This window comes from Chlorocebus sabaeus, chromosome 21 (assembly GCF_047675955.1).
Source record: "Chlorocebus sabaeus isolate Y175 chromosome 21, mChlSab1.0.hap1, whole genome shotgun sequence".
Lineage (NCBI taxonomy): Eukaryota > Metazoa > Chordata > Mammalia > Primates > Cercopithecidae > Chlorocebus > Chlorocebus sabaeus.
The window spans coordinates 6624986-6913343 of NC_132924.1; the positions used below are offsets into that span (position 1 = coordinate 6624986).

The 288358-nt window shown below is 43.1% G+C and overlaps 1 protein-coding gene and 1 pseudogene across 1 annotated transcript; both read right to left on the bottom strand.

Annotated features, from left to right (window-relative positions):
- Positions 1-5916: 5916 nt before the first annotated feature.
- On the bottom strand, positions 5917-198842 carry EGFR (epidermal growth factor receptor). The gene is made up of 28 exons (XM_007981280.3): positions 198494-198842; positions 74443-74594; positions 73385-73568; positions 70102-70236; positions 65467-65535; positions 64175-64293; positions 62717-62858; positions 60699-60815; positions 59991-60117; positions 59819-59892; positions 58899-58989; positions 55779-55978; positions 54504-54636; positions 52013-52103; positions 50395-50552; positions 44876-44914; positions 42966-43107; positions 42039-42161; positions 41255-41353; positions 34720-34905; positions 24409-24564; positions 23439-23514; positions 17408-17554; positions 15914-16011; positions 14979-15146; positions 14565-14612; positions 13721-13829; positions 5917-12255 (listed from the first exon to the last, which is right to left on the bottom strand). The coding sequence occupies exons 1-28, from the start codon at positions 198579-198581 to the stop codon at positions 11894-11896; spliced, it is 3633 nt and encodes a 1210-aa protein (XP_007979471.1). The 5' UTR covers positions 198582-198842; the 3' UTR covers positions 5917-11893.
- A 79502-nt stretch (positions 198843-278344) lies between these two features.
- Positions 278345-282874, bottom strand: LOC140709551 (rho GTPase-activating protein 5 pseudogene; annotated as a pseudogene).
- Between the last annotated feature and the right edge of the window lie 5484 nt (positions 282875-288358).

Genomic DNA, 288358 nt, shown 5'->3' on the forward strand with positions numbered 1-288358 from the left:
GATCTTGGCTCACTGCAACCTCCGTCTCCCAGGTTCAAGCGATTCTCCTCCCTCAGCCTCCTGAGTAGCTGGGATTACAGGCGCCCGCCACCACACCTGGCTAATTTTTGTATTTTTAGTAAAGACGGGGTTTCACCATGTTGACCAGGCTGGTCTCGAACTTCTGACCTCAAGTGATCTGCCTGCCTCGGCCTCCCAAAGTGCTGGGAATACAGGTGTGAGCCACCGCACCTGGCCGGATTTATTGTTCTATCAACTGCAGAGACTTCTATACTATGATGCTCCGTGATTTATGGGATAGTTTCCCTTTTGATGGACATTAAATGTTTCTGTTTTTTCTCCATTACAAATTGTAGTTTAGTGAACATTCTAGTTTATATGTCTTTCTATAGTTGAATATGTTCATATAATTTATCTTTACAAGTGAAGTTGCCATATCAAGAAGTATACAAATGTAAAATTTTGTTTGCCTTCCAAAAAGTTTATAGTAATTCACAATCCCACCAAAATGTGTGGCGAAAGGTTATTGTGTTTTAAGTGGCATTTCTTTCATTGTTAGTGAGGTAGGCTATATACTCATTAGTGCTATTTGCCATTTGTATTTTTTCCATAGATTGTCCATTGATACACTGTCAAAGTTTTAATAGTGCTTAATTTTTTTTACAAATTCATTGGAATTCTTCACATTTTAGGGTATTAATTGTTGATATAGCTTAAAAGTTTTTCTCCCTGTATATATATTGGCTTTTCTTCAGTGGTTAGTTATTTTTCCTTTAAAAACTGAAAAACATTGCATTTCCTTCTTCTCCGTCTTTTTCTTTATGCCTTTGGGGTTTTGTGCTATGCACTAGGATCACCTCCCCTTCCTGAGATTCAAAATTATTCACATACGTTTTACCCAATACTTTGTTTTGCTGTTATGTTTAGATCTTCGGTCCATCTGAAATTTGTCTTTGGGTAGAGTGTGAAATAGAACCATAATTAATTTTCAAATGTATAGACGTTTTCTCCAAAATCATTTACTGGGTAGTCTGTCATGTCCCCCCATCTGGAGATGTCCTCTTTATCATGGACACATTCCTATGCACACGTGTCTGCTTCCAAACTATGTTTCCATTAATTACTGTGCAGATTTAGTTATTATAGTTTTATATAGTATATTTTTATATAATTCCTTCACTACTCAATTGTTTTCCAAATGTTGTTGGCTACTGTGGTACATTTTCTATTCTAGATTCCAAATTCTAAAACTTATACTCCCCAAAATAACCACTGAAATTTCCATTTGAATTGCACTGAATGTATGTTATATTTAGGGATAATTGGTATCTTTACAACATCGTCTTCATATCCATGAATGTAATGTATCTTTTTAAGTCTTCTTTTATGCCTGCAAAGATTCTTAGTTTTCGTTTTCATATTATTCTTGCACATTTAAGTTTAATTCTAGGTATTTTGTTGTTTTATTTGCTATTTTAAATGGAATTCTTTTCCATTATGTTGTCTAATTAATGATGGATGGTATGTAGAAAAACTACTGATTTCATTTTTATGTGCTCACCCTACTGATTTTCTTGTTTAATTTTGTTTTCAGCTAATTATTTTGAGAGAGGCAAACTTCTGTTGTAAAGGGTTAGACAGGGAATATTTTTGGTTTTGTAGGTCAAAGGATCTCTGTTGGAACTACCCAACTTGCCACTGTAGTATAAAAGCAGTCATAACAGACATAAATAAAAAGGCATGGCTGTGTTCTAATAAAACCTTATAGAAATAGGCTGCTGGCTAGATTTGGTTTTCTGACTATATTCTAATGATGCAAATACATCATGTTTAAGTAATATGTCTTCTCTTGTCCCCCAAGACACTGGGTTTCTGAAGAGTGTTGAATAATAGAGGTGATAATAGTTATCATTGTCTTGTTCTGATTTAAGGTGCTAGATAGACTCTTGGTATTTCACTCTTATGTTTGATGTTTCTTATTAATTTTTGACAGATACTTTAATCCAATTAAACATGTTGTCCTCTCTTCCCAAGTGACTGAGAGATTTTAACAGCAATGTGATTGGGTGTTATTGATGCCTTCTGAACATGTGTTAATATTAACATTTCACCTATTATTTTCCTCATGTGTATAAACAAAATGAACTATCTTTTAATTCCTAGAATAAATAATTCCATTTCCTACATTTCATTTAGGATTTCTACATCTACATTCACAAATAAAGCTATAGTTTTCTTTTTGTAGTATCTCTCTGATTTTTAGTACTATTCGGACCTTGTAGAATAAACTGAGAAGCTTCCTATCTTTTTGTGTTCTGAAACACTTTAATACAAAAATTAGCTGTTCTTTGAAAGTTTGCAAGTACGCTCCGAAACCATTTGGACCTAGTAGATGTTTCAGCAATGAGGCTTGCCCTTCCAGCGTCTTCTGCGTCATTGATCTGCAGGAGAAATGCTGTCCCCTCCACATATCACGTCTCTTTGTCCCTGACCCCTAAAGTCTGTGTGCGGCACTGGCCAGTGTTCCCTTAGACCTGTCCTTGGGAAGCCAGTCAGCCCAGGCAAAGTGCAAGTGCAGAGGGCAGTTTCGTCACTGCATTTCTGCTTGGGTTCAGGAAAGGTTAGATTATACAAGGGAGAAAGATGGAAGGAGCGGGGTACGGAGAAGCTGAAAGGGTGACAGGAGCAACCTCTTTAGAATGAAAATAGTCAGTAAGGGGTGGCCCCAAGCCATCTGGAGTGAGAGAGGGATGGCTCTCCCAGCTCTCACCTCCACTCCCTTTGAGATAGAGCTGCACTGGAGGTTTTAAGGGCATTACTGGTTCAAATAAGGGACTATGCAGTTTAGAAAAGTGAATGGGTTTTTAGGCACCTGAAGGCTTTGGGCCTTCCGCTTCCTGTTGGGTTTTCAGGTGCCATTTGCCTGGGCATTGCCACCTTCAGTCCTAAGTGACGCTGACCCTGGATTGCAGAGCCCCTGGCCTCCCCAGCCCCCCTTCCCCATCTATGGGCTACACCCTTTCCCTGGGGGTGCGCAGAAAGGACACAAAGCTGCCAATCTGGGGCCTGCCCCTCTCTCTTCTGGGCCATGCTCAGGTGCTGGGAATGTGGGGAGTCCTTGCCGAGTGGCCCTGGGCTGTGAGCCTGTTCAGAGCTTTCAGTGTGCACACCTAGAAGCTAAAGTTGTAGCCCAGGGGTGGCCCACTGTGGGGCAGGATTAAGTGACAGGTGAGAACCGAGGGATGGGCAGTGCAGGCTCACTTCAGATCTACACGGGGGCAAGGAGCTGAGGACCGGGAATGCCCTTTGCTTGAGCTCAGAAGGGTTGACTCTCAGGAGCAGGATAAAAAAGAGCTTTCTGTTTCTTTCAGAACCCAGTCTCCAGGTTTTCTAGCCCTGCGTCCAGGTAGGGAGAAAAATGGAAGGCAGAGGCCACAGAAGGCAGTGAGGGCAGGGCTGGCCTCCCCAGGGTGCATGTCCCTGGGGCTCAGAGGTGATGAGCACAGAAGGGTGAGGGTGCTTCAGGGCACACATTTATAGATTGCAGACATCTGCCCATGGGCTCCCTATCATGCTTTGTTTATTGTTGTTGAGACCGGGGCAAATACCAAATGTGATCTTGCTGCTTCTTGGCTTGAGTGTTTAAAGCTCTTTTCTGGAGCAGTGGGGCCTGAGCCCTAGGAGAGGTGCATCCACGGCCTGATAGGAAGAGCAGCTCCCTCCTGCACAGTGGACTCTCCATTCTAGAGAAATTGCCCCTCTCCCCACACAGGTATGATGACTTTTATAGGATTATTGGCCCAAAGGGAAAACCTCTTCCAGCTGAAACCCCATCTGCACCCAGCTTCAGCTGGAATCGCGATGGTCAGCGACAAGACAGTGGTGCCACTGGGTCTGCCCTGAGGTGAAGGCTGTTCAGCGGGATGGCCGGCCGTGGCCTCCACTTGGGGGAACATTTCAGGCTCAGAAAGCCAGCACCCCACAGTACTCCCCACACTTGCCTCATCTGCAGAATCCGGTCTTTCTCTATATGGACTAAACCCCCTAATTGAAGGCTTTGATTATAACAAACCTGCGTGTGCCTGAGGTGTTCCTCAGGCAGCCAGGGTGTGGAGGCTCAGGAGCTGACAGAGGAATGGGTGGAGGCGAGGCCCAGAGGCCAGCGGGTTCCCACATGGGATGCTGGGCCTTGAGCAGAATGCTGGGAAGCTCCGGATTTTCTCATTCGTCGTGGACCTGGCTATTCTGAAGTCCTGCTTCCACATGGAAATGTGGTTTACTCTCAGCCCCATGTTTGTGCACAGGCAACGGATGGCATTCACCAGGAACAGCACAAAAGCAAAGCTGCGGCCTTCCTGGAAACAGAGTCAGCACTGCGAGCATTAGGGGTGGTGTGAGCTGGTACAGCCTGCTTCCTGCCCTCACTTCCGTGTGAAAGAAATAAGTCAGGGCACTGTGCAGCCACCGGCTGGTGGAGGGAAAGGTGCTGGAGGGAGAGGCTTTATGAAAGTCAGAGCCACCAGGAGCCCCAGGGCCATCCCATCAGCCCAGATGAGCTGCGTCTGGTGCTGGTCCACTCTCCGATGCCCACGGGAGGCACCCTGCCTGCCCTCCTCGCCCTGTGCATCCCCACCCAGCCTCCTGGCTGCTCGGCCCTTGATGCTGGGTTTTGGGAAGCTGTTCTCTCCTCTTTGGTGGCATCATCTGCTTCATCAACAGGTTTGCTTTTTCTCAGGTGTTGAGTTCAAATCCCCTAACTCTACTTTAACAGCTAGAACTGAGAAAACTTTCCATACTCGTTTATCTGTTTAAGCATTTAAACACATAACCTGAGTTTTAATAATATGCCATGTAACAATGTTCACATGGTCCCATAAGATGATAATACCATGTTTTCACTGCATCTTTTTAATATTTAGCTATGTTTTATATATACAGATCCTTACCATTGTACTGCAGTTGCCTGCACAATTCAGTATAGTCCCAGGCTGTACAGATCATTAGCCTAGGAACAACAGACTACACCATATAACTTAGGCGTGTGCTGGGCTGTGCCATCTAGGTGTGTGAAGTACACTCTGTGACATTCGCACAGTGATGATGTCTCCTAATGATGCATTTCTCAGAACATGCTCCTGTGTTAAGGAAGCCTGACTGCAGTCTGAGCTCGATCTCCCTAGAACCCTCCCCTGCCACACCGTGGCTATTCTTGATGTGCGGGTAGTGGCTTCATTACATTAAACATGGCAGTGAGAGCTCCTGCCATGAAAGTTCTGGGTGGAGGGTGGGACCGCCCACACGTAAGGGAGGTTGGCGGGGAGTGAGTGGGGCAGCTGAGTGGGAGGCCCCATGCCCATGCTGAGACCCACTTAATTCCTCTGATTTTTAGCAGAATCAGGGTAAACTTCTACTTATTTTGGTGCTCTGAAGAAACAAAACCTGGGCTTGCCATAGAAAAATCTGTTCCCTCAGGGAATTCCCTCTTGGCTCTGTGAAGGAGAAAAACTACGAAGGGATCTTGGGAATGAGGGGTCTCAGGGACACTGGAAGGCCCTGGCATGTGATGAGCTTGAGTTACAATGCACCTGAGAGCCCGAAGGGCTGGCCCAGCCACAGGAGGAAGCCTCTGAGCTGGCTTGGATTTTTTTTCCATTAAAAAGTTATCTGGTTCCTGGGGTGTGACGGTGATGGTGGGAGAGGCTGATAGGGAAAGGGGGGCTCTCTGTACTTTCTGCTCAGTTTTGCTGTGAACCTAAAACTGCTCTAAAAATAGTTTATGAATTTTTTAAAAAGTTACCAGGAAAGAACATCTACAGTTGGTTAGCTATGACTAATAACTAGTACCAAAACGGCTTTGTTAACAAAGAATACATTATTATTATTATTATAAAGTACTCATGAGTAAAGAACAATGAATAATATACATCTAATTTTTTAATACTCAATGCACAATCAACATTTCTGATCAACAGTATAAACCATATAAAAGAGAATTCTGCTTTTCATTTGTACAAATACTGCTTTCATCATTGCAAAACTTTCAAGGTTAAAACGTACCATATGTCGAAGCTACAAAGCTATTGCTTGAACATTTCTGAAACGAAGTTATTGCTGTCTGTTGTTAGTCGGTTACATTGTCACCCCTAACACCAGTCATCAAATCCACAGGATCTCTTAATTTCCAAGAGATTGTACTGTACAGCAAGATTATTTTTGTGGCCAAATCAGGTCATAGGATTCCTTTTTTTAAAAAGATAAGTAAATGCATCCAGAAATGTATGCACGAATTTAAGTTTTCCCCATAGTTTTATCTGCTAGGTGATAGGGTGGAGCTTCTTAGTGCTTCTGCTGGGAATTCAGATAGGATAGACTTGCAGCCTCGGAGGACACACTGTGGGTAGTGCAGAGAGACATGGAAGGAAAACACGCTGCCTGCTACAGTTTTTATCCCAGGTATAATTTGTGAAGAATGTACAACCAATGTTTCTTAAAGCGTGAATCCTCTTCTTGAATTCTTGTTTTTATAAAAGCCATCCAACCACTTACTTAATCCTCTTGAAAATCTGCCTTTTGTAATGTAACTGATAGGTCAATGTTTGCTTTCACTGTGGGAAATAAAGGCTACTTGGTTGCTTTGGGGAGAGCAACAATGTCAGCTGCATAAGTATCAGGAATATTATCTTTTATTACTAGTCCACCCTTAATAAAGAGAGCAAGCTTAGGAAATGGAAAAGAGGTGTCTGTTTTATATTTCCTTTGCTTTTCAACCATTGTTAAGACACTCTCCCTTCTAGTGCTTGGAGAACCTTCATGGAAACTCTGTTCAGGTTCTTGACTCTCAGCGACAGATGCGGTCTTTGTGTCTCAGTTCTCTAGTCCTGAGCATCACATACTCCTGCAGAATTTGCCTGCAAGTCCAAGTCCTTGTGGCTAATCCCTAGGCCGGTAGTTCTCAACTTTGGCTGCACACTGGAATGACCTCAGGAGCTTTAAAACTACAAATGCTTGGGTTTCAGCCCCAGAGATTTGCCTTTAATTGGTCTGAGGTGTAGCTGGGCTTCAAGCTTTTTAAAAGCTCCTCAGGTGATGTCACTGCAGCCAGGGCTGAATAACTTCTTTAGGGTGGCTGGGCCCAGCCTCAGTAAGACTGTTGGTGAACTAACCAAAGTGTGCTGAACATTATTAGGGCTCTCCAGATATGACTAGTTTATACTGACAGATGCATATCAATTTTAAATATAAAAATAAAATCATTTGCATTGAAGTCACAGTATATATATAAACCAACAAAATGCTATGTTATTGCTTTTCTTACATGTACCGGGTCACACTGGCGGATGATGAGGGCATGGCATGCAGCTGGATTTTTCTAGTTGTAACAACAGACAGTGAGCCCTTTCCATTAACATTGCCCCAACAGACTCAACAGAACCTGCCTCAGACCAAGCTAAATGTGCCTTCCATCATCTTTTAACGTTTTCTAAATATAAAGGCGATGCTTCTCTTCTTCACCATGACAATGACCTAGCTTAGCTCCCCAGTGAGGTTGTGCCTTTTTGTAAGAGAGAGAAAGGGCTTTCCTCTTGCCTCAACTTAACCCTTTTAAACAAAGATTTCCGTTTCAAATTTTGATTCTACTGCAGTCTCTCTAAAGTAAACTGTGTTTCCTTTAGTAGAAAAATGAGTTTCTAAAAATATATTGTACAAAGTTCAGTGCTACATAAAGAGGACGATATCCCACAAAAAAAGTTACAAAAATAGATTTACATTTAAAAATCCTGTCTGTGTCTTTAATAGTACAAAGCTGTACCCCTGGTATGGCAGGCGTGGCTGGTGAGAGAGGCAAGGATTTCTGTTCTGTGAGGTTTTACAGCCCCCAGACAAGGAAATGTGAGCAGATCATTATATTGCAATAAAAATGTGTGCTTATCACAAGAAAGAAATGCAGAGTAGACGTTGAGGGCAATTTCAATAGGTGTTGCCTACGCGGAATAGCAGCTCATTCACAAAGGAGGGAAGAGACTGGTTTCTGTAACTTACTTAGAGAATGTGGAGGGTTCCCAGGGCTTTTTCAAGGCTCCAGTGCGGGTATTTGCCCCTTTCCAGCTGAACTGCTGGTGACGATGATGAATTGGAGGCTTTTGGAATGGCCACTAGCAGCCAAGTCTCAGGCTTATCAGTGACTGCAAACTGTTCTCTCCACTGCACATGGGAATCTCTACCTTACCCAGCCTTTTATCCTACTCTGACTGGGGGCCCTGGTACAGACCCACAGTCCTGTACAACTGAAGACCCTAGAAATAAGGGTTTCAACCCTGGTTGCCCATTAGAATCATGAAAGAGCCCCTGAGATTTGGGTTGAATTGGTCTGCGGAGACCCCAAGCCCTTCTTTTGAAGCTCCACAGGTGATTCTCTTCTGCCTGAGGGGAGGTGCTGAGTTCCAGTCACTAACCAGCCTCATCCTACACAAGTGCAACCAGAGGCCTAGTGAGAGTGGCACTGGGTGAGTGGCCCCCCAGCGAGTGCCAAGCAGACCCCCGCCAGGCCCTTCCTTTAGGCCAGAGGTTCTGGAAACTTTGATGAATGTTGCAATAACCAGGGGGTGCTCTGAAAAGGCCCTATGGCTGGGCTGCACCTGAGAAAATCAAGTCACAATCTTTCTGGTTGGGACCAGGAGATTCCCAAGGGCAGTCACCCTTGAGAACCAGTGCCTTTCCTGCTAAGCAATCCACAGTCCCCTTATGTCTGCAGTTGTGAGGCGGAGGTGGTAAGTCACAACATCAAGAACTTTCAGCAAACACCTAAGCTTTGTTGTCATCAGCTGGAGTGCAATAGGATGCGTCCACAGTGCTCCCCCTTACAACCTGGACTCACAGCGAATATGGAGTTTAGAAGACTCATCCCTTCTTTGATCCCTCATGGGGTGACAGGCATGGAGCAATTAGAGCAGCTCCTCAGAGATGATGCAAGAAGACGCACGAAGGCTGGCGGCATCTGTGAATGTGAGCTCTCAGCTCCTTACTTTCCTTTGACCTCTGTTTCCAAAGGCCACATCTGAAGCTGGGGTCATGGGGTAAGGTCTTCCAGGAATCTGAGGAAGAAACAGCCGACAGGCTCCCTATAGGGTATTAAGGCCAGGCTATCAATCAGGAAGACCTTCAGGGATGGAGTCCAAGCTTTGAGAACTGACGAACAGGGCTGTTAGGTGAAAATCGTGGGACTTTGGGCAGCTCCTCTCCCGACCTGCCCACCGTGGTCGCCAGATCCGTGGAGAGGCCAATGGCTTTGTGGCTTGTACCAGACAGAACTGTGCCTCCCTGGACAGATGAAGTGAGAACTATTTTGGGAAGTACAATCTTAAAATTAATACATTTAGCAACTAAACTTTATGGTGGAAAATTAAAATATGAAGGAGAAGAAAGCTAGAATAGCTGTTGCTCTTTTATTATGTTAGCGTTTCAAACTACAAAAATACTAGAATTTAATGCTACAATGTGACTCGCTTACAACTGACCTGCCTCATCAATCATCTGCTTCTTGACACATAAGTGACAGCAGAATGTGAGTCCTGTTTCCCAGTTCTGACTGAAATATTTCTGTTTGTCCTGAGGTGAATGAATAATGGAAGTGGTTTACTGACCATAAAAAATCTCAGATTCTTAGAAATGTTGCGTAGTCTTCTCACTAAGCATGTGCAGAGATGATAGCTCAAAATCCCCGTGGGGGATGCAACTTTTAGGGATCTTGCAGGATGAGCCAAGCTCATCCCCTGGCTTAAAGGGAGCAGGTTGCTAGGGCGACTGATCTCAGCCTTATGCGGACTTCAGCAGTGAAGGCGTCTCGCAGCTGTTTCCTCGATCAGGGTGCCCCTGCTGCACCTGCACTTTCCACCTCCCCTGTGGCTGAGACCTGGTCATCCTCCTGTGAGGCCTCCCTGATGAACCTTCCAGGTCTCCTCAGGCAGGACCCAACCTTCCTGCTCTGTGCTCTCACAGTGCCTGGCTGACGGGTCCTGTCTAGCATTTGTCAGGTTGTTTTAAGGTTAGCATCTTTGAGTCCATTTCCTTTGCTAAATTGTAAATTTCTCAGAATCGGGGACTATGTTTTATTTATCTTTGTACCTTTCATACCCATACCAGGTTAGTATAGGTGCTTAGGGGTATTTGAGAGCATAATAGAGTGGAAATGAATATAATTTTACTTTCATTGAGACAAAAATCAAATACTTTCTTAACAAAGCTGTAGGGGCCCTGACTGATTTGGGAGTCAAAAAATACTTTAAAAGCAAAAGGAACATTTTGTATGTGTGTGTGACTGAACATAACTGTAGGCTGAAAATATTTTCTGAACCATTTCTTCCTTGATAAATTGGATGGGATGGATATTGACTAGGGGAGTTTAAAACACTGTTTACAAAGGGCTGCTGTTAACCAGTCAGGTTACAGGGCACACACAGATTAAGAAAAAAGGTGGGATCCTAACTAGCTGAATCTTCCAATTGTAGAGAAATTATTTTAGCAAGGAACTTTTTTTTTATTCTAAAACATCTGCAAATGTTGTGAAAGCATTATCAATTTCAAAGCCTATTTACTACATGAATTCCACATGACTCATAATGCCACTCTCATTCGCACCTGTAAAATGTCCCGTTGTGACCAGAGCTGTAAGTGCTTGAATAGCTGACTCAGGGCGGAGACACTTTTTGTTTGACAAAGGGTAAGGATGGGGTCTGGGGGCAGCTGACCTGGAGGGAACATATACTCTTTGAGTAAATAGCTTTTAAGGTGAAGTAAAAGGAGAAAATTATCTTCCATGAGTAACCCAAACTAATTTTGGGGGGTTGGGGTGATGGCTGAAGGAGATTTCAGAGCAGCTTCATTTTTGTGGTCTCCTGCTCTATGCCCCAAAGGACCTGATGCATTTCATCTGAGCCTCAAATTAGGAGACATGTTTTTGCGAGAATAAAAGCGGTGCTATCCTTAGGTATTCCACATTCTCAGCTGTGGGCTATTGGTCTGAATGCCGATGAATCCAACGTGGGCTGGAATCCGAGTTATTATTTGATGTGTCATCCTCTCTTGCTGATTTCATGACAGCAAGACAGGGGCAGCATACTGAGTTTCAAAACAATGGAATGGAAGACAAACAAGTCAGTCTAACGCTCACGACTGGAAACCACTAGTCAACCAGTGGGGAGTAAGTACCGTGGGGACATTTTTACAAAAGTAAGTCTAAGGAAGAATTCTATCCCCTCCATTTCTTTTTTGCCCAGGAAGGGACAGAGTGGCTTATCCTATTGTACCTGCCATGACTTGATACAGTACCGATCCGGCCTGCTGGGGCCATGAAGGGCTTCTTGGATCTTTAGTGTTTTGCAGTGGAAGCCTTGAAGCACAACCACTGGAATCAAGTGTCCACTGGAAGACTTGTGGCCTGTGCTCCTTGCTCACAGTTGGGCCTGGATGAACTCAGGGTGGCAAGTGCTACCAGCAAGCTTCTTCCTTGTTGGAAGAGCCCACTGAAGTAAAAATGAATAGTGACAATGAAAAACTCCAAGATCCCCAAATCAATAAAAATCCTGACATATACTTTTTTTTTTTTTTTTCAAATATACCTCCTTGAAGGATAAACTTCTGCTCAGAGGGACAATATTCTTGCTGGATGCGTTTCTGTAAATGCTTCACAGTTTGAAGACAAAAGAATGCACCTGCAACTTCCCAAAATGCGCCCGAGGTGGAAGCACTTCCTGGCTGATCGGTGTAAACGTTGCGAAACCAGTCTGTGGGTCTAAGAGCTAATGCGGGCATGGCTGTTGGGATGGAGGACCCGCTGTGGCTTGGTCCTGGGTATTGAAAGAGTCTGGATTTTAAGGGCTCATACTGTCCTCCGTGGTCATGCTCCAATAAATTCACTGCTTTGTGGTGCGACCCTTAGGTATTCTGCATTTTCAGCTGTGGAGCCCTTAAAGATGCCATTTGGCTTGGCTTCCTTGGGAAAGAAGTCCTGCTGGTAGTCAGGGTTGTCCAGGCTAATTTGGTGGCTGCCTTTCTGGGCCCAATGAGCAGGGCTGTCGAATGTGCTGTTGACACAGGTGGGCTGGACAGTGTTGAGATACTCGGGGTTGCCCACGGCGGTGCTGTGGGGGTCCTGGTAGTGTGGGTCTCTGCTGGGCGCAGGGTTCAGCGGCTGATTGTGATAGACAGGATTCTGCACAGAGCCAGCGGGCCTTTTGGGAACAGACTGGTTTATGTATTCTGAAAGTGGAAAGAAATCAGAGGTGAAGTAATCAGCAAAGCACCATCCCATGCAAGATCCCCGGGTTCTGAACCCTGTGAATGTCTTCAACAAGGAGACTTATGACAGGGAGCAGGAGCCTTGGGAGGGCCCTCTTGCTGTTGCTGCAAAAGAAAGTGGGTTCTTTCCTGCACTTCTCAAAGTAATGGACACGTGTGTCTTTTGTAAATCTAAAGTTCTCAGAGGATAGCCTGCTTTGAGGACAGTGTGTGGGTGTGTGTGTGTGTATGTGCATGCATGTGTGGTGTGTATGTGGTATGTGTGTCTGGTGTGTGTATATGTGTGTGTATGTGTGCTGTGTGTGTGGTGTATGTGTGTGGTGTGTATGTGTGTGTATATGTGGTGTGTGTGTACGTATGTATGGTGTGTGTGGTGTGTATGTGTCTGTATGTAAGTGTGGTGTGTGTGTGTGGTGTGGGTGTGTATGTGTGTACATATGTGTATGTGGTGTGTGCACATGTGTCTGTGGTGTGGGTATGTGTACATGTGTGTATGTGTGGTGTGTGTGGTGTGTATATGTATGTGTGTGGGGTTTCTGTGGTGTGTGTGGTGTGTGTGTATGTATGTGTGGTGTGTGTGTGCTGTGGGTGTGTATGTGTGCGTACATACGTGTATGTGGTGTGTGTACGTGTCTGTGGTGTATGTGTGTGGTGTGTGTACGTGTGTGGTGTGTGTGGTATGTGTGTATGTATGTGTGGTGTGTATGCATGGTGTGTGTATATGTGTGTATATATGTGTGTGTATGTGTGTATGTGTGGTGTGTGTGGTGTGTATATGTGTGTGTATGTGTGTGGGGTTTTTGTGGGGTGTGTGGTGTATATGTGGTGTAAGTGTGTATACGTGTATGTGTGTGGTGTGTGTAGTGTATGTGTGTGTATATGTGTGTGCATGTGTATGTGTGTATGCTGTGTGTGGTCTGTGTATGTGTGTGGTGTGTGTATGTGTATGTGTGTGTATATATGTGTATGTGTTAGCAGGTTGTGAGTGTCTGGATAAAGCTTAAAATTTATTAATATTAACTAATATTTAATTAGTTAAATATATGTTTCACAGGTCAAGAATAGAGCCAGCAGAGAGAACAGGGATCAAATCTTACACACACATACACAGATGTACACACATCATGCACACACTCACACACACATGTGTGTCTGTGGTTTGTTTCATAAGCTGGAAATTTTGCAGATTCATTCTTAAAACAGAGGTACAGCAGACAACCCAGACACAACAAGGAGCTTGTGCAGGCTCCATCATGTGTTTATCTGCTCCTTACGCCCTTCACTGTGTCTGCAAATCTGCCACTGTTTCCCCCTCTGGCGATGCTGGAGGGAGCACCTGGCTTGGACACTGGGTGGTGGAGACTGGCTGCTGCTGAGTGGGTCGAGGAGGCTGAGGAGCAGGAATGTTTCCAGACAAGCCACTCACCAGGCACTGGGAGGAAGGTGTCGTCTATGCTGTCCTCAGTCAAGGCGCCTGTGGGGTCTGAGCTGTATCGCTGTAAGAAGCTGTCTTCCTTGATGGGACAGCTTTGCAGCTGCAGGAGGAAATGAGGGAAGGTTACTCCAGTCAGGGCTGCTCCAACTTCAGTGTGTGCAAAAATCACCTGAAATCTCCTTGAGATGCAGGTTCTGATTTGTAGGTCAGGCAGGCCTGAGAGTCTGCACCCTAGCGGGTGCCCGTGCTGCTGGGCCGCAGGCTGCAGGGCGGGCAGCAGGGCTGTGCTGGGTGCTGTCCGGCAGAACTTTCTGCAGTGAGGGAGGTCTGCTATGAGCGGTGCTCTTCAATACGGTCGCCACTAGGCACGTGTGGCTACTGGACACTTCACATGTGTGAGAAACTGAATTTTATATTTCATTTCATTTTAACTTACTAACATTTAAGTTGAAGTAGCCACATGTGGCTAGTGGTTTCTGCATGGCACAGTGCGGTCTAGACCAGAGCCTCACACTTCAACAGGCATCAGCATCACCTGGAAGGTGGCTCCAAGAAAGACGACTGGGCGCCACCCCCAGAGGTCCTGATTTGGTCAATCTGGGGCGGTGGCCTGAAAAATGGCATTTCTAAGAAGCTGCAGGTGATGCTGATACTGCTCCAGGAGCCACGCTTTGAATGGCACTGTGAGGCGTGACAGCCATGCAGGGAAAAACCCACACAGGAAGAAAACTCAGGATTATCTGGGTTAAGATTATTTAGGTTAAGGCATTTTCCACGTATAATAGAGTCGTAGTGCAGAGCTGTAAATGCTGGCTTACAAGGTGTTCATACATACCCCATTTCTATCAATGCAAGCCACAGTGGAATTGTTGCTGGTCGCACTCTGAAAAAGAAACAGAGAAGTTGCCCATGGAATGCTTGTACCGCATCTCATCCACTTTTCCTGAATGCAGGTGGTGTGCCTCATGGAGGGTATATCGTGAAGGTGTTTAATTTTTGTCTTAATCATTAGTTTTAGAGCAACTATGTTTAGTTTTGATTTAATTCTGTTTCATGGTGGACCTAAAAGGCTTACAATCAAGTTGTTGCAATGCAACAAAGTAATACACTTATTTAATTTATTTTGATTTTACCATTTGGTTAAAATTGACTTCATCTCCATGTGAGTTTCACTAGATGGTTGTTATTTTCCCTAAAATTCATTTTGTTCAATTTGAGAGACAGCTTGAGAGAGACAGAGGTTTCATACCAGAGAGCTCAGGAGGGGAGTCCGTGACGTGGAGGGGCTGCTGAAGAAGCCTTGCTGTGGGATGAGGTACTCGTCGGCATCCACCACGTCGTCCATGTCTTCTTCATCCATCAGGGCACGGTAGAAGTTGGAGTCTGTAGGGCTTGGCAAATGCATTCTTTCATCCCCCTGGTGCAGAGATTTTGAGGCTATTAGAATGGCCCATAGAGATGCTATTCCACTTCCTGGCTATAGGAGCAGGGCTCTGTTGCCAGCAGGTGCCTGTGTGTTTGCCAATTTTGTTATAATGAAATCCCCCTTAGTTCTCTGAATTATAGCTGCCTCCCTCATGGCATGTGGGTGCCTTAAAATAAAACATGAACCATCCTTTGATGCTTGAAAGCCCCTACATGAGATGCAAATAGCTTCTGAGGAAACAGGGAAGAAGCTGCAGCGTTCATCGAGTGTGCACCTTGCTGTGAGGTACTAGGGAATGTATTTTGCAACATATCTTATTAAATCTTTGAGACCAATCCTGTGAGCTTGGTTTTGGTATTCCCATGTTATGGAAGGAGATAGGTGGATCGGCTGCCTGGGTGATGGGACGAAGTGGAGAGTCAGGGGTGTGAAGCCAGGTCTGCCTGACACCAAGGCCAATAGACCATGCTTCTCTGTTAGACCCAGCTGAAGTTTTGGCTAGCTGGACAGTGAGGACGAGCGTGGGAGGAGAGTTCAGGCGGGGATGGGGAGATGGAGTTGGGTGGGCCCCACTCACGGACCCTGCTTAGTTCATGATGTGGCCTGCGCCTTAACTGAGGCTTGCTCTAATGCACTGGAGGGCTTAATAATGCGATCTGGGACACAGGGAGGCCAGGTTGGCATGTGACAGAGCACAGTGACATGAGATGCTTATTAGAGGGACTCTTCCCAATGGAAGGACAGATTGCGATTTGTACCTGAATAACAAGGTAGCGCTGGGGGTCTCGGGCCATTTTGGAGAATTCAATGATCAACTCACGGAACTTTGGGCGACTATCTGCGTCTATCATCCAGCCTGGGGAAGGAATGAGAAAAAACAGTGCAATTACAACACTGGAAGAAATGATAAAGACGGCATTGCTTAAAGAAGGCATTGGTGATGCAACACTTCCAGTCAAATAAGTGATGAAAGAACCAAGTCTTTGTGGTAGAGTTTTCTGTCTTGGCCAACAGTACTGGTTACTGTTTAAAGACCATGCCAGCACCGTACATTTGAATCAGAATAACAATAATGCCCTCTAGTTTTTCTACGCCCACTCTTCCTGCGGTCAGCATCCTGTGTTGTCGCCTGAGGGGACGGAGCAGTGTGGGTCTGTGCAGTTGCTCTCTGTGAACTATCCTGACTGCAGGGTGCCCTGCACCAAGGTCCTCACTTGACATCCACCCTCAGCATTCCTTCAGGCAGGAAATCAGATGCAACGTAGAAAAATAGGCTTTAAATAATTTGGAGTTGGGACCGGGCCCCTGCCCCTGGCGTCTCCAGTACAGCACATACCCAGTGGGCATACATGCAAGTGAGAGGGCTGGCTGCGCTGGCAGCTTCCATAGAAGGACACACTGTTAACTGTGCTGCTGCATGTGACTACCCAACAATCTAAATCCAGATTAAACAAGTTGGAGGTACGGCTAGTGCCTGGAAATCCTCATGCCTCTTGAGGGATCACATTTATTTTCCGTCCACAGGATGTCAAGCTATTTTAGGCCAGACTGCTATGTAACCTTAGATGAATCACGTGGCTTCTCTGGATTACAGCTTCCTCAGCTCAAACCAAGGAAGTTAAAAAAGATTAACTCTGTGGTCTAGAGTTCACAAAGGCATTAATATTTACATTAACTTGGCTCTGTCATATTCCCTATACAACTTTCTTTTGCGAATGCTCATCCCGTGTATGTAATGCTACCTCCAGAGCCCACTGCACTCGTGAATCTGGTAGAATAATAGCATCGATCAAATTACACACTCTTATGTGCAGAGACTTCACATAAATCCACTGGTTTAAAAGGTTTAAGTCAAAGCAGAAATGTTGACTCTATTAGCCTTATGTTGTTACTCACTGTAATGCATTTAAAAACATTCAGTCTCTCTGGTAACAGGCTTCAAAATACAGGGCAACTCGGTATTTCATTGAGTAACTCGGCGAATAGAGTATTTCGGTGTAATGGCTTGCGGAAGACTTGTTTTATTTATTTGCTTGCAAACATAGGCAAATGTCAGGTCACACTGCCCAATGAGTCAAGAAGTATCTTTAGAAGAATGCTTGAAGGGGTATTTACAGATGTTTCTGGATTTGTGTGCCTGCCTTAAGTAATGTGATGACATTTCTCCAGGGATGCAAAGGCCCCAGCTGTTTGGCTAAGAGCAGCCACCAAGGCTCAGCTAGGCAGTGTGGACAGCCCCACTGGTCACTCACACTTGACCATGATCATGTAGACATCGATGGTACATATGGGTGGCTGGGGGAGGCGTTCTCCCTTCTCCAGGATGGAGGAGATCTCGCTGGCAGGGATTCCGTCATATGGCTTGGATCCAAAGGTCATCAACTCCCAAACAGTCACCCCTGAGAGGATGAAGCAAGAAAAGAAGGCAGTGGGATCATGAATGAATGGTCACAATCCCTTGCTTTAGTCATCATTACTGGTTACTGTTTCTTGATGTTTAGAAACCTACATTTCTGTAGTCTTGGGCAATTTGCTTCAGTGCTGGAAGCCTTAGTTCACCTCTCTATAAAGTGGGATAAGAACAGTATCTGTTTCATAGGATGGCTGTGAGGACCCAACAAGATAATACAACTGAAATCTGTTGTATTAGCGCAATGCCCAGCAAGTAGTAAGTGACTGATAAGTGGTAAAGTTTGGTAATTAACAATAAAGACAACAGTAACTCTACTAGCATAAATATTATGCTCCAGACAGGATACACACTCAGTCACCTGCTCTGATGGACCTGTATCTGCAGAAGGAGGAAGATGCAGATTCTGAACAGGGCTGTAAACTGCACATTTTTAGATCATAAAAAATTGGAAATGAAAAAGCTTATGTTCCTTTTGATAAAAATAAAAACCTCAGGAAGAAACTGAATCCCTGAACAGACCAATAATGAGCTCCAAAATTGAATCAGTAATAAATGGCCTACCAACCAAAACAAAGCCCAAGACTAGATGGATTCACAGCCAAATTCTACAAGATGTACAAAAAAAGTGGATATCATTCCTACTGAAACTATTCCAAAAAAATTGAGGAGGAAGGACTCCTCTTTAACTCATTCTATGAGGCCAACATCATCCTGATACCAAAACTTGGCAGAGATACCACACAAAAAAAGAAAACTTCAGGCTAATATCTCTGATGAACATAGACGTAAAAATCCTCAACAAAATACTGACAAATTGAATCCAGCAGCACATCAAAAGCTTAAGCCACCACAATCAAGTCAGTTTCATCCCTGGGATGCAAGATTGGTTCAACATACGCAAATCAATAAATGTGATTCACCACATAAACAGAGCTGAGGACAAAAGCCACGTGATCATCTCAATAGCTGCAGAAAAGGCTCTCAATAAAATTCAACATGTTAAAAACTCTCAATAAACTAGGTATTTAAGGAACAAACCTCAACATAATAGCCATCTATGACAAACCCACAGCCAACATCATATTGAATGGGCAAAAGCTGAAAGCATTCCCCTTGAAAACTGACACAAGACAAGGATTCCCTTTCTCGACACTCCTATTCAACATACTATTGGAAGTCCTGGCCAGATAAATCAGGTGAGAGAAAGAAATAATGGGCATCCAAACAGGAAGAGAGGAAAACAACTATCCCTGATTGCAGATGACATGATCCTATATCTAGAAAACCCCGTAGTCTTGACCCAAAAACCCTTAAGCTGATAAACAACTTCAATGAAGACTCAGTTGTACAAAATCAATGTACAAAAATCATTAGCATTCCAATATGCCAACAACAGTCAAGCCGAGAGCCAAATCAGGAATGTAATTCAATTCACAATTGCCACAAAAAGAATAAAATACCTAGGAATACAGTCAACCAGGGAGGTGAACGATCTCTACAATGAGAACTACAAAACACTGCTTAAAGAAATCAGAGATGACACAAACAAATGGAAAAACATTCCATGCTCATGGATAGAAAGAATCAATATCATTAAAATGACCATATTGCCCAAAGTAATTTATAGATTAAATGTTACTCTTATCAAACTACCAGTGAGATTCTTCACAGAACTAGAAAATACAATTTAAAAATTCACATGGAACCAAAAAAGAGCCTGAATTGCCAAGGCAATCCTAAGCAAAAAGAACAAAGCTGGAGGCATGATGCTACCTGACTTTAAACTACAGGGATACAGTAACCAAAACAGCATGGTACTAGTACAGAAACAGATATACAGACCAATGAAACAGAATAGAGAGCCCAGAAATAAGGCTGCACACCTACAACCATGTGATCATTGACAAAGTTGACAGAAAAAAAAAAAAAGCAATGGGGAAAGGACTCCCTACTCAATAAATGACAACTAGCTAGCCATAAAGAAGATTGAAACTGGACTCCTTCCTTACACCGTATACAAAAATCAACTCAACATGGATTAAAGACTTAAATGTAAAACCCCTAACTATAAAAACCCTGGAAGACAACCTAGGTAATACCATTCTGGATATAGGAATGGGCTAAGATTTCATGATGAAGACACATCAAGCAATTGCAACAAAAGCACAAATTGACAAATGGTATCTAACTAAACTGAAGATCTTCTGCACAGCAAAAGAAACTATCGTCAGAGTGAACAGACAACCAACAGAACGGGAGAACATTTTTGCAAGCTATAAATCTGAGAAGGGTCTAATAACCAGCATCTATAAGGAATTTAAGCAAATTTACAAGAAAAAATGAAACAATCCCATTAAAAAGTGGGCAAAGGAAATGAGCAGACACTTTTCAGAAGAAGACATACATGCAGCCAAGAAGTATATGAAAAAGAGCTTAACATTACGGACCATTAAAGAAATAAAAATCAAAACCACAATGAGATACCATCTCATACCAGTCAGATGGCTATTATTGAAAAGTAAAAAAAAAAAAAAAGAAAACCCGACAGATGCTGGTGAGGTTGTGGAGAAAAAAGGAATGCTTTTTACACTGTTGGTGGGAATGTAAATTAGTTCAATTATTGTGGAAAAGAGTGTGGCAGTTTTGCAAATAGCTGAAAACAGAACTACCATTTGACCCAGCAATCCCATTACTCAAAGGAATATAAATCATTCTATCATAAAGACATATGCATGTGTATTTTCACAGCAGCACTATTCACAATAGCAAAGACATGGAATCAACCTAAATGCCCATCAATGACAGACTGGATAAAGAAAATGTGGCACATATATACCATGGAACACTATGCAGCCACAAAAGAGAACGAGATCATGTACTTTGCAAGAACATGGATGGAGCTAGAGGCCATCATCCTTAGCAAACTAATGCAGGAACAGAAAATCAAATACTGCATGTTCTCACTTATAAGTGGGAGCTAAATGATGAGAACACATGGACATGTAGAGGGGAACAACACACACTGGGGTCTATAGGAAGGTGGAGGATGGGAGGAGGGAGAGGATCAGGAAAAATAACTAATGGGTGCTAGACTTAATCCCTGGGTGACGAAGTAATCTGTATAACAAACCCCCACGACATAGATTTACCAATGTAAAACCTGCACATGTACCTCTGAACCTAAAATGAAAGTTAAAAAAATGACAGGTACTAAAATCTAAAAAACACGAAACCACATAAAGATATAACAAGCATAGAATAAAAACCGTCATATTTTCCTTTCAAAATCAAACAACTATGACAGTTAAAAACAAGTGAAAGCAGTGATAATTTTAGAACCAGTATTTTTTCAGACAACCTCGAGTTCTGATGGCCCTCCCATCTCTGGGTAACAGAGGCCATTCCCAAATGGAACCACCTGAATTAATATACAGAATGCAAGCTTAACAGTGGAAGGAAAGCAATGGTTTTGGGGCAAGAAAGTAGATTCTTGTGTCATCCCCTGCCCCCAACACATAGTCTATATGGATTTGTAAAAGAAAGACTGTCTCATTTCCAGATCTATGCAGTCAGTTTACTATTTAACTAGGTTTTTAAACATGTGTGATGAATTCTAGTGGGAAGACAGGTTATTAGATTTTGGAACAAACGGCGAGAGGGAGGAGAGTCAGTGTAGCCAGTGTTAGGTGGAGAATGGACTGGAAGGCGTTGTGAATTCTCTCTTTAGCTCGTTGGTACAACACACTAGGTCCCTAATTTATTAAATTGAATAATTTGCCTTGACTAGAGACTAGAGAGTAGAGAAAATAGGATATGATTTTTAGACCAAAAATTCAGGCTCATGGTCTGGTAGTTCCAGTGGGCTGCCCAGGCCAGTGATTATAATCTGCTGTGGCGGCCTCAATGATGTTGAAAACACACAGTGTTTTCAGTGGGAACCTACTTCCTGAGAATGGGTGTGACCACATCAAGGCACTAAGCCACTGAATTCGAGAGGGCTTCCACTGGTACATGGAGTGTGGGCAGTGCGCTGGCACACACAGGCTGTGCCTGGAGCGTGAGGGGAGGGGGACCTCGTGGAGGGGACAGTTGCCAGGGCCAGATGGCCCAGCATCCCATCAGTCATGGCCAGGTGCTCAGGTTTTATCTGAACATACCTGGAGGACCAAAGAAAGATGTTGAGCAGAGAATGAAAAGTCTGATAAAGTTAAAAAATATGCACTTTGGGAGGCCGAGACAGGCAGATCATGAGGTCAAGAGTTCGAGACCAGCCTGGCCAACATAGTGAAACCCTGTCTCTACTAAAGATACAAAAAATTAGCTGGGCGTGGTGGTGTGCACCTGTAATCCCAGTTACTCAGGAGGCTGAGGCAGGGGAATCGCTTGAACCCAGGAGGCGGAGGTTGCAGTGAGCCGAGACTGTGCCACTGCATTCTAGCCTGGGCGACAGGGCAAGACTCTGTCCAAAAAAAAAAAAAAAAAAAAAAAAAAAAGGTAAAAAGTATATGTGGCCGCTGTCTGGAGCATAGATGAGGGGGAGCAAGTGGGAAGAGGGGAGACCAGCAGGAGGCCAGGCTGTGCCTGGGGCAGGGCCGGCTGCATGGGGACAAAAGAAATGGCTTGGGGCAGGACCCTGGGGTTCCCCCATGGAGAGGAAATACATTCTGAAAATGGCTGAAAATAACAATGCATCAGCAGACCTTTATTTCCTTATCTGCTCCATTAATCAAGGCAGCTCAGCTCACAGGTGCACACCAAACTTCACTTATTCATGGACACAAATCTCTGCCTTTGTATCATAAATCTTACATTTTAACAGAAGAGATAAAGACTCAGGAAATTTAAAAATGTGTATGTATTTGGAAAATCAGAAAGTTAATAATGCTATAGGAAAAATAAAAAATACTAAATAAAAAAGGACGATATCCTGAATAATTTTGCTTTTGTGGTACTGACTATATTGTTCTCGGAAATTCCCTTCAATAGTGTTCTGCTCAATACACATTTCTAGAGAGGTGAGGCAACTCCTCCCCTTGCTCCTGTCACTGTAGATGGCTGGGGTAACCGATTTTCCTCAGTAAAGGGGTAGGTTCATGGGTTCCAGCCTTTCAGTAAGTTGCTGGGTGAAATTCAAGGACCATGTGTGGTAACACAGTGGAACGTGCCTGGCACAGCGGTCAGAGACAATGTGTCAGCAACACTTTCTCAACATGGGAGGCCCTTGTAGGCTCAGGACAGGGCAGGGACCTAGGGCCAGGTGAGGAGAGGGGCCCTCGTGAGGATGGGTACAGGCCTGTGCTGGGCAACACTGGGATTCAGAAGAGGAAACAGAGAATCCTCTGGGGCCGGACCAGATAGTCCTCCCAAGAGTGAGAAGCAAGGGTCATCTCCCTTTCTTCTTTTATCCCTGCAGACATCCTCAGTGTGTGTCAAGCCGTTCTCTCTGACACATAAGGGCCAGGGTAGTTCATCATAAGCCTCATTTCTCTACTGGAACTTTTCCCCACCAAGCTGCTTCTGTCACCTCCCTCTGGTTCACTTCAAATTCATGGCAACGTTAATGGTTTGGTTAAAGTTAAAGTTTGGTTGGACTTTGCAGGGAGAGGCATTTCCTAAGCTCTTTCCCTCCCATACCCGCCCCCTGCCAGACCAGCTCATCGCTATCTCCAGTGACTTTCGGACGGCAGCTGGACTCGATTTCCTCTGTCGTGTTTTCTCAGTTCAATAGATAGACAGCAATGATTACATTATCGTTAGTCATTATCTTGAAAGAAAATACTTAGATGTCAGAGGATATAATGTAAATTAACTAACAATAAAAGCCAGCTTGGCCTCAGTACAAATTCATTAGCATCAGGATTATGACTCACCGTAGCTCCAGACATCACTCTGGTGGGTATAAATTCGGTGTAAAATTGATTCCAATGCCATCCACTTGATAGGCACCTTGGGATGGTGAGAGATAAAGCAGTGAGACAACTATTAGTTTCCCTCTGTTGGAAAAAGTTAAGTTACTCTGGACCTAATTACAAGTGACACACACAGAGGAGCCAGGTCACTCCATGACCCGTCCCCCAGGCCTGGCGCCTCCTCCCGGCAAGAGGGGATTTCAGTCTGACGGAGTTCAGGGCTGCTCTGGTAGGTTTCTGAGCACCATCTGGGTCCTAGGCTGCTCTGGTGAGCTGGGGGCCCTGGTTGGGCCCAGTGGCCTCACTCATCCAGGTCTGTGTGTGTTTTCAGGGCCCAGCATCACAGGGTTGGTGGCTGCTAGGAGCCAGGCAGGCCAGAGTGAAACCTCAGAAGGGCATGGCTGTGGGAGGGCATTTGAGGGCATGACAGGGGACATGCATCCCTAAGTGCTGTGAGGGTCCCTAAGAGAAACCCGAGCCAGAAAAGGGACAGAAGGACTCCATCACTGCCTGTCCCAGCCACGAGCCACAGACAGCCCTGGGAGCTCGGGCCTGCATGGGGGCCTTGTCTGTTCCTTAGGTGTCCTCGACAGCAGTGGGCCACCAAGGCAGCTGTGACCTTTCCCAATTGTGCTATTGAAGGGGACTTATATATCCTGCAGGGAGAGGCTGAAATCTAACCTTTGCTAATGATCACCTGGGAGTAACATCCTCATTCACTGTCCCAGCAAGTCCCATTCCCAAAGCAGCTCTGGCTCACACTGCCAGGAGACCCCGGCTGGACCAGCTGCCAGTGGCAGCTGCTGCGAGCTCACCCAGAAAGTCTGGAGAGCATCCTCCCCTGCATGAGTTAGATAATACAGCTGGTGGGTAGGTAGCCTGGTCCCTGGTGTCAGGAAAATGCTGGCTGACCTACAAGCCACCTCCTTACTTTGCCTCCTTCTGCATGGTATTCTTTCTCTTCTGCACCCAGCAGTTTGGCCAGCCCAAAATCTGTGATCTTGACATGCTGTGGCGTTTTCACCAGTACGTTCCTGGCTGCCAGGTCGCGGTGCACCAAGCGCCGGTCCTCCAAGTAGTTCATGCCCTGAAACACAGAAGACCCTGTGGTGAGGGGCAGATCGTCATGGGAAGAAGCTCTGCATCTGAATTCAGGGTCATGTCCATGCCAGGCTCTGAGCCTCTCCAGCTCGAGGACTTACGGCTGGTGAACGTTAGTGACTACTGATCCAAAGAATGGAAAGGCAGATGAAAGAAGATGTAACCCGCTGCTGACTTTTGTCCATCCAGTTCCTCAAGTTTTAAGCCCAAGGGTGCTCGTACATGAGGACAAAGAAGAGCAGGAGCTCTGCTGCCCTGCTGAGACCTGTACTTGAACTTGCTGAACTTGCCAGGCTGACCTTCATGCATGTGGTTAATCTGCAAAGTGGGGGTGGGGGGTGGCGGGGACCATGCCCTCCTCACCAAGCTGGTGCAAAGGAATGTCTGTCGGGGTTTTTAAGCCACACTCTCATTGTGCTTTCTTGGACTCTCTGACATGGTTCACTGCCTGTGAAGGTTTTTGTACTGTTTTACTTTTCACTGGTTTATTATTATTATTACTGAAACCACATGGATACTGAATATGCTTTTAGAAGACCCCACTCCCCTCACCTTCCTGGCTGCCTCCACAATCCCGCTGCAATTAGAATCTCTGCTCTGAGAGTAAGAAAGAAAGAATATGTGAGAAGCAGCCAGCACAGCGCCCAACAGAGTGAATTCCTAGAAATGCTACCCTGATCCTGGCTGACCCTGACCCATGGCCTCTGATATCCTTGTCACACGCACCTTCCTCCCTGCTGGCTGCTGGGGTTCCTGCTGACCTCTGTTCCTCCTTGCTCGATGGATGCCTACCTTGCTGAGCCCAACTGCCCCAGGCTTTGGCATGAGCGTGGTAGCCTGCATCTCTCTGCAAGGGCCAGGCTGGCAGGTGGGAGAGGCTGGGAGGGGTCAAGTTCTGCAGACCTCCTTGTTTCTACCACTCTCTCTTCTCTGTCCACCAAGAGGGTGGGCCACCTTTCTAGTTCCCTTTATGGCTGATGTTCATGTACTTTCTAGTACAGAGTGGGCACCACAGAAATGCTCACTGTGGTGCAGCAAATAGAAACAAACAGGCATCCCCAGCCCGCTCCACTCTGCCATTTCCGTATGGAGGGATCCCACTGTAGCGTGACTGCAGGGAAGAGCTGTCGATGTGGATGGATTCCCAAGTTTTCCGGCAAGTTGTTTGCTTTTTTTTGCGCGAATGTTATGTGAAAATGATGCGTTGAATTGGCATGTCAGAGCAAAATTAAAATTTTTTCTTTCTCAGGCAAAACCAGTCATCACAAGAACGTAGGGTCTCACAAAGAGGCTATGCAGAATTAGTCTTTGGGTGCCATTTGTGAGGCCTTTAATGTTTTTCTCTTTTGGAAAAGAGACGCTTGCCTGACACCCACGTCTCATGACTACATGGACCGTCCCCTCACCCTGCACGGCCGAGAGCGCTCCTACGGGTTTCCGGTGCTGCTGGACGTTGGTGCTTCCCTGCCTACTTAAGAGGAAATGAGCAGGTTCTTCTCCGGAACAACACTTCCAAATTAGGAAGTATTATGTCAGGATGGCGGGTGGAAAGGGAGAGGAGAGGGAGGGGCAGAAGCCGAGGAAGCGCTTCCCAACAGAACACTGGCCCAGACTCCCTGCTACTCCGGCAGCCTGGGTCTCCTTCAGAGGCAAGCTCCCTGCGCCCCCACTGCCGTCTGCCTCCTCTGACTCCTGGGATGCTGGCTTGCTCTCTGCCTGGTACCCTATCTCTTACAGAGCAAGGCCTCTGTTTATTAAATATCATGAACTCCTGCCCATTCAAAAGGGAGAGTTAGGCTCCGCCTCTCGCTGGTTTGACTGAGTGTCTACCTTCTTGGCTGTGTGAACCAGGCTGTCTCCCCTTCTCTCTTCTCTATCCCTTGATTTCTCACCCTCACCCTTGCTTTCTCCTTGCCTTCTACCCTGTATCTCTTTTGTTCATTCTTCACATTTGTGGAAGGCATTCTCTGCGGTAGCTGCTGAGCAGGAGTGGCACAGGCCTGCAGTAAAGAGCCACACACAAGTTCCTGTGCAGGGGACCGGGAGCCTCTCCTTTTCTCCCTCTCTCTTTAAAATATGTGGTTTCTACATGTTCATTAAGCCCACAAGGAGGCCTTCAGAGCACATTCCCAGCTTCATTTCACCACCATTGCTAACTTCTATTCTGCCTCTTTAAATGCTTAGCGGAGATTTTGGTATACTGGGCACATTTTTAAAACAGCCTGCTGAAGAATGAACAACTGAATGACTGAATGAATGAATGAATGAATGATCGGTGATAGCAGCTGATGGTGCTGAGCACTGGTGATGTGCCAGTCATTTCACACACGTCTGTGCAGACGCCTTTTCCATCCCAGTCCCCACACAACCACCTCGTTAGACGACCTGGGGTCCAGAGGCTGAAGCATGTAGTTGCACAGACCAAATCCCCTGAGCCCTCAAGACCACTACTGGGACCACGGCTTTAATTCCCCTGCTGGGAAATGTGCCTGCTAAGCCAGGGGCTGCTTGGGGTTTTATACACACACACACACACACACACACACACACACACACACAATGTGTGAGAGCATGAGACCGCATGAGCACACACCTTGGTCCCGTGCCTCTGGGGAGGTCCACATCACTCTGTCAGTCTAACAAATCCAGCTGACCTCTGGCCCAGCCCTTCCCCGCTCCTCAGGCCAGGGCTTTAAAGGACCTGAGGCATTTCCACACAGTGTCTGTTTCCTCAGAACACAGGTCTTCAGCAAAGGCGTGGGAAAGGGCAGAGAGAGCACAGGACATATTCTGGAATTCAGGTAATGAGCTGGAGGGTTTTAAATCAGAGACAGCTTTGGGACAAGGAGAGAATCTCATGTGAACTTAGATGAGACTTGACGCGTGGGTCTCTGTTCCACTGCCGGCACATTTGAAAGGACAACTCTGTGCCTGGCGCAGTTATGCTTTAACCGGTCCCCAAAGATAAGAGCCCCGATACGGCCTGTGAGCTCCCAGGGTCAGAGCAGAGGCCGCAGGAAGCAATAACAGCAAAGCCTCAGCGGGGCCTCTCAGGAAACTCAGTTCCTGCTTCTTCTCCGAGACCCTCACTTTAATTGAAATTAAAGTATTCATTTTTGTTAATTACTACAGGAAAGCTGGAATGAATTTTGAAATACAGCACTGAGGTTAAAAGGGGATTTGAAAAGTCAGCCTGGAACTTCCACTCACAAAAAGGAAGGCTCTGCTCCACATGGCTGTCGGGGCTTTTTCTAGCAGGGTTCCCCAGAGCGAGGGGCGGGGCCTGTGTTTGACCTTGAAGGGCTGAATGTTCCCAGGGGCTGCCGCACCCCACAAGTCTTGGGAGGAGTTCAGAGTGAGAGGCGGGAACTGGATTGTTTGTATTCTGTTTTGTAAACCTCCTGTGGAAGAGCTCATGGAGCAGTGACTTGGTGAGGAAGGAAGTGGAGGCTGCAAGGACGAGAAGGCCGCGTGGTTCTTGTGGAGTGGAGGGTTTTCCTATCAACACTATTTTGTTGTTGCTGTTGTTCAGAAGTATTTATTTAAAGTAAGATCAGAAAGAGGCTTACGGTTCATCATCTTCAAATTAACCCACCTCTACCAGAACCATGCTGAGACCAAGATCACCATCACCCTTCCCCTGGGGGTTGGGGCTCACCCCTCACCTCCACTTTGGGCTGCTCCTGAGGCAGGCAGGGCCCGACACTCCTGACCACAGCTAGGGAGAAGGCGAGAGGCCCCGCAGGGCTTCCTCGGGCCTCATCTTCCAGGATCCCCCTGTATAAATGATGGTGTTCTCCCCTCAACCTTTCAGCCCTTGGGGTGCAGGTGGGGAGGGCAGCCCCACCCCAGAGACCCACCCGCAGCTGGTAGAGGTGAGGGATGGGGTTCAGGGGACTCTGAAGCTACAGATCTGATGACGTGTTTAAGCAGAGTGGCCACCAGGAGAAGCCTCCGCTCCTGCCTCTGGACTCCAGATTTCAGAGCATCTGTGGCCTTGAGCTCCCCAAAAATGGAAAAGTCTGCTCCTCGGGCCATCTTGTCACCTTCCCAGGCGGGCACAGAGTAAGTGCTGGACCTCGGAAGAGGCAGGAAAGTGTCAGAATGTCCTATTCCCAGACAGAAGTGGAGTAGCACGGGCACCCTTGCTGTTCGGGGAGGGGGTGCTGCTGGGACCCCTGTCCTGAGAGTCGTGCTCTGAGCTGGGGCATCCGTGCAGGCTGAGAGGCTGCGCCATGGAACTGGGCCACTTGGATCAAATCCTGAGATCTTGGCAAGTGACATGAACGCCGCATGCCTTTGTTTTCCCATATGTAGAATGGGTTAATCAGAGGGTGGAATGAGTTTATGCAGAGACAGCACTTGCTTAGACAGCACCCATGTGGAGTCCGGTGGAGGTGCTCGTGATTGTCACCATTCCTCTAAATGCCAAATCTATCTTCTCTTCTCCATCCCTTTTGCAGCGACCTTGAATTTGGCCACCATCTTGCCTTTGTGATGAGGCTCCATGTGCTTGGCCTTGAGGGGTCCACCCCGCCCTCCCCAGTGTCCCTTACTTTGTGGCTTCCTCCCTGTCCTCAGCATCTCCCAGTCAGAGTCACTTCCCCACTCTCGAGTGCCTTCATGCCCTGTTCACAGCCAACTCTCACCTACAGAGGCCTCCAGGACAGGGAGAGGACCTGTCACGCTGTTTGGTCTGCAGGACTCAGGGCTCTGGAGGGTGAGGGGCCATCTGGCTTGTTCACTGCTGTCTTTCCAGAGCCGGGGGGCTTGGCTGACAGACCCAGTCCATTCGGCTTCAGAGCTCACCCTCCCTGCACCTTGCACCGTGGCCTCACGACAGCTGCGTCTCCTGCTCTGATCTGCTTCCCTTCCTGCTCTGTATTTGTTGGCAAACTTGGGGAGATAAGAAATTTTGTCTTACTTCTATATATATTTCATGTGATGCTTAACACTAGCAGGTGCTTAAGAAATAAATAGTCAAAATGTCTAAAGATGATGAATTCATCACAGCACTGTGAGCTTTGACTTCTTAGTGACATACTAACGTGATCATTAGGTTAAGTTTAGCTACAACTCTTTGTGGAACATGCAAGAACAAATAAAAAAAAAATAACTCACATAACTGAAATCTCTGGTCCTTGGACCTAGGAACCCACAAAGCTGTGTGATGTGAACGTGCTGGGTAAGTCATCCTCTCTGGCCCAGTGCAGATGGGAGCAGGAGGTGCAGGGCTGAGTCACCACCCTAGGGCCACAGTTAGTCAGCAGGGGTAGACTCTGCCAAATCCTCATCTGAGGATGGGAAAGCCGTGAGGGGAGGGAGTAGACCTGGACAATGAAGGCTGGAGCCCTCTGGGACCTGCCTTGAAGCTGCATTGGAAGCTACGTAGAGCAAGCCAGGGTCTCTTCTCCACGACAGCCTATTTCCACCAACGCACTGTGGCCCTTCCTCAGCGCTCCACCCAGTGTCACTTTCACTCTCTCACAGTCCTGCTTGTGCACTATGACACACACACACACGATCTGTCAGCGTGGTTTTCGTGACCTGGTGCCTAGGAATAGGCCCCAGTGGCCTGGAATGTGCTGGCGCCACCAGCGTGGAGTCTCCTTCCCTGTCTCCCGGTGTGGACGGGATAGCCAGGCCCACTCAGCTCTTCTTCCTCTCCCTCCCATTAGCAGCTCACAGGCACTGGGGCCTCTTGTCAGTAGGGGAGCTGTGAAAGCACCTAGGGCTTTTAAAAATGAACTTGGACCAAATTAAGTCGCCCACGTACTTGAAAAAAGGAGGTTTTGAAGTTTTCTTTGATGTTTATCTGCATTAAATTTTACCTCATAGATGGAACTAAGTATAGTTTGGTGCTTATAGAGTTGTGGTCAGAGAGTGCCACTCATAAGCCAGTTTCATTCTGAGAGCCTTGCCCTGCCACTACCTTGCATAGTTCACCAGGCCTGGCCTCAGCACTGTAAACTGATATTGTTTGCTGTACTACAGAACCATATCATTGTCTGCCTGAACACTCAATTCTGTGAGACTGTAATCTGCATTAGGTGATGAGAAAGCTCTGTTGTCCAAATAGTTTGGAAGAATGTGAGATGAGTTGCAGTCTGAATGGCAGGACTCTGCAGTCCTGGGCATGGGAGGCTCCACGGGGAGAGGGCGGCGCAGGAGCGGGGCTTTCCAAACGGCACGGATGACGGGATCTTTGGATGATTGTGCTGTGTGATTTATTCTGGGATTTACTAGCTGGCTTGTAAATCCCAGGAAGAGTAGACAGGTTTTCTTAAGTCTAACTTACTCCTAGTGCGTGAAAGCCACCGCGATCTCCTGCGTGGCGAATTTAGGAGGCACCTGCACTTTCTGGCTGGTAAGCAGGTGGTGTCTTCACAAGCTCCTCCTGAGATGGTTTTGCATGTGGAGAACAAAACCCATTTTCCCTGTAGAGGGCAAGAGATGTCTCTCTCATGGTCTTCTGGTCTCATCCGGATTCCTCCCAGGACACCTCTGTTTTTTTAAATTCTTTCTTTTGTCTAGTTGATATCATTTTATGTAATCTCTTTAGCAGTTTAGTCAGGACAATGAAACCTGCATAACAGTGGCCAGCTCTCCCATCAATATTTAGAAGAAAACTTCCCAAGACAGTTTGTGCCTTTGTCAATCAATACAGGACCTTTATAAGTCAATAATCCCACTTTGAGGATGCCAGGAGTTTAGTTTCTAGTCAGCCACTAAGTGTTTCTGGGTAGTTTTACTTCAAACATTTAAAAAGAAAAATTTTTAATACTTAGATACATTGTAAGTAACCCAAGAGCAAATTTCTGTCTTTACAATTTGGGGAATCATTGTTTTCATTTCCCTCCGGGGACAGCTGTTCCATCATTGCAGCTATTCAAATACAGAGGAATGAGATTTCCTTTGTGAACTAAAAAGCAAATCTAACAGAGCCAAAGCGTTAACTGCCCATAATGTAAAGGATAAAGCTAATCAAAGTACAACAAACACAAGAATGGCTTTAAATAACAGGTTGAAATTATAGGTAACATTAAGTAGAAAACTATTGTGGAAAACTTTCAGGCCTTGGAAACTTAAACTCAGGCTTTCAGTAACTTCTGCTTAAATGGGACCCGCACTAAGTGAGTTCTCTGTAATGGCACTATTATATTCGTTTGTAGAAGGCTAATTTTTGGGGTCAAATAAACCTCCACTTATCTAGGCCAGGCTGACTGGAGTGTGAGCGTGAGAAGGAGGGCCAGAGAGCAGCTCATGAGCAGCGGAGCTCAGGAGCAATGGCGGGCGCGTGACGGTCATGCTGAGCTAGGGAATGAGGGTTGGCGCAGATGTAGATTAGGAAGATGTTTCTGGGTATATTTTAGTGGCTGCTCCAACCTAGGTCAGCCAAAGGGGATCAAAGGAGGAAAAGGAACACTCAGTGGGGATCAGGCGTGTGCTGGGCCCATGGTGGGCGATGTGAAGGGGCTCACTGCCCTCCCTACTTCCCAGAAAGACAAGGTGCAGAACACACTCCACAGCCGGGAGGCCAGGCGCAGAGAGGCCAGCAACGTGCCCACGCTCACACAGCAAATGTGCCAGAATCCAGATCTGAATCCATAGTCCACTGGAGTCCTGAGCCGTCCTGTATTGGGCGAAACCTGCCAAGACTATGTGCCCCTTAAGGAAAACGGTCACATACGCATTACACATGGATGGCCTGACCACCTCTCCACCACGTGAGGAGTCACCTTTGTGGAGCTGGGGGTTACTGGGAGGCGATTAAGAACAGTTGCCGACTGTTGGCCCCCTCTGATAAGCGGGGGAGGGGCAGCTCCCACATGCAGGGCTGGGTTCGGGGGACAGCCAGGGCTCACCTCCTGGTTGGGACAGGTAGGCACAAACTCAAGTAAGCCATAAACCAACCAGATCTTCTGGGGCAATATGTGCTAAGAGGAAAGTAAAACCAGGTGATAGAGACTGCCGGGCAAGGTGGGCAGTGCTCTCCATTCCCTGCTTCAGATAACCAGGAGGAGAGCTGGGGAAGCAGGGTCTGGGTTCCAGGTCAGGGCATGAGTGGACCTAGCTCCACACACAGCAACACCTGCCCCAGGCTGACCACCTGCTCCCCAAGACAGTGGGTTGCACAGTGTCCCCACATTTCACGTCTACCCAGAACTCCAGAACATGACCTTATTTGGAAATGGGGTTTTGCAAATCTAAAAATCTTGAAATGAAATCATCATGGATTTAGGGTGGGTCCTAAATGCAATGACTGGGATCTTTTTTAATATATACATTTATGGAGTGCGACGTTTGTTTTGACATCTATACACATAGTGGAGTGATCAGATCAAATCAAACTAATATATCTATCACTTCACATATCTATCTTTTTTCTGTGCTAAGAAGATTTACAATAGACTCTCTTAGCAATTTTCGAGCTCAATGACTGGTATCTTTATTAAGAGAAAGGAGAGGGGCCTGTGGTTGCAGAGACACAGGAAGAGGCCATATGAAGATGGAGGTTGACGTGGGGAAGTGCAGCCCCAGCCCAGGGATGCTGGGGCCACCAGAAGCCAGAGAGGCAGGAAGGATCCTTCCCAGAACGCTTGCAGGAGCATGGCCTTTAGATGCCTGGCCTCCAGAGCCAGAAGGGAATAAATCTGTGCAATGTTGAGCTACCAAGTTGGTGATGATTTGTCGTGGCAATCTTGGGAAACAAATGCAGCCACACACAGAAATAACAAGCATCTCCCAATAAAAAGAGGCACACAAGATCCTCTCCCAGGACCACTGTCTAACAACGGTCATGGGAGTGTTCTACCCTGTGGCCAAAGTTATGACCATGAGAATGGCAAAAACATTCAGTGATTTTTGTGGTCAGAGAAGCGTGAGCGTTCCCCACTTCCTGGGCTGCTGGGGGCCGCCTGTGGCTGCAGCTGAGAAATCAATGCCTGATGGTGCTGGAGTGAAAGGGGCTGTTCAGGGTGTGCTGCTGTCTGGTTATCCTGGGAGGTGGTCCCTGCTTCTACAATGCAGCCCAGGAGCTCCGTGATGGGAGGGAGTGGACCCAAGCACCATAGCTCCCAGCAAGAGCCTGCCTGGTGGTGTCAAGGGCAGCTGCTGGCATAAGAGCACTCCAGATGTTTTTGTTTGTCTTCTTGTAGGTCACCTTTTACATCTGCCTGGAGCTGGGCAAACACCTCACGAGTGACTTGGCAGGACTGACTGCCACAGCTAACCAGGGGAATGCAAGCAATAAGGAGGACCTGCCCAGGCCGGGTGGGCGTCTGCTCCCTCCCTCTGGTCCCTGGCACATCCCTGGACTCCCTGCCCTGCTGTCGGAGGGAGAGGAAGGGCAACAGCATATTCTCAGAGACAGGGTTTGCCTGCAAATTCTTTAAAGTCAACGGGGTAAAATATATACCCACTGTCAGAAAAAAACGGGACTTAGCAAATTGAGTGCAAATAACTGATACAAGACTGGGATGGAGATGGGAGGAGTTTGGGGCAAAAGCAGAAGTCTTTCTGGGTCCACACGAGCTGTGAAATACCTGGCTCGTTGCTCTGTGCCTGCCTCCGGCACCCAGGCAGGGCTACCTGACCACTCTGCTCTCCCAGCCCCGCCCTGGCTCTGGAGCGAGCCTGTGGAAAGGAGGACACTTAGCCAAGGCCCCAGCCACATAGCAGCAGCAGCTGCGCCCTCTGTCGGCTCCTTGCACCTGCTCACTGGGATGCCTGCGAGGCACCTGCTCCACTCCACCACCGTCACCTGGGTCCTCCTGGCCTCGGCCTGGCTTGCTTACCTTGTTATCAAGTCCTGACTGGGGGAAGCAATACTCCTTCTCCACTAAAAATCACCACAGTATTCACAAAGAATTCCAGAGAAATAAGAACACAGACATCAGACCAGACTGAGCACTCAACAAAGAGAAAATTCTTCAAAGGTAGCTGATTGATGAGAGTTTCCACATGCAGTGGGGACAGGCACTGATTCGTGCACAAGAAGATCAACTTGATTGGATCTAAAATAAAGGAATGTGTGTGCGCTGCATGCACGCACACACACATCCCATGGCAAACTCTCGCTATCCCAGGAGCGTAGACCACATGTGAGGATCCCGGCTCCTTATCTCCCCTCCCCGATTACCTTTGCAATCTGCACACACCAGTTGAGCAGGTACTGGGAGCCGATATTGTCCTTGTGTTCCCGGACGTAGTCCAGGAGGCAGCCGAAGGGCATGAGCTGCGTGATGAGCTGCACGGTGGAGGTGAGACAGATGCCCAGCAGGCGGCACACATGGGGGTTGTCCACGCTGGCCATCACGTAGGCTTCCTGGAGGGAGGGAGAGGCGTGTCAGTGGGGCTTCCCATGGCCGCCAGAAGGAGGGGCACATGGACCCCTTCCAGGTGAAAATGCATGAATGCGATCTTGAGTTTTGAAATATGTACTCATGGAGGAAAAGCTGTGCCTGCAAAAGACCTAGCGCAAGGACGTTTATGCAGGGCTGTGAAGTGACAGATGCAGTGGGAGGGTGCCCCTCCTGGGTGCATCCGGGGATTCCCCATGACAGAGAGGCCCAGGCAACAGTGGCCATCAGGAGCACATTGGATAAAGGAGGAACCGGAGTCACCTGATCTCTGAGTTTGGGAACTGATACTGTCTTTGTTATGAAGACCTCTGCCTCAAGGTTAAGGATGCTGTGGTTTAAAATATCATGAGGGCCTGTGGGACTCTGTGTGTGGGGTCCAGAACACCCTGGGTAATGACTGACCCTGCACATCAGGGACACTGGCTGTGGGTGCTGCAGAGGAGAGGCGATGGAGAAGGCATCCAGGGAGCACTGAGCCAGCAGGGAGAAAGGCCTCCCTTCCCCACAGGCCAGGTTTGGCCCTGACTGTGCTCTGGGAAATGGGTGGGCATTTGGTCTGGGGACCCTGCCCGCAGCACCTCTGCAAAGAGTAGCTGGACAAGCTCTTTCAATGGACCAGTCCCAGGCTTTTAAATGGACAGAGCATTCAATCTATAGTGACTAAAGGCTGCCTGGCTGCCCGGGACCCATTTCTAAAGAGAAGTGGTCTCTCTGTGCTGTGCCCCCAGACTTCCTATGGGAAATCCATGATGCACTGAGTCAGGCATCTGCTGCCCGCTAATTCCGGCTGGCTGCCAAGGCAGGGGCCTTCCTTTGATAGAGCCATAAATACAGACTTTATTTTAACCCTTCTGCTATTCTTGGGCTGAGGAAGCTAAATTTATTTGCAGTCATGCACACAATGGGGCCCTCTTTTCTGTCTGAGAATGAGGGAATCTCCAATTTCCACCCATAAATTCTCTTTCCCTTTAAAATACAAATGGTGGTGACCTTTTATTCAGATGTGGAAAAGAACACACGGACTGAAGCAGAATGCATCCAGAGCTGCTTTTCACATCTCAGCAATGCCTGTGTTTGAGTGTGGACTTGGGCAAGTTAGTTTCTCTGCAGAAGTGAACACACCAGGCCAGGGTCTGAGATAGGGTGCTGCTCCAGGGTGCCTGGGCAGGTCAGGTGCAACAGGCTGGCGGGAGGCAGGGTGGAGATAGGAGACAGGAGACAAAGGCAAGGTGGGGCGAGGCGATACAGACAGTCAACCCTCAGTATCTGGGGAACTGGTTCCAGGACCTCCCTCAGATATCAAAATGTGAGGATGCTCGAGCCCCTGACATAAAATGGCACAGCATTTGCGTGTAACCTGCAGACATCCTCCCATCTACTTTACAGCATCTCCTGATTACCTATAGTACCTAATACAATGCAAATGCTATGTGAATAACTGTTATGCTGTATTGTTTAGGGAATGATGAGAAGAAAAAAAGTCCGTATATGTTCAGTACTGATGCAATTTTTTCCCCAATGTTTTTGATCGTAGTTGATTGAATCCATGGATATGAAACTGCAGACATGGAGGGCAAACTGTAAATATTTACTAAAATACAAACATGCTCACACACTTTCCTTGCCCTAAACCCTGCCCTGGCCTTCCCTGTTCTTGGGAAGCCCCAAGACTGCCTGCCCTCCTCCCTCCAGCCTCTGGTCCTCCTGCCCACTTTCTCCCTGGGAGGGCTTCCCTCCGCCCTTACCCACAGGAGGAGCTCTGTCCCCAGAACCTTCCACCTCCTCCTTCCTTAGCAGACTCTTTCTCAGAGGAGCCTTCCTTGACTCTTCAATCTAAATGAAACTCTCCTGGTATCTTGTAGTTTTTCCTTCAGAAAGCAGCCTAGGCATTGCCTGTGAACCTTTCAGAGCTACACATTCTTGGGCCCCGCCCCAGGCTAAGAGAGTGAAATGCAGGAGACAGGCCCAGCCTTCCCTATGAACAAACCCTCTGGATTCTGAAGCTTGATGAAGCTGAAGAGCCACTGCTTTGGGGCACTCATCATAATCTGTCCTTAAATGTTTGTGTGATTTAAAAAGTGCCCTTCCCACCAAGCTCTTTGAGGAAAGAACGGCTTGGTCATCTCCTAACACACGCCTAGGGTCTAGCCGGCGCTCTGCAGTGTCGGGTCGCCTGGCACACACTTGCTTTTATATTGCCTCCAGTCTCCACCCCGTATCTGTTGGCAAGTGTGTGGCAAGTGCTCTGAGGGCCTGACCTTTGCTTCTTCGACATTCCAGCAGGGACTAGGGCAGATCTAGGCACATACCTACTTCAAAACTGTCAGGGTTGAACTGTACTGAAGTCATGCAAGGTCAAAGACTCAAAGCAAGTCAAAGTCCAGGCCGCTTTTGTTCAAGACAAACAAACAAAAACTATAGCTTTAAATATTTTCTGCACAGTGTTTAGGCTGTCTATTTTCAAGGACAGTGTGTGTTATTTTCCTTTTATATTCTAAATGTAATGTCACAGTTTTAAAGAAGAGAGATGTTTAATATCTGTGGACTCAGTAGATATTGAAAATATCCTTTCAACTCGGAGAAGTGCTTGTTTATAAAATGTCAGAACAGGACAGGGCCAGGAAGTGTATTTTGTCTGAGGTCACTATAGTCAGAGGGTAAGCTGAGGCTGACGAGGTGAACGGCCCACCTGAGGCCACCCTGCACAGGGTCGGGTCTGGGCCCACAGCCAGGTCTCCTGACCCTGGCTCCCTCCATGGCCCGCTGCTCACCCCAATGGTTCGGAGGCTCCCCAGGTCCTGTGTGTGAAGGCAGCCTGTGGGGCCTGTTGGGTGCTCCGGTTAACGGACTTTAGACATGAGACACACACACACAGCACACCTAGAAATCTGTTTTGCATTCCCTTTTCCACTGCCTACTCTAAATTTAAACTGGAAAGCCTATGGAAAAATTAATAGGCCATGGGATTGCCAGAAAGCACAAATCACATCTCTCCCCCAAGTCTGGGAAGCTGTACAACCATAACACCAAAGAAACCCTCTGGCTCTTCCTATTTTCTCAAGATCTGGTTGAGATTTGAAAACATATTGTATTCATTTGAGAGGGAAGAAAAATCTGCAAACCAGAGCAGTTTGAGCAGCCCATCTGCTGCAGGGCCTCGCAGGGCTGACCTGGGGCTGGGAATGGGGAGCAGAGCGGGGGGCGTGGGTGTCGGCCACACAGAGCCTGGAGCCCCGCCAGGCCCCATCCTACTAACATCTGATAGACCCACTGGGCCATCACTTCCTCCCCACCCAGCAGGCACAATGGGAACGCTGTTCAGTCGTGTGTCCCGTTCGGTGTACGCAGAAGCTAAAGCGAGCTTTGTTCTCGGTTGTTTGTCTTGGAAGTGGTAAATGTGCACCGTGACCTACAGCAAGCATGCTTGGTATTCCACAACAATCTCCGCGGAGCCCCAGCGCCCGCAGGCTGGCAGGCAGAGTGCACATTTGGGGCCCCCATGGCTCCTGGCCCAGTCCCACCGCGGGAGTGTCCCTGAGGCTTTGTGACCTTGAAAGCCTGTTATTTTGTCCTAACTGCTGACATGACTTTTGGTTCCTTCCTTCTGGCTTGTCTCCCTCATCTGTGAACGGCTCTACCGTAAGAATTGGGGTTCTACTAGCTTTTGAACTTAAGGAGAGGTGTATGTCCATTCTTACGAATGAAGGGTAGGTGTCCCCTGCATTTTAAGAACTTTACTCATTCACTAAGTCACTGCTAGCAACATGGAACTGGGCTGCAGTGTGTGTGCCAGCCGCGGAGCCTGGTGTCTGCAGGGGAACGTGAGTATGCAGTCATTGCTGCCGTGCTCGCATGCATGCGAGTCCTTCTAAGAGCGCACGTGGCCCCGTGAGGTGTCCTGCCACATGATTAAGGTGTATTTAACACCCTGTTGAAATTGGCTTGGGCACTGCTGGTTTTTGCTTTCTTTACCAGAAAGTGCCTGCTCCAGCTTCCCCCCCTCCATCCCAGCACGGTGCCCTGCCTGCCAGGATTGCTGGCGAGGCCTGGGCAGCCTGAGCTGCAGGACAAAGCACAGGATTCAGGGAACACTCCAGGCTTGTCACCCTCTGACTGCAGCAGACATGACATCCACCATTGGAGAGGAGGGGGGACATGGCCGCAGTGAAGAAACATGGGGCAAGGAAATAAGATGATGGAGGGGGAAGAGGTGATGAGACAGGATGAGCAGGAGGCCAAACTGAGCCTTTCTTTTATTTATGTAATATATTTAGATATATATATCTAAATATATATATCATATATATGATATTATATATGATATATTTATATATCTACATATCTATATACAGAGTATATATACACATATCTATATTCACATATATATAGGTATCTATATTAATATCTGTATCTAATTATTTTTTTGAGCAGGGTCTTGCTTTGTCACCCAGGCTGGAGTGCAGTGGCAAGATTTTAGCTCACTGCAGCCTAGATCTCCTGGGCTCAAGCCATCTTCCCATCTCCTGAGTAGCTGGGACTACAGGCATGAGCCACCATACCCAGCCAATCTTTTATTTTTTTGTAGAGACTGGGTCTCAGTATGTTGCCCAGGCTGGTCTCAAACTCCTAAGCTCAAGGGATCCTCCTGCCTCAGCCTCCCAAAGTGCTGGGATTACAGGCAAAAGCCACCACGCCAGGCCCATGGACACTTCAGATGCTGGGTGCACTTAACTTTTAAGCCTTGACCTTATCTATCTTCTACTCCATTTCCAACTCCACAGAAGCATATTTTCTCCAATTAAAAGGTCCTGGGGGGCACTTTTCAGTGAACACTGCTTCCTTCCCAAAGCACAGCTATTGTCTTAGAATACATTCAAACCCTCCTCATACTGCATTATAAATACCACTGAAATTCACATTTCAACATGATTTTATATAATTTATTAGGATGTGTTGAATGAATAAAAAATGAATTAAGGAAGCAAATTCTGCACAAAGATCTTCCTACACAGCACAGGTGAGGGACTAGATTGTAAGTGAAGGCTTCACGGATTGCCCGTCTTCCTGTATTTTTGTGGTTATATTAATAGACCTAACATTTTGTTACTAGGACTTGACTCAATTTGTAAACCATTAAAATGAAAGCTAATTTTTCTTGATAAGTATATCATCAATTTTCACAGATTTTTTATTGTACTATATCAATTAATCATCTTTCATTTAGAAGTATATCAACATGGCATTTCCCCTACTGTAATAAAAGGAAGAAAAGCTGCTGAGAGAAAATTAAACTGTAGATTTCCTCCAATTAAAAAATAGTGTCTTAAGACAATTTTATGAAGGCCCATGCTCTCTTAGCTTGCTATGTATTCTGTGCGTTAGACATGAGGCGGGGGATATCACTCTGTGGCTTTTGTCCTTCTTGGCTGTAAGATCAACTAAATTCTCTAGGGTTTTGAGGTAATAAGGACAGTCATTTTTCCTTTTCCTTGATTCTGCTTCCCTAGTCTGCTGCCTGAGCCCCTTGACCTCCTCTTTCACTTGCTCTGTGTTGGGACAAGAGTAAAGGTTTCCATGAACTCACAGCAAACCCAGGCCAGTGTAGAAGAGGCTGCGTCAGACCCCAGCCAATGTCTTCCCACCACTGGCTGGGGAAAGGCCCAGAGAAGGTGGAGAAAGTTCAACAGAATTGGTAGTAAGAAGATAACAATAATCTTGTGGAATTTTCCAAGAACTTATTCCACAAAGTAACAATCAGCAGACACTGGAGAAAAATGTGTATTATTTTGAGAGAAAGTACAGCAGGGGGGCAACAGTTTACAGACTGCACGCCATCATATTCTAGGCACCTTTAAAAAAGCCATTTCAAAGATGAGATAACTTGGTGTAGTGAATTGAATGCAAGTTTCAGAGTCAGAAATAACAAGGGGTTTAAACCCTATCCCAGCCATATAAGGGTCAATTTTTTTATGCCTCCATTTCTTCATCCAAAAAATACTGCAAACAACACCCATGCTCCAGGCTCACCAAAAGCACTCACTTATCATGCATGTCAAGAAACTAGTGCTGGGCAGATGCCAGTGATTGCCCGTTTCCAGCCTTTTGGGGTGGATACCAGCATGGGAGAGGCCAGTGTTGTCTCTAAGGGGAGGGAGTTATACCCACTATAGCTAGAAAGGGAAAGACGTGGAAAGTGAACATTTAGGATGTGGAGATGAGCAGGGTCTACAGCAGAGCAGCTGCCAGACATGAGAAAAGGTGGGCCCTGAGGTCCAGAGTCATGGACCCCTACACAGCAAAGCAGAAACTCACATCGAGGATTTCCTTGTTGGCTTTCGGAGATGTTGCTTCTCTTAATTCCTTGATAGCGACGGGAATTTTAACTTTCTCACCTTCTGGGATCCAGAGTCCCTATGACAGAGAGAGAGGGAAGATGTTAACTGGCAATTGTGAGACGGTGCCACAAGCTGCCTAGTGAGCTGGGTGGATTTTACCAGCAATGCACCCCAAAGGTGAGGGACACTGGGGCTGTGGAGCCGCATCCAAGGCTGATATTGCTGGGGGCTATGATGCTCCCGCAGACCTGCAGCTGTTAGGCCCCACGAATCACACCGATTATTTAGATAAAAGAATCTCAAACTTATAAAGCCTGTTATAAAGTCTGTGCAGATCATTTCATCCAGAATTTAACGATGTTGCGTCTAGGCCTAACTGAAATCAGATTTCATGCAAAGAGGATCTAGAAGAAACAAATGAAGATGAGCCCATTTCAGCTGGGCTGCATTCTGATGCCGTGTGGTGAGAGGCGGCCCTCCTCCCGCCCTGTGCTGCGCCCCACGGCAAGGTCAATGGCGTCTTTCAGAAAAATGCCTTTGGTCTGTGAAGTGGTCTCACAGGACCACTGGTCATTGTGGTTCTCGGTAAAAGAGAATCTCGGAAAAAGATTTCCTCTCAATAACTTGGGAAAAACACTGGAGTTTCCCAAACATTCAGTGAAACAAAGAGTAAAGTAGATGATGGAAATATACAGCTTTTGAGGACTCTGGGCTCCCCACCAGATCATGAGGGGCCCTGTGGTCCAACCCAGAGACCTTACCTTATACACAGTTCCGAACGCACCGGAGCCCAGCACTTTGATCTTCTTGAATTCAGTTTCCTTCAAGATCCTCAAGAGAGCTTGGTTGGGAGCTTCTCCACTGGGCGTAAGAGGCTCCACAAGCTGGGGGGAACAAGAACACAGAGACAAGGGTCCCCTCAGTGCTCACCACGCTGGGAAGCAGTGCCAGACGTGGCCCAGAAGGGGGACCAGCAGCCACGGCATGTGCTTGGGTGCCAGGACACGGCACTTGCCAGCTCATTTGGAAGGACAAATGTATGCCTTCTCTACAGAGCTTGACAGAAGGTGGTAGAAACACAGGCTCTGATACAGGTGTTCTTCAAATGAACAGCTACCTTTCAACAAACACAATTTCTATTTCTGTTTCCACGCCTACTAGCTGGATTGAAAAACTCCAGTAGGGAAGTTGTGTGTGGCAGTCATTTTGGTGTCTGTCGGGGCATATCACATGCCCTTATGCTTATGAGCCAGGGGGTTGCTCTTTCCAGAGATCATGGCTTCCAGCACAGGACTGGGTTGAGGCAGAGTCCATCATGGACAAAGCCACTGTGTAGACAATGGTGTTTTCCAAAGCAGGAATCTCTTGCCTCTGCCACAGTGCCAGCAGAGGATCAGCAGCTAGACTTCCCAGCCTCCCTCCTACGCACACACAGGCACCAGGTCCTAAGCAGATGCCACACAGCTTTGTGGGCATTGAAGGGTGCAGTCTAGAAACACTGCCATTTCCTCGGATGGATGTACCAATATGTCACTAACTGGGTATCACTGCACGTCCAGAGATTCTTTCTGCATCATAATACAATTATGTGTCTAACATACACAACTGCTAATGGTCCATTCCCGGGGCTGGCCCTTGTTCCCATTGGGGTGCTAGGACTCCTGAGCGCACCCAGTCCTGGTACTCACCTCCCTCTCCTGCAGCAGCCTCCGCAGTGTGCGCTTCCGAACGATGTGGCGCCTTCGCATGAAGAGGCCGATCCCCAGGGCCACCACCAGCAGCAAGAGGAGGGCCCCCACCATCCCAGTGGCGATGGATGGGATCTTAGGCCTGGAATGAGGTGAAGGAACAAGGAAGGATGAGATTGCTGACAGATTCCATGGCCTTGGCACTCAACATGCCCCTGAATGTTTCGGCGCACTGACATCTTATAGAATGATCTCGGAAAGTGAGATATTGTGTAGCTTCTAAGAGGAGAAAAAACAGGCTTCTAGGGCAATGTTTCCAACTTTCTCAAGCTCCCCCCAGTCTCCTACCAGGCCCAATTTTCCTCATTTTTTAAAATTGAGGCTTTATTTGGACCTCTCAATATGATGAGTGTTTTTCAATTTGTTGATTAACAAAATATAATTCAAAAAATAACTTAGACTTCAATAATGCTTTTTCATGGATTGGTATTTTGTTCATTCCAAGAGTATTTCCATGCAATTGAAGTGCCGTAGTCCATACACATGGAGCAGGCACTGCCTCCGGTCAGGCTGTGTGAAGGGACTTTCTGACAATGCTGAGACTCCTCTGGGTCCTTGACTTGCAAGATGAGCATATGGATTGTGTGAAATACTCTCTGAATGAGCTTGAAGGGGGTTATAAAGGGATAGGATCCAGACATAGAAAGAATCATTGTGATGAGTGATGTCGTCATGCAGCCTCAATCTATAAGGTGCATTTAATCCTCCCTCCCACAGAGGCCATGTCTAGTTCCAGAGAGAGGAAACCAGAAGCCACGTGTGCCAGCTCACTAGAATACTGGAAGATATAAAGAATCATTTGCTATAGAGCGCATGTCCACAGAGAGCCACAGGAGTGAGGGTGGGTGAACAGGAGAAGAAAAAGATGGAAAAGAGCAGATGTAAGAAGGAATGGCCATGACTGGTTTCAAGGTGGACATATGGTGGAAAGCCCCATGATTAAGATCCCTGAGATTGCAGGGTGGAGTCGGGAAGTTCTGCTGGGTGTCGTAGAAGCTCACTGAAGAGACAGGAGTGGAAGGGGACCCAGTCTCTGCAAAGTTGCCTTCTTCCTCAATCATGTGGCACTGATGGCAGGAGGGAGAGCTACGGTTGTCCACTCAGGGGCGGAAGAGCAGGCCAAAATGAAGGAAGGGCAGTGGTGAGGAAGGGACTTTGTAGACGTTACCAGAGATGGCAGAGTGGCCTGGAAGTTTGGTTCGTGTTCGGAAACATCCAGAATGGCAAACAGGTGCTCGGTGTGTAATTCCCTGATTCCCGGCTAGATGCCGTCGAGGGTAACACCACTCTTTCCTAGTGAGTTTGAACAAGATTTTTCAACTTTGCTTTTCTCAGGGCTTTGCTCTGGCAAACTGGCCAGAGCTGATGTTGAAGGAAGCCCTTTGCCTTTGCTGGGCAGTGCGTCTGAGAAAGAAAGCGAGGAGAAACACTCCCCTACGCTGGAGGGTGTCATCGAACAAAAAGGCCACTCATACACAGGCTTGTGATGGGACCAACGGGGTAAGTGGACAGAAAAGAAGAGGAGCTAGAGGCAGAGAAGGACACAGCAAAACCAGTGGAACCGAGGAAGTCAGAGGCAGGCCATGCATCAAGCAATGGCGGAGCAGGGAGCAGCTCCAGCACTGCGCGTCCAACCTTCCCTCCACTGAGGACAAAGTTGGCACACGGAGCCACGTGGAACCAGCTGGGCAGTCTCTGCAGAAACCCTGGCTGGGGGAAGGCTGGCCCAGAGCAATAGAAACTTGATCAGGACAGAGGACAGTCAGAAACGCAGGAAAGCATAATCTTCACCCACAGCAGTGTGGTCATTCTTGACGAGGTCCATGTGATACAGAGCTGTGAACACTTACCCGTTCCTTGCACAGCCTTCAAGACCTGGCCCAGTGCATCTGTAGGAAGTGAAAGAAAAATATACATTTTTCTCATTCTACTTCTTTGGCATATTTCTTGGAGATTTTTAATTAAATTATAAGGCAATATGTGCTAAACTACTCTTAAATAATTAAAATCACAATGTGTCTGAAGGTTGGATTGGTGGTTAATTATTTAGTATGCATTTCTTCATTTGTTCATTCACTCAGCAAATATTTTTGAGTTTCTACTCTGTGACAGGCGTTGTTCTAGCACTGAACAAAGCAGTTAGTTTGTTATTGAAATGTTTTCACATCTGGCTTTTGACATAGATAATTGTCCCACAGCTGGCTCTAGAATTTCAAAGAGAGGGGCAGAAGGAACCAAGGCTAGAAGCATGGACTGGGGCCACGCTAATTATGGAGAAGCCTGGCAGCATGGTGTCACTGCAGGTTTCTGACAAATTCTGTGCTTTGAACAACCATCTGGCAGTGAGGAGGAAGAGGTCAGTCCTGGGGGTGATGGTTAGGCTACTAGATGGGGTGAGAGGCACTGGCAAAGGGAGTGGAAGGAAGGAAACCGGTAGGATACTCTTGAGAATCTGGCGGCCCACATGCAGAGGTGGCACAAAGGAAAAGCAGGGGGGAACAGACAAGTGAAGGCATGAGGCTCAGTGGCCGGAGGAGGCTGTGAGGATCACAGATGCAGAAGGCTAGGCATGGAGGTGGCTGCATCCACCCCGACCCAGCTGAAACTCTAACGGCAGAAGAGATGGGATCCATCCTCAGCATGACTCCTGAGCAGCTGGGCTCCCATTCTGGTGGGACACGCTACCATCATTACTTTGATTATAGGACGATAGTTTAAAAAGGCAGAATAATGTGGCTTTGAGACTCCCATTTCCTGGCTTGGAGAAAGATGGACAAGTACATTTCAATATGTGAGAGGCCTGGGGAGCCCTGGTTTAACACTGTAATCTGGTCCTAACAGTTTCTGTCTCTGCTCTCCAGGTCTCTAGTCTCTACACTGCTCTTCTTAATTTGGGGGTCTGGGTGCTCCCTCTTTTCCATGGTGTCATGTAGTACAGTCTTACCACTGTGGTGCCTTTGAGCTTAGTTCATAAACCAAACACGCAGGCTTCATAGGGGTGGAATATACAGGAGGCCTTGTTACTGCTCACCCCATTACCTCCTGCAGACATCAAATAGTCCAAGACAGAAAGCAGTCACTCAGGAACTGTCCTTACAGCAGTCTCTCCCTGCCTGCTGAACGCAATACAATGGGAATACCCTGAAGAGGGAGGGCAGATTGAAACTGCAAATTTTCTACAACATGCAGAGCCTTATGCAGCCTCTGAAAGTGCTTTTGGGCAACCACAGGGATTGCTAACAAGAAGCTGTGACAAACAAGCTTATAGGGAAATGCAGACCAGTTGACCCTTGAAGAGAAGCTGGACAAGGACAATGGCAGGACGGGGCTGCAGGAGAGAAGGATGTGAGAGCGTCAGAAGGCGAGGGGCTCTTGCTGATGCTGATGAGGCCCTCGGTGACTCTGCAGAAATGACTATTGGGTATGAAGTCAAGCAGGCTATAGCATGTTATTTAATTCTGTCAGAAAAATTATTCTCTGTGCCCCACTTGATTCATTTTTTTTTTGGTAAGGAATTTATACATATTTGCAATTATAGCAGCAACTAAACTTTGTTACATATAATTAAAATAGGCAAATTTTCATATTATTCGGTTTATCAGGATAAAGATTTCAAAGGAACTTTTTCCTCACTGTACTATGAAAATGCAGTTCCATTTAAAAATAGATATTCTGGCTGGGCGCAGTGGCTCATGCCTGTAATCTCAGCACTTTGGGAGGCCAAGGTATGTGGATCACCTGTCAGGAGATCAAGACAAGCCTGGCCAACATGGCGAAACCCCATCTCTACTAAAAATACAAAAATTAGCCAGGCGTGGTGGTAGGCGTCTGTAATTCTAGCTACTCGGGAGACTGAGGCAGGAGAATTGCTTGAACCTGGGAGATGGAGGTTGCAGTGAGTCGAGATCATGGCACTGCACTCCAGCCTGGGTGACAGAGTGAGACTCTGTCTCAAAAAAAGAAAAAAAAAAAGGAGCTCTTCCTCCAGGGTCCCTCCCCCTCGTCTGGGTGGCTGCGCCTGTTAAAGAAACCCCTGTAAGTGTTTCTTTAACAATAGAAATGGAGAAGGCAAAAATCCCGTCTGAGAAATGAGAGAGACAATATATTCAGGAATGTTGTGTACATCATAAATACTCAGTGAAAGAAATTAAAAAAATTTTTCCTTACTCTCATCAACATTTCACCACATTTAAAAAATTAAACCCATTTCTATTGTGCAATTCCTATATAATTAATGGCTTTGGGAGAAGACACAGGTGTCAATAACAAGATTATATCAAACTATATACTCTTCTAAAAAGGTTCAGAATCAGGAATGTAATCACATATACTAAAGAAAATACTTACAAAATTCCATATGTCAAATGAATAGCATTAGGACTTTATTTGAAACAAAGGGAGAAATTGAAATTGTAGAAAGGAAATGCAGTTTTAGTGGGAGACTAAAGTCAGACAGTGAAGATTTATTATGACCTGGGAAAAAATAGAAAGACATTAGAAAAATGACCACTAACATTTTTAATTTAAATCTTGAGTAAATCCCCTCTTTCTATATTTGGCAAACTATTTCTTATACAAAGTAAGTGTACTGAAAATGCCAACACCCAATCACTTTCTGGACCTCCCCTAAGCCCAGTGTCATACACTCACTGACACAGAGATACTGACACAGAGATACTGATGCACATCTATTCCAAAAGAGAGAAAAGGGGGGAAGATAAAACATTTATTCTATACAGATAATATAATTCTGTTTCAGAGGCTTAGTTCCAAAATTACTTATAGAAATAGATTAAGTGAAAAACTAGCAAAGCATCTTTTATACTATGCTTCATCGAGCTCACAAAGTGGCCAACAGAGCTGACATGTTGGTATACCCAAGGGCGAAAATATGAAAAATCTTACATTGCTCCCAGGGAAATATTTGCTAAAATTCAAAATCAATTCCAGGTTTTAAAAAACAGGTAAAAACTAGGTATAGGTGAGTACTTCCTTAACTAGATAATTAGTATCTCAGACCAATAGCAATGTTGTTTTCATGCTGAGACATTACAGCTATTCCTGTCACCTTTAGATGCCAAGCTCTGATGTCCACTGTAATTATGTCTGATATTATTCTGGAAACTTGGCCCTTATAATATGATCTGATACTTCTGGAAAGATATTAAGATACTGCTGTTGGAGAGTATATGATTGTTTTTCTAGAAAGTTCACAAATCCTCATCATGTCTCAATCACCATCACTGCCATTATTGTTGCTCCCATGTCCTCACCACCATCATCACCATCACCACCACCACCATTGTGACTCCCACCTCCTCACCACCATCACCACCATCAACACCACCACCATTGTGACTCCCACCTCCTCACCACCATCAACACCATCATCACCACCACCATTGTGACTCCCACCTCCTCACCACCATCACCACCGTCAACACCACCACGATTGTGACTCCCACCTCCTCACCACCATCACCACCATCAACACCACCACCATTGTGACTCCCACCTCCTCACCACCATCACCATCGTCAACACCACCACCATTGTGACTCCCACCTCCTCACCACCATCACCACCGTCAACACCACCACGATTGTGACTCCCACCTCCTCACCACCATCAACACCATCATCACCATCATCACCACCACCATTGTGACTCCCACCTCCTCACCACCATCAATACTGCCACCACTGTGACTCACCTCCTCACCACCATCAACCCTGCCACCATTGTGACTCCCACCTCCTCACCACCATCACCACCCTCATCACCACCACCACTGTGACTCCCACCTCCTCACCACCATCAACACCATCATCACCATCACCATTGTGACTCCCACCTCCTCGCCACCATCAACACTGCCACCATAGTGACTCCCACCTCCTCACCACCATCACCACCCTCATCACCACCACCACTGTGACTCCCACCTCCTCACCACCATCAACACCATCAACACCACCACCATTGTGACTCCCACCTCCTCATAACCATCACCACCCTCAACACCACCACCATTGTGACTCCCACCTCCTCACCACCATCAACACCATCATCACCATCACCATTGTGACTCCCACCTCCTCGCCACCATCAACACTGCCACCATAGTGACTCCCACCTCCTCACCACCATCAACACCATCAACACCATCACCACCACTATTGTGACTCCCACCTCCTCATCACCATCACCACCATCAACAATGCTATCATTGACTCAGTATTCACCATTTTCCAGGCACAATTTTAAGTATATGACGTATCTTAACTCATGGTCATAAACATCCTGTGAGCTATGCAGCATCATTATCCCAATTTACAGAAAAGAAACTGAGGCACAGAGAAGGTAAGACCCTTGCCCAAGGCCACACAACTCATACAGATGGATTCAGAGAAAGAATGAGTAACATTTCCAAACAAGGCTGAGGATTTTGAGAAACAGAAGTGTGAACTACTACATGACAGCTCAACTTCTCTTTCTGATTGTTGAGTACAACCCAGTTTGATTGACAGCTTTACTATTCCAGTAAATTAGATTCACACAATCAGAGTGCTTCTGCTAATTCCAATCAAAGTAGTTTTTTTGCTTTTGTTTTTTTGGGACAGAGTTTTGCTCTTGGTGCTCAGGCTGGAGTGCAGTGGTGAGATCTTGGCTCACTGTAACCTCTGCCTCCTGGGTTCAAGTGAATCTCCTGCTTCAGCCTCCTGAGTAGCTGGGACTACAGGTGCCTGCCACCACGCCTGTCTAATTTTTGTATTTTTAGTAGAGATGGGGTTTCACCATGTTGGCCAGACAGGTCTCGAGCTCCTGACCTCAAGTGATCTGCCTGCCTTGGCCTCCCAAAGTGCTGGGATTACAGGCGTGAGCCACTGCGTCTGGTCCAGTTAAAGTAGTTTTAATTCAAGTAGCAACAACTTAACAACCAACTAGCTTTTAAAAAGTGTCTTGAAGCAACATTCCAGGTAATGTTACCTTTTATCCATTGCAAAACAGTTAATCCCCATGCTAACCTTAGAAATCTGGAGAGAGATGCAAAAGCCCCTGGAGACAGGCCGAGGTGGCAGCTGCCAGGACCTGGGCTCTTTTTGTCCCCCTACCCTCCTGTTGCAATGTGCAGCAAAGAACAACACAGGCCCGGCCGGAGACACGGTGCACGGCAGAGAGTCAGTCCCACCGCACCGAGGCCTGCCCACAATCATGTTGCTCCTGCCGTGGTTGTGGGGCCCAAAACACCTTAAGTAACTGACTCAAATACAAACCTCTGCAATTTGTTGCCTGAAAACTTTAGAGACATTTTCGATCTCTGAATTTGCGAGAGGAAATGTTCTGTTATCCTGCACTTTCCACTCACCCGTAGGTGCAGTTTGGATGGCACAGGTGGCACACGTGGCCGGCGTCTGCGTACTTCCAGACCAGGGTGTTGTTTTCTCCCATGACTCCTGCTGGGCAGGTCTTGACGCAGTGGGGGCCGTCAATGTAGTGGGCACACTGGATACAGTTGTCTGGTCCCTGCACGGAGGTGGAGAAAAATGTTCATGCATATCTCTCTCTTTTCTCTTTCAAAATGGAAGTAACTTTTTACTTAAAATATTTAGTGTGTGTGAGTGGGGAAAGCCAAATGATAGAAAAATTCTTAAAGGAGAAAACCAGTTCTTCTGTGATTGCACTTGCTTGGTAAGGTCACTGTCAGTTGCTTAGTAGAAATTCTCCCTATTTTTGAATGCATGTAATACACACGAGCATGAATGAAATGATATTCTCTACATTATTGCATTCTGCTTAACACATTGTGGGCATCTTTCCTTGGTAAAACCATCTTCATTGGCCCATATGTGTATTTATGGCCAGATAGTTTTTCTTGCATATTATATTTGAAGCTAAAGGGAAGCTCAGAGGGAGGCAAATTTAAGAAAACTCACATGGGTGTTTCTCCAGTGACAGGAAGGTGGCAAGTCTCTGTGCAGTGGTTGGCGTATCAAGGACTGAGCCATATGCTACCTTTGATTCTGTTTGCAAAACTTGGAATAACCTTGCAAAACTCAAACGAAAGCATTGGGACTCATATAAAAGCATTGCTCAGGTTGTGTGCCCCACACTTCAGAAGTAGCAGAAATAAAACCAGCAGGGAAAGGCTTTCCCCTTGGCTAAGTTCTCTAATGTCGGTTTTGTCCACTCAAAGGCTGCATGTGCCCAGAGCCAGCACATCTAGATGACTATGTCAATATCGCCAATTATTTTAATGACGGAAATTTAACCCACACCATGTAAACCTATAAACCAAGGCTTTACTTTGTAACCAGTCATGCTGGCAGCCTATCCCTCAAAACACGGTCCTGTCATCTTCTGCCCAATTTAGAGAATGTCTAAAAAATGTTTTCAGTTAGTAGATTTACAACTGGCTGTTTAAGCTCACATACAAACAGAGCTCCCTATATAATAACATCGAGAATTAACAACATCAGGACATTCGGTGTGAGAGGGGTGCGAATTCTCACTCATATTCTTTACAAGAATATTGTAAAGAATATTGTATCTATGTTATTGAACATATAGATACAAAACTGTGCAGCTTAAAAAGTTTTGCTAGGAATTTCTTTAAAACTTCTTTAATTAATTATAAAGTAATGTTAAAAATTTGAGGACATTTGATGAAAGTGATAAAGCAATGCTGACTAGGTCAGGGATGGAGGAAACCAGGTGAAAACAGCTGCTGTTAAATATGAGGATTTAATAAGCTTAGATAAGGTTGGGGGTGTGAGCAGAAAGAGTGACTGGTCATCGCAGGTGGGTGTGTGCTACTGTCACAGACACTCTGCCTGGACACCACTGTTAGAGCCTGCCATCTTCTCTGGGAAGTGGCTCTGATGGCTGTCCTGCCCACACTGGATGCCCTGGGCCATCATCACGGTTCGGCTTCTGTGAAGGCCCTTCCCATGAAGTGGATGTGGATAGCAGCAAGGGGCTCTTACCCGTCCTGTGCAGGTGATGTTCATGACCTGGGGCAGGCATTCTGGGTGGCACTGTATGCACTCAGAGTTCTCCACAAACTCCCTCGGCTCGCTGAGAGGAGGAAGAGGAAACCTGTCAGCCCTCCCCTGATACATTGTTGCAGGAACACAGATCACCTCTCTGAAATTCCAAATAACTTGAGGTAATAGTCAAGGAGTTGGGACTTCAGGATGATATAGTAATATAATCAGCTGATTTTGTTAACTGAATCCTGGGTCATCTTCTCTCTGAGTAAACACAGGAGCGTCATTCATAATCAAGATATCTTTTCTGCATTTTCTACAGCATAGTTTTTGCACATTGGGTAAGCAAGTCAAATGATAAAAGAAAAGACAATCCTGAAGAGGTGTTCCCTGCCTCTAATACCAGATTCATGGTTATTGAAATTAAGCTGGAAAAATGATAATTTTAGGTTAAGTGACAGAAAAAGGAAGGAGGGAGAATGAACTTGCTCAATGGTTATTACTAAAAATGGTGAGTGTGGAACACAGGTGTGCAAACCTTAGCTTGTAATATTTTGACATCCCTCAAGATGTACAGATCAGTGTTAAGCAAGAAGCTGATATTTGATTGAAAAGACAGAGCAGACGTGTGGCTGTTTGTCAGGAAGATTGGACTCTGCCTGGTAGTCCAGCATAGTTCTGTCCTCCAGCAGTGAACAAGGAGTGTTTAATGTGCCTTGGCCAGGCGCAGTGGCTTATGCCTAGAATCCCAACACTTTGGGAGGCCGAGGCAGGCAGATCACTTGAAGTCAGGAGTTCGAGACCAGCCTGGCCAACATGGTGAAACCCTGTCTCTATTAAAGTTACGAAAAATGAGCTGGGCGTGGTGGCGCACACCTCTAATTCCAGCTACTTGGGAGGCTGAGGCAGGAGAATCGCCTGAACCAAGGGGCAGAGGTTGCAGTGAGTTGAGATCACATCATTGCACTCTAGCCTGGGTGATGGAGTGAGACTCTGTCTCAAAATACAACAACAAAAATGTGTGTGCCTTTCATCCTCCCCTTTGGTCAATGGCACCAGTTAAACAAAATATGATACAGGGTTGTGTCTTCTGTGCTTCTTCTCCGGGTCACTGCCCTTGCTGAAGGGGGCTGGGCTTGCAGAGGGAGCAGGTGCTGCTGGACACCAGGCTTTTCTACACTAATGGAAGGACATGGGGCTCCCCACATGGGTATTTTCATCACCCTGCCTCTTTTTTTTTTTTTGAGGCGGAGTCTCGCTCTGTCGCCCAGGCTGGAGTGCAGTGCCCAGATCTCAGCTCACTGCAAGCTCCGCCTCCCAGGTTCACGCCATTCTCCTGCCTCAGCCTCCCGAGTAGCTGGGACTACAGGCGCCCACCACCTTGCCTGGCTAGTTTTTTTGTATTTTTTTAGTAGAGACGGGGTTTCACCTTGTTAGCCAGGATGGTCTCCATCTCCTGACCTCGCGATCCGCCTGTCTCGGCCTCCCAAAGTGCTGGGATTACAGGCTTGAGCCACCGCACCCGGCCCCACCCTGCCTCTTAAGAAACACTTGAAAACTGAAAACATGAGACCACTGTCCATTTGTAGCCGTAAGGATTGCATTAATATTCCTTACTTGAAGTTGAAGCAGCACTACTGATCATGTGATTTGTTCTGAGCCTATCAGCTAAAGAATTCCTATAGAATTGAACTTGGTCCTCTTATCCTGCTCCTAAATATTTCTGGATCCAAGCTGTGGTCCATGCCCAGAGAGTAAAACAGGAAGATTTCCTACAGCCTTCTGTAATTCCTATGGTGCTCACCAAATTTCCCTTTTTCTTTAAATCTTCTAAAACATGGCCTTGGCCTCTATCCTTCAGTTTTACTTTCCTATTTTTTTTTGTCCTCATTTGTCATTCAAAGCCTTATGTCAATATCGGGATCCTCAGAGCATCCACAAACTGCAACTTTTATTGATTGCAACTAAATTCAACAAGCATCATTATGAATTATTTCTTTGTCCGTGGGTATATTTAAAGCTCCTGGTACTGTTTAATGTTCAACACACGCTGGGGGCACATAAAACAGATATTAACTTGGCAACATAATTTCTGTTAATTTATTTTCACACACCAGGAATCGGGCACTGCAAAGAAAAGCCCAAATGGCCACGGTGTTGGCCAGATGAACCACTGATGACTGTCTCATTTGTCTTAGGAACTTTTTGTAGCTTAGACAAATTTAAGATACTTCCAGGAAAAGAGATTCTATAAATTATTAGGTTAAATTAGGTAACAATACTTGCTTATTTCCTATTGTGATTAACTTTGCCCAAAAATAAAGCAATCAAACAACCTCCCATCTCCCACAGAAAACCCCAAAATCTCCAAAAGCCAAGGGCAAAGAATAAAAGGAAAAAAATCAAACAGAATGCCTGTAAAGCTATAACAACAACCTGGAGCCTGATTTTTGATCAAAGCCAGGGTATTAAAGAAATAACCTCCTACCCCTCCAGGATGTTGCACTTGTCCACGCATTCTCTGCCTCGGCTGACATTCTGGCAGGAGACGCAGTCCCTGGGCTCCGGGCCCCAGCAGCCCTCGGGGGAGCACAAGGCATGGCAGACCTGGCCCGTGGCCTCTGTGGAGACAGAGTGGGTCACAGCAGTCAGTGACAGAGCAGGGACCCGAAGGGCCACAGGAGACGGCACCTTCCCGGGAGGGGCCCTGTGCTCCGTGACTTTGGGTGGCACAGACATGCTGGGCATCCCGGAAGGAAGAGGACACAGACTGGGCTTCCCAGAGGCTGACAGTGACTGGAAGGACAAAACAGTTGTGCTGGCTGCTGGGAAGACTGAAATGTGCCTGACAGTGGAGGACAGGCGCTCTGGCACCTGAGAGGGGGTGCCATGAGTCCTCCCCTTTGGCAATGGCATCAATTAAACTAGATGGGACTCCTTGTTTTCTGTGCTCCCATGGCCACCGCCCCTGCTGAAGGCGTGCAGAGGGGCAGGTGCTGCTGGGCACAGGGTGTGTTTTGATGGTGCCCAGGGCAGCCTGGAGCAGAGCTGGTGATGTTCTGATGACAAATCCCACAGCCGATAGGGGCCATTGGGCCATTGGCTGTGTGCTATGTGTTAGGCACCATGGAAGAGTTTTACACACAGAATTTCACTGAATTCTCTCAAAGCGCTATGGTGTGGGAATCATTCATATCTCCATTTTATGGATGAGGAAGCCAAAACCTAAAGAGATGAAGGGAATTGACAGGGGCCTCGAAGCTAGGGAGGCCAGACCAGCACCTGACTTAAAGCTGACGCTGCCCATGGCCAAAGCCCAGCACAGGCCAGGCTCTTGCCAGCTTCAAAAGCTCTAGAGCAAGAACAGGAAGTGTTGATGTAAAGTGTTCACTCCATTCCTCTGTGTGTGTGTGTGTGTGTGTGTGTGTGTGTGTGTAGCTGCAATCTTTACAGGCTGAAATGCGCAGAGAGTGACCTACAGCTAAAAGGTAATATAACTAATACTAAATTTAGTTACTTAAATTACAAATAATTGGTAGCCTAAACCTCAGGGTAAATTCATCCTATTGAATGATAATGATCTGGAAAAAGTTTTAATGGAATTCACATGGTAATTTCACAATTAGGAATCTTAAGATTTTAATTTGCTTCTTAAGGAACTGAAAAAAGGATTTTAAATGGGAATAGCCCTTCAATATTCTAAATAAAAATAAAGGACCCATTACAACCAATTCCATAAACAAAAGAGAAAGCAGTGACTTACTGCAGCTGTTTTCACCTCTGTTGCTTATAATTTTGGTTTTCTGACTGGAGGTCCCAAACAGTTTTTTCCAGTTTATTGTATTTGCATAGCACAAATTTTTGTTTCCTGAAATTATCACATCTCCATCGCTTATCTCCTTGAGGGAGCGTAATCCCAAGGATGTTATGTTCAGGCTGACGACCGCAAGAGAAAACTGACCACTACATTGGAAAGAAGAAAAATCATGTGGTGAAAATTATAAAAACAACGTATCCCTGAAAACTTTGTTTTTCCAGACCACCTTTGATTGGCTACAAACTGCTTTCCAATGACGGTAAGTCATGCTGTGGGAGGCACACACTGCAACTTTTGAAAACTGCAGGTGTTTTTTAAGTTCCTGCAGGCAAAAGCTAGTTCCTTGTTTATTTAGTATCTTTAACCCCAGTGGCAGATGGGGAGGATGAATAAAATGCCTTAATGTCATTATATTTTCTCCATTTTCATTTTGCCTGGAAATTGAGAACATATTCTAAAAAAGCCCCTCAAACAGCCAAGTACACTTCAAAGGTGTGGGTTTGTCCTTCTGTCCACCACCCAACCTGTCCCTCTATCCATTCATGGATTTATTGAACAAACACTTGATGTTCTCTGTCCTAAATTCTGTGCAGGTTAAATATGTTTCCTCCTCTCAAAGAACCTTGATCTGGTGGTGACACAACCCTGTAAGCAGATAATTTTGAGCCGGTGTGAAGAGCACAGTGAGTGTAGGCAACAAGGAAGCAAGGAGCAGGGGCCTCTGAACAGGTCTGGGAGGGATGCCTGGGAAGCCGGGCCTTCCTCCAAAAAGCTATGCCCAAGGTTGTGAGGTCCTGAGAGCAGGAACTGTGGCATTTTCTTCACCATCCAACATGATGCTAGGACGCTATTGGGTGGTCCAATGTGTATATCAGATGACTGGATGGAAGTCATTCAGACTGAAGGGGGGATGTCTTCAGTCACCTAGAGGAGCAGGAAGGCATGCGTTGGACATGAGAACCACTAGCCCCTGAAGGACCACGATGGGTGTGAGAACCACTAGCCCCTCCTGGACTATGATGGGTATGAGAACCACTAGCTCCAGCCAGACCATGATGGGTGTGAGAACCACTAGCCCCTGCTGGATCACAATGGCTGTAAGAACCACTAAGCCCCTTCCAGGCTGTAAGAACCACTAAGCCCCTGCCAGACCACGATGGGTGTGAGAACCACTAGCCCCACTGGACCACGATGGGTGTGAGAACCACTAGCTCCTCCTGGACCACGATGGGTATAAGAACCACTAGCCCCACTGGACCACGATGGGTGTGAGAACAACTAGCCCCACCGGACCATGATGGGTGTGAGAACCACTAGCCCCACCGGACCACGATGGGTGTGAGAACAACTAGCCCCACTGGACCACGATGGGTGTGAGAACCACTAGCTCCTCCTGGACCACGATGGGTATAAGAACCACTAAGCCCCTGCTGAACCACGATGGGTGTGAGAACCACTAAGCCCCTGCTGGACCACGATGGGTGTGAGAACCACTAGCCCCTCCTGGACCATGATGGGTGTGAGAACCACTAGCCCTTCCTGGACCATGATGGGTGTGAGAACCACTAGCCCTTCCTGGACCATGATAGGTGTGAGAACCACTAGCTCCTGCCAGACCATGATGGGTATGAGAACCTCTAGCCCCTGCAGGACCACGATGATACAGGCTGGGAGGGCTGGGTTGGTTTGGGGAGGGAGTAAAAGGCCAGAGTGCACCTTGTGCAGGAGCTGTCTGTAATTGAGAAGGAGCCACAGGAAAGAGATCTGCATTTGCAGGAAGCTCTCATCTGACCCCAGGCTGGGGACTGGGCCAGCTGAAAGCACTGGATGAAAAGACTGATGTTCAGATATTGGATGGCAGGGGATTAGAGTATCATCCAGAGGCTTCTCCTCTCCCTGCTGCTCTTCTTTCCCCCATCTTTTTCCTTTCTCCTACACTGATGAGTGGTCTTGCATAGGAGCCTGTAACCAATACCATTAGGAATTCTCCCCCACATATGCCCAGGGAGGCCAGATACCAGGGAAGAGCCAGATGTTCCTTGCAGGGCAGGCCTGGAGCTTCAGTGAGTCATGACCTGGAACCTGTGGCCACCCTGCCTCAGTAGGAGCTGGAATCACCAGACTTCTCATTAAATGTGAAAAGTAAGTAACTCTTATCTTGTTTAAATCCCCATAACTAAGCCAACTGGCTCATACCAGCCATCCAAGAAAATTGCTCTAAATCTCTTGTTTTTATAAGAATCTCAGGCAAAGAAGGTATTCCAGAGAATTCAGAGCAAAAAGGCTTTTCTGGGAAGCAATGGTAGCCACATATTTAGTATCAGAGATTCAGAGCCAATGGAGTTTATGGGAGGCAATGCATGTTTCATGTACTCTTATTCTCTTTAATGTTGCACAGTATTATCTAGTGCTTTAGGAGTCAAGTAGGGACAGCAGTTCTCATAAGGAGGCTGCTTCCAAGGCGGGTTTCACTAAGAGATTCCCATCTCCTCCTCCATACCACTAAACTGATGATTACCATTACCATATTAAAGATGCTGGTGTGTGAGCACCTGCAAGTCTATTCCACTGTCAAAGCTGAAAATGTGGAAATTCTTAAAGAGTGGTGCTAAAAAGTCTATCTGGTCTCCGTGATAAGATGTGCATAACCTCAACTGCATCCTGAGAAAACACCAGCCGAACTGAAATGGTTAGACAGTCTGCAAAGTACCTGAACAACACGTTTTATAAGAGTCAAGGCCATGAAAGACAAGGAAAGACGTAGGAGCTATTACAGGTTAGAATGGACTGAAAAGATCTGACAACTAAGTGCAATGTGGGATCTGGAGTGGACACAGAAGCAGAAGCACTGGCGAACACTGAGAAGTCTGTGGTTTAGCGGACAGCCTGTGCCAGTGGTCCTTCAGTCTTGATCCTTGTGCCTGCTCATGTGAGATAGCATTCGGGAATGCCGGCGAGAGATACAGGAGCTCTGTGCCCTATCTTAGCAACGCTCCTGTTAAGCCTAATTTCCAACTAAAAAGGCAAAATGTAATCTACCAGGCTCTTTGGCTGTGGTCAACTTACTGTTGCTTGGTCCTGCCGCGTATGATTTCTAGGTTCTCAAAAGCATGGAGGTCCGTCCTGTTTTCAGGCCAAGCCTGAATCAGCAAAAACCCTGTAAGGCAGAAGAGACTCAGACACACACCACACAGGAGTTTCTTTTTTTGTATGAGACATTACTCTAGACTCTCAGGGACTTTGTATTATAGGAACAGTGAGTGGGAAAATTGGATTTGCTTTCTTTTTCGTTATCATCTTCTCTGAGTGTACATGCGAATGGGCGGATGCAGGCCAGCCAGAGTTCACAGCTGCCTCCCGCCTCCCCCAGCGATTCCGCATGTCTCCCGCTGCCCCTCTGGCTGTGGCCCTGGGACCCCTGCGGCGCGGCGTATCTGATTACCCCGAAGAGGCTCCTGCTGCGATTATCTGCCAATTATGGATCTGGTATCACATACAAGGAGATTTACAGATTTTCCTTATTTGATTCCAACCCTAAAACAGTCGTGTTATATAGGTCTAATTTTCCCATTTTAGAGAGGAAGGAAGCGGAGCTCAGGCGGCAGTCATGGACCTGAGGCTTGCCCGTGGCCCCACAGGGCTCTGGCATCCAGTTTCAAAAGCCTGAGGCCCAGGCTGCCCCTCACCTACCCCTGTCCTCTCCCTCTACTTGCAAGGGTTATGGGCCACCAAGGCAGCTGGCTGGGGCCGGGTAGGAGGGAGAAAGCGTGTTCACATGTGCAGTGAATGACCCAAGCCTGGGCTTAATGTGTCCCCTTTTGCCTGCAGGGGAAACTGCACTTTTGAAAAGTATCAAAACATCAGCCATTAATGGTAAAATTTCAGAAGAAATGTTTTTATTCCAAGGGAGAAGGAAATATGTCGAAAAGTTCTCGCTCTAAAACACTGATTTCCCATTTATATTCATGCGATAATTCAGCTCAAACCTGTGATTTCCTTTACGGTTTTCAGAATATCCAGTTCCTGTGGATCCAGAGGCGGAGTGTGTGTGAAGGAGTCACTGAAACAAACAACAGGTGATTATTGATCACCAGTCTCTACCAGTTAAAAAGGCAGACTTTGTTTTTCTCTATACAAGTAACTGAACCTGTGACTCACCCCCTAAATGCCACCGGCAGGATGTGGAGATCGCCACTGATGGAGGTGCAGTTTTTGAAGTGTTTAATATTTGTAGCATTTATGGAGAGTGTGTCTTTAAATTCACCAATACCTATTCCGTTACACACTGCAGAGATAAGAGAGACGTGTATTCTGTTCACATTGGTGGATTAAGAATAGCTAGGGATCCCCAGGCAGAGGGAAGCAGGAAGGAATTCCAGTCGCGGGAACTGCCACTGCCACATCAGCCTTCATTCACTCAACAAACACTGATGGGGCTGGGGAGGGTGCGGGGGACAGGGGGACATGAGGACCTAGAGCACACTTTGGGGCTACGGTGGTGTAGGAGATGCCATCCCTGTCACCGCACACCGACCTTGCATTCTCCTCATTATTTCCCCTGGTCGCATGGAGCTGGACTGCTTCCAGCTCTGCCTTCCCTGGATTCTCCCCAGGGCTGGGCATCTGGCAGCTGCTGAGGGGCTGGTTCTGTGCACTGTTCTCGTCAGAGCCCCCCACCCTATCACAACCTTCAGTGCCTTCCCATTGCCTAACCTGGCTTTGCAGCTTTATCTTCTGTTTTAAAGAAATGATATTTATAGTTGTTTTTTAATGAGTAGAAGAAGAAGTGTTCATTTGGAGGTGGCATGAAAGCCCAGCCTCAGCAGCTGAGAACAAGCCTCACCTGCACACCAGCGGGCTTCCTACCTTTGCGACAAGGCCCTTCGCACTTCTTACACTTGCGGACGCCGTCTTCCTCCATCTCATAGCTGTCCGCCCCGCAGGCTCGGACGCACGAGCCGTGATCTGTCACCACATAATTACCTGGGGAAGAGAGCATGAAAGGAAGGTGACGACGGTGGCGCCAGGTGCTCGGGCCTCACACAGGCAGTCCAGGTCCTCCTCTCGAGGGCTGATGGAAAGGCTCCATCCTCCTTTGGCTTTATTTACTTTAAGGACAAAGAATGAAAGGTTGCAAATAGAAAAGGAATCCCGTTCAATAGTTTAATAACATTCTAGGCCGCAATGTGGACAATACAGGTGTTTCATCAGGGCAGGAAACAGGTGTCAGGGAAAAAGCATCGCATTGCTCACTAGGTTAAAGCACCTCTGTGAGCTCATGTTCTTCCTTGTAGGATCTGTCCCCAGGGCTTATGGTTAAAGCTGGAATGCTCACTAAAAATGCGTAAACCTAAAAAGAGCACTCTTCCACTGAAGCAGCTATAGGTGAGGCTGCATTTTATTCTTGCGGCTGATGCTTTGCTCTCCATGGCCCGTCCCGACGTGGCCCTGGGTCCCTTGAGGGGCCAGCTGTTCTGTGTCCCAGCAGGCACCTCAGCCCTCTCCTCCACCTGCTCCCACCTTTAAAGTAATTCATTTGTGTTGATAGCTGTCTTCTGTGTTATTTTTAGGAGCTCTATGTGTTCCTTTTTTGTTTGTTTGAGATGGAATCTTGCTCTGTCATCCGGGCTGGAGTGCAGTGGTGTGATCTCAGCTCACTGCAACCTCCGCCTCCTGGGTTCAAGTGATTCTCCTGCCTCAGCCTCCTGAGCAGCTGTGATTACAGGCAAGCACCACCACGCTCAGCTAATTTTTGTATTTTCAGTAGAGACGAGGTTTCACCTTGTTGGCCAGGCTGGTCCTAAACTCCTGACCTCAGGCAATCCAGCCCCCTTGTCTCTCAAAGTGCTGGGATTACAGGCCTGAGCCAATGAGCTACTGTGCCCGGCCTCTTCCTGTTTTAAGTTCCCCAAGAAGATCCTCAAAAATACTTATAGGACCTTGGTGATTCTTCTGTGAACCGTCTGCTCTTGGCATCTCAGGCTTGAGGTGTTTTCCTATGGATTTTAAAGCTCTATTAAGTCCTATCTCAAAGACTATATCTGTGTCATCACTGTGGCACATTTTTATTTAGTTTTGTTTGTCATTTACCTTATAATGGCTTATTATTTTGTATTTTTCTTCCCCCATACAGAGTGTAATATTTTTCATGTACACAAATCTGGCAGGGTAAAATCTACCCCTCATAATTTTTCTTTCAATTATTTTTCTCAGTTAATCTCCCCTTCTAGAGATCAAGACTGGCTTCTAAAACTCTTTCATTAGACAAAGTTTTGCTTTCTCTATCAGGAAGTATTTTATGTCACAATTTCCCTAAACCCTGGAGCCACCAGTACAAATGTAAGTACAAACAAGCAAAACTCAAACCCAAACCATTAAAACAAAACAAAATAAAAACAAAGACAAAACCTCTGTAATACTCCTAAGAGGCATAACTTTCACTAGAATTTTAACCACTCAAGAAGGCAGGTCTTCTGATAGACTCTCTGATTTTGGTCTATTAAATACCTGCTTGGCACAAGCACTAAATAGTGACATGCCCACGGCTTTGTGCCCAGCAGACAACTGAATACCCTCGGCTGTGGATGCTGGATGAGTGGTGAGGGCTGAGCAGCAGATGCTTCTCCTGTGAGGTGGCCTGGCCCCAAGTTCTGCCCTGTGCACTGAGCAGCCCCCGTGGGTGGAGATGGCCACCACCTGCCCGCTCCTCGGGAGCAAGGCAGCCCCTCGCCTCTGCGCCTGGATGGGCACAGGGTTGCCTCCCCCTAGCGAGGCAAACACATCCACCCAAAGACTCTCCAAGGCGGGATACTCCAGGGCTCAGCAGGAGACAGAGCGGGACAAGGATGCCTGATCAGTCAGAGGGCCCACAGAGGAGGACTCACGGGGACACTTCTTCACGCAGGTGGCACCAAAGCTGTATTTGCCCTCGGGGTTCACATCCATCTGGTATGTGGTGGGGTTGTAGAGCATGAGTGGGGGGCAGGTGTCCTTGCATGTGGCTTCGTCTCGGAATTTGCGGCAGACCTGTGGAGGAGGAAGGACACGCTGGGCAAGTGAGGTAAGGACACTCGGCGCCACACACGGAGGAAGCGCAGCACTGTGTTGACTCCTGTCAGAAAGCCCAAGTTACCATCTTCACAGCTCAGTGTTCAACTAGTGGGGAAAACTGAGCTGGCGCCCTCTGCAGAGTCAGAAAGACCCTTCTCTAAAAAGTCCGTTTTTTTCTTAGGTGCACTCTTCCACCTATCATAATTTATGGACTATGATAAAAACACGTCTCTTTAGCAACATACAGATGATGGAGTTCACATATTACAGCGGTGACTATGGAGTGAAATTATGTTTAAACTCAGATTACATTGGGCTTCCCTTATAAAGTATAGTTGAGGGTACATTTTATAATGTATTGCTGAATGGCAGAAAACCTTGCCAGAACGATGCCCTGTAAAGGGGCCAGACCCAATGCAGCGGGGGCTCTCCCTAGGATCAACCCTACGTCTTCACAGTCTTCTCCCTGGGGCTCACATTAGAAACAGCCCAGGCCAACCAAGTCACAATTCCTGGGTCTGGGTCCAGCCTCTGGAATTTAGGAATCTTCCCTGAAACCACAGAGAGATCTGGATTTAGTCTTAGGGAGGGCTTTGTCACACCAGCTCCCACTCCAGCAGTCACATCCACCAGCCTTGGCGTCTCCAGGGCTTCCAAGACACTTCTGACCTGCACCTGCTGAGGCAGCAAGGCTTCTGCTGGTACTTTCTGCAGTAATGGGGCGAGAGTGAGTACTTCAGGACCCCTTGAGGGCAGGGTGCAGCTCAGGAGGTGCCTGAGCAGTGGTGGAGGAGCCAAGGGATCCGTGTCAGGAGGCCTTAATGCAGCCCCAGTCAGCAAGACCTGTGTGGCTCTCCATAGGTCTCTTAGGGACCTCACAGTGTCAAGTCTCTGGAGGTATAGTCAAACAATAAAGAGAGTGTACTGCTGGCAACAAGGCACATTCATGCAAATACTTGCATGTAGTATTTCGTGCTTGTTCTGTGCCCAGGTCCTAATGTTGGACATCACAGGCATCGCATCATTTAAGCATTCAACTGGGAGATACTTTGTTATGCATCATGGTCAGGTGAGGATATGGAGGTATGGAGGTCCTATCATTTTCCCAAGGTCTCAGTGAGTGGTGGAGGCAGGATACTAAAGATACTTTGTCACCAGGCAGAGGGCAATATCCTGTCTGTTACTACAAATGCTAATTGACAGCTCCCCCACAGGAGGTCCTCTGTCCTGGTGTGGGTGGAGAGAGTGCAGCCACAGCCTGCTCCAGGGAGGCTGCCGGAGGGGCATCTTACCAGGCAGTCGCTCTCCCGGGGGCCCGTGCAGCCCGCGGCACACTGGTTGTGGCAGCAGTCACTGGGGGACTTGCCGCGGCAGCGCCCGGAGCACTGCTGGGCACAGATGATTTTGGTCACTGAAAAAGAGCAAAAGGTGCCCTGTGAGCTGAAGAGTGAGGGTCGGATCATTTCCCAGGGACGTCGCAGAGTGCTCGCAGACTTTTTCACGAAGAAGTGAAGACACATTTGCTTCCAGTGAAATGACACTCAAGCTAAGTCAAACCATGCCCTTTTCTGATTGCCTCTTTTGTCTCCTGATTTATTTTTCATCACTTAAAAGAACTGATCAGATCAAGTCTAGACTTTGAGACCTGCTAAATAAACATCTTGGGCAATGCAGGAAGCACATACAAAGAACAAAAATACCTGCTGGGAAGTAGTGTTTAGAAGGGTCTAACAGCCACACCACAATTCAGCTTAAGGACATAGGGTCCGTTTTTGAGCTCATGTCCACAGGTTCCTTGGCCACTGAGAGGCTGAGCCAGACAGCCATACCCGGGAGAATGGCCCTCTCCATCATAAAGCACGGTCCACATGGAAAAGTCCCCATGAGAAATCGTGCTCAGGCTTCTGTGTAGGTAGATACCAAAGAAAGCCAGGGAGGGAGAGGAAACAAGAAACCTGGTGACTGCTGTCAACAGGGACAAGTCTTCCATTCCCGGGAAAGTGTGCTGTGTTCAGAGGACAGGGCTGGGGTACCTGCTAATGTTCACTTGTTGTTGTTGTTGTTGTTATTTTGAGACGGAGTCTCGCTCTGTTGCCCAGGCTGGACTGCAGTGACGCGATCTCGGCTCACTGCAAGCTCCGCCTCCCAGGTTCACGCCATTCTCCTGCCTCAGCCTCCCAGGTAGCTGGGACTACAGGCGCCCGCCACCACGCCCGGCTAATTTTTTATATTTTTAGTAGAGATGGGGTTTCACCATGTTAACCAGGATGATCTCAATCTCCTGACCTCGTGATCCGCCCACCTCGGCCTCCCAAAGTGCTGGGATTATAGGCGAGAACCATTGTGCCCGGCACCTGCTGGTGTTCACTTATTTGTGACAGGCTGAAGCACCCAAAATAGCCCACCCTGGATTAACCACATGCGGTGAGATTTGCAAGACTGTCCTTCATCTACCAGTTCACATCTGGCCCTGTAATAAAATAACTCTTTGGAGTCTTCAAAGGGAAAACAAATCCAATCACCTAAGTAAGTGAAGGAAGAGAGGGACGGTCACATGTGGGTCTGAGGCTGTTCACTGACTTACGTTTCTGGCAGTTCTCCTCTCCTGCACCCCAGCAGCTCCCATTGGGACAGCTTGGATCACACTTTTGGCCTGAAATGTAAAAGTAACAGATGCATATCTCAGTGAAAGGGAAGGAATGATGAGAAACTGATGACGTCCTTTCCCAGGCCTGAGTTAAGCATGTTCAATAAGTGAAGACAATCTTTTCAACTTATTCTCTGATTGTTTGACTGGCTGGTTTGTAGAATCACTTAAGAGACCCCGATAAGAAAAGAAGACGAACCATGAACTGCTTTTATTTACATGTCAGCTGTGGAAACTGAGGCAGAGAGTAATTACTGATACAGGCCACATAAGGGAGAACTTTTCATGAATTTGAGGTTCCTTGTTTACAATCTGCTTAGGCATGGAGCATTCCCTGGCATCTCCTGCCACAGCTAGAGTGTCTCGTCTGGCTGAGCCTTTGGCATGGACCCACTGCTTCCTTGCTGTGTCCAGTCTTGAGTGACTGCATGTATCAGCCGTTCTGGGATTGTTAAGTCATGGCCTGTAAATAAAACCTTCTAGACTCCAAACCAGAGAGAAGCACAGAATGGTGCACAGAGGGTGAAATGTTAACAGTGCAGATCACTTTAATGACTGTGTAAAATCTTAGCTATCTGGTCAATTTTTGCAGTTTTTATAATTAGTTGATTACAAATTACAGCTGCAAAGGTTTTCTTCTCATCTGTCATGGTTTCTTTTTATCAGTATTGAGAAGTCTGAAGGTCGAAGTGCTATATCTATATAGAAAGAGCAGGTTAACCACCAAATTTGTTAGAGTCCAGTCATGCAGATCTCTTTTACTGTGAAGACAGAGTAAACTAGAGGAGTTTATGGGTCCCGAGGTCCCCTGCAGTCAGGAAGAATTTAGATTTCAAACAGAAAAGCTGACGATCAATCTCCCATGTGACTGTGAAGCCAGGATACCACCAGGGCGAAGGGCGCTAATGCCGCACTGGTGCTCCTTAGAGTCATGAAGGCTGGGGAGGCTGGCATCACGACAGTGACAGCGGGGGATGGACGTTGTGAGGAGGGAGGCAGAGACACTGCGACAGAGGTCTAGAGAAAGCAAGGTCATACAGAGGCATGCTAAAAGCAGCTAGGTCTGCAGCGTGCAATCCCATTCTTTCTACTTTTTACACTGTATTCACATACAATTTTCAAATTTCTATTATAAGCACGTAATCGTTGTATAAGAGAGAAATGTTTAAAAGAAAAATGCATCTTTTCCTAACAGGGGAAACGTTTGCCAACAAACAAACTTAAGATCCGTTTATGATTCTAGTATTGACCATCTGTTACAAAAAAGAAATGCAGGCACATCGTATAAAATATGGATAATAGAAGAAAGCAAAAAGAAGACATGAGACTCATCCAGAGTTAATCAATATAGACATGTAAGTCTATGTATATACAGGAATTGGAATCCCACTATACATTGTGTTATAACCTTAAAAACCCAGATAAAACATGACAATTTTTCCATGCCTTTAAATATGCTTCTATCTAACATGATTATCAATAGCATTGCTGCACCATAATTTATTCAACCAATCTGTTATTTTTAGATATACAATTTGTTCAGAAAATTTATTATAAGTAAGGCTGCAAGGATTCTTGTATAAGAATATGTTTGTACATCTCTTATGATTTTCACTTTCATTATTATTTTTTTCTCTTATTCCTAAGTGTGATATTCATTCATCAAAGCTATACATACTTTGAAGCTTTAGATACATATTGCAGGCATATTGCCAAGTTTGGTTTTATTAACATATATGCCCACAAGCAGAACATGAGAATTTCTGTTTCTCCACAGCCCAGCTGACCCAGGTGTTTAAAAGCAAAAGGAACCCAAATACTTCACAAAGGAAGATGTGATGCTTTCTTATTTTATTTTGACCTTTTTACTACATTAGAAATAACATTTTACTTTATTTCTTGGCCATCTTTGTGTGTGTGTGTGTGTGTGTGTGTGTGTGTGTGTGTGTGTGACAGAAAGAGAGAGAGAAAGAGAGAGAGGGAGAAGGAGAGGCTGCTCATGTTCTGGGTCAGGTTTTTATTAAGAGATTCATCTCTTTCTTAGTCTTTTAAAGATGACTTCAGGGAGTGATATAGCAAGGATATTAACCCTCTTCATGGCAATCAGATATTGCACAATATTTTCCTGGTGGCCATTGACTTATTTTACATGAAAGTTTTCTTTTATGATGTCAGATTTTGGCTTTTCTTCAACTTGATATTACAAAATATTCATCTTTATGTTTCCTTCTGGAACTTACATATATTTTAAATATTATATGTATTTAATATGCATTTGGAATTTATATTACATGGAGTGGGTGATGGATTTATTTTAATTTTCTTTCAAGTAAACCCATTCATTCTAACTTCTAATGCCCAACTTCAACATAAACATAAAAGTTGGGCACACTGTGAAATTTTTCTGAATCTTAGACATCTTGTCCATAAAACACTTAAATCATCTCATGAGATTTTTTTTTGGTGAAGACTAAATGAGACCCGTCCTGAGCAGGAATGTGTAGCCATAAAGCACCAGTCAAAATAGGGGCTTCGTTTACCACAGGAGCCTGGCAGCAGTCCCAACTTGCCTCTAGATGGGAAGAAGGAAATTTCAGGTATCAGGTCGATGGTGAATTTGCACTCTCCAATGAGACTAACCCAACATATCTAGTTCCTTTTTAAAAACCCTTTATAGTTCTCTCACTTTGATATTTTCACCCCCTAATAGTTAAGTCATTCCAGACAACTTATTGAATAATGAATTATTCCCTTATTGGTTTGAAATGTCAGCTCTTCATGGACTTTTTATTTTGCTAGGCTTATTCTTATTTGTCTTATTTTTATGTTTATTCTTAAAGCAATGCTATATTGGCCTATAGTTCAAAGCCCTGTAGTATTTGAGTCTTTTTACTGTATGAGCCCACCCATCATCCCCCTTTCCAGCACTTTCTTTGTGGGTCTTTCCCACAGTTGTTGTACAGAACATGGAGGCCTGCTATTGTGGGCTGCCTGACTTGATCCATGGCAAACACTGGCCCCATAACTGTTCCAGGTTCATTAAAAAAATGTGCACAATTTAACCTCCCCATTGTTCACCAGACAGCTGAAGAAATGCTAACCTTGATCTCAAAATATGAAATGTTGCAATGTAAAATAAAGTTTTCAGTTTCTTGCAAACATAGTAGGTGTCGGGATGGGTATCTGGTGGAATAATATATCTATAAAACAAAGAGCCTCAATACTCATGTTCACAGCAGCATTATTCAAACAGTCAAAAGATGGAAGCAACTCCAGTGTCTATAGATGGGTGAAGGGACAAACAAAATGTAGTGTCAACATACAATGGAATGTGATTCGGCCGTGAAGAGGAAGGACATTCTTAATTCATGCTACAACATGGATGAAACTTCGGGACATTTTCCTAGGTGAAATAAGCCAGACACAAAAGGACAGATACTACATGATTCCACCTGTATGAGAGCCCCAGAGCAGTCCAATTCATAGAGACATCAAGTGGACTGTTGCCTGCCAGGGCCAGAGGTTGGGAAGGAAGGGAGAGCAGGGAGTTACTGTCTAATGGGTAGAGTTTCAGCTTTGCAAGATGAAAGAGTTCTGTGTGTGGACAGTGGTGATGGCCGCACACCAATGTGGATGTGTAATGCCACTGACATTATAACTTACAATGGTTAAGATGGAAAATCTTGTATTATGGGCATTTCATCACAATCTATCCATAAAATAAAAAATAAATATGCAAAAATCTAAAGTCCTCTAGTTGATGATTTTGAAGATTCATGTCAGATCTTTCTCGCTCTTTTTGTTTTTTTTTTTTGAGGGCAGAAAACAAACAGCCATCCACTGCACAGTTGTGGAGAAACAGAGAAGCAGGAAATGGTGATCACTTCTTATTCTAAAGAACAGAAAGGCCGGGCGATCAGGAATAGGCAAAGCCCAGGGGAGCTGGGTAGGTGTGAGCCTGCGTCTCAGAGTTCCCCATCAGTGCTGGCCTCAGCCACGGCGCCACCCTGACCTGCCCCTGATTTCCTGCCAGGCTTCCCCACAGGCTGCCTCACTGGTGAATGGGACAGGGACCAGGCCACCAGCATTCAAGGAAACATGGACAGACTTCCTCCCCATGGGCAGTGCCCAGCTGTGTGTGTGACTCCATGTGGCAGTGTTCACGCCCTCAGCTGGGGGTGGATTCAGCCCTGGTGCTTCAGGAGGGCCGGGGAGCCTCTGGAGACTCAGCAGCATGCAGGAGTCTGGCCAGTCTCAGCAGGACAGGCTGGGAGAGGCCCTGGTGCTGCCTGCCCTGTGAACAGCAGCTCTTCTCGGGACACAAATGCTGTCCCTGCAGGGGATCTGCCTCGGGTAGCCTGCACTGCCAACCAGCTGGGCTGCCACCCGCCACAAAAAAACCATGTCTACGTCTGTGGTAAATACGTGCTGTTCTAGTGGTCAGATATTTTGCTTACTTTTTGTTTCTGATTAATGTGACTTACTAAACATGGCTTCTCTCCCCGGCCCCAGTGCTGTAGAGCTCCCCCGCAGAGGAACTGGAGGCAGAGATAGTGTGTACATGATACTTACAGCTGCCCAGGTGGTTCTGGAAGTCCATCGACATGTTGCTGAGAAACTCGCTGCTGACTATGTCCCGCCACTGGATGCTCTCCACGTTGCACAGGGCAGGGTTGTTGCTGAACCGCACGGCGCCATGCAGGATTTCTGTGGGAGAATGGAACTGCTGTGAGCACCCTTTCCAGCTCCTTTAAATTCCCATGAAGGATGTACGTGCTCTTCACATTTATGTTCTGCTAAAGAGACGCCATGGTACAAACAAGAGTCCTGCGATTAGCCCAGTGAACTTCCTGGGGGGCGGCCAGATAAAATTGTTAATGATAGTGCCATGGAGAAGCTAGGGTTTTCTCTGAATTGGGCTTTGAGCAATGATTAGAAATTTAGAAATATGGGGAGGAAGGAAGAGAATGGTTTAGTCAGTGGTCACAGCATAAATGATACGCATGTGGTAAGCTGGGGGTCCTGAGGGACTGATCGATTGGACTGGAATGGTCACATGATGTAGGGGGTAGGCAGGGCAGGGAGGCAGGTCCCCAGCACTACAGTCCCGGATGCCAGGTGAGGGGTCAGCCTCCACCTTGCTTGCATGCCCAGGTGGAGCTTTTCATTAGAGAAAAGGGTGTGAGAGGGACACGAAGCAAGAAGAATCTGAATGTATGACAGAGACAGATAGACTCCAGGGATGCACAGGGCATTGAAACTGTACAGCTGTTTCCAAGGAAGAACTAAGAAGATGTGGAAAGGTCAGGGATGAACACATTCAAGCCTTTACAAAGTGGGAGTGTTTCATCGATAACATTAAACATGAACACTGACAGAATGACATATGTGTACAAAACCCTGTGCAAGTGCTGTGGGTGCCGCAAGGATGAATTAGACCCACTGGCTTCGATCTGGGAGCTGACGGGCTTGGGGACAGACATGTCACATACTCTAACCACCTTATGCCCAGGGAGACCCTGACACACAGCGAGGCTGGGTACCTCGCTGGCTGATTTATAAGCACTATCTTCATTCATTCTCACAATGGTGCAATGACCATCTGTGATTTTAACAGAGAGAAAATCGACCTTTGATACATGAAGCAACGCCCAGCGCCCCAGGCAGGGAATGGGCGTGTTGTGTGTACAGAGTACCAACGTGGGAAAGGAGGGATTCATCCCTGGAGGCTGCTAGGAAAAAGAGCTTTCCCAGGAGGGGACAGGCACACATCTTAGAGGAGTGTGGAAGTGAGGGCTGAAGGCTTCCTGCAGACAGGAGACGCAGTGCAGGGAAACAGTGGAACAGGTGGACGGCTTCTTCAGTGGATGTGCAGAAGCAAGGAACCGAGGGAGGAAGCCTGGGGTCATGAGGGCTGAATCGTGGTGCTTTGTTTATCAGGTTGGAGACGACAGCAGAACCATCCGTGAAAACACTCATGAGAAAGCCGTGCACAGGTGGATGGAACTCAGGAGAGGACAGGGCTGGAAACACCAACAGGGCTGTCCAGGCTGCTGTGGCAGCTTGGACAACAGACCAAGGAACTGAGAGAGAGAGCAGAGGGTGGGGTGGGGAGAGCACAGAGGGAGAGTCAGAGCGGGCTTTCAGCACACCCCAGGCAGTGACTGCCAGAGGAGGGCCAGCCCAGGTGAGGGAGGCTGCAGGAGCCGCTTCCGGGTGGCTTAGCGGAGGAGGCAGGCACCCAGGTGTAACGGAGGCTCACCCTACAGCAGGCCCTACGTTAGCTATTAATGATATCACGTTAACTAATCTGCATCTATACAATCCCAGCCTTGGTTTAGAAAGCAATTTTACCGAGAAAGTGGAAGGAGCTGCTGAGACCTTTTCCTACAGTCACTTAATTTTCTGCACCACCTAGGAAGTACGTCACCATTTTTTAGCAGCTATGCCATCCACATTTTTGAAGATGAGGAAACAGAGACACGGAGGGATTGGAGAATGTGCTCCGGAGCCTTCTGGCTGCTGAGGGATGGGGCCGGGCAGGAACCCAGAGGGTCTGGCTCTGAGGTCCAGGCACCCGCACAGGCTGCCTCCCTTCGAGACAGCGTGTGAGGCGCACTGTAGGAACCTGTGTACCAGGCCATCTCACAGGAAGCAGGCACAGCACAAGCATGTGTGCGGCTGCTCTGAGTAGCAGGGGGTGTGGGGGAATCACACAATTTTATAGGTGGTGAACCGAGGAGCCACGCCTGGAGGTGCTGGCTTGGGTCCCAGAGCTGCACCCCTGTTGGGCTCCAGTCACTTCCGATATGACTCCCTCTGCTGGGCACCCCTTTCATCACACCCTTTTCCTACCAGCACTGCCTCCCTGTCAGAACTGCATGGCAGCACAGGAGGGGTGTTGAGAACCCTGGGGCAGAGACTGGTGGCCATAGCTGGCTTCTCCATTCACTAGCTGGGGGCCTCAAGGGAGTTACTTGACTGCCATTTATTTATTTGTAAAATGGCAGAACACAGCCAGTCCCTGGCTTACCATGATTTAACATAGATTTTCGACTTTGCCATGGTGTGAAGGCAATACACATTCAATTAGCCCTGAAATCCGACCTAATGACGCCTTCACCCTTGGCGGGGTCCAGCCAGATAGGATCCCACCGTAAGTCAAGGAGCATTTGTACAATGCCTACTTTGAAGAAAGGTTGTGGGTATTAAATGAAGTCACTGATTTAACATTCCTGGGCCCAAACCTACTGCACAGTGAGGCACAATCACTGCTGTCTCCAGTTTTTAAAAATCAACTTCCCTCTCTTCTATCATCCTTCATTGTTTCCTCTCACAGGAGCCTCACGTGTCCTACTCACAAAAATTCAAAGTTCTAGAACACCTCATTCTCTGTCCTTAACTTACACACAGTTTTCTGTGTAGCAGTGCGACTCTCGAAACTATCCTGCATGTGAATTTATTTGTACTCTATGTATGTCTTTTATCCTTAAGGTCCAGGTAAAAAGACTGGCAGTTTATTCACTGCCTATGCGCATAGATTCACGATTCCTGCCCAGCTTGTCTGGTCATACCCTCTTTTACTCAGAATCTTTACAATTTCTTACTATCTCTCCGTATTTTTTCATGTCCATGGAAACACTGGTACCCCGCTTAAATCCTCCCATTCCAGTATCTGCCATCTTCTCAGTAACTTCCCCTGCAGTATCTTACACACAGCTGGCACTCAGTGCACATGTACTGGATAAAAATAAAAGTCTTCTCCGAGGTAGAATTGAGTGACAAGCTCACTGGGAGCCATCGGAACTGCTCTCTGCATTTATAAACCCCCAGCCTTGGCATCCCAGCCTCTCACCCTGTAAGTTTCTCATGGGCAGCTCCTTCAGTCCGGTTTTATTTGCATCATAGTTAGATAAGACTGCTAAGGCATAGGAATTTTCATAGTACATGTTTCCTCTGATGATCTGCAGGTTTTCCAAAGGAATCCGCTCCACTGTGTTGAGGGCGATGAGGACATAACCAGCCACCTCCTGGATGGTCTAAGAAGAGAAAACATAAATGCACGATTTCTCTTTTGAGGAACTCAAGAACTCAAGGTCTAAAATGGGTCCAGGGAGCCCTAGGACACTCAGTTGAACCCTAAAGCCCACGAGTGCTCAACAAATGTAAAACAGGTAGATGACTGCAGTCATGGACACAGCAGGAAGCATTTCCACGATTTGCAATAATCCCTGCACGTTAGCCTTTGACGCCTGTGATAACGAGCAGTGAGCATTGTTCTGGAACGCCGTGCTCTCATGCTGCATGGGGTTCAACACTCTCCAGTGGAAATGGAAATTAAAAAGAATTACTTTGTATCTGTCTTGCATTATTTCTTATTTAAAAAGGAAAGAAAAAAGAAAAACAGAAGGCTAAGTAAATCTCATCCAAAGTTCAATGAAACTCTGACGCCTTCAGAGCTGGCTCCTATGGGGTCATTAGCACCTATTGTGAAGTAATAATTCTGTGACTAGCTGGGTGAAACTCTTGGTAGCTTGAAATCAGCTCTGGTAGGAGTATTTACACTAAGGAAATACACTAAGGAAACAGGCAAATGGTGCAAAGCAGGGCTTTTAAAAAGTTAAGAGCTAGCATGGCAACACACCATGACTGAGGCAATGGTCAGGGATAAACATCAGTGTCTTTGATGACAGTGAACTCCAGATTAGCCTGTTTCTCTTTGATATTCTTTTCTAGCTATTACTTGACACTAGCTGGTAAAATGGCTTTCTCTTAAAACTCTCATTTGTAGCTCTGTAAGACTTGTCATTGCCATAGCAAAAATAAACACACTTCAAGTGGAATTCTGCCCAGGGCTTTCTCCACTTAGATTTTCTCCAATTTTATTTGTGTAGGAAAATCAAAGTCACCAACCTTTAAGAAGGAAAGATCATAATTCCTCTGCACGTAGGTAATTTCCAAATTCCCAAGGACCACCTCACAGTTATTGAACATCCTCTGGAGGCTGAGAAAATGATCTTCAAAAGTGCCCAACTGCGTGAGTTTGTTACTCGTGCCTTGGCAAACTGGAATAAAAAGAAAGATATCACATGAAATACTGAGAAATGCAGAAAAACTAAAATAAAACAATCCCTCAAGGTCTAGGTAATAAGGCTAGCAGTTTCTTCACTCCCTCCACACAGAGACTCGCCCATTCCTGCCCAAGTCATCTGGTCACAAAGCTTACTAACTTTGTGAGCTTTAGTGACTGATAATACACATCTCACTGACGGATACAGCAAAACAAATGTGATAAAAGATCTTTATATAAGGTGCAATTCATAGTAAGTGATAGCTTGTCCCTATAATGCATGAAATTGCATTAAAATGCCAAAATTAAAAAATGTTGAAATTTAAAGGCATGGGCGGTAGATGAAAATTCTATGAAAATCTCTAAGACAAGATTAACCTGTAAGAGCTCTAGTAGGCAAAATATAAATTTCACAAGGTATTTCACTAATATAACTGAGTTAATAACTATATAATGAACTTTTTACTTCGCAAAAATATAGTATGTCACATTGTATGTGCAAAGAATGTTTACAAACATAGCATACACTGGGCAGTAGTGTACACAACATTGTACACCTAAAATCAGTGACAAAAGTGTAAATTAAAAACCTAACTGGTTGGAGATTAAAAATATTATTCAAATGAATGCATCAAAGAATAAATCAAAGGTCTAATGTAGAATATTCAGAAAATAACAAACATCAAAATACAACATTTAAAAACACCCTCAGCTAGTGAGAAACCCACACATCCCTGTGTTTGTCCACACTCCGTGTTGATCCACCCAGCACAGGCAGAGGTGCAGTTACTTCCCTCACCACCAACACACAGTCCTGTATGCTTGGGTCCTTAATGTTTCAAGGCATCAAACTTAATCCAAGAAAAAAGTTTTAAATTAAGGGACAAAGTTGGACCATATAAATGGAAGTGGTTATCCATTTTTAAAAGCAAAGGAGAGGATTATAATAAAGTTGTATTTACAGTACTAGCTCTTTGAAAGGCATGTTTAGGCGAGCATAACAAAACAGAGTCTTGGGGCTTTTGAGGCAGAGAGTGTGTAAAGCGACTATAATTTGAACCCAAATTATCTTAAGAGTGAAGAAATATGGCCTCTGGCTTTGGATGTTGGGTTGAGCCCTGGCCAGGTTCTTCCTCGTCTGCAAAGGCGCTCCTGCAATCACAGTAACCAGGTGGTAGAGCACAAACCATGGCCAAAATCAATACACTGGCACTTTCTTCAATGCTTTTTACATGTGCATTTCTATTTTATAGGCTTCTTTGTTCCCTCCCCATGGGAATGATTCTAAAGCGTATCATCGGACTGTCTGCCCTTGCAATGAGCCATGGAAATGAGCACATGTTCAGACAGCGCATAACCAACCCAAAGCACTTACACAAACATTAAATATGAAGCAATCTTCACATCCTCTTTAACTCTGTGGGGATTTCCCTGTTCTTCCCTTCTGTGTTCTCATTCAATTTCAGTGATAATGATAACTTTCACATAGGAACCATGACAGTTGACAAGATGGAGTCCCTCTCTCCTATCTCCAGGGGCAGAATTATTCCATCATTTTTCCAACCATAACTCTGCATTGACCCAGCGTCTCTGGTCTGCTTTTCCCCAGGAGTATGGGGGAAATGAGTTTGTTCTGAATGCAACCTCAAGTTGAAACAATTGTATGGTTGTCTGTTACACATGCAGATAGGGCTAAACTGATTTCCCAATTCTAAAGTCCTTAAAGATGTCAGCACTGATGTAGGTACAAGGTTGTGACAATAATACGTGGCCTTTCGATTAGCACACCTTGGAATAAAAGCTGCTTTCCCGGCTGACAGACTATGGCCTCTAACTCTCATTCCAACTAGATTGGCTGTGGTCCAGGTAGCCGTAAGGGTTGGGCCCCTCATGCCAAACAGGTGAACGGGGTCAACTAGAACCTAGGGCTGGAACACGTTGCAGAAGAGTTTCTTCAGGATGCAGAGGGATGAAAACAGGCAGCTGTTTTCATTTTAAATAATCAAGGACATCAGCTTGCAAGTTTCTCTCAGTTGAACCAAAGAATTTTTATTATTACTTCAAAGAGTAAGTAACTTTTGTCAGTAAACGAAAAATGCCATTTAAGATTAATCTATTACAGAAAACAATATTAAAAAAAAAACTGTACTTGTGCTTCTATTCATTTATTCAAAAAGTGCAAAATGAGCCCCAAATAACCCTCCAAAAGCCCCTTCAGGGCTTATTTAGCACTTTTTGAATAAATGAATAAAAGCACAAGTATTAGAGGCACTTCATTATCAATGAAGATAATGACCCTTCATTGTCTACAATTAGCATTCAGAAAAAGATCCTGTATTTGGGAGACAGTAACAACATTACATATTCTTGATGTAAATCTTAATTCACAAAACATTTTGGGAAGCAACTGGACAATTTGTTTAAGCAAGCAAGTATGCCTAAATTCTACATCATGATGATTCCACTTTGGGAGACTTATTCTGAGGAAACAGACCTTATGCAGAATGTTGTTCATTAATTTTGTTAATAACGGAAAAAACTGCAAAGAAACTTAAGTGCCCAATTACCCAACATGTCTATTCTTGACAATAAGAAGGCAGTTGACATACTATTTGATTCAATATAAGGCATGTCAATCTTGAATACTATCCTGGGTTAATAACTAAAGTATCAAAAGAAAACATATAAGGTTGTTTCTTCTGAGGCTTTCCCTTGTCAAATACCCAAAAGGAGACAGCAGCATTTAAGGGAAATCTAGGATGAGGATCAGAATGACTTGGTCTAGGTTTTCTAATTAAAACAAGGTATGATCTTGGTTCCATCCTTATACCAAATGTCTCATGTTAGAAATATAAAGCAATGAGAAAATTTAATGTGAGACCACTTATATGAGTAAATTACTTAAAAATTACAGTAACAAATTAGGTAGATTTAAGACAAAACTGCAAAGAGCAAGAGGTTTTTAATTAATCTAAGATAAGGTTTTTGTTTAGCCACTTCCTCATTGTGTGAACTTGAAGTACCTCTCCAAGCTCTCTGTGTCATGCTTTCCTCAAATACGAAAATGGTGACAATAACATTGACCTCTGCTGTGGTTTGAATGTGTTTTCCAAAATGCATTTATTGGAAACTTAATCATCAATGCAACAGTGTTGAGAGGTGGAACCTTTAAGAGGTATTATAATTAGGTCATGAGAACTGTGCCCTAAGGAATGGATGAATGCCATTATTGTAAGAGTGGGTTAGCTATCACGAGAGTGAGTCCTTGATAAAAGGAGGAGTTAAACCCCCTTTTTCTCTTCCCCCCCACCTCACATGCATGCTCTCTTGACCTTCCACCATAGATTGACACAGCATGAAGGCCCTCACCAGCTGCCAAGCAGATGCCAATGCCATGCCCTTGGACTTCCCAGCCACCAGAACCATGACCCAAATACATTTATTTTCCTTATAGATTACCCAGTCTGTGATATTGGTATAGCAACATAAAATTAACTAAGACAACGTCCCAGAAATGTTTTGAAGATTGAATAAATATGTAAGCTTTTGACTTTCTTTTATTAAAGTTAACTATTGAGAATGCAACAGCAGCATAACATAACATGCATCTGGATCCATGTTAGGGGATGTCAGCCACTCTATATTGTCTTAAGTTATTGTCTAAACTGAGATGTTTGGATTTGCATATGGACTTACTCAAATGTTGGCCATTAAACACAGTTACTTTATAGAATATTTATCAAATCAGAAAAGAAAGAAGAAAGAAAAAGGAATACATTAAGAATTACAAAAAAATATTTATTTAAGACTAGGTATTTTAGTAGTTTATTCAAAGAAAGAGTTAATATTAATTTAAGTCTATACATTTGAAAACCACCTATTTAAAAGTGTTTGCATCAAGTTCCATACAAAATGCTAGTGGTTTGCCCTACTCCTTGCAAATCTGAAGACAAATTGCATCAAGAGCAGCAGGCCCTATGACTTAGGTCTTCAAGAAAGTAACTTTTTGTCCTAAAATTTTATTTTGAAGATTTATAAATGTATAGAAAAGCTGAAAGAATTGTACCACACACATCCTTATGTTAGCATTTTACTACATTCACCTTATCACATATCTATTTATCTGTCTGTCAGATGTGGTCCTCTAGTCTGCTTTTGCATGCATTTTAAAGTAAAGTAGAGATATCATTATACTTCACATTGGCATATCACTAACCAGAGTTCAATATTAGTTTTCAGTCATCATTGTTGTTTTTAAGGTAACATCCACAAACTGTGAGAGGATTAATCTTAAGTGTAGCATTTAATGAGCTTTAACAAATGCACATGCTGGAGTAATCTGAATTCCTGTCATGATCGAAACGGTAACTGTCATCCCTAATGCCTCTCCCAGTCGATCCTGCCCCCACACACCAGAGGCAACCGCTGTCCTGATCCATTTTCACTACAGAATAGCTTTGCTTGCTTTAGAACATAGATGGACTCACAACACACTCTCTTCTTGAGCAAGGCTTATGTCACAGCACAGTAGTTTTGAGGTTCATCTCTGTTGTTGTGCTCCACTTGGCTGTCAGGGGCTGGTTCAGGAAAGTGGATATAGGAAGTTATCTGTGCATTCTCTTTGGACATCTAGGGCAGGCCAGTGGTCCCATTATTATTTTTCTTAAGAAAATCCTCACTTTGTTTTAACTGAAAAGAAAAGCAGTCTTCCTCCTTTAAGTTTTTAAATGTCTCTGGTTTTGTGGGGTAGGCCCTGTGGCCTTCGTCTGCTATTATGGGGGTGTATACCTCTCTGCCTACAGGCCTGGGCAAATCTATATTATTTATTAAGACACAGTATTAGAACAAGTTTCTCCAGATTTGCCAAAATCCACTTAGACACTTAGAATTGTCTAAGCAAAACTATAATTGTTTTAACTTGTTTTCTCAGCTATGCATTAACGGCTGCTGAGGTAGGAGCTGGGCTCTTGTCAGTCTCTCCCTTTGACCTCCAAGTTGTCTCTGCTTCCATCCCCAGCTCAGATCTTCGCATCTTTGCTTCCTTTGCATCTTCGAGGTATGAGGTATGCTTAAAGGCCTACCCCCTAGAAAAGCCTGTTCTGCAACTACATTAGCTTAAGTACCCACCATTACATTCTGTCACATTATCCTGCATTCTTTGCTCCCTAGCAGTGATCACTACTTATTATTAAGTAGGGAAACTTAATAATAATCATGAAATTATTATTTGCCTATGAATTTGTTATCCATCTTTCCTTACCAGATATACAGATGGCCCTCAATTTACTACAGGGTTATGTCCTCATAAACCCACCCTAAATTGAAAATAGTCGTCGACTATTATAAATATATTACAAATAGTGTCGACTATTACAAAATGGTATTTTGTAGACATGAAAGGATTGAAAAACACAGAACACAATATCCCCAAAATGCTGGTGACACAGTCCACTGTATAGTATCGGCTGTTTAACCTCTTGATTGCATGGCTGACTGGGAGCTCTGGCTCCCGGCCATTGTCTGGCATCGCAAGAAAGTAACATATCAGACATCAATTCACCCGAGAAAAGATAAAAATTTAACATTAGAAGTATAGTTTCCATTGAATGTGCATGGCTTTCACACCATTGTAAAGTCAAAAAATCGTAAGTCCAACTGTAGTAAGCTGGGGAGTGTCTGTACGGATGTGTGTGTCTGTGTACATGTATGTGTATATGTAGATAGCTTATTGGACATACTGGTATGAAATGCAAACACACATGCTGCATTTGTATTTTTATTGTGAAAGCAATGGATGGCCATGTGACCAAAGTCTTGGATGACTTATCCTGGGTTTCTCTGCCTTTCTCGTTTCCATGTGCCTGAGGTAGACAGAGGAGGCGGCGGGCTGTATGGGAAGAGTGACAGTCCTCGCCACTTTCTGGTTGGTCATTATAAAATATTTCTAGCTTAGTCACATATTTAATTAGGCTTTAAAGGCCAGAGGATTTTTTTTTCCTGCTTTCTTGCTGAAAGATTTAACAAAATCTCAAATAAGATGGATGGAGAGTTCATTTATAGGATGAACTTAAAATATATAAGGAAAAGATACTCAGTGAGTTTGCCAGAGGTTTCATTGAATCAGGATTGGTCATTTCTTTTGCTATACTAAAAATCTAAAAATGAATATGTATACACATCTCAAATGTGCTCAAATGCACAGAAGCATGACAGGAGGAAGACACACCACGTTGTTAACAATGACCTTTTCTGAATGCTAAATTTTGGGGTGTGTTTCTTATTTACTCTTCATAGTTTTTGTGTTTTTAAAATTTTCCAAACTGACCATGTATTACTTTATGCTAAAAAATTACCAAAAAGAAAATTTTAAAAATCTGTAAAAAATTTACAAAAATCAGTGTTAAAGAAGGCTAAAGGAGGATATCTTAAAAAATACAGTCCTTAAAAATTGAGAAATAATCATGTACATCTATGAAGACACTCAATTTACCACATAAAAACAATTTTATAAATTGTGACTATAGAACAACACTAGTCTATGAAATTGATTTAACCCGTACAATAGTTTGTAATAATGGAAACTAGAAGACCTACAGTTGTGAGTCATAATGAAGTAATTGGTTAAACAAAAGTAAATACACTGTTTTATTTAAATTTTCATTATGGGTTTAATCAAAACTTTTGTGGGATGGAAAAAGTCATAATTTTGAAGATAATTTTTATTCATTTAACAAATTTTATGTTTTTTCCTCAGTTCCTTATTTTACCCTATTTTATTTCACAACTAATAAACAGTTCTTAGCTGATAGGCATCTGAAGATACCTGTCAAACTGAATTTGAATCTACATGGGAACTTGAAAATGCACATGTGATATTCAAAAAGTCTTTTTGAATTTCTGACTATCTGCCACGTACATTATAAAATGCCTTCTGGACTAAACATGCCAAGCTGTGGCATGCCCAACACAGCTGCAAACTAATGTATCTCTAATTAAGTTAACAAGCAGAAGACTTGAAAATAACATCTCTTTATTTTGAGTTAGGGAACAGAATATCCAAACTGCTGGACTTTCAACTCTATGATTCTCCTTCTAGCCATTAAAAGAATCCCAAACCAAGCTTGTGATTTGTGAAATATATACTAAATAGAGGGAGAATACCTTTGTAGATTGTCCCACCCTCTTGGGAGTTCACTAATGCTTGTGATCACAGGAAGGCCAGTTCACGAGGGACTGTGGAATATGCTTCCAGTGACATCATCAAACTTCTACTGTGTGAAGATTGTGATGGTACCATTATGGGATGATCTCCAGCCAGTTATCTCAACACGCTGGGTCTCAGTGCTCAGTGTACTCTGATTAACATGGGACCAGTTCTGTGAATTTCACAGGGCAATTGTGAGCAGTACTGAGATTATGGACATGAAAGGGCCTCAGAAATCACAGATCTCTCTAAATATGAAGCATGACACTGAGGCTTCACATGGCAGCAACTATTGCAATCTATTTCTGCCTATGTGTCTTCAGTGATACCTGTTTTACCTCCATTGGTTTTTAAACTAATAATCTTAAACCACATTCCATTTTTTATGGGCAACTGAATGGCTAGTAAATCAGAAATGAATTTGACCTGTTATTGGACTATAAGAAACAAAATTCGGCTAAAAAAGATTTCAGAAAGCAATACCCATTGATCTGTTATGTATTCAATACAATAAATTCATATTAAGTCCCTACTGTGTGCCTAGCAGCACTCTTTGCCTTGGCAGGCAGTTTCTCAGAACGTTTCCATTTTAAACACAAGGACACACAGGGAACAGGCTCCTGGACGGAGGAAAGCAGATGATTTACCTGGAACTGATAAATGTGGTTGGGGTGGGTCTCACTGTGTCCTGAATCCTGGAACTGGACCTGAATGTGACTGGAGTGGGTCTCGCTGAGTCCTGAGTCCTGGAACTGGATCCATGTGTGGCTGGGGTGGGCCTCACTGAATCCTGAGTCCTGAAACTGGACCTGGATGTGGCTCGGGTGGGCCTCACTGAATCCTGAGTCCTGAAACTGGACCTGGATGTGGCTTGGGTGGGCCTCACTGTGTCCTGAGTCCTGGAACTGGATCTTTGTGTGGCCAGGGTGGGCCTGAGTCCTGACTCCTGAGCAGGGGACACTGGAGAAAGGACAGGATGCTGGCTTGGATTCAAAATCCCTCTGTGTGAGAGGATAGACAGCGGTGAGTGTGCTGGGCCTGGCTTCCCTTCCTAGACAGAGCGTGAGTAAGCACCTCCTCTCGGGCCAGCATTCCGCTTGTCTAATCTCTGCGCTGGGACTTTTGCTTACTCATGTTCAGGGGCTCTCTCTCTACACACGGGCATACTTTTGAAGTGAATAATACCACTTCCCCTCCAAAAGTCTGTGGGCCAGGCCGGCACTTGCACCCTGCACCTCCCCTGTGTCCAGGGCATCTGCTTTGCTGCTTAAGGGCTGTGTGCCTCCTCCAGTGGTGCCTCAGGCCTGCAAGGGAAGGGCAGTGCAGAGCCAGGGTGGCAGGAGCCCCAGCAGAGCAGGCCTCTCCCTTCCCAGCTCGCTGGGGAGCCAACGGCACCACGGAACCTGGGGTGGGACAGAATGGGGTAGTGTGGGCATGGGGACGATGGGGATTGCATGATTATCACCGAAGGTGAGCTCAGAGACATCTGGTAGAAGGTAGGGGGAGATACAGAATTCCTAAATGGGGTTGGCATCAAAGACCACTGCTGGAAAATTGGCTTCAAAACCTGGCCAGTTGACTTCAGGAAGCCAGCTCTTTGTTCAAACTCAAGACTGCCTTGTGCTACCTCCCTTCCCCTCTGACTTCATGTTCCTCTTTTTTACTGGAGAGCTGATGAGCACCAGGCAGGAGAAAGGTGCCAAGGTTTGCTAGGAGCTGCGGACTGCACAGCCCAGCCCGGCCTCCACTGCCCCAGCAATCTCACTCGGCAACTCACTCTTTCTTCCTCAGCTTTGCATGAGACAGCTCAGCGCTGTCTGCCAGGGTGCAACTCTTGTCTTCCTAGACAGGCCCTCACAACGGAAGGCATCCCAGCAAGATGATGTGCAGGTAAAGAGAAGCAGGGCTTCCGGGAGTTCACCTTGCTGGGTGCAGTCCCACCCAGTCCACACACCTTCTCTCCTCTATCTTCTATTCAGCTCAGGCCCGTGACTCACTCCTTGATGACAAAGGCTGAGTAATATTTCCCATATGGAGCTGTTTATTTGCTGGTTGAACTGTCGTTCTAGAAGTCATGTGAATACTGGGCATGGCTGAGAGGCTCCGTGGCCAGGTGGAGTCAGCTACAGAGGTTGCACGATGACCCTTTGGCCAGGCTCACTCCACCCTGCTCTGAGATCCACATCAGGCACCAGAAGTTGCTTGTTCTTTTGTTCATTAATTCAACTACAACAAATCTAGTAAAGTAGTGTGAAGGCAGCTGCTAAGGATGAATCAGAAGTACTCACTGCCCTGAAGGAATACGTGAGTCCTTTGGGAAGGCAACTTTACACATGAAACAGTCACAGGACATCTCAGAGCCATGTAGTGTAGAGGTGTGCTAAAGGAACACATGTCAGAAAGAGAAGTCACTCAGCTCGAGATCTGGGACGGAAGCACCAGTATTCCTCATTACCAAGCAAATGAAAACATAATACTTCACATTCAGATTAGAAGAATACATTGTCTACAAGTGCCAAGTGTTGGGCTTGGTAACTTCACCATACATAAAATACATAGTCCCACCATTTACCACTAAAAATAAAGTTTCTTCCATTTCTTTTTTCTAATGCCTTCCCCTTCTCTGGATCATTGCCCAAATTCGAATTGGGGGGTACGAGTTATTATCCTTCCTGGTTTGTTTATAGTTATCTGTAAGAATCACATCTTCATTCATTCTTCTTATAGACAAAAATCCTGAAACAGATGTGTAATTTGCAAGGAAATAAAAGATATCTGACTCAAAAATTGGGACTGGAAATTCTTTTTGCAAATGTTTCTCTACAGAGAGATTTTGTTTGGCTTCCATGGGGAGGTGCATATTCACCCGTAGCCCAAGATGGTTTAACTGTTCTTTTAAAATTTTTCTTCAATTTTTACCCATGTTTTTTAAAAAATCAATCTCTACTGCAGAATTGCAATTTAAAGCCGTCTCTATAAACATACACACATTTACATTGGTTTACCCATGAACATTAGGAAAAAAGCACAAAAGCCCCTCTTTAAAAAAAAAGAAAAAAGACAACCAAAAATCTAAAGAAAAGAATAATCACTAAGACACCAGGAGAAGGCCAGTACACCAGTGTGCTTTTTTGTTTTGTTTTGTTTTTTCTGAAAGCAAAGATGCTCCCTGCGCTTGTCCCTTTGACCTCTGCAGCACTGGGCCACAGAATGTCCACGTCTAGCTGCTCTGCTGTTCCACGACAGCTGTTAGCCTGGGAGGCTATGCTGTGTGAATGCCTCGGAATGCTGACAGCACGAGGGGTCAGCAGCAGGGACCTCAGAGCATGCTGGGACACCCAAGGGCCTCTGGACTCTTCCCCTGAGGGTCAAACATGCAACTCTCAGTACTGACAGGAGCAGGACAGCCAGTGAATTGAATTGCTGGGGGGCAGAGGGCGCTCGGTGCCTCTGGGGTAGCAGGGGGAGAAGCAGCTTCGGGAGGGAGTGTCCGAGGGGCTCAAGTCACCCCGCTTGTGGTTTCCAAGCCGACCCTAAGGTCTAAGCTCCCACGGTGCTGCTTCAGGCTGGAGGTGTTCCCTGAGTCATTGTGATCCTGTCCTCTTTACTGCGGGGAACAGATGAGAAGCAGTAAAAGGAAGAAAAATAATCTTCCTAAAAAATTACTGGCTCAATTTTGCCCATGAGCAGTCCACTGCTTACTTTTTTCAAGTTATAGAAACATGTCATGTTGTCAGCAGAACTATGGAGCCAGTAGTTCATATTCACGTCATAAAGTGTTTGAAGACGAAAGAAAAAAAAGAAGGTGGAAAGCCAGCCCCCGCCGCCAGTTTTGTGGACAGAACCACAGGCAGCTGCACTGTTACTGGCGCATGTCAGTGGGCACTGGGCTCAGTGGAGTCCACGGTTTGGAACCCTGGTGCCACCCCTATGACGGCCACATCTTAATCATGTTGGGTCTGTTTTCTTCATTTGTAAAACAAGGACTCATGTACCTGTGACTCCTGGGAGGGGAGTGAGAGGGGAGAGAGTCCCTGGTCCAAGCGCCTGGCCCCTTAGTCAGACTTGAGTCTGAGTGAGACAGGAGGGGTCACACAGGAGGAATCCTATCCCTCTCTCCAAGCACTCAGAGGTCGCCGGCCTGCCCTCCTGCTCTCACGTTGGGACCTCACCACGGAGCGGGGCAGCTGGTGCTGACCACAGCTGACCAGCCTGCCTGGACACAGGGATGCGTCCGCGGCTTGAAAGGAAGGCAGCTGGCCCTGTGTCTAGCAGGGATCCTGTGCCGGGCACGTACAGCTGAGAATCCCCTTCAGGGAAGCCAGCATGCTCTCAGAACAGTCTCCACCCCACCCCTGTTCTTTGTCATTTAGAAAGGGGTCTCGCCTGACCCTCTGTGGTGGTTTTGTAAGTGTGGTTGGATTTGTATGCTGTGTGTGTGTGGGTTTTCATTTAATGCTTGTTTTAAAATGAACTATCTTCTCACCTCCTACTTAACTGAAGTCCTCCTTTTAAGTTTCATTTTAAAGTGGGTGAGGGGATGTAGCAGTGTGAAGACAGACCTTGTTCTGGGGGAGGGCGTGAAGCTTTCCCTTTCCCAGGCTACCCTGTAATCCCAAACTCATTCCTGGGGTCATTGACGAGGAAAAACTGACTAAAAAAATCACTAACGACTACCAAGTTAACTCAGGAGAAGCCCCAGCCAAGTTTCTGCCATAGAAGAATCTTAATTTTGGCTCAGGACATTCTCGCAATAGGGCCGTACTCCTGTTTCTAGAATATATTAGCCCTTCCATGAGGAGAGCTACTAATTAACAGACCAGTTCCTGCACGTAGGCACTTGATGTTAGATGGCTCCCCTGCCTGAAAAAATGAGTGAGTCGGGAATGCTATCCTGAGCTGGCTCTTTACTGCCCCAGGCCTGAGTCTAGAGAAGAGTAAGCCTGAAACAGCGCTTGCAATGTCTCAGAGAAGGGATCAGCAAACCTCCTCTGAATACAACCAGAGAGTAAATGTTTTCAGCTTCACCCATCATATGGTCTCTGTCCCAATTATTCAACTCTGCTAGGATAGTGTGAACACAGTAGCAGACCGTAAGCAAATACATACAGTCATGCTCCAATAAAACTTTATTTGCAAAAACAGGCGGCAGGTTGGGCGTGACCCACAGGTTGTGCTTTGCCAGCCCCTGTTTTAGGGAAAGGCCTAGCAGGAGGTCAGGGAATACATGATGAGGAGCCCCTTCATCCTATACTTTCTAGAAGACAGACCTGGTTGGAGTGATTCATTTTCCCCCCAGGCCAAACTCCAAAAGGATTTTCTTAGTGCTAAGCTCTTCCTATTTCATCATCAGCTAAATAAAGGAATTGAAGTAAGATACGAGGTCCTGAAACCCGAGAGGGAAATGCAGGGGCTGGGGATTGTTATTTGTGTGTGTTTGTGTGTAGGGCAGTGTTGCAGCTCCGTTCTGGGCACAATTTACTTCTAGATTGGGATGATCACCCCTACCCCCGCCACTCCCACTGAGGACCCCTGCCTTCCCCTACTCTACCAAAATGGTTGTCCACTCCTCCTGGACCATTCTGAGTGACTAGGAGTGTGTAAGGAAGCAGTCTACTCTTGTTATTGACAACCCTATTCCATAAGTGTTCCTTATGTTAAGCTGAAACCAGTCCCTTGATAATTTCCTTTGGCTTAACACAGATGCAATGTATTGCTTCTCTACCTTACAGCCCTGCAGATATTTTAAGACAATAATTGTTTCTCATCACGTTTCTCACCCCAGTGCTCTCCTGCAGATTCCCCGCCTCCACAGCCCTCCTGGGAATTCCACGTGTGTGGCCTCCCCGCACAACTACATCCTCTGCAAAGGCCTCCCCAGCCAGATCTGCTTCTTGGCTTCTGTAGTCCCCACAGCTTTCTCTCATGTACGAGCGCTCGCTCACACTTGAGTGCTGAAAGCATTCTATTATTTCACAGCACATTTTGTCCTTTAAAGAGATAATATGTCATCTGAGAACAGCACAAACATTTTGTTTTCTTTAGCTTATTATTTTGAAAAATTAGCAAGCAATAAAAAGATAAAAATTGTTGAATTACTAGAATGCAAGCATGAACATCATATATAAGTTTTCAACAGACATGATTCCCTTTTCTGTACAGTGTAATAATGAATACGGCAGTTGAGTAATGAAAATGGAATCTGTATTCTATCTATTAATAGTAGGGCTGACGGTAAATTGCTCTCAAGTTTGGATGAGGAAGCATTTTTCCTTGCTTTGGTCTCCCCTAGGTTTTACTTTCCTATCACATCCTACTAGCTTAATAGAATTGTATTTGCTATATACTACAGATATAGAATCTTGTTGTAGAAAACCCATTTTCCGATTGAATATATTTGGGATTTAACTAGAGTGATATTTTCCAAAAACATGGAGTCTGCTAGAATACCAGATAAGAAAATATATCATTGCCAAGCTTTGCTTCATTATTAATTACTATGCAAGAGAATACACACAAATAACTTACATGGGTGAGTCATAGAACACGCTTCGTATATTCTTTAAAACATTCCTACTTTCAACTTTTCTCTTAGGTTTTCTTTTGCTTATGGAAAACGTTTTGTGATTCTCTTCTTTCATTAAACTTTCTTAAATAGCTTTCATATTTAAGGGCAATGTCTAAGGTGAAGCTGCTCCGCCATGACAGTAATTTTAGACCAAATAATATTTCAGTGGATTTCTTTAACTCTTAGTGATAAACTATTTGAATTTCTCCTCCTTGGGGACAATTAGAAATGAACTGCAAGGGGACATGTCAGCTGCTTTGATCAGCAGAAGTGTCTTTCAAATGCAGGCATCGTTGGGTGGTCTAGGAGACTCGTGGTAATGAAGCGAGAAAAGGAGTGGAGCAGCAGGGCTGGGGCCAAGTCCCTGGGTCCAGAAAACCACTATGAATGAATGCTGCTTGCACCCATTATAGGTCTAAGCACCAATCCAGGCTCAACCGCCCACTCCAGGAGGATGGGAAGCCTTCGTTTTCGTTCCTGTGCCAACTCTGGCTTCTCTGGCTGCCCCATTCAATCTGACAGAACATGTTGATGGAGCTAAGGTCATTACTGGCTCCTGCAATGCCCCGACCGTGTGAGGTGGCTTCCAGTGGCCTTTCCTGGGGCTGAGAGCAGGGCCTGGTGAAATGGACATATTATAAGAAGTCTGTAATCTGTAATCTGAAGCAAGCTTTTGTTTTTCTTTTTAAGCTGACTGCCTGGTTATTGAGGCCAGGAACCAGAGAAGGGAAAAACTGGAAGTGTGTACTTGTGTCTCAACTGATTCATCCTGAAGTTGTTTATTCTGGCCCGCTGTCAAGTCTTTATAACGGGGGTGTTGGTGGCAGAAAGGATTGGTCCTAAGAGATAGATGAGTGCCTTCTACTCAGCTAATTTCTGTGCTGTTGAACAGCCATTCAAAGCGTATTATTTTTCCTTGAAGCCGAGAAAGTTTCTATACAAGCATTCCTTTGAAAGTGCAATTAACTCTTATAACAATTTGTGCTTTAGTTTAAGAATTGCAGATGTTGTGTGGGTGGTGGGGGGTGAGTAGGTGGGAAGGAGAGGATGAAGGAGTAAGGATATAGATGCCTCCCACTTGGAAAATGTGGTAACACTTCCTTTCGTGGAAAAAATGCATCAATTTTTAGAATTACTAAAACATTTAGATGGTTGGTGAAACAACTGGGAAGGCCATGGTGTTTGGTTTGGGGGAGGCTGGACTGGATCATCTCCCAGCTTCCTCTCCTTCCTAATGACACCCAGATCTTTGGGACAGGATTATCTGGAATTGTGATTTTATGCTTGGAAACAGTCCAAAGGTTGGGTAGCAGAGCCCGGCCACTCATCAAAAATGCTAGCTCAATTTGCAAAAGAAATACAAAACCCAAAATGTCACATGTAACTATTGATGTGTGTGGGTCAGAGGAGCTCTTATTAACTAGACCGTACATGAATTTTCACTAGGGAATGTTTTTCACCATTAGAAATATACTTGCACTGCCCCCAAGTCTATTCCTTATTATTCAGTGTTAGTTTGAGGTTAAGTGGGGGTGTTTGGGTTTCACTGAATGTTTGTGGCTATTTCATACTATGGCATGATCCTTAGTAAACTTTCTACCTCAAAATCCACACTACTTTTTGTATAATGAATATCTCACTCATCCCCTGACAAACAAAATAACATTTATAAAATGCTTTATAGTTTGCATTTGCTAATAATCTAGAGTTTCTAATTCATGTGTACCCAGTACTTAAACTATTAACAGAAATCAACCTAATAAGGAAACTATTGAGATTCAGTCCCACTAGAATTAAGTCCCTTTGTATATGTGTGACTTCTATGAAAGTAGCTAATCAAAGGCAGTGCAGGAACATTTCTCTTCCCATCACTGGTGTGTGGGGATAAGGTGTGCAGTGGGGGCACCTGGCATGGTCTTTGAATGCATGGGTCCCAGCTTCACATGCCTGCGTTTGCACCCAGCTCTGCCAACACTAGTGGGGTCCCCTTGGGCAAATGACTTATCTTTACTAGCTTCACTGTCCTTGTCTGTTAAATGGGAGTAGAAGAATGCCTTCCTCGTGGTTTGTTGCAAAGATTAAATTGTTAATATTTGCATAACACCCAGAAGAGCGTCTAGGTCATGTAAGTGGTTGCTGTTGTTATCATCCTTTTAGTATTAGTGTGTGCAAAAATGAGCAGTCCTGGGACATGGCATTGACTGGAACCAATGCTGTTCCTGCCCTCAGGAAGCTTACCATCCAGTGGGGAGACAGACATTCACCGAATCATCACAGCATCGCAACTGTGATTATGCCATGGGGATGATCTAAGAGTGCAGAAACCTGACCTGGTCTGAGAGGTTCTCGAGGGGTTCCTTGAGGAAGCAGTTCAGCTGGGCTTCTAAGGACAAGCAGGGCCCTGCCACATGTGGGGAAGAGTTGGGGGAAGGGGACCTTCCTGGCAGGGCAGGAGGAGAGGGATTGTGAAAGGCTGCCTGGCTGGACAGAGCCTAGCAGAGATTAAGCTGAGAGTGTGAGGGGAAGTGGGAGGGAGATGTTCCTGCTGCAAGGCTTGTAAGGACTTTAGATTTCATTTGAAAGGCACTGAGAAGCCACTGACAGATTTCAAACAAGGAGGAACATGTGCAGATGTATGTTTTTAAGAATGCCTCTGCTTTTTGGAGGGGGTCCTAGATGACACCCAGAAGTGGGCATGTTTGTGAAAGTACAATGCGAGGGGCCCTGTAGTGGTGGAGTTGCTCTGGACTTCGCCTGGGTCAATGTCTCATCCTGGCTGTGACGCTGCAAGACATCTCCATGGGGAAAGCTGGTACGCTGGATTTCTCTGCATCATTTCTTACAGCTAGTATGTGTGAATCTATACTTTTCTCAAAACAGACAGTTTAATTACATAACTTCTTGAGATGTACAAGCTGTAGGGCAGAGCTCTTGCAAAGAAATATCATCCTTAGGTATGTATTAGCTTTATGGGAGGAGCTGGCACCCCAAAGCTGGAGCACCCAGTGCTGTTGAAAATAAGCCTGTCTTCTGGCAGTGCCCTGGTGACAGGTGACTCTTTTTCTCTAACTGAGATAAATGGAGTTAGCCACAATGGCTTGTAATTTTCAAATAGTATGATTTTTTTTTCTTATAAAGATAGAAGCCATTACTTTTTAAAGCATGTGGTTTCAATGGTGCATATTCGACTTATGACTAAGAATTAGTTTTCTCAATCCCATGTTGCACCTTTTAGTATTAAATAATCTCCTTCTCCCAACTTAAAACAAAAACACAAAAACAGATCTCACTGCCACGTGGAGAAGGCCCCATTAGGCCTCCAGGGAGTGTGGGGAGACCCCTAGGAGGCGACAGCAGAGCCTGGGATCCCACCACTCAGAGCTCATCTGCAGCACAGCAGCAGGGGCATCCCTAGGAGCCTGCTGGAAATGCAGCCCGAGCCCATCCCAGATTTGCTGAATCAGCATCTGCACTCTATTAAGGTTCCCAGGTGACGCTCATGTATGCTGAGCTTTGCAAAACAGTGCACCAGGGAGATGGCAGGGTGAAGGGGCACAATGGACCCCCCAATAGCAGTTAAACAGGGTGAATCAACGGACTTGGGGATGGCTTAGCTACAGAAAGATAGAAGAGAGTGGCATCAAGCAGTTGTTGACATCTCCAGGTCAGAATCGGGAATGTTCGAGTGAATATGGTAGTAGGAGCATCTGAGGCTCAGGTTTACAGACTGTGAGTTTGGTCTGGAGTGAGGCATGTGGGGCAGCCAGCCTGAGATAGCGTCTGGTCTTTCAGTTAGAGGAAATCAAGGCACCCAATGGATGATCAGAAGGGAACGGATCCTGACTGTTGTCATCTTGGCTGGAATCCAGTTGAATTGCCCCCGAGGGATCCATCCTTTGGGTCAGTTATGCCCCATCTAAACTTGCAGATGATGATAATGTAGATTTCATGAAAATCCTAAGATCCACAACTATTGGTATAAAGCCCTCTACAGTTTTTCAACCATAAGTTGCAATCAAAGAATATCATAAACACCAGCATGGTTTTTAAATTTGTAATTTTGAAAATCTGAAAATTTAAGAACTGAGTTAAGCAAGTCTCCAAGCCTTGGCCCAGGTTTGTTCATTTTTCATTTTGAATAATTTAGTCAATTTCATGGCCAAAATACCTCTACAAAAACCTGGTAGAAATTTGAAATATACTGATATCAATAAAACATGTTGGAACAAAGGTTTTAGATTTGATTGAGGTAGTATGGAATGTCATAGGGACATTTTCTGCCAATAGCACTGGGAAACATATCAAGTCTTAACATTTTAAAATCATGACTGATAGGCAGCAAAGTTTTTTCCTATAATTTAAGCTATGGCTTTCTTGTTCATATCCCTATTTCTTTATGCACTTTCTCTAACTAGACTCTAGAACTACATGCATACATTAATACACACACACCCATTAAGCACACATGTACATTCACACTTTTATGTGCATACACATATGCTTGCAAACAGATGCATAAAACACACATACAAGTACAGAATACATGCCCACACATGTATACACACTTACCTGCACACACATGCACACACACAAACATCCATTTACACACATGCATTAATGCAATGCAGGCACATGCAGGCACATACACATGCACACACACACAGAGCTTTAATTCTAGTTTGAGTTAAGAAAAACTTGCTGCTCTAGTCTTTTATTACTCTCCCCTGCTGCTTGATCCCTCTAGGTTTCTTCTCCTGTAGGCTTTCCCCCTCATAAACTGTCTCTTGGATTTGAATTGACATTCATATCCGTAAGATGTTGTAGCTCTAGACCTCCTCTTGCAAAGCCTCCTGCAATAAGGCATATGATAAATGTGAGATGGAGATCCTCAGGCTGCTGCCCACAATTACTTATGTGCACCAGTAGACTCTGAAGACATTTCATAAGGAGGTGCACTTAGCTATGAAGAAATACATTTCCTACAGACGCCATACCAAAAAGGAAGACCAAAAAAGAGAAAAATATATCCTTTCTGGGATACATAATCTGAAAGAGAGATATGAAGTATTTTTAGTTAAGTTTTCTTTATATTTGTTTGTAAAAGGAGTGACATATCAATTACTATAAGCAAGTAAAATTTGCAAATTAATTTCTTAATTGATTGCACAGATATTTGTTTCAAAGAATGACTCTTTAATCACCTGGCTTTGACCACAATATCACAATTCCTTGAGTTAATCTGAAACTTACTAGGTTGCACCAGGAAAGGTTATAATCACATATCACATTTTCTTCTCCCAGACACGACATTTAAGATACGACCTGATAAAATAAAGGTAATTAGGTAGATGATTTTCAGTATCTTCTATAGCAAGCCTGTAAACGAAAAAGGAATTCCTGACCTAGTCTTGTTGATTTTTTTCTTACTACAAACTAGCCTGGTCACCCTTCTAAAATATCCCACCATGTGAATTATTTTGATGAGATCTTTGCATTGAAGGTTGCACTGTACTAGTGTGAACCACTAATTAATTATTCAATTCATCAGTTAATCAGCTATATACTGAATACAAGACACTGCACACTGGCCCCAGCACTGAAGGAACTCAGTCAAATGGCAGAAAAGCAAGTCAGCCATTACTCCACAATGTGACAGATGCTGTCGCGGCAATACTCACATGACATGCTGGGAAAGAAGTTGAGGCAGCTGCTAACTTTCAGCTAAGAGGGGATGAGGGTCACCTCATCAGACTGAACAACTAAGAAAAGTGTCCCAGAGGATCTGATGTTTGAGCTATCCTATGAAGGATGGCTTGGAGGTGGGCAGAGGAGAAAAGGGGAGAAAGGGGAAAGGGAACAGAGAGTGAGAAGGCACAGAGAGGGGAGGCCGTAGGAAGAGTCTCACATCTGTGAGAGAGTGAGGATCCCGTGCAGGTTGGAATAGCTCCTGCCAAAAGTGAGTGGAGCTCAGAAGGGCAGGAATGCGCAGGCCAGTGGGGGCAGGAGGCTGTGCATTTCTTCAGCAGCACACAGCATGGCTGCCACCAGCAGCCCAGTGAGGACACACGCTGCACTGTCCCAGGCATGGACTTTGCAGGTTGGGCAGTAAGAGGGGAGTAAGGGAACACTAATGATGTGAGGCTGTGTCATGCAGGCTGGACAAAAAGAGGGAGTGAGACCAGAGGGGAGCTGCCAGGTGAAAAATCACATTGCCAAAGGCCAAGCTCAATGGAGGACTAGAGTGCTCCATGGGCAAGGCTGAGAGTGCTGGGAAGACAGGAGGTCAGAGAGAAATGTGGCCCTGAAGACTGGAGAGGTAGAGCCTTCCCGGTTATGGTGGGGTTGCAGGGGCTCCTAGAGAGCAGATCTCTTCAGTGAATTGCCTTGTTGCACAAAGATTATCTAAATAAATTGTTATCATTTCCTTTCAGAAGTGGGCTCAGGTCTCCCCTCCAAGTCCTTTTTGGATAGTGAAGAATCAGTAAAGAGCCCCTAATCCAGATTAAAGAGAGATGCCCAGATCCACTGGACTGAACTGGGCAGCAGGGAACTGCCTTTGAAGAACAGGCCCCACATGGGACAGCTCCATTCCCAGTCAAGGTCACCGTCACACAGAGGCCATATATATTTGATAAATGACTGAATTAATTATGGTACAAACTTGACTGCATCACTTAAATGTTTTTCTATTCCGGTAAGAGGAAGTTCTTCTAATACTAACTTCAGTTTGGTGGAAGTTACCCGGGAATGCTCAGTAATCCAAAATAGAAGACAAAGCCACCCATTACGTGGCAGAGTGCTGTGTGTCTAGGGGTCTGTTTCTTACGGTAATCCTCTGAACCGGGAGTTCCAACAGAGAGAATGCAACTGTAGTGGCGGTGGCTGGGCAGAAGGCTGAGAGGGAGACAGAGCGGAAGACAGCACAGTTACATTGCTGGCTACTAGGACAAATGACAACTCTCGAAGGACAGTACCTCACATTCCTCTCATCACAGAAAATGAGAAGGTGTGTAGGACATTCTTCTAATGGCTGATCTCTTACCTAAGAAGGGCAACACACAATGCCACTGAAATTCCATATATCTGTCAGAGGCATGGGGCTCCCATTGACTCTTCCTCTGTTGAAATGGATTCTGAAAGAGCAGCGGCAATGAGAGAAGAGAGCCGCTGTTTCCTGGGGATGTCTGCCAAAAAAGGTTTACCTTCTCTTCCATATCGGAGTTTTATCCCTCAATCTATGTATGGTTGTAAGCAGTTAAGCATTCAGAAGTTTGGATTGTATGGGCTTTCTGAAGAGGACAGTGTGAGGAGCTCTTGTTTTCATACTAAATCAGAGACTTCATCCCTGCACAGTCTGACACACTTCCCTATGTTGTAAGACTTGGATTTAGTTCATGGAATCTTCCAGGCTTTCAAAACAGATGACCTCTCACTAGAAGATCCACTTATCTCTTTCCCCTTGGCCCTGTAAACCAGCCCAGCAAAGTCCCAACTTGCAACAAACAGGCAATTCACTCTACCAGAAAACAGTTACCTAATCTCTCAAAAATGACACCTGGCCAGTTTCTAACCATAATGCCTTTGGACTCATTTCCATCAACATATCTTCCTATGAGCAATATTAACAATGCCTTTACATCTGTAGGCACTGTAACTAGTGGAGAATACAATAAAATAATAGGAATATGCAGCCTGATGAATGCCATCCACTCCAAACAAGTGTTATGAGATGTGTGAACAACGTTCCCAGGAGAACTAATCTGTTCACCATTCAGCAAGTGCTCACTGAGCCCCGGATGCGTGCCAGGCCCTGTGTGTGCTGTGGAGATACCAACAGTATCTGCCTGGATGGAGGTGACAGTCTAGGAAGGGGGATAGATGTTAAATACACAGGTGAATATTTCTCCCACCACCACCCATTGGCTGATATAAAAGGAAAATGGGAGATGCTTTGCAGATGGTTCATTTCCATGTAAACGTTCTTGTGGTTGTAATATATTGCTTTCTCTACTAATGGGAATAACTTTCAAATGAAAAAAATGGAGTGATTATTTGTCAAACCAAAGTGTTTTCCTCATTATTAATAAAATTGCTGAACATCTGTTTAGTAAGTGAAGTCATTCACACAGGGTACTAGGAAGTGGAGATAGTCACACATCAGCCCTCTTGGGCCTTCCATGTGTAGGCGGATGAAAAGGAACCACGAGGGTGGGTGGCGTCCCTGAGCACTGGAGAGCAGGCTGTGTAGAGTGCTCTTGGTCATCCTGTCTGCAGTCCTCCTGCCAGGGAGGGTGGCACCTGATCACAGAGAGACACAGCAATACAACAGAAACACTGAAAAAAGAGTAGCCTGTCCTGGCCCACGTCAGCGACCTTGGGTCTATCCAGGTTTGTAAGAAAAAGGAAGGTTTTCACTTGTATCTAGCTACCCAGCCAGCATACCAAACTCAGCACTATTTGTATGTCAGGAACTCATGAGACCTGTGCTTCTCAAACTCTCATGGACATAGGAGTTACCCAGGACTTTGCTAAAATGCAGATTCTGAGATTCTGGAGGACCTGGCCAACTGCATCTCTAACACACTCCAGGGATGGTTGTGCCCATGGCCCTGGGGAGGTGACACAGATTCGAAGCAGTGGTCACCTACTGCAACAGAATGTGTCTTCCAATAGAAGAGACCTTTTAAGACATTGATAAGGAGGGGTTAAGGGGAGAGGAGAACCAGGGCAGGGTGGGGTCATGCAGCCCAGAAAGATAAAAGCAGAGGACCGTGTTGTTGAATGCTGCAGAGGGGCCAGGCCACGCCAGAGCGAGGGGAATCCCACAGATGTAGCTACAAAGGGATCCTTGTGATACCTTTTTTGGAACACTTCCTAGATCAGTTTCAGTAGAGTGGCTAAACACAGATATTATATCCTGAATAACTTCAGGCTTTAAACAGGAGAAGACACACAGTGAGACTCTCTTCCCACAGCATTTGCTAGGGCAACACCAACTCCAATCACACTGAAATTCTAGTTTCCAAATAGTTGATGGTTGTTGGGGATGTACAGCATCGGAGCCAACATTGTCCCCTATGTGTTTCTGAAACCACCCTGAAGGTTGTGTTGGTCTCAGGCACTCTGTCATGGCTTACTGTCTTAAACCAGGAGAGTCTGACATCCAGTTCTAAGGCTGTAATCCCTCTCTGTTACACCTCATGGGAAAAGGGTTTGTAGGTCATGATAGATACTGTATGGAGAAATAGGTACTCAATTCCTTAGGAGGGCACTCTCTCAAAAGGCCTGTAGTTATTGATCAAAAATTAATTTTATAGCTTTCACATTCCTATCAGATCAGATGTATTAGAAGATTAAGGTCTTGATGATGCCATCCTCTTCTTGCCACGATAAATTGAATGGCACTTGAACTGTAAAATGAGCAGGGGAGAGAGCAGAGTTTTAGGCTTACTCGGTCCACTGTTCACTCCTATTCTTTTCTCCTTGACTTTGGAGGAAAGGTAGGATTTGTTAATAAAAATGTTATCCAAATTTATTTTTAAAGTTAAACTCTAGCTTTCTAGTATGAGTTTTTTAAGTAAAACAACCAATTTTCCCATGAGTTTGCTACTGAGAAAACACTGAATGGGAAGATTTGGGGGAGCATTTAAGGCTGATGGGCTGACTTCTCGCCCCTCCCTGTGTAGCCCTAGGTCCCACCTGCCCTGGGACACTTCTCTGTGGTCCTGCAAGATCACAGCTCCTTTGTCAGCCCCTGGAGCTCTCACCCACGGCTCTGAACAACTAAGTGGCTTGTCATGTGCCAGTGGACATGCCATTTCTGGAGGGCAGAAATGGTGTCTATCCAACTAGCCATAGCCAGTGCCATGTGGTGGCCTGACACATAGTGGACAGTTGACATGTGTTTGTTGAATGACTACTCCAAAGGTGGCAACCTTCCACACAGCTGGGGATTGGGGGGGAAATGCGCTCAGAGGCTGGTTCACCTGCTCCTACCACTCTGGTCTTTGGGATGGTGCCTTCAGGTACCTACTGAGCCTATCTTACTCTAGTAATCTTTTAAAGCATTTGAGATTACCAGTGCTTCTCAAACTCCAATGGACATTGGAATTACCCCGACCTTGCTAAAATGCAGATTCTGAGATTCTAGGAGGGCCCGACCACCTGCATCTCCAACATGCTTCAGGTGATGGTTGTGCCCACGGCCCTGGGGAGGTGACACAGATTCAGAGCAGTGGCCACCTACTGCAACAGACTGTGTCCTCCAACAGGAGGTCCCCACTGGTTTCAGAAGCACTGGCAAAATGCTCAAAAGGGTAATCACTGTTTAAGCATTTTACGAATAAAGAATTCATTAATGAAAAACTAACTTGTACTAGGCACTTCAAAAACCACCAGAATGTCAAAGTGTAATTGTAATGCAATTCTGATTTACAGACACGCCGAGTATGAGTGGTGTCAGGCCCTACTCTGGTCCTGATTCCCTTCCTTCTCCTTTTCCAGGGACCCAGTTCTGCACAGGTACATGTCTCAAACTAACTCCAGTCTTCTCAGCATCAGCACTGAAGTTCTAATTGCAAATTCTCCGTTTTTTTGGCCTATGAAATCTAGTCTTTTCCAACTTCTGAAGTCTCAAATATACACTTTACCAATGCTTTTCTGCAGCCCTGACTGTCATTCACCATGACTGCAGAAACACATACACATACGCAAACCCTCGGGAGACTTGGTCTTCCTTGCTGCTTAGCTGAGGGCACTCTGCACGGGGTCTGTGGCACAGAAGGATATACCGTCTAGGACTTGCTCGCAGCAGCATGCCCTGGTGGCTGCTTTGGGATTATTTTACACAACAGAGATCTATTAAAGGGCCATGTTCCCTGGAGGAGTTCTCCCATCATTCCAGGTGGTTTCCTCCAGGGTTGCCCTGGCTCTGCTAGTATCAAATATCCTCCCAGGGCAGCAACTATGGCCAAGAGCCATTCCTCTTTGACAAGCTGCCTCGTTTTCTGCAGCTTACCTATAACACACTTACCGAATGTGGGAGTTACAGAGTGTGGGTCCCCCCACCCCGGGAAATGCCCCTCCTTCTAGACTGCTACGTCTTTCATTGGGTACTATTATTTCTCATCTTTTCTCACCTTCACTCAACAAACATTTACTGATCTAAAAAGGTGGCAAGAGAACTTTTACCCATATCCCTATTCCACTTTATATTTGAATAAAAAGAAAAAATATATTTCCCTTCAAATTTGCTGATTAGTTAAGTAATTGATATGGAAGATGTATGCGACAATCTTTGGGGGTTTATTGTAAGCAATTTGAAATGTTTTCTACTGCTGGTGGAGTATAATTTGCTATAACCGTGTTGGAAGATGTTTTGGCAATATCTATCAAAGCTACTAAAGGGACCAGTACCCTCTGACCCAGCAATGCCACTCTGAGGTACCCAACAGAAGTGCTCACAAAAGTTCACCAGGGACACGTGGTACAACATTCATAAACTTGTAACTGCAAGAAAAGGGAAAGAACCCATATGTCCATCGGCGGTAGAATGGACGAACGCGGCGTGGTATTCTCCTATGATGGAACTGTCCAGCTATGGGATGCAAGAAATACAATTTTACAGCACAGCATGGAAAAATATCAACACATAATGTTGAGTGAAAGAACCCGACCCAAAGGAGTACCTACTGGATGATTCTATGTAAGCAAAATTCAACAGCAGGCAAAGTTGGCCCATCATGTTGGCCTTAGGATGGTGGTAGCCTTGTCCCAGGAGGCAGCACGGGGTGCTTCTAGGGTGCTGGTGTGGTCAGCTGTCCTGATCTGGGTGCCATTTACAAAGGGCTAATTGGTTTGTGATACTGGCCAAATTGCACACCTTTGACTGTTGTTTTTTTTTTTTTAATTTAATTATACTTGAAAATTTACTTGAAACATTTCTAGAAAGCTGCTCCCTCTGAGCAAAGCTGCCTGGGCAGCATCAAATTCCCAGTCAGGAACCCATGTTTTTAGAAGGGAGTTGTGGTGAGGTTCTGAGGAGTACATAAATGGGAGGTGCAAACAGTGGGGTGCTTGGTGCAACTGGATTTCTTGTGGAGAGCGGCCAAGGGTGGGATGTGCGCATTGGGTGGGCACAGGGATCTCAATAACTGGCCCCAGAGCAGGAGCAGAGGAGGCGTGAAGGCCCGGACTCTTCTGAGCTTGAGGTCAGGGGATCTACCTGCACATTAGAGTTATTTAAATGAGGAAAATGCACGCCCTTCTTGAATCGATGTTGCCAAGCCTTTCCTTTCCTAGGAGAATCTTTCGATTCCCAGCATGGGGAAAGCATGTTTTCAGGTATTAAAATGAGTAAGGTTGTAACAGTAACCATGAACCAACATGTTGTCCCCATTCTAAATCGAGTATGGTGATAACAAACGCTATGACCCGTGCCTAGGAACACTTGTTTCAAACTTCAGACCCCTCTCGAGTTACACGGGAAGCATGGCTGTGGGCATGCATCTCCCTCCGCATAATGGGCTGTCGCCTAAAACTTAAAGTTATGGCCATCCATGTTGTCCTGATAATTATAAACTTTCCTGATGTCATTCCCCATTCCAGTTCTGCAATCCCAGGGCCAACTAGTCCAACTACCCAGCAAAGACACCTGCCTGCTGCTGTATGATGGCATTGGCTGAGTTTGAGGAGGGCACACAGGAAGTTCCAGGTGCCATCCATGGCCTCCGCGTAGGTAAGTCACTGGGTCCTGAGAGCAGACCGGGATATTTTCAGGGAGCTCGTGGATGGGAATGTGAAGCCGAATGTTTCACTATACCTTCAGGAAGGCTTCCAGGAACCCCTTGAGATTCAGAGACCTGCAAGTCACTCTCCCATACTGCCATTGATTATAGAATCTATTTTGAAGAGATGGAATAGCTAAAATCTTAGATGATGATAAATATAACATCTTAAATCCAGTAGAGGACGATAAATATATGTTAAAAGGAATTCATAAAAATAGCAGCCATTAACTGAATATTTACTTTGTATAGGCAATGTGCTTGGTGTTTTCACAATAATCCTGGCAGTTAAAATGAAATTTAAATAATCCTTATTCACAGGACTACAGTGAGGTTAAAAGATCATGCCTGTAAAGTGCCTGGCTCACTTTTCTGATACTTTTGTCTGAACAGAGTCTTGGTGATATTTTAACTTGTGATATTTTTTGAAGCCATACTAACTTTTCATGTGAACTTAAAGAATAATACAAATAATACAAATAAAAGTTGCAGTGTTTCATTATTTCTACACAATGTCCTTCTCTCAAAAGCTGATATTTATACAGGTAGTAACAATACATTTAAAATTTTTTGTAATGCCAGAAAAATAACAAAACATAAACACATTGATTAATACTTGAAGTCTATTGGACATGGAAACTGTAGAAGAGAATGGATTCCATAATCATCTCAAAGTCAATGGTTCCTTGTTACAAAAAGTTAGAAATACAGATTTTAAAAAAATAGTTTTTAAAAAGTGCTAAATGTCTAATATTAAGAAACCGTTAAAAATTATTGCATACATAGACATAAAATTGAGTATTCTAATAATTAAACATCATGTATTTTTAAAAGTTTTAATTTATTATTTATTTTAGAAACAGGGTCTCACTGTGTCACCTAGGCTGGAGTGCAATGGTGCAATTACAGCTCACTGCAGCCTTGATCTCCTGGGCTCAAGTGATCCTCCAGCCTCAGCCTCCTGAGTAGCTGGGACTACAGGCATGTGCCACTACACCTGGCTAATTTTTAAGCCTCAAGTGATCCTCCTGCCTTGCCCTCCAAAGTGTTGGGATTATAGGTATGAGCTACTGTGGCCAGTGTAAACATCTTTTAAAATATTAAATGGTATAGGAAATATCTCAGGATATACTGTTAATGAGTAAAAACACATACTAATACATACTAATACATTAATAATCATTGTTTCTAGATGACAAAATTCTGTGAGCCTTTTATTTACTATACCACGCTTTTCTATATTTTTATAGTATTTCAGAGTGCCCATGTCTTACTTTTTACACTGAGGCTGTGAAATGTGAGAACAAAGGGAGGAACCTGGTTTTGGCACCGCTGTGAGTAGTGCTTCCCACCCTGGCCGCACGTTACAGTCACCTGGCAGCGTCCAAGCCCCTGCTACCATGGCTGTGCCCATCAAAGTGTCGGGTGGGGCCTGGCTTGGCAGCAGCTGCTCAAAACCCCCAGCAGACTCCAGGGCTGCTGCAGGAAGGCAGGCACCTACTTTCTAGAGGTCTGTGGGTTTTGGATAGGACTTGAAACCATATCAAAAACTCCCAGAGCCCAAACACAGCCCCACTTCCTATCAAATCACCTTGGCATCTTTGTCAAAGCTAAACATGCAGGGATGTTTGTATCAGAACTAAAGTTCTGTGCACTCATAGGGCAAGAGTGTTGAGCAAAAGCTAGAGTTCTAAGCTATGCTTTTGGATCAAATAGTGAATCTAATTGAGACTGTCAATGATTTTTTTCCTTATCGATCCTCTATTGAAGGAGGTACATTGAAAAAACACTGGGAATGTGAAAAGAATGTGGTTACTTGTCTGTGGTGGAAAACATCACATTTGTTCACATCAAAGATCGAGGAACCAAAACCACCTTCCTGTAAACACATGGGAGAGGGAAAGAGCCGTCAGGTGTTTTCAACTCTATAGTTCACCGGGGGAAAAAAAGAAGGAAATTTCCTGGGTGCCAGGTGATTTGACTAGGACATTTTTGTGGGATTACTGAGGCAACAGCGTGTTTACTGGAAGTGTGCTGTGTAGCAGACACTCACATAGTCTCACGCAGTCAACACGACCATGAGGCAGAGCTGCCAGGCTTGGCAGCGTTGGGTCATTATTAGAATGTTTAGGGAAGGGAGTTGTTTTCATTCACGGAACTTTCTATTTAACAGAAGGTTAAGGAACAAAACCTCTTTCCAAGGTGACTTTTGAAAAACTTTCTACAACATACAGGAATCGCTGCTTCCCTGGCAGACAGCCTGTCAGTGCCTGTCATCCAGTGTCCGGTACAGACGTGTCCTCCTTTTCATTCTCAAAAGTGTCCTCGTGTGGAGGGAAAATGATATGGTCACTCTGAGTCTAAGGGGATAATTTAATCTTCCTTGATGACTATCTCTGGATCATCAAGATAAGGTTGATTCCCATTATAAAAGACAAAGACTGGAACCCGGGAATCGGGGGTTGCACTGGCACTTGACTGTAAGGCTGTTTGGGATAAAGAAAGGCGCACAGGCTTGGAAGTCGGGGGTCTGGGATTCCAGTCCCTGCTCTACCAATGGCTACCTGGGTGACCTTGGCCAGTTACAGAAACCCTCTGACAGCAATTCTACAAACGCACTGCCTACAAACGCACTGCCTCGGTATCATAGGGCAGTGGGATTCCCATCCAGCATTTCCTTCTTGTGCATTTCAATACTGATCTCCAGAGGCTGGCAGAAAGACCTTTCCTTGCTTCCCAGGAGGCTGCTGAGGCTCGGCCAGCCACTCCACAGGGCCTTCTGAGGGGGCAGCTGTGGCCCTCAGGCCACACTTCCCATCTACCACGAGATCAGCCTCCGGCCACACTAGGCCTGATTCTGAGGCCATGTCTAGGCGATGTGAAAACTCTTGATTGCAAGTGACCACCCTAGCTAATCATCTGTTTGTTTTGACTCCAAATTACGGGTTTGAGCAACGTGCCACCCCTGGCAGCTGCCTCAGTCGCCTGGCTGCTGTGTGCTCATGGTTGGCCTGAGACTTTTCACCCACCACGCAGGGCACGAACTTCTGGAATTTGAAATGCTTGGGCAGGTGAATGACCCTGAGCCACAGCACTCATCAAATCATTACTAAACCACCCTTAAATCATGTGGCTATCAAAGTGAGTCACGATGAGACCTGAAGGGGCGAGACGCCGACTGCAGAACCTGCCGTCTAAGCTGGGTATCAGTTTGCAATGGGGGCCTTTGTAGGGGGACCTTGCTGTCCTGCTGCCAGTGAGTCCTGTGTATCACTTAGCGAGGGCGTCATGGGTGAGGTTGGGTAGCCCAGGTGTCTGCCTCAGTCACGCCAGGAGTTCCAGTCCCAGCTCTGGTACCCATCAGCCGGAGACCTCAAGCCCATCATGCAATCCCACCCTGGGACCCCACCCCAGGACCCCACCTCACATCAGTCATCAGTCAGGTGGTGACTCCTGGTTAAACGAGATACTGCAAACAGTGCCGGCACACAGTGATATAGCAGCAAAGGGATATGTTTCATCTCCTTCCTGTTTCAAAAAGGTTTCCATTAATTGGCATCATCATAAGCCCTCCTAAATGTGGTATTTACACGTCATTTTTCTGGTGGGCTGCTGACACAGAAGGACGGGTCTCTACAGACGAGCTGGCTATCATAACGTCCAAACGCTCCTCAGGTGGGTGCTCGCCTGTACGCCAGATATCTCATCTTAGCTCACTTAACTGAGCCCACTCACTCCCAAGCCCATGCCAGCTTGCTACATGTCAAGTCCAGGAATTCATTTCTATAGGATTTTATTCAGTCTAGAGAGTAACATGATTTTTAGTGTTTTTTAGACAGTATTTTGAGCAATTTAAAACCTCTTAATATAGTCACTGCTGCGTTTTATTCAGGAAGCCTGGTGGGTTCTCCTTCGAGCCTGTCTAATCAGTGGCACAAACAGTCTCAGGGAACTGGAATCCAAGTCTGATAAATAAAAGGTGTGAGGTTTAGAAAAAAAAAAAGAAAAAAACAAAACGTCTAGCAAGCGAGATGAAACCTGCCTCGCTGGGCAGCTGCTCTGAAACCGGTTACTGTGGATTGCAAATCATACCCTGGCTGATTGAGCCCTAAACCACAAAATGTCTAAAGAATGAAGCAAAACACTTTAGTTCTAGTGCACTTTGGTGTAAGAAGGAGTCCATTAGAGTTAGAGGACTCAGCGGGCCAGGCAGACAGAGCACACACCACGCGATACCCGAACCCAGCTGGCAGGGTTTCTTGGGAAGAGTGCAGTCAGCTGTCTGCTAGCATTCAGCGATTCCAAATCCAATTTCTATGGTTTCTGAATCAGTTCCTGGGATATAAATGGAAGGGGGAAAAAGCAACAATGATGCTTCCAAGAATAAAAGCAGTTGCAAGTCTGGAAAATCCCCAAAACTCCATTCGCTGGAAGGAAGCTTTTCTGAAGGCACTTGAATCCCCTTCATTTCTGCATAGTGTCAATGGAAAATGAAATCACTCCCATCTTGGCCCTGAAATGCTTCTCCAGCGACTTCACACCTGGGCCCAAGATCTGCCAGGGGCCAGCTGGTCATTGTGCAGAGGCTGGTGGCTAATGGCCAGCGAATGGCAGGAGAAAGGAGAGCGGGGCTAAAATCGGTCCCAAATAAAGCATGAAAAGCAATACTTGAAATTCTACTTCCGGATCCGAACAGGAAACAGAATGGAAACCCAGTAAATCACAGACTGGAAAGTTGCTTTGCTCCCTAATTCCCAGTCACACAGTCTCCTATGAACTTCCTGGTTTTGGACACATGCTAATTGAGTTATAAATAATTTAATGATCGTAAGACATTTAACGTGGGAAACAAAGGCCTGTAAATCATTGGGGTCAGTGCCAATGAAAATTGGGGGCTTTGCCCAGCCTCTGTCCGCCTTTCACAGTGTGTGGGGTGGGACGGCTGCCCCATGTGCGAGGACACCCCGCAGACTGGGCAGGCTTGGCTGCAGCAACCCGGATACACGCTTCGCTTTATTATCTTTTCGGGTTAGCAGTGATCAAGTCACAGAGACATCTAAGTCTGCAGAGACCCCTTTTCTCTCTTTTTGGCTATATTCCTTTTGGCACAGAATAAATAAATAGGAAAAGAAAACAGGTATTTATATTTTCCATTATGCTACTTTTAAATCTACTAGGTCTAGAATTTTATAGCATGGGGTATATTACATACTCTTTTAAAAATAAGGTAAATTTTCTAAATTAACAAAAAGCTCAAAACTTGTTCTCCCTGGAAATTCTCATAAAACTCCTAGGAATCTCCCCCCTTCTTCCCTCCCCAGCAGTATCTCATCACGTGATGCCTCATAACAACATACACTGTGTGTTTATGCTAGTACCTCTCACATTTTTTTCTTTCTGTGCCTCCTCATGTACTTTCTTACTTGGTTATCCGGATAACCTTCTCAGCATGGAGAGGTCGCCTGCCAGAGGGGACACAGAGCAAATGCACAACCAAGCAGCCCAGAGCTCCCTCTTCTTCCGCAGTCCAGTGGAGAACTGTTTTGGAACTCATTCAAAAGGAGATGGGCTTTATATTTTTGTTTTCATTTGCTGAAATACCAAACAGTCCCTTTTGTCATGGAAATAAATGCAATCCTAGGCCCAAAGGAATGAAAGGATTTGTCCTGTGAGTCAAAAGTTTATACCTAAATCAGGAGAGGATATCCCTTTAAGAGCAAATTTGGAATTAAGCCTCTCTGCAAAGGTAATATTCTGACTAGCAATGACTCATATGGGAAAGCGAGGAAGGCTTTGAATTACTGCTTCAGAACCTGTCTTGTCTTGCTTTCTGCTTTGTCCCTGGCAAAGAGGAGCTGGCCTAACCAGTAAGCAGCAAGCATTGCAGTCGGCTTTGTGCTTTGTAGAAGGTCCTTGATTTTTTTGGAGAGGGCCATGAGGCCACACCTCAAGGGCCAAATCAGCCTGCAATCATTATTACCTGGGAACACATCCCAACACCCAATTCTTCCATTGCTGTAGATATTTCTTAAAATTTTCCAAGAATAAAAGCATCTCAGTTTAACTATAGAAAGACTTGATGCTTGTGAAGAAGATGAGGGTATCCAGACCCCTTTTGTTTAGATTGCATTAATATGTTTTATGTGGAAATAGATTTTAAATGACTTTGCAGATCACATAATTTAATCCTCTATGCACATTAATCTATTTCCTTTCTAATGTTCAAGGTTTTGGAATGTATTGCCTAAGGAGGCAATAAATTCTTCCTCCTATGGGACTGTGCTGCTCATTCTACTAAATGCTGTCCCTCCTACCTTCTCCCTCCCTTGCAGCCCCCTCCAGTGTATCACTCTATTGTAGCCTCCCTGAGCAATGACCTTCGTCACAATGTATCCTGCTGATTTATATGTTTACATATGCATCTCTCTTTCCCCACTAAGATGTAAGCTCCAAGAGAACAGCAACTTGCCCAGCCTGTGTCGAGGTGCTTGGTTCATGTTTGTGGAGTTCAAATCACTCCTTAGGAAGTTGCACATGAAGTCAAACTTTGGCCCTGTTTCACTTCCACCCATTTCATTGCCTCTTATTCTGCCACCTGGAGTCCTACAGATTAAATTGAATTTTGGTTTGGAGTGATTGTGCTTTGAGAATTTGAAGAGGGCCCTCCTACCTGCAACTCCCTTCCCCATCTCTCCTGTCATGACTAAATCACACCAGTTCTTTCAACTAGTGTTCATGAATCCCAGGCATGGCGACTTGCCTTCGGCCTGCTGCTGTTTTTTCAACTTCTGAAAATGTAGCATGTAAAACTCACAAACCTTTGACCACAAATTTCACTTCCCAAAATTATCCCACAGAGACTCGCTCAAATACCTAAAAATGTGTGAACAAGGATGCTCATGGCAGCCGTTTATGGAGATAACCCACATATCCGACAACAGAGGAAGAGACAGACAGCCTCAGACTCCTCCGCACACCGGCACCCAAGGCAGCTCTGGCGGAGTGACGCGGCCGCTGTGCGTGAACACGGACAGTTCCGAACATGAGTTATACGCGCTAAGTCATGACTTAGAACATGAGCATGATTCTATTTTTGTTGAAAATTCTGTGGGAATGGCCTATGGCCATTTCTTATCACTCAGGGCTTTTCCAGGCTCTTGCATGACAAATAGACTAACGCGGGGTCAGAGATTTCTGCATTTGGAATGAGTCACAGTGCAGCTAAAAATCACCTTTCAGAAGTTCTGCCAACTTAAAAAGAATAGAACTTTTGTCTCAACTTTATCTTTCAAACACAACAACTAAAGAGGAAATACAAATTTTTCTAAGGCATCCAATAGGAGTCAGAAAAAAGATGGTTCTTTTATACAGCAGTGGAGGTGTTCATGAGCTGTTCTGTGTTTCTTGACATTTTTATACATAGTATAGTACCATTTACATGGGATTTAAATATTTTCCTTAGTTTGCAAACCATTTATTTTACAAGTGGGTCTGTCTTTTGAATAGCTTGTGCCAGATAACAGGGGAACAGGGGGAAGATAACGCAGAGTAGGCAAACTCTATATAGCATACAGGCACTTGAGTAAAAAAATAATCTTCCAGTTTCAAATGCAAATATTGCTCTGTCCTCAAATCTGTGGCCTTGAGAATTTGGAAGTCAAATGTGCTCTGAACAAGTGGAATTCCCTGCCGCGATCTGCAGCATGCTCTGCCTGGCAGGGCAGTGCTTGGGACATGCAAGATGCTGGAAGAGATGAACTCTGTGCAGATGTCTCACGTCGTGCAGCATCCCCTCTTCACAAATTTCCTCTATTTGGGATTGTACTGCCAGCATTTCACATGAAATTCATTAGACCTGAACATCTGAAATAACAGATTTTTTATATTACTTAATTCCATAGGTGCCATGGAAAACAAAAAACGAAAAATAGAAAAACAATAGGTCTCCGTTATCAAACAACATCAAATAACAAAACCCAGTGGGCATTTTTCTTGATTGAGGGAACAATATTCTTCTAGTAATCATTTTGCCTGTCATGTGGCTTGCCAGTGGAAACAGGAAAAAAGTATACACCTACTATCAGGAAGAAAAAAATGGGGAGGAAAACAAGGCAAGGAAATGGGAAAAAATACACAATTGTTACCACATAAACTAGTCTGTGTGCACAATCAGAATGTTTGAGTTCCAGTAAACCAAATGCTGCCAAAATATGCTGCTGCTTCTAGTTTTCCTGAGTGTGTATATGTATACACACACACATACACACACACATATTTATTTATGGGCCAAACAGACTGACTTTTCCTGTATTTTAATTTTGCTTGGGAAGGCACAAATCTGGCAATATATATGTTTCTACTTACATATTTAGAATGTTTATTGTGAAAGCCAATTCAGGAATATCTGAACATTTGAACTATAAGAGTTGAAGACAATTCCATGGGTAATAAGGTAACGTCTTGACTTGATAGATTTTTGACGAGGATCTCTAAATATGATTTTTTAAAACTGACTTTAAAATGTACGGCAGTGTACATTTTACAATGCAACTTTGAGGATAAATGACAAACCACCACATTAAGGATACATGTTGATAACAGGATACATCAAACTTCCAGAGTTTAGGAGACATGTCTTAGAATTAGAGTCAGGACTAGTCTCTTGCATGAAATAATTATGTCTCTACATCAAAGATAACATTTCCTTCAGGCCTGTGGATTGTGGAGTACACAGGCAGTGCAGGCCTGATCTTTGGAGGGATGTGTAAAGGAAATAGAACTGAAGATTAATAAACAACCGCTGGACATACTGGTGCCCAAGGAAAACAGATCCATTTTGCACTGAATGAGCAGGGCAAAACTGATTAGGAAATGAAGGCATATTGCCACAGAATGAAGGGAAAAGGTGGGCTTGGTCCACTGGAGGGACTTACTAGGGTTCTCAGAAAAGGGAGGAGGATGACAATGTTGGTGGCTTCTGACCCAGAATGGTTTTGTGAGTTAGGGCGAGGGGCCCTACAGACACCTGGACGCACACTATTCCATGTACTGCTGGGGGAGCAGTGACATGTGTGTACCTGACACATCCAGCTCCCCTCCGGGGTTGCAGGTACTGCACTATCAGCATTGGCCTGCACTGAGCTGCTGCTGGGTTTTTGGAATAGCGGTGGCTGTGAGTTTCTGCTGAGGTCATCCCACGTCCAGCCCTTGCCGCTAGGCTCCCAGACCTGGGTCTCTCGATCTCCTGGGGACTCTGCACTACCTGATATACCTCGTTTACCATATTCTTAAATTTTGTTGTTCTCAAGTGAAAACCCAGAAGTCTATGTGTGTCAGCCCTTCTTATTTTATGCTTGAAACTTTTATCACATTCTCCACATCTGAGTTATCTCACAGGAAAGAATAAAAATAAGTTGTTTCTAAAAGCTTATCAAATAGAACATGTGTCTTAAATTATGTCTTATCTACCGAACAGATGTGGTTTTCTTTTAAATCAAAACAACTAAATTAAAATAGTTGATGCATTTGGAACAATGGTTAATATAAATAATCTTTAGGAAGAAATCAAGAGTTCTTTCACTCTTTCTATATAAGCCCTCATTAGAATGACATTTTGTGATTCACCCTGGATGTTTTCAAACCCCGTAGAGTCAGATGTGTAGGTGGTCTCAGTTTGCACTAAAGCCCCCTCAATGCTTCTCCAGTGGTGCCCGTGGCTAGTTCACAAGGCTATCATTTGTGCAGAAGCTGTTTCCCTGAAGAAAAGGAGGGAAGCAATTAGTGTCCACATTAGGATACTGGAACTACTAGAGCCTGGTTCTCTTTGATCATGAAAGACTCTGTTTTATCAGAAAGTAATAGAGTAATTCCCTCTCTCCCAACAACAGAAAACCATTTTAAAATATTAGCGCTGACTTTGAAAAGCACTTAGAATGAGAATGAAAAGCAACAGCAAATGATCTAGTTTCATCTCAAATATTTGAAACGATGAAGGCATAACCCTTCTGCAGTTTCCCACGTGTGCATTCTCCACTCTTCTCATCCACAAACCACACCAAAAGGTATGTGGTATATTTCTGAAGGAACCACATTATAATTGAATGTATCATTCTTGCCTGAGCATTTGACATCAGGGGAAATGGCTAAAAATAAGCAATAAAGGCAGAGATGTAACAACCGCAAGCTCCTCTAATAATAATTTAGAACGTTCATTACACTCCAAATCCAAAATCAAAAGCAAACATCCATTGTACAATCACTTTGTAAAGCGGCACCACTGCAGCATAAAGTGACTATATCAGGCAAAAAGCTTGCTATTAATACTTCTATCCCTGGAATTCTTACTCACCCAGATATCCCCCTTCAGTTACTTTTTCTCTTTCACTTGAGTAGCTTTCTCAGTGCAGCTGATCCGCATTGGATCAAAGGAAGCCAAAGCACAAGCAATATATGACTATCACTTTTCCTGACAGCCTGCCCACTCCCTACTGCATTGTAAAACAACAGAAAAAATGCAGGGGCAGTAACATGAATTTTTGGATGAAAAGAGTCAATGCCCCTCAGAATTACTGAGGCAGCCCAGCCTCCTATGGTGAGTTGAGAGACAGGGGAGAGGGGAGAGGGGGGCAGTGCCTAGGCACTGGATCAAGCCAGGCAGGGCACAGCTTTGTGATTTCACACGCCGACATATTTCCACTAAGAACATAAATCGTTCCTCATCATTTGTGAAACAGTTACTGTGTGCTGTAGACAGTGCCATATGCATTCCTGGAATCCTTCAGATAACGCCCAAAGATAGGCCCTAGGTTTTCTTGATTGAGAGATGAGACAAATGAGGTTCAAGAAAGTCAACTTGCCAAGGTCATCCAGCCAATAGGCAGCTGGGGTGGGACTGAAACCTGGCCTGTCTCAGAATCCACAGGACTCGACATCTGCATCTACCAGGTATCATCCAGCATGGTAGTGGCGACAGAGGCGGAGTTGGGAGCCTACGGAGGAGGGTTTCAACCCAGCTTGGCAATGTGCTCGCTGCACGGCCTTAGGGAATTCCACAGCACTTGCTCTCCATGCCTCGGTCTCCTCACTGAATTGCCTGCAATGCCTTTTGCCACACAGATTGTGGATGAGGGGCCAAAGCACTCAGCATAGTGCCTACGAGATAGGAGCATTCGAGAAGCTGCTCCTTTATCAGTAGCAACAGATGGTCTATCCTACTCAGTGTTGCCCAAGGCTGCTTCTAGACAGAATAGGCACACGCCCTTTATAACTCCTATAAATTGGGCTTGAGTTGGGCCTTGATTGACATTGCTGTTTCTTAATATGAGCACCGGAACTTCTATCCTTCTGGCATGGAAAAATAAAAATTAATATAATGCAAGTAGTGAATTTTTAGAAACAATGTCATTTCAAAACAATTTCACTCTTGTGAATTAAAAGATGTGAGCCTTCTATGCAGCATCCTTTATTCTTAAAACCAGAGATGATGAAATCTGTATGAATAGTCATATGTCATGACTGGTAGGCATAGGTTCAAGTATACATAAGGATGTGAAAAGGAAGAGACAGTTTCCAGAATATTTAAGAGTCTTTTACAGGACATATTTCTACAGACTCTTTTTTTTTTTTTTTTTTTTTTTTTTTTTTTTTTTTTTTTTTTTTTTTTTTTTTTGAGGCGGAGTCTTCACTCTGTTGCCCAGGCTGGAGTGCAGTGGCACCATCTCGGCTCACTGCAAGCTCCGCCTCCCGGGTTCGCGCCATTCTCCTGCCTCAGCCTCCCGAGTAGCTGGGACTACAGGCGCCTGCCACCGCGCCCGGCTAATTTTTTTTGTATTTTAGTAGAGACGGGGTTTCACCGTGTTAGCCAGGATGGTCTCGATCTCCTGACCTCGTGATCCGCCCGCCTCGGCCTCCCAAAGTGCAGGGATTACAGGCGTGAGCCACCGCGCCCGGCCTCTACAGACTCTTGTGTTTGAGAGAATGTGGCTCAATGTGGACCATCCAATATCCAAACGCCCGCGACATCATTCTTTGGTTAGATTTAACTGCCACCACCCACAAGCACATCGTTCCCTCCCTAAGCACTACCCTTCTGTAGCTCTGTCTAGACCAGCTTTCTTAGGCTTGTGCTTTAAATGAAAAGCTGCCAGCTTTTCACTTAGTCTCTGAATGTGATGCTGCAGGTTCATAAGTGGTGGATCACATTCTGTAAGGGTATCTTTACAAAAGCATATTACAGGGTGTTAGGAAGGGAGATATATTTGAAGACTTATGGTTATGAACTTCTGCAATGAGGCTGTCTAGTTAACTAAATCATAATATTAATTAAGAAATCAGTTTAAAAAGCAACCCCTCCCAAATCCCTTTCCATGTATTAAGCACACAATTCGATTTGCTCAGAGAGGACACATACTGAAGGGCTTGCAGAGACTGGGAAAGATAATCAACTTCATAAATGGATGCTCTCAAAGTTCACCAACAGAGGATGCCTCAAAGAAGGGGAGGATATTCAGAAGCAGCTCACCCTCCTGAGGAACAAAATACTGAAACTGCACTAAGAGTTCCGATGCAGAAAGATACTTCATGGCCCATATGGGGTGTCTATTCTTACGTCTTTCTCCATCTTCCCAAACTTCCTAATTTCTTCAAAGGAAGAAGAAACTATACAGAAGAATTTTTAAGATCTACAGAAGTCAAAGCATGTGGCCTTTTTATTACATTGTCTGAAATGCTCCTCTTTCAAACATGTTAAGGACTGCAAAATCTGCAGGATTTAATTTTTCCCTCTCCTCCACACTTTAAACAAAATCTGATTTTACAGTCTAGGTATATAGTCTAGGTGTAACTAGGTATATCAACCAACAGTTACATGGCGTGCCTCCTGGTAATGTTTGTCAGGAGTTTTAAAAATAATTTTTAAAATTTCAATTTAAGATATGTAAATGAACAGATACTTAGATAAACATACACATTATACATGTGGTATACAAATTTCATTGCTTAATTCTGACCCTAAAGAGTTGAAAAATGTGTTTTCCTGAAAGCATTTTAATAGAAACATCAGGGGAAAACCAATATTTTTTATATATTGTTAACATTACTTTTGGTAAAGAAAAAGTGTTAAGTTGTTTTGCTGAAATCTTATTCTTTTGACGAGCTGGGCCACCAAGCAGCAGCAGATGCTGCAGTTCAGTGTGCATGTCCAAGTCCAGTTCAACTTAGTGGGTGAGCAATACGCACAGAGCAGTGTGTTAGCTGCTTTTAAAGCCAGAGTTGAGTTAGACACAGCCCTTCACCTGGAGAGGATGGCTTGGGTAAGATGAGCCAGATAGACCAAGAGAAGGTGCAGTGGAGTGCCCTGCTGGAGCCTGAAGGTGGCTGGGGTTCTGGAGGGGCAAAGCCATCTGACTGAGAGATGGGGAGAGGCATTTGGAAATGTCCTTGGAGATTAATCTTGAGGGGCAGGTGGGAATCTTTCCAGTAGGGGTCTTACAGGTGGGAGTGGGGAGCTGAGGCTCTGGGTGAGGGAAGGTGGTGATGAGTGGGGGTGGGTCACAGAAGTGGGCTTCTGTGGGGCACAGGGACCTGCAGGGCAGACGCAGGGAACAGAGAGGTTTTCAGGGCCACACAGTGACAGGCTTTAATGCCAGAGTGAGGAATTTGATGGAAACTGAGGGTTTTAGTCAAGAGAATGTCATGATCTGAGCTGAGCTTCGGTACAGAGTTTCCCTACATAGCACAGCCTCTTCCCTCACCACGCGATCCAAGGCTTCTGGCCTGCATGGAAAAGGGATGGGAAGAAATGAAGTCAAAATTGCTGAACCTCCGTTGCTCAACCTTAGAAAATCCTAGAAAACACAGTAGGCTCTGGAGAACTGTTGACAGGCAAACTTGTTCTAAGTTTCAAAATGGAAAAGAAGATGGAGATATTATAAATACCTATCTCAGGAAAAAATATAGACAGTTTAAAAAAGTTGCTATATGTGCATGTGCAAACAGACTTGTTACTCCTGAATGCAGGTCACGTGTTGCTAACCTGTTTCATAGCTGGGCAGTACTACAAAACGGACAGGTCCGGGCAGCAGCCTCAGCCAATGCTGTGCCCGGACGCAGCGTGTGAGGCAAGTTTCTCCTGATTCAACTGCACCTTAAAAGGAAGTATGCAGGCTGGCTGATAGGATTTCACGGATTCGTGACAGGTTAAACAAAGCACAGTGATAAGGGGGTGGATTTCTCAGTAGGTGAGAATTAAAGTGGTGTTAAAATACAGAACTCAGCCTCGCTCCACATCCTCATGGTGATTCAGTAAATAGAGCGACAGAAAGAACACAGGGAAATACTGGAGCAGAACTGTGTCGGTGCAGACGACATACCACATCTGAGTGGACCTCAGCAAGCTGGAAGGAAGTGCTGCGAACAGCACCAACTGCAAAAGGAACAAATGACGGGGACTTAGGTCCCAAAGCCCAGTGACGCAAGTATGAAGTCTGGTGGACAGGAGAGGGCAGGCTTCCTCGAGTTTCCAGTCTTCCTGGATACCTTCTGCCCAGGCCCCTTGTTCACATCTGGCAGCTGTTGCAGAGGTTGTCAGAAGGAGCAGCGTTGTCACAGTGTCGCCCAGAGGAGGCTGCTCAGCCACGGGAGAAGAATCAGCTGTCTGCAAGCCCAAGGCCAGCACGAGGAGAAACAGTCTTGTGTGGTGGAAAAGCACCAGGTAAAGGTGAGGCAGGGACGCCGACACTGGTATTCACAGCAGCAATCTTTTATGACAGTTTAAAGAAAAATTGTTGGAACTGTCAAAAAAAATGGAGCATATTGCCTCTGGCAGTGGCAAGTTTTCTGTCATCCAAGTGTTCAATTGACTTCAGGGCCCTGCCAGCTCTCCAAGACTAACAGTGATGTGTGACGTGAGGCTTGGCAGCTGACTGTAGATAGAGCCTCTGAGTGGCTCAGGTGGCCAGCTTCCTGTCTGCGTGTCCCAGGAGCGGCCCACCCCAAGGACGGCGTGTGGAGATGACAATGAGGCCTTGGCAGGCTTGGGTCTCCAGCACCATGCTCCACCCAGGGCAGAAGCGGAAGTCCCCTTTCAAAGCCTCGGGTGACCACAGCTCTGAGCAGGGTCACTCTGCAGTAAACAGCTGCAGTAGCTCTTAGATAACTTAGAAAACAGACCTCTCAGAGGGGAAGAATTTCCTGCAGACATTTCTCCCTTGAGGGCCTCCCACCCACCTCAGAGGCTGCACCCAAATCCTGAGGATCTGGCAAGAACCATGTTTTCAAGATGTAATTAATACAACTGTTTACACACAGCATCTGCGGGGGCAGAGATGGCGGTTGTGTGCGAGCCACAGCTGTGATTGGAGCAATCTGATGACAGTAAGCTCATGGTGTCCCCAAGGAGGCCTTTGTGAAGTATTTGACATAATTAAAATTGGGAGGAAAACTAGGTCAGGCGACCCGGGGTGGTTTAGGTGAAAGGGCTTCAGAGCTCCCAGCTCTGCCCATTCCCTGGTCACTGTCATGCGTCGTAGGACGGATGTGCGCTGAGGAGCAGCGCCTCAGAGATGCTGAGGTGCCGAGAGATGCTGCCTTCCATTCAGAGTGGCCACCACTGACGTCTCTGACAAGACTGGCAGTCTGCTGGCTGGATCTCTCAGAAAAAAAATTTAAAAGAGGATTGAAACCATCAGATGCAGCCCCCCTTGTATTATCTGTAAACACCAGCACATTTCATGCGTCGGTTCTGTCTCAGATTTTAAGTTCAATTCATTAGCCTGTCCTTTTCCATTAAAAAGTCTCCACTTAACAATGTTGAGAATTGGACTCCTTTGTCTTTTTTTTAAATTGCACATCTGTTCATAGAGGTTGGCAAAAGACACTGGAAGTGATTGTGAAATCCACATTGTGATTCCTCAGGAACCAGACCCTGGGAGGGGGTGCCCAGAGCTGTCGGCACCCTGTCCCAGGAGTCTGCCTGTGCAGCTCCCAGCCAGGCAAGACGCCCTGAGGCAGAGTCCCAGGTGGACACAGCTGGATGCCTCTCTGACGATGGTGACTCTGGTGGTGAACCCCTCGGTGTCTCCTCTGTGCCTCTCAAGGCTGCAAAGTGCCAAATACTCTTTTTCAACCAGCTCCCGAATTCCCCCCTCCATCTGGTACTGCATGTCCTGCTTAGCGATTTCAAGCAATTATTTCACCTTTTCATAGACAAGGACATTGTCCTCCTCAGGGCTTGCACTATCACTCTGATTTCCAACGCTGACAGCCAAGTGGTGGCTTTTAATTCTTAAAAGAATGTGGCATTAAAAAGAAAAACTCACCCATCTCATGGTCTAAAATAAAGCAAAACAAGTCAGAAGGCTCTGCCTAACCCAGCACAGCATCTGTTACATAATCTGAAACTTCTGTGTAACTGAGTGAGATGTGGGAGAACTCAAGCACAGTCTTTGTAGCATTCTGGGCATGGAATCCTGATCCGCTAATTCCAGAGACTGAATCAACAGAGGCACACAGAGAAAGCCACCACAATGTGTGAAAAGGAGAGATACGAGAGAGCACACAGAGGGATGTTTTAGAAAATGATTTTCATCTCCTGTTTGAGGCCCTGGGAAAGGAGTGAGAGAGCAGAGGGAAAACATGGACGTTGATGAAGAGCTGCCAGTGGCCAGGCTCTCATCACTTTCCAGGGCCTCTCGGGAGAGGCCACCTGAGGCTCCCTTCTGACTCCCCACTGCCTTGAAACCAGAAGACTCTGAGAGTCAGAATCAAATCATTTAATTTGCTCACAGACAACACTGGACACCCTTTAGGGTTTACTGGTTCACATACTATTTCAACTACTTTGTTGAATCTTTTGAACAAGTGGAGGAAACTGAAGCCTTGAGCCACAAAAGGCTGGCAGTGTGGAGGGCCAGGTTTGCCTGTTCTTGCTATCGGTTTGATGGTAAGATAAATTAATTATTTTATTTTTATATTGCTGGAGGAACATGTTATTTGAAGCAAAATTAGGATTATAGGTAAGCAAACAGAAAAAATACTTAATAACAATAGGCATACAGTACTTGTATTTTTCAGGATTCTTTTTATGCATAATAGTAAATAGGTATATTTATTTACAAAAGTGAGATTTTACTGCACATAATTTTTGATGCCTTAAGGTTTTTTTTTTTCATTTAACAACATATAATAAAGTTTTTTTAAGCAAATATTTATCCAAAAATACTTTTTACTGGCTGAAGAGTATTTCATCCTATGGAGTTGCCATCACGTCTCTTAGCAGCCCTGACTGTGGGAAGGTCATACATGCTGTCGGGTCAGCCCACCCTCAGGACAGAGTAGTTCTCCCCAGCCCCTGAGTCCCATCCCTGCCAGTCCTGGCTGCTGAAGGCTGCAAATTAGTTATTTGGAGAAACACAGGCTATTTAGGTTTCGAAAAAATCAATGAGGCTTCAGTTTCTAACGAAGCTACCAATACCCTCATTTTTGCCCTGTCTTCATGGTCTGCAACCAGATGGAGGCTAAGGATAAAGATTCTTTTCTCCATCAACTACAGTGTCAGGCAAAGCAACTCTAGGGCCTGTATGAGAAGAAATACAGATTTTATTTATGTTAGCAGTAGTTACTGCTGTGAGGCACTATTTGAGTATTTCTTCATTATATTTAAATTTTTTTCTCAAAATTCCTATGATAAAATCATCTACACTTTTCTAAGCAGGAAAAAGAAGGGAATGAGTGTCATGTTTTTAAAAATGTGGGGAAAGATCAAGAGTACAGAAGAGCATGGGGCAAAAAAAAAAATGTTTAGATGCATTTAGGTGACATCGATAAAGCCCAGTTCTTTTTTTTTTTTTTTTGACAAATGGGATCATCCTATAGACATTGTTAGGCAAATTACAGAATCTATCTGCGCTGTGCCTACTTGGGCACAACACAATCCATGGCAATCTGTCTTGCTGCTGTGCAGTCCTTCCCTGGGTGGCTGCAGGGGCAGACACAGGGTTTGTAGGTCCTGGGTCTTATACAAATCAAACACAAAGTGACATGTATATTTGGAAGGAGAAATCACACAAATGAGACCAAATGTTTTTGTTATGCAAATTTCATAATATAAATTGTAGACACAGCCAGTGCACTGTTAGGACCCCCAGGGCCTTGGAAGGGGCTTCAGTATTATTGGCTTTACAATAGATCCGGTCCAGGTGAATGTGCGATGATTTACTTCTCCATTTTCTCTTTGATGGATATTTGGGCTGGTTATAGTTTTATTTTACAGTTTTATTGTTTCCTATTAAAAAACACCGGGGAATAAGTTTTATGGGGGAGGCTTTGTCAGCTGAGGTTACTATTGCGATGGCTGTGTGACCTTCCCTTCCCTTGGAGATCTCAGAGCATCCAGGCCATTAGGCAAGGAGGATGGAGGAGGCTTGGATTCTGTGTTCCAGGCAGTACAGCCTTGAAGAAGTGGTTATCAAAGACACCACCAGAATCACCTAGGGGTGCTTGTGAAAACTGCAGATTCCTGAGCCGTGGCACTGGGGCAAGGCACAGAAACATGCATTTTGACAAACATCCTCAGTGGCTACCTCACAGGTTAGAATTCTAGAGCCAGTGACTTGGGCTTCAGAAGGAGCACAGGCATGCAGCCTTGGGCAAACTACAATTTCAATTCAGTCTCCTTACTAGGGAAAGGGAGCCAGGGATATGCGTGTGGAGGACGGGTGAGGAGCTGGGGTAAGGAACGGACAGTACGTTCATTCCACTGCTGTAACTGCATTCCCTGAGCACATGCGGTAGCCTCTGTATTTTAATACAGAACCTAGGCAGCACCGCCCATGACTCCAGGAGGGACCCCGTGCCCTGTGCTGGCTCCAGCAAGGGCACAAACCGCTCTGCGCCCGCGCCCCTGCAAGCTGGCTGGAGCTGACAGGTGCTGTGGCAGGGTCTCCGGGCAGTGTGAGGGAGCCAGGGGTGGGGAGTTTCTTTTCAATGGGGCTAACACGTGTCTACTTCACAAAAGTGGCCATGCGGCGGTTCCCACAGGGCTGTGTGGCCGGGAACTCCTGATCAGTCCCTATTTCAGAGTGGAAAAACATTTTGGCTTCCTTGATCCCTGAGATCCTGACGCTTCCTGTATTCCTAGAAGTAGAATGGCCATAAACAGAACTTCTCACAGGTGACCTCTGGCATCGTATTCCCATTGCCTGATGTTATTTTTACAAGGGAGATGAAAAGATAGCAGGATTTCAAATCTGGCCCTGCAGTTCCCCACTGCATGTGCAGAGGTCTAGTCCACAGGCCGCCGCAGAGTTAACTCAGCAGCAAATTTAAACACACGGGGTACACGTCACAGGATTCTTAATCATGACCAAGCACCTGGTGAATAAAACTGGAAAATTAAAAATCTGAGGTATGTGTATCAGTGTGCCTGAGAAGATTTCGAAAAGAAAAGGCTTAGGTGGGGTCTGGGAATGAGGTAGAAAGGGGTGCAATTGGAGCCAGAGCCTGGGATATGTTTTGTGCTGAACTTACCTCGAATCAAATCTTCACTTTCTCTTCTATAAAAAGTGGAGAAAAACAAGGCTTCTTTCACTCCTCCTGAACTAGCTAATATTACTTTATCTTTATCTCTTTCTCCTCCTGAACTAGCTAATATTACCTTATCTGCACGTGTATGCCTGTGTGTTGTCTGTGTGTCTCTGTGTGTGCCCGTGTCTGTGTGTATGTCTATGTCTGGTGTGTCTGTGTGTGTCTCTGTGTCTCTGTGTGCTATGTGTATGTCTCTGTGTGTATCTCTGTATATTGTATGTATGTCTCTGTGTTGTGTGTATCTCTGTGTGTTGTAGGTATGTCTCTGTGTGTCTGTGTGTATCTCTGTGGGCTGTGTGTATGTCTCTCTGTGTGTTTCTGTGTGTTTTGTGTATGTCTCTGTGTGTGTTCCTGCGTGTGTCTGTGTGTCTCTGTGTGTCTCTGTGTGTGCCCGTCTGTGTGTATGTCTGTCTGTGTGTGTCTGTGTGTATATCTGTGTGCTGTGTGTGTCTATGTGTATTTCTGTGTGTTGTCAGCATGTCTGTGTGTGTCTCTGTGTGTAACTCTGTGTGTTGTGTGTATGTGTACGTATCTGTGTGTGTCTGCATGCAATCCTTTGGGTCAATAATTAATTATCTCATTGCATATATCAGAGAATTGTGGCTCTAGAGATGAAACTGGCCTACGCTCCCAAGCTGCCCTGTGTAGGGAGCCGTGCGCTGAACCAGGACTGTCTTTCCCAAAGGACAGGGCCTAATTCAGGACCCACTGAAGCGACTTCAGTAAAATGACTGTGGCATGCCTGCCTGTGAGAGGGCGAATAATGACAATGACAGTAATAGCTGTCAACCTCATTGGGCCACTCTCCTCACTTAATCCTCACAACAGTCCAGTATTTTCCACATCGTACAGAAAAGGATGCTGAGTTTTGAGAGGTTAAGTGACTTGAGCTTTTGAATGTGGCATGGTGGAGGGCCAGTCAGAGAGCAGAGAAGAGGGAAGGTGATCTGGCCTGCAGGGTTGCTCTGTGTCTTGCAGGGCCTGTAGCTTTTCCAGCTTTTGCATTTAGAGCAAAGCCCTGCAGGAGTGGCCTGGGTGTGAGCTGTGCTAGCGTCAGGGAGAATCCGCCTCTGTGTCCTTGTTTCTTTAAAAGATGAATCTTTTTATCACTTTTATTAGGAGAAATGAAAACCGGCGATAAGAAAGCCCTAAGATAAGGCTGTCGGTGCCAGGGAGCACCTGGTTTAGCACCTACGGAGAGCTTTATGGTTGCCGCTGCCGCACTGGGGCCTAACTGCTGAGGTCCAAAATGGTCCAAAATGCTTCTGTTAAATTGTTTTGGGTCTTTCTAGGTTTTAAGAAATATTTGTTTTACCTGCCAAAAAGCAGGATCTGTCTAGAGTCTGTACAATAAACACAAGTGAAAATGTAATCCCATATCAATTAAGATATGTAGAAATACACCTAAAGCACTATGTGTTTATTTCTTTTTACCCTACTTCTCTCAAAGTGGATCTGTGATGACCATGTAAATGCAAAGTCTTGGAGTATCCAGCATACGTGAAAGGCGAAGTTAGAAAGGAAGTTGTTAGACTTCTCTATCATAAATTCCTCTTCCTGTTTTCACTGTGGACTCCTAGTAGAAACGCATGACCCAGATGTTCTCACTCCTTCCTCTGAGGTCACCTGTAATCTCCAACTCAAGGACTCTCCCAGAATCCGTGGAGCAACCGCCTAAATCTTAGGCCCTTGAAAACATCTGGGCAACTGGGTCTCCTGACAGGATAGGCCAGTCTCCCCAGATGACCGGTGGGTGGCGGGAGGCTGCATGGTGAGGCCCCCCTGCCCCCCACCTGGCAGCCCACAGCTCAGGAAGAGTGCTCTGCAGACTGCACAAACTTGGCTTTTGCACCAGGCAGCTGCGTGGATGACAGACCAAGAGCTATCGCTCCCAGGATAAGAAGCTGGATGCTGGGCGAAGCCAATTCATTTTTCTCCTCATCAGTCATTGGAAACTCGCTTCCACAGATTGATTTCCAAAGGAATAAATGTTATCACCAGATGTCATCCTGTCAAGCAGCCCTGTTCAGAAAAAACTTTTCCTTGGTAATGGGGGAAATTTGACTTCAAGGAGGCAGTACACAGTGGTGTGCAATGGGTTTCATCCTTTTATGTTACACACGCTCTACTGTGAGTTCTCAGTGGCTGCACTTCCTATCTTGTGTGCAGCTTTGCCACCATCGCAACATAACAGATGCTTTATGAGGCCAATTTCATGGCGTCTGCTGGCACCTCTGCACTCCCTGAGCTACTAGTGACAGTTACAACAGGACCGGCCGGCTAAGCACCTGTGGCATCCAGGCATGATTCAGGCAGCCACACTGCCCGAGGTCCGATGGAAGTGAGACCTTGGATCACAGACTAGTTTCATCTCCCTAAATTAAGACAACTCCATGCAAAACCAAGACAAAACAAAATGCCATCCACTAGCTAAAAGTTTCCATCAAAATTGGAATGAGTCTAAATGCAGTTTTCACCTCAAAAATGACTTCCTCATTATTTACAGTCCACAGATATGAACAGAAATGACCATTTCTATGAAAGAAGATTTTATGAGAGGAAAGGACAAGGGAAGTAGGGCTGAGGTGCATCACTGTCGGGAGAGGGTCCTCATTCTGTTTACCATCACCGAGGACTAAGATGCGGGGCTAGTGGTGGGGAGGCAGGGCATGAATTTGCTCACACGGTCACCATGCCATTCATTACTCACTGTACGATACTGATTTTTGCCTATAAATTGGCCAGGTTAGTGATTCCAAAACGAGGTAGAGTAAAAATGAGCAGCACAATTCCCAACACAAAGCAATTCCATTTTTAAAAAGCACAGAAAAATGATTTTCATCATTTCAAACATGGAAATCAGAACCAAAAAAACATGGAAGGCAGTATCTATTCTCATAGGACATGACTGACAAGTGCATTCGAAGCTTGGTTCCAGCTGGAGGAGCTTACAGGCTTAGGTGCTGGAAGGAACCCAGGGGACCCCTGAGCTTATATTTTCTTCTAGATGTCAGTTAAGGAAATCAAGACAAATATAGGCTGAGTTTTCAAAGCCTCATTTCATTCTGGATTCTTTTGATTAAAATAGGCTCTTGTTTTGAAAACACAGGGCAATCTAGGAAGAGGCACATAAGGTAGCCAATTACGTGAACTCTGTCCACGTGGGTTTCGGACTTTAGGATCAATACTCTAATTGGTTATTCTTAAAAATGCTAGCAATAAAAAGCCCTCCAAGTTCCTAATGTCTAATCCAATCTTGAAATGGACAGATTTTTAGTAACATCATCAGAACCACGTTTGTTATCTGCGAATTGCTGGAGATACGGTGCCGGCCCCACACCACCTGCTGGCCCTGCCTGGAGCGGCTGACGCCAGGGCAGGCCGAGCTATCATTAGCTGGGCACAGGGATGATGTGCATCTGCCTGTCATGGTGCTTGGTGACATCTGATACTACAAGCTTGTTTTGATCTGGCGGAGAAGATATATGAAGTTGATGCCATAAAGCTATTTTGCCAAATAAAACAGCTTTCTTCAAAAACTGTCTTGATAATAATATAATAAATAAAGAAAAGAGTTCTAGGGAATGAAAATCAGAGTCATTTTATTTGCTGAATTTGTGGGGGTGGGCAAAATGTAAGAGGGTTGGGCTCTAAGCCTAGTTTTGATTGCAAATGCCCTACACTATGAAATCACCAGGAAATTGGAACCTGAATGTGGCCACTTAACTGCAGGCCTCAAGTGAGGCAGGGACTAATACCACTGATGCAAATCTTGCCACAGTGATTAAGGCAAATGTTCAACCTGATGGGGAGCCACCCAGTCTCATCCTCTAGGGCACTCCTGGGCTCCTCAAATACATTGTAGGACTCAGCATCTAATGAATTTTCAGGCCAAATGCAAAAGGAAGGGAGGACCGGTTTACAAAATTTCACCTGCCAATATTGTGCTACAGGGCCTGTTTTCCTCCCTATTCTGTTCTGAGCAGAGCAGAAACCACAAGTAGCATGGAAGAACAGAGGCAGCCTGCATTACACCGTTCTCTGAAAGTTACAGCCTGCTATCTATTAAGGAGCGGTACAATCAAGTTAGTGGGCCGCAACCAGAACATATTTTTAAAGGAGATAGAGTAGACTAGGAAATGCTAGGAGTAGATTAATCATTAATAAACCTTCATTAGAGTATGTATTATTTTGCCAAACTTCAGTTCTCTCTCTTCAGTTCTCTCTCTCTCTCTGTGTGTGTGTGTGTGTGTGTGTACAGCGGGTCAGGGCTTGGATAAATTGCTCTATGAGATCCCCTCTGCTTTGAAATCTTCTGAGTGTGAGTCTCTCCAGCTGCACACAGCTCCTCTGAGGCTGAAGTATCCAACAAGCCTGCCATTGTTTAAGTGCTACTCCTGGGCCCCGCTTGTCACTAGTCAGGACCAGATTTTAGAACATAGTAGGGACTTGTATTGTCAAGTAATGGAACTCTTTCCAACAATAGCTTCTGCATTTCTCAACTTATTCAACTCTCCCTGGCCTTACTCTCTGGAAGGTAACCAGGAAGCCTGTACTGTCGAAAGGAGGTAGGAGGGGTATTGATGACTATAGGCCCCACCCCCGACCCAACGGTGGCCTCCCCACACCCAGCTGTGGCCTCCCCGCCAGCTGCGGCCTCGCCTCCCATTCCCTGGCTGGTTACAAATCTTTGGCTTACACATCTTTCACTGCGTTAGGAACCACTATACCAGAACCTTTCAAGATGGTAGTTTTCATCACTTTTTACCCCATAGTAGATAATTACAGATAAAAGGCTTATTTATCATATTTCATCATCATGGCGCTTTTCCTGGCATGACTGATCCTTTTCATTCAAAAGGCCCATTTTGCAAAGTTGAGGGCATCCTCCTTCAGAATGTGAAATTGTGCAAAGCCAATACAAAACAAAATTAGAAATTGGGGTCTTTAAGTTAGAAATTGGGGTCAAAATATTGCCTCTATCACTTGCCAACTCAGCGATCTCACACACTAGTACCTCTCAGGGACAGCTGAGAAGTCAGATGAGGTCAGGACAAAGTGCTAAACACAGTGCCTGAACCCCAGAGGAACATTATATGTCTTGAAAAAGCAAAGTCGCATTTAATAACAATCTCATGTACAAAAGTATATTGTGTACATCATAAAATACCCAAATATAAGTTGGGTCCATCAACATCAGAATGCATTTTTCAGTTCTTCATGGTTAAAATGAGAATTTTTTCCACAAGTAGGAGTATTTCACTTTTTACTAGCCTCATTCCTTAAGCCAAGATGATTGTCTTCAGAAGAAGGATGTTTTTAAAACGATAAGATATATTTTAATTTTCCAAATAGTTAGTTACATATGGCTTTCTCAGCAGACAAGCCTGGCCATTTTTTTGGCATCTCGGGCTGTATGTCTGAGCTCTGATTTTCAATTAGGGTTTAGCACGGTATTTTTTAAGAAATTAGGTGAACCTTTCAGGTCATAAGATTTATGGTTTTAGTAAATCACGTGCTTTCTACCCTTTTAAACGCCTTTGTGTTACACTTTATCATCTATTTTGTTATTATATCTGAATCCTAAATAATATGGCCAAGTCAAGAAAATCTGCACATAGGACCTTGAAGACGATTCATGTGGCAGCAAAGGACCCAGGGTCTGGGAAGGGGCCCAAGGTCAGGGGCTTCTTGGCTGTGTGACCTTGGCTAGCGGCCTTTGCACTGCCAGCTTTTTCATCAGCAAACAAGCACTGTGTACCCTGCAGATCATTTGAAGTTCTTCAAAAAATAGAAAAAGGACCCGATCATCAAAACTAAAAATGCACATACAGCTCCTGAAAACATGAAGCACTTTGGGAGGCCGAGGCGGGTGGATCACGAGGTCAGGAGTTTGAAACCAACCTGACCAACATGATGAAACCCCGTCTCTACTAAAACTATAAAATTAGCTGGGCGTGGTGGCACGTGCCTATAATTCCAGCTACTGAGGAGGCTGAGGCAGGAGAATCACTTGAACCTGGGAGGCAGAGGTTGCAGTGAGCCCAGATTACGCCACTGAACTCCAGACTGGGCGACAGAGTGAGACTCCATCTCTAAATAAATAAATAAACACATAAATAAAGTAGAAAGTATCACCTGGGCTCACAAAGGTGAATTTGAACTGAATGAGTCCTTTGAGCAGCTTGTATTGACAGGAAAGAGGGCACCCTGCATAGCGGGTTAGAGGGAGGCCCCGTGGAACAAACCCTGTGTGGGGGTCTCCCAGCCTGGCTGGAAAGAAACGTGGGCTCTGGCAGGTCAGGGAAGGGTGAGAGGTGGACCTAACTTTTGGATCACGTTTCAGACACACCACAATGGAAAACATATTTTTGAGACAACTAGAGATGTGTCAGTAGGCTGGTTTTCGGGTAACAAGAGATTTATGGCTAAGTTTGAAGTTTGATGACAATATTGTGATTATGTTTTAAAAATCATGTTTTTAGAGATTCATAATGTGAAATGGAGATAGTGTTGGGTGAAAGGATGGCATTTCTTGGATGAGACGTGACTGGTCTTAAAATAGTTCAGATATGGAAGGACAGATGTGAAAGAAAACAATCTTGATGATTTGGGGTTCTGGATGTGTATTAAAACTTCTATGCATAACTAAAAATTTAAAAATTCCTCTATTGAAAATCCTATTTGAATGGCACCCTCTGCCAGGCCTCCCTAGCAAGCCCTCCTCTGTGTGCACAGAGAAGCACGTATGGACAGTGCCCAGTGTACGGGTTGCAAAGCCCAGAACAAGCTAAATCCCCTTTTTAGTGACAGCCTCGTGGAAGATGAGGGAGCCATTACACGCATGGGGCCAACTTACACATACTTCTTCAGTTTAAAAAGCCCAAAAGGAAACTGAAATTAAGTTTAAATAAAAAGCAAGTGGCAAAACGATATGCATGAATGATATAAGCTCATATGTACAAAAATAGAAACAAAACCTAAATGACTGACCTTTATTTGTACACATATGTGTGTGTATGTAAAATATACAGAAAACATGCTGGAAGGATTCTTCCACAACTCTTGACAGTGGAGTGAAAGCATGGTTCTTGCTTTTTACCCTCTAATTTCCTGAAATCATTATACTTTTTACAAAGAGGAGTATTTTTGCATTATGTAAGTAAAATACAGCCAAATAAATAAGTAAGTAAAGACAAAAAATGATGAGGGCGTGGGAGAGGCGGCAGGGAGGCCGGCTGGCCAGTCTCCAGAGTTTGATGTTTTCATCGTCAAAGGGACAGGACTGAGATGGATAACATTTTGGTTTCATCTGCGAAGGCCTTTCATTCCAGAAAGAAAACAGTGTCAGCATTACAGCCATGGGTTGACACATGGCTAAGGTCCCATTAGTGCATGAAGGAGGCTCCCTTGATAATCACAGGGAAAGTCAAATGACGGGAAAGGTCGCATGCCCAGAGGAACTCCCCTGTAATTTGTATTGTAATGAATTATTACCTTAACACAACTATGTGCCAGGCATCTAATTTGCAAGTGCGGACTTTAAAATCACTCTGGAATTATCCCTGTATAATCTGAACAACCAGAAGCGTGACCAGGGCTTTACCAAGAGAGAGTTGCACAAAAGGGTAAACTGCAGACCGGGAAGTTCCATGTGCATGGAGGTGGTGGACGCACCGCGCTCTGCTTCAGGAAGAAGTCCTACACACATTTTCTGCATCTGTTTTATAGACTGGACTGTGCACTCTCTCATGGGGCTCTTTGTGCGAAGGGGGCCTCCCCCATCCACTCCTACCTTCAGTGTAGGGCCAGGTCCAAGTGGAATACAGCCTCTGAAAACATGGCCGCTTCTCATACTCCTTGGAGCCAGACCACTGCTCCTTTCTATGTACCTCAGGGTTTGTGGGGGCTTTTTATTCAGGTGGGAGAGGAATGGGCACTGGGACAGGTGTGGTAGATGCGGAAGAAGTGGGAATGTGTGTCTGTGTGTGTACCCTGCATTACATCAGAATGGAAGAAAGGAAATGGTATGTCCATCTATTACCTCCCTGTGGGCCTACCTCAATTGGCCACCAACACACATACACACCTGTGTCCCCTTTGATGAAGGAATTAAGAAGGCCCAAAGTGACTCATGTCACTTCCTTTCTGTGGCCTGCAACTCCAAAAGGAGAAGAGGAGAGGACGAGGGAGGGTGGGAAGGCCGTTGCTCCTGGTTCCAGGGTGCCCCTCCCCTTGCCTGCTCAGGTTCCTGTAAGCCTTGGCTGTCCGTCAGTCCCTTCCACATCTTCGAGGAGACTGTGCCTGACAGGGCTGGCCTGAAGCTGGGTGCCTGGGTGTTCATGCTCTATTAAACCCAATCGGGAAGTTTCCAACTCATCACAACATCACAAAGAGTGTGCAAGAAAATGCCGGCTCTCTTATTTCTCCTTCAAAGTTTGATTAATGCCTCTAGGAGGAACCAGAAATCATTGGTGCCAATAAAACATATTTTGCCATACCTTTTCAAAATTTTACACACAACCCATGCTTCATGAAAGCATGGCTCTTACCCCTTTGGGTGCATAGAACAAGACTGCCGGATCGAATGTTTCTGAGACCTGCTCTCTAACATTCTAAGTCAGTAGGCCCCACACAGGGCCTGAGAATGTGCATTTTCAATAAGTGCCACTGCTGATGTTGATCAGTTCTCTAAGAAATTCTGGGTTAGCTGTGGGATTATAGCATATGCTCAGAGTACAGGTTTTTTTTTTTTTTTTTTTAATAATTGAGAAACTTCTTAAAGTGAACCTAAAATGGTGTGAGTCTGAGGTGCTTGCTGGGCAGCAGACAAGCTTTGCCAGCCTTGTGTTCCAAGTGGAAACGCAGCATCCGAGCCGTCCTGTCTTCCCCCCGCTTGTGGTCAGCTCTAAATAGCATGCTCACAGTGCTGGGGGAAAATATTTTTCCCTGTTTCAAGTGGGCAGTGGAAGTAGTGAAAGCCTAAGTAAACTCTGACCGTTAGATAATGGGCCATTATAACTCTGGACGACTTCCTGAATGACCCTAAAAAATGACTTCTCATTTCCTGCCTGTAGAAAAGAGAAATATTAGGATAGTGTTGTGTGCAAAAAAAAATGCAAGCTTGCAATGAGAGATGCAGAGAGTGAGGGAGAGAGGCACAAGGGGGTGGAGAAAAAGGACAGAGAATTTGAGGTTGACTCACGGCTTTGAAGGGCAAACAAAAAGAGGAAGAATGTCTGTTCTCCCATGGGTCATCAAACCCCACACTTCACACATCTTTCCCACGGGGCCGCCAGCTGCCGCCACACCACATCTGTGCTGCCACCCGAGTGTGCTGCCCCCACAGTGAAAGCGACCTCAGCGTGGCCACCTCTGCCTCTGGGGGGCCTGCCTGCTGGCCAGCGGTGGCTGCCCCAGACCCGGGTGACTGGGCAGCACAGTAGCCCGCCTGGGCAGGGCATGAAATTAACGAGGCAAAAGAAGCCACAGAGAGATGAAAGCATAGAAGAAAAAATGTCACCCTGCAGCTCATATTAAAACAGAGAACTCTGCTGCTATACTTGGTCTTATTCCAAGATGCTGCCAGGAAAGAATTGGCTCACAGAAAAGCCACAGCTTCATTTTTTCCCATACTCAAGTGATACGTCTTTCCAGGGCTTTTTTCCTCAAAGGGAGCAAAATAACCGCCCTTTTCTGCATTACCATAGACTATCTTAAATAATTTTTTTACAGCTTGTAATGGCTGGTTGAGATACCAGCTGACAGTGTAGTGGATGAAGGCTCCGGGGTGCAAGCCTGTCTGGCTGTCCTGGCTAACTCTTTAACTCGAGCAAATTAGTTACTCTCTCTGAGCTTCCCTTTCCTCGGCAGTAACATGGAGGTATTGAGCAGAGAAATTGTGAAGCATTGTAGACACAAGATAATTCACAAAAATTGCACGGCACATAGTCAGCATTTGACAAACAGTGGCTCTCATAAGGTAGTTAATAGTGGTTTCAAACTAGGTATCAAATCTAAGGGAGAAAGAGGGGCTTCTAGGGGGTGAGGATGGGAGGGAATGGTCCAGTACAAATCGTAGTATTGTCAAACTTGGGGCAGCATGTTCAGGAGACGAAGCACGGAGGCACATCTGCACAGGCTCGAATTCTACTTCTGTCACTGCATCATTTGGGCCACTGTGGCTCCTCATTTCCTTGTTTTTAGAAGAGCTGATGTGAGAATGAGCTGATTTAATGTGTAAAATACCTAGCGCCAGCAGACAGAAGGTACCCGCTACACATCAGCTCTGTACTCCACCCTGATCCTTCACAAATTTCGTTAGCAGAATTCCACCACACACTACTGATTTTATGGTATGGCTAAAACTAGAATTCTGAATGTTCAAGGATTCTTGGGCAGTTACTTCAGCAGGAGTTTTCAGAAAGTGAGATAAATACTATTTATGAAGCACCACACATGTGCTTTATTCTTTCTATATTATTAGGTTTACATGATAATACTTTAGAGATAAGAACTTTCCTCATCTAATGGACAACGGAACGGGCTCTACAAGAGGGTGCGCACAGTGGACTTGAGGTCTGAAGCCCACCCTGCTCTCTGCGCCTGGAGCCCACCAGCATCTTGCTCCCCGGGCTGCCTCTCCTGGAAAAAGAGACGCATGCAAATGACAGAGCACGCAGGAGCCACATGGAGGTTTTGTAAAATTAAAAGGATTTACATGAATGCCTCAGAGAAGGGGCAACTCAGTGTCAATTCTGACACCCCAGGCATGATACCACCAACACTGTGTCTGCTGGCATTGTTTTCCAACTTGGCAAATATCCTTCACGTGATTAAACACAACATGCCTGTGACATTGTTTTTTTTCTAGCCAGGCTGACTGTTGTCCTCTGAGGTACTGTAGGCTTCCAAAGGCTGCTGGTGCCCTGACCTTAAGCTCCTAAATGACCATCTGAAGGACAAGGACTGGGGAAGGGAAGGAAAATTTGCATTTGAGCGTACCATTCCGTAGGTCATTCCAACAAAACTATGCCTTCCTCCCAGTTGACTCTCCACTCACTGAGTGTGACAATGTGCCTGACTATGGAAGATCATGGATAGGGCTGTACTCCCCTGTTACCGAGAACCCGGACAGAAGACAGCAGGTGAGCCCTGGAGGCTGGAATGAATGGCTAAGAGCGTCTCAGGACTCCACTCCTCTGAAGGCAAAATCCAATATGCCAAATTCCTCTTCCTAACAAAAGCCCTTTAAATATTTGAAGACAGTTATTATAACTCCTCTTAGTTTTCTCCCAGATAAATATCCACATTCGTCTTCATCCATCACTTGACTTTTCTCAAGTGCCTTCCCCATCCTCTGACCATTCCAATTTGTAAACATTCCTCCCAAGTGTAGCCTTGTAACTGAACACTTCTAGTCAACAGAAGCTTGTTCAGCTTTATTACATCTCGTAAGGCAACTTGACCAAAATGCATGAGAAATATCACTCCCATGGTTAGGTTATATGGCAAAGTTGAAGTTGCGCAGATGTAATTAAGATCCCAAATCAGCTGGTTCTGATTTAATAAAAAATGAAGTTATCCTGAGCGGGCCTGACTTAATCAGGTAAAGGCCATGAAGAATGGATGGAGGAGGCACACGTTTTCCCACTGGGCCTGGAGAAGCAGGCGGCTGTGCTGAGAACTGCTTATGGAGAGGACGGCCTCTAGGAGCCAGGACCTCAGTCCTACAGCCTCAAGAAACTGAATTCTGCTAAGAACCCAAGAACCCTTATCAGCTTGGAAGAGGACCTGGAGCTCCAGATGAAAACATACAAAGTCCCTAAGTACCCTGAGAACCCAGACCCTGACCCACAGAAACAGAGATAAGAACTGTGTGTTGTTTTAAGCTACGACATTTGTGGTTATGTGTGACGACCTTATAATTTGGGCTTATATCTCATTATGGTAAGCCAATCTCTATCTTTCATAGGGGCATGTGTTAAACCACCTTTCTTCCACTCAGTGTCTTTGTTACTGATTTGGCCTTGACCTTGTTATTAACAAATTCCATGATTTTGCTCCATTCATTTGGGTCTGTATTTTAGGATCCCAATCTTGCTAACCTATACATTCTAATCCCTTCCTCTTGATTTCTTGTATTCCAAAAACCTGGGGCACTCATTTAAACTGGCCAATTATTCCCAGGATGTTACTTCTTGACTCATCTAAGTAATCAACAGAGACAACTGGGTTTCATTTTACCAAAAACTTCTCGTATATTTAAACATTAATGCATGTCTGCATTATATTAGTTCACATATTTTTAAAACACAAATTTGACTAATGAGTAGCCTTTTTTTTTTCAGGAAGAAAAAGATTCACGTTCTTCAGTAGATGCAACAAAGATCTCCACTTTGCCTGAAAGTGATTTAAAACCATGATATTAATTGTACACACGTGCACACAGTGTGCCTCACCATGTGCCCGTTTTAGTTATACTGCAGGCAGCTTTTCATGCCCTTCTAAGAGTGATCTACCATGTGTTTTTCTCATAAGACATTCACCAAAGATGACATTCAGCAAAGAGGTCTAGACCACCGATGTCAGGCGTCTGTTACAGTACTGGATGGGGGAGGCCTTAGTGGAGTGAGTCAAGAAGAAAATCCCAGGGAAACCCTTTTCTGGAGTTCAAGGCTGAGTTATTGTCTAAAAAATACCAAGGAAGTGAACATGATTATTAAAATACATTCTGGAGATCATATGCTTCAGGATGTCAGCAATGCTGGTGACATTGCCATGGCTAATGCTACTAAATAAAGTCAACATCTCCAAGGAGGAGTGCATAAATTCCTATGTGTCATCAGTTGAATTGTTCAATAAGGTATGTTTAAGTCCTAACCTCCAGCACTTGTGAAGTAACCTTATTTGAGAACGGGGTTTTTGAAGATGTAATGGAGTTGAAATGAGGTCGTACTGGTATAGAGTGGGCACTGATTCAGTGATGCGTGTCCTCATAAGGAGATGGAAACACAGACACACAGAGAGGAATGAGAAGGCACAGAGACAGACACGCAGGAGAACGCACTGTGAGGACAGGGGTGGAGATCAGAGTTTTGCATCTATAAGGCAAGGAATGCCAAGGGCTGCTGGGAAGAGGAGAGGCTGGGGAGAGGCCAGGGGCATCCTCCTTGGCAGGTTTCAGAAAGAGAGGCCCTGCTGACACCTCCATTTTGGACTTCTGGCCTCCAGAGCTGTAAGCAAATAAATCTGCAGCTTCTTAAGCCATGGTAAGGATGGTGACCTGTTAGAGCAGCCCTGGGGAAGCCACACACTAAGGCTGCCCTGCACCAGATGTCTCAGGAGGGTCTCAGATAAGACCGCTGCCCGGAGCCGCAGGGATGAGTGGTCTATTGTATGTCTACACTGGAGCGAAAATGAATCATGACATGAAAACAATGAAAACCCTGGATAACAATCCTCATGAAACAGGAAGAAACAAGAAATAATCATAGTAGGATGCTGTCCTGCTTTCTCCCGTGGGTGGTTTTGGGTCTAGGCAATCTCCTTTTTAGCCTTGGATGCCACCCACTGAGTTTAAATACAACTATTGCTGTGAATCTCCAAAAGGCTATAAAGTCACAGGTAGGAGACAAGGGAAACAAACAAACCAAAACACCAAAGCTGCTTATGAAGAAAATGTGGGCAGGAGTGGGGTGCAGAGGGGAGGAAAGGAAAGGGGGGGCATGTAGGATCGTGCATCCTTTACAAGTAGGTGGTGTTCAAGGACTACCTTTTTTCTCTTTGAGGTATCAGAAATGACCCAAGTTCCTTCACATACCCGACAGTCCAACAGCTTTCTCATCCTGATGCCACCTGGTAAGATCAAATAACTTCGGTTTGATCACTGATCCACTAATGTCCCCAGTTACCTACTTTGTACAGTGAGAGGAAGGCCCTAGATTGGGGTTTCAAACTGTGGGCCCCCACCCAGCCTGCATTGCGAAATCACTGGAGTGGGTGGCGACCAGCATAACAAGGGACACAAAGAAAAATAAACAGAAAAGAAGAGACAATATCAGAGTGATATAGTAAAGGCAGAAAATTTAGATACAACTATATGTGTGCCATGATATTAAAATGCATGTCTTACTTTGGTAAGGTCAAAAATGTTTGAAAGCCACTGAAATAGATGTTATCTGGGAAACTTTCCTGTGCTGGCTTTTTGTGAGCATATGATTGGCTCCAGAATTCCTTACAGAGTAAACTAGAACACACTGACAGCATGTTTTGGGAAGAGAAAAAAAGCTTGCAAATTAAAAAAAAAATACCACTCTCAAACAATCACTGACGAACTGTGCAGTGATGGCCCCTCCTCGCCCAGGGTTAGTGAGAGATTTGGTAATAGCCTGCTTGTCCTGGGAGCACGGAAGGATGGTTTTGCTTTAGCTACAGAGAGACTGAGGGGCAGAATTCAGGGGCTGATCCCACCTCTGCACGATGGCAGGTGGCCGAGGACGGGTCAGCTCAGGCATCTGAGGCTCTTGCTCACCCACGCCCCACTTTACCACCTGGCCTTTGTCGGGAGTCTGCAACACTCATTGCGAAGAAGAAAGGCAGGTCCAGTCTAAACAAGACTCCTTCATGGCAACAGTGTGAACAGCCCAGGAAAAGATGCAGTTCCCCTGCTTAGCACAGCCCCCTCCAACCGTCCACAGAATTGAGTATCTCAGTTAGGGTGCGCGGCCCTGGCCCAGATTACTAAATGATACCTTCTGCTGCCAAAAGTCCACGACTGATAATTCCCCTGTTAATCATTTCCACTCTGATCTGCAAGAAACCCTGCCAAAAGTGTGTTTCAAAATGCTTTCTGTTCAAATCAAATTGCTGTTGTTTTACATGAGGAAAAATTCTACCTGGGAAAATGTTTGACAAAAATGTGGCAATTAAGTGCACTTTTGAAGCACTTAAAATCCAGGATTGAACCTTCAATCTTTGATGTGTACCTTTTGCAGGGTATTTCTAAGTAGTGTAGTGGCCAAAAGGAAGCTTTATCATCTTGACTGGCACCCATACCTCCTGATAAATGGCCAGTGTCACTAGATCACCCCTACGTCCTAGTACTACAGGGAAGGCTGTTCCACACCTGTCCCCACCACATCCATGACACAGTGAATAACATTTATTTTACCTTATTTTTAAATTTACATAAAGAGACAGTATATATATATGGTATACAACATGATGTTTTGATATACGTATCCATTGTGGAATGGCAACATCAAGCTAATTAATGACTGTATTACTGCACATACCTTTTTTTGGTGTGGTGAGAACACTTAAAATCTATTCTCTTAGCAATTTCCATGTATACAATACATTGTCACTAACTACAGTTACCACGATGTGCAATAGATCTCTTTAACTTATTCCTCCTATCTAACTGAGATTCTGTGTCCTTTCACCAAATCTCCCCAAGCTCACACCTTCCCAGCCCCTGGTAACCACCATTCTACTCTCTGCTTCTCCGAATACAGTTTTTTAGATTCCACGAAGGAGTGAGATCATGCCATGTTTTTCTTCTGGTGCCTGGCCTGTTTCACTTAACATAATGTCCTCCAGGTTTGCAAATGACAGGATTTCCTTCTTTTTTTTAAGACTGAATAGTATTCCATTGTGTATGTATACCACAAGCAGTGACTGGCAGTTACTAAAAACAAAACAAAAAGAAACAAAAGCTCCTGATTATTATAACGATTAAGTCTTGACATTGGCTATCATGTTTTCAACAAATGGTGCCAGAGCCACTGAACATCACAGGCAAAAAAAAGAGCCTTGACCTCAACCCTTGTACAAAAACTAACTCAAAATGGGTCACAGATTTACATCTAAACACAAAACTATGAAACTTGTGGAAGATGACCTAAGAGAAAACCACAGGACATACTTTGGTGCAGACTTCTCAAACCTGACACAAAAAGTATGATCCATAAAATAAAAAAAAAATTAAAATATATTAGACTTCAAAATTTAAAACTTTTGTTCAGCAAAAGAGTCTGGTAAGAGGTTGGAAAGATAAGCTATGGATTGGGAGTAAAGATTTGCAAACCACAGATCTTTCAAAGGCATCATATTGAGAATATAAGGAATACTCAGAACATACAAATGCCCCTCCTGGCACCAGCCTACATGTGTTCAGCTCTGCTGCAGACACCTGGGGTGGGGGGACCCCGAATTTTCACATGACTGGGCTTGTTTCCTTCCTTTCTGTTCTCAGGTCTTAAGGTTCCATGGCAATGATGAGAACTCTGAATCCAGCAGGCCCGGACCCAGGGTGGGGCACGTTCTTGGGCACAAAACTTAAGGGGGCAGCAAAGGACTCTGTTATCACGATAAACGATGCAGTATTTAGAAAAAAAAAACCCTCCATAAAAGTCCATGCTGAACAAAATATCAAAATGTAAATGCGGACAAGACCCAGTAAGTGCCTGTCTCAACCATCACTCCAATCCTGGCCCTGGAAGGAAAAAATTCAAAGAACACGTATTTGGGAGAAACAAAGGAAAGTGTGCAATCCTAACACCGTCCATTTCTTTTCGTAAGTGCTTCTCACCACGCCTTCAGCACCCACAGAGCAGGCCGCAACTCCTGCATCTTTAGCAGCAGGCCAACCCGCCCCTCTTCCCCGCTGCACAGGCCACCTACTCCGAGTGTGCATGCCTGGCTCCGGGCGGAGCACCTGCTCCAGCTCTGCAGGCCTCCCACACCCCGCGCCTGGCCGCTCCGCTTCTGATCTTTCCTTCTACATCTCGAGCCCCCTGGTGGGAAGCTTTCCCGCCCGCCCCCGCCCAGCCTTTGCTGGGCTTTCCCTCCAGCCTCAGCCCATGCCTGCCTCATTCCAGGGCCTTGCAGCTCGGGCCCCTCCTGGTTCCTGGAGGCTGTCCCTGCTGCCTGCCCGGCCCACGGGAGAGGAATGGACGAGAACTCCCCGAACTTAGGTTCTCTTTTCCCTTCTGAAGCCAAACGGAATATAAGCACCCGCTTGCTCCCCGGGGTGGGGAAAGAGGTCTGGAGGGCTCCGGGCACCTGGAGTCTCCACCACAGACGCGTGCCCGGCCAGAGACAGGGGAGTAGGGGCTGCATGCATAGAACCTTAACCTTCTGTCTCAGCAACGCCGCTCCACTCCTCCACGGAGAAGGTGCAGGCTCTGGGGACATGCACAGGCTGCCCAAACTGTCTCAGGATGTGCCCTCTCTGTCCTCCTGAGCACAGCCACGGCCGTGGAGTCACCAGAACTTCCACTCTCTCATCAGAGGGACTGGTCCCTGCGCGTGGGACCTGCATGGGCAGTGACTCGACGCCACAGATGATCAGTGGTGTTGCCCGTGTGGCCCCCACACTGACCAGTGCACGTGGACATCTTCCTGCACATGCAAAAGGTCGCAGGTCAGTCTGGGCAGCAGTTCCCCAGGGGGGACCAGCTCAGAGGGAAGAAGGAGGACGCACACAAACCCTATGCACCGAGGCATCCCAGGGTTGGAGCGGCCGGCACACATGCTTTAGGAGTGACGAACACAAAGTGAAAAATACTGTCTCTACGTGGCATGGTACCCTTGGGATGGTGCTGGAGCCTCAAGATACGGTTGTGTCGAGGGGGCTTCCTGGCACCGCTCTGAGCTGTAGGGGGTCCCAGGACAGTGTGGATGCGGGACGCGGGGCTTGGGGTGTGCGCGGGGTCCAGGGCCTGTACCACGGACAGGGCGGTCCTCATCCCCTCGCTGCTGCTCTGATCCTTCTCGCCTCCGCCCACGCCACAATACCGCACACACCCAAATACCCCAGGACAGGAACACCGCACGGTGGACAGGAGAAACCCTGCACAGTGCGCAGAAGGTCTGCAGGAGCTGCTTCTTCCCTTTGACTCGCGCACGTTATTCTAAACTGTTCCTGGTCGTACTTTACCCCAAGAGAGCCAGCCACTGCCTCCCCCTCCACACCCACGACGCCACCGGTCCTTGCAGATAGCGTCTCCCTGGTGCAGCATTACACCCTTGCAAAGCCCCGCTCGCCAAACAAAGTCGCGCTGACGGCCTCCAGTTCCTGCTCAGGGTTCAATGTCCAGCTCTTCGGTGCTGCCTCTGTTTAAAATAAAAGACGGGCCTGCATCCGGAAACTACCTCTGCCAGGGTTTCTTTTTTATGAGTATTTAACCCATTTTTCCCCCCCAAGCACCAAAGCGTTTCTGCAGCCCCCTGGAAACCTCCCGCTCTTCCACGAGGGTCTGGAGTTCTTGCGCCACCTGTTTCCTAGTTCTTTAGCAGTCTTTGGTCTTTCGGTGCAAGCAGCTGCCCTACCCTGAGCTGCGCTGGCTTAGTTCCACTTGGAAGTAAACATTTCTGTCGTTTAATTATATCATAATCATGCTGGAAGGAATTAGACCAGCAAGTGTGAGGCAGGCTGTGCAAAAGGACACGCAACACACACACACTTTTCACTATCAGAGAAAAAGCGGAGGACACATTTTTACTTCCAATGTAAAACGACAAGGCCACGATCGAAAATTAAGTGATGAAATTTTACTATGATTTATATTGTGCTGAATTTTATTCTATTTTAGCCATACAGGAAGATAATTTCACAGCCTTAAGATGATATTTTTTGCTGAAATTTTACGTAATGATTATCAAGCAATTTTTCTGTGTGCTTGAAGCCCCGTGCTAGGCACACCGATGCCTCAGTTTAAAAATACCACACCCCGCACAGAATATAGGTCAATAAAACTGCCATATTTTCTGCTAGGCTTACAGAGGATGAAGATCTGACTGAAACATCGTCTTTGGAATCTTTGGGGTCTAAATAATAATCTGTAATTGACCTCACCAAGACATTGAATGATTTACCAACTCATCCATTAGTACATAGTGTTCAATAGTTGTACTCACCTATTGGGATTGACATGGATTTTTTGTATGACTTACATTCTGCCTTTGTATATCTTATGACTGTAGTGAACTCAGTTTTCGACTGTCCAAGCAGAGGATGGCTTAGGTCCTTGACTGCTAGTCAATTTCCCTCATTCCCTCACTGTTTTATTTATCATATATTTATTGAAAGCCTATATGACAGCAGCTAATGATGGAGTGGCAGGCATTATGAAAATAGATAAGGGGGTGGTCAGAGCTCTGATGGAAATTATGTCCTAGTATATATATATTCTCACATATTAAGAACTCTTCACCGGTGAATGAACCATGTGCTCTACTAATGAAGTTCAAAGGGAAAGAAACTACAGTATTCCTCAGTGGGGGTGGGTGCCATGCACACTAAGTAGGTTTTATTGCAATGAGCATTGAAAGTCACCTAGATGATAACAGGTGAAGGGGTGTGAGTATGTATGTTTTGTTTGCTTGGCTACTTTTGGTTGGTGTGTGTGTGTAAAAATAGGCCTATCAGATGATGGAATAAAAAAAGGAGTCTTTTTCTGGACAATAGTTGTGTTCCTAAGTCTAAGTCACACAGTGTCCTAAAAATTGTAATCATTAAAGTTAATATGCCTAACAGTGCTTATCGGGATTTTTTTCCCAACGAATGAAACTAGATTTTACTGGTGCCCTTCAGTCTTGATAACAAAACTCAAGGACAACAGTTTTGTATTTGCCTGCACTTCCCATTTGATTGAAGGAAGTTACAAGGCTTTCTTGGGTTTTAAGAATATTTGACATGCATTAACATTTCTGTTGATTTATTCATCTGTACTGAGAATCATATGTTAATTCAGAATTTCAGCAAAGTGTAGTGCTTGAAAAACTAATAAAGCCGTCGTGCAGCTTGGATTTAGTACTAATACATCTCAAGCTGGTACAACACTACTAACAAAATGTTATAATAAACCATACCAGTATCCCAAAAGAGATGCTTTAATACCAAATGTCTCATTTATAACAAATTACTAATGGACAATTGCTAGGCTGGACAAGTGAACAAGCACAATTAATTGAGGTAAACAGGCTTGGACATTTCCAGTTGAATGGAAATTTCCACGCGATGTGCTTGCTTGTCTCTTTGTAAAGAACTGTTGTGCAGAGTTCCACTATTGCACCCCCACCACTTGAAAGCCAGCCCATCTAATTTAATGCTCTTTTTAGCTCAGCAAATTCTGATTTGGAGAGTTGATGTGCATGGATTTTTGTGCAATCCTATTTACAAATCAACTGAAAAAAAAAATAAAGAGTTCCAATCCCAGAGTACACTGTGTAGCTCCAAGCGTGCCAGAGAAGGCAGCTGTGGTGCACTTGTGATGGCCTCTGAGGGCTCCGGGCGCTGTCCTCACTACGGTGGTAGGTTCCGCTGCCTGAGTATATCCATTACAGGAACTCGAGCTTCAGGTGGCCCATTATAACCCAGCTCAAGAGGATGTGTCTCCAAGTTTCAGAAGGAACATAGCTGTGCATCAGCTGCGATGTTCCTGTGACCTAATCTGGGGGGAAATTCAGATTGGTAAATTTGTTCCAAAACACACTGTTGCGTTGTTGTGGTAGTGGTTGCTAAGTCCCTTCCCCAGTGAATATATTCTGAAATTAGATATAAACTATCTATATTATAAAAGCCCCTAAAACAGGACATTCTGTTGTGGTGGTCACAGCTCAATTGATAAAATGACCTCCATACAAAGAAGGGATCAGAGTGAATGAAAAGTAGCCACTGGTGCGGAGGAAGCTGGAGGCCTTCACAGACAAGGGAGGCCCAAACTGTACTAGGTAGTATCCTCTGGTTGGTGGAATTATTTGAAACATTTGTTTTGTTTTGTTTTGTTTTGTTTTTTAGCTCCTGCTTCAATTTTAATTTGCTCTGCCCTTTAGAAGAATGCGGACTGCAACCGTGGCCCCTGCCCTGGCCCTGGCTGCCCACTGATGGTCTGGGCTACCTACACACCCTTTGGCCTTGTATTCAGTTACTTACAAATGCTCTTTAAAAGTCTTAAGAAGATGACAAAGTGATTTTACCGGTATTGTGAGTTCTTTTAGTTGCTCTTATACTGATTTTCCATGAATGTGATTGTTTTAATAGTAACCTTTGCCAAAGATTTCTAAAATAGATTTCTAAAATACCATACAATCTCAAGGTTCAAATTCTGGACGAAAATAATGTTTTGTTGAAATGACCTTCCAAAGAGAACACTGTGCTTGGTAATTAGAATGACAGGTTAAGCATTATTCTTCAACTACCATAAGGAAAAATAATCTTGACTTTGCCAGCTAATTGATTTGCTTACTAATTGATTTAAAATGTCCTTTCACTTTAATGAATCTATTTACAGTAGTCGTTTATAAGGTTAAAGTATGCATTCCCAATTACTAGATATTCTTTAATCATGTCATATATCCAAGTTGAAAACAGTAGGTATTTGGGGAACAGGCAAGACAATATTTAAAATAAGTAGGTATTTTTAAGAAATTCATATTATTCTCAAAAATAATTCTGGAAAGATTTCGGTGGCCTTTCACATTGAATGAGAGAATATGATGTCACCACTTATACTTTCTGTTTCTATTTCATGTACACAAACCAGGCCAGGGGGCCAGCTGTAAACCCGCATTCTATTTTGATGACATTGTCATAACTTTCAGTTCTAACTGGAGAAAGCCGGAATTTAAATCCAGTGAGAGTATTAATGCTGCTCAACAGGAGGGAAATGAAAGTGGGATCTCAGAGTGAACATGTGGTCCTTCTGAATTTCCTCCTGGACCTGGACAGGGCTCATGGTCAAAACAGAGATCCTGAAATGTTTTCACCATGACTCAGAGTGAGCAGGAAGGGTGGGGCTGGCCTCTTTGTTTTCTCACAAGGTTGATAGCGTGTACCTTAGAACCAGCCAGGGTGCAGCAGGGGTAACAGAACGTGGCTTAGCCATCGTGAGGCAGATGTGGTGAACGAGCTGCTGAGACTGCCCCTGACCACGTCAGGCTGTTTGCAGTACCCACGGGCCTCACCCTCTCCAGACCAGGGGAAGGGTGTGGCTCCAACGCAATCTAAGAAATGATCATTCTTTAAATTCTAAAGCTGAAGAGATGTAAACAGCATTTTAATTATAATAAGCCTAAAATGTATTTCTTGTAGAGGATAGGCATCCCTGTGCGTATGCAAAGTCTTGGAAGAAAAATATATGTTGAGAAGGCTTGACTAAGGGACAGAACAAATAGCACACTGGTTTTCTGTTTTCCTTAATGCTGATAACGTCTGAAGAGCTGTAAATGTCTCTATGTAATTAACAGGGTGGCAAAAGAACAGAACGAGATTCAGGGGACTCCAGAAAGAACTTTAATTTCTGTTCCTTGGTTTCCTCATGGGACACATGGGATGAAGTATTAATAGCTATGCCCATAACAACTGAGATTTGATAGTAAATTCAAAATTAAGTTCATGTTTGAACTTTATAAAAAATACACACTTCATTTCCCTATGGGCCATATACAAAATGTGAGCTGCCATCAAAGTCCTGGCCAGGGAGTTTCTGGTAACGTGTCTCTATCATGGGATGTACACACTGAGAACAGCATTGATCACTGCATCTGCAGAAGCCTTTCCCGTGTGTGCCTCATGTGCATACTGAGTGAAAGTTTTTCTGATAATCATTCTATTCTCACAAAAAAAGTCCTCCTGGGAAGGTCCTACACTCATACCTATTTTACAGATTGAGGAAGTGGGTCGAGAGGTTTGATAACCTGTGCAAGGCGGCATGGCTGGTAAGCAGGCACTCGTAACCATCGCACTATGCTATCTGCAGTATCCAACTGCCCTCTCCTTGATCCGGCACATAGTTTGAATTGAGGGAAGCCCTTCAGTGTTTAGAAAAATCACAGATGACTAAATGGTGAACTAGCAGAAACAATGAGTGAGAAGTTAGATATTTGCTTCATTCCAAGGGAAGAGAAATGACAAGACAGGTCAGGTAGTTAGCCAAAAGCTCAGCCTCCAAGAGCAGTCAGATCTAACAAAGCCTGAGAATGCCTTATCTAAAAGTAGTGAGATGTGAGATGCTAACATGAGAAATTTCAGCCTGATTATAAGGAAATTTTCCAGACAGTGAAGTTAGTTGAACTGTAACCATGTACCTAAAAAGAAAGCATGAAAGTCCTTTGTGTATGGCATTTTAGAAACTGACAAGCACACCGGAAAGAAGGCAGGTTCACTGACTCCAGACATCTTTCCATCTGCACTGTCATCTTTTTAAGGATTACTTTAAGGACCTCAAAAGGAGACAAAACAGCAGACTGTTAAAAGCAGCCATCAATATTTATCTAAACACAATGAAGCACCTGCTTGTGGTACGACCAGCAGTCATAAAATGATGGGACGACCACTGTTGGTCCTATTAGTGGAAAAAAAATGGGCCAACATGAAACTGTTGGTGCCTCTGCAAGGGAAAGTCACCTCCCTAAAAAAGGGAACACCATCAGCACCACCACTCATGAGAGCAATGCTTGACACTTCACATCCCCTAGCAAACCTCATCCAGCCCGCAGCCCTCTGAGGAAAGCACTGCTGATAGCTCCATGGTGCCCACCAGAAAATGCAGGTGCAGCTGCTTCAGGAGCTTACTCAAGTCCCACAGCTGGTAAGTGGGGCAGCTGGGATTTGCACCACATTCCTCTGACTCTGATGAACATGCTTTTGTCTGTGATATAATGCCACAAATAGAGCTCTAAAATCCACCTTGAGTAGGCGGTATGCTCCAAAGTCTGTGCAGAGTACAGACTAGTAATAGCTACAATTGCTAGTAATAGCTATAACACTTAAACTGATGTTACATACATTTGAAATTAAGTTTGCATTTGAACTTGATAAAATGTGTGCATTTAACTTACTTCCCTGCAGGTCACATATGAAATGAGAACTGGAGTCCAAGTCCTGGCCAGGGAGTTTCTAGTATTACTAGTATTACTGTGGCACTCACTGGACACTGCACTGACCACCATGAGTGCTAAAGTATTTCAGATCTCTCTGCGCCATTTTCTCCATAGTACTCTCTGACCCAATCCAAGAGAAAAATGTGCTGCAATATTGGCTGTCTTCTGTTGGTGTTGCTAAGTTACTGAATATTTTGCCTTGCCTTGCCCAGAAACTGTGTTAATTGTCTTTAAAGAGATAAGCTACATTCTGGAACATCTTCGCATGTGTCCTAAATGTACTGAGTATTTTTGTAAAATAAATTTTGTTCTTTTCTTTCTTTCTCAAATACAATTTGGAGAGAAGCATGTGATTCTGTACTGAATTGAAACATAAATCTCTAACATATTATTAATATATAAGCGGAAAAATATCTTTTTTAGAGTCCTTGGGAGCTGCGTGTGTGCATGCACAGGCACACCCATGCATCCTGGTAAGACTGCCTAGAAAGGAAGAGCCCCATGCTCTGAAACGGGTGACGACATTGAACAGAGAACATGACGGATCACAATCCTGCCAATGAAGGCAGGGCGGGTGGAGAGGTGGGTGCTGGTCTGGTCCCTGTGTTTAACATAGTCAGGCCATCTGTTTTAGTCCTCTTTTCAAAAAACACATTTCTGAGAGAACTTAATTTATTTCTTGAAGGTTCTGAATAATGAAAAAAGAATAGAGAAAACACAATTTTATATAACAGAAGGCAAATTGAAACATATATTCGAAATGCTAGCTTCTTTTCTTTTGCCCCTAAAGTCTTCATGTGAAAATATACAAAGGCAATTTTGGAAATAAGCATATGTGTTCCTATCTTCTATGAGTTCTCTACCTCACACAATTAATAGAATGGGAATCGGATTAGGAGCCTTCCAGCTTTTGAACAGTAACACCAACCCTCCAAATTCCTTTCTACTTCTTCCTCACAGCAGCGGAACCTTGCTCCGTGTCAAGGCTGGGCTTTAGGGAGGTCCTGAGACACCGGAGCCACAGAAGGGCCAATGTTCTACCTCTGGGGCTGTCTCCGTCTCCACGTTCCTCCTGCTAGTGGCGTTTGGCACAGGTCTAACCTGCTCTGAGCCATTGAAACATCCGGTGGGATGTGTATACCCATGTTGCCATGGAATATAAGCAAAACTTTACAAAGCTGGAATTAAGATTCTCCTAGGATCTGTCGGCTTTATTAATTTCTTTTTCTTTTCTCCACTTCCTTTCCCTTTTCAAGACTGGTATGGGGGAAGGAGACAAATTCAACAGCTCAGCAATGGTTCTGTCTACGGATAGAAATAGCAAGAGAGGAGGAAATCCAAGCTCTAGGATATGTGATTTCTTCTTGCACATGTTTGCAAATTTGCTTCTAGAATCAGCACTGGCTGTGAATTAAGACATAAACTGGGGAACTCAGGGCCATTTGCAAATAATTGCCTGCGCACATCCCAGTCCTCTAATCTGTGACAGGAAGCTTTGGACTGGAGGACTGCAAAGTCCTGTTCCAACTCCAGGTCTTGTCAATGTTTCACAGGCTGCTACTGCTATTATGTATGTATGTTTGTATGTATCTATTCATTTATTTATATCCCAGAACTAAGTAAAAATTAGATAAATAGTCCAACACATTGGTTTTTTTCCCACTGTCGTTGGGGCAATTCCTCTGAAAATGAATGACCTCACTGTATTTTAGGCAGTGGAGGTTTGCTGAGGCATGAAAGTTAGTGATTTTTGTGAACATTCAACAGAGAATAAGTAAGCTGATGATACCAGGGGACTCAGAACCTATCCTGTCTAACCAGGAAGAAAGGGAAGTAGTGTGCCCTGAAAAGCGGGGGAAACCCAGAACTTTCACTGTTCGGAAAAGATAGATAGCATATTCCCTTTGAGTTTTCTTAGATGCAGCCTGGGATTGGGGAGAAAATGTAACAACATTCAGAGAAAGGTGGGATACAGCATATAGCATTGTTCTCCTTTTTAAATTAATTAAAGTTTTTTTTTTTCCCTAAGTATATTTGTATCCATGTACTTTTCAAGTGTGATGTTCAAAAAATAATGCAACTTTTTACTAAATCTAAAGATACTTCAGGTAATTTCTCAGTTTTGTACATGATGTATTTCTGAAGGCTTTTCTGAAAGTAGACTCTCTAAAAATTAAGCAACAAGGTCGTTTGTATGTGTGTGTAAGTGTGTATGAGAGAGACAGAGAGAGAATGATGATTAGTGGGTTATCACACTTCTGTGACCGGTGGAGACAGCAGTTACGTAACTATGGGGGTGCCCTGCAAGAATTCTGTCTTGAACACTACAGTCTATGCAGGCACCTTCCTGGGTTCACTGCATCTACCAGTCCTGCTGTGGGTGGTCTGCTATTTAAATGCCTGCTGACACTGTCGAAGGGACCTGAAGCTGGGAAGATGGAGAGGAGTGTATCTTTGCCCGTCACAGCATCATGACCTAGGAGGTCACCAATCCTGGAGAGGAGGACAAAAGCCAAGTTGGAGTCTGGTCTTGGGGGTAAAGTACGTGCTGGGTTCTGTGGCCCCCAGGACTGAGCAAGAACCAAGTCTGATGTTCTTGGTCACCAAGGCCTGTGAGGCCCCATGGTGGGGAGCTGGGATGCAGTGGAATGAGGGGTCTTTTTAAGCATGACCTTGTGCCACAGACTATGGCAAGTGCCCACTGTCTTTCCGCCTGAGGCTGTTTATTATTAGCTCAGCAGATACTTGCTGGACATATCCCGTATGCAGCAGTCACCACACGAGCTAAAAAGTATCTGTTGCTGGAGGATCATCAAGGACTCACTTTGCAGCTGAGTACAGGCTATTTGGCACTCAAGGGCCACCTCGATAAAATGTTTTTTTTTATATGAACAGCAGTTTCAGGAGAATGAATTGTCTTAATTATCTGAATTTTAGAAAAAAATTAACCATAGAGCATTTGCTAGCTTATTTGCATTTAGTGAATTTCACTTAAAAAATACTGCAATAATGCTTCATAGTTGTCTCTGTAATCAATCTGGTACTCAAAGCCTCACACTACTTTGTAAGAAGACTTAAGTCTCATGACTTTTCTCTGAAGAAATGGTTGCAAAAAGAAGTGAACACTCTTCCCAAAGTGTCGCTGCAATTCAACAGTAAAGCAAGACCTCCTACTCCAAATACATGACCAGATGCCTTTTCCCTGTGCCCCCCAACTGCTCTGCCCACCATTTCACCCCTGCCCCGACCCTTCTTTCTACACATTCCTAAAGTTGGTGTGGACGAGGCCTTTTCCTGGGAAAAGTCATAGGAGTTTGATAACCCAGTAACCATGCATTCTCTCTCTCTCTCTCTCTTCTCTAAGGTTTATCCAAGTGTGTTCTTAGATGGGGACAGACTATTGCCTCCTAGTCACTGGAGTGTTCTCAATGCTTCAGCAATCTGTGGATGATGCAGACAGCAGGAATTGAATTGAGCCAGTTGGTAACAGCTTCAGCAAAGGCTGCAGGGAAGATACAGAACAGAAACGACCAGGAGCAGATCCTCACAGAGCCCCGGCTAGTGATCAGGATCACTGTGCCCTGGACACACAGACGCAAGCAATTTCGCATTGACCTTGTTCTGGGGCTCACTCTAAGCTATCTCTGAAGAAAACCATTGCCTAATCTGGAGCTGCTACTACCAGAAATAACCGCAGTCAAGGAAAACCCTACGCCCAAGTAAACTCAAGGTATCAGGAAATAAGATTAAAAAGGAGTGTGGGACTGCCACTGACGTTTTAAAATCTCCTCTTTGTATTCTCTTTTTTTTTTTTTTGAGATGGAGTCTCGCTCTGTCGCCCAGGCTGGAGTGCAGTGGCCAGATCTCAGCTCACTGCAAGCTCTGCCTCCTGGGTTTACGCCATTCTCCTGCCTCAGCCTCCCGAGTAGCTGGGACTACAGGCGCCTGCCAGCTCGCCCGGCTATTTTTTTGTATTTTTTAGTAGAGATGGGGTTTCACCGTGTTAGCCAGGATGGTCTCGATCTCCTGACCTCGTGATCCACCCGTCTTGGCCTCCCAAAGTGTTGGGATTACAGGCTTGAGCCACCGCGCCCGGCCTGTATTCTCTATTTTCAGAAAACAATTTCAACATCAAGCATGAAGTTTATGATGAATATAGGAAATAGAAGGATGGTGGGATTGAGGATTTTGTCTATGGGAAATATTATTGTTCTGATATTTCAAAACAGAAGAGCCAAACCAAAACAACTGTTCTTTTGACCAAAAAGATGATAAGAGATATTTTTAGTGCACCCACCACACATGCACACACACGCACACACACAGGCACACACACCTGTGCACAAACATACACACACGTATGCACACATGTACACACATACACATATACACATACACACAGGCACACCTGTGCACACAGACACACATATACACACATGCACACACACGTACACACATACCCATATACATGCATACACATGCTCACAGACACACATACACAGGACACACATACACATATACACAGAGACACACACACAGGGCACACATGCACACATACACACACATACACGCACATATGCGCACACACAATGGCAACTATGGGTGGGTTGGATGTGTTAATTTCTTTGATTGTGGTAATAAGTACACAATGTCCATGCATATGAAATCATGTTTTACACCTTGAAGATACACAATTTTTGTTGGTCAATTAAATATTTTAAAATTTAAAAATATTTCCCCTCAGGAAAAAATTAATAAACAAAGGTAGCAGATTGGTTCCTTAGCAATGTGAAATATACTTAACACTACCGAACTGTACACTTAAAAATGGTTACGATAGTAAATCTTATGTGTATTTTACCATAATTCAAAACTGAAATGTTTTTAAAGTGAGAAAGAGGCAGCACTGGGGTTCTCCCTTTAAGTTTCTCACCTCATTTACCAGTAAGTAACCTGTCGGGGCTTTCCCAGTCATTCTGCGTGTCTATGCAGGCAACTATTTGCTTGAATGTTTGTTTTCCAACAGACACCTTCCTCTAATATGTGGAACACTCTGGAGTCATTTCCCCACGGGCTCCGGCTCTCCCTTCACACTGTGCTTCCGAGTAGTCTTGAAAGCATTGCAGGAGATGACAGCACTTTCCTGCAGACACAACCACCTTGAGGGTTTCTTCTGAGCTTTGCTCCTGAAATCACAGCTGTGCTCACGCAGGTGTAGCCTGGATGGTTTTCTGAAACCACACCCTTCCTCCCTCATCCTCACAGCAGTGCTGCAGGAGCGACATCACTGCCCTACCAGACAGGTGAGGAGCCGATGATGCAGGATCGGCCTAGGTCACCTGGCCAGCCACTGGGCTGTGGGGCTGAGGCATAAACCGATGGCAAGGACGCCTGCCTCCCAAGTGACCAGCTCAGCATCCAGTTCTGTAATTCCATGTCTCCGTGAATGTATGGTTTACTTCTACATTTTGGAATATCTATATGAAATCATGGGTTTTTATGTAGCTGTATCGTTGTCAGGCTTGAGAAATACAAACATCATAGTCTTTGTTCCTGTCTACCTCAGAGGAGGAGAAGCTAGGCAGCTGACCTCAGGGAGCAGCCAGAGGCTTGACCTGAGGAGCCTCTCGCTTACTTGCGAATCCACAGCATCCCTGGTGACAAAAGAGAATCTGCGTGAGCCCCACCCCAGCATCAGCACGGTGGGAGGAATTCAGCTGACTTTCACAATGGCAACCTAAGAACCAAAGCTTTTGAACTGCCCTTTCTGTAACCAAGCAAACCAAACTCAGTGAAAAGAGATGCCTTTGTGATGTGCGAAAGATAATTCGTTACAGTGAGTTAGAAACTGATGTGCTTAAAGAAATCTTGGTTTTATATTTTATTTACTTGTGTGCTGCAGGCTGACAGTAGCCCTGGCCAGGAGGAATTCGAGGCTACAACTCGAGCTCCCTTGCCCTGTCGCCTCTGCTTGCACCAACTCCCAGGGAACATTTCACACCAGATTTTTCTTTGTATTGAAAAAAGGACTGTAAATGTCTGAAAATAATAGGTGGCATGACAATGCCTCATTAGCTATCAAATGCCTCACTATTATGACCACAGTGTTAATGTTTTAGTTTTCACTTACTGGATTTTTAAAAAACGTAGGCTGTAGTTTTCAGAAATGTCAACTGCCAAAACACCCCCTGCTGACAGGGAAAGAGGCTTTGCAAACGCGGGAGGAAAGGACGCAAAAGGGGAGTGCAGCCACCGTCCTGTACAGGGGACTCTGTCACATACCATGAGCACCTCAGTCAGACACATCCTCTGCATGGCACTTTCATCACGTCGTCACTGCGAGGAAAAACTATGCTAGGAAAACATGCAGCTTTTTGGAAAAGTTTATCTTTGTCAGGATACATAATAGGGCCAGGCTTCAGGCAGCCCTCTCCAGGGTTCTAAAGGGAGGCAAGAGCCAAAGGAATGCAGCCGTAGAGAATAGTTTTGGAATGACAGAGGCCATATGACTCAGCTTCACTTGGCAAAAAAAAAAAAAAAATTCTACTTAGTCACTTACTATGTTGTCCCCTTCCCCTTGCCTTCAGCTCTGCCATGCACGTCAAAAGCATGTTGGTGAAGAGGGAAAGTAAAATGGCCACTTTTCTCTGGGGAAACACAGCCATGTCCCTAATTCCCCCAACACCTTCTGGGGACGTTTGATCTCATCACTGGTTGAATTCACAGCCAGAGCTAACATGTTTACAATGTGATTCACTGTGTCATGATCTCAAGCCATTTCTTATTCCTTCTGCACCCAGAACCTTTTAATAAATACTCTTGAAAATGGGAAACTGGCTGTCAGTTTTTAGTGACTTTCCAACTCTTGCTTTATATTTTTAATCTTAAAATAAAACTGATCTTTTTAAGGACACAAATGTGTTAGTAGCCACCCAGATACTTCTAGTGAGTAAATTACTCTTCCGGAATAACAAATTAGAGGCTTTTGAAAGTGCATTAACCCTTTAGACTCACCCTGCGCAGCTCACTTGTGCAGGGAGTTTCCACTCAGCACATGAGTCACCAGCAAAGCTTACTCCTCGTCCACCCCTCTCCTCCCTAGGGAGTAATTTCCTTAGAACATCTCAGTGTTTATGCATTAAAGACCCAGAATGCAACAGGAATCTCCAGTAAGACTAAGAAATTCCAGAGTTGCACATCTGAGGAAGTAGGGAGGAATCTTCATCTGGCTCTCCCAGTATCAAGTGAGCAATCATCAAAAGTGTCACTTTTCAGATAACTCAAGTTGACTTCTGGAAGCTTCGAGAAAGCTTTTTGAGATGCTTTTCAATACATGCCTCTAAAAAATTTGCTATAGTGTGCCTTCTGATTTTATTATATTTGATTTCTCGTATGGTGCATGGTAGACCTTTTCCAGGAGGATGTAGTGTGGTCACCTTGACCAGGAAAGGCAGGGACATGCCCATCTCTTGGGCTACTGGTATGTGTGGCAGGTTATTTGCTAAAACAGAAATGATAAAGCCAGTATGTTTGTGTCTACTTGCCATTCTTTATTCCCTGACTTTTCCTTTGTTTTAGACTTTGAAATGGCAATTTCTAAAATTCAGAGGGCTACGATCAATAAGAAAATCCATCCTTGTGTTAAGAAGTCTTTATCTTGTTATATAATTATTCCACTATCTTTTCTTGGGGCTGTCATAATCCTTTGTGGAAATACAAGAGATTCTGGTTTCTAATTAGGTTTAAACTGTATCTAAATTAAGAGTAAATGGGCACTGACTGAGAGTTTGAAGAACGAAAGAGAAAAAAGAAGTGCATAAATGTCAGTGGAATCACTTTACAATCTCTGTTTGGTTTGCATGAATGGGTGTTTGCGTGTGTATTTCAAAAGCGGGGAAAATGGACTCTGAAACAGTAAAGGATCCTTTCTGGATGTCTGGATACTAACATATTCTCCTTAATAAGGCAAGAAAAGCTGCTCTGAGAACAACAGCCAATTCTGGATAAGTGAAATTGCAATGAATACTCCATTAAATTATTTTCCATGTGTGAATGGCGAAGCTTGCATAATTGGCTTCTAGTGGGGAAGAACATGACACAATTATTGTGAATTAAAATGACATCTATTTGACAGTCAAACATGACCTGTGGATACTACATACAACCTATTTTTAAGCATTAATCTATAACTGCATATAAACTGCAGGTATTTTTTAATTAAAATTCTAGTATCAAGATCATAGTTTAAGGAAATGTATTATTTTATATAACAAAAATTGAGGTTCTCTTAGGTTTAGAAGTTTTCTTTTAGTCCATGGAAGACTTAATGTGCTTTAAAAAATATCCTATTATGTTCAGGCTAATAAATCTACAAGACTTTATATAATTCTTTTCTATTAGATTTTTACCACCTGAGGGTTTCGTGTGGAGATGAGAAGCCAAGAAGAAACATACACAGTATCAAGCGAGTAATCCTAAGAATAACTGTACTCATTTCACTGGAATTTTTTGTTTCAGAAGTGAGCAGCTGGCATTTGCCCTCCGGGACGGTCCTCAAGCTGTGGGGTGCACTGATGGTCTTCCTTTCATTTCCGCCTCCCTTCTGAACAGCGTACCTTCACCTGCCACTCCATCCTCTTGCTCCGCTCCTCTCGAGGCGCAGACCTAGTGTTGACACCAGTATTTATGTCCATGCCCATGACGTCCTTTGTGTTAGTCTGGCTGATGTTGTGTGCTGTCTGTTGGACTCAAGATGGCCCCATCTCAGAAGACTGAGAAAAACTGCATGTGCTGATGGTAAAATGCTTTGCGAGAACCTCATGGGAAGAGAACTTTTTCCATGAGTGCAAGTTTAGTGTTCACTTAAAATACTATTTTTTGTTCATTATATTTCCTCCCCTACACCTGGTCTTTTAATCTTAAACACACACACTAACCCCTCCATAATTCTATCTCTGTCCAGAGAATTCCACATCGTTTCAATCACATCAGCACATGTGGTTCAATCTAAATTATGGACCAAAGTAAAATAAGAGCCTGAACCTAAATGACTTCACCAGGGAAGAGGATTCAAACGAGATCAAGGAGGAAATGCGGGGGAGAGAAAACTTGGCCAAAAGGCAGAAAAAGATGTGAGAGGAGGTGAATGGAGCCAGTTTAATGAGGTCAGTCATTCTTGCTTCCGGGCACATATTTCTTAATTTCTCTTATTTTCTGAAACTTGACCCCCATGTGTTCTTTCCATTTGACTCTCAGTGAAGAGAATGGAGACGCAACATGAGGTCCTGGAGCAGGCAGCCTTTGGAAGCTAACAACCTTGAGCTTGCGTTTGGGGTCTGTGAGTTTGTGGAGAAAGACTCTCCATCTCTGATCCTCTGGTGTTTCCTCTCCTGCAAAAAGGGAACCGTGGTGCCTCTCTCAAAAACCAATTTCAAGCACTGAAATAAACCGATGGGCTTAGAGCACAGTGCCTGGCATGAGACGGGCATCCACCACATGGTAGGATTCATCTCGTATGGGCAGCAAGAGCTGCACAAACTTTGTATTAAAAGCACATTTTCAAGTTCAGAGCACAGCAGCACATTTTAAGTAGCTTTTCAAAGATGCCACAAGTCCGTTTCTGATATTTTCAAAGAACTGGGGAGGGGAAGAAAGGCAACCGAGGATTCAGAACAGCCCCCAGCACCACCTTCACGTAAAATAGTAATGGGAACGTGCAGTAATACGGGGCTCTTTGGTTGCTTATCAGATATGATCCAAATGGCACAAACATAATGGAAGCAAGCACCATGGAATTATACTCAGAAACCCACGCATACATTTCCATGCAGAAGAGCAGCAATGAAAGAGAAAACATGCTCACAGAAGCACTAAGGTATAAATGATCAATAGTTTTGTAAGTTATTTCTAGGGCTATGATCTTAATTAAAGGGTTAAGAAAGGGGTACATTGGGATCGGGAGTCCTCCATGTCTCTACTGTTTAACCTTTTCAGTGCTCATGTGTTACTCTAATTTTAATCTCTGTGCCTCCAAAGCCAACACTTCTGCCTCCAACACAGTGGACTATGATGCAAGAGAGAGTGTGCCGAAATCCTTGCCACGCCGTTGAAGACTAATTTTAATTCAGAAATTAAGTTTCCTTCTCTAGAAAGTCTTGAGAGCTGCCAGTGCTGAGATCGAGACCCACTTCCAGAACTGTTCCACCCTCCTTCCCCATCTTTCTAGCCTTGGACATCTCTTGTTTCTAAAGATACACTTCTTACTCTTCACTTATCTCCCGGGGATTGAGTTTCTCTCCCATTTAATTGGAGTTTCGGTTTCTGCTCCAGGGTCCCAAATTTCCCTGAAACTGACAGTAAAGTCCCATGGCCTTGCACAGTTAAATGGCCCTCCCCACTCTGGCCTCAAGCAATGAGCGAACCTCAAGCGCTTGGTCCTTTGGTGAACAGTCAGCCTAAGCTGCTCACCTCCAACAACGCTGCCCACTTAGCAGCTGAGCCTTTGCCGTGCTGAGACAGGCTTGTTTCTGGGTGCTGCAAAAATTAGGCCATCAAGTTATAAATTGCCTGGTAGGTTAAGTAGATTAGGTCAGAGTCAGTCTACCTTTTCCCATCTTTTAGCTAAGTCCCATTTGTCTCAGTTCCAAAAATTCACATATGGAAAATGAAGTTTCACACAGATATATGTTTACAGTCTCTCTCTCTCTCACACACACATACACACACACACACACACACACACACACACACACACACGACATCCCTGGAGACCGTCATCCGTGGGAGGGAAAACTTTGCCTTTCACACAGCAAATGTGGCTTATAAAATGCTTGTTTAATCAGAGCAAAGAAATGTATGCAAGACAAGAGGTGCGAGACGAGGAGAGCCGAATGAAAGCATATTCTCTGTCCCCTTTCCCTCTGTGGCTTAAAATTCACATTGACATGGGAGAATTGTACTGATACAGACACAAACTGGGATTATGTATATGGGGGCTAATTGGAAGCAGCTGACAACAGTGGGAAGAAAAGCTACCCACATTTGGACAATTGCTTTCCTTCTCGTGGGTGGGCCAGTTTGTGAAGGCCAGGAGCCTCCCTGCGGCTGCGGCCTGAAAGCTGAATTGCAGCACATATCTTATATAAAAGGCAGAATCCTCATCCACACAAGAGACCTGTCTATTAATAAGTGGCCAGTTACATAAAAGTAATGAAATCCATTGAATTCTCCTTAAGTAGTTCCCACTGGGGCATGTGATTTGCCAATACAAATATTGCTGGTACAGATACAGTTATGAAGAAGAGGCGCACGGGCTGTGTTTGCACCTCATCTAAGCAGATGAGGAGCATCTCCCAATATGTGGTTCACCTTCTGTGGCGTCACTTTCAGACTGGTAGGTAGCAGAGTATAAAGTGTAGTCAACTTGGCCTTGTCCGAGTAACTATTAAAAATAATAATTTGTTGAGCTCCCACTCTGTGTTAACCAGAGCACATCCATGATTTTTGATGTTCACATGGTTACATGGTTGGAAACAGGCAGAGTTGGCATTGAGCCCTTGTCTCTTCAGGCCACACGGCATCCAGGGTCCCAAAACCTACTCATACCCTTTCACAGGGAACTGCATCGTTATACTGGGAGCAAGGCCAAATAGCCATCTACATGCTGGGTCTATCCAGAGACAGTCTCCTGCCCAGAACCATCTATGGCTCCCAAAACACAAGATGAAAAGTCATTTCCTGAAGGGGAGGTAAAATAATGAGAAACTCACGGTGGCCATACTTAAGAAGGATACTGATTATATTTTGGGTTCATGCAATAGTCTGGTATTCTACAAACAAAGACGGAAGGAAAAGACACTAAGAAAAAATCAACTTAAATGTTTGTTGTTTGTTTTGCCTCATTATACTTTCTTAGAATGTGAGACTTTGAAAAACATCAGTATTACACTGTGAAATTCAAAATTTACCACGAGAATCCAGCGATTTCACTTCTTGAACCAGATACTAAGGAAATAATCCAGAAGGAAAACATAATTATGTATAAAACTACTGAGGCACTACTAACAACAAAAATGTCAGGAAACCACACAAATTCACCCAATAAGAATAGCTGAACAAACTAGAATATATTAATGAAATATAATCATATAATCCCACATGACAATTTGGCAGTTAAATGCATATAAAACTGTACCCTTGGGAGAAGTCAGCAAATGTAGAGTGACAGAAATAAATTAGAATTAAATTGTTCTTTTAGGGGCAGAGGGTGTCCCTGCAAGCCTTTCTCGGAATCGTCTGTAGGTTTTCCCCACGTGGCATAACACACATCAGCCCTGTGCCCACCGGTGGCTGCCAGCAGAGGCTCAGTCCACACTGAGAGGACCTCTCTGCCTTCAGTTCTTCTGACACTCAGTGGTCCTGGAAGTCGGCACTGGCTCTCTGTGTCTCCAGCCTGACTTCCACCCAGCCCTCAGCTGGGTCAGAACGTGTACGGTGTCCAGTCAGCGCATCTCAGTGAGAATGACTGCTTTCTTATGAGGACGATATAATGCATAAGAAATCCTGTAAGACTCATGAATTGTTCCTGCATCCATGTAAGTATTTATTCACTGAATATTTATGGAAGCCTACTATAGACTATTCTTTTATACTGTTAAAATATGGTGTACATACAGTAAGGCAGAATAAGAATAAATCCATTCGGTCAAAAGTTAAGTGGTTGCCACAGTTTGGGGAGGGTGGGAAGGAGGAATGAGCAGGTGGGGAAGGAGGGGACCTGGAGGGCCAGGAGACGACTCTGCATGATACAGTAATAGTGAATACATGTCATTACAGATTTGTCCAGACCTTAAGAATGTGCACCACCAAGAGTGACCCCTAACGCAACCTGTGGGCTTTAGTGAATAATGTATCAATATTGGCTCATTAATTGTAACAAATGTGCCATGCTAATGCCGGATGTTAATAATAGGAGAAACCTGTCGGGACCATGAGGAAGAAACAGGGGCCGTGCAGGAACTCCCTGAACCTGCCACTCAATTTTTCTGTAAGCCTAAAACAGCTCACACAAGAAAGTTTATTAAGTAATAAGAGAGAAAGTTCTTTCACTCTTTATTTCAACTTTATCTAGCATTGAGGATGAATACCAGCTGGTGCCAAGGAGATAAAAGAGACCTGAGATCTGCTTCCTGGTGTGTTTTTACTTGGAAATCTGAGTTGCACATTCTGTGGCTGGAAGTCTTGTTGCCCAGAATTTTAGAGGTGACATTTAATCCTTTGTTCAGTTCCGTCTTTTGTGCTGGTGCTCACAGGAGGCCCACATTCACCCACAAGTGTGAAATCTCAACACCAAGTTCAACAGAAAAAGGATTACAATTCAGATTTTTCCCTATTTATTTCAGCCTTCCCATCGCCGAGAAACTTATTATTTATTTTTTGCTAGAGCCGTCCAGGCACATATTTTTAGATCATTAAATGAACATTTACCAAGTTAAATTCTTAATTGACAATTTTATGGCATAGCATCTTTTAAAAAGATTTTAAAGTTCAGGGGTACATGTGCAGGTTTGTTACACAGGTAAACTTGTGTCATGGTGGTTTGTTGTACAGATTATTTTGTCACCCTGGTACTAAGCCTAGTACCCAACAGTTATTTTTTCTGCTCCTCTCCCTTCAATCCTCTGTCCTCAAGTAGGCCCCAGTGTATCCATGTGTTCTCATCATTTACCTCCCACTTATAAAAGGGAGAACATGTGGTATTTTGTTTTCTTTTCTTGTATTAGTTTGCTAAGTATAATGATCTGCAATTCCATCCAAGTCCCTGCAAAGGACATGATCTCGTTCTTTCTTATGGCTGCATTGTATTCCATGGTATGTATGTACCACATTTTCTTTCTTTTTTTTTTTTTGAGATGGAGTCTCCCTCTGTCGCCCAGGCTGGAGTGCAGTGGCCGGATCTCAACTCACTGCAAGCTCCGCCTCCTGGGTTCACGCCATTCTCCTGCCTCAGCCTCCCGAGTAGCTGGGACTACAAATGCCCGCCACCTCGCCCGGCTAGCTTTTTGTATCTTTTTTAGTAGAGACGGGGTTTCACCGTGTTAGCGAGGATGGTCTCGATCTCCTGACCTCGTGATCTGCCCGTCTCGGCCTCCCAAAGTGCTGGGACTACAGGCTTGAGCCACCGCGTCCGGCCCCACATTTTCTTTATCCAGTCTACCATTGATGGGCATTTAGGTTGATTCCATGTCTTTGCTATTGTGAATAGTGCTGCACTGAACACATATGCATGTGGCTTTTTTTTTTTTTTTTTTTTTTTTTTGAGACAGAGTCTCTCTCTGTCGCCTAGGCTGGAGTGCAGTGGCACTCTGCAACCTCTGCCTCCTGAGTTCAAGCGATTCGCCTGCCTCAGCCTTCCGAGTAGCTGGGCTTACAAGCGCCTGCCACCACGCTGGGCTAACTTCTGTATTTTTAGTAGAGATGAGGTTTCACCATCTTGGCCAGGCTGGTCTTGAACTTCTGACCTCGTGATCCACCCACCTCGGCCTCCCAAAGTACTGGGATTAAGGTGTGAGCCACTGTGCCCAGCCACGTGTTTGTATAATAGAATGATTTCTATTCCTTTGGGTTTATATCCAGTAATGAGATTGGTGGGTTGAATAGTGTTTCGAATAATATCTTAATTGAGGTGTGACTTTAAATATACTACATTTAATCAGCTCTTGATTTGGCTAATAACAAAAACTAACACTTTCTTTTGAAAGTAACTTTGATCAACCATTTAAAAATAGCACATTGCTTTTGTGAAATGAACTTAGTGCTTCAATGTCACAGATCTCACAGTCTAGTATTTCCCTGAAAACAGAGGCTATCTTCAGGCCTGAGAGGCCTCTACCTCCGCTAACCTCACTTAAATGTGAGAACAATACTACACAGATAATGAGCTGTCAGAATGTAGAGGACAGACCATGGGAACTTCAAAATTGCCCTCTCAATCCCGTTTTATGTTAGAAAATGAAGTACTGAGAATGTTAAGTTAAATTATGTGACCAAAACAAGGAAGAGGGCTGGTAAAATTGCATTTTGCACAAAAGTGTTGATTCAACATGAAGTCAAATAATACGTTCTAATGAAACTATACCTCTCACACACATATCTTTTCTCTCAAACTTCAGTGTTATTCTAGCCAAAAGTCTTAGGTTTCTTGCAGTGTTTGTGGAAGAGTAGATGGAGTTTTATTTAACATTATCAAGAAATCCAAGGTGCAGACCCGCACATAAATAAAGTGACTTCTTTGAAGTGCTGAGCTTTGTTCACTCATAAGATGCTTAATTAAGAGGCGCTCAGTGTCAGGGAAGTACATGTTTCTGGTGATTGCGGGTATGCATTGGAAAGGAGATTACTCACAACTGCCCGTCCCAACTTTGCTTAAGCAATTCCAGGGTGAGGCATTCGCAACTTTATAAAGAGCAAATTCCATTTTAGGATTGCTCTGGCTGTTTATAAAATTCTTATTAAAGTTGATCCAAAATCGGCCTCCCTGTAAGCTTCTGACCGTTTGTCCGAGTTCTGCAGTCTGGAGCCAGGAGGGTCAATCTACTTCTTCTCTCCACGATAGCACCTTCAGTACCGGAGGATGGCAGTCACACCACCGATAAGTCTGTCTTCCGTGCTGCATATCCTTGTGTATTCAACAGCTCTACAGGGATTCTGACTCTCTGCTCTGTTGGCTGCACTCCACCTTACAAACTGCAGCTCCCTGTGGGCGCCTGAAATGTGCCCTGGGTTACATACTGCACTGCACACACGTCTGACCTGCACAGGGCATGGGTAGAGCATTACCTCCTGAATTCAGGACACTGGTCTTATTAATGTGCTCCAGCCTCCACACCACACTGTTGTTGGCTCATGTGGAATTTGGATCCAACGAAAACACCCAGATCTTTTTCACACTTACGCAACTGGCGTTTTTCATTCCGTCAGTCACTCAACAAATATGGCCTTCAAGAAAATTATTTCCATACCAAAAGCTGACAATTTTCCATGAGATGATTGAGAGACAAATAGACTAACAAAACACGTGGACTTCTGACCTGTGGTTGAACCTGGAATTATATTTTTCCACAAATTTAAAAGCTAACTACATCATTTATCAGTTAGTGGTTAAAGAGCAAAGCTACCATGCAGAATTCTAACTATATGTGAAATGGGAACTGCAGTTGGCAAATGAGTAAAATGTTCTGATCATATTTTCAAATGAGTTTGTTGAGAAGAGCAGAAAGTATATTTCTGAGGAAAAAAATCAGACCTAATACTATTCTGAAAATCAGTAGAAACAAAATCTTCAGTTTCTGTAAATTCTATAAATAGTAGTGGCTAGCTGCTTTCCTGACTAGAACGCATCAGACAGGTTCCTTTGTGTTCCAGATGTGGGCCTACACATACATAGAGGCTCACTCTCCATTTTACTTAAATTCCAGAAATACTGATGAGTTTTCCATAGAGTTCTTAAACCACCAAAATTGCTGCAGAATCATAAGAGGTCTTTCATTCAATCTTCCCTCACCTATCTGGTTTTTCAGATTTTGAGGAGCATCTGCTGGGAGCCAAGGATGCTCACCTTTTGTACCCTCTCTTTAATTGGTGAAGTGTTGTGGAACGAATGAATCACAGAGCAAATGCACTCTCAGAGCTGGAAGAAACCAGGCGGACCCACCAACTCAATGCCTTATTACCCAGATGAGGAGACTGAGGCTCTGAGAAGTCACCGTCCATGCATTCAGGCATGTTGAGCACTGTGGTGAACATGGCAAGTGGAAGACGCTCCAGGAACATCTCGAGAAGAGAAAGCAGAGGTGCACAAAGGAGTAATGACTCACACTTGAGGAAGTTCAAGATGAAGCCCAGGGTAGATGGCATTGATCTTGGTGTGTGTTTGGGGGGCGGGGGCACGGCTGCAGAGAAAGAGGACAAGACCTTGAGAGAGGAAGTTGGACAATTGGTGTGGGTCAGTTTGTGGAAGGACTCACGTCTCATACATTTTGAAGGAAACGATAACCTATGCCATTATGCATATGACATTTTATATACAACTGCAGAAAATGGTTCATAAATCTTGCCGGTGGGCTGAATGCGTTAACGCACAGTTGAAAATGTGTGCACTGAATGTGCACATGTTCAGTTTTGAACTTTAGATAAAGAAAGCCAAAGAAGGCCACCTAAAAGGCTGGTAACATGACCAGATCTGCACATTACAACAGCGATACTCAACTCTAGCTATGCATTACTAACTGGAGAGCTTTAAAAAAATACCTGTAGGACCCCATCCCAGTCTGATTGTAATAGAATTATTGGACCGAGTGTTAAGATTTTTTTAAGGGCCCCAGGTGATTCTCAATGTGCAGCTGAGGTTGAGAATCGCTGATTTAGAGATTCTTTCAGCAGCACTGTAGAGAAACCTTAAGATGAGCAGTGGGTGAGAGGACAGTTAAAACCCTTCTCATAGGGGCTGGTAAAGGCCAACCCATGTCAGTCATTATCAGGACCCAAAAGACAGGATGGATGAAGTCGGGGAAATGAGGCAGTCCAGGATGGCTCTGGATGTGTGACTCAGGTGCCACTGTGAACAGGAGGGCAGCTCCCCAGTGAAGGGCAGGAGAGTGCATCTCGCCATGTGGAGCTTGGAGTGGTTCTAGGGCCTGCAAGTGCAAACATGGGTGCACGACGAGGCTGGGCTGCTGGTGAGCGCTCTGCCTCTGCAGGTCAGAGAGACTTTTATCCACAAACACAGGGAAGAGCATCTGAGGGAGATGGTTGAGACCTGGGGGAGAAGCAGCCACGCCAGGAGGAAGCAGAGGCACAGCCATGAGAGGGGTGTGAACGGAGGCACAGTGCTGCCCACTGCCCTGCAAGGGGTCCAGACCTTCCCGGCAGGTTTCATACATTCTGCACTCTCTGTGGGGCCATGGTTCAGAGACAGTGTCCTGCTTTTGAACACAAAAGACACAGTCAGTGTTTAATGAACATCCTGAGTTCCATGTTTGCTAACCCGTCTGGAGCAACTGTTGAGAGACGAGGGAGTGCTCCCCCCTTTCTGAGCTCCAGGCCCCGCAGGTGTGCCAGGAAAAAGTGGCATTAAAGGAGCTGCTGCCATGGCATGGCTAGGTTAGAGCCGTGCTCTGCCCAGACCCAATCCACTCCTGTCTGAACAAATAGCTTTTCCCACTGTGTTAAAAGTGGTTTTCAAGCCTCAAGTGATGTTTTCCAGGCAAGCTTAACTTAGTGCTGCACACCCCAAAGGGAGAGCGACTTGGAGGTGGAATTCCGAGAAACTTGCTCAAGGTCACTCAGGGTCAAGTTAGAGGTGGAATGATAGGCTGAGACACTGGGCATACGGTGAGGAGATCAGCGGGAGCGAAGCCAGCAGTGCCAGGTATAAGCAGGAGCCTTTAGACCTTCCAGAAAGAAGGCGGGTGGGGAGCCCGGGGCAGGGAGTGAACAAGAACGGGCAGACCATTAGGCAGGGCTTTCCTCTTTGAGGGTTGACAGAAATTCCTGGCATCTACCACGCTCAGCCATTGTTAACACACATGGAAAATATTCTACAGAGAGGGAGGGAGGGACCTGAGGTTTTTTTTGCTAGTTGTGGAAAACGAAAACTCTTCCTCAGAGATTGAAGAAATCATCACTGTCTCCTGAGAATCGGGTTTGTCTGCTTCAAGCAAAACTGGTTCATTGCAAAGCAGATTGGCTAAGAGCTTGAAAAATAAAAGAAAAAAGAATGTGAGCTCAGGTGATTCACTGAAGGGAATGGCTGGGAATCAAATGTCCTCCTAGGAAACACCCTGCCCTGCTGAGGTTCCTGCGACAAAGCGGCAGCTGCGTTGGGGAGCGGAGCGCTGCGGGCCTGACCCAGCAAGGGCTGGAAGCCTCAGATTCACCAGCCTTCACTTTGTGAGGTGTTGGCTCTGGGGGCTGTGTGTCCTCCTGGTCCACAGTGTTGTTTCCAAGTGGAGGACACAGCAAATTCAGCTCTCATGAAACAGGCATCGCTCTGCAATGTCTTGGAGGAACTCTGGGAGTAGAACATGGGCAAAGGAGGGATGGCAGCTCCACTGACTAGCCAACTTAGAAAATCTAAGAGAAGGCCCAGAGACACCAAGGTCACAGAATGGTCTTCACAAGTTGCCACAGGAAAATGATTTCCCATGGCTCCGGCTTGGACCAGGCCCTATCCTTTGGACCTGAGATCACACATGTTTATGCAGACAGCGTCAGTGGCATCCTTAGCCTTATTTCTAGAGAGTCACCCTCCTTCCCAGGGGTCGAGGACATCTCCCCAGCCCCCTGGATTGAATCAGCTGTGAGTTAGAATACTGAAGCATGTCAAGAAACCACAGGGGTTTTCCTTAACTTAGCAAAACATACATTAAACTAGTAATAATTAAAAGAGTCTGTCCTGAAGAATGTGCAGTGGGCAGCATTTTCTTCCTGACCTGAGAAAGACAAATCTCTCCTAAGAATCTAAAAGCCAAAATAACATCTCTTCATCAAACCTGGATCCCCAAAACATTTGAAGGGTGCTATTTTCCGAGACTCAGGGGAGTGGGGAGTCTCCCAAAGCTGGGAATCAAGGTCTTCTTTTCTGTGCACCCCTCCCATTCATGACTTCACTCTGTCTCTGAGATCATGAGAGTCGACCTGCTTGGATGAAGCAGGAACAGGAAGTCAAGATGAGTCAAGAGTTGTGCGAGCTCCTGCCTTCTGCTTTTTCAGAGTGGCTCCTTTACCTTTCTCAGTCACGTTACGGTATCCCAGAAGCCAGCATCAACCCCCAGTTCCATTCCCACCAGGAGCCCCATGACTCCCCTTTCCTACGGGGCCCTTGCTCCTTGACCGTGTCAACCACTGTGAGCAAAAGCCTGGCCAGCTCTTCACAGCTGCACATGCGAGTGACGGCAGGAGCATTTCTCTACCTGGCTGCATCCCTTCCTCATTCTACTGGGCATTCATGCACCTGAGCTTCGCAAGCTTCCTGAGGCTTCCGGGGAGGGCAGCACTTAGTGTGCCTTCAGCAGGACACAGCCAGCATGGGGCAGGGGCTCACTCACGATTATTATCACTGTTAATTGGTTGCTGATTGATTGATTGATTACTAAAACTATCGAAAGAAAAGTCTGGTTTCTGAAGAACAAAAGGGCTCTAAAGTGGGGGACTCAGGCAGGGACTTCAAAGACAGAGGCACACCAACAATACTGTGGATTCATGATCTGCTAAGAACCCCCTTCTAGTACATATTTAACTCATGAATAACCATGCATGAAGAAGGGAATGTGTGTTGCATGCAAGGCAGGAAGCTGACCCTTCCTGGTCATAGGTGTGCTGCCCTGGCTCAGTGCCTTTTACATGAGTTTCCCAGAACACCCAGGAGAGGGGAACTTTTCTCATATTTGACAGAAGAGAAAACTAAAGCCCAGGAAGAATAAAGTACTTGACCAAAATCACACAGCTGAAGTAAGAGGCTATGAGGCTGGGATCCAGGGTCCTCTCATCCTTCACCCTGTGGACTTTGTCAATCAAACTGCCACACAGTTCTGGACTCAGTGGGCACATGGGTGAAGAAGCAGAGAAGAACTCTGCCCTCCTGGAGTTGATAGTCTAGCTGGAGAGACATTTAAAAAGCAAACTAATAATCCTGCAAGATGAGAAGGAACCTACAACTAAAGATTTGAGGGGGATGTTTTCGAGGCAAAGAAAAACTTCTGAAAAAGCCCTCAGGAGGAAATAAACTTCAATTTGAGAAATTAAGCAGTGGTCAGCATCTGTATGAACCAGTGGGTGATAGGGTAGCATGACCCTGGAGAGTAGCTGAGGGTGAGATCTTGTTTGGTCTGCTCTTGAAAAGTTTCCTTTAACCTTGGACTGGCAGTGTTTAAAGTTTGGGACCCTAACCTGATTAAAGAAGATTGTCTTAGTCCATTTTGTGTTTCCATAACAGAATACCACAGACTGGGTAATTTATAAAGAAAAGAAATTTGTCTGGCTCGTGATTCTGAAGGCCAGGAAGTCCCAGGGCATGGTGCCGGCATCTAGGGAGGGTCTTCTTGCTGTGTCACCCCACAGTAGAAGGCAGAAAAGCAAGACAGCATGGTAGCCAGCAAGCAAGAGGGGAAGAGGGGGCTGCACTCAATTTTCTAACAAGCCCACTCTCACAATAGCTAACCCACTGCCTCACTAACCATGTTCACCCATCCATGAGGGCAGAGCCTTAGGACTGAATCACCTATGATTAGGCGCCACCTCCTAACACTATTGCATCTGGAATTAAGTTTCCAACACATAACCTTGAGGGACAAATTCAAACCATAGCCCCAAAGATTCAACCTCTTCTTTATGAAAAAACTTCCCTGGGCCATGCCTGCCACACATATCACTTCACTGGTGAGTAGAAGAAACTTGTACAAAGAGCAACAACCTCAGCAGCAACTGGAATCTGTAAAACTATGCCTTACCAACAGCTCTCCCATGGGCCAGCACCAAAGGCACTCACTTGGAGAAGAGCACGGTGCTGACCAGGATTCCCAGAATGAATGGATGCTGTGCCCACCCTCCAGGAAGGAGCTCAGGTCCTGGAGGGGGCACACTCGCACACACAGCCCACCCCAGGACAGCCATGTGGGCACACAAGAGGTACTACAGGAACAGTGAGGAGTGATTCTGCTTATGGAGGAGGGGCCATGGAGAGGGTGTGTGCTGAAGACTATGCAGACACCAGGACACTTGGGATCTCTGGATCTTTTGGTTTTTTGATTTTTTGAAAGAAGAAATGAGAGTTCACTGGGTAGAGATGATGGAAGGCTCATGCTCCAAGATGACAGAGTGTGAACAGAGGCAGAGGGCTATGGCAATGCAGGGCCTAGGCAAGGAGGACGAGCAAGAAGACTGAGCAGGGCTGGCAGGAGAGACCTACAGGGGAGACTGGCCTTTATCCCACTGCTGGGGAGCAGTGGAAGGTTTTAAGCTGGGGAGTGACTTGATCAGATTTGGGCTTTAAAAGACAAAGGCATACATCTATGTTCATAGCAGCGTTATTCACAATAGCTAAAAAGCAGAAGCAACCCAAGTGCCCTCCCATGGATGGATGGATAAATGAGACGTGGTCCATGGCTACCATGAAAGTCTATTAACCGAAAAGCTGACAAAAACACTTTGAAAGCATCATGGAAGGCCCTATCAGGGTGAAAAAGATGCATGTATGCATCTCTAAAGGTAAAGTTCAGTGACGTCCAAGGTCACCCAGAGGCCATGGGGCAGTCCCAGCTGTGTTTACCTAAACCTTACCAACCTCACCGCCGCTTGTAACTCTGTAAGAATCAGTAAGGCCTACATTCTGGTCCACATGTACAAAGCAGTACTATTCAGCCTGGAAACGGACACATGTTGCAACGTGGATGAACCTTGAGGACATCATGGAAAGTGAAACAAGCCAGTCACAAAAAGATACATTGTATGATCCACTTATAAGAGGTGCTTAGAGTAATCAAACTCACAAAGACAGAAAACTGAGGATGGTGTCCAGGGGCTGGGGGAACGGGGGAATACAGAGCCAGTGCTTAATGGGGACAGAGTTTCAGCTTTGCAAGATAAAAGGAGCTCTGGAAATGAATGGTGTTTATGGCTATAGAACAATGTGAATGTACTTAATGCAACTGAATTCTACTTTTATACATGAATCAGATGATAAATTTTATGTTATGCGTGTTTTGCCACAATGAAAAATACGTTCAAAAAGAGAAAGAAAGGGAAGAGCTGAGGAGAGGAGGTTTGGCAGAAGAGTGAAGAGGTTGTCATGACTACCTACCTGCAGGGAGATGAGGCTCTGAGGGTGGGGGTGAAGAGGATGCCAGATGCCATGCGTGTTCTGGAAGACAATGTGGGAGCCCACAGATGTGAGGTCATGAGTGGAAATTCTGAACTTAAAGATGATTCTCAGTCTAGAGTCTAGATCAGGGACTAATTTTAAAGGATGTGTCCCCCGCCCCGCCCACCGTGCAATCTGTAAGCAAGGGATTTGTGCTCCTCTGATCTTGGGGACACATAGTCTAGATTTTGCTTGAGTTTATAATTTTATAAATAAAAGAGCACAATCAGCCCCTCACTGGCTGTTCCTGCAATAGGCGGTGCTGGCAGTCCTTGGGTGGAAGGAGCATGAAACAGTCATCAGAGAGCTGGAGAGGGGAGGGCAGGAGAGGGTCTGCAGTGGGAGGAGGAGAGCAGAAAGCAAAGTCCCCCAGATACGGAACACCTAATCCCCAACTGTCAAAAATGAATTACCAAAGAAGGATCCCATTCTCTTCTCCAGAGATGTTTAAGAGCTGATACAAGCACTGGTCTGCTTGAAAAGCCTAGGCCTAACCCTTTCACTGCTGAGTAGGGTGGGAGAGACTGGGCAGCTGAGTTCTCTATAGATTTGTGCTTCAGGAGAAATAACGAAGAAAGAGGTGGTTTGGTAATGAAATGCACAGGGGCAGGAGATTACGGTCATTTCAAGTTGTATTCAAATTCTCTTCTTTTTGTGTCTCCTGCAGGAGCTTATAAACAGGGGGTAGAGCTTTCTGTGCAGATACCAGTGGTCATCATTCCTATGTCCAATCTAGATGGTATTATAATTTATAATTTGGATGGAATACAGAATTTTACTAATTTGAGTATAAACAGTCCTGTAAAACTGTATTGCATCAGCAAAATTGAAGTGCTTCATGTTGTCATATGCATACTAAATGTGCATTTCCATTTATTTTAAAGGATTGAAAGTAGTTTAGAGTGCCATCTTCGATGCTGCTGTAGGGCATCTGTGCTTCCGTTACTAAAGTGCACCCACTCCTTTGAGTCTGCGCCATATGACTATCTCCATGCTGAGAACTGAGCTAGTTGGGCTCTGTTACCCTTTTAGAGCCGTCAACACTCACATGCTCTTTAAATTCTCAGAGTCATTCAAAAGAAGAAAACTTTTCTAAGTTATTCGGTTTATTTTACTCCTCAGTTGAAATTTGAATCAGTGGCTACTGTATTTTATCTAGCTGTGGCACAGACAGTACCATACAAGAGCAATGAACACCTGTACTAAGCTGCCAGCACTCTCATTCAATGCTCCTGGCAGCCCTGGAAGGGAAAGGCTCTGTCCTCATTTTGAAATTGAGTAATCTGACACTTGGATCCTACCCAAGGTCACACAGCCAGGGAGAGACACAACCTAAGTTTGAAAAAAGTCTGCGTATAAAGAGATGCCTTTAACCACTGTATTCAATTGTCTACCATGAAAGTCTATTAACCGAAAAGCAGACAAAAACACTTTGAAAGTATCACGGAAGGCCCTATCAGGGTAAAAAACATGCATGTATGCATCTCTAAAGGTAAAGTTCAGTGATGTCCAAGGTCACCCAGAGGCCATGGGGCAGTCCCAGGTGTGTTTACCTAAACCTCACCAACCTCACAAGCGCTTGTAACCCTGTAAGAATCAGTGAGGCCTACATTCTGAGCAGGGCCCTGGAAATGCTGGGAGCCTGTACACACAACACATACGTGTCACCCATGCAGATGACTCGTCCCAGAGCAAGGCATGTGTTATTTAAACATATTCTTATCAGTACCCCTAATTACTAACTGAAAACAAGATCAGGGGGTCTAAGGATTTTTTTTTATCATCATCTCTTATTAGCAAAAAACACAAGCATATCCTTCTGCTAAATGATTAGTTATTTAATTATAATGTACATCTACTAGTGCACTAATATATTTGAGCACTATAAAATATTCACAAAAGATGTAGAAAGTGGTGAGATAACCATTATTTCATTTTATTTATATTTATATATTTTTTCACATATATATTTATATGTGAAACTGAATTCACATTTGCCTAGATATAGAGGTTATAGTATTACTTTTCTGCTCACTCCCTAGTGAAATACTTCCCTAGTTTATGAATATGTTGGAAAGTTTTATTTGCATGATTCTCTAGCTGTGTCATGAAATGTGGTTAGGTGATACAGCACATAGATTTCTTTGGCCCCAGGTTTGTTTGTTTGTTTTTTTGAGATGGAGTTTTCACTCTTGTTGCCCGGGCTGGAGTATGATGATGCGATCTCAGCTCACTGCCACCTCCGGCTCCCAGGTTCAAGTCATTCCACTGCCTCAGCCTCCCAACTAACTGGGATTACAGGCATGCACCACCAAGCTCGGCTAACTTTTTGCATTTTTAGTAGGCATGGGGTTTCACCATCTTGGTCAGGCTGGTCTCCAACTCCTGACCTCAGGTGATCCACCCGCCTCTGCCTCCCAAAGTGCTGGGATTACAGGCGTGAGTCACTGTGCCCAGTCCTAGTTTTAATCTTTTAAAAGCAGCAGGCCAGATCAAGTACACACAATATGTTTTCCACTTAAAAACATTTTGATTGAATGCATTAGGCTACTCTCTTTTCAGGGCATTTTTAGGAAGAAGTTTTTCTGCATAACAATACTCCAGTAATGCTTCATCCTCTAAATTAAAATTTGTGTACTAGGTGTTCTGGGTGATACCCCCAGGGCTGGCCTTGGGTAACCACCACTCAAGGCAGCAAATGGCCTGGAATCAGGACCATGAACCTGCAGAGGCCTTGCCTGCAGCCATGAGGCTCAGAGCTGGTTTCTAGGCCACATTTTCTCCCAGAGCTCTCTCTTCTTTTTTATGACTGTGTTATCACCACTTTACAGCTTTGCTGGAATGGCCCTATCATACTGGTAACTTTTACAAGGTGTCTCAACTATTTTCAGGAAACAGACTAGTTATAAATAAATATAAATCTAAGGCATACATTTTGGGATTTTTATGTTACTTATCTAAATAAGGCACATTAATTTTTAATATCACCAGTCCTACCAAGAGTAAGAACTGTACTATTAGTTAGACGTGGACACACTCGGAAAACAGTAAGTGCCCTGCTTTCCCCTGCCCTGGTTTGAATGTCCCTTCCAAAACTCATGTGGAAATCTAATCACCACTGTGACAGCATTGGGAGGTGGGGCCTAAAGAGGTGATCTGAATGTAAATAAACTCAAATCTATTTAAATTTGAGCAATTATGGGTTGCGGCAATGTTAGACAGGGCCCTGTATTGCGGGGCTTTCCAAATTATTGAATATAAAATGCGCGCAAGAAGCGTAGTGCACATTCTGAGCTTTCTGAGCATCCTTGACCTCAGAATTTTGTTTTTCTTGTTTTTTGTTTTTGTTTTTTTCAAAAACATCTACTAACACTAACACGAGTCTAAGGAACAGAGCCGAGAAACACTCGCTTAGGACACACCAGGCCAAATGCTGCCCTTTATAATGACTCCCAGAACCACGAAGGGCAGCCCATACGCGGGGTCAGTGACACTTCCGCAGTGAGCTCTCTGAAGAGTAAGGAATTAGGCCTCACTTCACTATTTTGGAAGTAGGTTTATGCGCACATAATATCCCGCTGTTGGGAGCAGAATGTCGGGAAGAAACTGAATTCACATTTCCCTAGATGGTTATTCTTTTCAATCTACTAATGCCTATCCTTCAGAGAAACACAGCCACTAAAGTAAAAAGACCGAGGCCCAAGAGCCAAGGACTGGAAGTGGAGGAGACCAGGAATGCTCTAAGGTTCTAAAAGATCATGTGGCATGTTTCCGAGAACCTCCCCACAGATGCCACCCATAGTACTGTCTAGAGCGCTGCGGTCCGATAAAAATGTAATACGAGATGCATACATAACATCACATTTTTGAGTAGCCACACTAACTAAAAAAAGTAAAAAGAAACAGAAGACATTAATTTCCTGTTTTATTTAACTCAGTATATCCCAAATATTTTCATTTCGGCATGTATTTAATTTAAAAATTATCAATGAGATTTTATTAACATTGTTTTCCTTGTCTTAAGTCTTCACAATCCAGTGTGTATTTTAGACTCACAACACATCTTAGTTTAGACTAACCGTATGTGAAACACCCAACAGCCAACAAATGTGGCCCATAGCTACCCTATTAGAAGGCAATATTCTAGAAATCACATCTATAAGAATAGTTGCAGCAATAAAATCGTTAGTATTTATTGAGTGCTTCCTGGATGCCAAGCACTTTTCACTTTTCACTTTTCACACATTATCTTCCTGAAGCCTCAACAGCTTTAGGTGCCATCATGTTGACACTTGACAGGTGAAGAAACTGAGGCACAAAGAGATTGAGGTGTCTCCACTCAATCACACAGTCACTTAAATTATGGAGCTGACTCTGAGGTCCCAAGAATCCACCAGGAGTATGGTCTAGAAGCCTCTCTTCAGGCCATTTTTGTTAGAGATGGAAGGAAACTTAGCTATCATGAAGTCTAACCCCTTCTTTTTACAAGTGAGAAAACTGGGGTCTTTTATTAAGAACAAAAAACCTATCATAGAAAATCAAGTGAAGTTCAATCAATTATTTAGCTGGATATAGTCAAATTAAACTTGATTAAAATACATGTAATTTATTTTAAAATTCTTATTTTAGGTCTCTAAAACTTATTAATTTATACAGAGAGGAACAACTGCATTACAGACATGTAGAGACAGCAATAACTCATAATATATGATTAATAAACTTTACTAAATGTAATGAAGTCAAACATTTAAAAATGTTGATTTCACTATTTTAAAACTGGTGGTTAAGCTGGGGTCTTCAACTCCATAACTTATTTATTCTCTTGAGTTTCTCAACTGGAGGTGATGCAGGTTTTGTGCAGTCAAAGCTTAAGCAGTTTTGGAAACTCTTTTAAAGAAAGCTGGACTCAGGATCATGCCAGCTGGATGGCTTGTCTGCATGCCTTTCTAGATGGCCGGAGTGTCTGCATCAGGACATTCGCGGAGCCAAGAGAATCACAGGGCCACGTAAACAAGTAGGCCATGAACACAGCCTTCTTTCTTAGACAATCGGGGAACCTCTATGGACCTCGTTAAATAAGACAGTTGGACTAAGATTCCATCTAATTCAGAAAGAATTCATTCACTTAACAAACATTTATTGTGCCCCTGTTGTATGTTTGTTTGTAGGCATAAGTGACTGAAGTTCAAGAAATTATTGTGTTTCAGGACACACACGAGTTATGGGTAGAGGGGGGTTAGGTGGGAAACAAGTGTTACTAGACTCTCACAACCAGATTTGCTTTTCAAGTTAGATTTCAATTCCAACAAGACCCGTGGTCACCTGCCCTGCCCAAATGCCAAGGGGGCACCCCTCAGGTATGCTGCTCTGTTCCAGGACTCTGGTAGCTCGCTTGAAGCACCACAAATGCGTGGTGACTTCACTTCTCAGCCCTCTGGGGATCTGGGCAGCTGCTGTGTCAGGTGCCCAGCTCCAGGCCCACAGTTACCTCTGCCTAGCAGAAGGCTTCCTTTCCATTTCTTTTTCTAGGTCGTTAGGTGTAGTAATCTAAAACTTTGGCACAAACAACATTATTTCAAAGTCCCATAAAGTAGAAACAGGCATACATTTACTGTTCACTTGTGTAATTAAACTATTAAACACACTTTCACCCTTGGGCAGGCTGCTACCAAAAGAAAGAATAGTTCAGAATGGAGCAGCTGCCTTCTCTCCATGACAAAGCTGGGCTAGAACAAGCTGGTTTCTCTTCTGGCTCTGCAGGATTAGTGTGGTGAAGGATTTCTTTACCTAATGGCGTCCTTGCATTGCCAAGACAGGAAAAAGTAAGAAGAAAAAAGAAAAGCACGTGTTTTATGTTAAATTTATGTTGTTTCTATAGCAGTGAAGGAGCCAGTTTCTAAGGCCAGGGCCCCACTGATTCCTTTCTGAGCAAGTGTATGGGTAGGTGCATATAACTAAGACATCTTCACGTGGCTCTTGCTTTCACTTGGTAGGTTTTCAGGTTGAACAAGCTGGGGCAGGTGAGGTTGGAATGCTGGGCCAAGTACAACTGGTCAGGAATGCCAACCTGCATGCTGGCTGTTGCACTTCTGGGCACTTAGAAAGTCCAGGCAAAGGATCAATAACTGCAAAGCAAGAGGAATGAAGAACAGGACTGCATTCTTATGCAACATTAAATAAGATAGATAAGTTGATTTGGCTTAACTTTGGGTTTCTCAACCTTAGAACTATTAGCATTCTGGGCTGGGGATTCCTCTTTGTGGTAGGGGCTGTCCTATTCATTAAAGAATGTTAGTCTGAGCCCAGTGGCTCACACCCGTAATCTCGGCATATTGGGAGGCCAGAAAGGGGGCGGATCTCTTGAGGCCAGGAGTTCGAGACCAACCTGGCCAACATGGCAAAACCCCGTCTCTACTAAAAATACAAAAATTAGCCTAGTGTAGTGGTGCACACCTGTAATCCCAGCTACTGCTTGGGAGGCTGAGGCATGAGAATTGCTTGAACGTAGGAGGCAGAGGTTGCAGTGAGTTGAGATCACACTATTGTACCCCAGCCTGGGTGACAGAGTGAGACTCTGTCTCAAAAAAAAAAAAAAATTGTTTACCACATCCCTGACCTCTATTCACTAGAAGCCCCAGTGTGACAACCTTTTGGAGAACCAAAAGGTTCTCCAAACATTGCCAAATGTCTCCTGGGTGAGATGAGGACAGGATTGTCTCAGTTAAGAGCTACTGGCTTAGACCTTCACATTCTCAAAATTTATTAACTGCATTCACAACTCAGCTCATAGGCCATATTTCAGGTACTAATATTGAGTCTACGGCCACATCACCTTGAACGTTAGTACTCATCAAGTACTAACATTGAGAGCAGTGCCTTGAATGTAGCAGACAGTCATTAAATCGCAATTTGAAGGATAGGTACCATCTGATTTGAAAGAGGTGGAATATATATACTCATAGAGGGCTGTGCTTTATATCTTCAAGAGATGCCAATTTCTCCTAATACATGACACATCTAGATGTGAGAGTTATCGTAAACACAACAAAAGGAAATTCACAGATAGCTTCTACCTCCTCATGAAGTCACTTGCAATGCTAATTTCCATTTCCAGAGGTAAACTGAGAAAGAATCATTGGTTAAACTTGTGCATGCAAAGTCAAGACAATATGCATCTCCAGTCTCACATGGGACAGCAAAGTTTGACCTGTTATTATTTTATTCAGAGATTTCTTTTGATTCCCCTATACATTATGTCTTCCGGTTGGATAATCTAAAAAATCACCTGGTTGGTGAGTCCATATTTTCAAGCTTTATAATGACCTTGTGCACATATGTAGAGTGACCTGCATTAACCCCCTTTGCAGAGAAGACTTTTTACCACGTCCATGCCGCATGGAACTGTAAGTAGAAAACAGGAGCAACCTTGCAACCATGTACCAAGTGTAAAAAAGCACAGGATACATAGGATATGGGTCACAAAACCAAATGGGGCATGGCTTTTCTTGTCCTTGAAATTCCATGTTATTTCCTTAAGTAGTTCCTCATTTAGCACCTATGGTCTTCCCAGCCTTGCGCCAGCTCTGAGAAGCTTCGATCAGACAGCAAGGATGTGACTTCTACCTCTTGTCATTACTGGATAACCACCAGTTATTTGACTTTTCCAAGACATGTGTGGAGCGAACTCACTTTTCATGGTGTTTCTTGAGGTTACCAGTTAATAGCTGTTCCCAAGGTAAATGAGAGTCAAACTTATTTTTCTTTGATGTAATCTTTAATGGTTGTCATGGTTAAAACTCTTTATCAGGCACTTAAAATCACTTTATCATATTTCATGCAAAAATAATCATTTCTTTTAATTACTAAGGAGATTCAGAAGATCATATATTACTCTGAGCTGCCTGTCAATTTATACTAACTTGAAGTTAAAATATATATACAGAGAAAGAAATATATGTCTCTGAGCTTTTTGGTGCTGGTGAATGCTGCAGAAAATTCTTAGCTCCTTCTATATGAAGAGGTTTAATTGTGATTACATGAAATTAAGGTATACTTTTCCTTAACAATGATTCAAGTTTTAATCCAACTACTATTTCCTTAAAAGTACTTTTAAACTAATGTACTTTAAAGATGAATTATCTGAAAAGTAAAATAAGTAAGAAAATACTTGTCACACCCACCTGTTTTCAGATAAGGCCCATTCACTCCTTTGGACATAACTGTTTTTCTAGGTATTACAATTCAAGTATAAAAAAAGCCAATGAGAAAATTTATGAATTAAGATCATTATAATCTAATCATTCACTAGTTTAAAAATGTCTTTTCTTGTTTGTTTTTAAATACATTGATGCTTGTTAGCAAATAAAGATGTGTTAGGACTGCACACGTCTATTTGAATGCAATGGTGCCTACATATGTTTGTGGCATGCAGTCAGTGTATTTATCTGGTGTCCACTCTGTACATGGTATGATGTGTATGGGCTGGATGAATGGTGCCTTGGGCTCACTCCACGTTGTTTATGTAGAACTTCTTTTTTTTTTTTTTTTTTGAGATGGAATGTCACTCTGTTGCCTAGGCTGGAGTGCAATGGTGTGATCTCGGCCCACTGTAACCTCCGCCTCCCGGGTTCAAGAGGTTCTCCTGCCTCAGCCTCCTGGGTAGCTGGGATGACAGGCATGTGCCACCATCCAGCTAATTTTTGTGTTTTTAGTAGAGATGAGGTTTTGCCACGTTGGCCAGGCTGGTCTTGAACTCCTGACCTCAGGTGATCCACCCACCTCAGACTCTCAAAATGCTGGGATTAGAGGCGTGAGCCACCGAGCCTGGATTTTATGTAGAACTTCTATCCATCATCACTGACTCTGATACCACCTGTGTACTGCTAAAGCACTTATTTACAGGAGACACACAGATTAAATTTACAGAGACCTCTACTGCTGTGATCCAGAGTGGTATTTTTAACTTGGGGAAAGATCAACAAGTTGTCAGGGTTTCTGTTACTGAGTGAAGAGATTTCCACATAGGACTCCACATACTATTTCTTGCATAGCTAATTTTATTCTTAAATGAATTATAAACATCTTCTGATGTAGATGCAGTAGATTTCACCTGATAATTATTGAAATGTAGAGTGGAATTCTAAATGTTTCAATGACCTCTTACCTAGTTAATTGAGTAAAGTATATACAAGGTTAAAATTTTCTTGTGCTTCTATAAACAAGATCAGATAAACATCCAGTGCCTATTTAATGTTAACCTGAGATTTTCTGGGAAAAAGGCATGTTGTCACAAAAACAGTAGTTCAAAAAACATGTTTACAAGTAGACACTGAGAAATAAAAGCAAGAAAAGTCTTTCTCCAGTCGTTTTGTAACCCAATGATAAAATGCAGAGTGAAGAATTTAGATAAGCACTTTAAAATATTACTTTGTAATATTTTCAACCAGCTCTGAAATAAAAATACAGCAATGAGTAAAATAAATTGTATAGGTCTAATCTGCCCAGTTTATATTAACCAAAGCTTCTTGCTAATGGAAAGAATTTTCCAGTTATATCAGAGGACTATAATCATGCAGATCTTCCAACGCCAACTTTCTCCTATTAATTATCCCTAAATTCTACTTGACTTTAGCTGCAGGTCTCAGGAGTAATATTGCTTTGAAAAAATGTAGTATACAAATACAGTAATTCTGCAGAAAGTTTATAGGCAATATAGCTACAGAGGCATAATCCACTTTTCATATTTTTCTTGAGGCTGTGGGTGGGGAATCCTCCTTTTGACATCCACAGAGCCCACTTCCAAGCCTGATGCAGAAGACTCAGGGCTCCCTGCAGCAAAACTTTCCAACAGGCAACTTTCCTTGTTGGAACAAGACTCAACTGTCTGATCCTAATCCACAGCAAAGCACAGCGGCTTTCAAACCGGGACACATGCAGGGAATTCTGAATTTCTGTTTCACCATCAGTGTATAGTAAGAGAACAGTCAGTGAAGAGAACAGTAAGAGAACTATGACTACCAGTGTATAATAAGAGAGCTATACTGCTTCAGTGTTTAATTAGCTGTTTTAACAAAGAGAAAGGTATCCGCAGAGAGGAAACTCAAAGAGGACCCCATTTCTCTCCCCAGTGCTCCCTCATTTTCAACAGCTGAGAAGAGATTCCTGGTGTGCTTGCCTGTCTGGGATCACAGTTCAGTTCGTGGACTGCTTTCTTTGCAGCCACTGTGACAGCCCAGGAAAATGTAGAAAGAAATAGGATGTACACAATTTCTTTCTTTTTTTTTTGAGATGGAGTCTCGCTCTGTTGCCCAGGCTGGAGTGCAGTGGCTCACTGCAAGCTCCACCTCCGGGGTTCACACCATTCTCCCTCCTCAGCCTCCTGAATAGCTGGGACTACAGGCGCCTGCCACCATGCCAGGCTAATTTTTGTATTTTTAGTAGAAACGGGGTTTCACCTTGTTAGCCAGGATGGTCTCGATCTCCTGACCTCATGATCCGCCCGCCTCAGCCTCCCAAAGTGCTGGGATTACAGGCATGAGCCACTGCACCTGGCCTATTTATTTCTTATTTACTGATATACTCAAGTATTCACAGACCTTCTCTTCTCACTCCCTTTATAAATGAACCTCACTCTAGTCAAAAACCCACAAGTGACTGCCTGGTCTCTGAACGCCTCCAGCCATGGAGGAGCTCTCCCTCACCCAAGCACATTCCTCTTGGGATTTGGGGCCTGAAATGCTTTGTGCCTCCTTGTGCCTTTTACCACCTTTTCTCATCACAAACCCTCTTCTCTCTGCCAGCCTTGAGCAGCAGATATGGACGTTAAAGGTCCTGGTCTTCCCACTGAGTGTCCTCAGGTGTTCAGCTCTCCTGCAGGCTTCCACTGTCCTGGTCATCTCTGTGCTCCTCCACCTGGAGGTTCGAGGCTCCCCTTACAGCATCACAGGACAGAGCTTAGAATCCTTAGTTTATCTTTGCTCCCCAAATGTCAACCAAGCATTGAAGGAGCAGGTCATAGAAAGCCTTACTGATGCCCTTAGTAAAATATGTTGAGCAAGGCGACCAACTGATTTGCTCTTCTGAGCTCCCTCTGTATCCAGGGTCTACATTGATTTACAGTGATGGATCTCAAATTTCATAAAGCGTGGGCGCTTTTCACAGAAAAATAGTTTCCATGGGTTCCAGTGTGAATAGCATTAACTGTGGAACTAAGGTTCCATGCTATACGCATTTCAACCACAGACTTCTACCTCTGGCCATTACCAACTGGTACCAGATCTACCCTCCTCTGCCACTGTAAACAACCAGAAAACTGAGCAAAATATTGGAGGCAACCATTTTCAGACAAGGGACAACAGGCAGTGCAGAACCAGAGCACCTGCCAGCAGGGAAGCACCCGGTAAATATGCGAATACATATAAAACAGCAGCTTTTCTTTTGTCCTCTTAATTTCCTTAAGATGCAAGTAACTATTCAAAATAATAATATTGTAAGGTGAGGTTTATCATACACACACACACACACACACAAAGGATTGATTTATTGCTATCAAATGGTGAAATCTATACATAAGTTCAAAATAATTTAGATTCTCCTCAATGTGAATAAAAATTAAAAATCTTATAAAATTCTCAGACTTTGCCCAGTGAATATATTTGTCACTCCCAGGTTGAGAAAATGACTTTAGAGCAGTTTCATAACTGTTCCACCCCTACCTATTAACCTGAGGGCAGGGACCACATGCATGTTTGCATCCCACAAGCACATAGCAGATGCTCAATGAAACAAGCGAGCCTCTGGTGGGACAAGCTCCATCCAGCAGCAGTCACCGTACCTGGCTCCTCAACAGTCCACATCTTCTCTCTTTGGGAGGCTGCACTGTTGTAGGGGCCACGTGCTTCAGGCAGGGTGAGACTCCTCCAAAGTTTCCTCACATGTCTTTTGCACACTACCACCTTGCTGGTGTCCTTGGAATCAAGTTAGCAGCCTTCAAACTGGGGTGAGTGTGTCTCTATGGGTCCACAAGGACTCAGCACGAAGTATGGGAACGACAGATCAATTTCCAGGTTTTCACCTCCAATTTGTACTATTTCCGAAAACTGACCCACCTGAATGTACCGTGGCTCCACCCTCCCCTTCTCTATCTCCCTTCTGTGGCTTTTCAGAATCAAGGTTTTGGAAATCCTGACCCCTATCTGCAATCGTTAACTGTTTTAGAACTCTAGTATAGGGACAGCCCGGAGTACACAGCAACTAACTGGGCACTGGAACACTGGGAGTGCAGAGGCACCCGACTAACTGGAAACGCTGGCGTGGAATCGCGGCATGCCTCAGTACCCCTCTTCCCAGCATGTAGCAAAATATCCATCTTTAGTTAGAATCAGCATTCAGAACTGAGATCTCCTGAGGAAGGTATTAAGTTTTTTAATCAGAAAAAAAGAAGTCAAAATCTATTATCCGGAAGAAAGTAAATCTGAGTTGACTAATTGCTTTGACAATGAAGGTCAGCTTTACCAAATAATTGAAATTACATCTCTTCAGGCTCAGGCTTTTATAATAACCGATTTTTGATGTCAACTTAGAAATGTGAAGAGACTATACAGATTTTCAAGGCGAATCTGGTCCTCCGTGAGCATAGGAGAATCAGGTCCTCCGGGGCTTGCTGTTTACTGCATCACTCCATGAAGAGCTCACTGAGGGGAATGAGGCTATCCTCACAAAAGCATTCAAATGAGACACTGTGTGTGGAAGGCTCTGAGGAAGCTGTGAAGTGTGCTGCAAAGCTACATCACACTTAATTATATAGACACATTTTAGTGAACCCATTCTGGTTTCTCCGGACCACCTTTTCAGCTCTTAAATTCTCGCAAACCACATTAGGTAAATTCTTGCTTGGGGGAATGGGATGGAAAGAATGGGGATCTGGATTACAGGCTCCTAAGGGGGCAGAGGCTACGTTTTCTATCCATGTAACCCTGTACCCAGCAGCTTTTCGGTGCGCAGTCTGCAGTAGACATTTGACGCATGCCTATGGAGTTGAACTGAGCTAAAAATCCAAGATGAAACATGCAGATAAGATTCTGCCAAGTCATACCAATCTATTAAAATAAACTGTCCCTGCTGGTACCGCAAACATCATTTATGGTTGCATAATACAAATGGTGTAAGGATCAGGGCTCAGAATGCTTGGTGAGCTGGGAGGCCCTGGGAGCTCCCACAAACAAGCGTACCCATGTTTGCTCAGTGAATTGGGAACTTTCCTTCACCAAGGGGTTTATTGTCTCTTCCCTCTCCCTATGTTGCTCTGAAGCCTGACGACGGGAGGGAACAGACAAGGAAGGGAGCTGTAGTTATTCCCAAATAGCCCTGTCCTGCAGTTTCTGCAGTTGGTTAATGCCTGTTAAGAGAGGAGGCGTTCCTTAGAGGTTTTATCTGTGTAATGGAGCAGGGGTATGTTACTTTGTTGCTACAGTATTTCAAACCCTATTTTTTATATAATTTGTAATTAAGAATAAATTGCAGTAACAGTAAGAGGAGGGCCACTTTGAATTTAAGAGATCTTTTAGCTACTAGTTATATCAAAAGAAAGAATAGACGCTTTGCCTTGACTTTAAAGTCCAAAACCTCCGTCGAGAAGCTGAATTTTCTAATAAAATCTTAGCCTCTTCTGTAGGTTTTCTATCTTCTCTACCGAATGGTTGGGAGTTCAGGGGAACCATATATATTGTTAAGATTTTTATAATGGTATCATATACACATAGGAAAGTGTACAAAAGGGTACACTCCCTGAATTTTTGAAGAAATGAATACATTTGAGCACGGAGCACCTGAAATGGGGAACATGGCACCACCAGCTTTCCAAAGACCCTCATTTAGGACACCTATCCTGAAAATAAAGAAGGCAGAACAGAACAATTACAGGACAATAAATACAGGATGGGTAGAGTGGTACACACACACACACACAAACTTGACCATTTGTGATCTGAACAGAATATACACTTAGCTCATGTAAGTTAATCCAAAAACTATAAGGAAGTATCTGGTTTGTTCAACGAATCAATGGATCTCCCCATCTCTGTCTGTTTATCTATCTTAGCTCTCCCTCTCTCCTCCCATTTCTCCTCATGCCTCTATGGCCTCCAAACGTTAAAGACCAAAAACATTTCCCTTAAGAAAATTAACTTCCAAATAATATTGTGAAAGGCTATGAGTTCTATAACACTGCATCACTAGGTAATTAAAATAGTGGGCTTTTGGCTTAGGTTAATATTATGATGTCAAACTTAGATAATGATATCAAAATAAATACACGAAACTTTGCTACTAAGACGTTACTACTGGAAGAGGTGGGGGAAGGGTACATAGGACCTCCCAGTAGATTTTTTGCAACTTCCTGTGAATGTGCAATTCTTTAAAAATAAAAAGTTAACAAGAAAATTTGCTATCACAGCAAACCACTATTTCTATTTCTATAAGGTGGTCAGCATTCTGTTTTGTTTTTAGTATGATTTCTTTATTCTTTTGACAGAGTCTTGCTCTGTCGCCCAGGCTGGAGTGCAGTGGTGCAATCTCTGCTCACTGCAACCTCTGCTTCCTGGGTTCCAGTGATTCTCTTGTCTCAGTCTCCCTAGTAGATGGGGTTACAGGCACCTGTCACCTTGTGTGGCTAGTTTTTGTTTGTTTGTTTGTTTTTTAGTGGAGACAGGATTTTGCCGTGTTGGCCAGGCTGGTCTTGAACTCCCGTCCTCAAGTGATCCACCTGCCTCGGCCTCCCAAAGTGCTGAGATTACAAGTGTGAGCCACCACACTCGGCCATTTTTAGTATAATTTCTAAGTAATACGACTGTAAAAAACTCATCCTGTCTGTTAAAAGAAATTGAAAAAATAAGATCAAAATATTAAGTTCAAATAAACAAAATGTTTTGAAAATTAATAACAATGCTTAAAAACATTACCTAGGGAATGTACAACAGTTAACTTTCTTCTTTCTTCCTTCCTAACCACACATTTTTCCCTGTTCCTAGCACCTAAAAAAATGCTTACCCTAAAGTGAATATTTAAAGAGAATAAAAGGTTTTGCCTCCCAAGGCGTATAGGTTAAGCTCAAAGGCCACTTCCCTTCATAGCTTCCAGGTTTCCAAACAGAACAGGCACTCTCAAGTGTGTCACATGTCACTACTGTGCTCTACAACCTCTAGGATCTCGTGGAAGGTGAACACAGGACAAAGGTTAAACCACCCTTCATCCCATTTGCAAATTAAATATCTAATAAATCCTCTCACTGTTTAAGGCAACTATGCCACTAGCAATGTCCATAAGATAAATTACCAACTTTGAACCATTAGCTTTTCCATTTTTGGTGTTTCTTGCAGCAAAGCGATTTATTTTTACTCACAGATTTAAAACAACTTTAAAAATAACTTTTATATGCTGCTAGGAGGAAACAGCAAGTCTCCAGCATGCATTAATTTATGATCAGTCTATTAATTTGCAAATTAGAGAACAATGATAAATAATCAGATAAAGAGAAAGGACAGATGGTCGACGCATTTCTTTACAGTTCCATATAACACGTGCAGGCCTTATTATACACTAGGTGAAGAGACAGGAATTTCTGAGGATGGACCCCAGATGACAGCCACAGTCCCTGGGTGTGGGTGTGGACTGGCTCAACACCAGTCATCAGTGAATCAAGCAATTCCTGCAGTAGCTCAATTAATTCCAGATCAAATAATAATGGGCACCCGGCCAACATGGTGAAACCCTGTCTCTACAAAACATACAAAACTTAGTTGGGCATGGTAGCGGGTACCTGTAGTCCCAGCTACTCAGGGGGCTGAGACAGGAGAATCACTTGAACCGGGGAGGTGGAAGTTGCAGTGAGCCGAGGTCGCACCACTACACTACAGCCTGGGGAACAAAGTGAAACTCTGTCTCAAAACAAAACAAAACAAAACAAACAAAGCAAAAACAATAATGGAGAGGGGAAATACAAGTCCCTTGTTTTCTCACTTGAAGCTGAAACATTGCCGAAAGGGCTAGGTAAGGTGTGTTTGCCTCCCTCCTCGCGAGATGGTCCAGGCACCTGGGGAACCATGAGGATATACAGCTGGACCCTTGGAAAGTGCGCATGGCCATCACTGCCATGTTTGCTTTAGTGATGGTGGGGGAGAAAGCGGAGCAAGAGAAAAAAACAAGAAATGGGCCATTCACACTCGTCATAGTAAAAGTCCTAAGGCAAAAAGAGCACAGGAAGAAAGCATCAGGGTTTCTGAAATGAAATGAAGAGGGTTATCAAAACCGGCCCAGGGCTATGCAGGAAACAAAAAAGCAACAATCTTGAGGGAAAGTGAGACCCACCAGGGAAGGAAAGTGAGGGTTGCTGGGATGTCATCTGAGAGTCCAGCCATGGAGGCAAGGGATGATCACCAAAGAGGTGAGCCAAGTGGAGCCTTTCTCCTGCCTGGCTCTTGGCGACTTCCTAGGCTCCAGACCACGGGAAGGACGTCTGGGGCACAGTCATATAGCCATGGAGAACACAGGCTCACTGGTGAGAGTCCAGGTCTGCCTCCCCTAGTCAGAGGGCTGTTGTGCACACATGGGACGTCCTCTAGCCTCTACACCACCCTGTCACTGAATCTCCTCTGCAACCCTATGAGATAAGTACCAGGCCTACCCTCATTCTGCAGATGAGGAAACCGATACCCACAGGCGTTGCTCGGCATGGCCGGTTTCCCCTGCAGCCCCCAGTGGGGCCTGAGTTCAAGGCCAGAGCATGTGGCAAAGTCTGTCTTGCGCAAGTCATGTCACCTCCCTGTGCTTCACAGGGAGTGAGGCTAACAAGTCACTTTAATTAAAACAAAAACAAAAACAAAACACCACAAGGCAGGTCTTAAGATTTGTTTGGTACATTTGCTTTGTGTATTCATATGTTAGTCCCATGTCCACATTTTGCTTTTTCTATCTACAGAGAATTTACTGTCAAAATAGAGAGTAAATAGAAAGTTGCTGCTTTTTCTAGAACAAAAAAGTCATCTATTGAATGTTAATGATTAGTCCTAGAATCACTGACCTACCGCATTCTTTAGCCTGCTATAAAAATTTTCAGATTGAGAAAATCATTCATAGACATGACAATTTGGGACATACTGAGAACCAGTGGAAGTTTTCAAGCCTTGAAGACTTTGTTTTAAGAGCATTATGATCCTAAGGGCTTTGAACACTTGGCACTGGTGGCTTATTTTGACTTCCAGCATGGTGAGTCCCCTTAACCCTACAAAGGTAGTAAATTCCTGGCTGAAAAAGTGCCCTGAGTATCCCTTTTCCCTCTCTGAGTCAAGAAACTCCTGAACATTTTCTCCATTATTAATAAATGACACATATATTCTATCTTATGGCCAGAAAAAAATACAAAGGGACACTGATTCATTAGGAGAATCAACTCGATACTATCCAGGATGCATATATGATTGACAATGAGCAGAAATATCTGCTACAAATTAATAATAATAACAGAAAGCATGAGACAGTCAGAGAACTAGGCAAAGATAGAATCATCAGCTTAACCAGCCAGCAGAGTCAGCGGTCCCTGATATGGGAGTCAGACGTTTCAAAATGTGAACACATCCTGGTCATCTGCATCCTCATTCAGTTCCCCAGGATGCTGGCACTGACCTGAATCTTGCCAGGCCACTACTTGCCACACATGCAAAGGCCCAGGAAAAGGGTGCGCTGGTGCCATTCTACATAGAGAGTGAAACTTCACGGGAGCAAACTCTTTTTGAAATAAAATGCATCTTCAGACATCATTTTTTCCCTTAAGGCCCATTTAGCCTCCACCATGCTGTGCTAAGCTGCTTCCTCAGACAGAGATGGGATGAATGATTTAATCATCCTCTGTCTGCCTATAAGGACGGTTTGGCAGAACATCCTGCGAATGGGACATAGGGCAATTGTGAGATCAGTACTACTGTTACCACATTTTACGTGGTACCTAGAGGTTCTCTCAATTAAAAATCAACCTCGAAAACAGTGTTCAGAAGTCACCAAGCCTGTAAAACTTCTACTAGGTGACCAACGTGCACTCAACATGCCTGTGCTCACAACAGCCCCTCTCACCTGTGACCACCACCTCATGCTACCTCTTCCCTTGTCACCTAGTGAAAGAAGACAACTGTGGGAGGAAAAAGAGTGCCCAATGTCTGCCCAGTATCAAGTCAGAGGAATGCTAATATTTTCCTTCTCCAAAATGGGAATAAAAACACAAAACCCCAAAGAATATAATATTGGCAAGTCTCCTTGCTTTAGCACCCAGTTCTCATTGGCTCCATCAGCAGAGTTTAGGCCTTGAGTTCATGACTACTTATCTCCCCGGCTATAGTTTGAATGTCTTGTTTTTGCAACTGAGCAGCATTATGAACATTTAGTAGCCATTGCCCAACAAACTTAAAAGCCTAGCATTCCTAGCCAAGACTTTAAGAACTCTGTCCAGCGATAAGGAAAGATGGACTCAGATAATCACCCAAGTCTTCTGCCCTTCTGGGACTTTTCTCATTCAACTGGCTCTCCCCGACACCAGGCATGTCACTACTCTGCATCTAAACAAGAATCTCTAAAGGTGGAAAGCGAAGTGAAAAAGTGGGCAACTCACCTGATTCTTCATGTTGTCCTTCATGTTGCTGGACTTTCTGTTCTGCCTTGGCTAGGTAGATTTTTGTTGACTGAAGGTAAAATAATGATGCTTTTGCCCAAGTAACCTTTGCAAGACTCAGAGGTTCAGTGACTAAAGCCACCCTGAAATCAATACACTCACTGTCTATTTACTGGAAGGGTTTACTTATTCAACAAGAGACACGTCATCACAAGCCTGAAAAATCGATGTGTTCTCCTGGCAGCACTCTCTAAACCTGCAGCACCTAGATAACAACCGGAGAGCCACTGCTCAGCTGGAGTGCAGGACTTTTTCCTTTGCCACTTTATAATCATGAAATAGAAAATTGCTTTATGGAAATTTCTGCCAGAGTATGGAAAAGTTTCCACTATGTTAGGAATAAACAATAACAAAACAGTTTCTTCCTTTCTTGTGGAGGAAAACGAACACTGCATTTTGAAATTTCTTCCGGGAGAGGCACTTCACCATCACTGATAGATCTACTCACTGCCACTCTCTCCATTCCATTCCTTCAACCCAGAAAGTGCCTCCAAGTGAATAATTTGATGTGTGTAACCATCTCTTCTTAAAACTCAATGCTTGCAAGTAAATCCCAGCCAGAATGGCTTATTATAATGGTATGATATGGAAAATGAACACTCTTGGAGGGCCACACTGTTACTTAAGTTTGTCTCTTTTTGTAAAAGCTGTTTCACACCCTAACGAGGTTAAGTGTATGCCTTCATTTAAACCATAGACATGAGTCTTACAGATCTATGTAAGGGAATTACTACAGTTTGCCATAGGCATTGCTAACTGACCCAACTGCGAAGTCAAGTTGCCTTCTCCCCTCATTTTGTTTTCCCTGAAAGTATTTATAGGTCTGGAAAATTTACAGAAGTTGATGACACAACGTTGAAAAGTTGTACTTCTCATTTCTAAAGTAAATATTTTCAAGGCTCACAAATTCACTGCCCTGTATCTTATGGAATGGGCAGTTATAACACACGCAGAAGAGACGAGTCTAAAAACTACTTCGTAACAAAAAAGAAAACTGGGAAAGGAGCCAAAACAGAGCAGAAATACACAGAAACATACAGAAATTGTGAGGGGCATTAGGCATTAGTAATAGAAGTATAACAAATTTTGAGGAATATTTTATTTAGCCTTTGATTCACAAATAGACTGAAAGTGATAGGGGCATCAATAGCTAAAAAACCCAATGATGTCTTGAAGGAGGAATAAGGAGCCTTGACCTGCATGTTGAGAGACAGTGCTGTGTAGCAGGAGAGCACCCAGCGCCCAGTGCTCACCAGCCTGGTGATTATGGACACCTGCAGAATTGCTCTGAGCCTGGGTCCCTCACCTCCCAGTGTGGAAAGCTATCCCAATCCTGTGGGGTTGTAGGAGGTTCAGACAGAAGGATGTTAAGGCATTGTGTAAACTATGAGGTGCTGTACAAATGCGAGGTGTTGTTATTATTATGACATCAATGTTTTAGCATCTAAATTATAGGGACAGCACCCTTATTACCAGCATGTTTAAATACATATCTTGCATACATTTAGATTTGTTTTTAATTTCACAGATGCTTCCAGCTGGAAGGAGTCTGAGGATCGTCTAGTTTAACTATTTTATGGAAGGTGAAACTGAGAGGGGAGACTCTAACCTGTTTTCTTCTCTCTCCATTATAACTAACAACAAATTACAGAAAAAAAATATGTTAAGCCATGTACTGAGAAAAACTCCCTTAGCAACACCACTTTTCAGGGACAATACATGTGTATGCAAACTTGTATAACCATGAATACTGAGTGTTCGGTAGTTTCTAACTTTCAAAAATTGTATAGTATATTTTTACAGTCATTTGACAAAGTTTTTCATCTGCGGTACTTTGCTAAGTTTCATTTCCAGTTATTTATCAAAATTTTTCTTTTTCTGTGAAGGCTAATTCATAACAGCTTGCAAAAAAGAAGGAGAGAGAAAGAGAAAGAAGGAAGGGAAGAAGAAAGCAAGGAAGGAAGAAGAAAGGGAAGTAAAGAAAGAAAACAGAGCAATACAGTATTCTCACTCATAAATGTCATCAGAAAGTTTAAAAAAATCATTAAGTATCTATAAGGATAAGGTTTCTGGGCCGGGCGCAGTGGCTCATGCCTGTAATCCCAGCACTTTGGGAGGCCGAGGCGGGCGGATCACGAGGTCAGGAGATGGAGACCATCCTGGCTAACACGGTGAAACCCCGTCTCTACTAAAAAAAAAGACAAAAAAATTAGCCGGGTGTGGTGGCGGGTGCCTGTAGTCCCAGCTACTCGGGAGGCCGAGGCAGGAGAATAGCGTGAACCCAGGAGGCGGAGCTTGCAGTGAGGCGAGATCGCGCCACTGCACTCCAGCCTGGGTGACAGAGCGAGACTCCGTCTCAGAAAAAAAAAAAAAAAAAAGAAGAAGATAAGGTTTCTGATTCTCTACTAACATCGTAGCAGATTGAAGCCAATAAAAAGTTCTATAGTGCACTCTATTTAAAAGCTCCTCAAAATTAGTACGTTAGAAAACAACAGGTGACACAATAATTCTTCAATGACCACCTTTTTTTTTTTTTTTTTTTTTTTTGACTGAGTCTTGAGTTACTGCAACCTCCACCTTCCAACTTCAAGCGATTCTCCTGCCTCAGCCTCAGCCTCCCCAGTAGCTGGGACTACAGGCACCCAGCTAAGGTTTTTTTGTTTTGTATTTTTAGTAGAGGCGGGGTTTCACCATGTTTGTCAGGCAAGTCTCGAACTCCTGACCTCATGATCCGCTTGCCTCAGCCTCCGAAAGTGCTGAGACTACAGGCATGAGCCACCGCGCCCAGCCAACCACCTTTTGTTTATCTGTCATATATTTGGAGTTAATCAAAAGTGGATGACATCTGACATTGGGGTTCTGGGGTTTTTGTTACCTATAAACAGATAATTGTTTAACTTTCTAATAATATATTAAAATATACTTTAGTTTAAAAATCTAGTTGGAGCCATTAGATCTTGCAAGTTAGCACTAGAGCAAACTTAAAATAGTTTGTCTAGTTCATCTTGTTCAGCAAAATTTGAAGCATTTACAATGGCTTACAGTGTATGAGAATGAACTAGCAGATAATTTTGTAAGTGAAGAGAAACCATTGTAATAAAATCTCCCAAAAGCTTTCGGGTATTCAATGTTTGCTGGTAAATAAACAAAACCAGGTTTTTGAAATTAAAAAAATGTTTTTGAAACACTTTCTAAAATTTGGTATACAATGATCCGAAAATCTCAGGACACCTTTGCTTGTCCTTAAGGACCTGCACAGATTCACTAAGTGGTTTGTTTTTATTCCAGGCACTAAAATAATGGACAATTTGAGTGTAAGTAGAGACGCTACATGCACAGTTTTTCACATACAAATGCCAGTTTGTCTTATCAGAGAGACTATGTGCAATGCATCATTTTCTCCAAAACCTGTAGTAAAAGAAAGAAATTTTAGCAAAGGGTTGTAATGACATCATAAGTAAAACGATAGGACTGCTAAAACAATCATGACGTCATCTGCTGTGCGCCGGCCTGCAAGTACGTAGTGGTAAAATTGTTAGATATCGTATTTCTGCTTATAAAATAAAATCCTTCATGAACGCTCTTAAAACAACTGCAAAGCAAGCAGTGGTCTTTACTTCCATATATATATATATGTGTGTGTGTGTGTGTGTGTATTTTTTTTACATAAAGGCATGAATGCACAAGGTAACACCAGCAGCTGTACTCTTCTCTTTATTTGTTACAAATCTGCCTATTTGTTTCCAAATGATCTCTGCAAATAAATAGGTAACGTTGTACAACTTTCAACAGTGAATCAGAAAATAGATGTCTCTTCTAATTCACAAGTACCAATGGGTCAATTAATTTAAGGGACATTTTCTGAGTTGTGTGATTTCACATGTATTTATCGTGTCTAGAACTATGCAAACTTTTGTTTCATTTCTCTCTTAGATTTCTGTTTTGTTTCATTTCTCTCTTAGGTTTCTGTAGGAAGAGTTAAAGGATGCGAAGTAGTCATTTTACTTATTCATAACACATTTCAGGGAAAATCGTGCTGTTGGGGAGAAAGTTAAAGGTATCAACTATACTCTAGACTCTAGTCCAATTTTTCACATCCGGTTGCTACTTTAAAAAAGGATCATTTTAATTTTTAAATGCAAAATGTGTTGCACTTTACCTTTCATATTCCAAGTTACCCAGGGACATTTAGAAAAATAAAGCAGGAAATTCTAACGCCTTAGCATCTACTTTAGTAAGATGTTTGCATTTATAAAAAATAACAAGAAACTGAGGGTTTGCTGAAGGAGCACAGGACCTACAAGTATTTCCTCATTCCTGTCCCTGTGCCTGGAGGCCCAGCTAAGCATTCTGTTTCTGAGAAACTCCCCTTGTTGCAGAGTCCGAGCTCCCACTGAAATCCCAAATCACATCTGTTATAAAACATTGCATTACAGGGAGTGATCATGTATGTCTCTCTCTTTCTCAGTCCTTCCAGAAGATATGTCGGTCCTTGGAGGACAAGTGCAGTTATTTTGTTCCCTTGGTGTATCTAGATCCCAGCATGCGATGTGCCTGGAGTTTATCAGCAGTTCTCAAACTCTGGCATGCATCAGTCAGAACCTCCCTGAGGACTTGTGTGCACAGACCGGGGCCTGCCCTTCCAGTATCTTACTCAGAGGCCAGGGTGGGGTCCGAGAGTGTGCATCTCCAACAGGTTCTCAGGTGCTGCTGCCATGCTGGGCCCGCTGACAGCCACTGCAGAAAACTTTTTTTTTTTCTTTTTTTTTTTGTCAGTTAAAGACAGGTTTTCTTTAGTTAAAACCAATTTTGGTCAGGAGCGCTCTCTCTTACAGACTAGGAGTATAGATTGGTTTTAGGGTGAGGGGGATGATCAGAAGCTTGGAATGTGCCTGTGTGAGGGAGAAGTTTTATGGCAGGGTTGGAATATCACTGGGAGGAGGGGAGTTTATCTTGGGGAAGGCATCTTTCCGGCCAGAGGGGGTTATCTCAAGACTGGCACCTTCCCAGCTGGAGGGGGCTTATCTTGGGGCTAGCATGTCTCTGGTCGAGGCTAGCATGTCTCTGGTCGGGGAGGAGTTTGGAATGTTTCTGGTTGGAGATGTTATTTGTGATTTATGGTCATGCTGACCTTAGCCATTAGGCTGATGCCCTTTGAATTTAGGCAGTTTTTTATTAAGGTGAACTTTAGAATGATGGACTTGCCCAAGATGGCGATGCTCCTGCTCTGTCGAGCCAGACCCTATAGTTATAGAAAGGACGAGGGACGGCGTGTTCTTTCTGGCTACTTCCTCACTACAGGAAACTTTTAATGGACTAACTTGTGAAATAAAATGTGACTCTGGAACTGATTTACTAATGAAATATGCAACTGTTTCTGGATCTCAAAGGAGCTCATGAGATGAGTAAGAAATGGGGGTCTGAGATCAAAGACAAGATTTCTTCCGTTACGGGCTACATACAACACCTAATCCACTCCTCAGAATTGTCAAGCGAGCTTTAAGAAATGTGTGCGTGCCAGGTTCCTTCCCCAGAAATACTGATTGTCCTGATCTGCGGCACAGTAAGGCACCCTCTTTTTCAAAAGCCCCTCAGCTGGTTACAAGGCATGATCAAGGTTCAAAAGCTACTGCTTTAAGAAAAAAGAAAAAAACCATCTCCTACTTTTTTTGGTTCAGTCACTAATGTACAAAACCAAGTAATGTGATGCAGTCTTAGGCAGGGAACAAGAGATCCCCATTCTGAGGATTTGTAGCAATATACAAACATGACTCCCGGTACACTTATATGCACAATATATTATATTACAAGTGGCCGATAACTGCAGCTAATCAGCTGCTGACTATAGCAACCTCACCTAGAGAGAAGCTGGTATCCAGAACCCCTGGTGTGGCTCAATTTCGATGCTGATGGTGAGCATGAGACAGGTGGAGCAAGGAGACTGTGAGGGGAGGAGTTGTTCTGTGACCTAAGACAAGTAACTGACATGGAAATATGTGAGCAAATGACAACTCAAGCCACATTGCTCTCCTGTGCTCTGGACCACCATATTCTACTGCCTCTTGGACTTCTCCATCTGAGCACTGCAAGCTCAACACACCTAAAAGCTGAATATTCATATTGGACTCTCCTGCCCTTCCCCTCCTTGCCCTTCCCTTTTCTGCAGTCCCATTGACTTCCCAGCCTTTGTGATTGCATTCAGGATCTATCCAGGCTTCCAAGTGAGAAGCCTGGGTGTCAATCTGGGCTTCTGTCTTTCTTATGCTGCTACATATACTTATCAACCAGTTCTGCCTCCTGATCAGTCCCAGAGTCCCCTGTCCTGAATCTTCCTTGCTCTTGCTTCATTGTCTCTGGCAATAGTCACAAACCTCCCTGTTTCCAATGCCACCCCTGCAGTCCATTCCCCAAACCGCAGCTGCAGCCATCTTTCTAAAACACCAAACACAGCATGTCAGTTCACAGTCACTTCTCTTTCACACAGGACAAAATCCAAAGCCACGGGATGGAGCTCTCTGTGAACTGTAGGTAGCCTTACCATTTATTCCTTCTCTTCCTGCCATTTGAATTACTAGCACTCTCAAGAACTTTGCTCCTATTGGCACTGCTTGTGCAATGCCCTCCACAACCTATTCTCCGGGGAAATAACCATATAACCAAATAGCTCAAATGAGCAATCCCTTCCATTTGTGGCTAAACGTGCTCTCCTCCCCATGTAGAATTAAAGGCAAAGACTGAACTCAAAAGTCATCCTTTGTCCTGGGAAGAGTTCTGTCATTAATTCTGTGACACTGTTTCACACTTATTATCTCTAGCTCTCTCTTCCTCCAGTTGACTTCCAGACACTTAAGGGCAAGTACCAAGTCTAATTTATTTTTACATCTCAACATATGGATGGAACAGTGTAAATCACTCATCATGGCTCAAACATAAAGAAAAAAAAAAAGCCTAAGTTGTAACAGGTACCAATACTTGCCCTTCTACTCAAAGGGCAAACAATCATGGTTGACTTACGTAATTATTTAAACTAAGTCAGGGCCATGTGTGCTGCCCCGCTAGTAATGGTGTAATTACAGGTGTACTTAGGGCTGTCCGCAAGGCATTCTCATTGGGTGCGTTGTCCCCTAAATTATAACTTGAGTCTTTTGTTAATGAGAAGTTCTAGATATATTCAGAAAGGACACTTGGACTCTGGGTCTCTCCCTGAAAACCCACCAGAATGAGATAAAACTTCGATCAGAGAGAGAAATTCTACTCCCCCATGTTAGTGTTTTCATACTGCTTGCTAAAGCAAGCTGCTGAAACTGGTGGGAGTAAAATTTATTCTAAGCATATGCAATTCACAGATGCTCAGTCCACAGGACCAGTCATCTGATACTGAACTTCAGGGCCTTCAGGGATGGAAATGTTAAATCTAGCACTTACTTTCTAGGGGCTCAGTAAACACGTCCCCAATGTTCCAGGCCCCAGCTATCCCTCCTGCTCCCAACTGGCTCAAGGAACTTTCTAGACAACTGGATTGAGTGTATCTATCTAAATGTGTAGCAAGAAAGCTTTACCAGATGACTCTGAAAAAGTGAAAATTACAGGCAAACTAGTTATTTGAATAAGTTCCAATGCCTGGATTCTTGCCAAATTCAAACTGGCCAGCTTGTGCCTATGGGCCCAATGGAGGACAATCTAATGATGTTGTCCAAAGAGCCAACTGCTGAAATTTTCTTAGAAAATTCAGCCCTGTAGGAGGAAAATGAAAAAGAATGAATGAGAAAACACTATGATGTTTAATGGGGATGGCCTACAGGAACAAGTTAAGATTTACACTCTATTCTCTATGGGTTAGTGGTTCAAGAATAAACCAGTAATAATTAACTGAGACTAAAAATGTTTATCACCATAATTTCAAATGTCTGTAAGTGACAAAAGGAAACAAAAATGGAAAGAATCTGAGGAACAGAATCTGTGGTTTTTTGTTGTTGTTGTTGTTGTTGTTGTTGTTTTTTTGAGACAGAGTCACACTGTCATGTGGGCTAGAGTGCAATGTCATGATCTTGGCTCACTGCAACCTCCGCCTTCCAGGTTCAAGTGATTCTCCTGCCTCAGCCTCCTGAGTAGCTGGGATTATAGGCACCCACCACCACGCCCAGCTAATTTTTTTTATATTTTCAGTAGACACAGGGTTTCTCCGTGTTAGCCAGCATGGTCTCAAACTCCTGACCTCATGATTCGCCTGCCTCAGCTCCCAAAGTGTTGGGATTATAGGCATGAGCCACCGTGCCCAGCCCAGAATCTTGTTTTAAAAATTGTATTTATAGGGAAGCAACAGGTGGGTGAACCATATTCTAAAACTTTGAAATTTTCTCAAAACATACCCCTATTAGTAAAACCTAATGTTAAATAAGCTCATAACTAGAGTACATATAAGTCAAAATTAAAACAGGCACACACAGACCACAGACACACACACAAGTCACATGGCAAGGGCTACACCGTGTTGCAGGTTCTGCAACAGGCGAAAGGTCCTCAACATTGTGACCCACCCCTATTCCAGAGCACCAGCCTGGGGTTACCTTCCCTTCAGTGCCCATAATCATCAGTTGCCTTTAATATTAGAGTTGGTTTGTCACTCTCGTCAAAAAAGTTGCAGATGCTAGCTGCTAGTCTTGGAGCTTGGATCAAAGAAAAAACAAAGAATATCTTCTTCTTTTCAAACAGGGAGGTATCCTTTATCTTAGTACTGAGACTACTTCTAAAAACATTTCAGAACATGTTCGTGCTGTCACGTGGACCAAGTGTAATTATGCAGCACAATGGACTTTTGGCAATCGGTGTCTTCAAACCAGAAGTTTTTGAAAAATTATGAGTGATGAAACTGAATACGTGAAGCCAGAAATTACCGTTAAAAGCCTATTGGAGCTCTCAGCCAGTTTCTTGTATTCTGTGCTACAGCAGTGTGGGTCTAACACACAGACCACTGGTGTCCCTTCCAGATTTGAAAGCAATCTGGAAGCAAGAGCAGAAACCCTTAAAACTCACCCCACTTCACCCTTTAACCCAGAATATCTAGCATATTCTATGCACTCAGTAAATATTCACTGAATTCAGAAACAACAGCTCAGAAGCCTGAAGGGTCAAAGTGACTTGTCCACCTTCGCCCTGGGCTGGAGTGAGAAGAAAGGTCCCAGTTGCCAAGCCAGGCTTGGGCTTTCTAGATCTGACCTCCTTTGAGGAGGGAGGGTGGTAGATCTCACTTTGGATACCATTAATATTCTCACTTTGGTTTCTCTTTAAGACAGCTCCGACCGACTGAATAGGAACATCTCCAGAAGTGGGGCTGGGCAGGCTTATTTCCACAAAGCTCCCTCAGTTGGGAATTCCGACTCGCCTTGGAATACTTTCCAGAGTCCCTTCTGGAGAGCACCTTCATTCTGTAAGAGGCAGGGCTTTGCTTAGCGCCCCTCAAGCAGTCTCCACTCCATGCTCACTGACCTAGGGACGGAGCTGCCTCCATGGAAGGTGACGGAACAGAGGGCTGAGGAACTCTGAAGGAACGCAGACTGCTGGACAGCCCGCATTGAAGCTTCAGACAGACCCATCTTCATGAGCTGGCTCCCTGGGCCCTTTCCCGTTGCCAGCTCTGTCATTAGACATTCGCACACACCTGATTTGGATCTCCTGAAACCAGAACTCAGACGAGGTAGTGGAGTTTGGAAGTTGAGAGAGGGATCTGGAGTGGGAAGCCCCTGGTGTGAGTTTCACGTCTGCCTCCTACCAGCTGTGGGAAAGTCACTTTAGTTCTTTGTACCTCAGTTTCCCCCATAGGAGAGTGTACACCTCTTATGCTTAATGTGGGGATTAGGACGCATGAAACAGTGTCTGGCAGTCATTACCTCTAAGAGCAGCAAGTCCAGAAGTTAGCATGTCCCAGAACCAAACAAAACCCTCACTAAACAAAGTGCATCCTGAATAAAATCAACTGAGTTTGATAGACACAGGTCTTAAACAAATTTCTGTTAAAAGAGCTCACCTCCTATTTTAATAATTTGCCCCTGAAAATTCAGTCTTTTATGTTACTGTAACAGAATAGCGCCTGTTCACCTACTCTGTCTTCAGGAGCTTTCTGTTTTGAGTGAATATGGGACAAACAGGCAAATTAAGTGGTATTTATATTTTTCTCAGGAACAAATCTCCAATCACTAATAGTGGTGTTCAAGCAAGTAACATCAAAGAATGAGAACCCCACTGGAGGAAGAAAAGTGATGCTTTGGAGGTGCTCTGAGGTTTTAATTTAAAATGAAGAGAAGAGTCTCTTTGGCAGAGACAGGGCTGACACCTGACTAACAGCACCCGCAGTCAGCCCCCAGGCAGGCAGGAGGGGCCCTGCAAGCTCAGCAGAGAAGAAACCTTTCCACCAGTTCCTTCAATGAAAATAGGAATCTTTTATTATTGGAACCACACCCCACCTTTTCCCTCTTTCCTATATTTGGCAACATTGTTAAAATTCCAGATGTCCTCAAAGAGCTCTTTGCATTGGCAAGTAATCTCTCCGGAGACTTTAACAATCCTTCTTCCGTCCGGTGATCCCCAAACCTGGCTCCCCAACAGATCACATGAAGAGCATTAAAAAAAATCCCATGTCCAGGTCTTGCCCCATGCCAATTAAATCAGAATGTCTGGGGGCGGGATTCAGATACTGGTTTTTGTTTTGATTTTTTTTTTTTTTAATCCCAGGTAATTCCAACGTGCAGCAAGGTCTGGGAACCACTGTTCTATGTCTTGCCCCTCCCCCAACGACCGCGCTGGGCACCAAACCCCAACTCCCCATGCCAGTGACATCAACAGCAAGTACGGGCCTGGCTCTTGGAACCCGCGCAGCTCAAGGTTGGAATTGTGCAATTAAACCTTCCGAGGCATGTTTCCCGTGTCAAGTGGGTTTATGGTCGGTAGTCACGAAGCCAGACTCGCTTATGTTCTGTCTGGACACTTGGCACACTTGAAGTAGGGACATCAATCCGGTGTGTGTGTATGTGTGTGTGTGTGTGTAAGACAGGTTTAATATTTTGGTTGGCTCAATGTCAAATTCTTCAGACAGCAAAAAGAAACATCCAAGAAAGAAACTCTCCGGGTTTTGAGGAGAAAAGTTTGCTGTGAGCCCCATTTTGAAACACCGTGGTGCTGGCCAGGATGAGCTCTGCTTCCTGGGCTTCCGCACTCGAGGCCGCGATTCCCCCTGCAGTGGCCGGACAGCCGCGTCCCCCTCCACCGCGAAGCCCAGGCGCGACCGAAGGGCTGCAGGTGGGGCAGACCCGGACGTCCCCGCGAGGCGGCCACCGAACGAGAGCCCGGGGCTTTCTGCGCGGGCGCCCAGGAGGGAGCTCGGGTCCCCGGGAGGTGGGGGGCATACCTGGACCGGCAAGACGAGGGCGCGCCGGGTGAGGCGAGCGGCCGGGGTCTGCGCCCAAGGGGCGGGTCGGACCCCACCTGCCTTTTGCCAACAAGGAAACTAACCGCCGCCAGCACCACCCCTTCCCAGGCACCGCAGGTGGTGGCGGACGAGTTCTCCCAGCTCCCAGGTCGAAGTTGCGACTCCACACCTGGGAACGAGGATCGCGGGGACCTGGAGAGGGGCCGGGGTCAGGCTGGCCGGCGCCGGCTTCAGTCTGAGACCTGCGCGGAGGGCGGAGGCGGGGAGGTTCGCTCAGGAAGCCGCCTGTCCCGCGGGGTCCGAAGGGAGGCTTTATTTTCGGGGTCCTTCCTCAGCTTCCATAAACAGCGCAGCCTCGGCGGGTGGGCAGCGCCAGCCCCTCGCGTGCGCGCCCCGACCCCGCCGCGCCCTGGGAAGACAGCGCGGGGCGCACGTGCGGGACCCCGGCCCCAGGCACCCACCCGCACCCGACTTTCGCCCACTGACGCCTATCCCGCGCAGCGGGGCGGGGAAAGTAAGGGAGGAAAGTTGGGAGCGGTTCGGGGCGCCGGAGGTCCAGGCAGCCGTTTCCCCGCCGGCCCGCAGCCTAGTGCCCCACGCGTCTCCTCCCCCGCCCGCCCCAGACTCTCCTGGCCCAAGAACGAAACGTCCCGTTCCTCCCGCGGTCCCGGCCGGCGGCGCAGCTGATCTCAAGGAAACAGGAAAGGACGGGCGGGGGCGCGGGCGCCGAGCCGGTGCGCCGGTGCGCGGCTGGGCGGGCTGCGGGGTCTGGGGCGCGATCCGGGGGCAGCGCGGGAGCCGGCGAGACACGCCCTTACCTTTCTTTTCCTCCAGAGCCCGACTCGCGGGGCAGAGCGCAGCCAGCAGCGCCAGGAGCGCGGCCCCGGCCGTCCCGGAGGGTCGCATAGCTGCTCCCCGAAGAGCCAGCTCCGGCTCTCCGGATCAATAGTGGACGGAGTCAGGCGGCCGTGCGCGGTGGTTGTGGCGTTAGCGGCGAGGCGGGGACTCGGGCGGACGCCGACGAGGTGGCCTGTCGTCCGGTCTGGGCGGCCGCGGACGCCGGGGCTAGGTCGGGACTCCTGCCGCTTTGGCCGCGGCGGGCGCGCACACCGTGCCGGGGGCGGAGGCTGCTGCGGCCGCGCTGCGCCGGGGGCTGCCCGGACGTCTAGCTCGCGCGGGCCGGGGCGCGGGGAGGCAGGGCGGGAGGAGGAGGGACCAGGCGGCGGAGGAGGGATCGGGAGGAGCAGAGGAGGAGGAGAATGAGAGGAGGAGGGAGGAGAACCAGCCGCGGGGACCCAAGGCCAGCGGCCGCCGGAGGCGGTGGACAGCGGTGGCCCCCGCGGGACCCGGTCTCCCGCGGGAAGGGGGTGGCGCGCGGGAGGGGAGCGGGTGCTCTGAGGAGTTAATTTCCGTGAGGGGCGTTCCCAGCACTGCCCCTCTGGACTGGGTCCCCGCAGACTTGCAGGCCCAGCCTATGTCGAGGTCGAGCCAAATCTGTGCCAGGGTCCCCTTCCCCCTTTCCCTTCTTTTGTTTTACAGAACAAACTTCTACCAGCTTTAGACAGACTGGCCGAGTCCTAGAGCCAGTGTCGGATAATGGCACCGACGGGGAAACTGCTCCTTTATTCTGGTCCCCACCTCCCCTGCAGCACCCAGGGACCCTCGCGGGGATCAGAGGCTGGCCTGGCAGCTGAGGAGGTCGCTGTGCCCGCGCGGCAGGGGTGCCAGGCGTCCGAGGTGGTGCTCTAAAGTCCGAGGGTCCTTCAGATCCTGTGAAGCACCTTAGAAATCGTCTGAAATGAGGGCACCCAACTCTGGGCGCAGAGACAGGTCTCCTCAATGTTTACTGCAATCGGCCGTGGATACTTTGAAGCCAATGTGTGAAGCACGTTACTTCGCAAAAGTGAAGCTCTTGGAATAAAGGCTTGACACAAACAGCTGTGGAGATGCTTTTAGAGAGGCTAAGTGTCCCACTGCACCAGTAGCTCCCGCAGGAGAAATGCCAGGGAAGTTCGCGAAAGTTTGGCCGAAAGAAACTGAGCTGCTTTAGGCTGCAGAAACTTGAGCTACATTCCTTTGGCAAGTCCACCCCATCCCCACTGTTGCTTCTCCTGCAGTAAGAATGTCCTCTAGGTCCATGTTACAGTCAGACCCCTCCTCTCTTCACGAGATTCACTAGGACCTTCAGGCCTGGTTCAACAACCCTGATCTCCCGGCTCTGTCAAAAATCATAATCCTGAAGTAAGTGGAGCTACAGATCTGCCCTTTGCTGTCTCTGAAGGGGAGCAACCTTGCATCTTTCCTCCGCATCCAGCAAAGTGTTTGTGCCTGGGTTTCACACCCTGCAGCCTGAATGGTGGGTTTTTCACCAGGGCAAGCGCAGACAGACACAAGGCTCCTCACCACCCGCACAACCTGGAACTTCCCTGTGAATTAGGAGAAGTCATTTGTTCCTTTGTTTTAGCGGATCAGTACAGCCACTGTGCGTTGAAGTCAGCCCCTGGATGCAGAGATCGTGAAGGCTCTGCAGGCACGTGTGTGCTTTCTGCACACCTGCGCTGAAAGCAGTCCGTAAAGAAACACAGAGACAGAAAACAAAACTAGAGAAAGGCAAATGCGAAGCACAGCAGTGGAACATAAAATGAAGACAGGAGTGAGTCTTACAATAAAAGACCTAAATATGATAAACTCGTGTGCATTCACTTAACAACTGCCGCAAATTTGGTTCTAAACTATATTTTCTGTCAAGGGAACGTGACCTGTGTGCACAAGTCACAACACAAATCAATTTAAGCTACAACTGATTTGTAAGACTGCACGGGAATTTCTCCTTTGAGTGACCAAAAAAACCAGTATATTAGAACATCAGTTCTCACTACGTTAGGACTATATGAGACAACAGTCTTCATAGTACGGCTTGTATATTCTTCAATGTGATCTGATGGCATCACAAGAAACAGAGCTTTTTGTAAAGAATTACTAGACACACACACAGCACAATACTGGGATGGATTCCAGGGAACAGAGAAGAATGGGTTTGCTGAACATCCTCCTGGGACATCTATGTAAAGTTTGCGTTTCTCCTTTGAACTTTTTATACAAAAGCTGACATTCATGTTGATTTTGTAGTCCTTGGCTAGTACCTGGAGTGGGCTGATAACTGTGTTACTTGGTAAGTAAAGAACTGTATGGCCAAGCAGGCAATAATGACGGCCTCTTCAGAGAGATAAGGAGCCTGACACAGTTAGGGCCCTGCATAGTTAGGGCTCCAGCTCACAGCCTCTGTGGAGGGTGGTCCCAGATCATGGCCGGGACAGAGGCTGGGTGCCATGTGCCACCACCATAAGAATGACAATAGCAGCCCAGTTGCTGCGCTAAGCATTGGTCAGACTAAGCTCATCTCATAACCTATGAGCCCGTTAATACTTGTATCTGCCTCTTATAGCAATGTGATTCTGTGGTCACGAGAAGTGGCCAGGATCCCAAAGTATACTTGCTAGTATGAGAGGCCAACTTTGAACCCAAGGCAGAGCCATATTTTATCCCTCTTGTCCAGCAACGCTTCTAAACCTGAGACAAATGGTGATGTCAGGACCTAAAATTCTATTTCAAAATATCTTGGAAATTTGTTAGGGTGAATAATACCAAAATTTCTGCTTGGCCAACAAAAATTATAGATAAAGCCTTCATGTGTACTATATTAGCAAGTATGTACTAAGACTCTAGTATTTCCCTTAATAAATCTCATAAGTGTCTGTCAATTTTAATAACACAGATGGTTCCATCCCTTTGCCAGCTGTACATGAGAAACTTTTCCTCTGGTGAGCGGTTATCCTCATAGAAGAAGTTTCTGAGTATGTTGAATAAGAGTTTAGTCTTGTCTATAAGGAATGTGGCTCTGAATTTTCTAAAACCAAATTCTCTGTGAAAGGGGAGGAAAAACAGGTTATTTGGCAGGGTGAAGATCTGAGGTCTTCAAATATTCTAAGTTCTATCTTAGGCAAAAGGCATTTGACCACCTGTTTTCTCTGGCTTGGAGGTCAAAGTAAAGATTGATTAGGAAAAAAAGAAAAACATAGTGGCAGAGTTTAGACTTTCAAAAAATATGTTTTATAAACTACTGGAGCTAAGTAAAAGTAGAATAAGCTATTTCAGAGTGGAAAGGGCTTTTTTGAGAAAGATTTTTGTGCAAGAACAATAAGTACTAATGGAGGTTGTGAATTAAGAACAGACACAAGTTCCTTCTAACCCTAAAGTTCCTTAAGAAAATGCACTTCTAAAATAGGTTTTCACTTAAACATATGTTCACCTGACGGCTCTTCTAAGGATATATGTTAAGGAGATACAAGAATCTGGTAAGAGCTTTGCCTCTAGGGAGGAGAACTAGGTAGCTCGGGGTCAGGGGTTTATAGTGAGACTTGTTTTTCAATTATTTGTCTTTCTATACTGTTGGGAGTTTGTACTGGGAGCATTAATCACCTATTTCTGCAAGGTAAGTGTGGCCCCTGCCGAGCTTCAGGGACACTTCTGGGGGCAGTCTTTATGGTTTCTGAGACTGTTTATTCCTTCTCCTTGAAGGAAGTCATTTGCCTTGAGCTCTGAGTTGAGATCCATCTCTTCCAGAATATGGAAGAAGCAGCTTTTTCAAGGGATAATGCTCTGACAGAAAACTGCTGAAGCATTTCTCCTTTGTCATTGGTATGCTTCATCATCTCTGGAGTTGAGGGTTACATGTCACTATAGGAGGCACGATTGGCACTCCATTCTAGCAACAAGTAGAAAGCTGAGCAAACAGAAAAATTAACACCTCTTCTTAAATCTTTCAGAGAATTGAGGTCATCGGGCAAACCACTGCCCCCCAAATTGGAGAGACAGGCAAACACAGAAGCACAACCTCCAGGGGCAGAAAGCAGCACACAGAAACCTCCAAGGACCCAGTGCCGGGTGAGAAAGTTCGCCCTGTAATTGAGAAATTGCAGGAGGCTCAGTATGGGCAGCTCTGCGAATTAAGAACTCCAGCAGAGCCCAGTCATGGCGCAGGGTGGCATGAGACACCTGAGAGTGTTACTTCCTGGAGCTCTGCCAGGTCCTTACAACGAATATTGGGGGAAAATCTCATCATGCTTCTGGCAGTGGAAGGAGAAGGGGAACAATTTTGAAATAGGTTGGAACATTCTATTATTAATAGAAGGTCTGCCCTCAGGAGAAATTATTTCACTAGAGGCCTAACCTGGTGTTTTATCAGAGCGTGATCTGCCTGGAGCAAGGGAAATATACAACTCCATCCCCCTCCAACTGTTCTGTATCATCTAAGGGGCTGGGGAACCTGAGAGCAAGCTGAAGTTCACAGTCCAGGGACACAGGCTCACTGGAAGACTGTGCAATGCTCCCTCTCCCCACAGCTTATCACTACATCACTAGAAGCCTCTTTACTGCAGCTCCTCTTACCCAGTACATCATGTCCACCACAACCAAATTACAAGGCACACTGAAAGGCAAAAGACACCATCTGAAGAGACTGCACAAGCGTCAGAACCAGAATGAGACATGACAGGAACGTTACAACTAACTGCTGTGGTTTGAATGTGTCCCCGAAAAGTTCATATGTTGGAAACTTAATCCGCTGTCCTCATGAATGAATTCACATGGCTATCGTGGTGGTGGGTTAATTCTTGTGTGAGTGGCTGTGTTATAAGAGTAAGCTCTCTTGACACATGATACCCTCTCCCATGTTATGATGAAGCAAGAAGGCACCCATCAGATGCTAACACCAAACTCTTGGACTCCCTAGTCTCTAAATCAGCTTCTTTTGTCTATAAATCACCCAGTTTGTGGCATTCTGTTATAACCACGGTAACTGGACTAAGACATTATCACATCAGGGATATTAATTATTAAAAAACTATGATTAATATGCTAAGAGTTTTAATGGAAAAAATAGACAACGTGTAAGACCAGATGGACAATGTAAGCAGAGAAGTGGAATTGTTTTTTTTTTTTTTTTTAAGACAGGGTCTCACTCTGTTGCCCAATCCAGAGTGCAGTGATATGACCTTGGCTCACTGCAACCTCAACTTCCCAAGTTCAGATAATCCTCCCACCTTAGCCTCCTGAGTAGCTCTGACTACAGGCATGCACCACTACACCTGGCTAATTTTTTGTAGAGATAGAGTTTCACTATGTTGCCCAGGCTGGTCTTGAATTCCTGAGAGATGAAAGTTTTAAGAAAGAATTTAAAAATTATAGAGATCAAAAACACTGTAAAAGAAACTTAGAATGCTTTTGAAGTACACATTAGTGGGCTGAACATGCTTGAGGAAAGAATTTCTGAGCTTGAAGATATGTAAACAGAAACTGCCAAAACTGAAAAGCAGAAAGAAAAATGACTAACAAAAAGGACAAAACAAAACTTTCAAGAACTGTGGGATAATTACATGTAATGGGAATACTGTAAGTAGAAGAAAGAGAAAAAGGAGCAGAAGCAATATTTAAAGCAATAATACAAAAAAATTCCTCCAAATTAATGTCAGACAACAAATCACAGATTTGAGAAGCTCAGAGAACATCAAGAAGATATATGCCAAGAAAATCCAAACAAACAAACAAATGATACCTAGGCATAACATATTCAAACTTCAGAAAATCAAAGGTTAATGAAAAATTCCTAAATGAAGCTAAAGGGAAAAAAACACCTTACCTGTAGAGGAACCATAAAGAAAATACCTATAGAGAATATTAGAATTACATCCAACATATCCTCAGAAATCATGCAAGCAAGAAGAGAATGGAGTGATCTGGTGAATGTCTTCATCTTTTTGGGCGTCTGTAACAAAATAACATAAATTGATTTACTTGTAAACAACAGAAATTTATTTCCCATAGTTCTGGAGGCTGGGAAATCCAAGATCAAGGTATTTGCAGATTTGATGTCTGGTAAGGGCCCACTTCTTCATAGACGGCCATAATTTCACAGTGCTCTTACATGGCAGAAGGAACAAGGCAGCTCTCTGTGGTCTCTTTTATGGCACTAACCCCATTTGTAAGGGCTCCACCCTCATGACATAATCCCCTCCCAAAAACACTCTCTCCTAATAACATCATTTTGAGAACTTACATTTCATCATATACATTTTGGGGGGACATAAACATTCAGTCCATTGCGGTATATTTAGACCACTAACATTTAAGGTAATTATTGACATAGTTCGATTAATATCTACCATATTTATTACTATTTTCTATTTGCTGCCCTTGTTCTTCTTCCTGTCTTTTTATTTATTTATTTGTTTATTTTAGAGGCAGGGTCTAACTGTCTTCTAGGCAGGAGTGAAGTGACACGATCACAGCCCACTGCAGCCTCAAATTTCTAGGCTCAGGGGATCTCCTCATCACAGCCTCCTGAGTAGCTGGGACTACAGGCACAGTCCTAGCTAATGCCTGGACTTTTTAAAATTATGTTTTGTAAAGGTAGTGCCTTGCTATGTTGCGCAGGCTGGTCTCAAATTCCTAGCTTGAAGGGATCCTGTCCCCTTGGCCTCCCAAAGTGTTGGGAGAAAAAAATCTAAGGCAACTGATTTTAAAAAGTTAAAAACTAAATAATGCTCTGCTAAGAAAAGAGAGAAAATCGAATTTTACAAAATGCTATGTAAAACCCACAGAAGCAGAAAAAGTGTGGAAAACAAAAATAGAAAAAATGAGCAAGGGTGTGGTGGCTCACACCTGTAATCCTAGCAAGAAAATCAGCAAAACCAAAAGGTGATTCTTCAAAAAATCAATAAAATTTATAAGCCTCTCACCAGGCTAAGAAACAAAGAGAGGATACACAAATTATGAATATCAGAAATGAAAGAAGGAACATCACTACTGATCTCATGAACATTGAAAGGATAATAAATGATATTATAAACAGCTATACCCACGAATTTAACAACCTACATGAAATGAACCAATTCCTTGAAATGGAATGTACCAAAAGTCATACAAGAAGAAATCGGCAATTAATATAGGCCTATATCTACTATAGAAATTGAATAAATAATTAATAGCCTTCCAAAACAGAAAGCACCAAGCCCAGATGAGATCACTAGTGATTTCCATCAAATATTTAAGAAAGAAATTATATCCATTCTCTACAATCTCTTCCAGAAACTAGAAATAGAGGGAAGACTCCATAATTAATTTTGTGAAGCCGGAATTACCTTAATAGCAAAACCAGAAAAAGATATTACAAGAAAAGAAAGAAAACTGTAGACCAATATCTTTTATGAACATAGATGTAAAAATTCTCAAGAAAATATTACAAAATCAAATGCAACAAAGTGGAACAAAATTATACATGATGATCAACTGAGATTTATTCCAGATATGCAAGACTGGTTCAACATTTGAAAACTCAATTAATGTAGTTCATCACATCAACAGATCATATCAACAGATACAGAAAAATTACATGATCGTGTCAATAGATACAGAAGAAAACATTAGACAAAATCCTACACCAATTCATGATAAAAATTCTCAGTAAACTAAGAATACAGAAGGATTTCCTCAACTTAATAAAGAACAGTTACAAAAACCTATAGCTAAAAATCAGGAACAAAGCAGGATGTTTCCTTTCACCAGTGGTTTTCAATGTTGTATTAGAAGTCCTAGCTAATGCAATAACACACAAAAGAATAAATAAAATGAATATTGATTGGGAGGGAAGAAATAAATCTGTATTTGTTCACTGACAACATAATTATCTCTTAGAAAATCCAAAAGAACCAATTAAAAAGCTCCTGGAACTAATAAGCATTTATAGCAAGTGTCCAGGATACAAGATTAACATACAAAAACCAATCACTTTCCTATATACCAGCAAAGAACTAAGGGAATTTGAAATTAAAAACACATTACCATTTACATTAACACACTGAAATGGAATACTGAGCTATGATTGTAAGAAAATATGTATAAGATCTATAAGAAAAAACCAAAGAACTCTGGTGAAAGATATCAAATAACTAAATAAATGGAGTAATAGTTTGTGTTCATGGTCAGAAAGACTCCATAATGTCAAAATGTCACTTATTCCCAAGTTGATTTGTAGATTAATCCCATTTAAAATTCGAGCAAGTTACTTTGTAAATATTGACTAAATGATTTTAAACTTTATATGGGCAAGCAAAAGACCCACAGTAGCCAACTCTGTATTGGAGAACAAAATTGGAGGATCAACATTACCTGACTTCAAGATGTATACAACTACAGTAGTCTAGACTGTGTGGCATTGGTGAAAGGATAGACAAATATATCAATGGAACAAAGAGATCAGAAATCGACCCACATTTAGTCAATTGATCTTTGACAAAAAAGAAACACAATATGATAGAGAAAATATAGTCTTTTCAACAAATATTGCTGGAACAAATGGACATCTACATGCAAAAAATGAACGTAGATACAAACCTTGCACACTTTATAAAAACTCAAAACTGATCATACTTATAAATGTAAAATTCAAAACTATAAAACACCTAGGAGATAATGTAGGAGAAAACCTAGATGACTTTAGGTAAGACAATGACTTTTTAAGTACAAAACCAAAGGCACAATCCATGAAATAAATAATTTATAAACTGGAGTTTATTAAAATTAAAAAAACTTCTGTTCTGAGAAGGACAATGCCAAGGGAAGAAGGCAAGCCATATACTAGAGAAAAATTTGCAGAAGAAACATCTGATAAAGGATTGTTATCCAAAATATACAAAGAACTAAACTCTTAAAACTTAGTAACAAGAGAATAAATAACCTGATTTAAAAATGGGCCACAGCCCTACACAAACACCTCATCAAAGAAGATACACCGATGGCAAGTAAGCTTGTAAAAAGATGTTCAACATCATATGTCATTAGGAAACAGTAAAATACCACTACACATCTATTAGAATGGAAAAAATTCAGATCAGTGACAACACCAAATTCTGATGAGGATGTAGAACAGTAGGAAGTCTCATTCATTGCTGATGGGAAGGCACAATAGTACAGCCACTTAGGAAGGCAGCTTAGCTGTTTCTTATAAAAGTGTACATACATACTCTTACCATATGATCCAAAGATTTCCCTCCTTGATACTTACCCCAATGAGTTGAACACTGTTGTCTACATAAATCTGCCCATGAGTATTTATAACAGCTTTATTCATAACTTCCTTAACTTAGAATCAACTAAGATGTCCTCGTGTGGATGAGTGGATAAACAGTGGTACATGTGGACAATGGATTGTTTTTCTGTGCTAAAAAAAAAATATGCTATCAAGCCATGAAGAGACATGGAGGACACTTATGTGCATGTTGCTAAGTGAAAGAAGTCAATCTGAAAAGGCTACTTACTTTATGACTCCTGCTACAGTCATGTGCCACGTAATGACATTTCAGTCAACAATGGCACCCATATACAATAGTGGTTTCATAAGATTATAGTACTTTATTTTTACTGTACTTTTCTGTGTTTAAATACACAAATATTTACCATTATGTTATAATTGCCTACAGTATTCAGTATAGTAACATGTCAGATAGGTCTGTAGCCTAGGAAAAATAGACTATACTGTATAACTTATGTGTGTAGTAGGTTATACACATAACCTGGCTTGTGTAAGTTGGCTTGTGTAAGTTCACTCTGTTATGACCATCCAATGACAAATTCACCTAATGACACACATCTCGGATCATATTTTCATTGTTAAGTGGTGCATGACTATATATGACATTCTGGAAAAGGCAAATCCATGGAGACAGTAAGGTGATCAGTGGCTGCCAGTGGTTGGCGGGAAGGAGAGATGAATAAGCAGAACACAAGGATTTTTAGGGCTGAGAAACTATTTTGTACCATATTTCAGTGGTGGATACCTGTCATTTTACATTTGTAAAAACCCGTTGAATGTACAACACCAAGAGGGAACCCTAACATAAACTATGGACTTTGGGTGATAATGATGTGTCAATGTTGGTAATCAGTTGTAAAAAGACACCACTTTTTTGGGGAGGCTATTTATGTGTATGCCCAGGGGTATACAAAAACTCTCTATACATTTAGCACAACTTTTTTGTGAACCTAAAACTACTCTAAAAAAATAAAGTGTATGAATTAACAACAACAGTAAAAAAGCATGACTGCATGTTTGAATGCTAGTTTCAGCATCGTTGAGATGTTTGTTAATTACTTTGCAGAGGGATCTTGTAGAAAGTTTCTGAATCCTTCACAATGCTTCCCCCCTAGTGATGATTTTACAACTGAGCTGAAATAATTTTGTTCAAGGTATTATAGCTTGTTTCAGGGACAGATGTTACTGGAAACACTAGCCTGGAGATTGTAACTGGTGGTCTACAAACCAAGTTCAGGGTACAGATGTAGTTTTGTGACATCCATTCAATGTTTCTTTTAGTTTAATTAATGGCAACATTTAAAAATCAGAAGATTTTACATTTATACTGTAGATTTTGTGTTTTTCTTGAAAAATGGGAATTGTTAGCCAACTGTGTTTGCTTTAATGGGAGATGGCAAGTGGCTAAATGGTAACTGTCCCCTTTAGGAGGTACATTTGATCTCCAGTTCACACTGGAGCTGCCATCCTGATTCTCTTGTTCACGGGTCTGTGAGGTCACTGTAGGCATTAGAGTTTGCAGCTCATCCCCGGTGGTGAAATCATGGTAGTGCCATTTTATAGGTATGCTTCCTATCTCTGCTTTTCCCCTCTCCTTATCTTTCTTCATTCATCTCTCTCTCTCTCTCTCACATCTCATATATTTATATACATCCTTTTGTTGACAGGTTTTTATCCAGATGCCATAATACATAACATATCATGATAGACATCTCTTTAAATTGCATATTTCAAATATGGAGTAATATTCAAGCACAAATGTTTATCACAGCTCATTATTATCCTTATAGGCAGACTTTCTAAAAACCAGTTAAACATTTCTGGGAGCAAATTCAGTTCTACTGCAGAACAGAGAAAAAAGGATCTATCCATTAATTCATGTGGAATGACCATGTGGAATGACCATGTTGCATGAGTTGACCATGAGTTGGTTTTGCAGGTAATCAGGGTTAGGGGATGGAGGTTTAGGAAGGTGGCTGGAGTCAACTTCACTGCCAATCTTACAAAGCAGCAAGTTTCACCTGGCTAATTTGTCTATGAACTGTAATAAGTGAGAATGAGTGCTTATTAGGACACAATTAGGACACAGCTAAAGAGACACTTTGAAGCATTTTAGTTATGTCTGATTTCATTATTTTAATTATTGTGATTACGTCTCACCTTATGTAATAAAGGTCCTGGAGCAAAGATTTATTCTCAAGCTTATATTCTTCTAAGGAGAAAATCAAGGCAGGTCACCAACTGAGAAAATTGTGTCACTTTATTTTTTTTTTTCACAAGGAATATAAACAGAGAGAATGGAGTTTCCACCTGTAGTATAGAAGGAAATAAATCGCTTTTGAGAAGAGGTCTCCAGAAGTTAGATTTCAAGTGGCATTTTTAGAAGGCAGAAAATCTGGAGGTTCTGCCAAGGTCAAAAAATATGTACATTAAAAATGACAGGGCTAGAGAAATCCAAAGCAAATTGGTGTTCTATTTCTGCAATTGAATGGAAAATTAGAGTTTCTAGGGCCCCTCCAAAAAAATCAGCAGAAATTCTTGCAGTTGTTACTTTTGAGGGACTGAGCTTACAAAGCCTGAGTCATTGCAACAGACCTGGGAAGGACCTCGCAGATAGTTCTTCACCATTTTTTAGATGCCAAGGTAAGCACCTTATCCAAGTTAATTGTTTCTGAAAGAGACAAAGGATTAATAAATAATATTTTATTAATAAAATAAAACACATAGGAGTTTTCAGGGTTGTTGGCTATTTTATTAAAATTCAGAGTTTTAGTAAATGGCATTTACTCAACGCTCATTTATCAAGAGCCAGAGGTGGCAGGGGATATGAGGTCACTCACCAGTTCCTGCCCTTGCAGAACTTATAGGCAAACTACAAAAGGTCACCTAAGCTAACTAGGGGTGTGTGTGTGTGTGTGTGTGTGTAAAACACTAGAAATCTTTCTACTCTTCCATAATGAACAATTTCTCTGGTTTCTCAACACCATAAACAATAGGATATTTTGCTATCCACTGTTAAAATAAATGTCAAACACAACTAGTTAGTGGTGACACAAGCATTAGAATCATCAGTGCCTGCATTTAGGGCAATTGCTGTGTCACTGGAGATTAGGGAGTTGTTCTGACATTGTGGCATTTAGTTTTGTCACCTGCTAAGATCATTTGGTAGGTGTGCACTGCCTTTCCTTCTTAGTAATGTCACTGAGGCCAGTTAATTGTAGCCTAAAGGAGAAGGGTAGACTGTTTCTGTGATCAGAAGCATCTGTTTTTTCTCCACATTGGTGGATGGTTCTTGGCGGTCCTTGGAAGTCCACCATAGGCTTGCATAACCTGCTGATGTTAGGACTCCTGTCACTCTGGGACAGAGGCTCCCTGAACCAGGCCATGCCTCCCCAGGTCATTTCCTCCTCCCTCTTGTTGGCCAGTGACCTCCTCCTCAGCCTGGGCCCAGAGGGAGGGGAGCAGCCCCTTGGGCTGGACTCGTAGGTGGCATTCTGACGATGGGTGTGTAGAGAGAGAAACACCCCCTCATTAGGCTCACGGGAGGTGCAGGTTGTTTGTCACTCATCATAACACAGCACACCTTAATGTATACAAGAAGGCAGTCAACCCTTTGTTAAATATTTCAATGATATATTTTATATATACTTGAGATTAAATTATTTAATGTTTAATATATAAACATTCATACATTATATTATCATACACTATATATATTTCTATAATATGTACATTGTACACACACTCTTTCTGTGTATTTGTGGCGGGGAGAGAGAGAGAACGTGGACTATCCAAATGAACAGGGACCCAAAAACGCCAGGACCATTTACCATTAACTGTGACTTTGAGCATGTGATATTTTTTCAATCTCTCCGAGCAACAGCCTTGTGTGATCTTCTGTGGACTGGCATAGGTGTTTGCATACAGGATTGCTCTGCCCTGAAATAATGCAGGGACCGCACCCGGCACATGGTCGGCTCTTGACAGAACCATTGTGCACAGGCGTTTTTTCCAGCGGAAGGGTTGCCTATATAAACCCTTAAAGGGTTACTGTTCTTTCCTTTCCCTGGAAGTTGTGTAAGCAGCTCCGTATATGCAGATAGAGCAAAAAAAGCCTGAAGTAGAGTCCAGCCCTTTAGATTTCTCCTTTTATTGGTCATCATATGAACAATCAAAACATAGAATTAGTCATTAATTTTTTTAAGAAGAACCCTTCAAGTCTCCAACGGCGCAGCTTAGCAGCTATGACTTTTCTCTGAGATTTCTCATTATGAACTTTGAGGACCACACCGTTCCTTCCCTCAAAAGAACTGCTATTTGTTGCAGCAGCTGCGAGGGAAAAAGGGCCTCGCGGGCCCCAAAGCCACTGGCACTGGCAGGCGTGTCCTGATGTCGCAGATGGACACGCTAATAGGGGCCTGGGACCGAGATGATGAACTGGCCTGTCCTGCGCGGGCTGGGGGGCCTCGGGGCCAGCGGCCTTTCACAATAGCTCCCGACTGCATTTCTTCAGGGTCGCTGTCATTCCTGCGTCCCTTGGCGTGGGGTGGGGATGGGGGACTCTGATCCTGGGCTGAATGTGGGGTTTCAGAGCAGATGGAGCTGACAGTGAGCTGCGTGCCTTCGGGCCTGGCAGGGGAAGATTTCCAGCGCGCCGGGAGGGCTTTGCCGAGGCTGCGGGCGGACCTCGGGCACTGAGCCAGGACCTGACTGGCATTTCACAGGGTTCTGCTGGAGCCTGCAGGACGCGGCCCTGCCTCCCAGGCCTCTCAGCCTCCGAGGCCGTGCTCGGGGAGGTAGTGAGTTCCGATGCTGCCAGAGTTCACTGCCTGGCTCTTTATTGGGCCTTTGCTAATAAGCTTCGGTTTCTCACTGCTTTGTTTTACCAGTTTGACTCTCCCCCTCCCCCGCCCCGGAACTTTTTGTTTATTTATTTTAAATCTTTCTGTCTTAATTGAGGACTTGGAGGCCTCACTGGGAGGGTGGGTTGATTTGTGAGGGATGGAGCAGGGGTTTTTGATGCTTTTGCTTCCTTTCCTTTTCTGAATTTGGGATGTTTCTAGAATTTGTTTTACAAATTATTAGGTGGTCTGCAGTGGCTTTGCCCAGCACCTGGCACAGAAGCGAGCGGTCGCACAGCTCGCCCTGGAATCTGGCTGAGGTCTCCCCTCCGTGGGCGGCAGGGAAGGGCAGGTGCCTCAGCCCTCGGGACCCGCACGCAGCAGCGGCTTCAGCGCCCAGCTCCGCTGTCAGGGCCAGGTTCTGACGCGGTGACTCCGCAGCCAAGGCCTGAGATCGCCTTCTCCACCTCTCTAATGGGTCTTTCTGAGGTAGGGTTTCCGCCGACTGAGCGAGGGCGGCTGGCCAGTCTGCCCAGGCACAGTTGTCCCTCCTTGCGGGCCTCAGCCAGGCCCGCCCTGCTCCCCACGGCCGCGGCGAACCCGGACCACCTGCTCTGGCTGCACGGGGCTCACAGGAGTACATCCAGGAAATGCCATCTTTGGGTTCGCAGGAGGGGACACATCATCGTCCCTCCAGGCCACCAGATTTAACTCATTCTCCAAGAAGTGTGAATAGGCAGACCTGGTCCTTTGACACAGTGCTAAAAGGTCCTCAGAGAAGTTTCCCACAGGAGCCCGGAAACCCTGTTCTACAGCCTGTCTGATCCGTGGGCGATCTCATGGAGGCTCGAGTTTCCCTAAGGAGCTCCCATCTTCCAGAGGAAACAGTTAGCCCTGAGCTGCAGGACCTGGAAGGGAAGTTGCTCTCACACACCCTGGAGGCTTCACACTGCAGGGCCTCAAGGAGCTCAGCCAGCTGTGTTCACTCAGGCAAGGCCTTTACTTGGCTTTAGGAGACCTAAAGACCCCAAACTCTAGGTTAGTATGAAGATAAAGTCTGTGTCATGGGACAGTTTCAAGGACCAGCACTGGTCAGTGCTGGATCTTGTGCAGGACCGAAGGCTGCTAACGGGGTGGAACAGCGGGAAACCTGTTCTGGGGATGCAGACCCTCTGCTTGCTGGCCAACTCCAGGAGGCCGAATCCCATGCAGGACCGCCTCCCCTCTGTCATCTCCAAGCCTAGGGTTCTGCCTCTGACATGTTACCTGACCCAGGGCACAGCAGTTGTACCTTTGCCTTGAACAGACTGTTAGCTTGACCCAGGAGCCACCTCAGGAGGCTGTGTCCTCAAGGCTGTTCATTCACAGAAGCCACTAAGTCCTTTCTGTCTCCAGAGGTAGGCTGGATTCTCTTCTGGTCCCACTCAAGACAGCCACGAATGCTCATTGATCTGTCGCCTCTCACAGGAAATGTGGGGCGTGGACCTGTGTAGAACAGACCTTTGCCTTGTTTCCAGGCCTTGTTTGGGGTTCAGGAGAAAAGTGAGTGGGAGATGGCCTTTAGCTCATTCCAGTTCGAAATGAAGTTGCTCCGTTTGTGTAATGAACGCCTCAGTCGTATGTGCATTCGTGAACTTGGTCGAGGGATTTCGGCATTGCTTGCTGTCCAAATCCCAAATTATTAAAATAGTGCCCAGCACATATTCCAGGGGATAAAATACTGCCTGTGAACATCCAGTAATCGTAGATATCATGGGATAAGTGCTATGCAGAAAAATGAGGTAGGGAAGGGGCACAGAGAGGAATGCCTCCTAAATAAGATGCTTAGGGAGGGGCTAACAGAGAAGGCCGTGTGTGTCTGGGAGGAGCAGCCTTCCGTGTATGCAGAACTCTACTGTGTTTACCTAGAGAACTGGAGGGAGGCCAACGTGGCTCAGTGGAGGACGGCATTGGAGGGGGGGAAGGGGCTGATGTAGGGGAGGGGTCTTGTAGGGCCTTGGTAGGCTATTATAATCTTTTCAGCTTCTATTAAAAAATAGATGGAGGCTGGGAACAACAGTGGTTTACCCCTGTAATCCCAGAACTTTGAGAAACTGAGGCTGGAGGATCACTTGAGCCCAGGAAGTTGAGACCTGCCTGGGTAACATAGCGACACCCTGTTTCTACAAAAAATAAAAAAGATAGTCAGGTGTGATGGCACATTCCTGAAGTCCCAGTTACACTGGGGGCTGAGGCAGGAGGATCACTTGAACACCAGAGGCCAAGGTTGCAGTGAGACATGATCATGTCACTGCACTCCAGCCTGGGTGACAGAGCTAAGACCCTGTCTCAAAAAACAAACAAATGAAAAATAGATGAGAAAAAACTGTAAGACTGTAACAGACAAGTGTCAGGCATTGTCAAGTTGGTCTTAGTAGGATCCTTCTTCCAGCTGTGTCCAAAAGGAAAGGAAGGCAGATAAGAGGCTGCTGCAGTAGTTCAGGTGAGACACAGGACTGGCTTGCAGCTGTGGAGCAGGCAGAGAGGTGTGACTGGATTCTGCTTGTACTTTGGAGAAACAGCTGACATGAATTCTTGACAGATCACATCTGGGGTGTGAGGGACAGACAAACCAAGGGTGACTCCGAGGTTTTGATCAGCAACTGGGTGATGAGACTTCACTGAGATGAAAAAACAGAGAGGGAGGAGAGGTTTGGAAGGAGAAAACCCAAGAATCTCCTGTGTTTGAGATACTTTTTGGACTTTCAAGTGGAGGTATTGAGCTAAAGGTTGGATATATAGCTTGGTTTTCAGGAGAGAGGTCCAGGCAAGAGGTAAAAATTGGGATCATCAATATACGGTTGCTATTTAAAGTCTTAAGATTAAGCCAGATCACAAAGAGATTAGAAGATAATATAAAGGGCAAGGAGAAGAGATCGAGTCTTGAGCCCTGGGTCCTGCAAGGGGAAGAGACCCAGGAGATGAGGAAGGAGCAGAGACACCAAAAGGGAGGGATATGATTGTCCTAGAGCAAGGGGAAGAGCAGCCATTAATCAGCCTTACCCAAAGCTGCAGATAGGTCAGTGGATTCCAGCAAGTGGAATATCCCTGGTGTCCTTATCAAGGAAAAGATTCATGGGAGTGATGAGGAAAGAGTCTGATCTGAGTGGGGTTTTAATTGGAATTTTAATAATCTGTGGGCATATTTAGGAAGTATTGATAGCTTCACAATATTTTCTGTACCTCCTTATATTATTAACTCTTCACATTGCCTTCCCGTTTATGTCTCTTTTTTTCATGTATTTCCTAGGCAGACATCAAGTGAAAAGTTTGCTCTGCCAGGGATCTGAAAGGCGTCTGTGGAAAGAGGATGGCGGGATAGTGCTTATCCTTCAGGCAACTGCAATGGGGAGTGAGGGTACTGAAGGGGTGGGCATCAAAGCAGAGTGTCTAAGGGTGCCAGGAAGGAGGAGGAAGGGAACAGGGTGGCTGGCAGGCATCACTCCCAAGACTTGCCTTAGAAATGGTGAATGAGATGGACCTTTGAGAAAAGTCACCTGCTCCTGTTTATGTCCACACGTTTTATTAATTTAATTTCATTTAAATTTTGAATACTTAATTCACTGTTCAAAATTAGTTTTAAAACTGTACGGTGAAAAGCCCCATCCCATCTCCAGCCACCACTAGAGATGATCACGCTCATCAGCTCCTTGGGAGTTTTAGTTTGCTTTCTGTTGCTTATAACAGCATACCTGAAACTGAGTAACTACAAAGAAAAGGAATTTATTTCTTACATTTATGGAGGCTGGGAAGTACAGGGTTGGGGAACTGCATCTGCTGAGAGCCTTCTTGCTGGTGGGGCCCTCTGCAGAGTCCCCAGGTAGCGCAGGGCATCTCATGGTAAGGGGGCTGAGTATGCTACATAATATGCTAGCTCAGATTCCTCTTTTCTTACAAAGCCACAAGCCTCACTCTCATTATAACACATTGATTCATTAATCTAATCTATTAACCTCTTAATACAGCCACATTGGAAATTAAGTTTCAGCATGAGTTTTGGAGAGGACATTCAAACCATAGATGGGTCCTTCCAGAGATAGTCTCTATATATACAGTGTTCTTTCTGCACTTAAAAAAATGTGTAATAATATATCCTGGAGCTCTTTCCATGTCAATACTTAAGTGTTACTCATTATTTGTTGCCTAGTATATTTTTTCTTCCTTCCTTCCTTCGTTCCCCCTTCCTTCCTTCCTTCCTTCCTTCCTTCCTTCCTTCCTTCCTTCCTTCCTTCTTTCCTTCCTTCAATCCTCCTTCCTTCCATCCTTCCTTCTCTCTCTCTCTCTTTTTTCTTTCTTCTTTCTTTTTCTTTCTCTCTCTCTCTCTCTCTCTCACACACACACACACACATTCTCTCTCTGCCTATCTATTATCTATCTATCTATCTATCTATCTATCTATCTATCTATCTATCTGGGACACTCTAAATAGATCCGGCTTATTGTATGTAACTATACCTCCATTAAGTTGAAGCTAATTTATTTACCCGGCTTCTTACTGAAGGACACTTAGAGTATTTCCATACTATGCTAACTGAATAACCTGTAATATGATTTCACACATTTGCAAGTAGAATTTCTGAGTGTTTTTTTTCTAATTTTAATTTTTTTATTTATATTCTTTTTAAAAGATCTACACCTTTAATATTAAGATAAATTTCTATGCAATAAAATTCAGGCATGAAATGGTTTTATCTTGTTTTTGCATTTCTTTGTTGTCTAATGGCATCAAGCTTTGTTCATGTACTCATTAGCCATTTATCTTCAACTTCATGGAGGCATAGTTTACAAGCAAAAAGCTGCACTATTTAGGGTGTCCATTCAATGTGCTATGACACCATGAGCACTGCTACAATCAAGGTGCAGGATGCTTCCATCACCCCGAGAGGTTTCCATGCTACTTTGCAAAACCTTCTGCCTCTGCCCATGACCTCACACAACTACTGATCTATCTGATGTCACCAAAGAATAGTTTGCATTTTTTATAAGTTCAAAAAGAATCTAGATTTCAAAAAGAATCATTCATTATGAAGCATTTTGTGTTCAGCTTTTGCCACTCAGCTCAATAATTTCCCTCCATGTTTCTGCATTTATCGGTAGTTTGTTTCTTTTTACTGCTGCATAGTACTCCATTGTGTGGCTATAAACAACCTTTTGTTTATCCATTCACCACTAGTTAAAAAAGAAGGTGGTGACACATTTCTCTAAACAGTGTTTTATCTCATCGGACTCTAAAAATTTAGCATAGTGATGCTTTTCTTCACTGTGTTTCGGGCCTTGACTAGTTTCTCTTTAGGTGGGATCTGGAAGTAGGTTTGGATGGATAACCATGGTGTGTCTCAGGAGGGTGTGTGCCCTGCCATTTCCTTGCCATGCCTAAACCTGCATGAAATGAAACAACAGAAAGTTAATTCTTACTGGATATCACTTTGGAGTCAAGTATATTTGACTGATAAAGAATACAAGTCACCTAGAATTTACGAGAAGCACGTATCTCTTGCCTACACACTATTTAAGATTGAAACCATAGTATTAATTAACAAATTAAAATTGGATACCGATTTCTCTTCTTGGGTGGGGATGGGGGCACTTTTTCAGACTTCTCGGAAAACCATGGGGAGACTAAATGTTAATGAAATTGCACTGCCTACTTCTCATAAAAAAGCTAATTAAATTACTTAAAATGTTTAGTTGTAGTTGAAATAAAAATCACATACGTGTCAGAATTTACAATTAAACTGATAGAGATTTGAAAAAGTGCACACATAATACAACGTTAATTACCAACCCAATTGGAGCCTTAATATTTTTGATTTGTTAGGTATATAAGTTACAGTAATCTACTTGAGAGGGCTTAAAATAAATGTGGTATTAAAAAGATACTTAACACCTATCTAATATAAAAAATAAAAAAGTAAATGGAGCATAATTCATATATTTTAAAAAGCTATGATGGAAAAAGATAGCAGAGAATGACAACTAGAGAATAATCTAAACCAAATTATAAATGACAGTGAAGAGTGAAGTAAAAGGCCTCAAAATAAATAGACACGAGGCTGGGCATGGGGGCTCACGTCTGTAATGCCAGCACTTTGGGAGGCGGAGGCAGATGGATTGCCTGAGCTCAGGACTTCAAGACCAGCCCGGGCAACATAGTGAAACCAAAAAATGCAAAAAAAATTAGCTAGGCGTGGTGGTTGGTACCTGTGGTCCCAGATACTTGAGATACTGACCTGGAAGATGGATTGTTTGAGTTCAGGTTGTGGAGGCTGCAGTGAGCTGAGATTGCACCACTGCACTCCAACCTGGGTGACAGAGTGAGATTCTGTCTCAAATAATAATAATCATAATACAAAACGGGCATAAAATGTGAACGTTTAACTCAAACAGGAGTAAAACAAATAGAGATTAAAAATATTTTTCTTTCTTAGGAATCGGAGAAGAGGAAACTTAAATTACTTTTTAGTAACATATATAAATAAATATGTAAATGTATTACATATATATAATATATGTTTATATAATGCTGGTGAGGTCAAGATGAAACTGGACATATTCCTTGCTGGTAACTTTCTAAATTTTTGAGACCAATATGGAAAAAATTTCAGGATCCACAAAAATGTATCCCTGGGCCCACTGCTATTTTATAGGAGTAGTCCAAATACCAAAGTTAATGCTCTGCTAACTTTTCGGTACATGACCTAAATCTCCTTTCATCACGAGTTTGCACAACTGAATCCACTTCGGGATGTGCATTGTGGCAACAAAAATAAAATAAATTTTCTTTTCTTAAAAGTAATTTTAAGCATGTGTTTCAATATTGTAGGTGTATTAAGTTAATTATTGGTATAGAGATAAATTTATCAGAATTATTTGTTCATTTTCCTTTGTTGCTACTTTAAACCAAAAGATCAGTTTTTAAAATACCTCAAACCAACTTAATGACCAAAAAAGAGGTAATGGACAGAAAGAAAGATAAATGGAGAGTTGACACAGACAACTTGAATTTGGGGTAAATGAATGAAAGTATTGTTGAAATCACTTTTAACTATGTATTCTGCACTGGTAATATATTCCACCTAAGGCAATGACAAAAATATTACTAGTAAAGTCTAATATATTTTCCAGTTATGGGTGTTCAAGCTGAAAGTGTCAATCACAAATATGGCATTTTAAAATACATTCTTTTTATCACATTTCTGGATTTTAAGTTAGTAAATTTATAACTAACTGTTTTGGTGTTTATGTATGAATTGTTCATTTAGTGTTGAAACATGCATTCAGTACAAGCTTCACCACAGTTTACCAGCTAAGGTATTATCAAACTTTTTTTTTTAATCTTAGCAAATGTGAAAAGATTGCTTAAGCATTCATTTCTATTCGTTTTTGTTTGTTTGTTTTAGATTTCTTAGCTCTTTAAGCAAAGAAAAGAGAGAAACTAAATCCCAGATACTAAACATGAAGAATAAGAAGTTCAAGACTCTTTCACTTACAAGTGACAGAAAAACAAAATATCCAGAATTGGCTTAAGCCAAAAAAAGAGAGAGAGAGAATTTACAGGCTCCATTTCTAAAAGCCCAGAGTGAGTGGCAGGTGCAGCTTGTGACAGCCTGTGAGCCAAATCTGGCCTCTGCCTGATGGAGGGCCAGCCAGCTAAGGATGGTTCCTACACCTCTTCAATGGCTGGGGGAAAAAATCAACAGAAGAACAGTCTTTCAGAGCATGTGAAAATTCAAATGCCAGTATCCATAAACAGAGTTTTATTGGACATAGCTATGCCCTTTTGTTTACACACTGTGCTGCTTTCACGCTAGGATAACAGAGTTGAGGAATGAGGAATCACTACAGAGACTTCATGGCCAACACAGTCTAGAAGATTTACTAGTTGGCCCTTTACAGAGAAAGTCTGTGGCCCTGCCCTGGAAGCTCAATGGTGCTAGCACTGAGCTACATCCACTGGCATCGTTCCACTTGCCCCCACTGCCTTCCTGTGTGTTGGCTCCATTTTCATACTGTGTGGGCGAAAGGGTGGCAGCATCACACATGAGCTTCCTACCCACTCAGCAGAGGACAGGAGAAGGAGAAATTCTCCTTCCCACTCAGTGCAAAGAACTGAGATCGAGTCCCATTGGTCTGGCTTGGATGTGGTGTCTGTCTCCATGGCAGAGTGTTCTGATGGTTCAGGCGTGGATAATTCACCAACCCTGGAGCTGGGGCCCTGCCTGTCACTCCCCAGTCTCATAGATTGAGCAGGGGTCAAGGCAGAAGTCGATCATGCAGGGACACATAGACCATGTTAAAACTTGAAGTTTTATTCTATATTTAGTGGGATCATGTAATCAGATTTATATTTTTAAAAGATGTCCCCCCTGACAACATAGAGAATGAACTGGAGGGGCCCAAGAGTGGAGGTGGAGAGGCTAGTCAGGGGTGGTTCTGCTGGAAAAAAACTAAAACAAAAACAAAACAGATAGTTTCTTTAATCAGGATGGGCTAGAGAGAAAGAGATATGGGCAAAATCTAGAGATGCTTAGAAGTTTTAAATGGATAGGTTTACATCTGAGGATTGAGGGAGAGGAAGATAATGAGAATGCATACTGCATTTCTGGCTGGCTCAAGTGGGTGGATGTGCTCATTCTCAAGTTGGGACTACTGAAGAAAATGAGGATCAAGATAATAAGTTTGTATTGGAAATCATTAAATTTGAGCTTCTCTGGAAATGTGCAAGAAGCAATGCCAAGTAGGGAGTAAGAAAATCAAGTCTGAAGCTCAGAGGTGTAGTGTAGGATGGCAAATAAAAATTTAAAAATTCATCAATCTGTCAATAATATTTAAAGTCATGGGAATGAAAGAGTTTTTGAGGGGGAGGGATGCAGGGGGAGAAGAGAGAGATGGAGAGAAAGAGAAACAGGAAGTCTTACACTGATCTTAGAAAATCCCACATTTATGAGTGAGGTGGAGGAGGATGAAGTGGCAAATGAGATTGAGATGAAGTAGACAGATAGGTAAGAGGAAGACGGGGAAGCCCAAGGTAAACAATGATTCACAAAGGCGGAAGTGCTCAGAATGCCAATGCTGCTGAGAAGCCACGCAAGAGAAAGACAAAGTATTATCCATTTGATTTGATGATGTTGAAGTCATTGGTGACCTTAGTGAGTGCTGTTTGGGGAAAGTTTGGGGGTGGAAGACAGATTGAAGTGGGCTGAAGACTGACTCAGATCCTGTTTTTATGGGACTCTTGTCTTTTGATTCTATCTTTTTATGATTCCACGTCTGCTCTTTGAACCTGGTCTCTCGTTTTGATGCTCACTCTTGACTCAGCCCCAATCTACAAGGTTTTGCTCCAATCCTAATTATTCTCTTTGGAACCCAATCCTTGGTTCTGGCCCATCGAGCATCCCTGACAACACATGAGCTACTCTTTAAGCGAGGGTAATTGAAGCTTACCCATCCAAGTCATGGCATGTGGAGCTCATGCTTCAGCTCAGCTTACCACTAATTGCATAAAACTGGAAAGTTACTCAACCTCAGTTTCTTCCTCAGAGAGGTGAGACCTAATCACCCCTATTTTACTATATTATTGTGAAAATTAAAGCTCTTAGTACTTGACAGTTGCTCAATCAATGTTGGTTACCTTCTTCCAACTTTCCTGTCCCTCTGAGAAATTAATGTCCTTGTACCTATCTTTCTGAGGAGCATTTGTAGATTGAAACGAGTATTCCTAAAGTGATGTATTGTAATCAGGGAATGCAAATGCTTCCCCGTGACATTTCTTTATTCATGCAACATTTATTTATCAAGCACCTTCCATGTGACAAACACAGAGCTCGGATGGGCAGCCAACCATGAACAAGAAGGACACAGCCACGTGCCACGTGTGCAGGAGGTAGGCAAATGTGGAACACAGGAGAGTCATGAAGAACATGACTGTGAACTGTGATAGGCTCTGGGAAGGAAACAGTGGGGGCTTAGAAACAGAATGAGGGCCTGGGGATGCTTCAAGCAAAGCCATTGAGGAAGGTTTTTTTGAAAATTTGATGTATAAGCTGCTATCTAAAGGGCATGATGGAGCCAAGGACAGTTGTCCTTCTTGGCATTCACTGATAGATGGGGCTATCTGTGGAGACCCCTGAGAAGCTACTGAGGTGCCGGTGTATTCGCCTCTACATTGATTCTACATCTGGGTGGCTATGCATTCACTAACTTTTAATGTTTTTCTTTCCTTTTCATAATCTGCCAGGTGAGCAAGTCAATCATAACTTTTTAAACACTTGTGATTTCTAATCTATTTGTGGCTGAGAAATCTAACAATTGTGTTGGTTAGAATTGTGCTGGTTAAAATATTTTAATCTAGGTGACGTTTGAATTTCATATGCTACAGGTGCAACAGAGGAAGATAACATGAAAATTTAGGAAATATTAGCTTTTACAAAAGAAATACCCCATTACCTGGAAAACGCAGCAATTTAAATGGTTTGCTGGACTTTCAGCATCAGGCACATAGTTCCTTTCTCACGATGAGAAATTGGAAGAACTCAGTTCTTTCCAGCAATAAAAGAATCATTAATCCCTCATTTTGGTTTGAAATTCCTCTTTCTCTCTCTCTCTCTCTGTTTTTTTTTTTTTTTTTTTTTTTTTGTATCTGTATTGGTTTTTACTGAACACTTCTCTCACTAGATTTCACATGACATCAGTTCTTGTTATCGTGTTTCTAGTTTCAACCCCTTTCCCTGCCCCTTGCCCTCAACCAAAATGTGAAGATTGGGTTTCAGTTCAAGTTTCCAGTCACTGGCTGAAAGCTCACTGAGATCTTCTTGCTCCCTGGCTTTCTGTGGGGGAAAATGGCTTTCTCTCTCTTTCAGAAGAATGTACTGAAAAGAATCTCTGCTCTGCCCACTGAAATAGCGGAGAGGATGCCGTGTGGGAGGGAGAGGGTCGTGGTTTTCTGGCAGAGATGACAGTCCTAGATGACCTGTGTATGATGCCTCCCGATGGGTGGACGCTCTCCTGATGCGAGCTGGCAGCAGGAAGCCTGTCATCACCTTCCGCCCAGCGGCCCTTGGAGCTGCAGCCCTTCCCGAACCAGCATCACTAGTGCGTCTGCCATTGGTGGTTCCCTTGGCTCCTAGCAGCGGCCATTGCCTAATGTGTCTCAGCTCTCCGATGCTCTCATGAGAAAGGCCAGCAGCTGCCATTATTTGGAATTTGGTCGTGCTCTCTGCATTTCTTCACGCACTCTTACCTCTTATGTTACTTGTTACACTAATGATGCCTGGAGAGCTCGATGCCATTCTCAAGGGCAACCCTTAGCTCAATCCATGAAGGTCCCTATGGTGATCCCTTGCTACCATGTTCCTTTGAAGACTGTAATTTGTTTTTTCATTTTTCACCCACTCATTCACTAACAATTGTTCGTTGAACGTCAGTTATGGGCCAGACACTCTGCTAAGTGGCAAGGATGTCCAAAGGAATTTAAACATTGGCTGCACCTCTGAGGAGCAGACTAGTATAGAATATCCCAATTAAAACAAAACAAGGCAAAACTATGAACTTGATTTGGCAATAGCAGAATGTGTTCGGACAAACCATAGGGTACAGAGGACACAAAGATGAACTCTGCTGCACAGATCCTCTCAGTCTTCATGGAGGAAGCACATTTTCAACCCTGTTGGAATGGAGCTGGAGAGAGAGCAAGATTACACAAGGCAAAGAGGTATGAAGCTGCCTATGGGCTGCTCACTACTGTTAGAACCTGAGTTTCTAGGAACAAGGAATTTGCTGGGGATAAGGCTGGAGAGGAAGACAAGGGTCATGTTGAGTTGGGCATTATATAGCTCTTGCTAAGGGTTTTCTGTGTGTTCTTTGGGTACTGCCACTACAAGAAGGAAAGAGAAATATTTACTCTAACTCCAAAAAGTAACTCTAGAGGATAATTTGCTGGCAGTGTAGATGGTAGCAGGCAGAAGGAGATGCTTGAGTATTTAATGCCCGGGGTTATTGCAAAAGCTTTGCAGCTTTGGAAGTCCTGGGAAAAGTGCCTTGGATAGGGTACATTCTCAGAGGAGTAGGGACTGAGGACTCGCAGAGCCTGTGAGACCCTGGGAGATGAAGGAGTGAGGGGATAGCCAGGAAGTAACAGCGGAGGTGCCAGGCCATGGAGATGTGGACATCCAGGTGACACAGGCTTGTTCTTGAGCGTGCACTGGGCCTTGATCCTCTGTGAGTTTCTTAGGGATGAGTAGGGGTGTGTATGCTGAGAGCCCATACAAGATAAGAGGCTGTTAGAATTTGATTTTAAATTCTATCTGCCGGCTGTTAAACATTTGGGGGATGGCTGCATTTTTGTTCTGAGGCTTAGACATAATGTAAGTGAATCATCTGTCATACAGTAGAGTCTTAGTCCCCCCATATGCGATTTCATTTCCTACTGACAAAGAAAGTAAAACTCAGAGAGACAGAGTAATTTCCTCAACATCACAGAGCAGCACACTTACTTCTTGTCTAAGAAGAGAACCTCAGCATCTTGGCTTAATTTCTAATTCTCCACCCCTCAATGGCAAGTTGTTACTGAATTTCTACTGAGAGACAGTAGTTGCTTGTCATGATGAAATTCAAATATTGTTCCTTAATGAACAACCATGGCAACTTTCTATCATAAAATCTGTGTAAAAATGTGGTTTTTACAACCTGTCACTACGGGGTGAGACAGGTCTCAGTTTTCTTTCCCACCCTGTTCTGCTCATTTTCAGAACCACAAAAAAAAAAGAAGCACATACTTTCCAAAACCCATAAAAACACATTTACATACACAATCAGGAGATACAACATGAGGTTTTAATAAACATTGCTCAGCCATGTGACATGTATTCTGAGTTAAATACTCCACAAATGTCATCACATCTGGTTTTCAAAAATGACATTTATTTTATGTAGTATGTGGACAATTTTGCAATTATATGTTGCTTGTGGATTATTAACTTGTGAAAGTGCTTCAAACCATATTTTCATTGTTATAAAAAATGGCATTAACTACTCACATGTGTGATGTGTTATTGCAGACACTTGAGAAGAACTGTGAAACCAAACCTGGCATTGCCAGTGCTACAGTTTATAAGCAATGGCTGTGTCTAGTCAGCATTCCAATATGCAATTCAGTGAAAAAAGGGAAATCAATGGAATTAGCAATATTAATGGCATCACAATATATTGATGTATTCTTCTCAGTCTCCTCCTACAGAACTCATACTCCACCCTGGGTATTCACTGCGCAAGCACCAGCTCCCTAGAGGCTGGCAAATTATTTAAATCTCTCTGTTTTATTTGAACTAAAACACAGAGACAAGTGTGTAGTCAGGTGTTGATGGCTGTGTTGCAAAGGGAAGGTCCACAAATTCCTGATGTGGAAGTCCTTGGGACAACAACAACAAAAAACCCCAAGGACTGTTTCACGTTTGCTGGTGGTGGTGGTGGCAGTATTTCCCAGATTCTGTAATTCATTCAGCACCCCTGCAAAGAACTCTCACCACCCCATTCTTCTTTCACATGATTGAGATGGTTATTGTCATTTGCAACCTACAGAGCCTTCCTGAACACAAATTGTGATAATATAAAATACACAAGGTATGTCTACAGAGATACGAAATCAATTCCACCAGCACATTTCTGTCTAGATTGTGAAGAACTAGCTTTCTAAACTGGTTACTTACTTGGGAGCTGAGGGACCATGTGTCAGGTCAGGAGAGCTAGGACTGTGGGTGAGATTGGACTGGTGAATGTCCACCTCCATGATTTTATGATAGCCAATTACCTTATTACACAATTAGGCCTTGTAAATAGATGGAGACATGCTCAGTCAACTGTACAAATATTAGACATAGATTCAGTGAAAGATTTAGATTATACATCCCTGTGAGTACAAGAGCTTTGTGGTGTCAAGTCCTGAGGAAAAATATGTGAATTGTATATTCAGAGATTAAGAAGATAAAGGGGCAAATTAATACCTGCTATTTAATGATTAAAAAAATTGCCAACTAATTATGAATATTAATCATCTGTAAACTCTTTTATTGTATGTATAAGTGAAAGCAGTAGGTTACTAGTATACTGCAGTGTTTGGCCTTAATAGCATCTTTACAAAGATAAAAAGAAATGGTAGTTGAAATCATGGAAATGAATTTTTGAAAAGTGTCTTACTTAAGTAAAGTTCTGCTTATGAAAACTATTCTTTATTACAAACAAAAGTCCACATTTTGGCCTTCAAATCCATGCTTTTCTACTTACAGTTTTTACTTTTTACAAAGTTGTGTCAATAAATTATGAAAACTAGCCAAAATGGATTTTACAGTGGAAAGTCTGACTTGAAACCGTTTTTACTATGGTGTGATTTTCCAGCCAGAACTTGTAAAATTACCAAGAGTGACTGTTTTAAAAAACAATATTGTAAATGCTTCATCACCCTTAGGCAGCCTTCTTTAACTCCTGACTTCAGGCAGCTTGAGCTTCTTCCTTCTCTGTGCATTTGTGAAGACTTTGACCTGCCTTGTAAATCTTTGTTTACGTGCTTGTCATCATTCTGGACAACGATCTCCTTAAGGTCAGAGGCTGCTTTTTTATTGGTGGTTTGTTTGTTTCTTGGTTGTTGTTTATTCAGGGTTAAACATAACACATATCCACAATAAAAATCAGATATTTTAAAATATAATAAAGAAAGTTTAAAAATTTAGATCAAATCCCATTAACAAGAAGTGATCATTCTTGGCATTAGGTGCAACATTTTCTAAGTCTAGTATCTATGTGTAGTTGCAGATATCAAGAAAGAAAAAATAGGCAGAAATAATTATAGAACAATAAAATCAAATTGCATGTGTTATTTTAAAATAAATTACATTACATTTAATTTTACTTGAACTTAAAAGAAACTAAAGTGAAATTAGAACAACTGAAATTTATTTTTATCTTGATTCTAAATTATCTCTTTAAATTTAAGCAAAGGTTATAAAAACCTTTAAAAGACCTAAGTAATTATTTTGATTAACTAAGCATTTTAGCATTAGGTTTTAGTTATTTGTTATCCTATAACTCCTAATTTTTCTTATTTATATTACTATTTAATTTTAAAACTTTTATTTTGAGATAATTATAGATTCACATCTACAAAGAAATATATGAAATAGTACAGAGATTGTGTTTACCCTTCATCCAGTTTCCTTCAAATATAACGTCTTGCATATATACATTATATAGTACAAAATCACAACCAGGAAATCAACTTCGATTCTATCCACTGACCTTATTTAGATTTCACGAGCCTTATATGTACTTATATGTGTATGTGTTTAATTCCATGCAATTTTATCACATGTGTAGATTTGTGTGACCATCACAAACCAAGACGCAGAATAATTCTATCACCGATTCTTCAAGCCCTGGCACCAAGAATCTGTTCTCCATCCCTGTAATTCTGTCATTTCAAGAATAGCACGTACATGGATTCACACATTATGTAACTAACCTTTCGATGCTGGCTTTTTTCACTCCACATAATCCCCCGAGATCCACCCATGTTGTTGCATGTATCAGTATTTCATTCCTTTTTATTGCTGAATAGTATTCCATGGCATGAATGTGTCACTGTTTGTTTAACCAGTCACCTGGTGAAGGATATTTAGATTGTTTCCAGTTTTAAGGTATCACCAGTAGGCATCTATGCACACTCATGTGCAGGTTGTTCAGTGATTTTCAGGGACCACCCTGGAATAGACACATGTGAGTGCAATTTCTGGGTTGTGTGATATGCGCAGGTTTAGTCTTTAGAAACTGCCCCACTCCAGAATCACTGGACTGTTTTACATTCCCACCTGTGATGTGTGAGCCATCTCATTTCTTTGCATCCTTACAAATGTTTGGTATTATATTAAGTGCTCATGGTAATCACTATTACATCCTTTTCTATAATCACGGTTCACCACAATTATTTCTTTCCATAGTTACATACTTAAATGGATTGAGTACTCAGTACCATAAATGCTGTGTTTTGATTAGTGTAGGGATGTTATGAAGCACTTTTGTTGCGCTTTGTGTTTAAAAATCTTATTTAAAAAAAACTATTGATGCAATAATCTCTCTAGATTCTTACGTGTTTGAGAACATCTGTGACCTTTCCACCTGAAGGACAAATTGACTGTGTAACAATTCTGGTGGGCATAGTTCCATTTATCTTCCGGCATTTCTGGTTATTACAGGGAACCCTACTTCCTCCCCAAAATGTAACTTACGTTTTTTTTTTTTTTACCCTGAATACTTACATGATTCTTTATCCTTGAGATATAGTAATTTCACTGGCTGTGCCTTGCTGTGTGTTCTCCAGAATGTGTTTATTCTGGGTTAATCTGCATTGTGAAATATTTCCTTATTCCAGAAAAGCCTTCTCGTAGCTTTGAATATTTTCTGTTTACTTTTTTCCTATTCTTTTCATAAGAAATAACAATTCATTTAGCCTCTGGCAGACCCTCTTGGCTGGGAGTCCATAGGAACAGCATTTGACACAGCTCTCCCTCGCATCCCGCGGTGCTGATGTGGTCTTCAGGGGACACTCACTGTCCTCAAGACGTCAGGGCATCTTACAGCTCATGCCTCTTGACTGGGAATCCTCTGTCTTGCTCAGCTACACTTGAGTCTTGGCCCCAGAAAGGCAGTGGCTGACAGGCGAGCTTCACTGCTTGTCACATGGGTTTGTACATTTCATTGAATTGTTTATGAATGGCTCAAGGAGGGGAAATAAAACAAAATGACAAGGTCCATCTGAATAGGAAGAGCCTGGCCCTCTTCACCTCGCTCTCCTCGTACTCCGGGCAGTGTTGACGCAGAGCTGGATAATCCTTATGGAATGTTTGGACAAATGAGCAGATGCACAAGTGATATTCTGCACTGAGCAGAGTCATCGAAGATGAGAGTGGCTGCAATCAGCTGAAAGAAATCACCAAGACTGGTTCTGACAACTGTGACTGAGTGAGTCATGAAGAACTCATTTAATATTTTTGACCATTTCCTGAATTGCCCACATACAAATCCAGTAAATGATTTATTGTTATCCATTTCCATTGTGAAAATTGCTGAAATAAAATGACCATTATAGTCCAGTAATGTTGGTTGCAGCACTATTCACAGCAGTAAGAATATGGAATCAACCTAAGTGTCCATGAACTGATGAAAGGATAAAACAGATGTGGTATATACACAAAGGAATATTACTCAGCCGTGAAAAAGAATGAAATCCTGTCATGTGCGGCAACATGGATCCTGTCATTTGCAGTAACTGGATGTTAAGTGAAAGAAATCGGCATGGAAAGACAAATATCACATGTTCTTACTCATATGTGCAGATAAAAAACAGGATCACCTGAAGATAGAGAGTAGATTGGTGGTTATCAGAGGCTGGGAAGGGTACGTGGGGAGGCAGAGATGAGAGAGAAAAAAAGAATCTGAACATAGTTATTACCACTCAACTGTACTCTTGAAAATGGTAAAGAGGGGATCCCATCTAGTTAAAAAGCTTCTGCACAGCAGGGGAGACAGTCAATAAAGTGAAGGGACAACCCACAGAATGGGAGAAAATATTTGCAAACTACCCATCTGACAAGGGATTAATAACCAGAATATATAAGGAATTCCAACAACTCTATAGGAAAAAGTCTAATAATCAGATGAAAAAATGGGCAAAAGATCTGAATAGACATTCCTCAAAAGAACACCTACAAATGGCAAACAGGCATATGAAAAGTTGACCAACATCACTGATCAAAGAAATGCAAATCAAAAGTACAATAAAATATCATCTTACTCCAGTTAAAATGGCTTTTATCCAAAAGACAGGCAATAACAAATGCTGGTGAGGATGCGGGGGAAAGGGAACCCTTGTGTGCTGTTGGTGGGAATGTAAATTGGTGCAACCACTACAGAGAACAGTTTGGAGGTTCCTCAAAGAACTAAAAATACAACTGCCATATGACCCAGCAATCCCACTTCTGGGTATATACCCAATAGAATGAAAATCAGTGTATCAAAAAGCTGTCTGCACTACTGTGTTTATTGCAGCACTGTTCACCATGGCCAAGATTTTGAAGCAACCTAAATGTCCCTCTACAGAGGAAGGGATAAAGAAAATGTGGTACATATACACAGGGGGGTACTACTCAACCATAAAAAAGAATGAGATCCTGTCATTTGCAACAACATAGATAGAACTGGAGGTCACTATGTTACATGAAATAAGCCAGGCACAGAAAGACAAACTTCACATGTTCACACTCATTTGTGGGAGCTATAAATGAAAACAATTGATGTCATAGAGATAGAGAATAGAAGGATGGTTACCAGAGGCTAAGAACGGTAGTGGGGACGTGGGGATGGCTAATGGGTAAAAATGCGTAGTTAGAGGGAATAAATAAGATCTAGTATTTGATACTATAATGGGGTGACTACAGTCAACAATAATTTATTGTACATTTTTAAATGACTAAAAGTGTAATTGGCTTGTTTGTAACACAAGGACATGAGAAATGCTTGTGGTGATGGATACCCCATTTACTTTGATGTGATTATTGCACATTGTATGCCTGTGTCAAAATGTCCCATGTACCCTATGAATATATACACCTACCATGTACCCATAAAATTAAAAATAAAAATAAAACATTTAAAAACTAGTAGAGATGGTAAATTTTGCATATATGTTTTACCTCAATAAAAATAAAATTAAAACAGCAGCAACAAATAAACAATATAGCTATAAAGAATATAGCTATCTTCATTAAGTTTCTAGGGTCTGCCAGATTTTAGCTGTTATGATTACTATTGGAATTGTATAGGTAAGAAGTAGTAAATGAATTTCTAGGTGGCAAGTATTCTATGGCCACGATAGCATCTCCTTCTGTAAGTTTTCTGATTGACCCTGTTCTTAGTGTTCAACATGGGACTGGGAACATGGGTAGGACATCCTGGCTCTGATTTTCTGAAGATACTGATAAAGTCATGGTAAATAATTGTAAAGTGTAGAATCCTGAAATTCTTTTGTTTTTGTTGTCAATATTCAAGTAAGTCTTTATTAAACATAACAAATGCTGAGTTAAAAGAGAAAAAAAAATACAAAACAAATGAACAGGGAACCTTTAGACATTGCTGGTGGGAATCAAAGAGGTACAAGTACTGGAAATGGAAACTATTTGTTAAAATTAAAAATTCATTTCCTGCAAACCAGTAATTTAACTTCTAGATATAGAACTAACGAATTCAAGCCCACATGTGCTAAAAGACACATACAAAGGATTATAGCTGCATTGTTCTTAATCATTCCAAATTAGAAACAACCAGAATGTCCACCATGAGTAGAATAGATGAGTAAATGGTAATTCATATGAGTAAAAGCTATCTATTAATTAAAAATAATTAACTAAAGCTATATGGATCAATCTCACAAATGTAATTTTCAGTGAAAGAGGTCAGGCTCAGATTAATGAATGATGATTATTCCTTTGATAAAAAGTTCGAAGCCAGACAGAATGGACCCCTGGCATCAGAAGTTGGCATGGTGCTACTCTTGGGTTGGGGCAGGGGGCACAGAGCTGCTGGGTGCTGGCCGCGTTTTGGTTCCTGGCATGTGAAAGTTACATGAGCATGTTCACATTTGTTCATCAAGTTGTTCATTTTTGATGTGTTCACTTTGCTGTTCAGTAAAAAGTGAAAAAAAAAAGTAAAAACAAACCAAGAGGACAAATTTTAACATGGGAGTTTGGAAACAGAAGAGGAAATAGCAGTGGAAAGCAAACCTGGCAATTGGTGTGTGTGTGTGTGTGTGTGTGTCTGTCTGTCTGTCTGTCTGTCTGTCCGTGTATGAAAATTGATAAGACTAAACATCTTAGGAGTAGGACATGAGGACCCTTGAAACTGAAAACACATGTGAAGGGAATCCTAACAAATGGCCAACAGATTAGCAAGGCATTGGAGTTCCCTGGGGTGGCCCAGAGAGAGCAGTGTGTGAACAAGTTTTAAAGATCACGATGGGATGAGAGACTTTAAGGTGGATCTGTTTTAGAGGCATCCTCTTATTGTATGATGAGACAATCTCGTCATAATGATACAATGAGTTTCATGGAGGGAAAATAGTGGGTTCCTTGTTTTAAAAAGTAGTCTCATCAAATGCATCTATTTCTGAGAGCAGAGAAAAGGAAAATTACAGTTAATGAGACGGAAACCTACAGAGGACATTCAAAATAATCATGTGGAAAATCATATGACAAACATCAAAAAAAGTCAAAAACAAAAGGAAGAAACAACGGTATAAAATAAGCCATAAATAACACACATGTTATGACTGGATAACATCAGGTGCATTTGTCACTACACTAGGTGGGGTGGGTGGTGGTCATCCCCACCTCCTGGTCAGCGCACCTGTGTGTAATCCCCTCCCCTGTGTGTGGGCTGGGCCCATGACTGGTTTCTAATAGTGGGACACAGCAGAAGTGATGGCTGTCACTACTGAGGTTAGGGACATGAACACTGCAGTTTCAGCCTTGGGCTGCTCTCTCTGCTCTGAGGGGAGCTGGCTGCCATGTCCTGAGCTGCCCTGTGGAGAGGGTCACGTGGCAAGGAACGGATGTCTCCCACTGTGGAAATAAACGAAGACCACCCAAATAAGAACAGGCAAAGGCTGTTTATTCAGAGCTGCTATAGCAAGGGGGTCCATGACCATCACTTGCATCCTGACAGACTCAGGCAGGCGAGGAGTGGGGAAGCTTCACTGTGGGAAAGGGGAGGCTTCGGGGGCACTGGCGGAGGCTGTGGGCCTGGGGAAGCCAGAGGCAGCTGGTGAGAAGTGGGCATCCTATGGAATTGGCTAGGAGACATACTGGACTTTCTCTGGTTGGTCCTAGATTGGAAGCAGGGATGAAAACTAGGAAACTTAAGTTATTAATCAAGTCCTGGCCATTTGGGTCTGATTATTACAGACTGCAATGTTTAATTTCCCATATTATTTATAGAGATAGCAATCTGAATTCCTACAAGCCTAGCATTGGAGCAGGCTGGCCTCCTGGGCTGGCTGCTGCAAGGGGTGGGTGGGACTTCTACTCTTACAGATGCTCTGACCATTGTCCATTTGTGGACTCAGTCTCTCATCACTGAGAGCCATCAACGACCCAAGGCCTGGCAAAGACCTGGCGAAGGGTCTTGGCTGTGGGTCCGCCCCGTGATCATAGAAATGACTGCATACCAGATTCAACTAAAAAATATAATCCAGCTATCGTCTATTTGAAAGAAAGATTTAAAATATGATCAAAATGGTGGAAAAAAAAGATGTAAGTGTTAGGTCCAGGAAATGGATAGGAAAGGGGAAAACATATACGTGAAACTATAAAAATATTTAGCTTTTATGGCTACAAAGTAAAACATTAGAAAGTAAAAGTTAATAGTCCTCATTTCTCACATGATGGGTGAATGTTGTTTTCTTCCTCATAAATTTTTGCTTTATAATTTTCTTATGCTGAGCATCAAATTTCTCATCAGGAAATACAAGGAAATATAGTCCTCCGCCATTTTTCCTGGGTCCTTCCTCCTCATGCCTCCCTCTCTTCCTGCCTAGGCTTGGGGTCCCGGCACCGCCTCTGCGGGCTCCTTTTCTCAGCCCCTTTTTGGAGATATTCCTTCCTGCTTGCGGCCTTTGGAAGCCACTGCTCTTCCGCCCATGTCTGTGCTTCCCGTGCCTGTGGATATTGCTTGCCTCTGTCTTCCTGGCCAGTGGGGTGGCCCTGCCTTCATAGCATCTCCAGTTCTCTCCCATGGCGCCCGAGGGCGTCCTGGGGCAAGAGGCCTCCTGGGGATGGGCCTGTGTTGCTTCCTCCCTGACACACACCCTGGATCCCCGAATGCAAATTATGTACATGGATAGGCTAAAAAACAAGCTTTTGCAAATTAATAAATAGTTTTCGAGTCAACTAGAAGTCACAAAATAATGTTTGTTTAACAAAACTAAATGATTATCCTATTTATTCAAATATGAGACTGTCGGAAACTATTCTGGGAAGTTCAGATATTGTAGCCAAAACATATACAAATGTAACATATGGGCACAGTAATTGGAATGCGGTCATACGGGCATGCCCCTAGACAATTAAATCAATGGAACCAATAGGGTTTATAATTGTAATTATAGACCAATGACATATTAGAGTTTAATAACTGATTATTCGGGCTGGATGCAGTGACTCATGACTGTAATTCTGGCACTTTGGGAAGCCAAGGCGACCGGGTCACCTGAGGTCAGCAGTTGGAGATCAGCCCTGCCAACATGGTGAAACCTCATGTCTACCAAAAAATACAAAAATTAGCCGGGTGTGGTGTTGCACGCCTGTAATCCCAGCTACTTGGGAGGCTGAAGTGGGAGAATTGCTTAAACTCCAGAGGAGAGGTTCCAGTGAGCCGAGGTAGCAGTGCACCACTGCACTCCAGTATGGGCAACAGGGTGAGATCCTATCACAGAAAAAAAAAAAAAGAAAGATTACTCAAGGTGATTTAAAACACCTTGAAAAAATAAATAAGTACAAGTTTAGAGAAACTGGCTAGCAAATCATTCATTCAATTACTTATCTACTTATTAACAACAAATGTGTATTAAACACTTCCTGCCTGTTTCAAGCTCTAGGGTAGGGATATGGCATTGAACAGTAGATACAAAATCCCTGCTCTCACAGAGCTTATATTCTGAACTGAGAAAAAATTTTTAAAAATTGTAATTTCCTTAAGATTTGAATAGAAAATGAAATGATTGGAAAACTATCAGAAAATGTGATAAAGAATTAGTTTTAATCATTTATTACTCTGACAAATTGTGAAGAAAAAAGATTTCATTATATACGATATTATTTTCTTATTTAAAACTTGTCACTTTCTTTGATCATGAGAATAGTGTGTGTTTATTACAAAAAATGATAAAGTGAGATTTCAAATTACTAGGCAGATGATGTTGGAAACTAAAATAATTGGTTTAAAATGTAGACACCACATATAAAATAAATTCTGCTGGAATAGTATACAAAAATTGTTTTTTTTAAAGATTAAAAACCATAAAAGTGGTAAGAAATAAATAGGTTGTTCCTAGGATTTGGGGGAGAAAGCCTTCCTAAATAGGCCAATCTACTACAAAGGGAGAGAAATGGCAATTTTAACTACATAAAAATATGCCAATCCTATACCATCACGTATACACCATAAAGAAGTTAAACTAAAGATGTGGACTCCAATGAGAACACCAAGGGAAGAACGTATATTTGCAAGAGGGAAGGGCTGGTTTGTTTAAGCTATTCTAGTGTTCACTGACTGTCTAGGTGAGGAGGATGATTCTGCAAGAAGACAAAAATCTCTTGCAGAGGTAAGAACAAGACAGTGTGGCCCATGGAAGCTAAGAAAAGTGTTTTCAGAAGGGGGAGAGAACAGAAAAACAACTGTTGGACTTGGCAACCCCACAGCCCGTGGCAGCCCCGGGACATAATGCTCTCCGTGAAGTCACTGGGTGGAAGGCGGCTTGAAATGCATTGAGGTATGGGCAGGTGTGAGAGACAACAAATAGAGACGCTAGGTAAGTTTCTAAGGGAGAGGAGAGGGTCTTTCATAGCAGGACAGGAACAGTGACAGAGGTGGATTTGCTGTTTTTGAATGGATCCTCTCTGAGCTGATGGAAAGGATCCCGCCATAAAGCTGACTTGCGGTGGTCCTGGATTCCCAAGGCCCTGGCCTTGAGTTAAGGCTCTGGTGCTGCCAGCTTGAAATTCTTTATAACTTCTGAGCCAGCTGTTCTGCATTTTCATTTTGCACTGGGACCCACAAATTCGGTGTCTGGTTCTGCATTAGGGAGAGAGAAAAGCTTACTACACAAACGTGACAAAAGCCTCTATAATAATCAGTGGGGTGGAGACGCTAGAAAGCCTAGGCCAAGAAATTGGAGACTTGGCAGTTTCTTTTGTGATAGGAAGGAAGTGTGAGTACGTGGGTTAGTTTTATCGGTTTCTTGTCCAGGTGACAAGGGCGTGTTTTATTTTTAAAGTAAAACGTGTAAGCATTTGTTGTAAGCGCTGGGGATGAGGGTGGCGTTGGAAGCTGGGTAACAGCGAAACATTTGAAGCAGTGAAGAGTGAGATTGGAGGAGCCAGAACGACTGAGGGCCTGTGAAGACTGCTCAGCCGGAGTTTATGTAGGAACCTCTGAATTTTTATTGGACTTTCTCTATACTTGTTGCCTGAGCAAAGGGGTTTTTCCAGGTGGGTAGAATATTAAGAAAGACAGTTTAAGGTACTAACAGGAGTGCCGGTGACATGACAGACCAAGGAATCTAACTGAGAAAATGAAAGAAGTTAAGAAGTGTTATTTGGAAGGTTGGCATATCCCTATATGCATATGAGATGTGTATTTTTAGGGAGATAAATATTAGTGATATACATACATATTAGGGATTATATGTATATATAGTTGTTTATTGAGCTTTATATAAATGTTATAGTATACTCTATATGTAATCTTTTGAAAACTGATTTTCTTTTTCAACTTTGAATTTTTAAGACTCGTCAAAATCATTTCCCGTACCTATAGTTTATTCGTTTTCACAGATGCATAATGTTAATTGTACGAATACACTGACATTTATGTAACTATTCTTCTGTCTAAGGGCATTTGTATTGTACTGTATAAACATGCTGGTACATGCCCCCTGAGAAACATGCTCAAATGTTTCTCTAGGTGTGCACCTAAGGATTGAATTCTTGTATTACAGGGTATGTGAATGTTTGGATTTTTAAAATTTCTTTTTGGTACAAATTTATGGGGCACAAGTGTAATTTTGTTACATGGATAGATTGTGTAATGGTGAAGCCAGGGCTTTTACTGTATCCATCACCTGAATAGTGAACATTGTACCCATAAAGTAATTGCCCATCATCCACTCTCCTCCTGCACACTCACCCTTCCGTGTCTCCCCTATCATTTCACACTGTATGTTCATGTGTACACATGTTTAGCTCCCACTTAGAAGTGAGAACATGAGGTATTTGTCTTTGTGTCTAAGTCGTTTCACTTACAATAATGGACTCCAGTTCCATCCCTGTAAAGATATGATTTCATTCTTTTTATGGCCGAATAATATTCTTAATATGGCTGAACAGTATTGTATATATGTACCACATTTTCCTTACCCAATCACCTGTTAATGGACACTTAGGTTGATTCTATATCTTTGCCATTGTGAATAGTGCTGCAATAAACATATGAGTGCAGGTATCATTTTGGTATAATGATTTCTTTTCTTTTGAGTAGATGCTAAGTAGAGGGATTGCTGGGTCAAATGGTAGTTTCATTTTTAGCTTTTTGAGAAATCTTCATACTGTTTTTCGTAGAGATGGTATTAATTTACATTCCCATCAATAGTGTATGAGCACTCCCTTTTTTCTGCATTCCTTGCCAACATTTGCTATTTTTTGTTTTTCTGATAATAGCCACTCTGACTGGTGTAAAATTATATCTCATTGTAGTTTTAATTTGTACCTGTCTGAGAATTAGTGATGTTGAGCAGTTTTTCATATGCTTTTTGTCCATTTGTACATCTTCTTTTGTAAAATGTCTATTCATGTCCTTTGCCCACTTTTTAAGGGATTGACTTTTTGTTGTTGAGTTGTTTGTTGTTGAGTTGAAATTCCCTTGGAATTTCCCAAGGAAGTCCCCTGCTGGATGCATAGTTTGCAAATATTTTCTCCCATTCTGCAGATTGTCTGTTCACTTTGTTGGTTATTTCTTTTGCTATGTAGAAGTTTTTAGTTCAATTAAGTCCTACTTGTCTATTTTTTGGTTTTTGTTGCCTATGGTTTTGAGGGTTTTGTCATGAATTCTTTGCCTAGGCCAGTGTCCAGAAGAGTTTTTCCTAGGTTTTCTAATACTATTTTTAGATTCCAGTCTTACATTTAAGTCTTTAATCACTCTTGAGTTGGTTTTTGTATATGGAGAGATAGAGATCCAGCTTCATTCTTTTGCATAAAGCAATCCAGTTTCCCCAGTACCACTTACTGAAAAGGCGTCCTCTCCCCAGTGTATGTTCTTGTCAACTTTGTCAGAATCAGTTGGCTGTAAATATGTGGTTTTATTTCTGGGTTCCCTATTCTGTTCCATTGATCTCTGTGCCTTTTCATACTAGTACCATGCTGTTTTGATTAATACCAGTTATTCCTCAAAAAATGATTGTACTGATTTACGTACCCATTGAAAAGTATAAATTCTTGTTGAATCAACATTCTTTTTAACACATAATATATTGGACTTTTAAATTTTTGCCAATTTTGAGTAGGTATAGAATGTTATCATTATTTTATTATTTTGACAACAATGTCATATTGTGTCCTTATTTTGAAAACAAAATAGAACATCCTTAATTACTCATGAAGTTGAGAAAGGTTTCTTTTCTTCTTCTTTCCTTCCTTTCTTCCTTGTTTCTTTTCTTGCTTGCTTCCTTTCTTTTGTTTCCTTTTTCCCATTAGTCTTCCATCTATTCATGTCTTTTAATTATTTTAATAATTTTTTCATGCGTTCTTTTGGATTTCATATGTAGAAAGTTATATCCAAATAATGACAGCTTTGCTTTTTCTAATTGTTATGGCTTTATTTATATATTTTGCATTACCACTCTGGGGAAGATCTACAGTGCAAGGTTGAATGAGATTATGATAATGAATATCCTAGCTTGTTATTGATTTTTTTTTTTTTTTTTTTTTGAGACAGAGTCTCACTTTTTGACCCAGGCTGGAGTGCAATGGTGTGATCTCAGCTGACTGCAACCTCCGTCTCCCGGATTTAAGTGGCTCTCCTGCCTCAGCCTCCCGAGTGGCTGAGATTACAGGTGTGTGTCATGACGCCTGGTTAATTTTTTTGTATTTTCTTAGTAGAGATGCTGTTTCACCATGTTGGCCAGGCTGGTCTCAAATTGCTGACCTCAGGTGATCCACCCACCTCGGCCTCCCAAAGTGCTGGGATTACAGGTGTGAGCCGCCAGGTCTGGCACATTATTGATTTTAAAGATATTATTTCAAAAATATCACCATCAAGACTGATGTTTTATGTATAACCTTTTTGTAAATAATTCTTCATCAGGCTAAAAAAGTTCGCCAGAAATTTTTTTTAAAATCATGAATAGAGATGAATTATCAAAATTTGTTCTCCATCTATTGGTGGTCATAAAATATTTACTCTTTAAGTATTTAATGTCCTAAATGGTATTCATAGTTTTTTTAGTGCAAAAGTCCTGGCATTTGCAATTTGCTGATGATATGTTTGTTATATATTATTGGATTAAACTATGATTTTAATTAATATTTATAATTTAGTTATGACTTATTTCATGTATGTTTGTAAAGAAAAATTAATTTGGATTTTTCCATTTTTATGCTGTTCATCTCTAGTTTTATTATAAAGTTATATAGGCTTCATATGAATTATAAGGTTATGGAATATTTTCCTTTTTTCTCTATTTTCTGGGGAAAATTATGTAAGTTTGAAATAATCTGCTTCTGAAAAGTTTGTTTAATTTGTCTGCAAGAAAGTTTGAGCATAAAATTTTGAAACATTATTTTAATTTCTTTATAATTATAGGAATATTAAGGTTTCTAAAATTTCATCTTGAACTTGCTTTTGGTTAGCTATATTTTTCTAGAAGTTTGTACATTTTACTTGTTTTCAGATGTATTGGAATAAGGTTATTTTTAGTAATTTCGTTATTTCAATCTCTTTTCTACATGTAGGCATGCCTTCCTCTTCAGTTCTATCATATACTTGAGTCTGTTTTCTTGGCAATCTCAGTGGAGGTTTACCTTTTTTATTAAACAGTCTTTTCTAAGATCCTACTTTTTTGTTGTTGTACTTATCTTCTCTATTTTATCTTTGTTTTCTATTTAGCTGGTTTCTACTTTCAAATTTCTTTGTACTTCTTTTTTATTGTAAGCATTTAGAAATATACATTCTGGTAGTATGTGCTTGGTAAAATTTTCAATTGTTTTAGTTTCAACTCTTCTGCGTTCTTATGATTTAGGCAAGCCTTTTGCAAGTCGCATAGAGATAGACTCATTTTATTCTTATTTTTAAGCCAGCCTGACATTCTCTATATTTTAGTGGGAGAGTTTAGATCATTTATATTTATTGTGGTCACAGATATATTTGAATTTGTTTCTCTTTTCATGTTTTTTGCTCTTCATTTATTCTACTTTGCTGTTTCTTTTTTCCTCATTTTAATTCTGTTTAGTCTTCAGGGTGTTTGGAAGTTTGAAATTATATTTCTCCTTTTCTGGAGGCTAAATTTTAAAATGTTACCATGTATATTGAACTAAATCTAAAATTAATATTTCAACCTCTCTACCCACTGCTGTGGGATACTTGCAACATTTTAACGTTGGATGCTCTTTTTTTCCTTACATTTATTGTTACCCAAGATTTAAGTTTGTTTTATTTTTTAACTCTGAAATTAGACATTATTTTTATTATGTCTTAGAGGTTTCGCTTGTTTAGATTTATACATGTTTGCCAATTTGTTTTCCTGCCATTCTTTTGTATCTGATATCATCTTTCTAGGTTTATTTTCTACATCCTGAAGAACATTCTTCAGAAGTTTCTTTAATGTAAGTGTATTGATGGTAAGCTTTCCAGTTTCTATTTATCTAGAATTTTTTCTTATTTTACTCCAGCTCTTAAAATATGATTCTGCTGGTTACACAGTTCTAGATTAATAGCTGTTTTCTTTCAGCCTTTTAAAGTATTTTTCTATTGTTTTATTGTCTTATTGTTGAGAAATCTGCTATCAGTCTTACAATAATTTTTTTTGGGTGTTTCCTTCTTTCTCTCTGAATAATTTTAAGACTTTCTGTTATATTTTGTACTTTGCAGTTACTCTCCAACATATATGGAAATTCACTTTTTAAAATTAGCTCTGATTCCCCCCAGAAATCAGAGCCTAACTGACACACAGTCTTGAAGGCAGGTAGTTTATTTTGGGGAAATTGAGGCCAGGGAGAGGAAAAATGGGATTGGAAAAATAGAATAAGGATGTAGGGAGACCCAAAGCAAGGGTACATTATTGATCTAATCACTTTTGTGGAAACTTGGGGCTCAAGCCCTCTAGGAAGTTCTGAGTGCTCTTTAGAATGTGCCCTAGAATTGGCTGTGTGGGCGTGCACTAGGGGAGGGAGCGTTTATCCACCAGTTTCTGTTTCCCAGTGGTCAAAGATCATTCTATTAAATGCTAACCTCCTTGAGTTTTCAAGTTTGGTGCATGTGTGGGTGTCTATCAGGTTTCCATACACATCAGAGAAGTACTGGGACAAAAAGCAAGGGATATGAGTTGCAGCTGAGGCATGATGCTGTCAGCTGTCCCTGCAGAAAGATGGTTGCTGCAGCAATTACTATAGTAAATAGTGGCCAAGAAGATGTGAGGGAGGGCAGAAGAAGTGTCCTGTACATTTTACTCTTATTTTTTAGTTTAATATATGTTTTGCATCATGAATCTGTATATTTTTCCATAATTTCTGAAAATTCTCACCCATTTCCTTTTCGAATATTGCCTCTCCTTCATATTCATTCTCTTTCTGTCTCTCTCTGTGTCTGTCTCTCACTTTCTCTCTTTCTCTCTCTTTCTCTCTCTCTCTCTCTCTCTGTGTGTCTTTGATCTTCATGCTCATTCCTGATCATCTATGCCCGCTTCCTGCAGGGTGAGAGTCTGCCATCTGTGCCTGATGCTGCACCTCTCTCATGGCTTGCCTCCTCGGGCTTTGCTGGTGTTGGTTGTGGACTTGCTGTTTGGTCTTCATGTGTGTGAATCCTGCAGGCCTCTCCGGAGGATATGTTTGTCCAGAGCGTTTGTGCATCTGCCTCGATTAGGCCCTGGGAGTATCACAGATATAGGGGCTATGGTAGGCAGAATAATGACCCCCTCCAAATATTTTCCACACCCTGATCTTCGGTACCTATGAATGTATTAACTTTACATTTTAAAAGGGACTTTGTCCCTGTGATTAACTTCAAGATGCTGAAAATATTTGTATTATCTAGGTAGGCCCCATGGAATCACAAGGATCTATAGGAGTGGGCAAGAGATTCAGAAGGATGGGAGATGGCTGCATGAGGAAGATGCAGCCTGACACTGCTGACTGGAAAAAGAGGCCATGAGCCAGGGCGTGACAGTGGTTTTCCTCCAGAAGCTGGCAGAGATGAGACAACGGACTCTTCCCCAGAGCCTCCAGAAGGAGTGTGACCCTGCTGACACCTTGATTTCAGCCCAGTGAGACTTGTTTTTGATTTCTGACCTCTAGGACTGTAAGATGATAAACGTGTGCTGTTTTGAGGCCCGAATTTGTAGTTAGTTGTCACAGAAACAGGAAATTAGTTCAGGGACTCTGCCACCCACTTAGAGAGTCCAACTCTGTCCCGAGCCCACTCCCCTGCCTCTGTCGCCCTGTGCTCAGTGTCCTGATTGCCCTGAAACTGGGCGCCCACCCTCAGGGCAGTCCCGCCCATCTCCTTTGCCCTTCTGCCTCTGGCTCCTTCCCCAGCACCCCAGAGGCTGGCCCTCCTGCTGAGGAGCCTGCAGAAGAGCGGCGTTGCTCAGAGCCTGAGTGTGGACCAGAGCATCTGGCTCTCCATACCAGTGGAGCGTGTATGTTGTAGCTTCTTCGTCAGTAATCCTTACATGTTTCATAGATGTCCTATCTTTTAATAATATGTAGAATAAACCTCAGAAAAATATTTAAAAGTTTTTTCCTACAATTTATGGTAAGTCTATTTAAGGAAAAAGTATTTACTCTTTTCAACATAGTTTGCCTCTCTTGCACTTCAGGGTTTTTTAGTTACAGAATACATTAAATTTTTCTCAGAACTATGATTCTATTGCAGGATATCTTTGATGCTTTCATTTTTATTAAAAAATTTATTTAGTCTTTTCACATGCATCTTCAGTATCAATATCTTCTTCACTATTACATGGAAGAAGACATTTCTATGTCTTCTAATGTCATGCTCCAGGGTGTGCCAGATTCATTTAGCATCTATCAATAAATGGTTCACATGATGCCTACTTTCCACACCATGCTGAGTAAGGACCGAAAACCTTCTGATAGAGATCGGCTTGGAGGGGAAATTGACATTCACTGAATTTACACGACCAGGTCAATGATAGCTCAGTTTAGAAAGAAAAATCTAATCAGACAAAAAGACAAAAACAAGCTTTTACACAAATGTAACCTCTTGTACACACTTGAGTTTCACACCCCCACACCCCACCCTCAGCAGGTTGATGGGAAGACCCTGCTCCAAGCCCATCCTCGTGGGCGACAAGTGCAGGGATGAGAAGGGTGAGCTCTGGCAGTTCCTCACGTCCCCTGCTTCCACACGTGGCCCTCGCGGTCCTGGCAGCACCGCCACCCTGCGAGCTCCCCTTGGTGACTGTCCTTCCTCTATAGGGATTGTGGGTCTGTCCTTCCTCAGTGTAACCTTCTCTCAATCTTACTTCACCAATATTCCTCAAATGATTCATCATATTAGTCATTTGTCATGTTTTTTTTTTTTTCTCTTAGTGGCTTCTTTTATACTATTTTTAAGTAACAAATATTGTATGTATTTATAACATACAATATGTTTTGAAATGTGTGTATGTTGTGGAATGGTGAAATCAAACGAATTAGCATGTGAATTACCTCACAAACGTATCGTTTTGTGGTGAAAATGCTTGACACTTACTCTCGTAGCAATATTGAGGAATATAATGCATTGTTGGGAACTGTAGTCATCATGTCGTACAGTGGATCTCCTGGCCTTATACCCCATGTCTAACTGAAATTTGTATCTTTTGACGAACACCTCCCCAGCCTCTCCCCGCAGACTCTGGTCACCTCCGCTCTGCTCTCCACGCACATGAGTGAGTCCACCCTTGCTACATCCTGTGTGTAAGTGAGATGATGCTGTCATTAGTTTTAGGATTGTGTCAAGTGTGGGAGCGTGGGTGCTGCAAGAGGTGAGATCTCCCGCTGACTCCCAATCATGAGACTATACAAATCACTAGACATATAAGAAAATACCTATCAAAAGGAAAAACAGTTATTCCAAAAATAACTTGGAAAATGTGTTTGGCTTATATAGGAAAATGTATTTGCTATTCAAACGAATGAGAATTGAATGAAAGCTTCAAGTTTAAGTACAGAAAATGTGCCTAGTAGGAAATATTTTTATTATGCAAACATCAAATGATGATTAACATTGTGATGTGTGAATGAAATTATATTTAAAAGACTGATAAGATATCTTTTATGATTAATGAGGTGTCAGCAGTGAAGGAGGTGCCTCTCCGTGATATACCTGACGTAATGAATGCAGTGTTACTGAAGCCAGGTTTGCAGTATCTGTCCTGTGATAACTGACAGACAAACATACTGACAAGTAAAAATACTTTTGATTAGGATCCTACTACTGTGACTTTATCTAAAAGTAAAAAGATGATCATTGTAGTATTTACATATAATAGCAAACTATTGGCATCAACCTCAATATTCTACCATAAGATAAAAATGGAAATAAATTTTAAAATGTAGGATTTAAAATAATAACTGTAGAGTTTATGCAACATAAAATATGTTCAATGTTAACATAAATACAAAAACAAAATATATATTTATTTTCTATGTCAAGGTTATAACTATAGAAGTGATGTTCTTTTTTTCTGCAACAGAAAAGTGGAAATAGTTTGGCATTTTGGGATAGCAGCATCAATTTAATTGAGCAACAATTAAGCAAACACTAATTTTAAAACATACTATTGTTACTAAATGTTACATAGTCAACATAGCAATACTTTCATTCCTTATGATTAGTAGTGGTGGCATTTCAAGGCTTTGCAAGTGTCAGTCTCTGTCTCTTTTAACCCCAACCCCAAATGGCCACCAGCAGTTTCAGCCCTTTCCAGCCTGCAATAGAAACACCTGGGCTGTACTGATAGCTTCCAGAGTGAAATGAAGACTGCAAGTGGTGCTTTAGCACAGGCCTGGGAATCGAGCTGGGCAGTGTTTGTAGGAACACTGGGCTGGCTTCCTCTCTCCCCACCACCACGTGTGGCCAGGTTATATGACTGGCCTGCCAGGTGCTAGGTCTTGGTTTACACTTGCAGTCCTCTCCCTGTATAAGCTTCTGCTAGATTCTTCTGTGTTTAAAATCACATATTATTCCTCAGAGGGTTCATAACAGCCTCACTTTTCTGGGCTGAGAATGCCCACAGGATATCAAGAACCACCACTGTTCCCTTCTCTTCTACTTGGGAGCAAATTCCTTGGCTACCGAGACCGTGGCGGTCCAGTGTGTCACATCTGTTGGAAGTATTTAGACTTTGGGAAATCATTGCCCTGGTCATGAGTAGACCCAATGACTGTTCTATCCACAATCTCTCAAAAAAACCCCTGAACTAGATACCATGGCTTCTCCTGGGTCATTTATTTATTTACTTGTTATCCTTCAGTCTGAATAATACTTATGAATGTTCACCATGTGACCTGAGGTGGAGGATGGTGGCCTGAGAGCATGAGGTGGCCCAACATGTTCAAGCAATGGAATTGGGTTGTTTTGTTCTTGTTTGCTATGATACATGTGGGGAACTCTGGATGCATAGTTGGAATAGTTGGCATCCCTACAGCTTGGAATGTTTGTGTCTCACACATTCCAAGGACATGCTCAGGTGTGCAATTGCCCGGGCTGTCGCAATACAGAGAAATGGGATGTTCAGCTTGAGTCAGAATAATCCCAAACAATGCAAAGTGCAAACTTCTCATAAACTTGAATGCATCTCTAGACTTCTCACATAGCTATTGAAGGCAAAACCCTCCTCCCCCCAAACACAAATGGACTAAATCAAGGTTATAGAAGAATGAGCATAAAAGCACTTTATAACAGAACTATGTTGGAATGTCACTTGGAATTCAGGCACTTGTCTGTCTGAAACTTGGTATCTTAGAATTGGAAGAGAAAGACTGTGAAAGGAATATTTAATTTGTTCCATTCCAAAACTTGACATCCAAACACTACTTAAAGAAACAGTTTTGATAATCTGTAAACTTGACATTTGGAACAGTCTTGTTCATTAAACCCCTTCTCTTTTCAGCCGTGTTTATACATCTCAAAAGCAACACATAAACACTTCACTTACTGACAATCATTTATTGATCTGTTTCATTATAATTTAATACTTTTAATGTAACAACTGCTGTTATGGTTCCGGCACCAAGCTGAGCAATTTACAAGGTTTACCTCATTTAATCCTCATGACACACCTGTGACAGGGTTGCTATTTCTATGTGCATTATTCAGAGTAGAGACTTACACAGGTTTGTTAACTTGCCTTCGTAAGTAAAAGCTTTAGTAAATTCTAAGACTTAATAAATTCCGTGGCTCTCATACAAACCCAGATGGCTTTATTTCAGAGTCAACCCATGTACTCAACACCACACTATGTGAGGTGTGCCCAACACAAACAAAGAAAACTCAAGTCAGATGTCAAAGCATCTGCTTTTCTCACCAGGGTAACCCTGGTGTCTTGATTCCACCCTGTCCCCTGACCTATCTCACATAGTTATGTCCCCTGACCTAGCTCTCATGGTTATGTTTCCTTTTTCACCTGCCTTAGGTAGTGAAGGTGTGACCTAAAGGAGAGTGTGTGCGCGTATTAGTGGCTCAGTGACATTGCTGAGATGTCACGAGCTTATTTTCCTGAACACATCTCACCCTGTTTTGTACCTATCTCAATGGGTAGAATATACCTATTGTGTCCAAGGAAGCTGTTCATGAAATAGAGGATGTAGTTAATACCATGGTTCCAAACCTTCTAAAGATAGGTAAAGTTAGCTCCAGAACAGTTAAAGTCATTAGACCATGGTTAGAATCAATTGTCATTCCTCCCTTCCCAAGAGAAGTATGCTATAATTAAATCTAAATTAAGAAAAGGCTTTAACTAAGTTATTGCTGACTATATCTTATCTCCAATGAGACAATGAAAGAAAATGAAAACTTTTGTTGTTTAAAATCAGTAACGGATTAATGGGTACAGAGTTTCTGCTTGGGGTATGGAAAGAATTTTGGAAAGAGACAGTGGAGATGTAATTAATGCCACTGACTTTTACACTTAAAAATAGTTAAAATGGCAAATCTTATGTTATATATATTTTAGCATAAACTGTTTGCTTACTTCAAGGTGAGTATAGTCATCCCTCAGTATTTGTCAGGTATTAGTTTCAGCATCCTCTGCAGATATCAAAATCCACAGATGCTCAAGTTCCTGATATAAAATGGCATAATAAATAATAAAAAAAATAAATAAAAATTAAAAAAAATAAAATGGCATAATATTCGCCTATAACCTACACACATATACCTTTCTTCCCCATATACTTTAAATCATGTCTAGGTTATTTATAATACCAAATACTATGTAAGCGCTATGTAAATAGTTGTTATACTGTATGTTTTATTTGTATTTTTTTATTGTTGCATTGTTATTTATTTATTTATTTTGAATATTTTCAATGTGGGGTCAATGAAATCCATGGATGAGGAACCCACAGATATAGAGAGTTGACTATAATCCAAGAAAGGGAGAGAGGAGAAAATCACAGTGTCTTTTATAACCTGGTCTCTGAAGTTAGATATCATCACTGTGTTTCATTCTATTAGTTACAAAGGAGTCAGTAAGTCCAGCTCACACTCAAGGGGAGGGGAATTACGTTCTACCACAGTATTGAAGGAGAAGTATTAAAGCCTTTGTGGACGTATTTGAATTTCACCACGTGTGTTGAGTTATAATGAATATCTTTCAAGTATTAAGCTACTATTAACTTCCTAGAATAAATTTACTTGGCAATAATGTATTTTTTGTATATTGTTATATTTGATTGCTAATTTTTATTTAAGAGTTTTGCATGTATGTATTTCGTTAATGTGCTTGTGAAGTTTTGATATCTAAGTTATTCTGGCTTCATAAAATACCTAAGATTCTTTATTTCTTTTCCTATTACTTTTGGAATTTTTTTCAAAGCATTTATTTGTCTGTTTCATCTAAACTGTCAAATTCAGATGTTGTAAAGTTGTTTATATTATACTCTTGTTACCTTTTTAGTATCTGTAGGATGCAGAGTTATATTTCTCTTTTCACTCCTGATATTGGTAATTTGTGTTTTCTCCTTTTCTCTTCCTTGATCTGTCTTGCTAAACTTTATTGATTTCACTATTTTTTTTTTTTAAGGAAACAGCTTTTAGCTTTGTTTTTCTTTCTCTTTTTAACAGGTTTACTGAGATAGGATTCATATACTCACCCATCATACCATCACCTACCACTTGTCTCAGCCCTCTTGGGCTGCTATAACAAACATTCCATAAACTGGCTGGCTTATCAAGAACAGAAATGTATTCCTTCTAGAGGCTGGGAAGTTCTAGAGGCTGGGAAGTTGCAGATACAGGCTCCAGCATATTCTGTGCCTGGTGAGGGCTCTCTCTTCCCTTCGTAGATGGCACCTCTTGCTGCAGCCTCCTGAGTGGGAGGGGCATGCATGCTCCCCTGGGCTCTTCTGTAAAGGCATGAGCCTCATTCATGAATGCTGCACCCTCATGGCCTGATCACCCCCAAAGCCCTGCCTTTTAATACTAGCACATTGGGGATTAGGTTTCAACGTAAGAGTTTGAAGGGGACACAAATGCTCAGACCATAGATCCATTTAATAATTTTTAGTAAATTTTAACCAACCCCACAACCCAGTTTTGAGACATTAATAAAATGTTCATCATTGCCAAATATTCTGAGTGACTTTCAGCCAAAACCACTAAGCTAAGCCACTCCCAGGCTCTCAAACCAAAGAAATCATGAGATGATGAGTGTTTGTTGTTTTGTGTCTAAATATCGGAGTGATTTTTATGCAACAATAGACAATGAATATAGATCACCACTCTTTTCTAGCACTTCTATTTATGCTTACAGACAGATTTCAGCATCATTTAATTGCTCCCCACCCAAAATATCATTGTTACTTTAAGTCAAGAATTTTCTGTAGCATATTGATGTACTTGTCAAGGTTCTCCAGAGAAACAGGATTTGTATTTATTTACTTATTATGAGGAATTGGCATGTGATTGTGGAGGCCAAGAAGTCCCACGATCCACAGTTAGCAAGGTGGAGACCCAGGAAGCCAAAACCCTGAGAACCAGGAGAGCTAATGTCCTAAGTTCTAGACCAATTCCGAGTCTGAAGGCAAATGAAGACCAAGAGCACAAATTCTCTCTTACTCAGATTTTTGTTCTATTTAGGCCTTCGATAGACTGGATGAGGTCCACCCACAGTGGGCAGGGCACAGTGGTAGTACTTTATTCAGCCTACCAATTCAAATGTTAATCTCATCCAGAAACACTCTCATGGACACACTTAAAATAATGTTTGACCAAATATCTGGGCACCCCATGGCTCAGTCAAGTTGATACATGAAATTAATCATCACAATTAAGCATCACAAAGGGCTAATATCAGAATCCAGAATCCAGAATCATCACAAGCTTTGTAAACAAAGTGAACAGGATTCAAATTCCTGCTCTGCCATTTATCAGCTGTGAGACCTTAGTAGTTATCCTTATTTGCCTTACAGAAAATGTTTTATTAAAAACAAACTTTAGCTGTATTCATATTGTGATGGACTCTAACTCCCAGCCTGACATGTGAATTACTGGTGTTCTGGTTACACCTGGAGCCCTATTGTCCTGAGAATTCTGGCAAAGTCTATGATCCTTGGCAGAAATGTGTTGCCTCTTTGGAAACACCAGGTTCCAACACTTTGAAAACTCTTTACGCTTACCCTTGACTTACTTCCTGATAAATACATGGGAATGATTTCCAGATTAGTGCATGGCTTCCAAAGACAATATGAACACTCTGCCAAAACTGCTGCCCAATGGCTTTAAAGGTTGCTTTTCAGTTTGAGATTAACTTTTATGCAACAATAGACAACTAATATAGGTCACCACTCTTTTTTCCCCCTATCTAATTTTTTTATTATACTTTAAGTTCTAGGGTACATGTGCACAATGTGCAGGTTTGTTACATATGTATACATGTGCGGTGTTGGTGTGCTGCACCCAGTAACTTGACTAAAACACCAAAAGTAACAGCAATAAAAGCCAAAATTGACAAATGGGATCTAATTAAACTAAAGAGCTTCTGCACAGCAAAAGAAACTATCATCAGAGTGAACAAGCAATCTACAGAATGGGAGAAAATTTTTACAATCTACCCATCTGAAAAAGTGCCAATATCCACAAAGAACTTAAACAAATTTACAAGAAGAAATCAAACAACTCCATCAAAAAATGGGCAAAGGATATGAACAGACACTTCTCAAAAGAAGACATTTATGCAGCCAAAAGACACGTGAGAAAATGCTCATCATCACTTGCCATCAGACAAATGCAAATCAAAACCACAATGAGATACCATCTCATGCCAGTTAGAATGGCGATCACTAAAAAGTTAGGAAACAACAGGTACTGGAGAGGATGTGGAGAAATAGGAACACTTTTACACCTTTGGTGGGACTGTAAATTAGTTCAACCATTGTGGAAGACAGTGCGGTGATTCCTCATGGATCTAAAACTAGAAATACCATTTGACCCAGCCATCTCATTACTGGGCATATACCCAAAGGATTATAAATCATGCTGCTATAAAGACACATGCACATGAGTTTACTGCGGCACTATTCACAATCGCAAACACTCTTTTCTAACTCTTCTATGTATGCTTACAGATAAACTTTAGAATCATTTAATTACTCCTCACTCAAAATATCATGATTATTTTAAATCAAGAAATCTCTGCAGAGTATTGATGTATTAGTCAGGGGTTCTCCAAAGAAACAGAACCAACAGGATATGTATTAGCAGGATATGGATTAGGATCCTGCTGCTAATTAGGGTGTGGATAAGCTATAGAGAAGAGAATAAAATTATCTATTTATTTTTTCCTTCTGATCTTTTTGCAATGAGTCTCCCTTCTTAGAGCTTGAGGCCGGTAAGGATTATTTGTTTTAACCTCACTTTCAAGCTGGTGGAAATGTGACAAAGGCGGCATATATTTGCCAAGATGTGGGCGGTTTGTATGTGTTGTCAGCCCCAACTCTGATCCCAGGACAAAGAGCAACATGAGGCTAACAGCCCAAGTGCTCACTGCCCAGGCACTGCCTAGCTACCTGGCCTCAGGGATGTAAAACTTTCACAAGTTTTATAGCTTGGAATTTGTTGCTTACCTTTTTTTTTTTTTTTTTTTTTTTTGAGAAGGAGTCTCATTCTGTCACTCAGGCTGGAGGGCAGTGGTGTGATCTGGGCTCACCGCAACCTCTGCCTCCCAGGTTCAAGTGATTCTCCTGCCTCAGCTTCCGGAGAGCTGGGATTACAGGCGCCCCCCACCGCACCTGGCTAGTTTTGTGTTTTTAGTAGAGATGGGATTTCACTGCATTGGCCACGCTGGTCTCAAACTCTTGACTTCAGGTGATCTGCCTCCCAAAGTGTTGGAATTACAGACGTGAGCCGCCACACCCAACCTGCTTACACTTTTAAAATAAAGCTTTCTATTTTCATATTTATATTCCAGTGTCATAAATGATTTATGGTGAGAGTGAAATGACTCATCAGAGATGACAATGATTATGAAATGAGCATAACAGACATGAGGGGTCTGAATTTGAGGCTGCCGTGTTATTACCTGATGTGGGCTGGTCTCTAAGGGCAGAAATGCCTCTAAATAGAAGGAAAGAAAATTTAACTCCTTGTTGCTATTAGCAGAAGAAATTAAGAATTAGCAAACATTGGGCTTTCAAAATTACTGTTTTCCAAATTTTAGAGGTGGGTGGGTGTGGGCAGGACAGTATATAATATATAAACATCTAGACACGAACTTGTATATAAAGAATTGTAACTTTCTCGTTTTCTTTTCTTCCTTCCCCCTTTCTGTCCTCTCTCTATTTTAAACACTCATTCAATTTCCTTTTGAACGCCATCCTGCTATTTGACAGAAATCTAATTTGGATTTGTGTCTCGTTTCCACTCCCAGTGTTTCGCAAACAATCGGGGGCTTGCATAGAAGGAACATAGATCGTGGTTGTCGTGATGCTGGGTGGGTGGGGGGTCATCTGTGTAGGCAGGTCCTTGACTTTACCCATCCACTCTGACAATGGCTAAAAATCCATTTAGTCCTTGGTCCTAGGCTCCTGAGGGTGACTTGCTGCTGAATCACACTTTGCTTCAGTATTTTCAGGTCAAGGAGGATTTCATTCTGCTTCAGGACCTTTCTCAGGCCTCTGGAGTCAGTTGCTTCCTGGACCGTGGTGGGAAGGGAGCCCTGTGTGACTATTACAGCCATCTGACTAGTCACATCCACATATACTTTTGGACTAGTTCTTGCTACCTCCCTTGGCTCCACCTACTTAAGGGGCATAATTCCCCCTTGCAACTGGACACCCTCAGACAATGTGACACGCCTCCCCACCAACAGCCTGGGTCATCATTTTCTCAGGAGTCCACCGATACTGCCTGCATTGTCTTCATTTCCTTTCCATCTCTGTGCCTTCCCCCTGAAGAGGAAAGCCTTTCTCTGGGTTGACCAATGAGGAAACTGCCATTTCTCATCACAGCTTCTAAATGAGTTGCTACTATGTTTTATGATACTTTCCTTTTACTTAGAGACTAGACTTTAAAAAAAAGAAAAACAAAGACAGTCTGTTGCTTTTCCTCCAATCACATATCATCTACTCCTTCAAGCAAATCAGCCTAGATGATCCTGACTGCTCCCCACAGGCAGAGGAAGGCGAGTGGGAATGGGAATGCCAGGGAAAGTCATACCTCCTCCGTGGAAGCCAGCTTTGGAGGCTGGAGGTGTCATATAGGGCACTAAATCAAGGCGAATCACCTTTCATTACTTCAAATACAATGATGGAAATTGTGGTCAAGGAATTGTTGTTTCCATGTGATTCTCCTGCTTTATCTCTGTGTTATGTCAGGATGCCAGGTACTGTGGCCCTCCCTATCGCTTATGATGCTCCTCCACCTTGGCTTATTTGATGGCATTCTCCCCTCTGGCAGGACCTTCACTTTCCAGGCTGCTCTGAGCATCCCCCCATTCTCATTTCTCCCGAAGTAATGATGGTCCCCAGGCCTCACCCTGTACCCTCTTCCTGGATGTCCTTATCCCGGCCTGGCACTGCTGTTTCGTGACTTCTGGTGATGTCTTCCAGCTGATAAACAATAAGGAAGGATTGGTGGAGTTGACTGTTAGCATCTTTTCACATCTAATGAAATAATAGGTTGGGCCCTGACCACCAGTGTCTGCTAATGTCAGAAAGGTGAGGCTAGCAGGCTTCTGTGCCTAGTGCTGGAAATGCTGGCATTGCCTGAGGGCAGGCATCCCTCAGCATCTGTAGGCACTGCTTTCAGCGCTCCCGTGGGTGCCAAAATCCACAGATGTTCAAGCCTCTGATAAAAAATGTCTTCGTATTAGCATGTAGCCTGCATACATTCTCCCATATGCTTTAAATCACCTCTATGTTACTTATAAGATGTAATACAATGTAAATGCTATATAATAGTTATAATATTGTATTAAGAAATAATGACAAGAAAAAAGAAGTCTATACATGTTCAGTACAGACACAATTTTTTTAAAACTACTTTTTATTTGCAATTTCTTGAATCCATGAGTGCAGGACCCACAGATATGGGGGGCTGGTTGTATTTTATTGCTAAAAATTTGAATTTGGATGTGATAAAATACCTAGATTGAATTACCAGTTAACAAGAAATATAGGAGACAGTGCATCGCTGGGATACAATTAGCAAAATGTAGACTATCTAAATTTCTTCCAACAAACTACTCACTTTTTTCAACAAATAAATTGAGAAAGAGTAAGGAAAGAAGGGAGGTAAAAAAAAGAGAGGGAGAGAGAGAAAGATTTTAGAGTCTGCAAAAACCTTAAGAGACATCCCGGTTTGAATTCTGATTCAAATTTTAAAAACACATATTAGTCAATGGGAGAAATTTGTTCATAACTAGATATTTGATAATATTAAGAAATTATTGTTAATATTTTGGTGTGGTAGAGGTATTGTGTGTTTTTTAAAAACTTCATTCTTGAGACATTTATGGATGAAAAGGTATGATATCTGCTATTTACTTCAAAATAGTTAAGGTTGGTCCTAGGTGAGGGCGTGGATAAAACTAGATTGGCAGTGGAATGACAGTCTTGGAAGCTTGGTGATGGATACATTATAAGGTCCACTATCTTATTTTCCTAATCTCAACATATGTTTAAATTTTTTAGAATAAATCATCAAATAATAAAGTTAAACATCATCCATATCTGAGCTCCAAACCCATCTAACTATACACTAGGTAGTCACAGAGACGTTACTCTATTTCCCACAGGCATCTCCAGGTCATTGATTCTAGATGTCCTTTCCTCTGCCCAGCTCCTGGCCTCTGTTTCTTCTGCTAATGGCACTGTTATTCCTCCAACCATCCAGGCAGCACCCCAGGGCTTCATCTGAGTGGTTTCCCTCCTCTAGCCCCTACCACATCCCATCAGTGTCCACCTCCTCAGATTCCATCCCTCCCCTCACTCTTTTTTTTTGACAGTCTTACTCTGTCTCTCAGGCTGGAGTGCAGTGGCACAATCTCAGCTCACTGCAACTTTCATCTCCCAGGTTCCAGTGAGTCTCCTCCCTCAGCCTCATGAGTAGCTGGGATTACAGGCACCGACCATCACGCGTGGCTAATTTTTGTATTTTTAGTAGAGACGGGGTGTCACCACGTTGCTCAGGCTGGTCTCAAACCCCTGACCTCAGGTGATCCGCCCGCCTCGGTCTCCATAAGTGCTGGGATTATGGGCATAAGCTACCATGCCCAGTAATGCCATCCCCTTAATACCTCTCATATCAACTTTGTCCTCCTCACTCCATGGTCATTGCACTAGCTCAATCACTCATTGTTTCTCACTTGTGGTCCTGCAGAACCTCCAAACATTCCATACTTATTCTTCAAAACTTAGTTTTCAGGGTCATCTCCTCTAGGAACCTCTGCCGACCTCACCTTTAAGGGAGCTTTGCTCTGTGCCTGCATGGCATCTTGCATGTGTGCTTTACTGGCTGCATCACCAAACCTGCCATGTTCTCATTCTTTATAGCAAGAAAGAAAAGGAGAACTGGCAAGGAGGGAGGAAGGTGCTTCCTCTGCCTACCAGCATTTCCCCCGCACCCCATCTCTTAGAAGAGCCCCATTTTCTGCTGCAAGACCCGGCCTGCATGCTACCTTCTTTGGAAGCTCTCGTCATCCCCTCAGGCTGGGTTAGGCAAGTGCATTCCATGGCTCACTGCACGTTGTCCATCCCTGTAACATGACATGGGGCGTGGGCTTGTTAGTGCCAGTTAGTATATAAATCATCCACACAAGGGAGTGAGTATTTTGAAAAGTGCTTTGGGGTCCAACACTTAGTCCTGCTCAATTTTTTTCGTGCTCCTCTGCTGCAGGAACTGTTTTAGAAACTGGAGACAGAGCAGTAAACAAAACTGCTCCTTAGGGAGCTTGCACTTTACTGCATGGAGGCACATGCTGATTGTGAAGCACACTGAAATGTCATAAGCACTTCAGAGAAATGAGAGAAAATGAGTAAGGGAGAGGGAGGATGAAGAGGCGTCGTGACTTGTCAACTGTCAGAGAAGGCCACCATGAGAAGGCGACATCTAACACAGACTTGAGTGAGCTGATCCCTGTGCACTTGTGAGGGAAGAGAGCTGCAGGCAGAGTCCCCAGGGAGGGCAGGCTCCAACTTGAGGCCCGCTGGGGAGGGAAACGTCCAAAGGACAGCAAGGAAGGCCGGGCGGCCAGCAGGATGCCAGTGCTGGCGAGAGCCAGAGGAGATGAGCTCAGCCAGCCCACGGTGACCTCGATCCTGTGAGGCCTGTGGACCACGGGGGAGATTCAGGTCATATTTCTCATCTGTTTGGAACCTTTGCAGTATTTTGAGCAAGGACCTCTCATTGTTGACTCACGTTTTACAAGAACCGTTGTTGGCTGTTGTCTGGAGAACAGATAGCAGAGGTAAAGAGTAGAACTGGGACCGGGCGCCCTGGCTCACGCCCATAGTCCCAACACTTTGGGAGGCCGAGGCGGGCGGATCACCTGAGGTTGGGATTTTGAGACCAGCCTGGCCAACATGATGAAACCCCATCTCTACTAAAAATACAAAAATTAGCTGGGCGTGGTGTCATGCGCCTGTAATCCCAGCTACTGGGGAGGCTGAGGCAGGAGAATTGCTTGAGCCTGGGAGACGGAGGTTGCAGTGAGACGAGATCACGCCACTGCACTCCAGCCTGGGAGACAGGAGACAGAGAGACTCCGTCTCAAAAAAGAAAGAAAGAAAGAAAGAAAGAAAGAAAGAAAGAAAGAAAGAAAGAAAGAAAGAAAGAAAGAAAGAAAGAAAGAAAGAAAGAAAGAAAGAAAGAAAGAAAGAAAGAAAGAGAAAGAAAGAAAAGAAAAGAAAAGAAAGAGTAGAACCCATTTGGCAGAGGTGCTGATGGCTCCAGGCAGGTTGGAGGCAATCTTAAGAAGGGTTGGATCCTCAGTATACACGGAAGATGGGGCAGGATTTGCAACAAGTAGGATGTGGGTGGGAGAGAAAACTGGGAGTCAAGCTTAAAATGACCTCCCCTAAGGTCAGCAGGTAGTAGATGCACACGTGTATTATGCATCTCATTCTGATAGATTCTTCATCTCTGAATTGAAATATCCTTGAGGGCTGGGATCATGTTTCCCCTGACTTTACACCGCCAACACCTTGTGTAGACCTCATACACATGAGGACCCACCACGTAATTCCTCCATAATCAAATGTCATGGCTTCCAGGATGCAGGGGGAGGAGCACAGCTTCATTCCTGTTCTGAGTCATCCTCACCGTTCCCACATCCATTTGGTGATGAAGGACACACATCTCATCTGTGAAGCTCACAGAACTCACTCAAGAGCCACAGATCTATTTCGAACGCATTTGGAGAGTTGATGTGTGCAATCCGAATAGTGAGTGCAGTGGGAAGTGAACACGCAGAAGCAGATGCCCTACTCTTTGTGGGTTGCCAAGAGTTCAACTGAGAGGAAAGGGAGCACAGTCATTGTCTCTTGAGGAACAAAGATGAATCTTGCCCAAAATGAAGAATAGGCAGAGCTCTGATTCTTAAGGTCTCATTCAAACAGCCCCTTGTGTGTGGTGGGTACAGATGAAGCGCTGAGTGGGAATGGCCAGGATTTCAACCTGACGACTAAAACTGGTCTGGGATGCCAGCTGCCGGGGTTGACTGGAGTCCAAAGTGCTGGACCCAGAGAAAAGGAAATCCCAGGGGCCAGCACTGGCCTTTTAATTTTTTTTTCTTTATTTCTGCATCCCAGAATGGCAGAACCCACAATTGGCAAGATTTGCAATTTCCCCACTGCTTCTTGTTCTCTGCACTGTGGCAAATGCAGCTTCCTTCAAACTTTCTGTTAATTGACTTTATAAAGTTGCCCCAGAGTTAGCTCCTAGGAGGTGAGACTGGTGTGGCTGCTTTCAGAACTTGGGAAATAAAAAAAAATTTTCTTCTAGCCATACCAAATACATCAGCAGACAGTCTAAATATTATTTGTGTGGCATGACTGAAAAGCAGGGATAAAAGTAGTTCATGTATTATGTGCCAACTATGTGGTTGCACATGACCACAGCAGATAGCAAACACAAACCAAAATGTACTTATGGAATCTCTCTCTTTCTCTGTGATATCTATGTATATAATATAGATATAAGACTGCACACACACACACACAACCTCTTATTGTAATCTTGCACATAATTTGAAGCTGTTTTCAATGTATTTAGTTTAGTTACATGAATAAACATCTAGAACTGTGAATAAGAAGTTACCAGTGAAAAAATTAAACTGATTCAATAGTTCCAAGGTGATTGAATACTTGGCTCAGATACAGTAAGTACTTGGGAATTTTATTCCTCTTTGCTAAAGCTGATTTAGTATTAAGGAAATAAATGAAAACAATTTTGGCACATGTTGACCTCTGTTACAAAGTGCAACAAATAAACAGTAGGGCATTTGAATGCATGTTAAGTCAATTTTATGTCCTATTTTAATTAAAAAATATTCATGAGTAATTTCATTTGGTTGGTTGCTCTTCATTTTGACACATGGAAGTCATAAAAGCCTTGAGATTATTGACCAATATGCAGTAATACCCTCTAAAATGTGTATTAACCGTAAGCTCAAAGTCCCAAATAAAAGCCTTCCCAAAATAAAAGGGGTCACAAAGCTTCTCATACAGTTGCCTCCTTCATACAACCTTCTGATGTCTACGGCCCCAGCTCTGAAGGCATGAGACTCTATCAAAGCTCAGCATGATACTCAATAGATTTTAGTATCTTGAAGCCCAGGGCTGCATGTCTTTCTTCATTTGGACTCATTCTCACTTATAAGAGAGAATCTATAGTAAGAAATGTTTCTCAACTTGCTTTTAGCTGCTTCAGGAGCCTGCATGGGTGGCTGGTCCATGCTAAGGATGGAGGGGGGATGGCCTCTTGTGCTGTGGCTGGAACTGGACATCTGGGGTGTCACTGTTTCATGTGGACATTTAACCCATCCCTTTCTTCAGCCACATTCCAAGCCCAACCTTTAGAGGTGACTCTGCTGCCAGCTGTGGTGCCTTTAGAGATTCCATGGGCCTAGACTAGCTTGTTCTTTCTGCTGCCTTCCCCTCCTCACCCCACTGCAGGGTGGCCTCCTTTCTCCTCCTCCTAAGCCTGTCCACATGCCTCAGGCATCTTCACACAGCTGCCACCTCTCACCTACCTTCTTCCCTCTTTCGTTTCCATTTTCCTTTTGGAGAGATTCAGATATAGGCATCAGTTTTTAAATTTCTTGAAAAATATCTTGGGATTTCAGGAAGTCCTGGAGATAAATGTAGAGTTTCAATCTGTCGTGCCTTACCAGGGTGTATGTTGAAGTTCATCCTCAGGCCACACTCTGATTTCCCTTCTGCAGATCCAGTCAGTCAAGCTCAAGGGCTGATTCAATTCCTGTGCAAAGGAGAGATCTGGCCCCCTCCTTCTCATCCAAGGGGGCATATGCTTTTGCCTTGGGTAGTCTCAGGAAGTGACCCAAATAATAGGAGATGTAGGACATGGAGTAGGGATAGCTGCATTGGGTAGATCACTATTGATTTCATTTATTTCAGATTTTAGCATTTTTATATAGAACAGTGCTGTTCATTTAGTCCTTAAATATTATAGAACTGGGCAAATTTAGTTTTATAAATATCACAATGACACATCCTTACAAATCTTTGTGGGATATTTTATTTGTAGCTAGAGTAGAAAGTTTAAATTTTGGTTGCCTCATTTATAGCTGCTTGATTTTATGTTCGGCTAATATTTTATCAGTACTTAGGTAAGCTGTGTTTTCCTTTGGAATTTTTATTCTCAATCGTTTTTATCTAACAACAAATTTCCTGCTCACCAAAAATGTGCATGTTGACAGTTGACATTTTGAGAAACAGAGACAGTATGAACATACAAGAAAAGGAATCCATAATTCATGGCCTAGGACCAGTTATTATCCATAGTTTGGTGTATTTCCTTCTGCATGTAGATATTTTTCTGTATGTATGCACATACCTTCCCCCTTATAGTGTATATCATGTTATAGATACAAAGTTATACTCTATGATTAGTTAACATTATATACACGTATGTTTATTTTGTATGAAAATGAAATATTCTGCACATATTGCATTGCAACATGCTCTTTTACTTTGCAAAGTACAAAGATCATCTTGTCTCCCCAAGTGTCTTATTATTAAAATTATTTCCTGAGATGGATACCCCATTTTCCATGATGTGATTATTACACATGTGCGTGCCTGTATCAAAATGTCTTGTGTACCCCATAAATATATACACCTACTATATACCTACAAAAATTACAAAAAATAAAAATGCAAAAAAAAAAAAACCCTGATTTTTTTCAGCTGCTTATTATTTCATCTTGGATTTGTGCATCTTGGATTTTGCTAATCTTTTTGGAGAGTTTGCAGTTTTGTCTGTTTTGAACTGCACTGAATATCCACAATAAAGATTTACTTACATCTCTGAAAAAAGAATTGTTTCCTAATTTAATAATAAAATCATGGTATTTATTCTTGTTTTTATTAGTATTTATTTGTTTATTATTTAGGGTGACATTTCAAATCTTATTGATCTTTTTTTCTTCCTTTTATTAATTGTCTGTCTCTGGTGGTGTTATGGTTAACACTGAGTGTTAACTTGATTGGACTGAAGGATACAAAATACTGATCCTGGCTGTATCTGGGAGGGTGTTGCCAAAAGAAATTAACATTTGAGTCTGTGGTCTGGAGAAGGCAGATCCAGCCTTAATCTGGTGGGCACAATCGAATCGGCTGCCAGCCAATATAAAGCAGGCAGAAAAACATGAAAAAGAGAGTCGGGCCTATCCTCCCAGCCTACATCTTTCTCTGTGCTGGATGCTTCCTGCCCTTGAACATTGAACTCCAAGTTCTTCCACTGTGGGACTCAGACTGGCTCTCCTTGCTCCTCAACTTGCAGACAACCTATTGTGGGACCTTGTGATAGTGTAAGTTAATACTTAACAAACTCCGATATACATATATAATATATGTATATCTCCTATGAGTTCTGTCTATCCTATCTAATAGGATATATATGTACCCTATTAGTTTTAGTTCTTCCCTCTAAGAGAACCCTGACTAATACAGATTTTGGTACCAGGAATGGTTCTAGAGGAACAGAATATTAAGGATAGAGTTCTTTCTTGATTTTGGGGTTTCTGGAGTTGGCTGTTTAATATAATTACACTCCAAAATGCTAAGAACTCCACTTACAGTATGGAGAACAGTGATAGTCCTTGGCATAAACTGTTTAGAGAGTTATACAAAATAAATGCATTTGGCACTCCTGCTTCACCACTCACGAGAGGCAAGGAGTTTAGTGACTCTATGCATAATACCTTTGATCATATGTGGAGAACCAAGGAACATAACAAAGCTGGTTGGTTGCTCCTAAGTTCAGTGAACAAAGCGATGAAAGAAAATGATGAACTCAGGGATTCTGCCTCCCAGCTTCAGAAGCAGATACTGAGCCTCAAATCTGCTAAGTTTTCCCTGAGTGACAGTCTTATCTCCTGTAGAGAAGGAACTGAAGTTGTGGAAAAATAGACACTTTGCATGGTTGTGCACTTTGCATGGAAGGGGAAATGGCCAGATGTGTGATTACATACTGATTCAAGGGCTGTAGCCAAAGGTTTGGCTGGATGGTCAGGGACACACGGAAGAAGCATGATTGAAAAATTGGTGACAAAGAAATCTGGGGAAGAGGTATGCAGATGCACCTCTCTGAGTGGTCAAAAACTGTGAAGAAATTTGTATTCCATGTGAGTGCTCACCAACGGGTGACCTCAGTGGAGGAGGAGTTTAATAATCAAGTGGATAGGATGAACCTTTCTGTGGACACTACTCAGCCTCTTTCCCCAGACACCCCTGTCATCACCCAATGGGCCCTTGAAAAAAGTGGCTATGGTGGTGGGGATGGAGGTTATGCATGGGCTCAGCAACGTGGGAAGGGCAGAGGTTTGTCCTCACTGGAATAGACACTTACTCCAGATACGGGTTTGCCTATCCTGTGGGCAATGCTTCTGCCAAGACTACCATCTGTGAACTCACAGAATGCTTTATCCATCGTCATGATATTCCACACAGCATTGCCTCTAAGACACTTACTTTACAGCTAAAGAAGTGCGGCAGTGGGCTCATGCTCATGAAATTCACTGTTCTTACCATGTTCCCCATCATCCTGAAGCAGCTGGATTGATAGAATGGTGGAATGGCCTTTTGAAGTAACAATTACAATGCCAACTAGGTGACAATACTTTTCAGGGCTGGTGCAAAGTTCTCCAGAAGGCCTTGTATGCTCTGAATCAGCATCCAATATATGATACTGTTTCTCCCATAGCCAGGATTCAAGGGTCTGGAATCAAGGGGTGGAAGTGAAGTGATACCACTCACCATCACCCCTAGTGATCCACTAGCAAAATTTTTACTTCCTGTTCCTGCGACATTACGTTCTGCTGGTCTAGAGGTCTTAGCTCCAGATGGAGGAACGCTGCCACCAGAAGACACAACAACCATTCCATTAAATTGGAAGTTAAGATTGCCACTTTGGGCTCCTCCTACCTTTAAGTCAACAGGCTAAGAAGGGAGTTACAGTGTTGGCTAGGGTGACTGACCTGGACTATCAAGATGAAATCAGTCTACTACTCCACAACAGAGGTAAGGAAGAGTATGCGTGGCATACAGGAGAGCCATTAGGGCGTCTCTTAGTATTACCATGCCCTGTGATTAACGTCAATGGGAAACTACAACAGCCCAATCCAGGCAGGACTTCAAATGACCCAGACCCTTCAAAAATGAAGGTTTGGGTCACTCCACCAGGAAAAAAATCATGACCTGCTGGGGTGCTTCCTGAAGGCAAAGGAAACACAGAATGGGTTGTAGAAGAAGGTAGCCATCAATGCCAGCTACAGCCACATGACCAGTTGCAGAAACAGGGACTGTGATTATCATGAGTATTTCCTCCTTCTTTTGTTAAAAACATGTTTGTACTTGTATACACTTGTAGTAAGAAAATATCTTCATTTTATTTCCTTTCTCCTTTATCATGTGACATAAGATTTATTGTCTTCATATCAGCCTTTAAGTATTGTTGACTTTATGTAATAGTATGTGGGTTGGGGATTGGTGCATTTCTGGTTGTACAAAGGATAGTTGTATTATGTTATGTGTAATTATGACCTTCTTATTATCTTTATTTAAGATTATGTATGATTTCAGGAGATGTGTATGGGTTCAAGTTGACAAGGGGTGGACTTCTGATGATTAAGACTGAGTGTTAACTTGATTGGACTGAAGGATGCAAAGTATTGATCCTGGCTGTATCTGGGAGGGTGTTGCCAAAAGAAATTAACATTTGAGTCCGTGGTCTGGAGAAGGCAGATCCAGCCTTAATCTGGTGGGCACAATCGAATCGGCTGCCAGCCAATATAAAGCAGGCAGAAAAACATGAAAAAGAGAGTCGGGCCTATCCTCCCAGCCTACATCTTTCTCTGTGCTGGATGCTTCCTGCCCTTGAACATTGAACTCCAAGTTCTTCAATTTTGGGACTCAGACTTTCTCTCCTTGCTCCTCAGCTTGCAGACAACCTATTGTGGGACTTTGTGATCATGTAAGTTAATACCGAATAAACTCCCCTTTATGTGTGTGTGTGTGTGTGTGTGTGTGTATCCTATTAATTCTGTCCCCCTAAGAGAACTCGGACTGATATGGGTGTCTTTTGCCCAGTTTTCTATTGGTGTAGTTGTCTTTATTTTACTGATTTTTAAGACATCCTCATGCATTAAGGTTAGTAATTCTATGCCTGGAATTTATTTTTGTTTTATATTTTTCCTTTTCTAATGCAAAGAAGTTTCAAATTATTCAATAGCAAAACTCTTAATGTTTCCTCTGAGCTTTTCAGTTTTATGTCATCCTTTGTCTACATTCCTCTGTTGACATTTGCTCCTAGGGTTAGCTCATTCATTCAGGTTCTGGTTTTGTATAACATCTGTAAGGCCATAGATCTCCCCAATTTATGATGCTAGTTGGGACTTATTCCCACACTCTAGGCTGTGTAAGCAACTGCTTACTTTACATCCACTATTGGATGCCAAAATAGTCATTTCATATGTAGTCTGCACAAATTGCACTTCCCATGCTCCCTCTAAGCTGGCTCCACCTGAGATGCTGCCACCCATCTCAGCTGATGAGCCTTCAATCTTTCCAGTTGTTCAGGCCAAGACGCTTGGATCATCATTTACTCATCTTTTCCCCTTAAACCGCGCCATCTAATCTCTTTGGAAATCTCCCTGGGTCTCTCTTTGGGTTTGCCTGGAGTTTGCCTGCTCTTCACCATCTTCCTGCACTGATGTTCCTGTTCTGAGCCACCATCTTCTCTCACCTGGAACTCTCTGCTGGCCTCCTATCTCGGCTTTCCCCTTTCACTCCACTCTCTTCCTCCTCAAGGTCTATTTGCAATACAGTGGCCCGTGGGATCTTTTCTGATCTGCTTAGAGCAAATCCCATTTGCTCAGAGTAAAAGCCAAAGTCCTCAAGTGCCCTTCAGGGCCCTATCATCTGTGCCCCACTTGCCTCTCTGATCCTACTTTATAGTATCTCCTTCCTTTCTCATTCCCTTCCATCAACCATGGCCTCTTATTTTATTTTACTTTTTGATTCTTAAGCACAGCAGAAACATTTTTGCTTCAGGGACCTTGCTCTGGTGGGTTTCTCTGTCTTGAAGGATCAGTTCCTACATTTGCCTAGAGCTGACCTTCACCTTGATTTTCTCCAATGCATTTCTATTGTCAATTTCATTAATTTCCACTCTAATATTTTTGTTTTCTTCCTTCTGCTTGCTTTAGGCTTATTTTGATTCTCTTTTATCAGTATCTTAAGGTGAAAGATTTGGTTATTGAGATCCTTCTTTCTTTTTAAGATAGACATGTAAAGCTATAAATTTTCCTCTGACCACTGTATTAGCTGCAGTCCATAAGTTTTTGAATGCTGTGTCTTTATTTGAGATGTGTTCATCTCAAAGTATTTTTAATTTGCTTTTTGATTTCTGTCTTTGGTTTTGGAAAGTTTGATTATGATGTATGTAAGTGTGGATCTCTTTGAATCTATTCTAGTTAAGCCTTGTTGAGCTTCTTGGATGTGTATATTAATGTTTTTTAAAAATAAAATTTGAGAATTTTTTAGCTATTATGTTTTCAAATACTCTATTTGCCCCTTTCTCTTCTCATTTGCTAGAATTCACTTTATGCGTATGTTCGTGTGCTGAATGATGTCTTTCAGTTCTTTGAGGCTCTGTTAATTTTTCTTCATTCTTTTTTCTTTCTGTTCTCTGGGCAATTTCATGTGATATGTGTGTGTGTGTGCACGTGTGCATGCACATACACATACATACATATATATAGTTATATATGTATATCAATTTTTTGTTAATATATGAAAAACAGGTTATGTAGGCTGTACAGTTATAAACTCTGCCTTCCCAAATCTGCTGCTGAGTTCTTTGGTTAATTTTTTTCTATTATTATTATTTTTGAGACGGAGTCTCACTCTGTTGCCCAGGCTAGAGTGCAGTGGTGTGATCTCCACTCACTGCAACCTCTACCTCCTGAGTTCAAGCGATTCTCCTCCTCAGCCTCCTGAGTAGCTGGGATTGTAGGTGTGTGCCACTACATCTGGCTAATTTTTGTATTTTTAGTAAAGAAAGGGTTTCACCATATTGTCCAGGTTGGTCTCGAACTCCTGATCTCAGGTGATCCACCCACCTTGGCCTCTCAAAGTGCTGGGATTACAGGCATGAGCCATGGCACTCGGCCACCTTCAGTTAATTTTTTCCAGTTATTACAGTTTTCAACTCTAGAGTTTCTATTTGGTTGGTATTTGAAAATAATTTCTGTTCTCTAATGATAGCCTCTACTTAGGGAGATATCGTTTTCATGTTTTTCTTTAATTATTTAAACATGGTTTGCTTTAGTTATTTGAATATATTTAAAATACCTGATCTGCTGTCTTTTCAGTAAATACAATGTCTGGGCTACTTCAGCGTAGTTTCTATTGACTGGTTTTTGCCTTTGTGTATGGACCATCGTTTCTTGTTTCCTTGCATTTCTCATAATTTTTTGTTGATAACTGAACATTTAAAATAAGATAATGTGTGAATTTTAGAAATCAGATTTTCTTTTCTTCCCAGGGCTTGTTATTACTAGTATTTTTGCTCTTGTTTGTTTAGTTACATTTATGAACTAGTTCTATAAAATCTGTATTGTTTGTCGTTTGGGGCCACTGAAGTCTCTGCTTGGTTAGCTTAAATTCCTGAGACATAGAAATCTTTCAGCCTTTTCCAATGGGCTGTGTGTGTGTGTGTGTGTGTGTGTGTGTTGGAGCACACTTTTAACATGCAGCCAGGTACTTAACAACTCTACCTTAGCCTTTACTTTCTGCTTGTTCAGAGCCTCAAAATTTGCCTGTGGTGAGAGTTTAAGGTCTTCTCGGATCTTTCTTGAGTATGTACACAACCCTGGGCATGGGCATGAACTTTCATTTTCCCTGAAATTTATTGGAGCTTTTTGAAGCCCCTATGGACAGCCCATTTCTCAGAATTTTCTTTTAAGTTTTTTGCTTATCCTGTTGTTTACCCCAATATCTATCCACAATGTTAAAATATTGCTGTTCGTTTTTGACAAACATCCCTGGAGAAAAGATTCTTGGCACTAGGCACACTCCGAGTCAGGTGAAAAGAAGATCGCCTTGTGAGTAGGGAACTACTAGGAAGGTCAAATAATGACGGTAATATTGAAAATGGACTTTGAAGGAGGTCCAAGCCTGTTCTTACTGTGGTGGCAGCCAAATTGCTGGAGTGCATCATGATCACAGGCTCTGCGTTGTCAAGTCGGCTGTAGTTTTGGGGAAGAGGGATGGGAAGACAGCATGTTAAAGTGCCCCACAGCCTGCTGTTCTTACTAAGAGTCAGAATTTGTCTTCAGTAACTGCTCCCTAAATTGCTGAGAACCTTTGGTCACTTTCCAAAGTTCGGGAAATGTTCATTCTGACAATTTTTGATAGTGATGAGAATGTTGCTCTTTTGAAGAAGAGAATTTTTGGATTTCCTTTTTCTAGCATTTTCACTGATATCTCTTACTAAACTCAGTTTTTATTATAAAATATATATATTTAATAACAAATCTTGAATATCATAGATTACCGCATCATTAGACTATTATCTATATAAAGCCACATAGTTTTAGAAACTCTGTTCATGAAGTTTGGCATTGGAAACATTGCAATAACACAATCATTGGTTATTTTGGACACAGTTTATGTAGATAGTTAAAATGCTTTGTCAAAATCAATGAACTATAGAATTGCAAACCACATACTCCCAACATCTAACTATCTTTAAGCAGTCCTTCTTTAATCTCACTGGGATAGTAGCATTTCAAAGGCCCAGGGCTAGACTGCAGTGAAAAGGCTATTAGCCTGCCCCTATAAACAGAGAGTGAGCATCAGAATCCTGAGTAACCACCGAAGGGCAAGATTCTCCTGAGACTTGGTCTCTGTCCCTCACTGTTACATGAACAAGGACAAATCAGAGATTCTTAAAATTTTGTTGCTTTAGTTATACATTTCAAAAAGCACACATAGAGATGAAAAAAATAAAGAATAAACAGTAGTGGCCGGGCACGGTGGCTCAAGCCTGTAATCCCAGCACTTTGGGAGGCCGAGACGGGTGGATCACGAGGTCAGGAGATCGAGACCATCCTGGCTAACCCGGTGAAACCCCGTCTCTACTAAAAAATACAAAAAAAAAAAATAGCCAGGCGATGTGGTGGGCGCCTGTAGTCCCAGCTACTCGGGAGGCTGAGGCAGGAGAATGGTGTGGACCCAGGAGGCGGAGCTTGCAGTGACCTGAGATCTGGCCACTGCACTCCAGCCTGGGAGACAGTGAGACTCTGTCTCAAAAAAAAAAAAAAAAAAAAGAATAAACAGTAGATACCTATAAATTCAAGTAGGAAAATAGGAAATGTATTTTCATCTGTTTTTAAGTTCTAAGACAGAACTTATTTTTAAATAATGGCTGTCAAATCATTTTGACTTGTTCAAAGAAAGGGATTAACTACCTGGATACAGACAATCAAATAGCATGCACCCTTTTTCTTCACTTTCCCACCCTGCCCCCAATCTCAGGCACACCCAGAGATTATATATAACAATGTTTTTTCCATTAGACCTTCTGTAGACAATCTCGCTGAGAAATCAGGGAAACCAAGGTTACCACATAGTGAGTGAAATCTTTCCTTTTATTGGATTTGGCTTAAACTCAAGCTTTTTGAGCAGCAAATTTGACAGGAGTTCAGGAAAATTCTCTGCCTGGACTCATCCTGGAACACTGGGCCACACCTCATTTCAGAGTTGTACGGCCCAGGTATGTACAAGGTGTGGCACGCAGAAGTGAGTTCAGTTAAATAATGAATTCTGTATTCCTAGCTTCTTCTTTCCCGCAGTATTTTCTTCTTACTGGAACTTCTCTATGACCTAGTATTTTCCTCCTTTCTTTTTATTCAAATTACTGTCAGAAAAAAAGATTCGATAAATTCATCCACTCCACAAAACAAACGAAGGATCAGTTTAGATGAATACTTCTTTCAAGAACATTTTAAATTTTAACAGAAAACAAAACCTTAAGCTAAAGTTCTGCTAATAGAGTTGGTGTACAAGCATGGCAGGCTAGAGGAATGTGGTCTGGGCTAGTGTATTTTTCTTGTTACCATAACACCCAGATACTTTTTTAAAGCAAATATGAGAACTTATATAGCTCATGCCTCAGTAAGGGCCTCCTAACATGTCATCCTCCCAAAAGAGTAACATGTGACTGAACGTATGACATTCCCTGTCAACCAATCAACAGAAAGATCCTCACAATTCCTTGAAGGTTTCTGTACTTGTGTCTACTCCATCACGGGGTACACGCACACACATACACACACACACACCCGCACCTTTCTCTTATCAGCTCCATTAGATCCTTACTTTAATTCAGTCTTGTTTCATTTCTAATTCAATCACCTGCATGCAGGACCAGGCCTTGATTCAGACCTTCTTCTGAAGTGTTGTGCTCTCTCTGACACAGTCATCTCTCCTGTCGCCGTTCCCCAAATTCTCTTGAATCAACTCTGCCATTTTTGTGGTCTCTAGAAAGTTGATAGCTTTCTATTATTCAATTATGTCGTTTCTATCTTGAGATCTTTCTGTGTAGTTTGGTTTAACTAACACTCTACTTTTTTTTTGGTTATTGACTAACCTTGTATCATATTGGCCTCCTAATCTTAAAACTGTGATGGCAAAAGTCATGTAATATGTTAGCTTTTTTCCACTAGTAATTAATGCATTTAACATAGCTTTGATCTTCAAAACCATCTTATACATATATATATATGTTTTAGTTTTGTCCTATAATTTGCTTCCACGTTCTTGCATCATTTTATTTCTCCTAATTCGTATTTTTCTGATTTTCCCGTGAAACTTCTCATTCTCAACAAGGCCATGTGACATGAAAGCTTTTACTATTTCTTAGATACAATTACTTTTTTTGGCATTACCATCCATTCATATATATATATATATATTTGTGTATATACTTTAAGTTCTTGGGTACATATGCAGAATGTGCAGGTTTGTTACGTAGGTATACATGTGCTATGGTGGTTTGCTGCACCCATCAACTCGTCATCTTCATTAGGTATTTCTCCTAATGCTATGCCTCCCCTAGACCCCCACCCCCCAACAGGCCCTCATGTGTGATGTTCCCCTCCCTGTGTCCATGTGTTCTCATTGTTCAACTCCCGTTTATGAGTGAGAACATGTGGTGTTTGGTTTTCTGTCCTTGTGATAGTTTGCTGAGAATGATGATTTCTAGTTTCATCCATGTCATTGTGAAGAACATGAACTCATCCTTTTTTATGGCTGCATAGTATTCCATGGTATATATATGCCACATTTTCTTTATCTAGTCAATCACTGCACACATTTTCTTTATCTAGTCAATCATTTTATCCAGTCAAAAAATGATAGTCAATCATTTGGGTTGGTTCCAAGTCTTTGCTATTGTGAATAATGCCGCAATAAACATATGTGTTCCTGTGTCTTTATAGTAGAATGATTTATAATCCTTTGGGTATATACCCAGTAATGGGATTGCTGGGTCAAATGATATTTCTGGTTCTAGATCCTTGAGGAATCGCCACACTGTCTTCCACAATGGTTGAAGTAATTTACACTTTCACCAACCGTGTAAAAGCATTCCTATTTCTCTACATCCTCTCCAGCATCTGCTGTTTCCTGACTTTTTAATGATCGCCATTCTAACTGGCGTGAGATGGCATTATCATCTATTCAATCTCATTTTTTTCCAGTTTAGAAAAATGCTTCTCATTTTCAGTGTTGCCATCCGCCTTGATTCAATGTGTTCACATTTCCTGTAGGATCTTTATCCATCTCTTCATTCTTGTATGCATCAACTTCCTTAAATTCCATGATAGTAATTTTTATTCTACTTTGCTTTTATTATTTTTAAGCTTTCCTTTAAAAACCTTTATATAATAGTTGTTTTCAAGTCCTTGTCTGTCAGTTGCATTATCTCTGTCATTTCTGGGTCTATTTTTATTCATTGATTTTCTTCTAGTTATGAGTCCTAGTTTCCTGTTTCTTCACATTTGGGTTTTTTTTTTTTTTTTTTTTTTTTTTTTTTTTTACACTGTACAATGTAAATATCACATTACTGAGGTCAGGATTTTTGTCTTTTAAGAGTACTGAGTTTTGTTTTAACAGGCAGTTAAGTTTCTTTTGGATCAGCTGGATTCTTTAAATGCTGTTTTTAAAAAAGTATTTTCATAAAGCATTTTAAAAAAGCATTTTTAAATGCTTTTGGGAAAAAAAAGCATTCTGTCAGGGCAGGTTTAGAGTTCCCTATGCTAGATAGTTTAGCCCTACTGTTAATTCTTTTTTTTTTTTTTTTTTTTTTTTTTTTTTTTAGACGGAGTCTCGCTCTGTCACCCAGGCTGGAGTGCTGTGGCCGGATCTCAGCTCACTGCAAGCTCCGCCTTCCGGGTTCACGCCATTCTCCTGCCTCAGCCTCCCGGGTAGCTGGGACCCAGGCGCCCGCCACCTCGCCCGGCTAGTTTTTTGTATTTTTTAGTAGAGACGGAGTTTCACCGTGTTAGCCAGGATGGTCTCGATCTCCTGACCTCGTGATCCGCCCGTCTCGGCCTCCCAAAGTGCTGGGATTACAGGCTTGAGCCACCGCGCCCGGCCTACTGTTAATTCTTGACCTTTCTGAGCACTCTTTTGAATGCCTTTGGTGTTTAACGAGCTTTCTTACACTCTGCCTGGTCAGATGCCAGTTATTCCTCTGCCCTGTGCAAGCTCTAGTAAGTGTTCAGTTTTAGTTTCCTAGTAGCTGTTCTTTCCCCTATAGTTTTGTGCCTAGTCTCATGGATCCATACTCTAACCATGCATAGCTTGGTATTCAGGCCAAGACTCCAGTGAACGCTGTGGTGCTCTTTCTCTGCCTTGCTCACTCTTTTCCAATACTTTTTGCAATTCCAGTGACTTTAGACTCACTGAACTCCAATCACTGTTTCTTCAACTCAATGAAGCTGTCATGCTTTGTTTGGATTCTCTCTTTGTACTGTGTATATATATATTTAACTTTTGTAAAGTTTGTGGATAACTTTTTATCCACAAACAAGGTGTATTCCTCCATTTTCTAAGTTCTATTTCACGTCTTTAATAAAAGTTTATTAATTTACCTCCCAAAAGTTTGTGTATCTCCTTCGTTAGACTTATTCTTTGGTCCTTGTGTAGTTATTGAATCTTTTTTAGTTTTTTAAAAATTCAAACTTATAGAAAACTTCAAAATTACATAAAAGTTGCAAGAATATTAAAAAGAACTCCCATACAATCTGGAATTGACACTTTTAAACATGGTCATGTTTATTTTATCATCTTTATCCATATCTAGATACATAGACACAATGGCAAAATTTCATGAAACCATTTGACAGTGAATTGTATACATGATGTACCTTCATGCCATAAAAATTCAATATGTATTTTTTATTTTTTGAGACAGAATCTCATTCTCTCTGTTGCCCAGGCTGGAGTGCAGTGGTGCAATCTTGGCTCACTGCAACCTCCCGCTCCTGGGCTCAAGTGATCCTCCCACCTCAGCCTCCCAAGTAGCTGGGAGCTGAGACTGCAGGCACGCACCATCATGCCCAGCTAATTTTTGTATTTTTTGCAGAGACAAGGCTTTGCCATATTGGCCAGGCTAATCTCAAACTCCAGGGCTCAAGCGTTCCCTCTGTCTCAGCCTCCCAAAGCACTGGGATTACAGTCATGAGTCACCACACCCCGCCTCAATGTGTATTTCTTAAGAAAAATGATATATATACTTTAAAAAATTTACAGTTAAGTTATAAAATGCAGGAAACTGAATATTTATAATACACTTTTATTTAAACTATAGTCTATATTCTAGTTTTGTCTCTTACATCAATAATTTTTCCTTTACAGCAATGGTTTTTCCAGTATAGAATCCAGTTCAAAATCATGAACAACAGCAATTCTATGGGAATTGTTTGTTGTTCATGCCATTGGCATGTTTGAAGAACACAGGACAAGTATTTTACAGAGTATAACTCAATTCAAGTTTGTCTGATGTTTTCTTACATTTAGATTTAAATAGATTTTTTTCCTGGAATTTTGCATAAGTGATGTATGTTTCTTAAAGATACATGTGATAATCTTTTCCCCCTTAGCGATATTTATTTTAATGACATGTGTAAGGTTTTTTCTGACTTCTCCACTGCTTACTTACCATTTTTTGTAATTAGGTATTTATATATTATTAATCTAACAATTAACAAATTAAACCATTTCTTCCTTTAAATCTTTCTATTCTGTATTTATATCTTGTATTTTTTTGCCATCTTACTGCACTGAACACACAGTAGTAATACTAAGAATCAGTATCCTTGTTCTCTTCCAGTTTTTGACTCCTTCCTTCCTTCTTTCCTTCTTCTTCTTGCATTTTACTTTATATTTCCAGAAATCTATTTAATTTTTTGAGTCTATATTTTGAAATATATTTTTCTGAAAAACTGAATTTTACCTGTTTTCATTTTTGTAAAATGTGACTATAGTATTTCCTTCCATTGTAATTCTGTATAGATACCTAGTTATGTACCCATTTTATTGCTATCAATGTTTCTTTGTTTTTTATCTTTTTGTTCTTGGTCAATCATGCAATAGGTTTAAGAATTTTATTAGTCTTTTTCAAGAACTCAGTTTTAGGTTAATTAATTTTTCTACTGTATTCATTTCCCTCCCTACTTTTCCATATACTCTCTCTCTCTCTCTTTTTTTTTAAACTAAGTTGTGGCCTAATTGACAAATAAAAATTACATATATTCAAGGTATGCAATGTGGTGTTTTCATAGACCTATATATTGTGAAATGGCAACCACAATTAAGGTAATTAGCATATCACCTCACCTAGCCACTTGTTATGTTGTTGTTACCTGGCGAGAATAGTTAAGATCTACTCTCTTAGCAAATTTCAAGTGCTTAATATGTTACTATGAAGTGTAGTTACCATGCTGTACATTAGGTTTTCATATCTTATTCTGCAAGTGTGTACCCTTTAACCTTGTTACCCTCATTTCTCCCAACCCTTCAGCCCCTCATAACAACCGTTCTGCTCTCTGCTTCTACGTATTTGATCTTTTTAGATTCAGATTCCACATATTGTCTTCCCTCAGTTTTCTTTAAGAACACTCTGGCCGGGCGCGGTGGCTCAAGCCTGTAATCCCAGCACTTTGGGAGGCCGAGACGGGCGGATCAGGAGGTCAGGAGATCGAGACCATCCTGGCTAAAACGGCGAAACCCCATCTCTACTAAAAAATACAAGAAAACTAGCCGGGCAAGTGGCAGGAGCCTATAGTCCCAGTTAGTCGGCAGGCTGAGGCAGGAGAATGGCGTAAACCTGGGAGGCGCAGCTTGCAGTGAGCTGAGTTCCGGCCACTGCACTCCAGGCTGGGTGACAGAGCAAGACTCCGTAAAGAACACTCTGCTGCTCATTTTCTTTTCTTTCCTTCCTTCCTTCCTTCCTTCCTTCCTTCCTTCCTTCCTTCCTTCCTTCCTTCCTTCCTTCCTTCCTTCCTCCCTCCCTCCCTCCCTCCCTCCCTCCCTTCCTTCCTTCCTTCCTTCCTTCCTTCCTTCCTTCCGACGGAGTTTTGCTCTTATTGCCAGGGAGTGCAGTGGCGCAATCTCGGCTCACTGCAACCTCCACCTCCTGGGTTCAAGCGATTCTCCTGCCTCAGCCTCCCAAGTAGTTGGGATTACAGGCATGTGCCACCACGCCGGGCTAATTTTGTATTTTTAATAGAAATGGGGCTTCTCTGTGTTGGTCAGGCTGGTCTCAAACTCCTGACCTCGTGATCTGCCCACCTCCGCCTCCCAAAGTGCTGGGATTACAGGCATGAGCCACCGCACCTGGCCTTATTTTCTAACTTGTTAAGCCTGTTTTTGGGCTTTTATAAATAAGCATTTATAAATATAAATTGTCCTCATAATAAAAACTTTGACTATAGCCCATGCATTTTGATATGCTGTATTTATGTTTTGTTCACATCTAGGTATCTTAAAATATTTATTATGTGTAATATTTGACCCACAAGTTGTTGAGAAATGCATTTGTAAATGTCCAACTGTGTAAATTTTAAGTTATTCTTCACTGATATCTAACTTAATTCCACTCCTCATGAAATACGTCAGTGTGACGCTTGTTGAGATTTGACTCTTCCCTTCCTTTCCCATTCCACAGCCTGTCCTCCTCATAGGTTCACACAATAATCTGCAGGCACTGCGTGACTTTCTCTCTCTCCAGTCTTTACCTTTTGGTCTTACTCTCCTGCCACTAGGTCATCCTCTAAATCAACACATTCTAAAACTACTGGCCCATTTACTGTTTCTTGGACATGCCCCCTTTGAGGTCTTAGAAGTTGTTATTTCTGCTGAAATACTCTTCCCTTAGAAATCCAGATGTCTGTCCTTGCTTCTTCAACTCCCTTAAATGTTGCTCAAAAACTCCATTTCCAGAGAGGCTTTTCCTAAACACTCTTCAGCAAGGCCAATCCTCTCCCTATGTTCCTCCTTTGTGTTCTATTTTTCCATAGTACTCACCCCCATGGAATACTATATACATGTTACCAGAGTATAAGCTCCATGAGGGCAAGCATTTTTATGAGAATTCATTTTTCTCTTTGTAGCATCCCCTGAAACTCAAAGAGTGTTTGGCCCATAAGAAGCAACCTGTAACTATTTGTTCAAAAGTTTTTTCTCTTTAATCTCTCATGTGCTGTTATATTTCTCAGTCTACCTTTTTGATTCTGTACATTTTTTCTTTATATTTTTGAGACTATGTATTAGTTTTATACAAGGTTAAAACTGTTGTGTGTTATTGGTTAATTTAATGTTTTATGATATATTCTTATAATCCTTTTGCCTAAAATTTAATCTGTCTGACATTCTTACCTTTGAACCAGATTTCTTTTCATTAGTATTTAACGAGTTTATTTTTTCTCCATTCTTTTACTTTCAACCTTTCTGTGTAGTAATTTCAAGTGTTTCTTTCAAGTATCATTTAGTTAGGCTTTATCAAAATCTAATCCTACAAACTCTGTTTTAATGTGTTTATCTCATTTACATATATTGTGATTAATGTTATATTTGCATTTCTTCTGTCATTTTATTTTACAGTTTCTAATTGCCCTGCTTCTTCTTTCTTTTCTAGTTTCTTACTTTGACTTAATGGATTTAAACTCATCATTTCATCGTACTAGTGGGAGCTTATATATTCTACCCCTATTGCTAGGAGCTACTCTTACATGTTATGTTAAGCTACTCTTAAACATACCACACATACTTGGCATACAGTCTAAAGTTACTTTATACCTACTTCTACCTTCCTTGAAAACAATTATTACTAAGGTTTCATAATACTAATACTTGTTTAGATTTACCAGTCTGCTTTATTTTTTAAGATTTTAAAAATTAAAAAAAATTGTTTGTAGGTACATAGTAGGTGTATATATTTATGGGGTACTTGAGATACTTTGACAAGCATGTAGTAAGCAGTAATTACAACTTGGAAAGTGGGGTATCCATCCCCTCAAGCATTTATCCTTGGAATTGCAAACAATCCAATTATACTCTTTGAGTTATTTTTTTTCTGAAAATCATCTATTCACTGTAATACATACAAGATAATCTTAAAATTGTAGTCTGAATTAAGATAACATTGACCAAAGAATTTTTTTCTTTACTACACAAAATATAACCTAGTGAAATTTATCTGTGCCACCTATTCTGAAAATTTTATCCATAATTTAGTGTTCTGGTTTTATTTTCACTAACAAAATGTTTACCCCCAAAAGCAGCAGTCATTTATAGTAATTCTGGTTCCAACATCAAAGGAAAAAAATTGGCTTAAAAATGGTGCAAAAGCCATCTTGGATTTTAGGACAACACATCACAGAAAAGACCATGAATACAAATTTGTAATATAAACACTCCAAAGAGTTTGTCAGTAGCCAAAGTATTTATTGGTTTTTTGGATATGTTTTTAAGGGCCACATAAAAATAGATACAAGGAAGAAATTAAATTGAAGTCCTAGATTTAAATGTTTGGTTTAAAGAATTTTCTGCAACAAATTTCATGTTTATGTATGAAAAGTTATATAACACTAATGCAAATGTCATGAAGTATTTTCTACACTGTACTAAATGTATTCCCCAAGAGGGAAAAAATTAAAATATCTAAAATATATTAAGATTATAAGACCATCATAGATCTTTTGAACATGCATCTGTTTACAGAATTAACAGTATACGAAATGTTTATTTCATTATGGACCAGAAAGAAATGAGTTGGTGACAACTATCCTTTGCACAATATTATCAACTCACTTTAGTCACAAGCATGTCCTTGGTATGTGTGTGAAAGAAACAGGTTCATTTATCCCTCATCGAATCATCCACAGGTTTACTTGGAAGTAAAAATGAAGGTACAGACATGTGAAATATGTCAAGGTTATTTTTTTCTTTCTCTCAAACAACATCCCAAACGTGGCCTCAGTAGCCTGAAATTATGAAATACTTAACTAGGCTTTTAGTTATCTTCACTGACTGCTAGAATGTAAATTAAGTTGCCCAAATTAGCACATAAAATAACAAAATCAGTCAAAAAGCAGACTGAAAAGCATTAAATGTTTCATATAGGTGAGTTTTAAAATCATTTAATTTCTATAGAAAAATTTTATTCACAATATAATGTGACAGAAATTGCCACAGGAATGATATACTGATTGCAGTAAGGTTGCACGCAGCAGCAGCTTTGTATTTTATAGCTATTTTTGTTTATAAAAACAAAATAAACCTCTCCAGTTATGCTTATCACATGGTCTTAGATTTGTAATGTAAGTGAATAAGGAATACCATCTAGTTCAAAGAGAAAATGTCACTTTGAATGTGAATTATCTGTATGAAACATGAAGTATACTACTGAACCCTGAAACATGCACGTCTAGATTTGCTTTTTGTCCAAATCAAGCCTGTTTGCGATCACTTCCTACTCATGTAATACCAAGAGGTTCCATTTGTAATTACGGTTGTATCAGCTGAGGTTGCAATGGTGGCAGCAACTGAAGTGGTACCGTTGGTTCCACCAACTGGCCTGGGTTTGAAGGTGGTGGAGGAGCCACAGTGTTTGTTGTTTCTACAATTTCTCCATTGTAAAAGAAAAACTGACACTGTTGAATGAATGTTTCCACAACAGGTTGATGAATCTCAGTAGTAGACAGAAACTCTCGATTTTCAACATCAGGTCTCATCAAGGTTGACCAAAAACATATGGATAAGTTGTCTGCTGTCATTAGGTTGATTTTATTTTGCTGACTGACCCTGTTTAGATGTGTTATCATGTATCTGAATTCATCATAGTTTGCAGGATGAAATTTCTTAACAATTTCTTTAAGGCGTGAGGACGTTCTGTTTTATCCAGGATTTTTGCTGCTTCCAATAGCTCTGGATGAAGAGAATATGGTATTAAAGGATCTGGCAGATCTGCAAAGAAAGCTGTAAGGGCTCCAGCTTTAGCATTTACTTTTATTTCCATTGACACTAGATTGATATTATGATCTTGATCAAACTGCTTTTGAATATTGTTTTGGTCAGTTTTGTTCCTGCTAACACGGTAGAGTCCTTCGGTACATAACCCTGTATCTTCAATAAATTCCACACGTTTCTCAACAAATACTGGTATGGGTTTCTCAGCTGTAACCAGATCCCGGAGGGGCATCCCAAAGTAATCACTTGCCCGATTTCTACGTGTTGGTGGATTGAAGTTCTTAGTTTTCTTTTTCTGCTTTTTATCTTCTTTCACTTTGCGTGTTTTCTTCTTCATCTTCTTATCATCTAACTCCTGGTCAGAAGTGATTTCAGGATTATCAATACCACCTTTCCAAGTTTCAACAGGAGAAAGAAGTGGATCTTCTTCACTTCCATGATGTCTTCCTTTTCTTTTTGTTTTAGAAGTGGTGAAAACCTCATCATCACTTGCATCTGAATGTGTTCTTCTATAACATGACTTGGCTTTACTAAACACAGTTTTAGATTTATATTTGTATTTTGAAGGCCTCCGTTCCCCATGATTTTTTGAGGTTCTGTCAGAAAATCCATTTTCTTCATGTCCTTGGGTGTTATTTACACATGAGTTTTGAATTTTAATGCAATTTTGACTATCATCTGGGACAACATAAATCTCATCAGAATAGCCCTTCTGTTTGAAAATTTTATCAACGGGTTCCGCATAGTTATCTGAAGGATCCATATCTTCAGGATGTGCCAAAGGCACCTGGAAAGTCTGCTTTCTTGGATTTTTACCAATACCAGCTTCACTTGTTTTTAAAAGGTTTGGGTCCATTTTTTTCCACATTTGTCTTAAGTACAACTGAAGTAGATTTAATAGGTGGAGGCACTTTGTGGTTGCATTCATGGTCATGACAGTTTGGGGTACTATGAATAGGACATTCATTTCCTTCCAAATCTAATCTTTATCTGGAACAGTCACTAGGTGTTGGAAGCAACTGTACATCATCCCCAGTTGGACTATAAGGAGGTGGTGCTTCTGTGTCATCATCCGAATCAGGGTAGTTGTAATAGGGAAAACAGTCTCTGGGAGATGGTAGAAAAACATCTTCACTTTGGTGGGTTGATTCCCTTGCATTATCAGACAAATAAGAATTTTCTATCATATGATTTTTCTCTAGAACATCACTAAAAAACAGAATAAAGATCTCAGTTTGCCGATGATACTGAGATAAAGAATACAATGCTGTAAATTTAGCAGTGATCTCAGTTGCAATGTGTTCTCCTTCAGTCGTTAACTCTTTGATAGCCTCATTTTCAAAAAAAAATCTGCTTGGCTGTCAGTAACTGCCACCAGCTGTATAGGAATGGTGTCTTGAACTTCTGATAGAAATGCTCAAAACATTCCCATCGCCGTTTTCCGTTTTGCAGAGTAAACTAATATATATCCTTGAACTAGTTCATCTTTTCTTACTCCAATTGAAGAGTGGTATGATAATATTGTGATCTGTATTAGCCTCCTTTTTTAATCAATGATTTTATCAAGCATTAGGGAATTATTCTGTCCAGCTTGAGCAGCACTGCAAGAATGAGAATCAAAGAAGGGTGAAAGAATAAGATCCACACCAAATGGATCTCCACACATGGCACACATGACAATTCTCAAGTCAACTTCTGATATGTCCTTATTGGCAGGAACTGGGCTCACCACATCCAAATTGTGTTTAACTGACTCCAGTACTCTTAGAGCTTGCTTTATTTGGGTTTCATCAAATTTACAAGCATATGTACCAGCAGGTACATCTACAAAAGGACATTGTAACTTGTTTGCCAACTGCTGCCCTTGGTGCCTGAGAACTGGTAGATTCTTACTAATGGAATGTCTCTGATTAGCCAGAATTAATGTAAATGGAAGATTAGCCATTTGTTTATCTTTTCTGATCTGATAAGCTTCAGTTCTTATTTTCCCAATAAATTACCCAATAAAACTCAATGACTCAATGGAATTAAATACACAGAAGCACCCATGTGGTTTAAAGGTGGCAGTCCATAACTGACTCAAAAAGTAAGGCGAACTGGCCGAAGATCAAGTTCATAAATTTTCCATCTAAGGCATACTCATCATCAGTAGACTGTGCTTTATCTCATTTGCTAGTTCTTGGGCAAGGTCGACCTTCCCTAAAATAAAAAGGTTAACTTTATCTATATTGGTACTATCGTGATATAATCTTAAGCGGCCATGATCCAACTGTAAAAGACTACTAGCAAGTAACTGCTCCACTTTAATGTCTGTACAGTTTTGACCACTAAGACGTATTTCTTTAGTGGAATGATAAACAGATCCTATATGCTTAAGTAGAAGAGAGTCCCTATCAGGTGCAAGTTTCTGTAAAGCTTTATATCCAGGTTCTTCACTCAGAACCATATGAATTTCACTCTTTTTATCTGAAGTAGGTGTTGCATTAAGATCTAAATCATAAAAAAGTTCGGAACACTCAAAAAGCAATTATTGAAACTCTTCTTTGGTTTTTCCAACCATTTCTTACTGATGCCTACCTTATTGCTATCAACCTCAGTGATATATTTGAAGGTTTCATCCTCCATAACAAAGCACATAACTTCCTCCCGTGGCTGTCCAGGTGAAATGAATTGAATTTTTTCCAAAGTCTTTTTGAATTTTTCCTTCATTTCTACCTTCCTCTTCTTGGATATTACATGTTGTACATGGTTCTGATAGACTTTTTCAGCTTCTAAAGTGCTCAGGAGGTCAAATGGAATCTGCCTATCGTTAATTTTGTCTATATGGTCAGTTTCATCCAAAGGTGTTTATTCTAGCACCACAAAACATAACTGGAAATCTGCTCTCTTTTCCATTAACTTCAAAGCTTCTGACCAGTTCAAATGTTCAATCTCTTCCAGATTTGGCAAAAGAGTGTTAAAAGCTCTTGGTAAAGTATTTATATATTCTTCTCTCCTTTTTCTTATATGTTCCTGTTTAAGTTGCTTTATATGTTTTGAGAATGTATTTCTGGCCTTTCTTGTTCCCTCTAAGTTGATGTATTCTTCATAATCAGGATGATTTTTTAATTTATTACTAATAGTTTTCCAAGTTGCATGATAATCTCTCACAGTCTGCACAAGTTTTTCAGACTTATCTGTTGCTCTGACAGCAAGTTGTCTCTGTGTTTTATAAGCATCCAAATAAGGAATAATTTTAGGCTTGCTACGAGTTTTATCCAACATTTGTACCAGTGCCGTGAAATGTGTTTCAATGTTGACATTAAATCCTGCTGATATTTCCACTAAAAGAAGGTTCTTTTTGTTTGAAGCAAATGCCTGAACTTCTCTAAGATAATGATCCATGCATTCATCACATTTAGTTGCTGCTATTATTACAGGTATTTTTTATTTCGATAACAGGACAAAAAGGTTATTTGCAAATTTAAGTTGATCATCAAACTTCCTATTGCATCCCTGACTTACATCAATGCGTAATAAAAATCCATCTACATTGAGCTTCCCTTCAGGCATTTGCTTCTGTTCAAAGTCTTGTTCTAAGCCTAGTTGATCAGTGCAAATGTACATTAGTTTTTCTGCTGACTGCAATTTAGATGCAGCTGCACGTTTTATATATGGTTGCAAATTCGTACTCCGATGAGACAAGAAAGCCTGGTCATCAATGAACTCTGTTAAATGACATGAATTTTGCATTCTACTCCGTCTTCACCATTTTATGTTATGTCACCCCAGTAGTACAAAAAGTGATCGTTGTTTACTACTCGTCCTCCAAAGTCAACGGGGCTAACCACAGAAGTATGCTCTGGATAATATTCATCTGCTTTTGCGCGTACAAATCTATTGCACAAATAAGACTTTCCAACTCCACAGTTACCTTTGTCTTTTTCAGTCCCAGAAAGTCCACCTACACTGATAGTATAGGATGGGGGACGAGGCTCTTTGTTTTTTGCCATCATAACTCTCCTCTCATGTTTCTACATTCATAAAGGTAACCAGATATGCTTCTCATTCTGAAAATAAAATCATCTCAAAATACAGATCCCAAGTTTCAGAACTGTATTTGGTTCTTTGTGTTTCCCTCATTTCTGTGCAGAAACATCTTCAAGATCATAGGGATCATCTTCCTAACAAGGCTGGTCTCCTCAGTCTCCTCCTCCACCTCAATGGCAGCGGCCCTGGCGGTGGCTGCAGGAGAGGCTTTCCCGGGGAGCGCTCCCGCCGCCGCCGCCGCCGCCTCCTCCTCCTCCTCCACTGTCTGCTAGCCTCTCTTCCCCGGCGCGCTCACCGAGCGGCGCGTCCCTTCGGCCACCTCCCCCTGCCCTCCCCGACACACACGCCCCGAAACCCTGAGCCCCACGACTCCCACGACCTGCTCACCCACCCTCCCTCCCTCCCTCCCTCCCTCCCTCCCCGCCCAGCTGCGGCTCCGTCCCTCCCCCCTCTCCCAGCTCCCGCCGCAGGCCGGGCTCAGTAATGCAGGCCACTCGGGCTCCCTTGCGCCGACCTAGTTATTTTTTAATGTACAATTAAAGTATTGTTGGCTATAGTCACTCTGTTGAGCTATCAAATACTGTCTTATTCATTCTAATTATACGTATATGTTTTGTATCCATTAACCATCCTTACTTCCCTCCTTCACCCCCCACTACTCTTCCCAGCCTCTGGTAATCATCCTTGTACTCTCTATCTGCATGAGTTCAATTGCTTTGATATTTAGCACCCACAAATAATTGAGAACATGCGAAATCTGTCTTTCCAAGTCTGCCTTATTTCACTTAACATAATGACCTCCAGTTCCACCTATGCTGTTGTAAATGACAAAATCTCATTCCTTTTTTGTCTGCACAGTACCCTGTTGTGTACATGTAACCACATTTTCTTTATTCATTTGTCTGTTGATGGACACTTAGGTTGCTTTCAAATCTCAACCACTGTGAACAGTGCTGCAATGAACAATCACGGAAGTGCAGTTCCATACACTGTTTTCCATACACTGTTTTCCTTCCTTTTGGGTGTACACCAAACAGTGAGATTGCTGGTCGTATGGCAGCTCTATTTTGAGTATTTTGAGGAACCTCCAAACTGTTCTCCATAGTGACTGTAATAATTTACATTCTCATCAATAGTGTCTGAGGTTTCCCTTTTTTCCACACCTTCATCAGCATTCGTTATTGACCATCTTTTGGATAAAAGCCATTTTAACTGGGGTGAGATGATATCTCATTGCAGTTTTGATTGCATTTTTCTGATGATCACTGATGTTCATCTCCTTTTCATATGCCTGCTTCCATTTATATGTCTTCTTTTAAGGAATGTCTGTTCAGATCTTTTGCCTATTTTTAAATCAGATTATTATTTTTTTTCCCTATAGGGTTGTTTGAGCTACTTATATATTCTGGTTATAAATTTTTTGTCAGATGGGTAGTTTGCGAGTATTTCCTCCCCTTCTGTGGGTTGGCTCTTCACTTTGTTGACATTTCCTTTGCTGTGCAGCTTTTAAACTTGATGTGATCCCATCTATTCATTTTTGTTTTAGTTGTCTGTGCTTGTAGGATATTACTCAAGAAATTTTTGCCCAGGCTAATATCCTGGAGAATTTCTTCAGTGTTTTCTTGAAGTAATTTCATAGTTTGAGATCTTAGATTTAACTCTTTCATCCATTTTGATTTGATTTTTTTGAATATGGTTAGATATATGAGTCAAGTTTCATTCTTCTGCATTTGGATATCCAGTTTTCCCAGCACCATGTATTGAAGAGACTGTCCTTTCCCCAATGTATGTTCTTGGCACCTTTGTCAAAAAACAGTTCACTTGAGATGTGTGGATTTGTTTCTGGGTTATCTGTTCTGTTCCATTGATTTATGCTTCTGTTTTTATTCCAGTACCATGCTGTTTTGGTTACTGTAGCTCTGTAGTATAACTTGAAGTCAGGTGATGTGATTCCTCCTGTTTTGTTCTTTTTGCTTTGGCTATTCTGGATGTTTTGTGGTTCTACACAAATTTTAAGATTGCTCTATTTCTGTGAAGAATGTCATTGGTATTTTTATAGGGATGGCATTGAATTTGTAGATTGCTTTGAGTAGTATAGACATTTTAACAATATTGATTCTTCCAATCCATGAACGTGAAATACCTTTACATTTTTTTGTGTCCTCTTCAATTTCCTTCATCAGTGCTTTATAGTTTCGTTGCAGAGATCTTTCACTTCTTTTTGATTCCTAGGTATTTAATTTTATTTGCTGTTATTTGTAAATGGAATTACTTTTTTGATTTCTTTTCTAGACTGTTCACTGTTGGAATATAGAAATGCTACTGATTTTTGCATGTTGGTTTCTGTGGTATCAGTTCTAATGTCTTTTATTTTTCCAACTCTGCAACTTTTCTGAATTTGTTTATCAGTTATATACTTTTTTTGGAGTCTATAGGTTTTTCCAAATTTCAGGTCAGATCATCTGCAAACTAGTATAATGTGACTTCTTCCTTTCCAATTTAGATGCCCTTTATGTCCTTCTCTTGTCTGATTGCTCTAGCTAGGACTTCCAGTACTATGTTGGATAACAGTGGAGAAAGTGGGCATCACTGTTGTGTTCCAGATCTTAGAGGAAAGGCTTTCAGTTTTTCCTCATTCAGTGTGATACTAGCTGTGGATCTGTCATGTAAGTCTTTTATTATGTTAAGGTATGTTCCTTCTATGCCTGTTTTTTGAGGATTTTTATCATGAAGGGGTGTTGAATTTTGTCAATTGCAGCACCAATTAAAATGATCACATGGTTTTTGTCCTTCATTCTATTGATATGATGTACGACATTGACTTATTTGCATATGTTAAAGTGTTCTTATATCCCTGGGATAAATCCCATGCAGTCATAATGAATATTCTTTCTAATGTATTATTTAATTCAGTTAGCTAGTATTTTGCTAAGACTTTTTGCATCAATATTCAACAGAGATAGTGTCCTGTAGTTTTCTTTTTTTGATGTGTCTTTGTCTGGTTTTGGCCTCATAGAAGGAGTTTGGAAGTATTTCCTCCTCCTCTACTTTTTGGAATAGTTTGAGTAGGATTGGTATTGGTTCTTTAAATGTTTGGTAGAATTCTGCTGTGAAGCCATCAGGTTCCCAGACTCTTCTTTACTGAGAGACTTTTTATTACAGCTTTGATCTCATTGCTTGTTAATGGTTTGTTTGGGTTTTGGATTTCTTTATGGTTTAAACTTGGTAGATTGTATATGTCTAGGAATATACCCATTTCCTCTAGATTTTCCAATTTGTTGGCATACAGTTGCTCATAATAGCTACTAATGATCCTTTGAATTTCTGTGATATCAGTTCTAATGTCTCTATTTTTTTCAACTCTTATTTTATGTATTTGGCTCTGGTCTCTTTTTTTCTTAGTCTGGCTAAAGATTTGTCAATTTTATTTATTGTTTCAAAAAACTAAATTTTCATTTCATTGATCTCTTGTATTGTTTTCTTAATTTCAAATTTATTTATTTCTGTGCTGATCTTTATTATTTTTTTCTACTACTAATTTTGGGTTTGGTTTGCTCTTGTTTTTCTAATTGTTTAAGATGCATTCTTAGGTTATTTATTTGAAGTTTTCTTTCTTTCTTGATGTAGGCTTTTACAGCTATAAATTTCCCTGTTTTTGCTGCATTCCATAGGTTTTGGCATGCTGTGTTTCCTTATCATTTGTTTCAATAAAATTTTCAATTTTCTTCTGATTTCTTCATTGACTCACTGATTGTTCTGGGCCATACTCTTTAATTTCCATGTGTTAATAGAGTTTCCAGAATTCCTGTTGTTATTGATTTCTAGTTTTATTCAACCATGGTCAGAGAAGATGCGTGATAGTATTTCAATTTTTTTGAAAGTTTTAAGACTTGTTTTGTAACCTAATATATGGTCTATTCTTGAGAATGATCCATGTGTTGAGGAGAAGAATGTGTATCCTGTGGCCATTGGATGAAATCTTCTGTAAATATATATTAAGTTCATTTGTTCTATAGTACAGATTAAGTCTGATGTTTCTTTGTTGATTTTGTGTCTGGAATATCTGTCCAATGCTGAAAGTGCAGTGTTGAAGTCTGCAGCTTTTATTGTATTGAAGTCTATCTATCTCTTTAGCTCTAATATTATTTGCTTTATATGCCTGAGTGCTCCAGTGTTGGATGCATATATGTTTACAACTGTTATATTCTGTTTCTGAATTGACTGATTTATCATTATACAATAACCTTCTGTGCCTCTTATTATAGTTTTTGTCTTGAAATCTATTTTGTCTGACATAAGTATAGCTACTCCTTTCCTTTTTTTGCTTCCATTGTCACATAATATCTTTTTTCTTCCTTTTATTTTCAGTCTATGTATATCTTTATAGATGAGGTGTGTTTCTTATAGGCAACAGTCATGGGTCTTGCTATTGTGTTTATTCAACCACTGTATGTCTTTTGATTGGAAATTTTAGTCTGTTTGCATTCAATATTATTAAGTAAGGACTTGCTTTTGCCATTTTGTTGTTTGTTTTCTGGTTGTTTTGTTTTTTGTTCCTTCCCGTCTTCCTTTTAGTGGAGTTGATTTTTGTTGGTGGTATGATGTAATTTTTTGCTTTTTATATTTTGTGTGCCCATTGTGTGTTTTTCAATTTGAGGCTACCATGAAGCTTGAAAAACTATCTTATAACCCATTATTTGAAACTGATGACAACACTAATTGCACAAACAAGTAAACAAGCAAAAAAAAAATGAATAAAAATTCTACATTTCAACTTCATCCACCCACTTTTTAACATTTTATGGTTTCTCTTTGTGTCTTATTGTACTGTCTACATTTTGAAAAGTTGTTGTAATTACTATTTTTGATCTATTCATCATTTAGTCTTTAAGATAAGAGCATTTTACACACCACAGTGAGAGTATTATTATATTCTGTGTTTTTGTGTGCTATTACCAGTAGGTTTTGTACCTCCAGATAATTTCTTATTGCTCGTTAAGGTCATTTTCTGATTGAAGAAATCCCTTTAGCATTTCTTATAGGACAGGTCTAGTGTTAATAAAATCCCTCAGTGTTTTTTTGGTCTGGAAAGATCTTTATTTCTCCTTCAGGTTTGAAGGATTTTTTTTTTTTTTTTTTTTTTTTTTTTTTTTTTTTGCCACATACTATTCTGGGGTAAAAAGTGTTTTTCCTTTAGCACTTTAAATATATCATGCCATTCTCTCCTGGCCTGTAAAATTTTGACTGAAAAGTCTGCTGCCAGAAGTGTTGAAGCTCAGTTGTACATTATCTGTTTCTTTTCTCTTGCTACTTTTAAGATCCATTCTTTATCCTTGATCTTTGACGACTTTATTAAATGTCTTCAAGTAGTCTTTTTCTGTTAAATCTGCTTGGTGTTCTACAACCTTCTCATACTTGAATATTGATATATTTCTCTAGGTTTGGGAAGTTCTCTATCATTATCCCCTTGAATAAACTTTCTGTCCCTATCTCTCTCTCTCTCCTCTTTAAGGTGAATAACTCTTAGAGTTGCCCTTTTGAGGCCATTTTCTAGATCTTGTAAGCATGCTTCATTGTTTTTTTGTCTTCTCTATTTTC

What these genes read in the sequence shown, in the direction of transcription:
- EGFR (XM_007981280.3), bottom strand. Translation starts at nt 198,581, where the DNA reads ATGCGACCCTCCGGGACGGCCGGGGCCGCGCTCCTGGCGCTGCTGGCT. An exon ending in GCCCATGAGAAACTTACAGG is followed by an intron (nt 70,237 to 73,384) that starts GTGAGAGGCTGG and finishes ATTCTCCCACAG; the next exon opens with AAATCCTGCATGGCGCCGTG. An exon ending in CCAGAACCACCTGGGCAGCT is followed by an intron (nt 65,536 to 70,101) that starts GTAAGTATCATG and finishes TTTACATTTCAG; the next exon opens with GCCAAAAGTGTGATCCAAGC.